The 288,358-nt window shown below is 49.2% G+C and overlaps 1 protein-coding gene across 1 annotated transcript; it reads left to right on the top strand.

Annotated features, from left to right (window-relative positions):
• The first annotated feature begins 97,087 nt into the window (after positions 1-97,087).
• LOC125759620 (fibrinolytic enzyme, isozyme C-like) lies at positions 97,088-230,393 on the top strand. The gene is made up of 2 exons (XM_049418636.1): positions 97,088-97,234; positions 230,091-230,393. Exons 1-2 carry the CDS (start codon positions 97,118-97,120, stop codon positions 230,271-230,273), a joined length of 300 nt encoding a protein of 99 aa, XP_049274593.1. The 5' UTR covers positions 97,088-97,117; the 3' UTR covers positions 230,274-230,393.
• The last annotated feature ends 57,965 nt before the right edge of the window (positions 230,394-288,358 follow it).

Here is a 288,358-nt window from a genome sequence, read left to right on the forward strand (position 1 = left end):
TGAACGTGCCTGTGGAAGTGGATAAGATGGTCCAGTCACTTCCACGTGCGGTGTCGGATGATATGGGCATCTTTGTGAACCTAAAAAAGATGAAGGCGCTAAAGTCAGTCTATGCATCGGGTGTGGTGCGTAAGGCGGAATTGAAGCTGTGGCTCGACTACTTGTGCAGTAGCCCGCTTTACATGCGTTATCACATATCGGTCCCGGAGGGAGCCATTGATCAGTGTCTTAACGATCTGGCCAACGCAGATGAAATGGAGACGGCAGAGGGCCTGGAGGACGACGCCGCAGCGATTGATGATCCAGTGCGCGCAAATCGGCTCCTGACGCTGCGCCAAGAAACAGTCATTTGGGACGACACCGCGTACCTTGACATAAGCCCCGGCGAAAACATCGTCCCGCAAAGCCTTCTCTACGACGAACACGCAGAAGAGCTCTCGTTCCCGCAGATTTACTTCGGGCACCCCCGGCGCATCAGCGCCGACATACACCCAACTGTTTTCGACATGGCGACTAGTGAAATTCGACGCACCGACCGGCGTGGTGTCGTGCCCTCCCACGTTCTGTATATGGCGATGAAAGTCCTTCGGTTCCGCATACGCGCAGGGCTTGCCGTCACTTTCAGAAACTGCCAGGCGACTGGGAATCTCACGAAGAAGCTATTAGAAGACCACAGCTTCGTCGAGGAATGCATCAGCTCAGACTTTGCGTTTCTTAGGGGCATACCAAACTCCGTGTATTACTGGGCGCAGAGGAAGAGAGATGTCTTCGCGAAGATCCGGCAGCTTGGAAAGCCTACACTCTTTATGACCCTCAGTATGTCCGAGCTGCACAATGACCACCTTCTGCAACTCATAGAGAAACTCAAGGAGCCGGTCGAGGAGCGCCGCCGCAAAGTCGAGGACATGCACTCGTTGTACAAGGCTAGCCTTGTCAATAATGACCCAGTAGTTTGCGCCCTCTTCTTCGACAAACTCGTCCGTGTCATCATGATGGTGCTGCAGAACACTAAGATATCCCCCTTCGGCAACCACTACGTTGTGGACTACTTTAAGCGAATAGAATTCCAGCACAGGGGAAGCGTACACGCACACCTTCTCATCTGGCTCAACGAGGCACCTCAGGAGGACTTGAGTGACGATATGCCTTGTTCGGTTGTCTTGGTCAACCGTCTAATGAGCCTGGATACCAGCCGCCTTGAGCGCGAGCGTTGCCAGATACACCAGCATACCTTTACGTGCTACAAGCGCGACAAAACTAGGAAAGTGTGCCGGTTTAACGCTCCCTTCTGGCCAATGAGTGAGACGCGCATTCTCACTCCCACTCTCAAGCACGAAGGAAACACGCTGGAACTCAAGGCCCTGCGCGAAAAGTATAACAACATGCACTGCAAATTGGAAGAAGTGCAGTACGCATCAATTGACGAGTTTTGGCAAAACAATGGCATTGGCAAAACAATGGCATCGCCACAGAAGAAGAATACATCCGGGTGCTCAAGGCAGGCATCACCCGCCCCACAGTCTTTGTCAAGAGAGAGCCCCACCAGCGATTCGTGAATGCCTTTCATCCGTGGATAGCATCTGTCCTAAATTCCAACATGGACCTTCAGCTGATTGTGGATGCCTATTCGTGCGCGGCGTATGTTGTGGACTACGTCAACAAGTCCAACCGCGGATTCTCAAACCTTCACACCGCACTGGCAGACATCGAGAAGCACCACCCAAACCTCGCTCTCGGCAAGCTTGTAGCTGAGCACAGCAAACTTCCTGATGCGTGCTTCGCATATCATTGATTCCCACTGTACGTGGGATCTGCCGACTTTTTTCCCTGTTAAGTCACATTTTAACTAACGAACTGAACATCTGTAAATATTGTTGCTGTTTTGGCTATTTTTTGCTTTTATGTGCTCCACCTGCGTACCATCTTGTGCCAACACATATTTCACGCACATCGAACGTTTGCAGCGACTTCAGAATCAAGCAGTTAGACTAATGACTTTCAGCCCATTTTATTTCTCCTGTAGCTCGTTGTTTCCGAAGTTTAACATATTCCCATTAAGACAATTATTTTGTCATCGAATCTCCATAGTCGCCTTTTTAAGCTCATCACGCATCACATAATTATTGCATGTATTGATCATTGTCACCCAACTAATACCAACATTACCCGGTTTTGAACCCCATGACCACACACTTGTGTGGTCATGCGACGCTATAGCAAGCAGCGCGAACGCGAGATTATCGAGGCCTTTAACATTCACAGCATGATGTTTCTTGTGTTAGCGTACCCTCAATTTCGCTTCATGGCTGTGAAATTAGATATCTGGGTCATAATAGTGTAATAGTAGCGCTAAAGAAGACGAAGACAAGAAAGTGAACACCACAAGTGCTTACTCACAACTGAAAGCTCTATTGCTTGAACAGAAAATATATCTAAACTTGACGCTCGACTAATTCCCGCGCATGCGCATCGTGGGCAAGGCAAAAGGCAAATTCCAGAACAAAAACACACCGCCTTCAACCCTCCACCCCCCAACAGGATACCCCCTTTCCTTGAGTAGCATCACTTCCCTCTCCGATATGGCTAAAGAAGGATGACTAACGCACGTAGATGCCCTCGTGCTAATATGAAAAGCTTCAGCAAGTTCTCGTGTCGTGCGATCGTGGTGTTTAAACAAGATCTCCGTCGCGGGGAATTGCGCTTCGCACCGGCACTCAGCGTAGTGCATGGCCAAGTGCGTTAGGGGTCTCCCCCGCAAGGAAGACTGATCGGCCTGTCTGGCCGACGTAGACACGACCACACGAGAGAGGGATGCAATAGACGACGTTGGCCTCGCACGACACAAACCTAACTTTGTGTCTAAAACGCGTGGTTAATAGAACACTTTGTGGTTAATAGAGCAACCGCGCGTCCCGACGTTGTCAAGCCTGTTGCCGACCTTTGAACATAGTCTGCCTAGCTTGCTACTAGTGTACAGAAGCATTGGAACGTTGTAATGGGTCGTCCTCTTCAGCGCCTTCTAGTGGGTCGCCCTCTTCCCCTCTTCTCGGAGAGCACGCCCCTCGTGCTCTTGCTCGTGAGGGTCTGCGAGTCTGCGCTCTGTCGTTACTGTCGTCGCTGCGCATCGTCGCCGTCGATCCCGCCGTCAATAAACGCCTTTACAAAGTGGTGGAGGTGCTGGGTACCTCCTCCGCCTCAAAAAGGCAGCACTTAAATGCGGCGTCTCCGTTGTTTTCACTGCACCGAGAAAACTTTCTGGGATGTGGCGTATGGTGAATGCTACGGAGGGTGCTCGAGCCTGTGGGAAAAAGCATGTCACGCGGTTCGTGGAATGCTCAGTCGCAGTGGTATATATGATTCCACTGTCGTGCGGAAAGTGCTACATCGGCCAGACGGGCCGTTGTTTAAACGACCGTCTGAGAGAACACCGGGCATCCGTCAGTGCCGTAGCCGCCGCTGGCCATCTTGCTGACCACTGCCGAAGGTGCGAGTGCAAAGCACAGTTTCACTGCGCTCGTGTGCTCAGGCGGTTGCGAGGGCAATCAGACAGAGAGATATACGAGGCCTTCTGCATAAAAAAGCGGGTGATCGGTGTGTAAGCGCACCATCGCTGGCCCTCAGCAACAAGGAGTGCGCATACTTGGACCGTAATCTGCGCATAGAACCGTTAGATTAGTTGTCACACGATTCATCAACTTAGGGCATGTGAAAGGAAAAGAATGTAGTGACGTTTATGGGGGCGTTTTTTTGGTTGTTTTCTTCAGTGTGGCGCAGCCTCCTGCGCAGCTTGTGATTTCTTGTGTCTTGTGGAAGTAAAAGATCAGTTGAAGTTTAGCGCTGCGTCCTGTCTGCTGTCTTTACCTCGTCCTTCGTGTTTTTAGCGCTAGTAGATATGTCCACAGTTAATACGCACCAACTAGCCCAACTCGCTTCTCTAATACTGCTACTTTTCATATTAGCACGAGGGCATCTACGCGCGTTAGCCATATCCTTCTTTAGCCATATCGGAGAAGGAAGTGATGCTACTCAAGGAAATGGGGTAGCCTGTTGGGGGGCGGAGGGTTGAAGGCGGTGTGTTTTTGTTCTGGTTTTCGCTTTTGCCTTGCCCACGATGCGCATGCGCGGGAATTAGTCGAGCGTCAAGTTTAGATATATTTTCTGTACAAGCAATAAAGCTTTCAGTTGTGAGTAAGCGCTTGTGGTGTTCACTTTCTTGTCTTCGTCTTTTTTTTGCGCTACAATTACACCATTATGAATCAGTACCAACTAGCTCGCCTGTCCGTTTTGCTTCAGATATCTGGGGTCCACTGACTTGACAGGTTCTTGATAATGTTTGCAGTTTGGCCTTTATCACATGGCTGTGCACTTTGGCTTATGTTCCGTGTTTCTGCGCAGACACCTGTGTCCTATATATCGCACTTGTTTTTGCAATAAACATTGCTTTTTGGTTCAGCGCCGCGTATGTGTCCTCTTCTTGTCCCGTGTTTAGCGCTGTTTTTATTCTTCGTCTACCATGCAGCACCAACCAGCCCAATCAAGCACATTGTTATTGTTTTAGATGCGAAGCAGCTTTTCCGCTGGGCTTTGTCCATAGATCCATTGGCGACCGTCCGCTTTCTAAAACCCACCATAGCCATCTGTGTCATATTGAGCGCGCGCTCGCGCCACGGAGAAGTCTTCTTCATCTCCTTCTTCGACCGCCTTGATGACGATACGTGCAGAGCACTTTAGGGGCCCGGAATGCCGTATGGTCTCCTAGCTTGGCGTAACGCAGACAAAACCACGTGTGCTGGCACGCGCTGACGCGTTCGGGCCTGTGTAAGGAGCTGGGTATGACGCTGTGGCCTCTCCTTCTTACACTCTTTCAGCAATTATGTGATGGCGTCGGCGAACGAGATTCTGCCGACGCGCGATGAACCAATGCGTTGTATCTTAGTCAGAACGCGCTGGCACGCGCCAGCGCGTTCGGGCCTGTTAAGGGGCTGGGTAAGACGCTGTGGCCTCTCCCACTTACACTCTCTCAGCAATCACGGAACTTAAGTCGACCCATGCGCTGCTTCGCAACCCCACATGGTTCCCATTAGTGGGAGATGGTGAAATATTTTGTAGGCTCGTCCATTCATTATTTCGCACTGTGTCTGAGCAAGAAAAGAATATCTGTATAATACCACATATTACTTCGGCATAAATCGGAACCGGTCACAATGTTTTTGCCCCCTGCTCGGCTTTTCTGCAAAGCTTTTCATACGATATGCGTTTACTGAGAGACTGCGATAGCAGTATGCGACTCCATTTAGGAATATGTTAAACCTTATAACACCACAAGTGAAGAAACCGGTGAGCGTGAAATAAGTACGATCTAATCTACGAATTAACATGGGGTGAAGCTCAGCAAAGCGCAACACCGGCTCATCGGAAGAAAAATAAAAGAGTGAATGATAGCCGACTTGATTGTGTTCCGGCTGCTTAGTCACGCGATGGCTTACCTGCCTGCTGCAGACTGCTGATACGCCTTTCCCGTGTGCCCGTAGCGTTGGTGCCTGATCAAGAACTCTGGCGAAGCGAAGCAGGCCCCACATGTCTCACAGGCCAACACTGAACAGGCGGTGCCCTCGACTTGTTCCCCTGAAATTTAATTGCAATCAAGGCTGCATTGTCGGCGTCGGCCAGTACTAGCAATTCGAACCAGACTTGGCAATGAAGCGCTCAGAACAGGGGTCCGTTGCATAGCGAATAGTGCAGTGGTAGCGCGGATTACGCTCCAGATTAAACATAAAGAACGCAGAGAAGAAGTGCTAGGAAGATAACTTCAGAATGTGCACGCTCATATTTTTATTGTCGCCACAGAGTTTCTTTCCTTTTTGTCGAAAAACACTACACATAATAAAGCACATTAAACAAAAATAGAACCGACTGTCGGAACGCCTGCGTTTGTGCTATTTAGTGACCTTGAATTGTTGTTTCTGGCTTTCCCTTATTATTTATGTATATATTTATGCACCAATACCTTGACTTCACAGCACTTCTCATCTGATCTTTTTGAACACATAAGGTTGCCGTTTCGCCTCTAAAATATAAAATTTTGCAGATCCCACGAATTACGAGAATTGATGTAACGCGAAGCAGTGAACGATTGAGCTGAATGCACCGCATTGTTTGTTTTCAAGGCAAAACGAAGGCATTCATGATACGACCGCACCATGAGCGTGGCACGTAAATCATGCTGTACATGACATGCACGTAGGAAAGAAGTGGAAATTTCAAGGGCTCGTTTTCTTTGTTATACACAATATTAATAAGCACTAACAGACAATAATGCCAAGGAAAGTATAGGGGATGTTCTTAGTAGTAAACGTAATGTAAATGTGAAGAAAGAAAAGTGGACGAAAAGATAACTTTCCGCGGGCAGGGGCCGAACCTGCGACCTTCGAAAAAACACAGCATATCCACGGAGTGAATGATGATGAGTGGGCGAAGCTGCGGAGGTTCATCGGTAAACCGTGAATCTTCCGTGAATTCTGCCCAGTACATCATCACCGACGTGAGATCGGGCGCGTTTATACTAAAGGTTCGATGAGTTATGACGACTTGCAGCTCACTTTAATTTTACATGTACGCTGTGAATTTTCATTGTTTAGAAAACCATTGCTTTAGAAAAATCTGGCGTCTTTCGTTAAGCAGCTGGCGTCTTTTTGTTTTGCTTTAGAAACATCTGGCGTTCTTTCGTTCTGCTTTTACAAAACATCTGGCGTCTTTCGTTGGTTTATTTCATCAATCAACGGTGTTTAGAACAAAATTTTAGGGGCGAAGCTCCTTATAGCGGCACCCGTTCGTCCCTCGTAGCGTAGTATGTAACCAGTCTTACGCTTTGACCTGCAAGGTGGTGCCGGTGGGAGATTTTTCCTGTGCGTTGTTGAACAATAAAAAATTCGCTGCGTTAGCTAAAAGCCGACTTCTTTTGTCTCTCATTCCCATTAGCAGCCATTCTTTACCTCCAAGGTAGTGCCTGGTGAGATTTCTCCTGTGCGTGATTAAACAATAAAAATTTTGTTCAAAACGCCGTTGATTGATGAAATAAACCAACAGAAGACGCCAGATGTTTTGTAAAAGCAAAACGAAAGAACGCCAAATGTTTCTAAAGCAAAACGAAAAGACGCCAGCTGCTTAACGAAAGACGCCAGATGTTTCTAAAGCAAAACGAAAAGACGCCAGCTGCTTAACGAAAGACGCCAGATGTTTTCTAAGCAATGGTTTTCTAAACAACGAAAATTCACAGCGTACATGTAAAATTAAAGTGCGCTGCAAGTCGTCATAACTCATCGAAGCTTTAGTATAAACGCGCCCGATCTCACGTCGGTGATGATGTACTGGGCAGAATTCACGGAAGATTCGCGGTTTACCGATGAACCTCCGCAGCTTCGCCCACTCATCATCATTCACTCCGTGGATATGCTGTGATTTTTTATTGTTTAATCACGCACAGGAGAAATCTCACCAGGCACTACCTTGGACGTAAACAATGGCTGCTAATGGGAATGCGAGACAGAAGAAGTCGGCTTTTAGCTAACACTTACACTTCTACTTCTACTAACGTTTCCTACTGGAACATGCCAATGGCTGCTAATGGGGAATGAGAGACAGAAGAATTCGGCTTTTAGTTAACGCGCACGCTGCGAATTTTTTATTGTTCAACAACGCACAGGAAAAATCTCCCACCGGCACCACCTTGGAGGTCAAAGCGTAAGACTTATTACGGACTACGACTACTACTACTACCTACTATTACGACGACGACGACTACGAGGGACGAACGGGTGCCGCCTTAAGGAGCTTCGCCCCTAAAAAATCACGGCATATCCACGGAGTGAATTATGATGAGTGGGCGAAGCTGCGGAGGTTCATCCGTAAACCGTGAATCTTCCGTGAATTCTGCCCAGTACATCATCACCGACGTGAGATCGGGCGCGTTTATACTAAAGGTTCAATGAGAGTTATGACGACTTGCAGCTCACTTTAATTTTACATGTACGCTGTGAATTTTCATTGTTTAATCACGCACAGGAGAAATCGCACACACACACTACCTTGGAGGTCAAAATCCAGTGCCTATATATACGGAGTGGTCAGTGAACGGTTGTGCAGCGCGAGCGGTCGGTTTTTTCAATCAAGACGCTGCCGCGACGCTGCCTCGCGACGCTGCCTGCGTCGGCGCCGCTGCACCACGAGGCAAGATAGGGGGGGGGGGGGTGACCGCAGGAGGACCATGAGGCGATGCGAAGCCGGAGCACTTGCACGATCGCGTTCCGTTGGCGTTCTTTGGGCATGCTACCGACCTCGCGTCGTGGAACGCGAAGAGGGACGCTACGCGCGTCGTATCTTCCATCTAGCCTGGCCGTTAATTCTCACAGGGCGAGCGGGGAACGCGGTCGACAGGCGGGCGAGAGGTGGGCAGCGTAGGAGAGGAGAGAGAAGGGGAGGGGACGCGCATGCGCTCGAGCTCATCGCGGCGTTGCGCAGGAGAGAATTTCGGCATGTCTAGCCCGCGTTTCAGAGGAAGAGTGGAAAGGGGGAGGGTAGAGGGAAGGTGAGTGGAGAGGGAGAGGGGTAGAGGACATGGGGAATGGTGAGTGGGAGTGGAGAGGGTATGCGCATGCGCAGTAAGGGTGGCCACGCCGCACACCACCACCGCCACCACCGGACAGATACTGCCGTTTACTGCCGGCTGCCGGGAGATACGCCGGACAACGGAGACGTGACAAGGTTAGACTAAGAGGAGCTACGCCCCTAAAATACACCGTCTCCCGCTAAAGGGGACCATGAGGCGATGCGAAGCCGGAGCACTTGCACGATCGCGTTCCGTTGGCGTTCGTTGGGCATGCTACCGACCTCGCGTCGTGGAACGCGAAGAGGGACGCTACGCGCGTCGTATCTTCCATCTAGCCTGGCCGTTAATTCTCACAGGGTGAGCGGGGAACGCGGTCGACAGGCGGGCGAGAGGTGGGCAGCGTAGGAGAGGAGAGAGAAGGGGAGGGGACGCGCATGCGCTCGAGCTCATCGCGGCGTTGCGCAGGAGAGAATTTCGGCATCTCTAGCCCGCGTTTCAGAGGAGGAGTGGAAAGGGGGAGGGGAGAGGGGGAGGAGTGAGGGAAAGTGAAAAGAGGGAAAGTGGAGAGGGAAAGTGGAGAGGGTGAGTGGAGAGGAGGTGTGTGGAAGGTATGCGCATGCGCAGTAAGGGTGGTCACGCCGCACACCACCGTATTGAGCTCGGCCTTAAGATACTTCGCATCTAATAACGCGTCCGATGCTCTACCAACTGAGCTACCGTGTCGGCCATTCCTCCGTCCACATTATGGGGTATCTATGTGCATTTAAACGTGGGAGCGTCAGTCAGCGCCGCCAGTAGCCATGACGGCGAGTGTGGAACACTCTTTTTCTGCCTGTTGGCGTCACGTACAGTACGTGAACTTATTACGAGCTGGCAGCTGACCAATAATCCCTCGCATACTACGTGAAAGCGTCGGGTCTGCCAGAACGAGACCCTTGCTATGAATGAAGAAGCGGAAATTTTAAGGGCTCGTTTTTCTTTGTTATACCCAATATTAATAAGCACTAACAGACAATAATGCCAAGGAAAGTATAGGGGATGTTATTAGTACCAAACGTAATGTAAATGTGAAGAATGTGAAGAAACATAATGTAAATGTGTTATTAGTAGTAAACAAAATGTGAATGTGAAATCCCCCCGTCCACTTTATGGAGTATATATGCGCATTTAAACGTGGGAGCGTTTATATGCAATTGCACGGGGATGGCAGCCGCGGTAGCTCAGTTGGTAGAGCATCGGACGCGTTATTCGAAGGTCGCAGGTTCGGTCCCTGCCCGCGGCAAGTTATCTTTTCGTCCACTTTTCTTTCTAAGCCGAGAGCAAACAGCGCTAAACACGGGACGCAGAAGAAGAACGACAGACACAAGCGCTGAACTAACAACCACTGGTTTATTGCTTGGATATGCAATATATACGGAAGCACTGCGCAGGAAAACAACAAAAACACAGTAACTGCGCAATGCGCAAAGAGGGGTGTGAAGTCATCATATTAGAACCGTCGGCAAAACAGGCTGGTTAAGTTTTGGACAAATAATTAGGTTCACACTTATGCAGATAAATGGAAGGAACGCTGACGCACGCATTTCCGTGTGCATAGATATGGTTCGCTTCACTAATCTCACGTGTTCTTTGTTGATTGTACCCTTCCAAAACGGTGCACCGCTCAAGAATTGGCTGTACCAACCAGCCCAGTTAAACACACTCCTGCACTTTTCTTTCTTCACATTTACATTACGTTTACTACTAAGAACATCCCCTATACTTTCCTTGCCATTATTGTCTGTTAGCGCTTATTAATATTGTGTGTAACAAAGAAAAACGAGCCTTAAAATTTCCACTTCTTTCCTTCATTCATAGCGAGGGTCTCGTTCTGGCAGACTTGATGCTTTCAGGTAGTATACGAGGGATTATTGGTCAGCTGCCAGCTCGTAATAAGTTCACGCACTACGTGACGCCAACTGGCAGGCCACAGGTGATTGATAGTCTACCCAGGAACGGCGACAACATACATTGGTAAGTTAAGTGCGGGAGCGTTAAGAAAAATTGACATCGTGAGCGTTGACCAGAAAAATGCAAATAATAAAAAATAGGATCCAAGCTGGAATCGAACCCAAGCATTCTGCGTGGCAATAAGGTATTCTACGACAGAGCCACGCCAGGTTTTTTTTTATTTATTTATTGCCAGAGCCACGCCAGGTCTATGAGCTGGTTTGGAAAAACAGTCTCTGCAGGCGTAATGTCGGTGCAACGTCAATTGTGGTTGTGGGCCTGGGTATCTAATTTTACAAGAAAGCAATAAAAACAACACATATACTCCTACGATACAGGCATCATATCAGATTAACGTCTGTGATTCTAGTGTTGGCTCCGCTTTTATAGCAGTCTAATAAACACTACATTCGTATTCCTATAATTCAGCAAGCTATATTGAAGCATTTCTCGACCCTGGAGGAATACAATAGCCAAAGTTGCGTATAGTATTGACATAATTGCACCATAAAGTGCGCTTCGTTTCGATAATACAAACGAGGGCTGACGTAACGCCGCACCATAAGTTACCCTTTAAACGGCAGTGTTGTCGACGTGGCTGGTAAGCCCACGATGCGCACACAGCTGCTACACTTACAAAAACACATCGATCCCCCTTGTAACGCTTGGCTCAAAGCCATAAAATACAGCATAGAAGTAGTCTCTCACTGCTTCGCATGAAACCGATTCCCACAACGTGTGGAATCTGCCAAATTTTGTATTGTCTTGTACATTAAATGGCGCTAGGATGTAATAGTAAGAAACCTGCGCATTTCCGAGAGAAACCGACTGTGGTCTCCTCACGCTCGGCCGCGCCTTCCGAATAGGCATCAAAGGCAGTGTCATGGGCGTGGCCCCTCCGCCTTAATCGCTATACCGGTAGTTCGGAAGGATGGTAAAGGGCGCACATAGTACTCATGATATGTCCGTTGATAATATGTCTTTTAGATGCGAAGTATCTTAAGGTCGAGCTCAATCCGGTGGTGGTGGTGGTGGTGGTGTGCGGCGTGACCACCCTCACTGCGCATGCGCATACCCTCTCCACTCCCCCTCACCATTCCCCTTCCCCTCTCCACTCACCCTCTCCCCTTCCCCTCTCCACTTTCCCTCTCCCATCCCCCTTGCCACTCTTCCTCTGAAACGCGGGCTAGACATGCCGAAATTCTCTCCTGCACAACGCCGCGATGAGGTCGAGCGCATGCGCGTCCCCTCCCCTTCTCTCTCCTCTCCTACGCTGCCCCCTCTCACCCGCCTGTCGACCGCGTTCCCCGCTCGCCCTGTGAGAATTAACGGCCTGGCTAGATGGAAGACACGACGCGCGTAGCGTCCCTCTTCGCGTTCCACGACACGAGGTCGGTAGCATGCCCAACGAACGCCAACGGAACGCGATCGTGCAAGTGCTCCGGCTTCGCATCGCCTCATGGTCCACTTTAGCGGGAGATGCTGTAATTTTTACAACGCAGCTTTGTGTGGCTAGGTTCGGGTGGACCAGGTCCACGGACAAACGACGCGTAGAACAAATTCGACGCGGCGCGGTGAAGCCACGTCTCGGAGGCGGCACGACATCCGCGCCACACCATCTCCGAGAGATGGCGTGACAACTCACACACACTTCTACACATTCAGGGGCAAGAGAAATTCAGGGGCAAGAGGTGGGTCCAATTGACGCCACCGGGCTGCCAACGAAGCTAAGCTCAAACGCGTTGCCCGCGAGGATCGTCAGTGGGGATCTTCGATTTTTGGACTTTTTGCAGTTCGCTGGCAGCCAGAGATAGCCAGAGGGTCAGCCAGCTAGTTCCGGTCGGTAGAGGAAACAGCGTCTTGGTCACGTGTGTCGGAAGCCCGAGACAACCCGAAGCTGCCTGAAGATTAGAAAATCGAACGCTGGGACAGCCAGCGTAAACGTAAACAAACGCTACCGCCGTGGCAGCAAACGAAACTTCGCGCCGCGTGCGCGTTGGTTTTTTCTGCATTGCCTGCTTGAAAATATGTGGCTAGGTTTGCTGTAGAGCTGAAGTAATATTCTCGAGCATGCGCATTTGGGATACGATCACGTACGTTCGCAAGATCATGCGCAACTCGCCCCGTCCGCGAACAAAACAGCCAGTTGGCGCACGGCGCCACAAAAGCGATGCAAGGTGAGCTGCCGCGCCGCTCTCGCGGCTGCTTAGTACGTGTCACAGTCGCTGCACAAAACGACGCGAAAATCTCGCAAAAGTGATCGTGTCCCCAAAAGAGCTGGAGGATCTATCGCGTACTACGTCGCACACACGCGTTGACCAGCTTGCGTTTTGTCATAACTTGAGACGTGCGGTGGTATCGGTACCACGAGTGCGCGGTTTATCTGAAATAAACTTCCGTATGATGAGTCTTCGACTCGTTTTGGCAGATGTTGCCTGAGCCTCTTTTCCAGTCCTAAGTGGCACTCCAAAAATCTCATGTAGCTCAGCTTTTATTTGATCTACTAGGTGATAACCGCGTACATACTGCATGGCATTATTACTAAGAGGTGGAAAAAGACAAAGCGGACGATGAATTAAGCAACAAAAGGATGTATGCATTTCTGAATTCATCTCTCTTTTTTCACATCGACGCGTCGTAGCATAACATAATACCATACCTCACATACTGGCCCGTAGATCGAAGTACGCTCGCACGCCGTTCGCAACCAACGAGCTTTTATTCAATCAGTGCATTTTATCAACATCGAAGGACTAGTTGAAATAGTTAAGTTCTGACGGGGGCGTCACGCACGCAAACATACGGCGGAGCGAAATAGCTAGTTCGATCACAATCGTCTCAGTTAAATGCACATAAAGCACACACGACACCACAATCGAATAATACTACGAAAAAATAAACTCGAAAGGGGTCTCCATGCGTGCGTACGAACGTGTACATAACTTTTGGGACATGTGCACGACGCAGTTAGAACGCGACCGTTCGCCGCGTTCTTCCCGGAAGGAAACTTCACGGGACACATAAGAAAAGCAATAAACATTAGCTCCAAATGCTCGCCGCCACTCGTAATCGCGCTATCTCACACGGCGGAATGGCGCCGAGCGTAAGGAGAAGCGAAGGTGTAGTCCGCAAGCGCCCGCATTGCAATTCGTCGAGTCCTCGCAAAGATGGTGGCGAGCGCGTATGGTTTCTTTTCGGCGTCTGCTAGCCCGGAACCTTCCAGAGAGCTTCCACGACTAAATTTTCCTGGAAGCTTCTGGCGACCCTCGGGCTCCCTGCGGGTCGCCAGAACCGTCCAACCCGAGAAAAATGAACGCCAAGTGGAAGTGCGCCGCGGGGTGTCGGAGCAACCCGAGAAAATCGAGCGCGCTCTGGGTGGCTCTGGCAGCCCGCGGGTGGTCAGAAGTGGAAAATCGAAGAGCCCCACTGCTACCACGACTAAATTGTCCTGGAAGCTTCTGGCGACCCGCGGGGATCCCGACGGTCGCCAGAACCGTCCAGCCCGAGAAAAACCAACCTCCTTGAAAAACGAATGCCAACCGGAAGTGTGCCGGGAGGGGGGACAACCCGAGAAAAATGAGCGCGCTCTGGCAGCCCGCTGGTAGCCAGAAGTGGAAAATCGAAGAGTCCAAGTGAAGCCGCAAAGGCCCTCGGCGAGAATGTTACAACCCAGACGAGCGCTTCCCGTGAGCCTCGTCAAAATTTCAACGAGAGATGGTTGGGAATATGTTGGGTACCCGTGCGGCATCTGTGATTTTCTGCGGTTCGCCGGACACGTTTTCATCATCTCCAGAGTGCCTGACCAACTGCAGCGTGGCTGCAAGGGCGACGATGCGGCAGTGTGTGTCATCGGACTGCCCCGAGCTAGTGCTCAAATGTAATGACGTCGAGGAACGGCGTGTCTCGCCACGCCTTCTGTGCATGCGCATACGTCGCTTGTCACACGGCCGTGGCCAGTATGATATCAAATACCAACTGATGATGCTGCTGGAGAAATGGCTATGTGAAGAGAGAAAATAATAAATATAATTAAACAGAACAAACACCTTCGGTGGTCTTCCATCTTCACTAGCGCGAGGGTTCTCTATGCTTTGCTTTGTCGTAAAGATATATATATATATATAGGCACTCCCTCCTATCCATTCTTTGTTGAGACATCGAGAAAGGGCACTTGGAGGCCCATTTTATTCGCACAACTATAAAAAATTCGTTGTACCCGCAGTTAGCCTTGCAGCTAATAAGAATAACGGTCTGAATCTTACCGTGGTAGTCGTCCGTCATAACGGTGCGCTCAGCATTCGAGCTGTTCAGCTGGTTGCCACATTCCTCCTCCGAAAGGTATCGCGGGAACTCCGGCGTGTCTTCTCCGGCAGACATCGTGGTAAGGCGCGACAAAGCAGTTGGTTAGGTTGGATGGACAGCCGAGAGTTCTCTACGTCTTCATCTTCTTGTTCGCGGGCTCTGGAAGTTGGGTGTGAATGCTTGGGGCAACGGTTTTGCAAAACACTGTGACTTTATAGGGAATTTTCACGCACTGACATATATAAGATAGTACAGAATAGAGCGAAGAAATTGCGAAATAAAATGAAAGGATAGCATGAAATATCTTCGATACAATATCCGCGCTAATAATGGAAAGAAAATCATCACTGAAATTAACAGAAGTAACGAAGACGAGACAGAATGGAAAAGGGTCCAGTTAGGATGAGAAGTCTGGGCGGAATGTGGAAATAATTATTGCACTCGTTCTTTTATATTTTTGCTTGTCTTTTGTGTGAAATCATTAGTTATATCTTTAAAACTTTACATAAACAATTCTTGGCCAATCCCCCAGTGGGCGTATGAGCCATGTGTAGAGGCACATCATCATCATCATCATCAGCAGCAGCAGCAGAGCATTTATTTTTATTCTGTCACCCACCTCTGGTCGAAGAGCATGCGCGCCTGGTCCCTCAATAAAGTTTAATTCTCTCTCTCTCTCTGTCACCAATATTCTAATGAGAGAAAAAGATACCTTGTAGCTCCATATCAGAACTTAGGATTAGCAGTAAATGTTGCAGTAATTTTATCATTTGGCGGCACTTCATTGGGTTAACCACAGGGATGTGTGCTCTGCTGTATTTATTACAGAAGTGAAACAAAACGATTACCGTATAAGAATATTTTTATCTGCTCACATTCTGGGATCGAAATCCGTCATTATCTCCGTCAGAAAGCCCAGATGATATTCTGACCGCTCGCTCGTCGTAAAGCATTTCCATTTATTTAATGTTTTATCTTTTATCTAAATATCCAGTTTTCTGTAGCTTCATAGGTATTTACCTTAAACGAAGACACACAAAAAGAAGCACCTACTGCACTGCAAAGAACTTCAATAAAGCTTCTGTTGGGTCTAGTTGGTACATAGCTTTTAAGGTGAAATCTTCCGCGCAAAGTAGGACGGACCACAAAGAATAGATGAGACAAGCCCTGTGCCAATGCTTGTCTCATCTATTTTTTGTGGTCCATTCTGGTTTGCGCAGAAGTTTTCGCCTTAAAGCCGAAACCAGAACCCTGCCGAAAGGTAGTGCCACCGAAGCAGCGAAAGTCTTCGTTGAGAACGTCCTCCTGCGTCACGGCGCTCCAGAAGTCCTCCTCACCTACAGAGGTACGGCTTTTACGGCGATCTTGCAATACAGCCAGACAAGTCACCGATGGACAACGGCCTACCACCCGCCGACGAATGGCCTCGCCGACATGCTGGCAATGTACGTCGACGTCAAACACAAGACATGGGACGCCATACTTCCGTACAAGATTTTCGCTTATAACACAGCAGTGCAAGAAACAACGCACATGACGTCGTTCAAGGTGCTTTGCGGAAGGAGCCCTTCGACGACGCTTGACGACATGCTGCCGACCATCAGTGACGAGGACAGCTTGCACGGTGCGCTCCACCTTCAGCGCCCCGAAGAAGCTCAACAGTTCGACCACCTACGCATCAAGAATCAGTAGACGACAGCTGCCATTACAATATTCGATGACGCTTTGTGGAATACCAGCCCGGCGACCGTGTCTGGGTCTGGACACCGACAAGCCGACGTGAACACAGCGAACAGCTTCTTTGGTGATACTTCGGCCCACACAAGGTGCTTCGACGTCTCGGCGCTCTGGACTGCGAGGTCATCGCTGACGGCATTACGAACTCACGCACGACCTCAAGTCCTTCATGTCGTGCGCCAAAAACCGTTTTATACGCGTTAGTGAACCTGAGGACTCAAGTTCTTGCAGTCTTTATTATTGTTATCTGTTTGTGTGTGCATAGCTCCCTCCTTCCATTTAGGCATCGGTACGATGCTTATTCAGAGGTGGGTATTGTCACGCGAGCTTCTTTTTGTATTTTATGTAACCGCTCCGTCACACGTATAACCACTGCCTTACGCAAACCGCGCCGGAATGAATGGGAACTTTCCAGACTATCTTAGAATCTTCTGATAAGCTTGAACGCGCAAGGGGAGAAATTCGGCCTTGTTGGTAAGACATTGGGAAAAATTTAGCGCAATATGACACAAGGACTAGAAGGGAGGACACAACACGTGTGCTAATTTTCAATAAAATGGTTTATTTCAACCGAAGCACGAATATATACAGTGGTGATGCTCAAACGCTACAGCCATATATCATGCGCAGAGAAGTACTTTTTTGTCATTCGGATTTTAACAGGAGGCGTGCAGAGAAGTGATATTTTTTATCATAACCTTTTATACAAGATATGCGCACCAACCAAAAAACTAATACATGTTCAAAAAATACGATTATTTTTCTGACAGGGACAGGGACGGCGTGCTTACACAATCGCTACCCAACTGTGCGATTTTGGCGGCTTCTACTGTTAGTCTCGTTAGTTCATCACGGTTAGTCAATAACGCCTTGATTTTCTCAAAACCAAGGGCGCACCCACAAGCTCTGCAATGCATCGCGAGCCAGCCATCGTTACCTTTCTTTACAAGGTTGAAGTGCTCCCGTAACCTGTCATTCAGGCAGCACACCATCTGTCCGACGTACTCCTTTCCGCAAGAGAGGGGAATCTGATGCACCACCGCCTCCTTGCGTTCCACGAACTGAGTCTTATGTCTTACCACGCAAGCAGAGACATTTTGCGGTGCTGGACTAATCAGTCTGCAGATAGAATTAAGCTTGCACGGGGCGGAAAAAACTACCTGTACATTAGCACGTGACGCCACCCGTTTTATGTTATGCGAGATTCTGTGCATGTACGGCGCAACAGCTATCTTGTTTCGCGCGGCATCTGCGTTGGAACGAAGACCTCGATTAGCGTGCCGGTATTTCTTAATCAAGGCCTCTGTGACTGACACCTGAACGTGCACGGGGTAGCCAGCTTCCGAGAGGCGGGAGGACTGCTTCCAGAGACTGTCCTTTACACAGTGTTGGCATGACCAGCGCCTCCACTATTTTTCTGTGCCTGGGCGAAGGAGCGGAGCGCATTTTGTGCAATGGGAACCGACGGTCGGCGTTAGTGCGGCTTTTAGCCGACGGGCGCCGCGACCGTAGTAAACCCTCCGTCGCATCGTCGCTCGCGGAAACGAATGCCGTATCTGCATTCGAAGCTGCTATATGGTTCAGTTTCCGGCTGCATTCGCGTTGTTTAAAGTATAATGAAAACTTGTAAACTGGAATCATGAAGCACTTGTCGTTCTGGGCAACGAGCCCATTCCGAAGGCATGTGTCTTTCGTGGCTATTTGGTCGAGACCCTCGCGCGTCGTCTGCTAGCCCGATACCAGAGAGCGCATGCCAGTGATGAGCGGAAAATTGTTTTGTCACCGTTACGTTCGCTTGGCTGAGAGTCGGTTTTTGACTGGCTGAAAGTCGATTTTCGAAAGCAGCATTTGCCAAGAGCTAATACTGAAAGCTTGAGCGCAAAGTCCCCCGATGCGTGCTACAGTCTACCGGTGTAGCACACACTACGTAAGCCTGGATTTCATGCGCTAAATAGCATGAAATGTCACTAGACTGCTTCCAGGGATATACGTGATCGCCCGTTGCCTTCGTAAAGCTTTTGAGAATTACATTTGTTGCCACCGGGAGAAAGCAACAGCTGGCGCCAGAAAAATAGGAACTATACTACGTGATTCGACCATTTCAGAGCTTAAACTAGTTAAATCGTGGTGCTACGAAAAACAAACAAAAACAGCTACATATGCCGCGCGCTTCCTGCAACACTAACCGATGTGTGTGAACAGACGCTGTCGTTCAAGTATAAAGTCGTAGTGCCGACTCTCAACTTGAGCCAATGCGAAAGGCGTGAAAAATGGCGCGGCGGTCTTTGTCAGTTGCTTGAACTCGTCTTTGTATTTGTCGACGGATTGTTGTAGCCTCAGTGTCTGGCATCCCTCAGGTATGTTTCTTTTCTCTTCCATTTGCCCTTTTCGTTAGTGAGCAAAGTATAGAGGCCGAATGGCTGTCGACCTGGACGCTTTTGTCGCATGGGGCAGCCTGCTCAGCCTTCTGCACTTACTTATTGACACTTTACATAATGATTGTCTGTTGTTTCGCCGGTAGCGCATGTGGTGTCCATGGGCTCCGATTCTTCAGCTTCGGGACCTAGTCAGCGCTGCATGCGCATGGCGGCGATCGCGAGGCAGCGTTGCTAGTGGTACTACATGCATTCTTTGACTGTTCGGACGCAACATGGCCACGTTTAGGGATGCTTGCCAAGCTTGGTTCAGTTGATACCTTGGGCTGCAAACGTGAAGAGTAGTCTGCAAAGAGTGACGGTACTGCATCCTTCGTAATTCGCCGCTTCGTATATTCTATGAAATCTACGCGTCGTAAACGACGGCTGCATATTTTAGTGTGGTTTGAAGATGTATTAGGAGACCAATTATCGCGCCTAATTACTGCAAGCCACCTCTACCGAACAACAGCGGCAGCTGCAATTTCATGGAACGGCAGCCGCACAGTGTATTAAGGCGAAAGTCTTAGATGCCTCATCAAACGCGAAAATTGACCGTCGGCGGAGTCAGCGCGAGTGATGGAAAAAATAATTACGTGATGACGTCATCATATGACATCACAGATCATAAAATTTTTTGACATCATCGTGACGTTGTCATATTACATCTTCGTTTGGTAAAACTGGGCCGATCACGGAGGGAGTGCATGCCTCTGCTGATGTGCAGAAAGCTGGCACTGCCTCCGATCCTCGAGGCTGTGACAAAAACACGTTAGGGGCAGAAATATGTTGGAGGGAGGCAGGGAATGTTCAATACATTGACCGGATGAAAAAGGAGAGGGCTTTCGCCTCATAGTCGTCTAAGATGAATGCATAAGGGACTCTGTGAGATTTTTTTCTTTATCAATAAAGGGAAATAAAAAAAAAGACAATCAAGATTTCTTTCAGTTCCATTTGCAAAGTGGAACGCAGCAGTATGACATACTAAGGCACTGGGGCGGTTGCAATAGCCTGAAACAGAAAATAAAACGCGAATACTATCAAACTCGAGTGCAAGTATCGTACAGACTCATACGTACAGCGGGGATAGAAAGACACGCGAACATGCGGCATCTGCATTCTTTGCTGTTTGTCATTTATTTTCAAGTGGATATGGGCACCGTGCATACGTTAGGAGCCGCCCCAGTCGCGCGCTGCTTCCAGCGCCAAAGCGGCCACGCAGCAGATTTGGCGGGGTATGGGAGCAGACGACGCAGGCAGCGACAAGCCACTGCGCCGTGCTTTGGTGCTTCGCTTGAGGCGTCTTCTTTCCCTTTTGCTTGCCAGATCTCGTGTGTCCTCAGGCGAACGCGGCAACATAAAATGCATGAGCTGGGGGAAGACAACAGAGGTGACGAGCTCGTTGATCGAAACTGCGCACGCGTAACGCGGGCCGCCTCGCTCACTAAGCAATCACAGCTTATCATCCTCGGGCTAACGCGGCAGCGAACTCAGCGGCAGCTTGAAACTGGCGATACCAGCAATTGCACTGTTACGGCCGCTGAACAAAAAAAAAACGCTTTCCATTTGTGTGAACCTGTAGCGCTCAGGAAATATCGATGGATTGTATGTTGGGTGCGCCTCTTGGCATTTCCTACAAAGTGCCTGCTGCATATTCTGCTGTACGGCCCAGGCATGTAATTAGACCCATCGTTGCTGTAGTGCTATGTAGCATCCATAAATTCTCACTCGTCAAGAAAAAAAAATACCCCATCTATTCACAAAACTCCCTTTGCAGTCGAAAGAGTGCGATCCACCGTTCACGCCGATTCCGTTCATATTCTCTGAATGGAAACCGGTAAAAACGCGTGCCCGGAGAATTCCTGTAGGTGTTATTGCACCCAACAACGCAACAATTATTCCTGGAGTCCGGCATTCCTACGAATAGAGCAACCGATACAAAACGAACTGCCCGCGAAAATACCTCGCGACGTAACAGCGGGAGCGTGGAGCGAGCAGGGGTGCAAGCGCGAAGCGATGTTTTGTGCTATATAACTCTTATCGTTCACCACCTGCGGCCGACTGACCGCGTTGATAACGCGGACGGACCGTCGCTCTGGTCACTTGCCAAACGCGAAAAGCAAGAAAAATTACACCATTTCCCCCTAAAGGGGACCATGAGGCGATGCGAAGCCGGAGCACTTGCACGATCGCGTTCCGTTGGCGTTCGTCGGGCATGCTACCGACCTCGTGTCGTGGAACGCGAAGAGGAACGCTACGCGCGTCTTGTCTTCCCTCTAGCCTGGCCGTTAATTCTCACAAGGCGAGCGGGGGAACGCGGTCGACAGGCGTGCGAGAGGGGGGCAGCGTGGGAGAGGAGAGAGAGGGGGAGGGCACGCGCATGCGCTGGTGCTCATCGCGGCGTTGCGCAGGAGAAAATTTCGGCATGTCTAGCTATACTCCGCGACAACTTTTCTTGTCACCACTGTGGAAGCTACAGAGCCAAAGTGCCTGCATGCGCGCGCGCCAAGAAATAGTACCTATATTTATTTTCTAATTCGAAAAGTTACCTGGCTCGAATAAATAAAGATTTCTTCATTATAAAAAGAGAACGAGTATTGGAAGCCATTCGTGAAAAAATGTTATTGTAAACTTCAAGTTTGTTTCTATCTTCATTTTTTGGACAGCACCACGTTTTCCTCACGCCTGCACCACATTTTCCTCACGCCCGCTCTCTCAGAGTCTCAGTAAACATGGCGTCCGCGATGCCCCCTGAACCGTTGGCCTGAACCGTGTGCGGCCACCAACTCGCCGTTTCGTTCTCCGAAGAAGCTGTACTCTAAATGTGACAGAAAGTGGCTATCAAACCAGACCACGCAAGTTATCTGCAATGTCATCGCTGGAGTGAGGCGCCGTCAGCGTGACTTGTCTGCAAATGCAGTGTGCCGGACTGTCGCCGAGCTCACCGGAGTGAGTGAGCGAACAGTTAAGCGTTAAGGCCCCACTTGCCTCCCCGAAGCGCAAGAAAGTGAATTTCTCGGGCCAAACTGAGAAGCGCATCACCGGCAAGACGCGGCTGCTGCGCTATTACACGTTTGCGTTGGCAGCATTGCGGCGCAAAGTGCACAGCTACTTTATGCGCAATGAAATACCTACGGCCGAGAAACTACGCTCTGTGAAGGTGTGTGACCAGCGAAGCTTGATAAAATAATCTGCGTCAGTCTCTTTTTAATTAAGCGTGAGCTCTCTTTAAATCTAAACCCAATTCAGCGGTATCATGGCACTTGCATTCCGTATTTATTCGAATACAATGCGAGCTTTTTCTCCAAATTTTTGAACCAAAGTCGCCCGTCGCGTTACAATCGTCATCGCGTTACAATCTAGCAAACGCCGTATTCAGGTTGCGGTGTGCGCTTGGTGGCGTTCATCATATTCCCATGTGTCTTATTTTGTTGTCTTCGGGCCTCACCCGCAAAGACTGTTTGGAATGCTCCGCGCAGACCGCGATGCGATGTTCCAGAAGCGCCACGGTTGTTTTAGATTTTTCTGTTAAAATTGCGCGCGGTACGCGAATAGTCAGAGATTACGTGGCCACCAGCGATAACACTGGAACATTCGATAGAACATGTATAAAAGCCGACACGCTTTCCGACTTGTCAGAATTATTGACGGACGACGCTCTGACTGACTGGTTTCCCGCCCACAAGTTTGGCCAAATAAAGAGTTTCATCTTCGACACACCCACTGCTGCCTTCGTCAGCGTAACAACCCTGTGACAATATACAGTACAGTAGGTAGATACATCTACGCACACTGATGTTCCCATTCTGCATGTAGACGTGGTGCTAAATGCTCTAGCGATGCGAGCAAGCGAAACCGAAACTGGAACTGAAATCGGCTGCAAGATGCCGAACTACTTGCGTAGTAACACAAACGTGCGGATGCCCCGCATCCGTAGCCTTCGCTCCAATGCCAAGATAAGTTGTCGCCGAGTGTAGAGGTGTGCGCCGCCGCGCCGCGCCGCCGCCGCCGCCTGTTTTTGCTCACGCCGCTCGCGCCGCCGCCGAAATACTGAGAGGGATGGCGCCGCCGCCGCCGCCGCGCTATTATTGCGGCGCGCCGCCGTTTGTCTTTTCTTTTAATATGAACGGGGAATGTGGGCATAGAATACAACACATCCCTGAAGGAGCTATTCTCGTTGTATCCATGTAATGGACTGTTCATTTCAGCTACAACAAAATTCGACGACGCAAACAACCGATAAGAAAAGGCGAAAGGAAAGCGATTTGAGCCGCCGTTGATTGGCAGGAGCTCGGCGAGCAGCGCGCCCTCTGTTTCCAATTCTTTTTTTTTTTCATTTTGACGTCACGAAGCTTTCACAACTCCCCGATACAATTGAGAGGAACAGAATGATCGCCAACCTTGCGCTTACACTTTGGAGAAAAAAAAATTAGGAGGGAGTGCGCCTAGCGTGCACAAGCCAACCTTCTTGAAGCGGCTACCTCCTCGGGTTCGTGTCACAATGTCCATCCTGCTCCTGTTTAGTTTCCTTTTTGTGGTGGGCAGATGGGGAAAAAAATGACGAGCACGCGCGCCTAGTGTCCACAAGCCAGCCTCCTACGACGCCGCTCTTCACTCGTGCTCCATGCTCTGGTCACAATTCCCAGCATGCCAGTGAACACTTCTAGTTCACTGTAGCTGGGGAGTTATTCTCGATGTATCCCTCTAGTGGACTGTCCATTTCGGCTGCCACTGATTGACTGGAGTTCGGCGAACAGCGCACCCCCTGTTTCCAGTTCTTCTTTCGTAACGTCATTTTGACGTCACGAAGCTTTCACAGCTCTTGACACAAATGACAGGGACGGAATGGTCCGCCGTGGTGGAGCAGTGGTTATGGTGCTCGGCTGCTGACTCAAAGGTCGCGGGTTCTATTCCGGCCACGGCGGTCGCATTTCGATGCAAGCGAAATGCTAGAGGCCCGGATACTGTGCGATGTCAGTGGACGTTAAGGAACGCCAGATGATCAAAATTTCCGGAGCTCTCCTCTACGGCGTCTCTCATAATTTTGGAACTTAAAACCAGATATTATTATTATTATTATTATTATTATTATTATTATTATTATTATTATTATTATTATTATTATTATTATTATTGAGGGACGTGATACGCTTCAACGCAACGAACGCGCCCTCCAGAGATCCGCTTTTGGGTGCACATCTCGGAGGCCGTGCATATACTCTAATCGCACTAGCCATCGAATTGGATTTAATGCGGCCGCCCGTGTAACGCACCTGTGAAGGTCAGTACGCATTCCGTGCATCGTTCTCAAACATCTGGGACACATTGATACGCAAGTTCAGGCTTCACAAGTTACTGTTTCTGTGCATTTCATCCACTTTCTTCTTACGGTGGGAAGGTGCTGGTGGGTTGGTGCGTCGACGTGGTCAAGAGCGAGGTGACATCACGGCTCAGCGCTTTTTCGAGTAACGGAATGCTCTCTAGCGAAATGGACTGTGGACATCTCCTTTAGATGGACACATCCAGAATAGCTCTCCGGAAGTTGCATCTTTCTCTCCTTCAGAAGTCTCACGAGTATTGCCTGCACCTCAACTCTGCGGCGTCCTCCAGCCTTAAAAGCGACAACGCAACTCGCTGTATAGCATATTCGTGGTGTCTTGGGCCTAGTACATTCTGCGTAAATAAATAAAACGAATAAGTAATATATATGAATGCGTTAGTACGCTTTTTTACTTTCATTTTTACTCGAGTAAATAGATAAATAAGTATAGAAGGAAAGACAATGAAAAACTTAGAATAACAGAGAGCTAGTTGGTAGATATTCATGTTAAAAACACAGGACGTGCAAACATGGGCACAAGAGAGAAGTCAAGAAAGTGAACAGTTATCTCTCACGTAGGCCACCACGCGCACCTGATTGATAGGTATCGCCTCTTCACTGGGAATGCGCAGATAAGTGTTTGTGTCGACCTTCTTTTCAGCAGCTGTTCGATTTTTCGGTAGGTAGCGGCGCTTGTGGTGTCTTGACTACTATCTTGTGTCCGTGTCTGAACCCCCTGTACTTTTAAAGGGCCCCAAAACAAGCTCTGAAAATACAAAATTGAGCGCGTTATTCTTTCTTGGCGTTTCTCGCCTTCTTGGCGCACATCGTGGCGCCACAACAGTGATTCACGTGACATCATTGCGGTACGCACTTTCGATTGTCCAATATACGAGTAATATTAGTTATGAATTGCCTCCCACCCTGCTTTGTCATGGAGTTGCCACCCTTTCTTCGTTGTCTCGAGTGACTATATATCGTTGGCAATTAACTGATTTCGCTCCATTTCGTGCGTGTCCTACTGCGCACGCGGAGATAACAGGTTGTAGCTGACAAGCGCGAAATCCTTATAGGCTCAACGCTTCGTGCTGACATTGTATACAATGTCACACGTGCTGCATATGCGTGCTTCATAAAGCACGCATATACGCGTGCTTCATGAAGAAATATGTGCCGACGACATATCGCCTAAGAAGTGTAGTGAAGGCGAGAACGAAACCAATGAAAAAGGCGACGGATTAGTTTATTCTTCCAACGGACGAACCCTTTACAGCGGAGACGATGCAGCTCTCTAGAAGAAAGGCGAGCCCTCTTATACGGTTTTGTGTATCTTTTTTAATGCGATAACAATTATATGCACATTCTGTACATTTTTTTTCACCATCGCCGTACTGTTCCGTATACGCCTTGTGCACCGCATATAGAGGCGCCACTGATAGCCACCTAGCGGGCGCCGCCGACAGTACGTGCGGGAAGCCGAGCAGACGATAGCGCTTTGCACAGCTTTGCTGTGAGGAGATGAATGAAGTTCGCGGCTGCTATTTCCCCTTCGTGCGGGTGCCAGACAACTAATTCTGCACTGGCAGCTGCAGGAAAGGCGCGGGTCTCTACGAAAGTGGACTTGTGCACGATGTTTGTCACGAACGAGCGCTTAACTAAGCGCACGTCGCCGATTTCGAACGACGGCATGAAAGCCTGGCGCCGACGGTTCGTGCGCGACAGAGCGCGCGCATCGAAAAAACAAGTATAAAAAGGCGCCGGGAGCGCGCCCGCGCGCCTCTTACCCTCTCCGCAGAAGACGCCACCGACACAGCCAACGAACGCGAAAGATCGGGATATTCGAGAAAGCAAAGCCGAGCCAGCGGCGCCGTCTGATTCCGCAGACGAATCGGTGAGAGGATCTCGCCCTTTCCCTAGCTTTCGCTGTGCTACGCACAGACGAATCATACGCACCTTCCCGAACCTAGGCGCGAGCCCATACAGGCAATGCAAGCGCAGCAAGCGCGCGGGGGCAGAGTCACCCCTATCCTTGCTGCCGGCCTGCTGCTCTTCGTACTGATGACCTCTGTGCATCTGCACCTCTAACCTTCTCTCTCCTATCCACTGTCATCCCATCTCCCTTTCCCGCAGGCGCTGCGCCATGTTCCCGACCGGGCTGCAGAAATTAGGCGCCTTTTTCTTCTTCAAACCACTACCACTACCACTAGTGAGGAGTTAGTCGGCGAAGAAGTTATGTCGTTCTAGTGATAGCATCGTTCGCTCGACCGCAGAAGACGTGTTGTTTGATGATCTATAGTCGGGTACAACTTTAGAAAAAAGCGGCATTTGCACCTCAAAGGCGGATGCACATGCGCTTCCACCAATGGGCGCGCGCTCTAGACTGACGTCACGAGCCGGACGGCCGGTGCCTCCGCTCAAGGAGAAGAAGCGGGACTATTTCTTTGCCGCGGAGGCAATCGGCTGCCGCGCTTCGGTCATATGGGCGGGGCCTCTCCTTTTTTCTAAAGTTGTACCCGACTATAGTGCTGTGAGTTAAGTATCAAGAGATGACAGTGACAAGTTTTGAAGAGGGTCGCCGAGAAGACATGTGATGACCGACTGCGGAGGAGAACGAACGTCCGCGTGGAGTGAATCGTCACGCCGGTGAATATCAAAGGTGCGTCGCGCAGACCAGCGTAACAAGATCCAGCTATGATGTGCAGCTCGTGGTGAACATCCGCTTTGTTTTGTTTACAAAGGTGACGTCTCAATCACTTCTTGTTCTTTCTGAAGTCAACCATTGCTGCATTCTGTTTCTGTAAATAATATATAACTTAGCTTGTAATAGCGCGGTACATGTACCGCGCTAGTACAAGCTAAGTTCATGGATGACCAACTCGCCCGAACTACAACACTTCTGAAATATAGAACGTTTGAGCGAAGTGCCCTGCACGGCGGTCGAACCGAACCAACGAACCGAACCAACTTTGGTTGTCTACCAGTGTCAACATGATCGAGTGCATCCAGCGAGCACCGATATGACAGAACGAAAGCATTAGAACAAGAAGGGACGTGTTAACCCGCACAATGACGAAGCGGCTGGTCTTTGCCAACGAACAGCGGCGATCCATTGCTTCCGTCGCTCTTGCTCCGGAGGCCTTGCGGTAAGTGAGTAAAACCGTGTTCCGGGCGCGTTTTTGTAGGTGTTTGAGCACTCCACTCCACAGCAATTGTTATTCTACATCCCTCGAAGTTTCGGCCACCACACATACGACGAACGTTGCTTATTTTACTACGGAAACGTGAACAACGCGGAAACACACGTACAACGACGTAGGAAGCCACGGCGGCCGTCTGCTTGCTTTCCCGAGAGCAATGATTGAGTTCGCCGCCTATGGCGCTTCCGTCGGCGCGCACTAGGCGTATAAAGTCCAAACCGACAACAACGCTGCGCGCATCGTATGTTGTACCAACCCGTGACTAAAAGCTCGCGAGCACTGGCGAGGAACACGGCTCAAGCAGATATCAAACAAGCTGACCTTCTCTCTCGCACGGAGGGCGCATGCAAGAACATCAACCCGCGTGCAAGGCCTGCCATCAATTGTTCTTTAACCAGAAAGGAAACGCCCCGCCCGTCTTTCGCTGGGCGAAGGAGCATGAAAGGACGCCGGGGTAATGGGGGCTGGGAGGGGGGCGCGTGGCACGCGCAGCAACTGTAAACATTGACTGTAAGTGCGCGGTCGCTAAGTCGGCAGACATTATTAAACGGCCCGTATACCCTTCTACGCGCTGTGATTTCATCGCTTCGGGCTGTATCCACTGATACGAGAAGCTGCACGAAAACCACTGCTCTCCCGGGAGCGGTCGTATTCCCATATACCAGCGTTTTGCAGGGTTACGCGAGATCGGACCAAAAAGAGTTAGCTGCTAACCTTATTTCGTATAACATTGCGACATGTTGCTATCGCATTCACTGCTTTGCCCTTTTGGTGAAACAGATGTTTTTCCAAAATTCAAGGGACAAAATTTTCTCCCCACCATCTCTTGAATCTACGCCTCCCTCCACCCCGCGCCACGCCGCCGCCGATCCGACGAACACCGCGCCGTTCACACGCCGCCGCCGGCGATATTGGGACCGGCGCACATGTCTATGTCTAGCCCGCGTTTCAGAGGAAGATGGAAAGGGGGAGGGGAGAGGGAAAGTGGAGAGGGTACGCGCATGCGCAGTAAGGGTGGTCACGCCGCACACCACCACCACCACCACCGGATCGAACTGCGCCATAAGATACTTCGCGTCTAAAAGTATATAGCCATCGAAAAAGGCATAGTTCCTCGATTTCACCCCATTGCGAGCGCGTGAGAGCATCCCGCCAAATCTGCGCTTCTTGCCGCTAGGGACACCTTCGCTCGGGCAGCGGAGTTACGCCTGCACGGAGCCTATTCGCCGCGAGATCGGGCTACAGGTGACAGCACCGTCGCCGCGCTAGTGTGGATGGGCGGTTGTCGGCGCGTATAGAAACGCACACAAGAGCGATTCGTTCTGAGCGATTTGACCCGATTTCTTTCAAAGAAAATGCGTTGACTGCAGCTTTCTGGTAATAGGTGTGCTCTTCATTCCCGAATTAATGCACGAAGCTCGCCGGACGTTACTATTACTTGTAAGAGTAGTGCACTCTGCCAACGAATCGGTTGCACGCCTTCGACAAGAGTCGGCGTTTTCGCAATGGATGACGTTTTCTTGCTCTAGCGCCTGTATCGTCTCTCTTGTTTTCTAGCTCCTGTATCGTCTCTCTTGCCTGTGTCCCTGTGTTTGTTGCGCTATTGCACTATGAATTCGTACTAACTAGCTCGGCTTTCCGTACTACTGTTTTCTTGCTGTTTTATTTGCACGTTTAGCTTGTGTTTCACCTACTATACGCACTGCTGTAGCGCGACTCAATTAATTATTTACTTCTTCTTCACCTGGATACCCCCGAACAAAAAGAAAGCCCGTATTCCTGCACGATGAGTTCAAATAGCACTTTGTGCACTGCGTGCTCAAATATTCATCCGCATTTCTTATTCAGTTCTTCATGAAGTGTAGGACAGTTAATAGGTTTACAGGTTTACTGAGGAAGGCTACGTGGGTGAGAGCACTTTAGCGCTACGGGGACGTTTAACACGCACACGCTTGTTTTTATTCCAGTAACGGTACACAAAGGTAACTGTACAGGAGGGAACTTTCTTCGATTGATTACTTCCACGAGAGTAATGGAACAAAGGCCCGGTTATATTACTGGACAAAAGTACGTTTTTCATGCGAATAATGTCCGCTGCCTTCCTTCAATCTATAACAACGCGACACAAACGCTCAAGATAATGTAAAGAAAGAAAGATGTGGCTTCGCGTGAAATTACTACGACATAAATGTAAAGCACACCGCTGGGATTAATTTTGACCATCAGGGTTCTTTAAAGCGTACCTTAATTAACCCTTTGAGGGTCGAATTTTTTCGCGAAATACAGTCCAAAAATGTGTAATTTTTTATTGCTGAAATAAATTCTTCAGACGATTCTATTTAAGAAAAAAATTGTCTAAATTTTTTTTCGTGACCGTAAAGTGACAAAAAAATCAGTTTTGTTGCTACATACATATGGTTTATTCTTAGTAAAATCAAGCAGAATCCTAAAAAAAAGAAGCTTCACAGTTTTTTATGAATAAAAATTATGCATTGTATTAAACATAGCTCACAAACATACAAAAATAAGCGTACCAGACTACGTTTCCGGTTAAAAACGCTCGTGCTCAAACACTAAAAACTTTTCAGCGTGTGATAGTCTTTGAAGCATGGCTCCCCGCGCACGCGTTTCAGATGTCGCTCCTTGATCGTCATCGGAGTCTGAACTCGTCAAAACTCCTCGTCTGACGAACTGAAATCCAATGAATCAGATTCTGATCGGCAATTGGGGAATAGTCCGCATCGGAAGAATCGCTGCTCGACTCACCGGCAGCAGCGCAACCGACGCGCGCTTCCATAGCGTGAGCGAACTGCGTTAGTGAGCGCACGGAAGAAAACTCTATGGTTCTGCGCCCGTCCGGAAAGCAAAACGAGTGAAAAAGCTACAGCAATACTTCGTCTTATCGCCAACAAGACGTAGTTAGTTTTTCCGAGAACCCAAAACAGGAAACGCAATCACGGCGGCGTCGTTTGTGTAATTTAGCGCCGCGCGGAAACAGATGTAATCGCGCGCCGGGGTGCAATAAATGAGAGAGTAACAAGCGGTCACCCTTTGAGAGATTAGAAACCAAACAGCCATCCGCTCTGCGGGCGCAAGAAGCGAAAACCACCCGAAGGACGAAACCGAAACGAGCCGGACCGCGTGCGCGCGTGCTGATGCGAGACTACAAGCCGCCGCGCCTCTTTGGAAAGAAAACAAAAAAAGACGGAGAGACATTGGCGCATTAAAAAAATTACACGAATTCCCGAAGCGTGGCAGCACATTCCAAGCAAGAGAAAAGGGAGAAGGCGCGCGTTTGAAACCAAACCGCGCCGCGGGCGCTCTCGGTTGCGCAAGCGATAGCCGGCGCGCGGCGCGCCATTTTGCGAAGCATAAAAAAAGCAACAACGGAGAGACATCGGCGCATGAAAAAAATTCCACGTATTCCCGAAGCGTGGCAGCACATGCCAAGCAAGAGAAATCATCGAAAAAGGCGCGCACTTTAAACCAGCTGCACCGCGAACGCGCTCGGATGGGCAAGCGATAGGCGGCGCGCCGTTTTGGGAAGCGAAAAAAAAATACAACGGAGAGACATCGGCGCATGAAAAAAATTCCACATATTCCCGAAGTGTTGAAGCACAGGCCAAACAAGAGAAATGATCGAAAAAGGCGCGCGTTTTAAAAATAAACGCTATGCCGTACATGTACGACGAAAACCCTTTGGTACCAGGAAGCTTCTGCCGTACATGTACGGCGAAAACCCTGAAGGGGTTAAGTACACGGATGTTTTTGTATAAATTTCGCCAGAAGTTAAAATTGCGCAAGGCAACTCAGTTTTGCGATTTCCGGATCATTCCATTTTCTGTTCTTTTGAGGGGACAATTTATGTACCGAAGTGTCAGGCGTGACTTCACAGAAATATTTCTGTGTACTGGGACTAGGACCGTACACAACTAAAGCTCGTCGCGTAACCTATAACGACAGTCCCGAAGTTGCACACCTAGCCACAACGCGCAAGTGCACGAGAGCCTTTTTTTTACCACCGACTTGCTAAAAGGCTATATTCACATGAGATTTAATACTTCTCATCTTTATGGCAACGCCTAGTGCACTTTCTAATGCGCTTGAACCACAGAGCGGCACCTACACTGATATGCCTCTCGTGAACGGAGGGTGCGAAGACCACACACAGCACTCTCGACAAGTGCACTCACTGATATTATTACAGTAGATATATAGCCGATCAAGGCCAAATGCTTCTTTACACCGTGTTAGCCATACGTACCTGCGGTTACAGTTGCACTAACGCAACGGAACAAACCGCCTTTTGAGCACCTGCACGACGTACGCGCACATGCAAACACAACGTGGCTAGCAGACGACGCATGGAGCAATCCACACTAGGCGCGGTTCAGCCAGCAGCCGCCAGGCGGCGACTCCGCTCGATCTCGCGGCCAATAGCCTGGATGATTGATGAAAAGATGACGTCATCCATAACACAATAAAGACCATCTAGTATCTTTTTATTGCCACCACGGTTAGAGCGTGATGAAAACAGCGCGCCGCTATGTTTGCGTTTCTTTCCATCCCCCTGTACCTGTGAAAGCCTGCAAGAAGCACAAATGCAATTAAACTCGGATGCAAACACGAATTCGCGAGCTTCGTGATATGCGCGGCAGTTCAGCGCCAGCTTCCCGTAGTCTTAAAATCCCTCTAGTTTTCAAAAGTAGCGAAAGGTCTTGATCCAGCCGCCGCGCCCTGCGATAGGTCGGTTGGCGACACGTGACCTTTTCGCCTTCGCGCCCCGCCCAAAGGGTCCAGCGGCGGCAGCGCTGTGCCGGCGATAGGTACGGATCACTGTGTTTTCAAGCGTGGAGTGGGCGATTTTAGCACGTAGAGATTACTTCACGCGCCTCTGTCGCACTGTTGTTGCAAACTAGAAGCGTTTATGTACCTGAAGTTGAGTGGACGCAGGAATTCCGCGTTTGAATTTAATGTTTGGAGCGTGACGTGCTAGTATGTCGGGTCTCTACGCCTTCGGTTGCCTCCCCGCGCGGAGGAGAGAAAAAAGCTTTTTTTTTTCGTTCCTCGCGGTGACAAAAATATATGCTGAAGGAAGGACCAACAAAATCAGTCGCAAAAAATTTGTGCCCACAGAAAACACCCAGATATGCGAAGTAAGTGATTTTGTAATGGTTATAACTTCAAGCAGCCTTTCGCCTGGCCGGCGTGCTTTTGTTCGTGCATATGCATGAGCATTATCTCAGCAACGCTATTATTTCTTCGGCATTCTTTACGCCGTAGATTTGTGCGCAGTAGTCAATGGGGACCCTTACAAAATAACTTACAGCCAATCTGCAGGAATTCTACAGACCACGAGTCACCCCTGATTCGGAATGCGGAAAGAAAGGTGAAAGACTTTCTGTCACCTCTTGTCACCTCCCAGTAGGCAGTTGGAACACCCTTTCTGCAGAAACCTCTTAGAGTATAAAGAAAATAAGCTTAGTTAAAAATACGTGTAACCGTGGGAAGACTTCTGAACACTGACAAACACAGTCAAACCAATATTAGCGCGTACTTTGCGCTACGCAATACAAGAGCGCTAGGTGCCCGATGAAGTTTCCGAAAGTACCAGTACGCTGACTACCTGCCTATTTTATTCGAGCTAGAAAACAAGCACTTTTCACTCACCCAAACACCACCTGTTCTTCAAGTTACGCTGAATGTCAAAATATGCAAAGAAAAAAAAATGCCCTGCATGACTGCTCCTGTGGGGAACCCGCTTGGAACCTGCTTCGGAAACGCACGCGTTTTATTTCATATTGAACGTGCTCCGTGCTCGTTAACGTTATTTTCCCTGTAGTTTGATAACTGATGAGTATCCTAAGCCACAAATATTAATAATTTAGCGGTTCAAGCGAGCACCAAGTTCGGTTTCAGGCGCCAGCAATATGCACGGGAGCGAGCGGCGCGTCGTCTGCTATCGCTGCTCCTTGGACCCCTCGAGAGGGCGCGCGTAAGGTCGCTTTATAAATATAGGGACCTTACGTAGTCTTAGAGTCACTGGAAAATTTCAGAGTACCGCAAAGGTAGGCTGCACGCGGGCAACATTGGGCGGCGGCAGCCATTTCCCTTCCGGACCGTCCGGCGCGTTGATAGCGTGTGTTGAGAAGTGACCGATCTTTTCGCCTCGATGCCGTGTTACGCTCGGCGTAACTGCAATATGTGTGTGCGTGTTTCTTCAAAAGGATATCAGAGTGATTTCGACTCCTCGACAGCCATGAATCGAATGCGCGGTAAGCGGTGTAGCTAATGAAACGTGCGGCGAATGTTGCCATGTGCTCGCGAACTCTCTTCGTGGCTTCATCGTTCTGTTTTTGTTTCACGGCCGAGTGTGCTCGCAAGGTCCGGAGCTGTTGACTTAGTTGTATTAGCGTAATGACTGTGCGAGGTGCCATTTACTTCGACACTTGGTGAATGTTGACTGTTTGCGCTAGCTTTGCTTCAGCGCTAGCTTTGCTGCAGGTTCACTTCACAGCGCATTCGAGAACATTATCGAACATCGAGAACATTCAGCATTGCGTCCTTCGACTGATCGCTGACGCATACCTTCCTTGCGCGCCATGCTTGCTGTTCAGCTGGGTGTTATCTGTAATAGGAGTGGTGTGTGTACGTTGAGTGGAAGTTGTGCGTGAAGTATTTGTCTCGGTTCGAAACGCCAGCAGCCGAAAGCACGGGCGAATTGGCGTGCGGCAGGTAAGGTGCATCTTATTTTGCGAATACGTTGTCATTTCCTAACAGATACGCAGAAAATAGGCCATCAAAAATGATTGACGTCACTACTCAGTTGTTTCATTTCCTATTTTTTGTCTCCCTAATATTCCCAACGTTGCAGTGCATTTGCAAATATTTTGCTGCGTTCCGACAAAGTATTTTTTTTTGGCGTTGCCAGCGCGTAAACAGCTGGGATTCGGTTTCTGCACTGCTTTTAATTTCAACTTTTTTTTTTCTTAATGCACTCTTGTTAAAACTTCCTCGGCGCAGTGCTTTATGTTATTTTGATCAGAAATAGCACATCCTGAAAATTTTTAACGCGCATGCTACTGCAACACAGACTCGCATGAAATCGATTCCCTCAATGCGTGGGAGGATAAGCCGATTTGTTTTTTGTTTTTTTGCTGTGACCATTTCTCACCCACTCAACAGTATTTTAAGGGTACGCTCGGCGCAATGCAGCATTAGCAACATTTAAAGAAAATAAAATACGCTTAATAACACTGCCTTATACCATGTTTATCAACAGAGTTCCACGCTTCGGTTTTGCGCAGTGGCAAATGATCATGCGACAATTGCCTTCAATGTATACAGTAAACAGTTATTATTTGAATAAGTCTTCGATTTCGCTCTCGTGCGTGACACGCTTACTACTCGAAATGCATGCACAATCTGTTCAACAGATCGAGATATAAACAGCCGAGCAAATAGCAAGGTATGTAGTATGTAGTTTTCAATATCCCTGAACATAGCGGACCGAAAAGGTGAAGTATCCTGCTGCATGAGAGCTTTTCCAGCAAACTTTGTGTAGTTCTTCGAGGGGGCGAATTCATTCCGCGGCCAACTATGCAGCCACGTACAACGACGCTCTTTGACGTTAATGTTTCCCACACGGAATGCAAAAATATACGAAATTCCCGGAGTAGCTCGCCAGCAACGTTCGGTTACTGGTGAGCTATTCTCTGGGATCTGCATGACGCGTTTAAAAAAGCGACGAAGTACTTCTATGGACCGTGGTACTGCTAAATGTCCGGCCGCGCTCTGCATTCAATGCGCCTGCACCCAAAGCGCTTGGAAGGGATATGGCGGCGAGAGGTCACGTGATGCGAGTAAGCCAATCGCGTCGGCGGCGGCGTGCGGAAAACAGATGCGATACTCTGAAATTTTTCCAGTGACTCTACGTAGTCTGCTTGCACAGTGCCACCACGCGGCAGCGGCGAGCGCGCGCTCGACGGCCCGAGGAGAGCGTTCGCCCAGGCACTGAAAAATAGAGGAGGCGGTGACATGACTTGCTGATAGCGTAGGGATGGTAAAATCGATTACTGATTAATCGATTAATCGATTAAAGGTCATCAGTTAATCGATTAATCGTCATCGATTTCCACCTTTCGATTAATCGAATTAATCGATTAACACTATTCGATCTCTTTCTTGTTTGCGCTTCTTTTCTCTCCCTTCTCTCTCTCTTTGCTTCTATCTATCTATCTATCTATCTATCTCTCTATCTACTCTATCTATCTATCTATCTATCTATCTATCTAGCTATCTATCTATCTATCTATCTATCTATCTCTTTGTGTCTTGCTCTCTATTTTTCTATCTTTTTTATGCATGGTTCTTTCTATATCCTGCTCTCTCTGTCTATTACTTTCTCTGTTTTTCTATGTCTTTCGGTCTTTCTTTCATTTTTCTTTTCTCTCTGTACTCATCCCTCGGCCGACAGAGTATTGCGTCCCACACCGAGCAAATGGCGCACGTGTTCTGGGAGTGAAGCAGCGACGACGGTGAGAGCGCGTCATGATGATGATAGTTTTTCTGGCGCTCTGCATGGACTAACGATCGGCTTAAACAGCTCCGCTGGTAATACTTGTGATTGACGCGTCGCACCTAATCGCAGCTGGGAAAGAGTAAACATACGCTGTACAATATAGTACGCGAACGAATCGCCTTATCGCGCCTTATTTGAAGCCACTTCTCATGAAGCCATTTATCCGCAGAACTACAGTGTCACCCTGAATACTACGACATTGCCCTGCTCAAGCTTGATATCCGGTTGAACTTCACGGACAAAGTGAGACCCATCTGTCTGCCAGAAAAGAACAACCGATTCAGTTCGACACGGGAGTGTTTTGCAACCGGCTGGGGACAAAACAAGGGGTGAGTGTGGCATTTTAACACTTCAAGTATATTTTGTGGAATATTTCACTTGCACAAACAAACTTTAAATTTCATTCTTGGCGTATAGCACGTGCATTGAGCTGGTGGCGCCGCAGTGCAGGAACGAACGAAATCGACTCGCATACTCTTTCCACAGCGGACCCATAAGCGGAGCCGCATCAGGTTGTTAGCGTGTGCTTTGCAATGTCGCGTACGAATCGCTGTGTCGTAAACTGTGCTAATCTCTATACCACTACCCGCCTGGAAGTTTTTCATCTTGGCCATGCTTCAGAGACCAGCGAGAACAGCGTACGCCACGTGAAGGCATGTTTATGAAGTACATATGAAGTACATGCTGCAGCTACTTCGCTATGAATTTACTCTCCACGCACGTTCACTGATATTTTTAGTGCTGAAGGAACCGAGTGGCGGTGGGTAAAGTGACCTCGAGTCTGCAGTCTACATTTCGTTTGCGGAAAGCCATCGCGGATCCAGAAAATCTCCGCCCGCGTCGTCGTTTTCTTCTGTCTGCGTCATTTTAGCGACAAATATGCCTTCAAACGCACTCTAACTAGGCCAAGAACAAGTTTCTCCTCAAGCACATTGCTAGTACAGTTGGCCCTTCTTTTTGTGTTTCTTCTCCAGCTGTTCTACCGAACTACGGCTTGCCCGTAAGTCACATTGTTAGCGCATCCTGCTGGCCTACGTATGTCGCGTTTCGTCTCAAGAAGGAACCGATACCAACAGATGTTTGGTGTTGCTTCGCTGTGCCACTCCTTTTAAGGAGAATTGAAAGCTGGGCAAGTTGGTAACGATTCATAGTTGGTCGAGGTAAACAGCGCAAAAACGAAGACAGAGTAAAGGAGGGACACACACGAGCGCTGACTTTCAACTGAAAACTTTAATGAAGAAACACCAAACATATACATTTTTTTGCGCATGCTCTCACAAGGCAAGGAAAAAAGGAAGAAAACACTTCTGTGTGGCACGAGGCAACTATCTTAGCGGTTACAATAATCTAAAAAAGATATTTCATTTGTCATGGAGGGCAATTGACTGCTGACTGACGCAATTTTGCCCTGCCTTTTGAATTCTGTGGGCCTCGAATATTTCCCTTGTCAGCTGGTCCCGGTGTCAGCTGGTCCCTCGTTCTCGAAAATTCTGGCGTGCACCCGCAGTCCCGGCAGTGTATGGCCAAGTGCGTCACGGGCGTTGTACTTCTGAGGGAATTTGGTGCCCCTCAGTCTCGTATTTACACAACGCCCCGTCTGACCAATATAAACGTTTTCCGCACGCGAAGGTATGTTGTATACAACTCTAATGGCACATGGGACAAAATATTCTTGTGCTTGATGGGGCATGCATTGTTCACCGTTAAAAGTTCACCGTAATTGTTCATTGTTAAAAGCCGTCCGCGTCGTCGTCCTCTTCTGTGTGCGTGCTTCAGCGGCAATTATGGCTTCAAACGCACATCAACTAGGCAAAGAACAAGCTCCCCTCAAGCTCCCTCGTACGCTCCTGTTGTTTTTCCCCCATACCGCAGTTCGTCGAGAGGCGAAGTTCGCAGACTGCGCCGGTCGTAAATGGAAACAGTAAAGAAACCCCGCATGCTTGGCAAAATACATCGAGGACCATGAGAATTCTAGCGTTTGCTCCCCGTGTGCTGCCTTTTCCCCTTAAAATGACACTACAGAAAAAAAAAAGGATTTTTCTCTCGCATTAGGGAATTACTCTTTCACAATACCGAATGACCACGCTTGCCGCGAGAAGAGGGTTAGAGAGAAAACGCGCAAAAACAAAGAGCGGGTTACGACACCTAGATATTCCCGCAGCAATCGCTACGACGTCACAGATCTCGACAGCGTCTACAAGGACCTACGTAATTCCTAATCGACAAAAATTGAGTACATTGTCCTGTGGGGCTCCAGAGACTCAACATACCAAGTTTCAATGAAATACGTTGAGACAATGTCGCCAAAATACAAAAAATTGACTTTGAAATCCATGACGTCATTCGCGAAATTTCGGCGACATTTGTAAATAAACTCCGACCTTGTTTTAGCACGGAAGTGTTTATGCCGGGTCCACCATGTACTTCCGTTACGAATATGACGTTGATAAAATTGACGCCGATGGGTGAGAAAGCAAAAACAAAGAAAAAGCTAAGACGCTTCGAATCGAACCCCTTGCGGCCGCGAAGGTAGGCGCCCGACGATCAAACGACTAAGCTACCTTGGCGGAGCTGGACCCTCTACGATCGCGCCTTATTCTCACACATTCTCTCTCACGGTGCTCTCTGTTGGCGGCACGAAAGAAGGAAAGAATCAGGAGGGGGCTGCCCAGCCGGCGCGCTGGCGGAAAAGTGCCGAGAAATGAGTCATAGCGGCCATTTTCACTGGGACAATGGTGGAGGTTGCTATGGTTACGTGGCGCGCCGTGTTGTGCAGTTTAGCTGGTGTAGCGGCGGCTTGAGCGCTTCCGTAGGTCTCGCACCGCACCGCGGCAGATACCATTCTTGCGCCACGTTGTTCGCTACGCAGTGTTTCAACCGGTGGTAGCAACGTTTACAAAAGCTGTGGTAGCCACGGGGCCTCAACCGTGCCGAATGAGCGCGTATCCACGTACCTTGCAGCGGATACAGCAGATGAAGTACGTATTTGAAGTGCTTAGACAAAATCGGGCTTAGCCACCATGACAGAACGGAGCCACGACGAACGCCTTGCAGGTCAGTGACGGTTGTGCAGTGTTCCTGCTTGCGACAGCGGAATGAAAAATTCGTGCCCCGCAAGACGAAATCTAGGACATCATATATGTAGATTTGTTTCTATACGTTTGCAGTTAAGAACTTACTTGTGCGCATTAAAACGTCTTTTCTGTATGTGCTTGCGATGCTCGCTTCTAGCAGTGTACTGTTGGCATAGAGCAGCCGCGTTCGAGTGTCCATTCGCACACCTGCACCGTGCACAAGGTCACCGGTAGCATAATGCTGACGCGCCGGCGAGCTTTTACGTGGAACACTGGAACGGTGAACGGGCGCCGCGTGAGAGACGGAATGCAACCATAGAAGGCAGCGCACAGCCGACCGTGTTTTCTGTACAGTGCGTGAATAGATGTCGTAAATACATTGACAACACACGCGGTAGTCAGTGCATCTAGTTCGCGGCGTTCTCTCGTGCGTGCCTCCTTGTCGGTGTGCTGTTGCTCGCCACATTTCCCTGGTGCGTGGCCGCCTTGTTAGGTAAAAGCGATTTCTCAAGCCATGACGAAAATACGTGTTTGTGCTCGTAAACTTCCGTTGGTTAGCCATGGGTCTGTATGCCGGAATGTATATTTTTTATTTATTTATTTATTTATTTACAACATACTGCAGGCCCACACGGGCCCAGGCAGGATGGGTATTTTGCAATACAAAACACAGAATTCAAAAAGGCGAAAAATATACATAGTAGGTACAGTCGCGCTCAATATGACTTGCAACACGGGAGCGCGTGACCTCATGAGTTCAAAGATAGCGCATGGCTTCAACTTGTTTTCATTTCAGCAACTAAATGATATTTTCTTATTTGGAATCATCTCCGAGTGCGAAGACAGTGTTTTAGTTATGGAAAAAGTCCAAAACCATGTAGAAAACCCATATGTAGCACTTACAGCTGCCAAAAGACAGCCTTTCAGTGCACCCTCTGTAATGAATATTAATCAATGCAAAGCTTTCTTAGCGAACTTCTGCAACTTTGAGCGTATCTATCTATCAGATCTATCTAGCTATCTATCTATCTATCTATCTATCTATCTATCTATCTATCTATGCTATCTCTCTATCTATCTATCTATCTATCTATCTATCTATCTATCTATCTATCTATCTATCTATCTATCTATCTAGCTAGCTATACTAGCTATCGATCTATCTATCTATCTATCTATCTATCTATCTATCTATCTATCTATCTATCTATCTATCTATCTATCTATCTATCTATCGAGACCGCCTACGACTTTGTGCTCTCCTGGCCGTTTCGTTAATGGGATATATACCGATATTGCCGTGGCATAACATGAGTGTTATGACAAACGTAAATGACAGGTAATAACATGACAATAACGACATTTATGTCATGATCGGCATGATTTACATGCCACGGTCTTTGTGCTCTTGCGGCCATTTCGTTAACTTGATATAACCAAAATTCGAATGGCGTGACAAGAGCATATGACGAAGGTAAGTGACAGGTCCTCATATGCAAATCATGACAACCATGTTATGTACAGCATGCTTTACATGCAAGGTCTCAGGGCACTAGCGACTGTTTAATTAAATGTATATATACCAAAACTGGTATCACAAAAATTGGCGGACCCTTAAGCTTCGCCTTTAAGAGTTGAACGCAATAGCGAAATCCGGCCCCTAGTGCGCACTTCAACCACTAAGTGCATACTTATTAATGTATATTGTTACACACACACGCACACAGACACACAAACGCGCGCCCCCGCGAATGGTACAGGTTTTTGATCTAAAGCAAGAGTCGCATGGCCTCCAAGATACACGCCGCGCGCTCGCCATCTCGGAGGCCATAAAGAGTCTCACAATGCCTCACAGATGGCCGCACATTATCTAGCGTTTGCTGTTTGCTTGTTGATATGTTTTCCGCTAGATGGACATAGTTGTCCATTTTAGAGCTGTTTGAAAGTTCGTGTGTGTTTTTAGCGGCCATGGCTGCACTATCCCGGCCTTTTCGACATAGTTTGATGGCCTCCCAAATGCGCCTACAAATCGCCGAATGGGCATGTTTTCGTTGTGACACCTGTCGAACAAAATGCGTTAAGGAGACTCCTTCCACTACATGGCATTTATGTAGTGTTTTTTCCCAAAGCAGCTGCAGGTAACATCGTGGCTTTGTGGTAGGACACATGCTTGCCACGCGAACGGCCCGGGTTCGATCCTCAATGGGACCGAAATTTTTATTCTTTAGTTTATTTGCTTCTTTCTCGATTTTTCGCTCACGGTCGATTTTTCGCTCACAACCAACGGTGCCGACACCGACGGCGGAATTTCTGCGACACGAGCTCTCTAACGCTATCGCGTTAATAAGGGCTAGTGGAAGCCATGCATGGGCAGTCTTTGAACTCGTGAGGCCACGCGCTCCCGTGTTGGAAGTCATATTGATCGCGACTGTACGCACGTACGTGACGTACGAGCTCTGTCGGTCATCGCTGAGGATTCTTAAGTGCCGTGAGATTGCGCGGATTTTAATCGTACACTATCGCCGCGTCGAGCTCGCATTGTGTCTGATAGCCGGAACAGAGGAAAACAAAGCAGCCGCATAAAATTAAAGCGTTTAAAATAATGGCTGCGGCTTAGCTCGGCTAGGTTCGCTTATGGAAGAGGAAGCTTGTTTACTTGGTTCTTCTTGTTTACCCTAGCCGAAGCACAGTCTGCCAACCGAACTATGGACACACTGCGCTTGCATAGGCGGCTCCAACAGCGCGGCGGCGTTCAGCGCCAACGCGGCGGTTTCCGCGTCCCTGGGGTGATAGCGTTCCCTTCATGACCACACGCGCGGCTGCTTGTGCAGGCATCGTGCCGTCTGCTTGCGTTCCTCTGCAACTGCTGGCTGGTTTTCAGACCACCGGGTTTGGAATAATTTTTCAGGGAAGCAAATATTGATAAAGGCAAGCTTCTGTACGAGGAAGGTCTTGTACAGTCGCGCTCAATATGACTTTCAACACGGGAGCCTGTGGCCTCACGAGTTTAATGACTGCGCACGGCCTCAACTTGCTTCATTTCTGTAATTGATATTATTATAAAGACGTTATTATAAAGAGGCATCGTAGGCGGCAGGGTACGGGATCGAAGAACCAGGGGCATCGAATGAGGGCCGAAGTTGTTGTGAAAGCCCAGCACCTCCACCAAATTATAAAGACGTTTATTAGCGGACACTCGGTGACGATACACGACTGCGACAGTCAAGGCGGGGCCGACTCTGAGCGCGAGGAGCGTGCTGTCCGAGAAGAGCGGAAGAGGACGACCCACTAGTAAGCGCTCGAGAGGGCGACCCATTACAGGCTTCCAACGCTTCGCTACATTATTTTATTATTTGGGAACATCCCCAATGAGAGAACAACGTTTAGTTATAGAAATAAGGGCTGGTAGAAGGAATGAGAAATCTTTAAGTCATGCGGCCACACGCTCCCGTGTTGCAAGTCATATTGAGCGCGACTATACATAGTGGTAAAGTACTTGTCTTTGAGGATGCAAGTGTGGTGACAAGTCGGTGCGTGTCCCATACGCGCATGAACGCTCCGTCGATGACTATGAAGTTGCGAGCAAGTAAGCGTTTTTATCCAATGGTCTCGTTTTATTTCATTCTGTTTTGTTGTTTTGAAGCTTTCTCGAAACAGATGCGTCATTGACGCGACCTGCGACTGCAGAGCAGGCATGCTAGTGGAAGCACGCTGCGGCAGTGGACGCGTGTACCTGCAGACATATAGAAAACTGATTTTAGCACGAAGATTTTGTTATGTAAAGCTAACAAAAATAATAACTAGAATTGAACAATGTCGTCGCGATACCGATTCAGCGTGCAAAAACACATATCGCCATTCGGAGACCATTATCAATGGGTGTATCACAAATAATTCAGGTCTGAAACAATGTTTCATTCCATAGACGCTTCTCCCATTGAAAAAAACGTAACACCCTGCACCGAATAAAATGACAAAAAGTGTTGCCACGGCGAACAAGTTGTATCCACCGTTGGCGTCTCTCCTTCTCCCACGGAGCCTTCGGGAAACGGTAAAGCTTTGTTGCAGGTGAATTGCTACAAGTATTGTGACAGCCCACAACACAACAAACCTTGTTGCTGCGACGCTGAGCCATGGAACAACCGCCAAACAAGAAACGCTTCGCAGAAATGCGGAAGAACACGAAGAAGCTGGTAGAAACGCTTTCACCGGCCGCGACGTGCGAAAGCTGCTATCACCCCAGGGACGCCCGCGCCGCCGCTAGAGGCGTTGCCGTCAGCGCAGAGTTAGATGCGCAGTGTGCCCATATGGCTAATCGAACGTTCCGTACTGCGTGCACAGTTACGGAAGCCGTCGCCGCAGCCGACGCGAGAAACGCCAGGCCCCTAAACCACCAACACCAACGCGCTCCTCTGCTAGCAGGTGCGCACGCTGCTTGCGTAGACAGACAAGCCGGCGATCGCGTTCTGCAGCATATCAGCCGGCGAACGCGAAACTGCAACGCACGAAATGATTTCGCCAGCGGTATCGCGCTGGCCCAGCGTGTTGAATTCCGCTGAGTTGGTTTCGGATCGCCACGGCACGCGCGCCACGCAGCCTGCATGCTTTTCGAGCACGAGAGAGGACATGACTTCCACTGCGCTGTTCGCACGTAAACGAGAGAGGAGGATCTGCCCAGTCAATAAGCCGACTTACGGCTTCACTGAGGATTCACCATGGAGGGAAGAAAAAAATGTTACAATGGCTTAGCTCGGCTATGCCAGGATATACGTAGCGTTAGCAAAGGTTGAGGATCATGATAGATTCTTTTATTAGGCAAAGGGAGGACCGAAGGCCACTGATGAGGAGGTTGGGGTGGGGGAGGGTTGGCAGGCACACACTAAATCACGCGCGCCAAGCCGCTACTAACTCCGATGTGGGCTAATGTGATAGGCTGGTGAGGGTGTTCGAGTATGTCCTTTTGTACTGCTTCCAAATCGGGATTCATAAAAATGGCGCTGTTCCTTCGATGACGACGTAGGGCAGGACAACGTAAAATGAGATGCTCCTTGTTGGCTATGCATGGAGAGTGGCAAAAGGTACATATGCAGGGGGCGTAGGTATCTATGCCCCTCTTCCGGTCAGCAAGAATCTGCCATTGATGAATTAGGTGAGTGGTAGTGGCTGTGTTTGCTAGCACTTTGTGAATAAATATTTCCTGTGATCGGCTCAGGGCAAGGTTCCTAAAGCTCCGAGGAGGGGTGACATCTTTGAGTCTCTCCCGGTTAGTGTACGTGAGGAAGCATCGCAGTCGTGCCATTTCGGAATGAGAGCTCGGTGGCAAATTTGTGTAGGGGTGGCAACCAAGATCGGGAGATCCATGTAGGAGAGGTTGCAGATGATACGGTAGAACTCCAGCATTCGAGGTGGCGAGACTGTGTGCCACCTTGTTACCTCCCCCTTGGATCCCCACGTGACCCGGCGTCCAGGCGACTCTTGTGTCAATGCCATTCTGTTTGTGCAGGAGAATTTTGCGGACGCGTAAAGCTGCAACATCTTCTGTATTGGGATTCTCGATGTCCTTTAGTGCTTCATATGAGTCCGTGTAGATAGTTGATGGCGCTATGTTATCCTGTAGGGCGGTCCAAATGGCCAAAAGTTCTGCTTGTGTAGGCGTCGCGTATTCCATTCTGCATATTTAGCGCTTGGCCTCACCGGTCGAGGGTTTGTACCATGCTAAGGCCAGGCTTTGTCCATCGAGAGCGGCGTCGGTAAATACGGCATTGGTGGTGTGCAGATTGTGTCCCTGAGAAAGCCGCTGCCTCGCCGCAGTGGCTCCGATTGGGAGTGGTGTGGATGTCTTGGAGTGGCACAGGAGAGGAAAGTTAAGGGTGTTTGTTATCTTCACTAGCCATGTCCCGGGGTTCCATACGAACACGTCAGGTGTCCCAAAGCAGGGTGTCTCGCCCCTGTATGGTGAGGTATAAACGGTTGTATAGAGATGTCTGCGCATTTCTGAGAATATCATCAATGGGTGGCATGGGCGTTAGGTTCTACAGTTTTTGTATATTGGTAAACTTAGGGAGGCCCGTGATAGTCCGAAGGATGTGTCGGTGGAGAACATCCAGAGTTTTTTCGGCTTTTTTGACAGCTATATGACGGTGCCTCCGTAAGTGATTTTACCAATAGCGATTGATCTATGGTAGCGCAGGCTGATTGGCGTGCTCCGCCAAATTTATTGCAGATGCGCTTTATTGTATTCAGTAGCTTTGGCCATTGTATTTTGAGCTCGGTGGTCCAAAGATGCCCCGTATTACAGCTGTGGATGGGAATACCGAGAATTTTATAGTGCCCGTGTGTTGCTGTTACGTGATGTGGTCCTAGTGTTAATGTTATTGCCTGCTCTGTTGGAAGAGCACTACGTCTGCCATTGACGCAAAGAAGTTGAGTTTTCTCTGGCGCTAAAGTCAGTCCTATTTTTGGAAGGGTATCTTCGAGTGCCATCAGAGCAGCTTGAAGTTCATTTGTCATATCCTGAATGTTCCCGCCATAGTCCTGTGCTTCGGTCCAAATGGTTATATCATCCGCATATATGGTATAGCGGGCACCAGTGTTCCATTCTAGTTCTTGGGCTACAGTGAGCATGGCAACATTAAAAAGCAGAGGACCCAACATAGAGCCCTGAGTAACGCCTCGGTCAAGATAGTAAGTCGCAGGGGACGTATTACTATTGGCGCGATGTCGTACTGGTCGTGCTTCTAGAAATCTTGCGATCCACTCAAGCGTTCGTTGGCTGGGCTATATTCTTGCTCGATTCGATAGGATGTGGTCCTGTTTGACGTTGTCAAAAGCTTTTCGCATGTCGACTGCTAAAATATAGTCATTGTCAATTTCGATTTAGGACTCTTCGTAGTAACCAGAGGTTGTTGTGCGTTCCCATGTTGGGTCTGAAACCGGCTTGAGACGGGTGCAATCCTGATGCGTGATATTCGATATAGTTGGTTATCCTCGTATGTATCATCCTCTCAATGAGTTTACAGATGGTCGGTGTAAGCGATATGAGACGGAGATTGCTAGAATTGTAGGATCCTTGCCTGGTTTTGGTGTATGATTGATAATAGACAGACGCAAATGTTCTGGGACTACTCCCTGAGACCATTGCTCGTTAATGATTTTTAGGAGGACAGTTTCGGCTTCTCCTGGCAAATTGTGTAGCATTTTCCAAGTGACGCTTTCATGTCCCGGTGCAGAGTCATATCTGCCCTGTTTTACGGCTGCATGAAGCTCCCCCAGCGTGAAAGGAGCGTCCAGGTCTGGGTTTGTGAATTCAATCTTCGGCGTTTCGAGTGGAGAAGGCGCCCTAATGCTGGCATGAGGAAAAAATGTTTTTATGATTTCCTCTTCATGCTCGGCGTTGCCGTGTCGGAGTGCAAGTGTCTCGAGTGGAGAGGGTGCTTTGCTTTATACCAAGCATTTTCGGAAGGATCCCCCGAAGCTGCTTGATGCCTTTTATTTTTCCGAGTCGCTCCCCAGTGGAGACCTATTGTGCTTGACTGAGCTGCTCCCCGTGTTGCCTAATCAGCTTGAATATTTCTCTGATACGACGGAGAGTCTGGTACCATCTGCAGTTGGTCTTGTAATTTTGTGTGAGCTTGTTGGTTCTATTCCATAGAGCAATCATTCGCGAGTCAACGCCTCCATCACCTTCTTCACCAAAAGTTCCTTCAGTGGCAGAGCGAAGGTTGTTACGCAAATGTTGTGCGAATTCTTCGATGGTTTCGAATTTTCCTTCGGTGCCGTCCCGAAAGTGGGACCAGTTGATAGATCGAATACATGCGCGCTGTTTGCGATTTTTCTTACTAATAGTGAAAATAATGGGGTAATGATCGTTGCCCCACGTGGTAGAATGAGTTTCCCAGCGTTTAACTACTTTAGGTGTGGCGATGGTTAAATCCGGAGTGGTATCGGTCTGCTTTGCATGGAGCCCCGCCCTAGTGTTAGCCCCAATTTTGTTGCAAATGTGAATTGGAACTGATTCCAGTTGATCAGCCAGAAGGCGTCCTCTCGAATCGGCAGAGGTTTATCCCCAGATATCACTTTTGGCATTGAAGTCTCCGCCTATTACGGTCTGAGTACTCTTGGCCTCGTGCAGCAGCTGCTGTATCCACACGTATTCGTCCAGTGAAGTGGCGCCGCACCGAGGGCGGTAGTAGACCGAAACGGCCACCAGTGAGTGTGGCCGTTTCGGTCACACTCACTGGTGTTACACAGCCTGTGTTTTAGATGCGAAGTACCTTAAGGTCGAGCTCAATCCGGCGGTGGTGGTGGTGGTGGTGTGCGGCGTGACCACCCTCACTGCGCATGCGCATACCCTCTCCACATACCTCCTCTCCACTTCACCTCACCATTCCCCTTCCCCTCTACCCCTCTCCCCGTCCCCTCTCCACTTACCCTCTCCCTTCCCCTCTCCCCTTTCCCCTCTCCCATTCCCCTCTCCACTTTCCCTCTCCCCTCCCTCTCCTCTCCCCCTTTCCACTCTTCCTCTGAAACGCGGGCTAGATATGCCGAATTATCTCCTGCGCAACGCCGCGATGAGCTCGAGCGCATGCGCGTCCCCTCCCCTACTCTCTCCTCTCCTACGCTGCCCCCCTCTCGCCCGCCTGTCGACCGCGTTCCCCGCTCGCCCTGTGAGAATTAACGGCCAGGCTAGATGGAAGATATGACGCGCGTAGCGTCCCTCTTCGCGTTCCACGACGCGAGCTCGGTAGCATGCTCAACGAACGCCAACGGAACGCGATCGTGCAAGTGCTCCGGCTTCGCATCGCCTCATGGTCCCCTTTAGCGGGAGATGGTGTAATTTTTATCTAATGGTTTTGGCTGCTCTCCTTGGTTCGATTTTGCAGCAGCCTTCTTCTTGGGGAGCGGCGGGCTTGTGGCTCTAAATGCTCTCGTGGGGCAGTTCGGGTCCAATGAAATGTGGCCCGCTGCTTGACAGGCCAGGCAGAACGGTGTCTCCTCACAGTGACTATCCTCCTCCTGTGTGCGGCCGCAGTGACGAAACTTAGAAGACTGTAGGATTGGGCTTGTTGGTACAACATGAAATCAGCGCAGCCGACAGGAGGGGACAGAAGAGAGGACACAGAGCGCTGCCTGTGTAACCGCAGTGGTGGCTACATGGTTGAGCGTCCGCTTCCAATGCGGGAGGTACAGATTTCGATTCCCAGTGCCGACCAGGAACCCACCGGTTTTTCCAAAGGGGTAGAGGAGTACACCTACCTGGCGCTTGGTTGTTAATGGGTACTCATCTCGAAAGGCGGCCCCATAAGGTTCTGCAAAGACCTCTGGGCGCACCTTAACCCACCACAGCCTTGGCGAAATAGCCGAGCATCCGCCGCTGCTGTGGAGGCAGAGAATTGCTGCCGCCGTGTACCTGCCGGTAAAATAGGGACAAGCGCACTTCCGGTCTGGTGCTCGGCATAACGAAGTTCATAGTCGCTTGGGAGGGCACCCACCCTGTGGGAAATTGGCGGCATGGGACCGCTAGACATAAAAATAAGGTCATCCGCTTTTATCTTCAGCGCTTTGTGACCTCTCTTGTGTCCCCTCCTGTCGGCTGCGCTGATTTGCACTCATAATGACCACACACAGCTTGCGATGGGCAAAATCTGGCCATGTAGCCCAGTCCATGACATCGAAGACATGCTAGGGCCACGGCCGGTGCTTATACACTGGGACAACTGCGTAATCCAAGGATAGCCGTCTAGGAGGCCGTGGCCTGTCAAAGGTAATGAGAAGCATCTGTGTCTTGCCCATAAACCAAAATCCTAGAATGTTAGCAGATTCGCAACGAATGTGGTTGGCAATGTAATCCTCAGTGTGCTCCGCTCTTATGTTCACGACACCCTTGCAAGTGACTTCAGAAGGTTGGGTTGCGTCCACTATCTCAACAGGAATCCTGGGCGCTTCAACAACTGATCCCAGTGTCATCGTGAGCTCTCCTTGTGTTAGCAAGTTGTGTAAGTGTTGCTTATCCCAAATGGACAATCTAACTGCATTGGCCTTGACTATATACTTAAACGCAGAATGCTCGGCTGCAACGCTGGTGGGAGCAGTCTGTTCTATTAGGCGAGTAATAGCGGACTTTGGCATCTCCTGTATAGACATTTGGTTAAGCGGCCTGACGAGCACGAAAAAGTGAGGCCTACTCTCCCGCTCCGACCGCAGTTCGCCCTGGAGTCGTCGCGTAGTGTACCTGCGGTAGTGGACGTGTCCCAGTCCGGTGGATCGTTGTCCTCGTGCTCCATGCTGTCCTCGGAACTCGTTGTAGTGAGCTGCATTGGCTTCGAGGACGCTGAACCGGCCGACGCCGCCGCCGCGTCCGCTTCAGGTGCCGCACGCGTTCCCAGTACAGTTGAGCTGGCGTTCCAATGTTCCTTTGCAATTTCATCCGTACCAGAGGCCATGAGTGATGCGGTGGGGAGCTGCAGTTGCTGAAGTAGGCCTAATGTTCAGGAGCGTTCACCGAGTCCATAGTTGCAGCGGGCTTAGCCACGGTCGCAACCGCCGAATCGGCGCGGCCGTACGCGAGCCGAGCCCAAACGTCGTTAGGCCCAACCCATCAACGAGGAGCAAACTTCCTTCGACCAAGAAATTATCCGCTGAATGTCCAAGAAGGCACACAGTCCACTAACTCCGGTGGTGTTCGCAGTCCTGCTCACCGAAATCCGAAGGCATATGGTGAAAAAATCCACTCGAACACTACGCAAAACGCAGAGCCCATGTGAAGCACGTCTGAACATGTTTCACGCTCGGAGCGTCCAGCAAACGTTCAGCTGATTATTCCTAGCTTTTCGTGTCTCCGCAGCACGTTTGGCCTTTTTCTGTGCATTCTTCCTACGCTCAAGCGCTAATTGTCAGGCAACTACTTCGGGATCCGATGAGTTAAGCTTCTCCGCTCTTCTGCGCCGTTGAGCAGCATTTGCGCTCTCGTTCTCCATGGCTATACCACACTGGCAAACGCCAGTCAGAAGCACTATCAAGCGGTTCCAGCGCAGTGTCAGACGGCGACTGGATAGCGAAGGCGAATAGCTGCGCGCGCCGGCGCCGGTGTGTCTGCCACGGCTACGACGTGATTGTTTCTGGAATGCGCAGACCGGCGGCGGCGGAGTGCGCGGGAGGTGCCGGCTCCGGTGGCCAGCTGCGTGACATCACTGATCCTCGCGCATGCGCAGCACGGCTCTTGAGGAGGCGCGGGAAACTGGCTCGGCTAGACCACTGGAGCTAACGCTACAAAAATGCTGCAGTGGCTTAGCTCGGCTATGCCAGGATATACGTATCGTTAGCAAAGGTTCAGCTGATTATTCTTAGCTTTTCGTGTCTCCGCAGCACTTTTAGCCTTCTTCGGTTCATTCTTCCTACGCTCAACCGATAATTGCCAGGCAACTATTTCGGGATCCGATGAGTTAACGGGACACTAAAGGCAAATATTAAGTCGACGTTGATTGTTGAAATAGCGGTCCAGAAACCTCGTAGTGCTACTTTTTTTGTACTAAGGAAGTGCTTATTTTGAAATAAAATCACGTTTTAGTGGTCCGCATCGCGTTAGCGCACTCCATATCACCCGCCTGAAATCAGACTTTCATACGTCACTGCTGCCGTGCCCAATGTTGCCCGCCTTTACTGCGCGGCCGCCGACACTAGTAGCAGCAGAGCGAAAGTAGCGGGACCCACAGCGGCAACAACGGCCATCGAAGCCATCGAAGTTTGCCGCAATCGCCGCAATGGATGTAGACCGAGAACTTGACAACGAGACATTGGCTCGCGACGCTGGGCACCAATTTAGCGACTAAGCCACTTCGAGCGTAAGGGTTCATTCCGCGGCACCCAGTGAAAAGACACATCGGTTTCCTTGCTGCAGCACTGGCGTTGTGCACCATTCGGGCATCCGGCAACATCACATGCGTGCGGCATTTTGTCGAACTTTCTGTCAGAGCGACTTTCACGAGCGTGCAAAACATACGCGGCAGTACGCGACACTGAAACTACCACTGAGACGCGACCGCGTGAGCGAAGCAGGGCGCCGGGCGAAGCACAGTTCGGCGAACAAAGAACTTTTGAACCACGCGCGCCGTTCCCCATGGCAACGCCACAGAGGTTCTTTTTTCCATGAATCAAACGGAAACGAACAAGCAGAATTTTATTACGTCTTTGATGCACGGAAGGTTCTTTTTTTATCCCCGATACTTAAGCGCGCACAGAGAAGGACAAAGGGAGGTGACGACAACACAAGCGCTTTTTTCTTTTTTTTTCCAACTGACATTTATTTACGAAAATGATATGAACTGTTTTTTTCCTGACGTCACAAAATCGTACTGCTGATATTACGTGAACGTGCTGAGAAACTGTGTTTCTTTCTACGACAGGATAATGGACGGTGCGCTTACGCATGACTGACCCGCCTTTGCAATCAAATCCGCCTCTATTATCACCCTCACATCTTGGCTTCTATTTCTAGCTACCACCTTACACATATCATAGATTGGTTTACAAGGCCTACCATTCTTCAACCCACACTCATGACAATGCACCGAAAGGTTGCCATCACGATAGTTCCCCACCTTCCTCTTGTGTTCCATGAGTCTTTGGTTCAGACAGCGACCAGTCTGGCCGATGTAGCTGAAGCCGCATGATAATGGAACCTCGTATACTGCTTCTGATACACACGGTACAGCGCTTGCGTTGTCGTCACCTCCCTTTGTCCTTGTCTGTGCGCGCTTAAGTATCGGGGATGGAAAACTAACTAGCCCAAAAATCAGTGTTCTTTTTTTATTGCTGCTAGTTGATTACTAGTTGAAGAAACGAAAAGCCAGCTTACGGACACGTACTATCGTGAGCAATATGAGCTCGAACGCGCGAGCGCATGGCGAATAGCCTCGAACCCTGCATCATCGGGTGATTCGCAGCGGCCGCTGTCGGAAACAAAGTGGAAAGGGCGCCGTGCTTCCGGCAGCTGTAGACACTCCCGCCTAGATATCGGCAAAACGGCAGCTCATAGCTTGTCAGTGGCCGCTAGTGCTGACATCACTTCACATCAGCGCGCACAGCCACACCCAATGATCCATCAGGCTATGTAGCTGCTGAGATATCGCCTGCGACGTAGCCTGCCGCGATGCGCAGGCCAGGCTTGTATTATATCTAGGCGGTGTTGGCAGAGCATTTGGATGCACCTCTTTCATTTATTTCGTTTTTCGTGCATATTTTGTCTTCTTTTATCATTTCTAGCAGCCAATGACGCGCAATCAGCTACCGTTTCGCAGCAACGCTATCGAAGCGGGAGTGCCGACAGACAGCGGAACAGCGCTCTTCCTTTCCCCTCCCGTTTCGGCAGTGCCATTCACGTATCATACTACCTCGGTTTTGAGGCTATGTGCCACACGCTCGCGTGTTCGAGCTCATATTGCTCACGATAGTACACAAGAGGATATAATAATAATATCTGGGGTTTAACGTCCCAAAACCACGATATGATTATGAGAGACGCCGTAGTGGAGGGCTCCGGAAATTTGGACCACCTGGGGTTCTTTAACGTGCACCTAAATCTAAGTGCACGGGCCTCAAACATTTTCGCCTCCATCGAAAATGCAGCCGCCGCGGCCGGGATTCGATCCCGCGACCTTCGGGTCAGCAGCAGAGCGCCATAACCACTAGACCACCATGGCGGGGCAGTACACAAGAGGAGAAGACGACAGACACTGGCTTGAACAAGCAACAGGTTTAATGAAACCATCACACGGAACGTTCCCAGGAAAGCCAAGCGCGCATGCGTCGTACATAAAACACGTGACTCACAACAAAAGAGATAACAACATCAGTAACCACATTTTTCTAAATAATCAATCTCCTTCTTTGAAAGTGAGAGCGAAGGTACACTAATGCATTTTTTAGCCATGTTTCCAGATTTGATACGTTTCAATCACTTCACGTTCATATTACGTGTTCCCCTTACCAATGATTTGCGTGCCTTTCAGATCAGGAGAACAGCCGCACACCCGGCAATGAGCAGGCATATTTGTTCCTCCTACTGACCTAATAGACGCTTCATGTTCTTTTAAGCGGACATAAATGCATCGTCCCGTTTGTCCAATATACACGCAACCACACGACAATTGTATCAGAGCCATATATACCCTTCGGGAGAGTTTGGCGATTGTTTCATCTCGCCGCTCTCCGAGCTCCGCCCCAGCGCCGCCCTCTTCTCGTGACGTAAACCCGCGCGTATTCATGGCGACTGCTCCTCGCATTCAAGCGTGAATTTGTTGCGTGCGATGGGCTGCTGTTGCGCGGTTGGCTGTTCAAACAGCAGCGCGCAGGGTTTTCGCCTTTTTAGGCTTCCGAAGGAAGAAAACTACGACGCCTTTGGATCAGAAACATCAGACGCAGCAAATGGACCCCGACCGACTGCTCCGTGCTATGCGAGATACGTACTTGAGTATTTAGCTTAAATATTGCTGGTATTATAAACAGCGTACCATTAACACAAACATGTTATTTGTCGTGCAATGGGGCCCTTTCAGGCGCACAAACTTTAAAAATAATTTTGTCACGCTGAAAAAAAGGAGTTTTATGGTTCGCGTTTCGATCGCTTGGGCAGATTGAAATTTTGCAGCGATCACGCTATAAGTGTCAAGCGTGATGTGTTGCGTTTACGTAATTTATCGCGCGTTCTGAGCACGAGCTTGGGATTTTACCGTGATGTACTGAGGGGAAGATTTATTTCGATATCGCAGCAGGGGCGTAGCCAGAAATTTTTTCGGGGGGGGGGGGTTCAACCATACTTTATGTATATTCGTGCGTGTGTTTGTATGTGCGCGTGTATATATACGCAAGCAAAACTGAAAAATGTCGGGGGGGGGTTGAACCGCCCCCCAACCCCACCCCTTGGCTACGCCCCTGTATCGCAGGTTAGTGCCGCCGCGCGTCAGCTGCGGCGGTTACCTGGCATGTGTTGTACGTTATGTGGTCTGCGTTTCTGTGGCTGTCAGCCTATGGTGTCATTTACCGCTTGGTTGCCGCTTGTGTACATGCTACCAATTTCACGTTTAATTCGCGCATGTAAATTAATCTGCGCCTCTGTGCTAAGCGAATGTGCCTTGCGCTTTTTAGTCATGCGCGTATAGTGCACGATGTCTGTGCTCGTGCAGGAAGCTCCTCCACTCTAGCAAGGGACCCTTATGTGCTCGATGAAATTTCGTGATTAGGAAGTATAAAGCGCGAAGAAGTTGAGCAGAAAAATGATTTTGTAAAGTAAACCAACAGGATGTCCGCTATTAGACTAGCCGAACGAGGTATTATTTTCATTTAACACGCGCCTACTGGGGGCCTTGCACCTGCTCTGACGAAAACCTTTGATGCCTCAGCTAACGCGAAAATTGACCGCCGGCGTCCGCGGCGTCGGCGTCCCGCGTCGGCGGCGTCAACACGAGGGATGTCAAAAATCATCACGTAATGACGTGACCATACGTCCAAAGATTGTGACGTCATCATGACGTCGAATAACGTGACTTCACGCTAGAGCACTGCACGGGCCGGATTTTACGGCCCGGGCCCGGCCCGGGCCCGCTTCATGAAGCCCGAGCCCAGCCCGGACCCGTGGTTCCAAGCGCGGGCCCGGCCCGGGCCCGGGCGTACATGACCGAACCGAGCCCGGCCCCGGCCCGTGGTTCCAAGCCCGGGCCCGGCCCGGGCCCGGGCGTACTTGACTATACCCAGCCCGAGCCCGTCGTTCCAAGCCCGGGCCCGGCCTGGGCCCAGGCGTACATTACTAAACTAATCCAGGGCGCGCTTGTTCATGACCAGGCCCGACCCCGGCCCGCTAGAGGATATTAGTTGATGATGATTATTAATGATGCCGTGCGCTTTGTAGCGGGCGATCGGACGGAAAATCCGGTGTGTACAGTCGCCCATTTTTTTAACCTGAACGCGCGAGCATCGACCGCCAAGTTGATAAGCGCCGTACAACGGAGCGCAGTGGCGAAATGAACGAGAATACGCGCTGCGCGCTATGAGCAGTCGCGGGCAAGTGCCGTCGGCTAGGCTTTTCCGCAGACGGTAGCTGTCCAAGACTGCTCATTGCGCGCATGCGCGTATTCTCGTTCATTTCGCCGCTGCACTCCGTTTTACAGCGCTTATCAACTTGGCGGTCGATGCTCGCGCGTTCAGGTTAGAAAAATGGGCGACTGTACATGCATCGAAATGTTGCTTTGCCTGCGGTGGTAGCTCAGCGGTTAATCTGTTTCGCTGTTAAGTCCTAGGACGCGGGTGCGATTCCCGCGGCCACGGCGGCCGCAATTTGATGGGGGCGAAATGCAAGAACACCCGTCTATATACTTATCTTTAGGTGCACGTTAGAGAACTCAAGGTGGTCGAAATTAATCCGGTGCCACTACGGCGTGCCTCGTAATCATATCGTGGTTTTGGCACGTATAATACCAAGGAGTATAAATGAAATATACCGTATGTGTCAACCTAGAATAAATAACCGCAATCTCTATTCCTTCCATGGGAACAACCGTGATCTGGCCCATTGTTAGTGCTGCTAATATATATATATATATATATATATATATATATATATATATATATATATATATATATATATATACACGTGATCTGGCGTGTTTATAAGGAAACCCACCACGATGTATTTGTTACTTTGACAAAGTCTGGTCCAGCAGACGAAACGTTAGTGAAAATATACAGTGCCAATCTATATCTATACTGGTGAAAAAAAAATAGCTCTTCAACTGTTTTTCTATTTTTATTGCTAAGCTTTACTAAGAGCCAGCTCTTTGCACGTGTCATTTCAGCTTGGCACAGTATACCTTAGACCATGCAATGCGTAACGTTCGCATGTGCTCGAAGGCCCGACTTACCGAGTCCGGCCCGGCCCGTAGCCTCAAGCCCGGGCCCGGCCCAGGCCCGCGGCTTCAAGCCCGGGCCCGGCCCGGGCCCGCCCTTTCACGCCCGAGCCCAGCCCGGGACCGCCGAAAAACGCTTCGGACGGCGCGGCCCGCGGGCCGGTCCGGGCCGGGCCCGGGCTTTCGGGCCGGGCCGGGCCCGTGCAGTGCTCTACTTCACGCGATGACGTCAGCACATGACCAGATGTGCTGTAGAAAGATTGCAGTGCCTCCGATCTTGGAGGCAGTCACAAAACTTTCGAGGGGGGGGGGGTCGTGAGGAACAATACGTCAACTGAAAAAAAGGAAGCCGCACCGGGAGCGTGGCGTCTAAATCATGCTCTACATGACATGCGCGTCATGATTGTCGTATTAAATCCTGTTATTTATATTCGTCAGACAGTCACGTCGCGCAATACCAATTTAGGTGTATATCAAGCTAGCGAAACGGCCGCCAGCGCACCATAAGCGTGGCACGTTAGTTATGCTGTACATGACATGCGTGTCATGATTTTCATGTTAACACCTGTTATATATGCTCGTCACAGAGTCACATCACGCAATACCAATTTTGGTGTATATTAATCTGGCGGAACGCCCGCCATCGCACCATGAGCGTGGCACGTAAGTCATGCTGTACATGACACGCGTGTCATGATATCCACATTAACTCCCGCTATTTATGTTCGTCGCACAGTCATGTCACGCACTACCAATTTTGGTGTATAGCAAGCAAGCGAAACGGCCGCCAGCGCTCCATGAGCGTGGCACGTAAGTCATGCTGTACATGACACGCGTGTCATGATTTCCACATTAACTCCCGTTATTCATGTTCGTCACACAGTCATGTCGCGCACTACCAATTTTGGTGTATAGCAAGCTAGCGAAATGGCCGCCAGCGCTCCATGAGCGTGGCACTTAAGTCATGCTGTACATGACACGCGTGTCATGATTTCCACATTAACTCCCGTTATTCATGTTCGTCACACAGTCATGTCGCGCACTACCAATTTTGGTGTATATCAAGCTAGCGAAATGGCCGCCAGCGCACCATGAGCGTGGCACGTAAGTCATGTTATACATGACACGTGGGTCATGATTTTCATATACCTCCCGTTATTTATGTTCGTCACACAGTCATGTCGCGCACTACCAATTTTGGTGTATATCAAGCTAGCCAAACGGCCGCCAGCGCGCCAGCGCGCCATGAGCGTGGCACGTAAGTCATGCTGTACATGACCCGTGTTTCATGATTTTCATATTAACTCCCGTTATTTATGTTCGCCATACACTCTTGTCAAGCCACACCAATTTTGGTATGTATCTACGAAACGGCCGCAAGAGCACCAAGACTGTGGCATGTAAATCATGCTGTACATGACATGCATGTCACGATTTTCATGTTATGACCAATTATTTATGTTTGTCATAGAGTCACGTTATGTCATACCAATTTTGGTATACACCCAATGAACGAAACGGCCAGGAGAGCACAAATTCGTAGGCGGCTAGATATATAGATAGACAGATAGCTACGCTCAAAGTCGCAGAAGTTCGCTAAGAAATGCATCGCACTTAAAAAAACCAAGATAGACGCAAACCCACATGTCTTCATAGCTCGAAAAGTCACCGATGATCACTATACTCCCTCATGCGAATTCTGAGCGCAGCTTTGTGTTGAGGCAACGCGAACTATGTTTGAATTTCTGGCTATCCGCATTGGACGATTCGTTGCATATTGCCACAGAAACTGCCAGTGCTCGAGTGCTACGCGCCACTCTGTGCATTGCAGGCGTCATCGACATCCCCGTCACGACAAGCGAGACAGCAGCAGCGCACCCACCAGCCCTGCATGCGCACGAGCTCCGACCGAAGGGCGAGCACGCATGACGGAGCAAGAAAGCGATGTTAGAAGCCAGTGGCTCGAGATATCGACAGAATCCACGTTCGCTGTCTTTCGTCCTCGTTCGCTCTATCGGTTACGCCGACGACGCCAACGGCGATGCCGAAGAACGCAGGAACAGACACCTAAGAGCTGTGCTCTAAAAGCACAGCGCGTATCGTAGAACGTCGCGTACTCGAATCGGCGTGCACAACTCAGTTTCACGATGGTTTGGACACGTCTAATTCACTCCATATTCTTCATTATGTTCTTGCACAATTTCGCTTTCGCAATTTGTTTAGCAGCGCTAGATTTCACGAATGAACAGCGCGTACATAGCCTCAGCCGTGCGCCCGTCGTGCGGAAAGACTATATATGGCGGACGCCGCCGGAGCGGAGGCGTGGCGGTGACGTGAACAGCGTCATCGCCGCGCCGCGACGTCACTGCCCCGCCCATTCGCCAGACTCTCCCCATCGACGGCTCTGAATTGTATACGCCTTGTGCACCACCTATAGAGGCGCTACTGATAGCCACCTAGCGGGCGCCGCCGACAGTACGTGCGGGAAGCCGAGCAGACGACAGCGCTTTGCACAGCTTTGCTGTGAGGAGATGGATGAAGTTCACGGCTGCTATTTCCCCTTCGTTCGGTTGCCAGACAACTAATTCTGCGCTGGCAGCTACAGGAAAGGCGCGGGTCTCTACGAAAGTGGACTTGTGCACGTTGTTTGTCACAAACGAGCGCCTAACTAAGCGCACGTCGCCGCGGTTTCGAACGACGGCATGAAAGACTGGCGCCGACAGTTCGTGCGCGACAGAGCGCGCGCATCGAAAAAAACAAGTATAAAAAGGCGCCGAAAGCGCGCCCCTTAGCCTCTCCGCAAAGACGCCACGGACACAGCCAACGCACGCGAAAGATCGGGATATTCGAGAAAGCAAAGCAGCGCCAGCGGCGCCGTCTGATTCCGCAGACGAATCGGTGAGAGGATCTAGCCCTTTCCATAGCATTCGCTGTGCTACGCACAGACGAATCATACGCACCTTCCCGAACTCAGACGTGAGCCGATACAGGCAATGCAAGCAATGCAAGTGCGCGGCGACGGGAGAGTCAGTCAGTGAGGAGTAAGTCAGCGAAGAAGTTATGTCGTTCTAGTGATAGCATCGTTCGCTCGACCGCAGAAGACGTGTTGTTTGATGATCTAGTGCTGAGTAAAGTATCAAGAGGTGACGCCGCGGGAGCAGTGACAACTTTTGAAGAGGGTCGCCGAGGAGACATGTGATGACCGACTGCGGAGAAGAATGATGATGAATCAAATTTTATTAGGCCCAACTGTGTTGGTAGTGCACGCAGGCACGAGACGCGGCGGTTCCCTAGTTTCGGGACCCATATGTATCCAGCAGCTCCTGGCCCCTGTCCGTCAGTGCAAGCTGAGTCGGTAGGTCGGGGCTGGATAACAAGGTCTCCCATCCCTCATGGGGTTGGGAATTGTGGGTGTTGGGGGGAAGGGAAGGAGGGGGGTTTTTGAGTTCTGTGCACTCTGTCAAGATGTGCGGCAGGGTGCCATTCTCTCTCTTGCAAAACGGATAGGGCGTATCGTGTTCCGTAGGGTACATGCGGTTCATCAGTACGGGATGTGCAAGCGATCCCGCCTGCGCTCGACGCAGTATCGTCTGTTGTTGCCTGGTCAGTTCGGGGTGCGGTTCTGGGAGTCTGCACCTTTCCTCTCGGTACATCCGGGTAATGTCCCGAAAGCTGGTAACCGGGTGCGATAGCTCTTCCTGCTCATGCTCAGCCGGGAGCGACATTTCTTGGGCATGACTGTCGGCAATGGTGTTGCCTGCTACCTGCGAGTGAGCCGGGACCCACGCGAGCTCTACGGCTCTTCCCGGAGGCTTGCACTTGGATAGAATGGCTCGGGCCACGGATGAGATTACCCCCCTGCGGAAGCTTCCGTAGGCTGTCTTTGAGTCAGTGACCACGGTGTCCACGCTCGGCTGTGCGAGTGCGAGGGCCACGGCCGCTTCCTCGGCAACTGCGGGGTCTGTTGTCCTCAGGGACGCGCTGACGATCAGCATGTCTTTGGTCGTAACTACCACCGCCGCACGGTCACTGTGTTTTCGGAGCGAGGCGTCCGCGTACAGGACCCTGGGGTTCTCTTCCAGCTTCCGGGCCTTGGCTTTGGCCCGTGCGGTGCGCCTCTCACCGTCCTTGCCCGGCGTCCTGTTCCGGGGAAGGGGTTTAGTTTGAATGGTCGGCTTTCAGTCTTCCGGAAGGGCCGCCTTGATGGGTACTGGCTCGATCTGCCATCCTGTCTTGCGTAGGACGGCTCGTCCGTGCTCCGTGTGACTGAGCCGGATTCGCTGATTAGAGAGGTGGGCTTCTATGAGCTGGTCCACCGTGTTGTGGGCGCCCATGTCTAGCAGTCTTTGCGTGTACGAGCATAGGCGTGCGCAGGGCTCCCCATTAGGGGGCCGAAGGTTAGCGCCCCCCACCCTACTAAGTCAATGTGTGGGGCAGATTTTGCGCCCCCCCCCCTCTTATGTGACTAGAAGGGTCAATGTGCAGGGCAGATTTTGCGCCTCCCCTCTTAGGTGATTAGAGGGGGCGGCCGCCCCTCCTGCCCACCTCTGCGCACGCCTATGTGGACGAGTATATTGGCACGCCCAGTGCTTGCTTCGTTGCCTTGCGAAGCATCGTGTTTAGGGTGTCCCTATTCGCCTTCGTCAGCTGGAGATACGGGGCGAAGTAGGTAAGCCGCGACACGACGAACGCGCGTACCAAGCGCATGGCATCGTCCTCTTTCAGGCCTCGGTTTCTTTGATACCCTCCGAATCATACCAAGTATCTGTTCGGTTGTAGCCTTGATCTTTGTGGCGGCGGCTTGTGCCTTCCCGTCGCTCTGAAGCAGTAGACAGATAATCCTAATCTGCTGTGTTGGCTTGATGGCCATTCCGTCGATGGTGATAGTTATGTTAGGCGGCGGCTCCTTCTTGGGTTTTCCCGGTTGGATCATGAGCAGAACGGATTTCTGGGGAGCGCAGCTCAGTCCACACGACTTGGCGTACTCGTGCACGGTCGTCGCTGCCCGCTGCAAGGCTTCCTCCACCCAGGCATCGGACCCGGTTCGGGCCGACCACAACGTGATGTCGTCGGCGTAGAACGCGTGGTCCACGCCTTCGATTTGCTTGAGCAGATCGGGCAGGGGCAGGAGGGCCAGACTGAAGAGCAGGGGTGACAAAACCGATCCCTGAGGGGTGCCCCTATCGCCGAGCTCGACAGGGTCCGACTTCTCCTCACCTATCCTCTTGGTAGCCGTTCGGTTTGACAGAAAGTCGTTTACGTAGCCGAATGTCTTGCGGCCACACCTGGTCTTGTTCAGAATCTGCAATACGCTCGTGTGGGACACATTGTCAAACGCTCCTTTAAGGTCGAGGACGTGTATCCCACGCGGTGCGTGCCTCGTTGCCTTCTTGACGACCAGCTCGTGGAGTTGGATCATCACGATTTGGGTGCTGAGATGTTGCCCGAAGCCGTACATCGTCTCCGGCATCTGATCCGTTTCTTCGAGGTGCTTCTACAGCCGGCGAAGGACCATGCGCTCCATCACCTTCCCGCGCAGGACGTGAGAGAGATTGGCCGCATGTTGTCTATCGTGAGGGCCTTGCCGGGCTTTGGAATGAAGCGGACCTCGGCTTCCTTCTATTGCTTTGGCAACCGCGAGCTCTCCCAGGCTTCGTTGATGTGCTCTAGGAGGCCGCGGGCCGCTGCACCGCTCATGTTACCGAGTAGTTTGTAAGTTACGGCGTCCCTGCCGGGTGCACTTCTCTTGTTGCTTTCGTCTATCGCTGACCACAGTTCCGTCATGGTGAACGGCCGGTCCAGCTCTTCATTGTCGGGTCCTTCGTACCTCTCGGGCACCGGGTATTGGCCTTTCTCTGTCTTCAGGTACTTCGCCTTCAGGTCTTCCAGGAGCCTGCGCCCGTCCTCCTTGTACATGTTCAATACTTTGGTAAGGTTGCGATTGGTCGCAGTTTCGCTACTCAGCGGGTCGATCAGATGCCTCAAGAAGCACCACGTCTTCCGCGCCGAGAGCTTGCCCTGCAGGCCGTCGCAGGTCTTCAGCCAATTTTCCCTGCAGAGCTTGGCCGCGTGCTCGGCGATCTGTTTGTTCAAGAATGCTATGCGCTTGGCCAGCTTTCTGTTGTGTCTCTGACGCTTCCACGGCCGCGTTAACGAGTGCCGGGCCGCCCACATGTTGGTCAGTCTATCATCCACGTACGGTGTCTGCGACGTCGTTGCGATTTCTTGGGTGAATTTTTGGAGAGCCTTATTCTGGTCCCTCGCCCATTCTGTGTAGGTCTGTTTTCTTTCAGCTTGTCCCGATTCTTTCTTGGACGCCTCTTGTTCTTGGGTAAACTTTCTCATCTTGTCCCAATCCGTCATCCGCGCCTTCCCCAGTACAGCCCGATATTGGGAGCCTCGGATCGTGATGCCGATCACGCTGTGGTCAGACCCCAAGTCCACGCCTTTGTTTCTCCAGGTGACGTTTAGTGTGCCCGATGACCACGTCAGGTGTGGCGTAGTGTCCCTCGCGGCACTGTTGCCTCTTCTGGTGGTTACGTCCGGCTCGTTCAGGAGGGCCATCTCGTGATCGTACATTGCTTTGGCGAACGCTTTTCCCCTTTTGGACTGAAACTTATAGCCCCACGTTGTGTGAGGGGCGTTAAAGTCACCGAGGATCAGGAGCGGCCTGCTTCCCGCCAACCATTTCTCCTGGCTCACGATGCGGTCAAATTTGTGCTGCCGTTGTGACGGCCGGCAGTAGACGCTCATTACGAATAGATTGCCCGAGCTGCCAATTTCTCTTGCGTGAATTTCGACCAGCGTGTGCTCGCACCCGCCCTGCGCCGTGACATGCTGAGTAGCCGCCACGTTGTTGCGTACGAGCACCGCCGTTCCGTTCTCCGTGGGGTCAGTGTAAGTGACGTACCCCGGGAGTCTTGGTCTCGCGTTTGTTTCCTGTAGAGCAATTATATCGGGCTTATAAGATGCAAAGTATCTTATGGCGGAGTTCAATCCGGTGGTGGTGGTGGTGTGCGGCGTGACCACCCTTACTGCGCATACCCTCTCCACTTCCCCTCCCCCTCTCCACTTCTAGTCTCACCTTTCTCCCTCTACACATTCCCTCACCCCTCCCCCTCTCCCCTGCCCCTTTCCACTCTTCCTCTGAAACGCGGGCTAGACATGCCGAAATTCTCTCCTGCGCAACGCCGCGATGAACACCAGCGCATGCGCGTCCCCTTCCCCTCTCTCTCCTCTCCTACGCTGCCCCCCTCTCGCACGCCTGCCGACCGCGTTCCCCGCTCGCCCTGTGAGAATTAACGGCCAGGCTAGAGGGAAGACAAGACGCGCGTCGCGTTCCTCTTCGCGTTCCACGACACGAGGTCGGTAGCATGTCCAAAGAACGCCAACGGAACGCGACCGTGCAAGTTCTCCGGCTTCGCATCGCCTCAAGGTCCCCTTTAGCGGGAAATGGTGTAACTTTTTTTCGTGCCCGTCAATGTGTAACAGTAGTTCCGCTTCCTTATTGTGAATGCCGCGGCAGTTCCATTGGTAAATTACGGTGGTGTCCACACTGGTCTTCTTATGTAACAGTATGGAGAGCTGGGCGAGTTTGTTTGAGGACATTCTTGGAAACATTTCAGCGCGCACACAAAAGACGAAAACGAAAGGCGAGAAGACAAACGGGCGCGAGACGAACGGGTTGTTATGCTTCTTACTCGGTTTCTGCATCATCCTTTCTAGACGTCTCAAGTTGACCGCGCCTTTTCGCGATCGCTTCTCTGATTCTTTCGGACCGCTCCTTTTTTTTTCAGGGACGCGAAGCGGTTCCTCACCGACGTTGAGGCTACTTTTGTCGCTAGGTGCTCGTGCTTCAGCGGGAGCGTGTGGAGTTGACTTTCGACAGCTCCGAGGCGGGCATCCATATTGCCTAGCCTTCCTTTAATTTGGGTGATTGCGGCCAGAATGGCCGCCAGCTCCCCTTCTCGCGGGATCTGTGTCGCGGTCGCGGTCTCTGCGGTCGTCGCTCCTCTCCGCTCGCGCGGTTCTCCTCGGCGTCCATCGCCTCTTGATTATTTAATGCCCGTTGCGTGGCCTCAGCCGCTCGCGTCGTACGTCCTAGGCAGCGTCAGGGGGAGTCCCTCCGTGGCACCTCGTTCAAGCCGTCGTTTGCTGCCATGGTGTTGTTTTGGGGTTTTGTATTTGCCGAGTTGCCGTTACTCACTAGCGTTTCGGTCTTGTTCATAAGCGCCCGTATTTGGGCGTTCTCCTCCTTGATCTGAGCGTTGTGGCGCTCAATGATTCTCTTAAGCTCTGTCACTTCGCTAGGGTCCCTTTGCGGATTCGCTTGTGAGTTAAGGGGTAGGGAGGGGGTGAGTGGTGGGGATTCGGTTTCACTGGTTTGAGTGAAGGGAGACCTGTTGGTCCAGCCCACCTTTTTTTCGGCGATCCCTCGGTGCTCGGTTGACTCGTTCCTGGACTTCGAACTGGCCCCGGATCTCGAACTGGCCCGGGACTCCGAGGCGGTCCTATTCGTCGTCTCCCAGCGGCGGTTGCCGTCGCCTTTGCCGCTCCCGAATCGTGGCTTCGATCGGGAGTGGCTCTGGCGGCCGTTTCCGCCGCCACTATTGCTGCTGCGGTCCGGCGTTTGTGACCGGTCCCGTTGTTTGGAGGCGCTACGTCGGGGTCCACCTGCAGGACCTCTACCTTCTCGGTTTCCTCTCTCGGCGTCGTCTTTTTCCTTCGCTGGGTGCCGCTCCCAGCGTCGCCGGCGGACAATGTAAGGTATCTTGAAGCGGGCCTTACAGGCCCTGTCCGCGGTCAGGTGGTTGCCTCCTGTTACGATCGGCCTTGGGATGCGACGTGGCCGGCGCCATGATGGGCGCTGATGTCAGTCACGGTTGTCACTCATAAGGTTTCCCCGTAGGCCAGTGCTTGGAGAGGGGCACGGAGCGCGACATGTTTCGGGAGCTTATGCCCGCGTGGGCAGGCAGGCATGCAGTGCAGCTGCAGACAGGTTCTGACTGGAACAAAAGGGGATGCATCGGACGACTCTTTCTAGCGGGTGCAGTCGGCCTGGGACAGCGTCTACCTCGGGTTTCTCACCAAACCGCTGCATTCCTGCCTTTCGCGAGCGCAGACAAAGGAGTGTGCTGGTTCGGGGAAGACGTCGTCTCCCCTCCTGGAGGTCAATGACACTTCCCGCCCTTCTACCCTTTCGGACTCTCATCCTCGCCTTGTGGTCGTTGAGGCGTGGCGTGTGTATTGTGTCACTCATTGCCTCTTTTCGGGAGGCCGGACACCGGGATGGCGAGTCGCCGGATTGGTGGGAGCTTCGAACACCGGTTTTGAGTGCCTCACGGTTGTCTGACTCCGGCTTTATAAGCCGGAGACTTGATGTAAAAAAGATGGTTAATCCCCCCGTCATAGGAATCGGAATAACACGAAAGTAAAGCGTGCCTTTACAGAAGTAACTGAATGTTTACTGCACATTGACATAAGAGAGTTTTCACAATGTATATTGATGTCTGGCAGTCTGGCAGCTATAGCACCGTTTAACGTGGATGCACTCACTTTGATGATTGCTGGTACATCTCCATCCCGACGACTAAGGTCCATGTTAAGTGATTAAACAAACCCTTGTGGTAGCTGTAGTAGTTAACGGTGAAAGCGTAATCACAGAACGAGGTGTGATTTCCAGAAGAGCGTCGCATAGTGGACGCAAAACTTGGTCGCCATCCGGCGGCATGTTAAAATGTGATTGAACACCACGACCGGACTAGAGGGAAACGCAAAGCGCGTCGCGCCGCCCTGGTAGCCCGGCCGTGATTTTTCTCGGGTGAGCGCGTGAGCGGGGAACGCGATGTTACAGCCAGGTGAGGCAGACCCGCGTGGGAGAGCTATTTTTGGTGTGGATTAGCGTGATGCTATGAGCGACGCCGACGCTTCTACGATGGATGGATGGATGGATGCTATGAGCGTCCCCTTTAAAACGGGGCGGTGACATGTCTGCCACCAGGCTCGAAGAAAAAAAAAAAAAAAAAAAGCTTCCTTGTATCATGTTGGCCTAATACCTTATCTACATTGATTAAATCTATGTTATTATACCAAAAAATATAAATTCACGGTCCATCTCTCTGCCTCTTAAGGCAGAATGACCTTATTTTTCCCCCATTATTTATTTTTGTTCTTTATCTCTACTTTTCTGCCACCAATACTCTAACCGTCTCTTACTTATTTCTATCGCGGACGTGTTCAGCTTTCCATTGTTGTCCCTAAAACCCAAGGCTTCATGTAGACTCGTGCCCACACGTATACCTGGGTGAATATCGCCACATTCAATCAGTACATGTTCCATCGTTTCCTTAGTTCCCCCGCAGCATGTGCATTGTTCTTCTTCGTTACTAAATCTCGCTTTATAACTACGCGTTCTAAGGCAGCCCGACCTTGCTTCAAACAGTAAAGCGCTTCCCCTTGAATTATCATAAAACCTTTCCCTCCTTATTTCGTTTTTTCCTTTTCGGTAGTTACTCAGAGCCGGCTTCTTTTCCATCGCTGTCATCCAATAAGTCCTCTCCGCCTCTCTGACCTTCCGCTTAATGCTCCTTGTTGCCATATCGCCCGCACTGCCAGCCGTATATTTACTGGTGAGCCTCCTAGTTCTTTTTCTCCACTGCGTGTCAACGCTTTTTCTATACAAATACCTGAAAACCTTCTCTGCCCATCTACTCTCCTTCATTTTCCTCAGCCTCTCTTCAAATCTCATTTTGCTCTGCGCTTCCCTCACTTCAAAGCCTGTCCATCCCATATCACCCTTTACCGCCTCATTTGTCGTCTTCCCGTGAGCGCCCAACGCGAGGCGGCCCACCGTCCTTTGATTTACATCCATTCCTGATTGCACCTCTGACTTCATGCACACCACTGAGTTCCCAAATGTAAGCCCCGGAACCATCACACCCTTCCACAGCCCTCGAAGCACCTCGTACCTATTGTATCCCCATAAAGCTCTGTGCTTCATAATTGCAGCATTCCTCTTTCCCTTTGCTACCGATGCTTTCTCTTGTACCTCCATATATCTATCCCCCTCATTTACCCATACTCCGAGGTACTTGTACTCGCTTACCCTCGGTATTTTTTGGCCCTGTATTAATACCGTATGGTCTCCGTGATCATTGAATACCATCAATCCACATTTTGTTGCACTAAATCCTAGTCCTAGAGCCTCACACTCCCTTCCGCATATATCTGCCAGTCGCTGTATATCATCTTGACTGTCCGCAAATAAGACAATATCATCAGCATAAAATAGACCTGGAAGCTTCTGCTCAACCATCGCTCCGACCTGTTTGTGTGACAAATTAAATCCAATGTTGCTACCTTCTAGCGCTTTTTCCATCCTCGCCATGTACAGCATGAATAACAGCGGGGACAAAGGGCATCCCTGTCTCAGCCCCTTCCTAATTTCAACGCTGTCCTTGCTACTTATTCCTTCCCATTCTATACAAACTGTATTTTCTCGGTATATTTCCCTCAAAGCTGTACACAGTCGTCACCTATGCCCACTTCCTTCAATATATCCCACAAAATTTCCTGATTAACGTTGTCATACGCCCCGGTGATATCTAGATAAGCTACGTATAAGGGCCTGTTTTCTATTTTAGATATTTCTATACACTGGGTAAGAACAAACAGATTATCGTCTAACCGCCTGTCGATTCGAAATCCATTCTGAAGTTCTCCCAAAATATCATTTTGTTCTACCCACGCTTCTATTTTTAATTTTACTGCCTGCATCGCCAACCTGTATAGCACCGATGTAATTGTTAGCGGTCTATACGAGCGAATGTTATCCTTTTCTCCCTTGCCTTTATAGATTAAGTTCATTCTAGTTTTTCTCCAACTGTCTGGTATTTCCCTCTCCTGTAAGCACTTTTCTACGGCTTTCAGCAGTGCTTCTTTAGTGTTATGCCCGAGTTCGTTAATGAGGCTGACGGGAACCCCATCTAAGCCCGGAGTAGTGCGCTTAGGAATTTTTCCTTCGGCCTTCTTCCAATTGAAATTCTCTAGTACTACATCTTCGTCGGTTGCACTCCTTTGCGTACTTTTACTCACCGGGGGAATCCCCTGGGGGACCTTTTTAAACGAATCGGCTGTTATCTTTCGGATGTAACCTAGCGCTTCATATCCTTCCAATTTATTTCCTCCTTCATCTACCATATGTTGTTGCATTGTGACAGACTTCCTACCCAGCGCTTTTAGGTGGCTCCAAAATATCCTAGGCGCGGCCTTCTTCTTTTCGCGAATCTCTGTCATCCAGCGTTCACTTTCACCTTTAATTTTTGCCTCGACTAATTTCTGCACAATGGATTTTTGCTCTAAATATATTTCCCATATTTGGTTGACTTCGTCCTGTGGCCGCTTCTCCTTTTTTGCCTGTCTGTGCTCCCGTGATGCCTGACGTCGCATATCGATCGCTTCCCGGATTTCTTTGTTCCACCAACTTTTTGGCTTTTTCTTTCCTTTCCAACAAATAGTTTTCTTCTCTATTTCCATTTCTTTCGTGATTACATGTAGCAGCTCACTATACTTCCAGTCTTTGCCTGGTAGTTCGTCTACTTTTTCCTCGACTCTTGCGGCTATATTTGTTATTTGTTTGTCATTTAGATACGAGCTGCCAAACTTTGATTCTATGTTCTTATTTTCAGTTTTATATCCCATTTGTAATATTATGCGTTTATGATCACTACCCAAGCTGTTAATGCCTTCTTCGTCTATTCTCATCTCTCTAAGTTTGTCATATATTCCTTCTGTCATGAGACAGTAATCAATGCTCGATTGCCTGTTTCTGACTTCCCACGTGATCTGCCCCTCACACTTAGGCCCCACGTTAACTATCTCAAGACTATGTTGCTCGCAGAGATCTAGCAATAACTTGCCATTGGTGTCTGAATATCCGTCAAGGATATTCAGACACCAACGACGCTTGGACTAAGATCGCCACCTCGCGGTGTGTTAAGGAATTGATAAAATTGAAAACGCGCCGAATGGGGCGGACGTGTAACGCGTTGCAGGTGCTAATCGCGGAGGCTACAGTAAGGACGAATTACGTTACTTTACCACTCCCAGAGGGCAACACTACCCCGCCGACCGGGAGAGTGGTAGATATAAAAGGCGCGTTTGTAAAGCCTCTAGAGTCTGTGACCGTGGCGCAGTGGATAGCGTGCCCGGCATCTGTTGTTGCGGACCGAGTGGTCGTGGGTTCGATGCCCATTGACGGGACTTTTTTCTTTGCCATCTGATCGTGTAAATTTTTTCGACGTCATTTCCGTGACGGAAATACGTCACTGAAGTCTTGGTGGACCACGGCATAAGACACTTTCGTGTTAAAAATCTCTCCTCGATCCTCTGGATCTGATGTGAATAAACCTCCGTATTTCTGTACGAGCGTCTCTCCTCTCTGCAAGGGATGGGTCCAGTGACGAGGGCCAGCTACCAAACGTGACCGGCCGGACCCGAGCCACAACACTCCGCACAGGCCACACTTCGGGATGCATCCGTGGTCTTCGGTGGGGTTGGAGATTCCACATCCTCGGCAGAGCTTATTCGAAGGATCCGGGCACTCGTCCATTCTGTGGTCCATTCTTCCGCACGCATAGCATACGTCGATTTCTTTTCTGTGCAACGTACACTCTGTGAGCAGGTTGCCGTATCTCACGTAGTTGGGTACTTTGTGCCCTTCGAAAGCAATGACGACCGATCGGGTCTTACCGATTCGGTTTGCCTGTAGGGCCGTTGGGTTATGCTTGTGCACAACGTTGTCCTGAATCTCTTGAGCCGTATCCTCGAGCGGGATGCCCCTTATGACGCCCTTAACCGTGCCGTGAGGGGCCGCTTCGTAAGTGGCCCCCCACGTGCGCCGTGCCGCGTATATCAATCCTTTCTACGGCAGCGTAGCGGTCGGCGTGCTCTCTTTTGGAGGTGCTCACCACGACGATATTCCGCTGGAGGTTCAGGCACACGACGTCTTCATTTACGTCGTTTGCGGGGATCTGTGCGGCCGCCGCAATTGCACGACTTAGTTCAACGTGGATCACATCGCTCACGTGGAGCCCGCCTCTTGGTCGCAACACGATCTTTATGTCGCCGCGCGGCAAATCTGGCACGCGCGCCCCTTCAGCAATTTGCCTTTGTTTATACGTTTCACCCTTGAGGGACGTGTATCGCGGCCCGTGGCGCCATCGCCGAGGTTGTTGCTCCGGCTGTTGACATCTGCCGTGGCCTCGGTGCCCTCTTGGCTCGTTCGAAGTACGTGGTTTAGGCTTGGCTTGCCTGCGCCTTTGAGCCTGACCATCTCGCCGGCAGTTTTCCAGCCTTGCGATCTTGTGCACTCGTCCGGCTGAATGTCGAAGCCATCCACCTCTACACGCATAGCTGTAGTCATTTTAGGTCAATGCTCGCTGGCGGAGTCACCGAAAGTTCGATTTTCGCTGGTGGCTTCACCGAGGCTCGGGCTAGGCCTACCGCACCCCCGGCCAAAGCCAAAGTCGAGGTTAGGCCCAGCGGCCGGCGCTCCTCGAGGGCACAAAAAAGTCCTCTAACTTCGGGAAAAGTGGTCCCCTACTTCGGCATTTGGGTTCCCGGTGGTCCACACAACTTCATACATCCGCTCGATGCATTTTCATTAAGGTGAGACTCAATCAATCGGCAAAATTAGTGAAAATTAGTGAAAACGTCCGCGTGGAGTGAATCGTCATGCCGGTGAATATGAAAGGCGCGTCGCGCAGACCAGCGTAACAAGACCCAGCTATGAGGTGCAGCTCGTGGTAAACATCCGCTTTGTTTTGTTTACAAAGGTGACGTCTCAATCACTTCTTGTTCTTTCTGAAGTCAACCATTGCTGCATTTATGTTTCTGTAAATAATAAATATAGAACTTCGCTTGTAATAGCGCGGTACATGTACCGCGCTAGTACAAGCTAAGTTCACGGATAACCAACTCGCCCGAACTACAACACTTTTGAAGTATAGAACGTTTGAGCGAAGTGCCCTTGGGGGGCACAGCGGTCGAACGGAACCAACACATGCTCAGGCTGATAACTTTGGTCGTCTACCAGTGTCAACCTGATCTAGTGCATCCAGCGAGCACCGATGTGGCAGAACGAAAGCATTAGAACAAGAAGCGACGTGTTAACTCGCACAATAACGAAGCGGCTCACCTTTGCCAACGAACAGCGGCGATCCGTTGCTTCCGTCGCTCTTACTCAGGTAAGAGCGACGGAAGGTACACTAATGTACCTTCCGTTTTACTCACTTACCGCCTTGCGGTAAGTGAGTAAAACCGTGTTCCGGGCGCGTTTTTGTAGGTGTTTGAGCACTCCACTCCACAACAATTGTTATTCGACATCCCTTGAAGTTTCGGCCACCACACATACGAGGAACGTTGCTTATTTCACTACGGAAACGTGAACAACGTGGAAACACACGTACAACGACGTAGGAAACCAAATGACCGAGTTCGCTGCCTATGGCGTTTCCGCCGGCGCGCACTAGGCGTATACGATAAATACCATTTGCAATGCATGAAGCAAAAGAAGATTTATGACCGGTACAGAGGGCACTCCAGGGTTTCGGCCCATCAATCCTGCCACATAGACTTGATAGCTTACACGGCGCCGAAAACACAACGCGTACACCATGCCGTGTGGCAACCTTTTTCACGTTATGCGAGACCTTATGAATATACGGCATGACTTCTACTCTCTTGCAGTCGTCATGGGCAGCTTTGTTAGCACTGCTAACTCACGCAAATTATTGGAAAGGCACGCAAATCATTGGTAAGGGGAACACGCAATATGAACGTGAAGTGATTGAAGCGTATCAAATCTGGAAACATGGCTAAAAAATGCATTAGTGTACCTTCGCTGTCACTTTCAAAGAAAGAGATTGATTATATAGAAAAATGTGGTTACTGATGTTGCTATCTCTTTTGTTGTGAATCACGTGTTTTATGTACGACGAATGCGCGCTTAGCTTTCCTGGGAACGCTTTGTGTGATGGTTTCATTAAACCTGTTGCTAGTTCCAGCGAGTGTCTGTCGTCTTCTCCTGTTGTGTACGTGTCCGTAAGCTGGTTTTTCGTTTCTTCAAGTATGTACCAACAGGCCCAGCAACAGATTCTCCTTGATTACTAGTGATTTATTGTAGGCAGACTCTCATACGTCATCGGGATCACATCGAAAATGTCCCACTCGTGGCGCTCATGAAGTGATACATTTAGCTTAATTTCTCGGTAAGTAGGGCACTACTGTTGATAATATTGCCGTTTTAGACGTTGCCATACATTGAGCTTTCACTCTGACATAAATTTTTATTTACCTTTAGTGTCTCTTTAAGCTTATCCGCTCTTGTGCGCCGTTGAGCAGCATTTGCGCTCTCCTTCTCCATGGCTATACCACACTGGCAAAGGACAGCCAGAGGCGCTATCAAGCGGCTCCAGCGCAGTGTCAGACGGCGACTGCACCATGGAGGAAGGAAAACTCAGAAGAGACCCTATCGTATCCCAACGCATTGCGGAAAGTCTGGCGGAAATGACGTCAAATTTATGGGGCAAATATAATAATATCTGGGGTTTAACGTCCCAAAACCACGATCTGTTAATAAGAGACGCCGTAGTGGAGGGCTCCGGAAATTTTGACCACCTGGGCTTCTTTAACGTGCACCTAAATCTAACCGGTATGGTGCAAACAAAACAGCAGACGCCCCGCGGCCTGCTCTCCGCAGTAATTCGCTTCTGCTCAGATTTGTAGTCCCGGCGTAAACTTAGCGCGTATTGTGCGGTTCGCACGTAGTAAAATGTTGCAAGCAGACGTTTACCAGGCTGTTCGTGCGTGGCAGGCCCGAGCACTGCGTTCTGAAATTCTTCGTGGAGCGTTTTTGTGCAGCAGTACAGAAAGTACTGGTACATATGCCGTAATCAAAAAATTGGCCGCGTATCTGCGTGCTTCGCTGCAAATGTCGTGTAAAGACGATAGAAGAGGCGCTGTGTGAGATATGGACGCCATCTGGCAATACGTCGGGAAACATGAGTGCTGTGTTGCGTGCTGGTAGTCCCGGCGCAGCAGCAGGCGAAGACCGGCGGTGACCAACGCGACCGGCGGGGACGCCAGCCAGCCCGAAAACGCGGTTTTGCGCGAAGCGCTGAAGCAGAGAAACGTCCGCACTCAACGAGTACTCTCCACACACTCTTTTATTTACACGTCGCCTGGGTAAAACAGGAACGCCAGAGCGGCGCCCACAACCGGCAGCCTGAAGGCCGCCCACAACGCCGCTTTTTCATTTTTTAAATATTTTTTTTCACCTTCTTGGCCTTCTCAAAACTAAAGTTTTTCAACACCAACCCATGGCATTCGTACAGTGCAATACAGAACCGAAACCGAAACACAACAATGAGCTCGTGCGAAGGGCACGGAGGAAGGCAAATTTCAGCGCAGTCGCATTTTCAGCTTTGTTGAAACAGCGCTCACTAGACGGCGACGAAGTAAAAGAAGGCACACGACAGGCAGCGCCTGTCCTGTGCCTTCTTTTACTTCGTCGTCGTCTAGTGAGCGCTGTTTCAACAAAGATGAACGCATACCAACTCGCTCAAGCTTCCATTCTTATGCATTTTCAGCGCAGCTTAAGAAACTAGGGTCCTTAAAATTACGTATGTATGCATTTTCTATTAAAGGAACACGCCACCTAATACTTACCTAGTGATGTTGCACCTCAGATATGCATGATATTTACTTTTTGATCGACAACGTTCACAAGTATGAACAGCCATACCAGTTCAAGACGGCTGGCCCTTGGGCAAGTGGTTCAACTTTGGCCGAGTGGCTGAATCGAGGGACGTGCCGACAAACAGAAAGACAGAAAGACAGACCAAAATTTCTGCGTTTAAGTTCCCCAAGAAAGACTATCGTCTTTAAAACGTTCAGCCCCTCCATGACCGTATGCGAACTCACCTAGCAGTGACTTACGCGTTCTGCTGGGCGTTAGATCTTTCTTTTCCTTTCTCGTAGCCCGATTTCCCGATCTATTGCCCGATTAGTGGTCCTTTGCTCGTTTATGTGGAGTGAGCATAGTAGCTATTCGGCGCAACGCCAACCTAGAAGTTGCTGTAACTACACGTCGAAAAGAGGACACCGCTATATTGTATACGCGACCATGCACGTATAGCTTTTAATTACAGTGCGCACACAGCTGCTAGCACGCTGCGCGCGCACACCGCACAACACATACATCACGTAGTCCGATAACAACAAAAGTTTATTGCTCTTCCGTATGAACGACACAGCTTCTAAAAAACGCGATACGATGCCTTTGGCGCATGTTATGTACGGCGCGTCAGACGCCAAAACCAAAAGTTCACGTGTGTTACGAGTTGAGACAATGAGTAAGAAGGAACAGAGCGCAAATCTGAGAGCTTCGCATGCAAATACCGTGCATTAGTGATCAGCAATGAAGCGAACATATACGTACACATGAAAAGTGACAGCCGGCACTTTCCGCAGTGCATGCGATCTGCACCGGGTATACGCAACAGCTGGACATTGCGTAGCTTTCCTAAGGAACACACAGAAGGAGCAGCACGCGCGAATTAACTGCACCGCTTGCATGGCGCAAAAAAAAACTGGCAAAGGTTCGCGACTCGCTCGACGCGCGCATGCGCTTGCAAACGGCGCGACGGAAATCGCGAAATGTTTAGCTGCTCCTTCGCTAGGAGGCGATGCGGAGGCTTCACGAATGTGACGTCAGGGCCTCTCCTTAGTATTCGGTCCTCAATGGAATGCACAGCGAAGGCGAATAGCTGCGCACGCGCCAGCGCCAGTGCGTCTGCCACGGCTACGACGTCAGTCCTCTGGAATGCGCAGACCGACGGCGACGGAGTGCGCGGGAGGTGCCGGCTCCAGTGCGCCAGGGCCCGTATTCTCAAACGATCGCAAAAGGCGAGAGTATCGCGTTTGGTGACATATAATCTGAGGCGTTCACTAACTGTAGGAACACTTGCCTGTGACGTCATTGTTGCACTGGCCCTTGGCGTTACGAATGTCTCACAACACAGGAGTGAGTGTACCGTACGAGCGCAGAGCGAGCCGAGTGCGGTGTTTTCGAGCGTATGCTGGCTTCTACGCAGTGGCCAGGCTTGGCTGTGGCTACTTGAAGTATAGGACGTGTTGAAAGTGCTTTTAACGGTTTTTGTGCGATTGTTTAATGCACAGTATAATATTTAAAGAATGCAGCTTTGCGTGAAAGGTATTTTTGTTGAGAGTTTAACACGGCGTACTCGGATAGTTCAGTTGTAGTGTGCCGCCGCACCGATATCATCTCAACATCTCAGCATGTTGCCGGCTCGCTATAAGCGACGCGAGCAACGCACTGTTCATGTTCCTGGGACGTTCAAACCACGAACAAACAGGCGCTGGCAAAGAACGAGTACTGATAACACCCCAAGGTGCTCGCTGAAAGCTTCCGCGCAAAATATGCTGTGTATATCCACCGAGGATTGAATACTAGAAGCTACCGCCTACGTCACTGAAATGCTAGTCTTTACCACCAACCGACGGTGATAAGGTGTGTTTGTTTATTCCAGGCATTGCAGGAGCGCCGTAGAGCACCGTCACGTCGACGGAAGTACTAGATGGCGCCCTTACTTTTCGTGTTTTGGTTAATAGTCAATCAGCGTGCACCAAAGGCGATACTTTTGCGATTGTCACCTTTTGAGAATACGGCCCCAGCTGTGTGACATCACTGATCCTCGCGCATGCGCAGCACGGCTCTTGAGGAGGCGCGCGAACCTGGCTCGGCTAGGCCAGTGTAGCTAACTCTACAAAAGTTAAGAGGGAGCGCGCCTAGCTTCCACAAGCCAACCTCCTCTGAAGCCGCCTCCTCGTCGTTGCTCCTTTCTTCGGTGCGTTGCCTGCTGGGAAGTGAGCCTTGTTTGGTTCTCGGTAGGTTCTAGTTGACTCCGGGTTAGAAGCACGTTGACAAGCGTCGGCCGTCTGCCGCGGTGAGCTTGGTGCGTCGAGGTCAATGTGCATTGATTTCGGTCGCTCGTTCCCTAGACGCTGTTTGTCGTACTTATTGATCCTGCCTATTTGAAAGGGTTTTTGTGTCCTCACTTTTGAAAGGGGCATAAAATACTTCACACGCGTGCACGGGATCCCGCGCGTAACGAATAGCTTTTTTCCCTCCCAGTGGTGTCAAACATACTCGTTTCTTTTATGAATGCGCCGAAGAGTTATATTTGCGAGCAATATATATACCTTTTTTAGAAAATTCAGTTACCTGTTCTAGACTAGAAGCCCCCGATTTTGTTTCGTTGCTGATGGGATATTTAGCAGATGTGCGACAGGTAGTGCGTAGGCGCGATCCAATTTCTAAAACACGTGTGACGCTCGTGCACCTCAACACAGCACCTCATGGTATGTGCATTCCGGGGCGCGTTTTGCCTGCTTGATGATTCCAACGAGAACTTTGAGGGTGGTTGTGGCAAATAGAGATGACCAGAGGCGAAAGAGCGTCCAATGCGCCGCGGACGCACGCGCGAAATAATGCAAGCTGCGGGAGCCAGCACGTATAGGGGAATCCAAGCTCAAGTTCATGGCGCGACGGCAGCGCCGCGCTGCGGCTCTGGAGAGAAGCTCTGGCGCAACTGGGTGCAAGCGGAGCCGATTCAGCCTGTTTGTCGGCAGCAGCAACACGTGCGCGCGCGTTTCTCAGTCGGTGCGAGGAACTGGGGCGCCGTGCCGACAGCTTGGCACGCTGAACCGAGAAGCTGTGCGAATCTGCATTTGCAAGTTGGCAGAAGCGACCCCTCGGAAGCGCAAGCGAGGTCCGAAGTATTGCTGTGTCGTGGCCTGCCACAACAGTGCAGACAACACCAAGGCACGCGATTCACGTGTGAAACTCTATCGGTTCTCGGGCATATCGCACGAGAAATAAAGGCGACAAGCGTGGATAGCTGACAGCGCTGTCTCGCCTTTTATTTTGGCTGTCTGAGTTCATGAATTCGACTACATGAATCAGTACATAACTCGGCGCATGCACGCAGCGACTACAGTAATGATTACTCGCTGTCTTCTCGCATTGTGAAAGTCCAGTTACAGTTGTAGCTGAAACAACTTTGTGTTTTGATTCCCCGTTTTCGTGAGACCTACCCGTCGTTGTTGAACGTTCACACTCGCGTGATACCGTACGCGTTGCGCAGTTGGTTGAATTCAATTGAACTCGGCACATTGTCAGAAGTTCGGCGCCTGCAATTCACGCATCGGGAAGGCTGCTTTATCGCGCCGGAATGGACGTCTGTGCATTTTCAGCAAGCTTTGACATCGTTCTGCAGGTTTGCTTTGTTTTGTAGCGTTAGCTATACTGGCCTAGCCGAGCCAGTTTCGCGTGGATCCTCAAGAGCCGTGCTGCGCATGCGCGAGGATCAGTGATGTGATCAGTGACTTGATCACTGAGTGATCAAGTCGCCACTGGTCTGCGGCGAGTCGCCGCAGACCAGTGGCGACTTGCCGCCGCTGGTCTGCGCTTTCCAGAGGATAGCCGTGGTAGACGTATTAGCGCCGGCGCGCGGGCAGCTATTTGCCTTCGCTGTGCATTTGCCGTCTGACGCTGCGCTGGAGCCGCTTGATAGCGCCTCTGACTGGCTTTTGCCAGTGTGTTATAGCCATGGAGAAAGAGAGCGCAAATGCTGCTCAACGGCGCAGAAGAGCGGAGAAGCTTAAGTCATCGGATCCCGAAGTAGTTGCCTGGCAAAATAAATATACATGTGCCACATAATACGTATACCGTGTGTGTGTCATTGGGGTAGTAGTAAGCATGATAATCAAGCTAATCATAGACAATCAGGACAGCTAAGAATAATTAGCTGAACCTTTGCTAGAATTTGACAACCGACGGTTCATACAGCGCCAGGGAATTTGCATAGGGTCATGTGTTGAGCCGGTTTTCTGTAACATTTTTTAGCATCTATTGACAATGCACTAGCACGACTAACTGATGACGGTACAGTCCTACAAATTTTTAGATATGCCGACGATTTTTTGGTGACTCTAAGGAAAGGCATTTCATCCCGATATAAAGACATCGCGATGGACACTTTACAAATGCTTGGACAGCATGGAAAAGGGCTCAAATTCACATACGAGCTTCCTAAAGGGAATAGCCTACAATTCTTGGACTTCTGCGTCAAGTACAATGAACGATGTGTGTGCTGGAGCTATCGACCGAGAGCAAAGAAAGATTTTTTACCGTTTGATTCGGCCCAGTCAAAAACTGTGAAGAGGGCAATCGCGAACCTCTCGCTTGAATCAGCACTAATCAAGTCTTGCCCTCACATGATGCAAGCAAGCTTTAAGGGTGAGGTAGCCAGACTGCGAAAAGCAGGGTTTCCTGACCACGTCTTAACAGGTGTGACAGAGTCACTGTTGCAGAAATTCAAGGGGAGACCAAAGAAGCCGCGGAGACCAGAACGTAGGGACGCCAATCCTGTGGTTATACCCTACATGCATAGGGTCATCCACAATCTAAAAAATTACACCATCTCCCGCTAAAGGGGACCATGAGGCGATGCGGGGCCGGAGAACTTGCACGATCGCCTTCCGTTGGCGTTCGTTGGGCATGCTACCGACCTCGGATCGTTATTAACGTTGTAGACGAAGGTGAAACGGTTAACTGCGAAGCTGCTTCGCGCTGACCAACTTCAGGGTCCGCCGCTCGTTTCAAGCGTTTGCGTTCAGCGTCGCGTGCCCTTCGCTTCGCAGCTTTGTCTTGAGTGGACGTAATTGGGCTGATGCTGACGCGGCGGTCGCGGTCGCGTGCAGCATCGGGAGCAGCCTCTCGTTGTTGACGTTTACACGCGGCTTCCCGTTCTCGAAGGTCGGGTTCCACCGCTCGCTTCGTACGTTTATGTTGAACGTCACGGTTCCGAACCTCAGGTTCTGCTGCTCAACGTTCAAGTTCCAACGCTGCTCTACGTGCTCGAAGCTCAGGATCCGCTGCTCGACGTTGACGCTGCGAATCTGCTTCGCGCTCGAAATTCACGGTCCACCGCTCACTTCAAGCGTTTGCGTTCAGCATCGCGTGCCCTTCGCTTCGCAGCTTTGTCTTGAATGGGCGCAATTGGGCTGATGCTGACGCGTGCTTGCGTCAGCCCACTCACTGACGGGGCTGTTGCTTCCATCACGCTTCATCGGAAGCACCAATGGAGTCAAGCGGAGTCAACCAAAGCAAGCGCTGCACTGAACGCGCACTGCGCTCTAACCGCTTAGAGGAGGAGAGTAGCGCAGAGAATAGCGCACGCGCCGCGAAAGCAAAAGCGAGAACGCAGGAGAAGCGCAAGCAGGTGCTGGTAGAGAAGTGGAGAGAGTAACGCGCAGCTGTCGGAGAGAGGGAAGGAGGAGAGGCGCGCATGCGTAGTGTAAATGCGGACTACCACGGCGTGTGCGGATTACCACACCGCGTTACATACCCCCGAGCAAGAGATGCGTCGCATCTAAAAGGGTTGGCAACAAGTCATCATGATCATAATCATCATCATAAGCCTGTCTACGCCCACTGCAGGCAAAGGCCTCTTCTATGTTCCGCTAATCAACCCGGTGCTGTGCTTTCTGCTGCCACGTTATACCTACAAACTTCTTAATCTCATCTACCCACCTAATTTTCTCTCTCCCCCTCACGCGTTTGCCATCTCTTGGAATCCAGTCAGTTACGCTTAATGATCACCGGTTATCCTGCCGACGTGCCCGGCCCATATCCATTTCTTCTTCTTGATTTCAACTATGATATCCTTAACCCCCGTTTGTTCCCTGACCCACTCTGCTTTCTTCCTGTCTCTTAAGGTTACACCTATCATTTTCTTTTCCATCGCTCGCTGCGTCGTCCTCAATTTAAGTTGAACCCGCTTTGTAAGTCTCCATGTTTCTGCTCCGTAGGTAAGCACCGGTAAGATGCAGCTGTTATATACCTTCCTCAAGGCAACAAGTACGGTGTCCCAATCTTCTTCTCGGCTCCACATAAGCTAGCCAAAATGTGCCCCAAAGTCTGCAGCAGCAACCAGGTGATTCCCGGCTGTGGAATGAAACACGCCAAAGCGTAAGTGCTGTGTGCCACGGGTGTGGTCTACGAGATCCCCCTTTCATGTGGCAAGGTTTACATTGGTCAGACTAAGCGCTGCATCAACCAGCGTGCCAAGGAACATGAACGGTCGCTAGACGATGAGTCAGCGTCGTTCCAGAATCTACCCGCCCACTGCAGCGCTTGCAGAAACTGTGAACCACGGCTTGAGAAAATAAAAATCCTAAGCAGAAGTAAAGATTGATTAGCTCGCGAACTATCAGAGGCGTTTTTCATCACATAGAAAGGCGACATGTACGACAGCACCACATCTACATCATTGCGTGCTAGTGAATTTGAGGTACTAAACAAAAAGTTATAGCGTCCACGAATCCCACCCCATCCACTGTTCCTCATGAATGCGCATGCCTGCCTGGTCTTTTATTGCTATAAAATGCTGTGCGGTTGTTCCAATAAAAACAGCTGGAGTCAGCGCCCGTCTTGGCATGTACCTTAATTTTTTTTATTATTATTTTTTGCTTTTGCACACGGTTTTTACTTGTCTTTCTTGTTCTTGTTTTCTTGGTTGATCTTTTCAAATAAATTTTTCAGTTGCGAGTCAGCGTTCGTCCTGTGTGAATGTTCCTTCTTAGTCTCTGTCTTTTAGCGCTGCATTAAGAATGCATTGGTACCAACTAGCCCAACTTTATATCCCGTTGCCTTTCTTCTTGTCCTCGTCTAATGTAGCACTACAGTTTTTTAAATAAGAATACCCAAGCCCTCTTGGAGATTGCCAGGTACTGTCTCGATGAGGTCGACATGTTTTTTGGTCTCTTCGGTAAATTACAAGAAGACCTTCTTTCCAAGAAGACCACTTTGGGAGGTACAGGCGCGTGGCAGAATTCCATTACAACGCATCTGCTAGGCAGCTGTACGAAAGCGAAAATAAGCTTCTCCTGCAAAGCATGCTACCAGAGTTTGGCACGTCTGCCGTAAACCTCACTGACGACGATCAAAACTGGGAGGAGTTTCGTACAGAGAGCTACCTGCAACGTCGTCATGGCTGTTCGAGCAACATCAAAGCTAAAGGTCGTTTTACTGGTGTTAGCGTATGTGACAGGGTGCACTGTGCATGCGACCCCCAAGAAGTTAAAATGTGACAACTGCAAAGACGCACTAATTTATAATAGGACTAAAAGGTTTCACCCGCACTTACACTGTACAGCCTTGTAAAAACAACAGATAGACGATGTCTTGTTTACCCTGCAGTGTCAGCTGTGAACGCAGTAGCACACAACTATGTTGTTGTGGAAGAACTTGCTACGAAGCCAGAGTATTTAAAGGCCCACGGGCAGCGCCAGATAGTCACGGAGTTCACGGTGGACTTTCTGGCAGATGACGAGTTCACAGACGTTGCTTACGGTGAAAATGGACACAATATTGAACTAGTGCTAAAAGCCGACGCCTCAGTGGCAAGGAATGAGACAAAGAAGGCAAGTCTAGAAAAAGGAAACTTGCCGCTCTTGTCAATAAATGAGTGCACGAGTGTGTGCAATAAAAATGGTTCAAGCACAAAACGAAGTGTGCGTCTATTTGTACTCTGAAGCATCCATTGTTATTTAGTGTAAGAACATTTATCACTAAAACACCAGGCGTGCTAATCTAAAAAAGCGTTTTCACAAGCGATCTCAGCCGAGCCAGGCGTAAGCCCACTGGCGACACGTCACTCGAGGAGCTTTCCGGCCTTGACGAAGTTTCTTTAGGTGGCGTTGGTGTTTCTTGCTTTATTTTGGCGTATTTGCGTTTCACTTACAAAACCTGTTAGCAGCGCTCGGCGCACACCACGCCGCAATGTCCGGGAAGTTTCGCGATTATTTCAGATCATTCTGTCAAGATTACGCCCAGGACGCGAATAGTAAAGTTTATTCGAGAGCTTACGGGAGCATCAGCAATGCCGGTGGAAGCTTCGATGGCTGCGGTATAAAAGGCGACAAGTTCCGCCGATGATGAAGTTACCGACGGCCGACGCTCTTTTCGCCACTATCAGTGACAGCATGAATTGCTTGTACCTTGCCCCTTTCATTTTCCGGCGTCAAACTCACGACCACGTGACAATATTGTTACGTGCACAGGAGATGTTTAAGGGGTATTTAATGAGCACCGAGGCACAAAAGACCGTGGTAATCGCAGGAGCAGCGTCGTCGTCCTCTTCCTCTTCCCCTGCTTCTCTCGTTTCCCCTGGCAGTGACACTTCGTAACATTCTTCCTCTCTCAGACGAAGCCCTCCGGGCGAGTCATTCCTGCTTTCTTTCCGTGGAAGGCTTCAGGCGGGCAACATGCGTCACCTCAGTCTTGCGTGAACAGCGGCCACTTGCAGTAAGACGCGCTATCTCGTAACTGACCTCGCTTAGACGATCGAGAATAACGAACGGGCCGGTGTAGTCTGCGAGAAGTTTTTGGCTGAAGCCGCGTCGGCGTATGGGAGTCCACAGCCAAACACGATCACCGGGAACACAGGTGACATGTCGGTGCTGGTTGTCATAGCGTGTTTTAGAGCAGTCTTGCGCCGCCAATGTACGTAGGCGTGCAAGTCGACGAGCCTCTTCTGCACGACACAATGTCTCGGCGATAGGCAAATCGTCATCGATAACAAAAAGAAAGACAGTGTCCAGCGAATGGCGCGGTGAACGTGCGTACAGGAGGAAGAAAGGGCTATCCGCCTCGTGCGCTGCTGCTTTCAGTGGTACTGGTGGCGCCACCAACGGCGAACGGTGGCGAAAGGTGGGTAAGCGCACCTCATAGAAGCCGTGGGCAAAGCGCCTGTTATCTCCGTTTTTCTATTCATGTTTCATTCTGGTTTGATATTTGTACTGCCGACGCTGCTCCACTAGACAACCATGCCGTCTGTTGCGTCGATTGTTCTATATTATTAAATGCGAAGCATTTCTTAGCGAACCTCTGGCACTTTGAGCGTCTCTATCTACGTATCTATCTATCTATCTATCTAGCCGCCTACGTCTGGGTGCTCTCATGATCGCCTCCTTAACATGGTGTAGCCCAAAATTTGCATGGGAGGGTAAGATGATTTGACGAATATGATTGCCGGGTCATGACATGAATAACGGTAAAATCCTGTCGTGTACGTCGTCAAACCCTTTCCACTAGACACGTGTGGCTCATACCCGTTTACCACGGGCCGCGGTGTACGGGTATGCGCCACAGGTGATTGACAGTTTATATCTACCCAGGAACGGCGAGAATAGACATTGGTAACTTAAATGCTAGAGCATTAAGGAAAACCAACATCGGCAGCGTTGACTCGACGATTGGAAAGAGTGAAAATTAGGATCCCAGCAGGAATCGAACCCAAGCATTCTGCGTGGCAATCAGGTATTCTACCACTGAGCCACGCCAGGTCTATAAACTGGTTTGGAAAAACAGCCTACGCAGGCGTAATATCGGTGCAACGTCAATTGTGGTTGTGGTGCTGGCTAACTAATTTTACCAAAAAGCAATGAACACTACATGATACCCCTACGTTGTGTACTCCTACGATACAGGCGTCATATCAGATTAACGTCTGTAGTTCCAGTGTTGGCTCCGCTTTTATAGCAGTCTAATAAACATTACGTTTGTATTCCTATGATTCAGCAAGCTATATTGAAGCATTGCTCGACCCCGGAGGAATGCATTAACGAAAGTTACATATGATATCCACATCACCGCAGCGTAATGTGCACTTCGTCCACCAGAATGACGCAGTCTCCTCTTCATTTCTTACGAGGCTGGGCGATGGCCTTATGCTGACCGAGGATGATGCCAGATTGATTGACAGCCGCTTTGTAGACTAGGCTACGTAGGCAACATACGCCCAGGTAGTCTACGAATACGACAAACACCATCCACTGATGTTGGTCTACGTAGCACTATCCAGGCCTACCAGCCTCGACGGCCTATACCTCACCAACATAGGCGTGCGCACAGGGGGGGGGGGCGCAAAGTCAGCCCCCCCACATTGAGATAATAGGGAGGGGGGCGCTGCGACACGGAGGGGGGCAATGTCAGCGCCATACAATGACATAATTGGGAGGGGGGGCTGCAACAAACCATCCCCCCCCCCTGAAGGGGAACCTTGCGCACGCCTATGCTCACCAAACGTGAAGGGTGGCTTCAGGTTCCGACATGTCGCTGGCTCTGTCGACAGACGATTTGTCGACGAAATGACCGAGGCATCCACGAATTCCAACAGCTCTACTATACGACATACTTCACTACCCATGGACCCCTTGTCCCCACGATCACGACCGGATCCTATAACAAGTCATCACCAGCTGCTGGTGCTCACTGATCACGGTGATGATTCCCTTGTTCAAGAACTGTCAAGAACTTCTTGCACACATGCACACAGGTTCGTGAAACGTGCGTGCGTTCTCTGTACACATATAAGCACTACATATCAGCTTACCGCTTCCGGTGTTGGCAATACCCACGTTGCCATTGGCAGCGTTACCCAACCGTAAACAACTGGTTATGTAACACATATGCGGCTCATCAACATATAATATGTGTGCTTATAAAATTTATACAAATCTTTATCGTCATTTTGTAACGTGTCGCCCAGTAAAAAAAGTTACGCCACAGTAACCTACCCGCCGCATGCTTCGCATAACATCGACTCCCACGGTACGCGGGATCTGCCGAATTTTTTTGTTTTAAAATGACAGGCCCGTTTTTTTATGCGTGCGCACGATGCCCTGCCTACGTTTCTTACGTGCATGTGTCCAAGTTGTTTGCGTGATCTGTTAACACAGATGAAATAAAAACTGTTGCAGTACAAAGCAGCATTCTTGTTTTATTGAACACCCCAAACAGTACAACAACAATGAATATTACGGCTGTATGCCTGCTTAAGAAACGCACAAAAGACACGCGATTTTATCTTCTCCCAACACTCGTAGCACTCAACTAGGCTAAGAAAACCAAAATCTAACTTGCTGAACGTTTTAACAGCCGTCACACAGCTGCATAATAATGCGTGAAAGTACTTTAGCAAATGACCAACAAACATTCACGCAGCGTTTTTTTTTGTTCACAGACCGTGTTAACATATGAGAAAGTTCTAACTGCATTGCAATCACATATTTCGGAATATCTTATCACTTTCACCATTGAAGCCACAATCCTCTAACACATGCTCTTTAAATTGAGCATGGCATTACTCAGACTTATAGAGGAAATGCGCACGCGTGGCATTACTCAGATTTATATAGGAAATGCGCAGGCGTGCAATGTATCTCGTATGCTAGATTCTCCTTTGGTACGTGCAGCTCAAAATAAAATGCGATTCTAGAAGTAATGTTCGCAGAGTAGCCAGCATATAGCAGGACAACTACTTACAGCTTTACTTACCTTTGCAAAAACGGTATTCCAATTGCAATTCAATATTAACCGACGCAACAACGATAACAACACACTTGCTGCACACAGGCGTACCAGGTTCACGCGCGAGGCCAAGCGCGGTATTTTAAGTGCAGCACAATCGTGCGCGTACAGTACGCTAGAATATTCTGGCACAATGTCGTCAAGCTTGCAGTCACTTCAGCAGTTCCCACGATGTAGCACCAGTTGACGTCCTCGCGTCATCATACTGCTACGACGCCGAGAACTACACACACAGCTGACTTGGAAAAACGCGGTCTTGCAGGAGGCCATCTTGTCCCGCAACCAACGGACAAAAGTACACAACTGACGCGTCTGAAACATTGCCGTTGATGAGATGGCAGCTGAACGAAATCAGGGCTCCGATCGTCCGACGTGTGGCCACCGCCTTAACACAATATTAACGTTGCAACGTTCAAGGAAGACGCGACGAAAGCGACGAGCCTAGCAGGTCTTGTCGGGTGCACTACTGCACAGTGCACAACGCGCGCTCTCACGGCCACCGAAAGAAATAAAAGAAAGTGGAGAGAGGGGCACCTAGGAGCATCGCGTATCGGTGGAAGCAAGAGGAAGTGTTGCGTCGTCGGTGTGGCATATTGTCGAGAGATGGCGCTAGTTTGTTTTTGCGCAACGAAATCGCAAACTTCATTCAAAATGCATGGGATCCTATGGGGGGTTGGCAGAGGGTACAACCGCCTGAGCCGAGCGGTGGCGCCACCATACCGATGCACGAGGCGGATAGCCCGTGGTTTCGTGCTTCGCAGTGTTGAAAGCGTATCTCACGAACGGTAATACTTCATCCCAGTTTTTGTGGTCCGAAGCGACGTACATTGATAACATGTTGATCAATGTTCGGTTTGTGCGCTCGGTGAGGCCATTAGTTTGCGGATGATAAGTTGTTGAGTGACGGATCTTGGAGGCACACAAACGGAGTAATTCTTTCACAACATCGGCAGTAAACTGGCGACCACGGTCACTTATTATCACTCGAGGAGGCCCGTGTCGAAGTATGATGGAGTGGAGTATAAACTCAGAAACCTGGGCTGCCGTGGCGGAGGATAAGGCTGCCGTCTCGCAGTACCGTGTCATGTAGTCAGCACACACTATTATCCTCCTGTTGCCTCTCTAAGAACGTGGGAACGATCCGATCAAGTCTATGCCGACCTTTTCGAACGGAGTGCTGGGTGGATTTACTGGCTGGAGGTAACCGACTGGAGCTGAGGTAGGTCGCTTGTGGCTCTGACATTGTGTACAACTAGCCACATAGGTGTCAACTGTTTTGCGCATTTGAGGCCAGTAGAATCGGTCTTTGGTGCGGCTTAGTGTTCGCGTGGTCCCCAAGTGACCAGACGTCGGGTCATCGTGCGTAATACGCAGAACAGATGTCTGAAGAGACTCGGGAACCACCAGTAGAAAGCGAGCGCCCGTCGTTGATAAGTTCCTCTTGTAAAGAAGACCATCTCGGGTGCAAAATCGGCCTTCGCTTATGGAGCCTTGCGTTGGAGGAAAAATAGCTTTCAAGCTGGGGTCTTTGCGCTGCTCAGCGGCGAAAGTCGAAGCATCGGGAAAGTCAGCTGACAGAGAAGCGATAAGATGGTCAAAGTTGTGGACTTCACAATCTGTCGTCGGTAGTGGCATCCTAGAAAGGCAATCCGCATTAGCGTGTCGACGGCCACTTTTGTACGAAATAGTGAATTCATATTCTTGTAGACGAAGGGCCCGTCGAGCGAGGCGTCCGGATGGGTCGCGATGGTTGACCAGCCAGCATAGAGAATGGTGATCTGTTACGATGGTAAACGGGCGACCGTAAATGTACGAGCACGTAACACGTCACACGTAATGCACCTAACGATATATATATATATATATATATATATATATATATATATATATATATAGTAAGCTCAATATTCCCAGCATTCGTCCTTCACCTTCGTCACCTGTATATAATCATCATCACTGTGAGCGTCTTCCTCTTTCGTAGAATTGGTCAGCCGGCCCTGCTGAATAAGAGGCGTCGAGTCCTCGACATTGCTGCCGTCTTTCAGAGTGGTGGAGGTTGCTTTTGATCCTTAAGTCCTCTACGACGTCGAGTTCCCTGGAGCTTCTTTCGGGTCGCCGTTTGCTCAGCGTACCCGCTGTCATGGCCCAAGACACATTGCCTAGACCATCCGCCAACCCCGTCGAACCACCCTCCCCCGCATGGACCGTCACTGCCCGGCAGCGGGACCCACCCATCTTTTCCGGTCTCCCACGCGACGATGTCGAAGTATGGCTCAAAGAATATGACATGACCAGTGTGTACAACCAATGGGACGCACCTCAAGGACTTCGTCACGTCGTCTTCTATCTGTCCGATGTAGCAAAAACGTGGTTTTTTAACCACGAGGGCAGCTTCGCTGACTGGCCTACCTTCGCTCAACAGATTCGGAGGATTTTCGGGACCCCATACATCCATTCTGAAGTCTCGAAGAGGAAGCTCGACGGCCGCGTACAAGATCCAGGAGAGACGCACACATCGTACATCGAGGACGTCCTTGCCCTTTGCCGTCGCGAGGACTCGGCTATGGCAGAGGCTGATCGGGTTCGACACGTCCTTAAAGGGGTGGTGCCACCAAATTTGTGGCTTGCGCGTTCTTTGCTGTAAGCATTTCCTATAGCTCAAGGGAGCATGATGCACGCACCAAGATTCATGTATTCTCGCAAAATAATTTAATATCGCCTTTTGATCTGGACAACTTTCGGTTTCGGTTTCTGGGCGCCGAGGTTGGGCAGTGACGTAGAAGTGTAGGAGGCGTGGTCACGTGACCACACGAGGCTGTGACGCACTTAGCCAGGAAGCGATCGAAACCCAGCGAGTGATGTAGCAACCGATGCTTTGTCGGTACTATAGTGAACTAGAATATATTCTAGTTCACTGCAGCCGGTACGCACGTTGCGGAAGTGGCGGAGGTCCAAGGTCACTCACGTTACTACAGCAGATTTGGTGTGACGTCACTACAACTTTCGTTGTCCATCCTACAGATCTACGTCAGTGTTGGCGCGCTGGCGATGGGCTTCGATCGGGAGAATGGGCATTTAGGTACACTTTGGAAGTGAATTAAGATATATTCTAAACGTTTGCTGTGTCCGACCCTTCGTGTGGAATGTCCTTGCATACAGAGGAAACCCACAACAGGCTTGTTATAGCCTCGAAATTTGATGGCACCACCCATTTAAAAGGATAGGCCACGTCGCGTTCAACGCTCTGGCCGTCAAAAACCCCAGCACCGTCGAGGATGTCATAACGACTTTCCAACATCTCGATGAACTACAAGCTATCCGATTGCAACCGGACGCCTGTGACATCCGGCCTTCCTCGAATGCGGATTTCCGTACGTTGATTCGCACTCTGATTCGCGAGGAGATTCAAGCGCAAGGACTGTCATGTCCGCCAGCCCCACAGCCTCGCTCTTTGTCTACTGGTTTGCGCGACATCATCAGAGAGGAGCTGTCCTCCTTGGCTTGCGCTCTCACGTCTGACATTCAGACGCCATCACCGCCGCCCCCGACATATGCGCAAATCGCTGCCATGCAACCTTCCTTGGCTCAGAGCGTGCATCCTGTTCCTGCTCAGACCAACTTAGCATCATTTGCGCCACGTCCACCTGTCCCGCCTACTCCTGCCCTCTACGCCCCCTGGCGCTCGTCTCGCCCGATATGTTATTAGTGTGGCATTCGAGGCATATTTCCCGATATTGTCGCAAACGCCAGCAGGACGAACGCCGCGGCTACGACGTATACGAAAGAGATTCGACGTCCCCTCCTAACTAGTACCAGCGCCTTCCTTTCAACACGTTCCTTCTCCCCGTCTTCTCCAGCCAACGCACCTCGAAACTACCGCTCAGGAGGTCACCGGTCCCCGTCCCCTCTGCGACGCTCACCATCAATCTACAACCGGTCGTCTCTATCTCTGAATACCGCTCGGAAAACTAGGTGGTGCAGTTTTTGGAGGGAAAACTGCATCGCTCGGACAAACACCAACTGGGATACCATCCTGCCATTCGTGACCTTTGCGTACAATACCGCTACGCTGCGCACCACAGGCTATTCATCCTTCTTTCTTGTCTATGGCCGTCAACCGACATCTCCCCTCGACGTCTCCTTTTTAGGGGCGAAGCTCCTTAAGGCGGCACCCGTTCGTCCCTCGTAGTCGTAGTCGTAGTCGTAGTAGTCGTAGCGTAACCAGTCTTACGCTTTGACCTCCAAGGTGGTGCCGGTGGGAGATTTTTCCTGTGTGTTGTTGAACAATAAAAAATTCGCAACGTTAGCTAAATGCCGACTTCTTCTGTCTCTCATTCCCATTAGCAGCCATTGTTTACCTCCAAGGTATTGCCTGGTGAGATTTCTCCTGTGCGTGATTAAACAATAAAAATTTTGTTCAAAACGCTGTTGTATGATGAAATAAACCAACGAAAGACGCCAGATGTTTTCTAAAAGCAAAACGAAAGAACGCCAGATGTTTCTAAAGCAAAACGAAAAGACGCCAGCTGCTTAACGAAAGACGCCAGATGTTTTCTAAAGCAATGGTTTTCTAAACAATGAAAATTCACAGCGTACATGTAAAATTAAAGTGAGCTGCAAGTCGTCATAACTCATCGAACCTTTAGTATAAACGCGCCCGATCTCACGTCGGTGAGGATGTACTGGGCAGAATTCACGGAAGATTCACGGTTTACCGATGAACCTCCGCAGCTTCGCCCACTCATCATCATTCACTCCGTGGATATGCTGTGATTTTTTTGATGTCCCCGTGGACTCGTCGGCGTCATCGAGTGCGCACTTAATCTCTCGCCTGGCCAATTGTCGCCACCACGCCCGCCTCAATACCGAGGCAAGTCAACAAGAGCGGAAGACTCGCTACGATGACGCTCACCGCGTCGTTCAGTTCAATCACGGAGATGAAGTACTGTTGTGGACCCCAACGCGAGTTCCTGGCCTACGTGATAAGTTTCAGTCACGTTTTATTGGCCCCTACGCTGTTGTCGAGCAAACTTCTCCCGTGAACTACTGGGTAACTCCCGTTATCATGCCTTCTCGTTGCCGTGGCACGGAGGTTGTTCACGTGTCACGCTTAAAACCATTCCTACGACGTACGGCATCGCCATAAACAGCGGCCTGGTTGGCCGCTTCCGCGCGAGGGAGAAATTAGTGTGAGCACAATATTCACAGCATTCGTCCTTCATCTTCTTCACCTGTATATAATCATCATCACTGTGAGCGTCTTCCTCGTTCGTAGAATTGGTCAGGCGGCCCTGCTGAATAATAGGCGTCGAGTCCTCGACATTGCTGTCGTCTTTCAATATATATATATATATATATATATATATATATATATATATATATATATATATATATAGTAGTGGGAAAAGAATCACGCGAACCCCGATAGAATAAGGAATGAAGAAAGAAACTACGACTTTCGTTGGTTCGGCACTGTATATTGTCACTAACGTTTCGTCTGGTGGACCAGACTTTGTCAAAGACGTCGACAAAGTCTGGTCCACCAGATGAAACGTTAGTGCAACGAAAGTCGTAGTTTCTTTCTTCATTCCTGATATATATATATATATATATATATATATATATATATATATTATATATATATATATATATATATATATATATATACTCCACTCCGCGGACTGGGAGGCAGCGTGATGCCAGTGGGCATGCTCGACGTCTATGTCCGGACGACAGCGGGGACAAAGTTTCTGCCAGCCATTCCTGTCTTCGAGAATCTACCTGCCGACATGATTCTGGGCACAGACTTCCTGCTGTCGGACGACATCCAGATCACCATCGATCGTGGCCATGTAGAGCTCCGGCCTTCGACAACCGAGGCTGCGGCGCCGCCCCTGCCAACGCCGAGAGGTGAGCCGCCGAGTCCGCTTACCTTAAGTTCTATACTGACTCGGCATAACGCAATATTCGCCGACACTACGGCAGATCTCCCGGGTACTAAGATGCTTTTGCATCGAATACCAACGGGGGACCACTCTCCGATATGCGTGCCGTTGAGAAGATACGCTGAGAAGGAGCGCGCCGTTATCGCAGATCAAGTCCGCGAAATGCTCTCCGCAGGCATAATTAGGCCTTCATCAAGTCCGTGGGCAGCACCTGTCGTGCTCGTACGAAAGAAAAACGGGTCCATGCGGTTCTGCGTAGACTACAGGCAGCTCAACAAGTGTACGACGCCCGACTCGTACCCATTGCCTCGCATCGACGACGCCATCGATACAGTTCGCCACTGCAGATTCTTCTCCTCACTCGACTTACGCGCAGGCTACTGGCAGATTAGCGTCGCAGAAGAGGATAAGTGCAAGACCGCCTTTCGCACTCCGTCAGGCCTATATGAATTCAATCGCATGCCGTTTGGGCTCAGAACGGCCCCTAGCACATTTCAGCGCGCGATGAATTCCGTACTAGGCTCACTGAAGAACCGAGCCTGCGTGGTCTATTTAGATGACATCCTCGTCGTCGGCACCACAGAGGATGAACACCTTCGCAATTTAAACGAAGTGCTACACAAGCTCTACGAGGCGGGGTTCCGCTTAAACCGAGAGAAGTGCCAGTTTGGTCTGTTTAAGATAGCGTACCTTGGACATCAGATTTCTCCCGACGGCATACAGCCACTCCCGGAGCGCATCGCAGCAGTGTCGGAATTTCCCACACCAGCCAGCTTGAAGCAAGTGCAGTCGTTTATGGGCATGGCATCTTACCTGCGGAGGTTTATTCCCCACTTCGCTTCGATTGCGGCTCCCCTGAGCGATCTCCTCAAAAAGGACGTCCAGTTTGAATGGGGCGCCGCGCAAGAAACTGCTTTCCGGACGATAAAGCGAAAGCTCACTGCCTCTCCTGTATTGAGTCACTTCAATGATGACTGGGCCACTGAAGTGCACACCGACGCTAGCCAAGTCGGTCTAGGGGCAGTGCTAGTCCAGCGTGATCCAGAAGACGTCGAGCACATCGTCGCTTATGCCAGCCGGAAACTCTCCGAGACCGAGCGCCACTATCACTCCAATGAGCTGGAATGTCTGGCAGTGGTGTGGAGCGTGGACGATAAATTCCGCCATTATCTGTTCGGACGCAGGTTCACCGTGGTAACCGATAATGCCGCGTTGACTTGGATGTTTTCCAAGCAACAGCTCAAGCATAAGTTTGCTCGGTGGATTATCACGCTCCAAGAGTATGACTTTGACGTGCGTCATCGCGCTGGGGTCTTGAACAACATCGCCGATGCCTTGTCACGCAACCCACTCATGCGCATTGAAGGAAGCAAGCAAAATCACATCTATTTTGCCCAAGTAAACGTGCGCAAAACCCAAGAAGAGGACGAGGACTTGGCGCCAATCATTGCATCTGTAACGGGCACGGAAACAAATCCGTTGTTTGCAATACGCAATGATGTACTGTGCCGTCGTCAGTGGCACCACGACCTCTCGGAAGAACGCTACCTCTTGGCTGTTCCGAAATGTCTGCGTACCGAAATACTACGGGCCATTCATGATGATCCCGAAGGAGGGCACATTGGACAACGAGCCACGCTTCGCAAGCTGCAAGAACGCTTCTGGTGGCCGAAAATGCAGAGTAATGTGCGCTCTTACGTAGCCAGTTGCCAAGAGTGTCAACGGTTTAAACGACTGCCGGGGTGTCAGCCTGGACTGTTAACACCAGTGCAGATACCTGATCAGATATTTCATACGGTGGGCATCGATTACATGGGGCCGCTACCCACCACCACTGCTGGAAACCGCTACATCATTGCAGCTGTGGACTATCTGTCCAAATACGTAGAAGTGGCAGCCGTACCATCTCTTGCCTCCGTTCATTTAGTCAATTTCTTGCAGCGCAGATTTGAATGGAGGCATGGCTTGCCAAAAAAACTTATATCTGACCGTGCCACAACATTTCGTAGCCGGGAACTGCGAACGTATCTTTCCAAGGCGGGTGTACAGCACCATTACGCATCAGCGTTCCATCCGCAGACAAACGGCCTTACTGAGCGTACTAATCAAAGTATTCAGGCAAGACTCGCTCCGTACACCAAAGTCGACAGGAAAGGAGAGGCCGATTGGGACGTGCACCTTCGGGCTGCTGGCTATGCAGTTAACACGGCGCTGCAGACGTCTACCGGTGCGACACCGTACGAAATCGTATACGGAAAGCTGCCCCAGCTGAAAGCGGTCCTCAGCCTAGACGCTCCTGTTAGCGTCACGCGCCATGACAGCCGTACAGACGCCTGTCAGAAGATCAGAGCTGCGGCCAGGAAAAGAGCCGCACGAGCACAAGAAAAACAAAAGCGCTATTATGACCGCCGCCGGCGCCCTGCACCGGAATATAAAATTGGAGACGAAGTGTGGGTGCAAAGGGGCGGCAGCTGCCCGGGCAAGAAGTTACTACCGAAGTTCGAGGGGCCCTTCACGATCACCGAACGGTTAGGACAAAATACCTGGCGCGTTACCACCTGAAATCCAAGCTTTGAACTCGATCGGCGGAAAAGGAACAACTTCGCAGTGCATGTGTCACGCTTCAAGAAACGAGTGCGTCCCTTGGACTGAACTGTTGTTTCTTTTTGTTTGCCAGGTCCGCAGCGTGGCCGAGTGTGAAAGGCAAGAACGGCAATGCGGCTCGGCTGCTTGCGCGAGGAGCTGAAAAAGGACCAAGGAAAAGGAGGAGGAAGTGGAGAATATAGAACAGCCGGCCCAGGAACGGGTGCTGTCTCTGTGTCTCGTTCATTACAATATATATATATTATATATATATATATATATATATAATATATATATATAATATATAGATATATATATATATATATATATATATATATATCCGCGACATGTTAACATCGTCAAGATTAAATAATCCCACAATATCTGGTTGTGCAACTTGCAAGAAACCACGCTGCAAAGTGTGTACATATGCAAACTACCCAGGCAGTCGTTAGTATGTCTTCAAACTTCACCCTTAAAGTTCGCGGCTCCTTTCATTGCGGTAGCCCTAACGTTATATACATGCTCGAGTGCGCCGTCTGCCAAAAGCAGTATATTGACCAAACGGAAACGCCGTTCCGAATGCGCTTTAACAACCATAGGTCGCAAACTAATACGCTACCTAACCTGCCTCTTTCAAAACATATTCGCTTACCAGGGCATTCTTTGAAAAAATTAGGGCCACTACACTTGAATCAGGCTTTCATCCTCATCACGAGCGTGAAATCCGCGAGTCTTACCTAATCTCTAAATTCAACACCGTGTCATCAGGTATAAACGAAAGTACAGGCACACTTTCTAGCGGGCCAATAAGCATCATCAGTAGAGACCGGATTTTAGGCAAATCCCTATTTTGTTCCTTGCGTTCCTATCGCGCCACTTTGATATATGAGCATGAATTAGAGGTGAAGAAGGACTTTTATAGTGTTTTGATAGTGCCTATAAATGCCTATTTTTGGCGTTTGTGCCTAAATACTTAAAAATGCCTATAAATGCTTACCATTTCCGAAGAGGGTATCTTTAATTTATTGTTAAATCTGGATGTTAAAAAATCTGTTGGACCAGATGAGATACCGAATGCGTTCCTAGAACGGTACGCAGAGTGGTGTGCAAAATATTTGTGTGTGTTGTATACTAGGTCTCTGAACGAAGGTGTGCTCCCTGAGGACTGGAACGTTGCCCGAATTAAGCCCCTACACAAAGCAGGTGACAAAACTCAAATAAAAAATTATCGACCAGTTTCGTTAACCTCAACAGCTTGTAAAATTCTAGAGCACATAATTTACAAACACATTGTTACATTTCTTGAGGAACACAAAGTAATAACAAGAGCACAGCATGGGTTTCGACGTGGATATTCAACCACTACACAGCTGGTTGAAACCATCCACGATTTTTCTACCGCACTAAATGAAGGTGAACAGCTAGATGCCATTTTTATGGACTTTCAAAAGGCTTTTGATAAAGTTTCGCATACAAAATTACTTCATAAATTGCAATATATCTTGAAAAATTCGAAACTGATAGCATGGATACGAGCGTACCTTCAAAACAGACAACACTTTGTTTCACTTATTGACAGCTGCTCTAGCAAACTTCCTGTAGATTCCGGCGTACCTCAGCGCTCGGTCCTCCGGCCTCTTTTATTTCTTTGATATATAAATGATATAATCAATGGTCTTTCTGTTAATGTAAAGCTTTATGCTGATGATTGTGTGTTATACACGAAAGTATCATCTGCTGGGGATCAGATAAGGCTCAATAATCAATTTCACAAGGTCGTTTCTTGGTGCCAGGAATGGCAAATGGCAATTAATTACAACAAAACAGTTTATATGAAAATCACACTAAAGAAAAATCCTTTATGTTATCAGTACGGCACAAATAGCGTCAAGCTAACAGAAGTTGCAGAATACAGATACCTTGGATTATGGATAACTAATGATCTCAACTGGAACAAACACGTTGACATAACTACAGGTAACTGTCTACGTAAACTCTTTTTTCGAAAACGATCCTTAAAGTATTCTACCCCGTCAGTACGCATGCTAGCGTATAAAACACTCATTTGTCCAATGTTGGAATATGCTGTGATAATATGGGATCCATTCACTAAACGGAACGTTAATCAACTAGAAAAAGTGCAAAAGAAAGGCTTACGTTTTATTTACAACTCCTACGGTAGAACATCGGTATCTGAGCTATTGATAAAAAGTGGCCTCTAATCCGTTGTGGACAGAAACCGCCTTTGCTGACTTAAGTTTTTCTTTCAATTAATAAATGGCCATTTAAATGTTGACACTACACGCATCCTTCAGTACTCTTCCGGTTACGCCACTCGCAAGCGACACAGTAAAATAACCCCTTTAACTTCACGGATTAACTGCTACAAGTATTCATTCTTCCCTAGAACTATTAATGACTGGAATAGCCTTGCAAATGATGTCGTTTTACATAACACACTGTCATTGTTTGAAAACAGCCTCACCTAAGCCGTCACTAGTTATTGTATTGTATTATTTGCTTTTTTAGAATTATTGTGTTAGTCTGTAACATGTATTATGCTTATTACGTTACTATGTATTATGTTACTCTGTATTGTGTTACTCTACGACTTTACTGAAATAAGCGTTTTTGAACCTTAGCCCTGTATATTCACATCGTACTTAGTTATTGTACGTTGATTGTTCCTTTGAATGTATGTACATATTTTCGAACATTTTCCCACCCTCGAAACGTCGAAACGTCGACAAATAAACAGTTTTTTAGAGGCGTATACCTTTTTCCTATATATATATATATATATATATATATATATATATATATATATATATATATATATATATATATATATATATATATATATATATATCGTGTGTGTGTTTTATCTAATGGCGAATTTTCAACCTCATTATACCGCAGGTAGCGGTAGCTTCGCAAAGCTCAAGCAAGCCCAGATGAGTGAGTTGCCCATCGACGAGTGCCGGAAGAAAGGTGGTTTCGTCTTCAGCAACATTGACGAACACTACGCCTTCTGTGCCGGTGACCCTCTAGGACAGTACGGTGTTTGCCACGTGAGTTGACTGCACAATTCTGGATACGCTTCACAGCTAGTACAGTTTCGCTTCACACAGCACAGTATCGGCTTCATTCTGCGCCACCGGAATATGGTTAAAGGCACGGAGAAAGAAGTATTTGAGGAGGAGAAATTGCTCGGCCGCCGCAGCGCGCGAGGGCGGCGCAGTTGCGTCACGGAGAAAATGCGGTTTTTGTCGCAGCACGACAGATGACGCTTCCGGCGTGTTGCAAATAAAGCCCATGAAACTGCGTAACTTAGCGACACTCCCCTCCTCCGCTCTCGTTCCTCCTCGGTCTTCTCTCCTTCGCACTCTCTTGTCGAACGTGGCGCCACCCACCTTACTCCTGCGTGGCAGACGCGTTTTCGCGGAGATAGAGCTTGATTGCCAGGCAGAGCGCTGTTGAAATTTGCACCAGCCGTCTAGCTCTTATTATGCTTTTGTTTTAATTAATTTTTGTTTAGGAGATGTTCGCACTTTTATATAGCACCGGCTACTGTTTTTCGCAAAGGGAATTCGGCAAAATCACAGCAATGAAAAAAAAATGCATAAAAAGCAGCAAAGGAGAGTTCGTGTATCTTCTTCTAGAGCACAAAATTTCTCTCCGGTGGCTTATGCACATTTATTAACTGCACCTTTTGCTGTTTGATAACTTATTCTCAAGTTATCTAAACGAGCGTAACGGTGGCCTATGACAGCTCTGTGTAGTGCTGCATAGGGTATACAATATGTGCAGAAAGCATGTGCTTGCCTTTCATTAGTAAATTTAGTAGCTTTTTTTTCATTGGTAAGGTAGTTTTCCCATTGGTAAATTTCAACTCACGAGCCCGCGAAGTCACCGCACGCGCAAGATCAACTAGTCCTGTATCAGGCGCTTAGGAAAACTCACGTGGTCCCTTCTGCATTCGCCTAAGACGACTCGAAGGCGAAAGCCGTCTTCTTGTTCCCCGCACCCCTTCGAAACCTTTCTGCACCTCACCTGGTTTTGCATTGCCTCCGCGATCGGCCCAACGATCACGGAGGCAATGCAAAGCGACGATGTCATCTGATGTCATCGTGTGACGTCATGTTATGTGACGCCTTGATGACGTCATAGTGGCGTCGCCATGACGTCACCAGTTCTGGCGATCTGTGACGTCATGATGACGTCATTTGGCGACGTCTTCGTGGGATGATGTTGTGGATCACTCGTGTTGACGCCGCCGATGCGGGACGCCGACGTCGCTGGTGGTCAGTTTTAGCGCTCGACGAGGCAGCTAAAGCTTTCGCAATAATATTGCGCCAGAAGGAGCACATCAATAATCGTTGATATATTTGGACGGCGTTGGTTGCTTCGTCAGGTGATTAAACGCACAAACCGTGGTGGGAATCGTTGCGCTTTGAATCGGACGAACACAGGAAGGAAAGGACAGAGTAAACGCATAGAGCGCATACTATCAACTGGCTTTATTCATTTGTTCGCTGCATATATATTGCTACGGTATGAGCCTCGTCAGGGTATGAGCCACGAGGGAAGAAGAAGAAGAGGTTCAGCTGGTTCTACCTATTGACGCCATCACTACCTATCATTGCCTGACTTCATCTGTAAATAAACACAGTTAACCTCAATCGAACCGTAACAGTTTTGTGGTGGAGGTGCTGGGTAGTGATTGCGCTGCGGCCTCGGTGGTGCGCAAGAACCGTAGTTGTGCTCCTCGACGCCCGCTGCAGCAATGGAAACATGATGTTGAGCGGGAACCGACATAGGTGCAGCTTCACAAGGCGTCGCGCGAGCGTGTCGACTAAGTTCTTCACGTACGATATCGCGTATTGTAGACGCAAGAACAAAGGGTGCGTAGTCGTCAACACTCGCTACTGTGATCACATTCGGTAGTCGGCCAAATTTCGGAGCAATACGCCGCATTTTCAGTGTCTCAAATGCACGACAGTGCCGTATGACGTCGGCTACTGTTGCAATGCTGTCTTTGCCGATGAGGAATTGATAAACGTCCTCTGCGATTCCTTTTAACAGGTGGCCGACTGTGTCCTCTTCAGACATGCAAGGTTTGATGGTCTTGCACACCTTCAATATTGCTTCAATGTACATCGTGCATGTTTCGCCTGGTACCTGGGCTCTTTGTAGCAGCGTTTGTTGGGCTTGCTTCCTCTTTGCCACGGAGTCCCCAAAGCACTCTTTTACTTCCGACACGAAGCGATCCCACGTCGTGAGGATGTCCTCATGGTTCTCATACCATGTTAGTGCCGCGTCGGTCAAGAAAAACACCGTCAGCTGAGTTGCCGCGTCCCAACGGTAGTAATTGCTCACCCGTTTGTAGTGTGTGAGCCACTCGTCCACATCCTCGCCAGATTTGACTCCGAAGGTACGAGGCTCTATCAGATGCTGACGCTGCCAAGGGCCAGCTGCGACCGAAGCAGGTAGCAAAGGTGCTGTTGGAACTGGTTCTCTGGCTGCAGCTGCGTAGTTCCGGGTTCCGTCTTCACCGCGAGACATGTCGACCTCCAGTGGTAACGCGGCAGTCCAGCAATGCGGCGGCTTCGGCGTAGATCAGGCGGTTGCTGAACCGTGTTGCTTGATTCGATACCCAGCACCTCCACCACAAAACTGTTACGGTTCGATTGAGGTTAACTGTGTTTATTTACAGATGAAGTCACGCAATGATTGGTTGGTTGGTTGGTCCTCAGTTACTTGGCGCAACCCACCACGGGGGATCGGCCATGAAACAGGTGGTACCTTATTTTAGAAAATAAATTGTTTTACAATACGAATATGTTTAGGAATGAATGGTTTAAAAAATTAGATTCACTGGTACAATCCAGATGTTAAAAAAAAGAACACATTTGAATAGGTTGAAACAGTGAAATGGTGCATAAATTACTTAACATTCTATTCTTTTTGTTTCCCGTAAAAACTCGCACACGGCTGCGCAAACGTTCCTGTGGCTAAAGCCGATTTCAGTTGCACCAAAGGAAAGAATCACCGGAAGGGATAAATTTAAACCCATCCTTCGGAGAGGTTGATCTAGCAATCGTTTTCTTTGATTTGTGAACAATCTGCATGTTAAAAAGAAATGATGCAGAGATTCACTCTCGTTGCAGTGGAGGCATAAGGGTGACTGTGCCAGACCCGACCTGTGTAGGTAGAAGTTCAGTGGGGGAACGCGGCATCTTATCCTGGTAATTGATACTTCTTCCTTTCTAGTGCAGCACCAACGATTTTTCCATGGATACTTAAGGTGTGGAAACTCAGATGTTGCCAAGCCGATTTGGCAAAGGTATCCGACGTTGCAAACTTTTCAAACCGTGCTGCTGACAGGAACGCCACCGTCGGCAATATAGAGATTATGGGACCATTATGAGATGCCACCGCAAGTGCATCTGCATAATGATAGGTGGTGATGGCGTCCATAGGTAGAACCAGCTGAACCTCTTCTTCTTCTTCCCTCGTGGCTCATACCCTGACCCTGCTCATACCGTAGCAATATGCACTTTTTTTCACCCGTCCAAAATAAATCGAAAGAAGGGGAAGAAACGAGGAGGAAACACATGACAAGGATACCTCACATAAAGAAAAGCTGCGCAGAAAATTGCTTTCTGCGCTATACAGAGCAACAGTAGTGTCATTCCCGCAGTTGTCACCCAATTCCTCAATATAAAAGGCTTCTAACAGCTCACGACCTACCCTCTCCTTGCTCCTTCCTAGAATTTTTACCTTTTTGAAGACCGGCTGACACCCCATGCATGAGCTGCAATGAGCGGGCAAGTTCGCTCCTTCTCGTAATCGACGCAGCATGCTCCCCAACGCCTTTATTCATGCCGCGCCCTGTTTGGCCCACGTACGAACGTCCGCACGTGAAAGGCCATACAGCAATTCAAACGGAGAGAACCCAGTGATACGTTGTGGAAGTTCCCGGTATGCGAACAAAAGTGGTGCGAGATAGCGGTCCCAGCTGTTCGGACGCTCTTGGCACATGCGCCCTATCATGCGCTTCAGCGTGCCGGTAAAACGTTCAACTAGACCGTTAGCCATCGGATCATACGGCGTGGTAGGCAGTTGTTTCACAGACAACAGACGTGTAAACTCCTTCATAACTACCGACATGAACGATGTGCCGCAATCACTAATGATCTCTCTTGGAATGCCGACGCGGGTGAACATTTCCAGAAGGCCCTCTGCGACTTGTCTTGATTCAATTGATGGTAGCGCAACGGCATCTGGGTATCGCGTCGCAAAGTCTACCATGGTCAGTATATACCGGTTGCGGTTATCAGAGGTTGGCGACAATGGTCCAACTATATCAATACCAACTCTGGAGAATGGCGTGTCGATGGTGCCCAAGGGAGCGCGTCCCACAAGGTGACGAGGCACTGTGCGTTGACATACGTCACATGACTTCACAAACCGTTTCGTATCAGATTGGACGCCCGGCCAGCAGAAGTCCGCAGTAACTCTGCTTACTGTTCTTGTGATGCCCTGATGGCCGGCTAGAATGCCTTCATGCGCTAACTTTAGGACAGTTTCCCTTAGTTGACGAGGCACCACTAGTTGCTCCAATTCCTTTCCACAAGGCAACTTGTGTTTGTGGAAGAGAATTCCGTCACGTAGGAAGAACACGGTTTCCCGGTCGTTCAATACAATCCTTTTACCGATTGCCTCGAAACAGGCTCGTAGTGTTTCATCATCTGCCTGATATTGCTGTAGTATTTCGCTTTGTACACGCAAAGACGGCAGAGACATCACGGGTAAGGGCGTGTCTTTCCCCACTTTCGTTCGGCCTGCTCCTACAACAGCTGTTTTTTCTGGTTCGGGACCACCAATCAATTCATCCTCCTGGGCCATGTTCTCAGATTCCCCGACCACTGTATTCTCCTAGGAGGCAGCAACGTCACCGGATTCCATCACTGGCTTCTCCTTGTCGCAGTCGATGGTTGGTTTCTTCCCGGTCTTTTACGAGTATCAGAGTCAAGTGGGATTGCATCTGGCAATACCGCGCCCTTAATGTTCCCTAGAATCACATCGTACAGTGGGTCCACCATGCACTTCACGAGCACTTCACCCACAAAAAATGGACTGCGCAAAAATACCTTGGCTTCTGGAAGGTACCTCACCGTACGATCAAGTAAATACACTGGACTCGATGTTCCAGTAAATTTCTCTTTCGGTACTAAGGCCTGTCGCACGACAACGGTGTTGCAGCCGGTGTCCCGGAGCACGTCAACTTGTCTCTTTTCCGGGAACCCCTTCATGACAGGCACGTTCACAACGTTGCCGGGCGTAACAGGCCGGCTAGATGTCGCAGTGACGATGGGTATCGTCTCGCCGTCTTGCAGCGTCACGTATCCATTCTTGCGCTGCTGAGAAGTCGAGTTCTTTTCTTCCTCCGACAGGACACACGACGCCTGGTTTTTATGAAATTGACGGTTACAGTTTTCGCTGCTGTGGCCACTTCTATAGCATTTACCGCATCGGCCCGGTGTATTTCCTTTGGTACGAGACGAGCAGTCAGCTGCGCGATGCCCCGTCTTGTCGCATAAGAAGCAACGATTCGCGGGTTTCACTGTCCTCCTCGCTGCCTCCGACTTCTTTGCAAGCTCAGATGGCCCATTCTCTTTCTGAGTGTGTTCTTTATTCAAGTTCGAGATCGCCTGTGCTTCCATAAAGCTGTCAGCGGTCTCACACATTAAGAAAAAATTACACCATTTCCCGCTAAAGGGGACCATGAGGCGATGCGAAGCCGGAGCACTTGCACGATGGCGTTCCGTTGGCGTTCTTTGGGCATGCTACCGACCTCGCGTCGTGGAACGCGAAGAGGAACGCTACGCGCGCCTTGTCTTCCCTTAGCCTGGCTGTTAATTCTTACAGGGCGAGCGGGGAACGCAGTCGGCAGGCGTGCGAGAGGGGGGCAGTGTAGGAGAGGAGAGAGAGGGGGAGGGGACGCGCATGTGCTGGTGCTCATCGCGGCGTTGCGCAGGAGTGAATTTCGGCATGTCTAGCCCGCGTTTCAGAGGAAGAGTGGAAAGAGGGAGAGGAGAGGGGAAGTCGAGAGGGGGAAAGGGGAGAGGGGAAGTGGACAGGGGATGTAGAGAGGGTGAGGGGAGAGGGGGAGTGGAGAGGGTATGCGCATGCGCAGTAAGGGCGGTCACGCCGCACACCACCACCACCACCGGATTGAACTCCGCCATAAGATACTTCGTATCTAAAATTCTGAGAGCCGGAGAACAGCCTTTGATGAACTGTTCGCATATCATACCTCAAGCCAGAGTAACTTTTTTCTGTCGTGCTTATTTCCATCCAATGGTCAAAATATCCCGAGAGTCTTGCAGCGTACTGCAGGCCGGACTCATTATCTGCGGGTTTCGCTTTGCGGAATTTCTCCCGATAGCCTTCTGCAGTGTACCGGAACCGCTGCAGTAGCGCCACTCTTAACTGGTCACAATGTAACGCAGCTGTCGGAAACCACCGGCCTATCACAGTCAGAGCCTCTCCAGTCATACATAAACTCAATGCCAAAGCCCATTTCTCACGGGGCCACCCTTGACACGTCGCGTCCCGCTCAAGCCTCTGTAGGTAGGCGTCGAGATCGTCCCGCGTTTTGTTAAAGGGCGGTATCAATTTATGAGGGCTATATACTTCCGGTGCACGTGTAGTGCTCAAGGTGACGCTCGAGGTAGCCCCCCTTGGTTCATTAGCTTCAGTAGACTCTCTCCCCATGCAGTCCTGAAGTCGCAGCTTCAGCTCCAATATCTGCAGTTCTTGTTGTTGCAGTAGGCGTTGCCGCTCAGCGCTTTCTTTAGCTTTCTCTCGTTCACGTGCGCGTTCATCGCGAGCTAGTGCGCATTCTTTGTCCACCCATTCTCTAAGCCCATCCTTCTCAAGTCCTAGTTCCCGGCCAAGTGCGAAAAATCATTCCCTGTCCATGGCTCAGCCCCGCATCTGAGTAATGGCTGGGATATTAATGTGCCATCCTGGCAGGCTCGCCAAATGTGGTGGTTCTTGGCCCTCAGATGCAGGGAAACCAAGGCACGAACAAGAAACACATTTATCGACTTGACACACACATAATTACACACGCTTTGTCTGACTGAACAATACAAATATCCCTTAAGTCCGAAATCTTAGAGTTCTTTAACCCACACGCGAGAGAATCGGCGCGTCCTGAGACGTATAGGCCCGTCGAGCGTCACTCACACTACCGCAGTCAGGCAGCGACGATGCCAGCACGAAGCGGACAGGTGCGTGATGCGAAGGTGCACGAGCAGACGACGACCTGCTCGTCACGGAACGCACAGGCCCACGCTGACGATGGCCAACTCGGACGTGGCACCACGGCCACGATCTCGGCTCCGGAAAAGGGTCGGATGGACGTGGCACCGAGGCCACGATCTCGGCTCAGGAACGGGTCAGCTCGGGTTGCGCCGGAACCGCTTGGACGTGGCACCGAGGCCACGATCTCGGCTCCGGAACGGGGTCAGCTCGGGTGGTGCCGCCACCGCCTGGACGTGGCACCAAGGCCACGATCTCGGCTCCTGGCACGCACGCTCGTTCACCACAGGAACAGCTGCTAGGCCCGGCTCGTAACGCTTGCTCGTTCCCGGGACACACCAAGCTCGTTCCGACTGGTCTGGTCGCACCAGCTCGGTCCCTTTTGTCTCTCGGCCGAACGACCGGCGCTCTGGCTGCCTGGCCGCGTTCTTCCAGCCCGGCGACGTTCTGCAGCTCTCGAGCTTCGCGAGCGTCTCGCTCGCGCACACCGTCGTCGTCGTCGTCTCTGGTTCGGCGTACTCTCTTGTGGGTTATAGTCTCTTACCACACTTAGTCTCTTACTACAGTACCATATAATAGCGATGAATGTTGATCGCGATCAAGAAATTCGATCGGGATTGACTCTGATCGCGATAAAAATTGCCCGTGTGACGCCAGTACAAGATGTATTCTATTTTCTTATGGGTGAACAAGCGTGACTAAGACGAGCAATATCGTCCGCGGCCTGCTACATAGTGGGTCACTTTCGCTATCATGATGTTATTGCTTTTGTGTTGCGCAGTACTTGTTTTTACTTTTCTTTATTGCGCCGGATAGCATTTGTGTCATTATCTTTTGTGTGTGAATCCACCTCCCCCCCCCCTTCCCTCGAAAAAAAAACTCAATTGGAATTCAGTGCCAGTAAGGGTCATTCGTTAGCTTTTTTCCACCATTCACGTTAAGCGGATCCTAACAATCACGACAAGCGCGATCGAGAAGCTGTATCATCGCACGTAATTGCTTGCAGCGGAAGGCAGATTCTGTAGTTGTGCATTTCGGACTGAATAACAGTTGCCACCATGCGAACTGATGGAGTCTCAGCACAATATTCAGCATATTGAGAACCACATTTTTATGCAACGCAAATAGCGAAGAAAAACATGGTTGCTCCCGCCGTCATAGGAATCGGAATAACACGAAAGTAAGGCGTGCCCTTACAGAAGTAACTGAATGTTTACTGTACATTGATATAGGAGAGTTTTCACAATGTATATTGATGTCTGGCAGCTATGGCACCGTTTAACGTGTATGCACCCACTTTGATGATTGGGCACATCTCCACCCCGGCGACTAACGTCCATGTTAAATGATTAAACAAACCCTTGTGGTAGCTGTAGTAGTTAACGGTGAAAGCGCAATCAGGAAACGAGGTGCGATAGCCAGAACAGCGTCGCATATTGGACGCAGAACTTGGTCGTCATCCCGCGGCATGTTAATATGTGATTGAACACCACGGCCGGACTAGAGGGAAACGCAAAGCGTGTCGTGCCGCCCCGGTAGCCCGGCCGCGATTTTTCTCGGGGCGGGCCCGTAAGCGGGGAACGCGGTGTAACAGCCACGTGAGGCAGGCGCGCGTCGCAGAGCTATTTTTGGTTTGGGTTAGCGGGATGCTATGAGCAAGGCCGACGATTTTACGACGCTTTGACTAAGGTCGCCACCTCGCGGTGTGTTAAGGCATTGAGAAAATTGAACTTCTATTGAAAACGCGCCGAATGGGACGGATGTGTAACGCGCTGAAGGTGCTAATCGCGGAGGCCACAGTAGTGACGAATTACTTTACCGCTCCCAGAGGGCTCTACCACCCCGCCGACCAGAATAGTGGTAGATGTAAAAGGCGCGTTTGTAAAACCTCTAGAGTCTGTGACCGTGGCGCAGTGGATAGCGTGCCCGGCATCTGTTGTTGCGGACCCAGCGGTCGTGGGTTCGATGCCCTTTGATGGAACGTTTCTTCTTTGCCACCTGATCGTGCCAATTTTTTCGACGTCATTTCCGTGACGGAAATACGTCGCTGAAGTCTTGGTGGACTCCGGCATAAAACACTTTCGTGTTAAGAAAAGAATGTTCATGGGCAGCCGGAAGAATATTTATAATGCAACATTTGGCAATGCTTTGACACGAGCAATAAGAAAGGCGCCTTACCTCGCAAAGAACACTGTTCTTTGTCGAAACAAAGTTCTTTCGGTCGATGTTGTGCAGCCACTGATTCTTGCACACGCTATCAGGCTTACCTTGCGGTATCATAAAAAGTGGATAACCATTTGTATGGTAGACGACGAATAGAAACAGCGCTAGACACGGGACGAGAAGAGGACACATACACGGCGCTGAACTAACAACCAATGTTTATTGCAAAAACGAGTGCAATATATAGGACACAGGTGTATAGCAAGCATCGCGAACGCGAGATCTGCGAAGCCTTTCACATTCAACAGCATGATGTTTCTTGTGTTAGCGTACCCTCAATTTCGCTTCATGGCTGTGAAATTAGATATCTGAGGTCCACTGATTTGACAGGCTCTTGATAATGTTTGCAGTTTGGCCTTATCACATGGATGTGCACTTTGGTGTATGTTCCGTGTTTCTGCGCAGACACCTGTGTCCTATATATTGCACTCGTTTTTGCAATAAACATTGGTTGTTAGTTCAGCGCCGTGTATGTGTCCTCTTCTCGTCCCGTGTCTAGCGCTGTTTCTATTCGTCGTCTACCATGCAGAACCAACCAGCCCAATCAAGCACCTTGGTAAAGTTTATTTCTAGTTCATCGGGCTCTTCCCTGTGCTTTCCTGACTTCCTACAGTCATCCGTTTTTTTGTGTCAGCCTGATCGCCACGGCGTTTTGTAGGGCGAGACTGTTCACGTTTTCTCTGAAGAATGCCTACTTGCCTCCTGAAGTTCTACGCCTCTTTGGAGGGCTTGCTCCGTCCGCAGGACATGCGAACAGGCTCTGCCGTATCCTTCGCTCCGAAGCTTGGCGACAAGTCCGCTTCTACACGGAATGCCTTCACGTCGCACACATGGGGCAGGCGCCAAGAGGATCTGGTGAGAAGCTTTTTCTTCAGGATCTTCGCTTAGCCCATCAATCAACTGAGTTCTTATGGCGCCAGATGCTACCTTGGCTGCCGAATAAGGGACGCCAACGACCCCCACAGGGACAGGAGGTCGTCATCCTTGGAAACGTCGCTGTTCCTGCCGGGGTGAAAAAGGTGTTGCAAAATGGACCAAAATTCTGCGAGCATCCAAACCTAGACAAGGTTGAGATGCTTGGCCTCGTGAGAGGCACCGTCGGCCGACCAAAAGATGACGAAGTTGGTCTACTTGTCCAGGAGGGTGTCCAGTGCCTTCCGCAAGACATTAAGACGGCTAGACAAAGGTCAAATGCCATCGTCGCCGGCCTTCGAAGAGCTGACGTCAAGCTTCTCCAATCTGACAAGGAAGGAGGGTTCGTGCTGATGCCGAAGCAAGTCTACGACAGCAAGGCTGAGGAAGCCATTCGAAAGAACTTCATGGAGCTCCCTGCCGTCAAAGGAGCAAGAGTGAGGACGCAAGCGGTCAAATTGTGCGACGAAATGGGACTAACTGCCTTGGCAAAGTCTGTGAAAACGGCGAAGGGCCTGAGCCTTTCTGTCTTCTTTTCAGTGAAGACACACAGGGAAGGTAATCCCTTCAGAGCCATTGTCTCCGAGCGCGGTACATGGCAGCGCCCCGTTGCATCCTATCTTCAGAGGTCTCTGGCAGTCCTACCCATCGATGACCCTTGTCGAATCAAGAGCCCTGTCATCGTGAGCGATTACCTCCGGACTGAGTGCCCAAAACGAGTAAGCGCCTTCTCTGTTGATGTCAAGGACTTATTTTATTCCTTGCCTCATGACCTCGTGTGCGAGGAAGTTAGCCAGTGCATTGAACGTTATGGGTGCACAAAATTTCAGAATGCGTGTGGAATTCATGTTGACAGGTTTTTGGAACTACTGCAATTTTACCTACAATCGACCTTTGTACTTCACAAGGACTCCTTTTACACTCAGCGTGAAGGAGTGTGCATCGGCTCATGCTTAGCTCCGGTGCTTAGCGACCTTTTACTCGCACGTTATGACAGAAGTCTCATGGCTAAGCTTCTCCAGACAAGCACTGTTAAGGTGTTCCGCTATGTAGACGACTTTTTAGTTGTTTACCAACTTGATGAAACTAACCCTCGACGAACCACTGGTGATATTTTTGACGTATTTCGGCGTGAAATGGAGCGACTAGAATTAACTTCTGAGTGTACGTCTGACGACAGGCTACGATTCCTGGATCTTGAAATGCATTTTTTGTCTGACCATGTCTGTTGGCGGTACGAGCCACGGTCAAAGAAAAGCCTTCTTCCTTTCACGTCCGCGCATTCCAAATTGGTCAAGCGAAGCATCGCTCATTCCTGCCTAAAGGCAGCCTTAACTCGCTCTTGTCACCACCAGGTCGACAGCAGTTTTACGCACCAAGTGCACCGTCTTCAACAAGCAGGCTTCCCTCTGCCCATGTTAACCTCCATCGCCGAGACTCTCCTTAAGTCGCTAAGAGTGCCCAATAACAGACAAAGCCATAGCCAACGTATCACGCCTCACTCTAGCACGGCGGTTATTCCCTACGTACATGAGGTTTCGCACAGGCTAAAGAAAGTGGCAGGCAAAATTGGTGTAAGAGTTGTTTTCTGCGCACGCGGCAAGCTGGCTGGGCTGTGCCGCAGGGTTAACAGTGATGGACCTAAGAAACAAGCATGCACTAAGAAACACGCTACGCGCTATGTGGAATGTGTTTCAGCTGTTGTCTATAAAATACCATTCACTTGTGGGCGCTGTTACATCGGCCAAACAGGCCGATGCGTAAATGATCGGCTGAGGGAGCACTCTTATGCTCTGAAAGGCTCTGTTCCTAGCCACCTGGCTGACCACTGTAAAGATTGTGGTTGTCGGCCGATTCTCGATAAGTGTGTGGTCATGGGGCACTATAGCAAGCAGCGCGAACGCGAGATCTGCGAAGCCTTTCACATTCAACAGCATGATGTTTCTTTTGTTAGCGTACCCTCAATTTCGCTTCATGGCTGTGAAATTAGATATCTGAGGTCCACTGATTTGACAGGCTCTTGATAATGTTTGCAGTTTGGCCTTATCACATGGATGTGCACTTTGGTGTATGTTCCGTGTTTCTGCGCAGACACCTGTGTCCTATATATTGCACTCGTTTTTGCAATAAACATTGGTTCTTAGTTCAGCGCCGTGTATGTGTCCCCTTCTCGTCCCGTGTCTAGCGCTGTTTCTATTCGTCGTCTACCATGCAGAACCAACCAGCCCAATCAAGCACATTGTTAAACCATTTGTATGCTGGTTCTTGCAGTTATAGGCGCAACAGCACGGCATGGCGCGAGCACACAGCGCAAAAAAAAAAAAGAAAAGTCTTGGTGGACTCCGGCATAAAACACTTTCGTGTTAAGAAAAGAATGTTCCATGGGCAGCCGGAAGAATATTTATAATGCAGCATTTGGCAATGCTTTGACACGAGCAATAAGAAAGGCGCCTTACCTCGCAAAGAACACTGTTCTTTGTCGAAACAAAGTTCTTTCGGTCGATGTTGTGCAGCCACTGATTCTTGCACACGCTATCAGGCTTACCTTGCGGTATCATAAAAAGTGGATAACCATTTGTATGCTGGTTCTTGCAGTTATAGGCGCAACAGCACGGCATGGCGCGAGCACACAGCGCAAAAAAAAAAAAGAAAAGTCTTGGTGGACTCCGGCATAAAACACTTTCGTGTTAAGAAAAGAATGTTCCATGGGCAGCCGGAAGAATATTTATAATGCAGCATTTGGCAATGCTTTGACACGAGCAATAAGAAAGGCGCCTTACCTCGCAAAGAACACTGTTCTTTGTCGAAACAAAGTTCTTTCGGTCGATGTTGTGCAGCCACTGATTCTTGCACACGCTATCAGGCTTACCTTGCGGTATCATAAAAAGTGGATAACCATTTGTATGCTGGTTCTTGCAGTTATAGGCGCAACAGCACGGCATGGCGCGAGCACACAGCGCAAAAAAAAAAAAGAAAAGTCTTGGTGGACTCCGGCATAAAACACTTTCGTGTTAAGAAAAGAATGTTCCATGGGCAGCCGGAAGAATATTTATAATGCAGCATTTGGCAATGCTTTGACACGAGCAATAAGAAAGGCGCCTTACCTCGCAAAGAACACTGTTCTTTGTCGAAACAAAGTTCTTTCGGTCGATGTTGTGCAGCCACTGATTCTTGCACACGCTATCAGGCTTACCTTGCGGTATCATAAAAAGTGGATAACCATTTGTATGCTGGTTCTTGCAGTTATAGGCGCAACAGCACGGCATGGCGCGAGCACACAGCGCAAAAAAAAAAAGAAAAGTCTTGGTGGACTCCGGCATAAAACACTTTCGTGTTAAGAAAAGAATGTTCCATGGGCAGCCGGAAGAATATTTATAATGCAGCATTTGGCAATGCTTTGACACGAGCAATAAGAAAGGCGCCTTACCTCGCAAAGAACACTGTTCTTTGTCGAAACAAAGTTCTTTCGGTCGATGTTGTGCAGCCACTGATTCTTGCACACGCTATCAGGCTTACCTTGCGGTATCATAAAAAGTGGATAACCATTTGTATGCTGGTTCTTGCAGTTATAGGCGCAACAGCACGGCATGGCGCGAGCACACAGCGCAAAAAAAAAAAAAAAAACGAAGCGCGCGCAACGTCCGTTACGCGATGCCCCGGCGCAAAATGGCGCGAGCGAAAAAGACAAATGCTAGCAAAACGCAAGATCCACGCATCTCTAAGGGCAACCGCGAAGGAGACCAATCGTGGCGCAGAAAATGCGGCGGAGAACGGGAGGACGCGAAAGGGGCGAGGAGGGAGAGAGGAGGACGCGCGCGCGGTGGCGAGTACAATGAGTAGCGGTACTTCCCATAGATCAAGGGGCTTTAGTGCCCGATTCCGTGACTTTATTAGGACGCCCGAGCAAGCGCAGTGTCGCCTCTTCAAGAATTTTTGCTATTCTTGGTCAAAGGAGATCAACGATACCACAATCGCAGTTTGGGTTGTGCGACCTCAGGCCACATGCCAGCCATCCCAAACGGAAGCGTGGTACGAACTTCCTGGCGCAGAAATTGCAACAAGGGACTGAGATACACAACATACACCGGCGCTACTTCCTGCTAGTGTTGAATGCCGGATGCTTCGAATATATGCAGTAAAAAGAAGGAACGGAAAGAGCCTGGTAATTACTTGATCACTTCACTACGTGTGGTCGCGGCGAAGAAATGTAGTGATTGGGCGACAGTATGCCGAGCAAGGAAGTTGCAAGGCGATGATCAGTGCCACTTGTCGCATAAACCATTAAATAACGCAAGAAACCGCCGTGTTCCTGCGGGAACATTTCCAGGGAAAACAACCCACTACCGCCCCTGGCGCCGGCGTGCAGACTCACGAAAATAAAACTGGGGCCGTTAATCATTTGTATCCCAGCGTACAAATATGTGGGCAAAACATACCAGAGAAGTGAGATCACGCTCATGGGGGTAGGCAGGGTTCCCCGTTAAAGGGGGGAGGGGGGGAGGGCGAAGGTTTATCGCAGCGCCCCCTCCTCCCTAATAAGTCAATGAATGGGGCAGATTTCGCGCCCCTTCTTAGGTGGCTAGGAGGGCTGCCCCCCCCCCCCCCGTGTGCACGCCTATGATCACGCTAACCAATACACTGCATTAAAAAAATTGATTTGCAAGTTGGCAATACTTCAGCATGTCATTAAAACATTTATATGTGTCAACTTCTGTGAACAAACAGTCCACGTTTGTGGACGCCAGGCATTCCGCGTTCGTGATAGAACGCCGCATGACAGTAGGACCCGCTTCCTTGCCGCGCTGCTCTGCACAAAATATTATCTGTAATATAGCTAAATATGCCTTTTAGAAGTTATGTTTGCATTTCATTTGCTTTGTTCGGAACGTGGGTTAAGTGATGAAAACATACATGCCATAATTTTTTAGCTGACTAGCGGAAGCGAATGTTCTGGTTTGGAGAGCAGAGTCATAAACTAGCAAAGGCCTCTTGAACAATGCTACTGCTGATGATGAAAGCATTCAGTTATATCGTAACCATGAACGCATTGGTAATGATGATCAACGACGATAAAGATGATGACGAACGCATTGAAATAGAGCTGTGGGCAAGCGAATGGTCTTCGAATGGTGGTAATGATGGTGATGATGAAAGCGTTGAACGTAAGCCTCAACGCGTTGTTGATGGCAATAATTAACGATGATGATGAAAGTGTGGAATCAGAGGCTTTAGCAAGCGGTCAAGTTAATGTTTATGATAATGAAGAAGAAGATGATGATATTAATGAAGAACGCGTTTAACTGATAATGAAGACGCTCCTTATGGTAAGTAGTGATGGTCATAATGATTAACGCGTTCAAACAAAGCCATCGGCAAGCAAATTTCCCATGTACGATGAAGAGGGATTATAGACCTAGTGTAACTGTTGTGCCCAGTGTCCACATATGAAGAAAACACTTGTTTTATTCCATAACTATAGCTAAATTTTCCAAGTTTTCGGTTTATTCTTACTTTCGTATGCAATGTTATTGCATATACGGAAAAAATGTTTATTTTCCCAACTGGATTTCCTGTGGGATACAAAGGACTAATAGGGCGTCTAGAAGTTTTAAGGCGATTGCGTTACAACACACGCCCGAAAAAAAAAAAAAAAAAAAAAAACGTCTGTGTCACAATAGAAAAAAGGTCACTGCATATTTTACTCGTTTATTTTTAAAAGATTCATTCAATCGGGTTTAGTGTCATGATAGCTTCCTTAATTCGTGTGATGAAGTGGTGTTACAGAACAGAGGATCACAGTGGCACAGTTTACAGTGATTTTGTCAAGAGTGAATATTTATCGCTGCCTAGGCAATGTAGATGCTCTTTTAGGTGGGCGCTGAAGCGAGGGCACTCACAGAGAAGATCATCGATTGTCTCCTTGCAGCTACACTTATCACACTTTCAAAAGTATAAGATAGACTTGACAATTGCCTATCGTCTGAGAAAAAGGTCTTAGGACACTGTCCGAGACCGTCCTTGGGACAGAAGGCTTTGAGAGCGTTGTTGCGTTTCTTGCGGGCAACTAGTCTGAGAGAAAGACTTTAAGCAGTGTCGTTTATCGTATTATTGATTTTTTATTTTTTTTTTCGTAACATCTCTTTTCTGTAATCTTTTATTCCTTATACCCGTCTCCCCAGCACAGGGTAGCCAGCCTGTCTGAAAACTATCTAACCTTCCTGTCATTCCGTTTTCTGTTCCTCTTCCTCTCCTTTTAGATTGGTGTTATTACAAATTATAATCACTAGATTGTGATATGTATATTTTGAATAGTAAACTGTCACGGTGACTGTGTCCTGTGACATTGCTGTTTTAAAGCGCAGCTCTTAGAGCTGTGTTCCTGCGTTGAGCGGCGTCGCCGTTGTCGGCATAACCGATAGACCGAACGAGCATGAAAGAGAGCGAAAGAGAGACTGCGCCATGTAGTTTTCCACCATGAGAGCCAGCGAAACGCTGTGTGAGCGACTGCACTGCCTCGTGCCTGCTCACGCTTCAGTGACAGCGCAAAGCCTGCCGCTCGCGCACGGGCACGAGAAGGCGGGTTTACCTACGAGGCTTTGTGTGTGGAGCGCTCTAGCGGACTGTTAAGGGTCCTTTACAGTCCGGCGCAGCGTTCGCGTCAGCCAGCGGCGGGGGAAGTTGGGAACGCCAGGCTTACGACGTTAGGTTGGCGCGAAAACTGAGCATTTTATACTCCCGCATGCGCCGCGTCGCTTTGACGCATGCGCACATAGGTCGGCAAACTCACTCACGAGTCCACTCACTCAGAATCACTCGGGCTCAGATCTGACCATGAGTTGGAGTCTAAGTGAGTCCGAGTGAGTAATCCTCTGGTGAGTTTGAGTGCCAGTGAGTCCTGCAGAAGACAATTTTAGTCAGTCTGAGTCCGAGTGAGTCCAGTTGAGGAAAATATTAGTGAGTCTGAGTCCAAGGGAGCCCTAAGCGCACATGGTATTTCTTGAGTGATCCGAGTGAGCTCCACGTTTTGTTGCCGACTTTTGGTCCTATCTACTCATCTTCAGCATTACTGTCAGCCTTATGTTGGCTTACGTTTAAGTCTATTCGCACATATCAGCACGCCAGCATTCATGGGCAACCTCAATATTTATTGACCAGAGGCGTGAGTTAGGGGAAGCGGTGCTATGACCTCCTCCCGTAAACTCTATCATGGAAGTTCTTCAAAAAAATATCTCGTGCGAGTAGCGTATTACATAAAAATGTCCTTACTGGAGTGATATAGGATAATGATGATATATGGTGCTAACATGTGTTTGAAGGTACAAGAACAAAAGGCGTATCGTAGACCACTGATTATGTGAGATATTGGCGTTAAAGAGGATTGACACCAGGATTGAAAAAGCTAATTTTACGCCAACGAACTCACGAGTTGACTTCTAGGACTCACTCAGGCTCACTCAGACACAGTTGAAGGCGTGAGTCTGAGTCTGAGTGAGTCCGGCTGAGTAATATGTTGGCGAGATTGAGCCTAAGTGAGTCCGGCTGAGAAAAGCTTACTGAGTCGGAGTCCGAGTGAGTCCGGTTAAGGAAAAGTTTCGTGAGCCTGAGTCCGAGTGAGCCCTCACAGCAAAATATAATTTTGAGTTAGTCTGAGTGTACTCCAATTTTTTTGCCTACCTATACATGCGCATGTGCTCAACCTATAGGAAAATCAAAACACTGCAGCTGCGCTCAGAATTCGCATTAGGTAGTATCGTCATCGTCAGTGAATTTTTGTGTGTGATGCGTTCCACATAAAAAAGGCGCAGATAGATGTATCCGTAAACCTCCAAATTACTCAGCGACAAAGAATTATGGTTCTTGAATTCTGCACCAGGTTTTTATTTGTCTGTTCTGTTTTTCAGTGATCTCTCTTTATTAACGCGATAGCGTTAACCCTTTGAGGGTCGAATTTTTTGTCGAAATTCAGTCCAAAATTGTGTAATTTTTTATTGCTGAAATAAATTCTTCACACGATTCTATTTAAGAAAAAAATTGTCTAAACTTTTTTTCGTGACCGTAAAGTGACAACAAAATCATTTTTGTTGTTACATACACATGGTTTATTAGCAGTAAAATCAAGCAAAATCCTGAAAAAAAATGTTTAACAGTATTTTATAAATAAAAATTAGGCATTGTAATAAACATAGCTCACAAACATACAAAAATAAGCGCACCAGAGTACTTTTCCGGTTAAAAACGTTCGTGCTCTAACACTAAAAGCTTTTCAGCGTGTGATAGTTATTGAAGCATGGCTCGCGGCGCACGCTTTTCAGATGTCGCTCCGTGATCGTCACGGGAGTCTAAACTAGTAAAAAAATCTTCGTCTGACGAACTGAAATCCAATAATCAGATTCTGATTCAGCACTTGGGGAATAGTCCGCATTGGAAGAATCGCTGCTCGACTCACCGGCAGCAGAGCAACCGGCGCGCGCGCTTCCATAGCGTAAGCGAACTGCGTCAGTGAGCGCACGGAAGAAAACTCTATGGTTGTGCGGCCGTCCGGAAAGCAAAACGAGTGAAAAATCTACAGTAATCCTTCGCCTTATCGCCAACAAGACGTAGTTAGTTTTTTCGAGACCCCAAAACAGGAGACGCAATCACGGTGGTGTCGTTTGTGTAATTTAGCGCCGCACGGAAACAGATGTAATCGCGCCCCGGGGTGCAATAAACGAGAGAGTAACAAGCGGTCACCCTTTGAGAGATTAGAAACCAAACAGAAGAAACGCAAGAAGCGAAAACCACCCGAAGGACGAAATCGAAACCAGCCGCACCGCGTGCGCGCGTTCCGATGCGCAACTGAACGCAGCTGCGGCGCTTTGGAAAGCAAAGAAAAAAAGAAAGACGGAGAGACATCGGCGCATCATGGCCTCCGAGATTAGCCGGCGGCGCGCCGTTGCTACGGCCGTCCCATTCGGCGCGTTGCCCAGCGGAGAAGCGTAATTTTGTCGCCTCCTGAAGGCGCCGCGAGATGGCGATGTTTCCCCAAGGCTCGTGCGGCGCTCGTTTGGCTCGTCTGCTTGGCACAGCGTGCGATTTCAGTCACAACATCAACCGTGTTGGCACGTAGCACGCCGTAAACGTGCATCTACGCCGTGCTGCAGCTACAAAGAAGTTCAGGTACGTTATTAAAAATTACTCCTTGCTTTTGCATGCAACTTTAGTGGCCGTTTAAAAGCCGATTTGGGCAACAGAGGCTGCTACCGCGGAAAAGTTCATCTAGGTTGAATGCAAGCTTGCCGAACGGCGTGTTCCAAGTTGTCGCGAAATATGACAACACGTAGGTATGCATTTTAGATGCGAAGCATCTTATAGCTGAGTTCAATCCGGTGGTGGTGGTGGTGGTGCTGGTGGTGTGCGGCGTGACCACCCTCACTGCGCATGCGCATACTCTCTCCACACGCCTCCTCTCCACTCACCATCTCCCCTTTCCCTCTCTACTCACCCTTTCCCCTTTCCTCTACCCTCCCTCCCTCCCCTACCCTTCTCCATTTCCCCTCTCCCCTTCCCCTCTCCACCCTTCCTCTGAAACGCGGGCTAGACATGCCGAAATTCTCTCCTGCACAACGCCGCGATGAGCGCCAGCGCATGCGCGTCCCCTCCCCCTCTCTCTCCTCTCTTACGCTGCGCCCTCTCGCACGCCTGTCGACCGCGTTCCCCGCTCGCCCTGTGAGAATTAACGGCCAGGCTAGAGGGAAGACAAGACGCGCGTAGCGTTCCCCTTCGCGTTCCACGACGCGAGGTCGGTAGCATGCCCAACGAACGCCAACTGAACGCGATCGTGCAAGTGCTCCGGCTTCTCATCGCCTCATCGTCCCCTTTAGATGGAAATGGTGTAATTTTTAAAATCATTTCCTCGAACTACGAAAGTACTGTGGCAGCTACATTACAGCATAACTCTCTTTTGCTCAAACACCATAAGTGCTAGTATGCTACCGCGCTAGAAGACATAGTTTGTCTCTCGCACTTCAAGCGAAATTCTTACGGCGGAGATGTTATAGTATATAGCTTAACACCCAAAATTTGAACATTTTGAGGGACTGCAGGTAATTTGCTATATGCTCAAAAAATGTGTGTACATGCTGTCTCATGTCCCTCACTCACCGGTCGCCTCACAGTACAACACGCGAGGCGACCGATCACCGCTCGTGTCTATTTCATGTGTGTGTTTTTTGCTACAAACCGTCCCCGAGAGAAAATTACCAGCGCGTAGCAAAACGTAACGAATGGCATCAGCGAACGGTCTTGTGGCGATGTGCCTCTCCCCGCAGTCCTAAGTATGCGTCAGAATTGAAGAGGCAATAGTACCAGTAAGCGGCATTTTTCCTTTAGTCGGCGCATATGTGGGTTGCAGTTTTCTATTACGCGTCGCACAGAGGCTGCGATTGCCGAGCTTTCGCCCTCCGCACGTGCCTGCGTCGGGGCATGGCCTCGGCGCACCGCCGGCTAATCTCGGAGGCCATGGTTGGGGGAAGCGGGCCATGGGGAGCGCGCGCCGCCGTGCGGCGGCGGGAGTCGTTAACCCGCTTTCTCCGATTACGCGTTCTGCGTGCGAATGGAACGGCCGTAGCAACGGCGCGCCGCCGGCTAATCTCGGAGGCCATGGGCGCATTAAAAAAATTCCACGTATTCCCGAAACGTGGCAGCACATTCCAAGCAAGTGAAATGATCGAAGAAGGCGCGCGTTTGAAACCAACCACTCCGCGGGCGCGCTCGGTTGCGCAAGCGATAGCCGGCGCGCCGTTTTGCGAACGGAGACATATCGGCGCATGAAAAAAATTCCACGTATTCCCGAAGCGTGGCAGCACATGCAAAGCAAGAGAAATGATCGAAAACGGCGCGCACTTTAAACCAGCTGCACCGCGAACGCGCTCGGATGGGCAAGCGATAGCCGGCGCGCCGTTTTGGGAAGCAAAATAAAAATACAACGCAGAGACATTGGCGCATGAAAAAAATTCAACGTATTCCCGAAGTGTGGAAGCACAGGCCAAGCGAGAGAATTGATCGAAAAAGGCGCGCGTTTTAAAAATAAACGCTATGCCGTACATGTACGACGAAAGCCCTTTGGTACCTGGAAGCTTCTGCCGTACATGTACGGCGAAAACCCTCAAGGGGTTAAACAGCTCGTATCGCAGAAATTCCGCCGTCGCCGTCGGTGTCGGCCCCGTTGGTTGTGAGCGAATAATCATCTTGTCCGTGACCGAAAAATAGAAAAAGGTGCAAATAAATAAATAATAAAAACGTTTGGTCCGAGTGAGAATCGAACCCAGGCCGTCTGCGTGGCAAGCAGGTGTTCTACCACACAGCCACGCCCTGCTTTTTTTTATTGCGATAGCAATTATATGGACAGTCTCGGCTGGAAAGTGTCCGTCCCCGTCGCCGTCATTTATCTTATATGTATAAGTATGTATATAGACAGAAAGGCCACAAATTGAAGAAATTCTTTCCGACTCGCGGAATCGAACGGGCGACCTCTCGCTTTGCAGCCCGCCGCGTTAGACGTTAGGCCACGACAGCACCGTCTCTCAGCCTGCTAACGGCGAGCTATTTATATACACCATGTAATTCAGCATGCTTTCTTAGTGGCCACATAGATGGCGCGACGTGCGCGCATGTTGCGCGCTTTAAAGATCGTCGCCCCGACCATGCGAACGCCGTTGCTGTTCGCTCTACAGGGCGTCGTCGCTTTCGTGCGCTTATCTCAAGGAAAGAAGGGGCGGCCGGTGGAGTGCTTCGCTTCGCTCGCTGCAGCGGCCGCGTTTGCGAAAGGAGCGCGCTGTTCAACAGAAATAAGTAACCACTGTGACAATTAGTTCGCGCTCGTCTTCTGTGTACCTGTTCGTTTGTTTCGTGCATCCTGCTTTATGCTTGAGCAGTGCGCTTCAAGTGTCGAGCTGTGACGCATTAGTTCGCGCTCGTCCTGTGTGCGTTCTTTTTGTGCGTCCTTTGGGCTCGAGCGATGTGCTGGCAATTTCGAGCTGCTTTCCGTTCTTCGCGTTACATTACAATTTATTGCTATCGCAATCATTGCTTCGCTGTTGCGGCGAAACTGTGACTTTTTTTTTATTGTCAGCGAAGCTCTGCCTGGAGCTGCACTGAAAGCAACTTTCATGCTTCCCAAAAATACGCGTCCTGTTTACAGGTCTCACAGTACGAGATGTAATATCGCAGTAATATTGCGTGGTACAGGCGTACATTGCCATCGGGCGTCACACCATATCAATATCATAACGACTTGGTGGTTTAAAGACAGCCACCCATTACAAAAGGCACACACATTACTGCGCGTATTCCCTTGAGACGACGTAGTGGGTGCATCGCAACTTCGAAAAAGTTTCTCGCGCATAATTGCTCCTGGTTTAAAGCATGCTACCGATTACATAAGGCACACACCTTATTGCTCGCATTCTGTTAAACACTCCTAGTGTTCCAAGTGCGCACTAGGGGCAAGATATCGCTATCGCGTTCAACTCTTAAAGGCGAAGCTTAAGCGTCCCCAAATTTTTTTCTTACGGCAGTGTTTTATGCCGGGGTTCACCAAGACTTCACTGACGCACTTTCGTCACGGATATCACATTGATAAAATGAAGACTAATGGATGTCAAGGCTAGAATAAAAAGTTTCATTGACGCGAACCACGTGGGAATCGAACCCACGACCTCTCGGTCCACGACGATATCCGCCGGATGGTCTATCAATGCGATAGCGTTAAAGAGCTCGTTTCGCAGAAATTCCGGTGTCGGTGGCGGCGCCTTTGATTTTGAGCCAAAAAGCAGCTTTGTCCGTCAGCGAAAACTCGAGGTAGATGCAAATAAAGATATGAGCCGGAGGGCGTCCGCAGATTGGCTCTCCTTGCGGCACTGTTTAGGTCTCCACCGAGAAGCGAAGTGAGACTAGCGATTGGGAAGGCGATACAAACCATCTCTTGAAGGTGTTGCGATGGTACGCCGCGGTTTTCTCGCCGTCTCCGAGAAATGGCGTGACCACGCCGCGCGGATGTTCGCTTACAAACACGCAGTGGTTGCATCGCTAGTTACCCATAACGAAGGGCACACACATTTGCGCTCGCACGCCCTCACACACACAGAGAGGGTTCATCGATACTTCGAAAAAAGACATGACTCATACCTCTGTCATAGGAATCGGTATAACACAAAAGTGAAACGTGTCTTCAAACACGTAGTTGAGCGTTTGTTGTGCATTGTTTTGGCGCAAGGGGGATCGAACGAGTGAATGCGATAGCAACAAAGTGTAATGTCACGCGAAGAACGGCAAGTAGCTCGAAACTCGCAGCGTGCTGCTCGAGCCGAAACGACACACGGAAAGAACATACACAGGATGAGCGCGAACTAAGAACTGTGACAGCTCGACAGCTAAAGCGCGCTGCTCAAACACAAAGGAGGACGCATGAAACGAACCCGCAGGGAGAACGCACAGTATACACAGGATGAGCCCGAACTGACGTCACAGTTGTAGCTTATTTGTGTGTGAGCAGCGCGCTCTTTTCGCAAAAGCGGCCGCTGCAGTGAGCGAAGTGACCTTCGTGCTCTCTGTAACTTTAACGCAATATAGCGGTGAGAGCACAAAACATACAAACCACCCCTACTCAGAGATAAGCGCACGCGCACGAGCGACCACGCCCTGTGGAGGCGCGCACGCATCACAACGCGCGAAACGACGGCCTTTTAAAGGACCCCTGACACCGAATTTGGAAACTCGAGATGCTTGCGTTGTTTGATAGTCCTGCATGCGGGGGCACTTCTGAGCGATTATGAGTGACGAGCGTTGCCTTTAAGATATTTTAATTTGGTTTTAAAGTAAGCCTGAGTGCTCATCTGAATTTTGAACTCCTATCAACATAACCACTAGTATGACGTAGACGTAGGCCCCTTGTGACGTTGCAGAGGTAAAGCAAGTGTTGTCGACGTCACAGACAGAAATATGCGCGGTGCATGCACTGTGGTATATTGCGAAGCATGTTTGCTTTCCCACCTTCTCCTTCTTCGGTACGTGTCGGCAGGCAGCGTGAGCTCTCCGTGTGTGTGTTCTCCAACTGGCAGTTCAACAAGCGCGTGGCTGACGTCACCCAATACTGAGCGCATGTCATCACGCGTGCCCCGAGGCGCGACCGCCGCGGTGCGGCGCTAGTTTCTTATCCTCTTTCGGCGCGCGTTTTGAACCTACACTAAAATGACCACAATTAACGCTGCTAGGATTATTTAGACATCACGTTGGAGGATTTACGGTGTCATTCCGTGATTACAAGACATAGACCTACTTATTACAACATAAATGTCCCAAACAAGAAATCGGCTGTCAGGGGCCCTTTAAGCGAGCGCTTCGAGCCCTTCGCGCCATCTTGCTAGTGATAACGAACACACGCTGAAGTGCCACCGATCTCTGGGTACCGCCAAAGGTAAATGGTGTATATAAATAGCTCGCCGTTAGTATGCTGAGCAAAGTGTCGTCTGTGACCGAGTCGTTTCGCGCCATTCGCTGCGGAGCGAGGAGTCGTAGGTCCGACTCCCGACGACGGAACTTTTTCTTTGCCATCTGTTTGTATATTTTACAACGCCATATCCGTGACGGAAATACGTCAGTGGAGCCGTGTTGGAACCCGGCATAGAACACTTTCGTGATAAAAGATTTCACGCACGTAGACGTTCCCTCACGCCACAGGGCTGCTGACATGCTTGTGATGGATTCTATGCATTCGCAATGACTTTGACTGCAGTGACTGGAAGTGTCAGCGCAATGTGTGTGCGTGTGTGCAGTGACTGAACTCAACGAGTACGAACACTGAGAGAATAGAGGCGCAGGGCACTATCTGTAGCTTGTCCCAACAGGGCACCAGCGCACAATACTCGCTCGTACTTTGGACACAGAACAGTGTTGTCATAAAAGTGCTCTTGAAGTGGGGGGACACCATTACCTTTAATATAGGTATGTCGTGTGTGTGTGGGGGGGGGGGGCGCCTGCGTGCGTGCCTGCGTACCTGCGTGCATGCGGATATCTCTGCCGCGTTCAACTCTTCAAGGCGAAGGGTCCACCACTTTTTCCTGCGCCACCGACGCCCATGAAGGAGGTTCAACAAACACGCCTTATATCTCTTACACATTCTCTTTTGCACGGTGCTCTTGGTGGGAGGGTCGGTAGCACCGTCTTGGAACGCCGAGGTAAAGTACTGCGTATGACACTAATGAGCGCCGATAGGCAGCCATTCGGTCCCAGGGAGCACGCCGGCATTGGAGCGGTCTCAACTCAAGGTTTGCAAACGTTGGGAGAAATATTGGTCCTGCGTTGGCTATTAGGGGTTTGCTACACCTAAATGTGCACTGGTACAATATTGCAAGCCAATGATGGCCCAATGTTTCCAAGATGGCTCTAGCCAATATTGTCCGTCCAACATATCGCTAATAATGGCAAGGATGGCTGTGGCCAACATTGTCAGTCGTACGTATCGCCAATATTGTAAAAATATTGGCAGCTCCTGATCGTAAAATATCAGCGCAAAAGACGACGGACGAACACACAGACAAACGAGTCTCCGTGTGTTCGTCCGTCGTCTTTTGCGCTGTTATTTTTCGATCATGAGCAACCAACTAGCCCGATTTACCGCCATTGTGAAGTGGCAGCTTCAATATTTTTGCCAGCCTTTATCGTTGGCTGCACCATCATTCTTTCTTTTCCAGCGTTTAACGCTGGTTCTTGCCAGCCTTTTTGTTTGCTAAGGCAATGTCTTTACGATATTTTCCACTGAATTTGTAGTTTAACATGGGGTGGATTTTTGTGCACGCAAATAAATGCATGTTGCCCACGCTTTCCCTTTCAGGCAAACAGCAGGGATTATCAGCGTAGAAAAGCTGAGAGTTCACACAAGTTTATTCTGCATGTATACATATGGCAAAGATAGTACAAGTTTTGAAAAAAATTTCGCACTTCGCGCTCTGTTGTGCTGACCGCTTGCTGGCAGATAACAGCTGCACAGAACCTACACTACTTACCTTGAATAACGCTCTTATATTAGAAATCGCGGAAACGGGACCACTCATAAACACACACAGCCTCCCTGTTAGCGCTTATATGAGTTGTCAGTTCACCGAAGGTTCAAAAGGTAGTGAATGAAAAGCGAAGCGTGATACAAAATTAAATAAATGAACATGTACACGTAAACAGGCAATCGATACAGCTGAAATCCATAACCACCTTGAACTACCAGAAAGTTCATCGCATATTTATTAATTATAAGGTGACTGCGGCAAGAGCTTGCAAGACTGCGACAAGTTCACAACTAATAAAAATTTGTGTGTTACAAATCCATGTGAAAGCTTCTGTTGACAGCGCGGTCTAAATGAGCACTTGACGCCGTGAAACAAGGCGCTCTTCTCGAAGGCACTGGCTTTGAAAAAACAGCACAAGTGGCAGTTTCTGTCACAGCACAAGTGGCAGCAACTGCCGAATCAAGGCCAGGAAAGCTGAGAAAACCAGGGTGTACCGCATAGCCGAGGAATCTGACTTAACGGTCATTAACTAATTCGCTTTCAACTTGTGCCTGCCTTAATCCCATCCTTCCATCATGGCTTCATAATACAGGACAAGCGAGCCAAACGACTTTTTTCAGAATAGTAATCGCTCTCCTATCCATTTCAACGCGCGAAGCCTCCGTAAACAATACGATGACTTTCATAACCTGCTTTATACCCTATCTTTTACTTTTTCAATCACATCTGTCTCAGAAACCTGGCTTAGCGATGCTGATAAGAGCTTATACTGTTTCCCTTCATACAAATCTGAATATGCCCACCGCCAGTCAAGTAATCATGGGGGAGCTGTTATCTACATCTTGTCTGGTATCCCGTATAAACGTCGACACGACCTCACTCACGCTAAATATTCAGAACTGTGAATCAGTTTGGTTGGAATTCGATCATAACTTTCTGAACATAGATAACAGAAATTTCATTTTTGGTTGTGTTTACCGGTCACCTTCTCCTCTGGATCTGATTGTTGTGTTTCCTTCGAAAAAATGATGACAAAGTTATCTACAGAAAATAAAAATGTTATATTTATGGGTTGTTATAATCCTGTGCTCACAGTTTTGGTTACGATTGCCTTATTAACATCCCTACTCGTTTTGTATCCGGTGGTTCCAGCACTCTGATCGATCATGTATTGTCGAACCTTTTTTGTCCACCTGATGTAGGAGTACTTGAAACAGACATTACCGACCACTTTCCCGTCTTTCTGCGCACTACATCTGCCCGCTATTCATATTCCAACACCAAACTCGTGTTTGATAAAAAAAAACATTCTTAGAAACCGTTTCCAATACTGACTCGTCTTCCGCTATTGATACTAATGATCCGCAGGCAGCTTATTCGCGATTTCTAACAAAAACTGTCCTCACATTATCACTCCTGCTCCCAGGGGCGCAAATGCAAAAAGAAAGTGACCTCTCCTGAAAACTCTTGGGTCACTGATAATTTTCTTAAAGCGATGCGTACACGCGAAAACCTTTAATAAAAACCAAAAAGACAGCCATTCAATATAAACCTACGTGCGCGGTATAACAAATTTTCCAACTCACTTTCTGCTCGACTTAAAGAAGGTAAAACCAAGTGTTACGAGGAGAAGATACTTAACTGTGGCCCTGATATAAATAAAAAATGGGAGATAGTGAATTCATTTTTGAATAGGAAACAAGAAGCCGATACTATATCAGAAATATCCCACGATGGTAATACTTATCTTACACCACTTACAATTGCAGATGCCTTTGGCGATTTTTTCTTTCCTGATATTAATCCGCATGCACAGCAAAACTTATACGCCCCAAAACGCCTTCCACAATCATTCTATATGTTTCCAACTACTCCGGATGAGGTGGCATCAGTAATTGACAATTTAAAAATAACCAGCGCTGGGCTGGATAACATTGATCCTGGCCATGTTAAATTAATTTGTAAACCAGTATCATTTGTTTTGTGTCACATTATCAACCTCACGTTTAAAAAAGGAATCTTCCCTCTTGAACTCAAACGTGGTAGAATAACTCCAGTTTTTAGGATAGGAGATCGCTCATTAGTATCAAATTATAGACCGATCTGTGTTTTACCGTTTTTCAGCAAGATCTATGAAAAAAAATTGAAAAGCGATTGATAAAATATTTAAACAAATTTATTATACTTTCACCAGACCAATTTGGATTTAGATCTTGTTACTCTACTGACCTAGCACTTATATCTCTTACTGACCAACTAAGAAAATCCATTGATGACGGTAAATTGGCAGGTTCCATATTCGTGGAATTTTCCCGGGCATTCGACACCATTCACTCTAAAAAAAGATCGAGTAAAAAGGGCGTCTTTTTGTCCCACAACAATAATCGTCATCTGGCTTGCTTGCGTTTCCTTTCTTGAAAACTCGGCGCTGGCCACTTTCCTACCAAGAATGCTATGTCACGCTGATAGCGCGCATGTCGTTCGTGACCAGAAAGCGCCGGGCGCACGGCGATAGTGCAAGGAAAGGAAGGCAAAATAAATGACGATTATTGTTGTGGGACAAAAAGACGCCCTTTTTACTCGATATTTTCTTAGAGTGTTGACCATCACATTCTTAATAGTAAACTAGACTCAATTGGTATAACTGGTCCTCCTCTACTACTACTACGCGACTACTTACGTGACAGGTATCAGGTTGTTGGTGTATGTAATGCTTATTCTAAACCTAAAATGACTAATTTAGGTGTACCACAGGGGTCAAATCTGGGCCCTTTACTATTTTTACTGTATATGTAACTACTGTAAACTCAATATCTTGTGTTTTCATCACAAAATAAATCACCAGAGTGCATTCCGCCCATTTTCATTGATAACCACTCATTATCAGCTAGTGAAGAATGCGTATACCTAGGCGTAAATATCGACCGTAACTTGAAATTTTAAAACCATGTAACACATTAAAAAAAAAGTTATCACATGGAATACGTATCCTCATCAGGGCACGTTCATTTTTTCCCGACCGGTACTACTCTCACTTTATTTCGCGTTTGTACACTCCCACATTAATTACTCCATAACCTCCTGGGGTAACACCTACACTACTCACCTAATACCGCTACAAATCATTCAGAACCGGGCAATTAGATTAATCGCGCCTAGTCCACCCACATACAATGCTAAACAGTTATTTCAAGAAAATAACATTCTCGATGTTGCCGCCCTTATAAACTACAATCTCGCCACATTTCTTTTCAAACTAATTAATGAAGAATTTCATTGTGATTAATTCCTTGATAATCTTTACTTAATACTAACCCAACCCGTTTCGCGCAGCATAACAACTTCATTTTGCCCAAAGTGCGACCTAATTATGGCAAACAAACAGTTCACTTTGCAGTCATATCATTGTGGAATACGTTACCATTTCTAATAAAAATCCAAAAAACCCACAAATTTCGCCATGAATTGAAAAAGTTCTTCTTTTGTGGCATTCATTCTTTTGTATAACTGGTTTTTCGACTTGTCATTCTCTCTTCAAACTGTTGTTTTATATTTTCTCTTTTTATTTTATTTGCACCTATAGTTTATATTACCGATGACACATAGTTGATGATAACATCGTCTTTTCGTTGTATCTATATCTCATTATTATTGAATTTTGTAATCTTACTATTTTTGTTACTGTCGTTGCTAATCAAATATTTATGTTAATATCGCATAGGAGGTCCAAATTCAGTTTACACTACGTGACCTCCTTCTGTATATCCTTATCTTGTGCATTGTGTTACGAATGAATAAAATTTGATTTGATTGATTGATTGATTGATTGATTGATTGATTGATTGATTGATTGATCATTTCTTTGCGCGAAACGAGCGGCGAAGGGCAAATGAAAAACGGGCGTTTAGCTGGAGCACGACAACGCGAGAAAAGAACAAAAGAACACACGCAAATGCTGACAACATCGCTAGGGGCGAGGGCTTTACTAACCTACTTAGATGCGCACAACAAAGCTCACCACATGGGTATTCACAAACCAACAATTCTAAAGAAAATACGCGGTAATGCAGACATGAATAAACACAGCACATATTTCACGTGCGAAAAACACAGATAGTAAGGTGCGACGAAGGAAAGAAACGACTTACTGAACGCGATATGAAGACAACAATCCGGCGAAAAGTTTGCGAGTTGTCAGAACATATCGGCGCTCATCTGCGGATCGCACTTCAAAAGTCAAAACAAGCAGGTCCGATGAAGAATAGGACAGCGTTTAGCACACTGAGCTAGCGCCAAACACATTACAGAGGCTACAAGAACGCGCCTTTTATCTTTCACACTTTCCTCTCGCAGTGCTCTTATATTGATGGATGGATGCTATGAACTTCCCCTTTATAACGGGGCGGTGACATCTGTGCCACCAGGCTCGAAAAAAAGAAATCCCCACCGTAGCTTGCTCGGAGATAATCAGGTAAACCGTGAATGCTCCGTACAATTCCTCTACTTTCATATATAGACGTGACACGTTGTTATAGTATATAGCGATTGTGGGAAGTTTGTTGTTGAACCACAAGCGGTCGCAGACTTTGCAGCTGTGGCCGAACGTGTTGTCGAGGAAATCGTGCCTGAAGAGCACGTCTGCGCCACCAACTTCAGGTAACGACCGCTTTAGGCGCTTGGCCCCTGCTTCCCGCGCCCTAACCTCTTCGAGGTTCTCCTGAGGCCGCTTCTGCGCGCTTCGGCTTCGCAGGCTCGTAGCTCGGGGTCCGCACGACGCTGACGTCTCTCTTCGGCATCGCGAGCTCTCACCGCAGGGTATTGGCGGCGAGCCGGCCTGCTGTTGCCTTGCGAGCCCTCCGCTCCGCCACGTTGTCTTCTTCGTTCATGTTATTAGTATTGAAGCGCACCGACTGACGACTGTCGAAAGAGAGAGGATGGATGGATGGATGGATGCTATGAGCGTCCCCTTTAAAACGGGGCGGTGACATGTCTGCCACCAAGCTCGAAAAAAAAAAAAAACTTCCTTGTTTCATGTTGGCCTAATACCTTATCTACATTGATTAAATCTATGTTATTACACCAAAAAAATATATATTCACGGTCCATCTCTCTGCCGCTTAAGGCAGAATGACCTTATTTTTCCCCCATTATTTATTTTTGTTCTTTATCTCTACTTTTCTGCCACCAATACTCTAACCGTCTCTTACTTATTTCTATCGCGGACGTGTGCAGATTTCCATTGTTGTCCCTAAAACCCAAGGCTTCATGTAGACTCGTGCCCACACGTATACCTGGGTGAATATCGCCACATTCAATCAGTACATGTTCCATCGTTTCCTTAGTTCCCCCGCAGCATGTACATTGTTCTTCTTCGTTACTGAATCTCGCTTTATAACTACGCGTTCTAAGGCAGCCCGACCTTGCTTCAAACAGTAAAGCGCTTCCCCTTGAATTATCATAAAACCTTTCCCTCCTTATTTCGTTTTTTCCCTTTCGGTAGTTACTCAGAGCCGGCTTCTTTTCCATCGCTGCCATCCAATAAGTCCTCTCCGCCTCTCTGACCTTCCGCTTAATGCTCCTTGTTGCCATATCGCCCGCACTGCTAGCCGTATATTTACTGGTGAGCCTCCTAGTTCTTTTTCTCCACTGCGTGTCAACGCTTTTTCTATACAAATACCTGAAAACCTTCTCTGCCCATCTACTGTTCTTCATTTTCCTCAGCCTCTCTTCGAATCTCATTTTGCTCTGAGCTTCCCTCACTTCAAAGCCTGTCCATCCCATATCACCCTTTACAGCCTCATTTGTCGTCTTCCCGTGAGCGCCCATCGCGAGGCGGCCCACCGTCCTTTGATTTACATCCATTCCTGATTGTACCTCTGTCTTCATGCACACCACTGAGTTCCCAAATGTAAGCCCCGGGACCATCACACCCTTCCACAGCCCTCGAAGCACCTCGTACCTATTGTATCCCCATAAAGCTCTGTGCTTCATAATTGCAGCATTCCTCTTTCCCTTTGCTACCGATGCTTTCTCTTGTACCTCCATATATCTATCCCCCTCATTTACCCATACTCCGAGGTACTTGTACTCGCTTACCCTCGGTATTTTTTGGCCCTGTATAAAGACCGCATGGTCCTCGTGATCATTGAATACCATCAATCCACATTTTGTTGCACTAAATCCTAGTCCTAGAGCCTCACATTCCCTTCCGCATATATCTGCCAGTCGCTGTATATCATCTTGACTGTCCGCAAATAAGACAGTATCATCAGCATAAAATAGACCTGGAAGCTTCTGCTCAACCATCGTGCCGACCTGCTTGTGTGACAAATTAAATCCAATGTTGCTACCTTCTAGCGCTTTTTCCACCCTCACCATGTACAGCATGAATAACAGCGGGGACAAAGGACATCCCTGTCTCAGCCCCTTGCTAATTTCAACGCTGTCCTTGCTACTTATTCCTTCCCATTCTATACAAACAGTATTTTCTCGGTATATTTCCCTCAAACGCTGTATACAGTCGTCACCTATGCCCACTTCTTTCAGTATATCCCACAAAATTTCCTGATTAACGTTGTCATACGCCCCGGTAATATCTAGATAAGCTACGTATAAGGGCCTGTTTTCTATTTTCGATATTTCTATACACTGGGTAAGAACAAACAGATTATCGTCTAACCGCCTGTCAATTCGAAATCCATTCTGAAGTTCTCCCAAATATCATTTTGTTCTACCCACGCTTCTATTTTTAATTTTACAGCCTACATCGCCAACCTGTATAGCACCGATGTAATGGTTAGCGGTCTATACGAGCGAATGTTATCCTTTTCTCCCTTGCCTTTATAGATTAAGTTCATTCTACTTTTTCGCCAGCTGTCTTGTATTTCCCTCTCCTGTAAGCACTTTTCTACGGCTTTCAGCAGTGCTTCTTTAGTTTTATGTCCGAGTTCGTTAATGAGGCTGACGGGAACCCCATCTAAGCCCGAAGTAGTGCGCTTAGGAATTTTTCCTTCGGCCTTCTTCGAATTGAAATTCTCTAGTACTGCATCTTCGTCGGTTGCACTCCTTTGCGTACTTTTACTCACTGGGGGAATCCCCTGGGCGACCTTTTTAAACGAATCAGCTGTTATCTTTCGGATGTAACCTAGCGCTTCATACCCTTCCAATTGATTTCCTCCTTCATCTACCATATGTTGTTGCATTGTGACAGACTTCCTACCCAGTGCTTTTAGGTGGCTCCAAAATATTCTAGGCGCGGCCTTCTTCTTTTCGCGAATCTCTGTCATCCAGCGTTCACTTTCACCTTTAATTTTTGCCTCGACTAATTTCTGCACAATGGATTTTTGCTCTAAATATATTTCCCATATTTGGTTGACTTCGTCCTGTGGCCGCTTCTCTTTTTTTGCTTTTCTGTTCTCCCGTGATGCCTCACGTCGCTTCTCGATCGCCTCCCGGATTTCTTTGTTCCACCAACATTTTGGCTTTCTCTTTCCTTTCCAACAAATAGTTTTCTTCTCTTTTTCCATTTCTTTCGTCATTACATGTAGCAGCTCACTATACTTCCAGTCTTTGCCTGGTAGTTCGTCTACTTTTTCCTCGACTCTTGCGGCTATATTTGTTATTTGTTTGTCATTTAGATACAAGCTGCCAAACTTTGATTCTATGTTCTTATTTTCAGTTTTATATCCCATTTGTAATATTATGCGTTTATGATCACTACCCAAGCTGTTAATGCCTTCCTCGTCTATTCTCATCTCTCTAAGTTTGTCATATATTCCTTCTGTCATGAGACAATAATCAATGCTCGATTGCCGGTTTCCGACTTCCCACGTGATCTGCCCCTCACACTTAGGCCCCACGTTAACTATCTCAAGACTACGTTGCTCGCAGAGATCTAGCAATAACTTGCCATTGGTGTCTGAATATCCGTCAAGGTCATGAATGTGAGCGTTCATGTCCCCTAGAAGGATTATTTCGGCATCATGACCAAATTCTTTAATATCGGTGCTTATGCATTCACTTTCTCCAGATTCTTTTCTCTGCAGTTATTCCCCGTCCACAAGTAAGCTACACCTAGCAACGTTTTCTTTCCACCTACTGTGCCCGAAACCCACATGTGCTCTGAACACGTTTGTTTCACTCTATTCAATTTTGTTCTGCTATGAATTAGCATTCCAACACCCCCACCTCTCCTTTCTGAGGTGATCCTGTTACATCCTTCCCAAATATAATTGTCAATATGTGGTGGCTCTTCCAAGTCTCTAAGGTGTGTTTCTGTAACCGCATAAACACCTATCTGTTCCTTGCTTAACTGCTCCTCAATCTCTAACCATTTTGCCTTTTTTCTGCCACCCTGCATGTTTATGTAAATAATTGCAACACGCGCCTTCTCCCTTCTTTTACTTTTTCTCTGGTTTTTCGCTATACTGCCTGTCAAAGAGTCCCCCTGGTTGTTTTCCTCATTACAAGCTACCGTGGGCACCGAAGGGCCCGCGTGCCCCCCAAAAAAGCTACTGCGCGTCCTGCCAGTCGCCAGCCCACCTCATGACCAAGCCTCTTATCGAAGTGAATTCTGTCTCTTTGAAAACCGCCCACCTGTGCACCTCCCTATTTATATCCACTACCTCGAAGCCCTTCTCTCGACTAATTCGTCATATCTCTTTGTTTGCGTCGACAACCGCTCTTTGCAAGTTGATATTTCTCACTGGTACTTCCGGTATTGTGCATACCACTATCTGCACCTGAGAGGATATGGCGCGCATGTCCTCGACCCCTTTCGCCAATGTGGTCGCTAGTTCAGCTGATTCTTCATTCAAGACGTCGTTTAGACCTCCCGCGATTATCACGAGGTTACGTCCATTAGCCTTAGTTGCGAGTTTTGCGCTAGCTTGTCTCATCACTGATCCCAGCCTATGTCCCGGAACTTCCCTATTAAAACTCGTTTGTCGCCTCTCACCCTTTCCTTGACTGCTTCTTCGCATCTAACTAAATTCGAGTCCCCGGCGATTATCACGTGCTCCGACTCTTCTGCTGGACCGTGCCGCACCTGGCCACTGCCTCGGTTACTAGCGCGTGCCACTACTGCTTTGTCCCCTCCTCTTCCCAAAACTACTTCGCGGAAGCTGGGTCCTGTGACCCTTGCACCTGTCTTTTCCAAACCTGTTGCCCCCTTCGCGTCTACCACTGTGGGGGTCGATGCCCCGCTGTTCCCGCTGTCGCTTGCTTCCTTGTTCATCATGACTACCTTTGCTAACCCCTCCTCGGCTGACTTAAGCCTTTCCCTCATAACCATCGTTTTTTCCCGCTCTGTCGCCAACGCATTCTCCAGCTCGGCGATTCTTACCATGAGCTCATTCTGGGAAGCCATCATTATTTCCATTTTCGCCTCTAACTCGCATTGCTTACACTTGGCGTCAGCTCCCTCTGTCTTCTCATCCGTACAAACCTCTATTTTCCATCCCATTCCGCACCCTGAACACTTTACGGTCTTTTTGACCATGGCTAGATCGTTCACACGGCGGATTAGATACACTTAAAGTCAAATTGTATCACAAAACTCCGCAAGTATGCTATACTTCAAAGCACATGTGTGCCTTTCAGCCACGTGGTGAACGAACAAAAAAAAAAAAGACCCAGGCGACTGTCACACAGGAAACAGTACAAAATTGTAAGCCCTATTATGCTTCAAAGCTTCAATCTAGTGGCTTATGCACTCATATAACTAAAAAACAAGCTCGAATCATGCAAAAAAAATAAACTTATCTGACGCTGTCATTCCGGAGCCCCCGAAAAACACGTCCGTCCTCTAGCAGAACCCTCACAGAGGAAGCGCGCAGTTGTCGCCCTCTAGCGGTCTCCTATCAAACTAGAGCACGCGCCGGAGAAAGCGAGCGCCGCATGCTACAGTTGGCTATGCTATATGTGGTTTTGCCTGCGTTAATATTGTTACAAGAAAACGTATATTTGAGCGTTTCTATCTACGTATCTATCTATCTATCTATCTAGCCGCCTACGTCTCGGTACTCTCATGATCGCCTCCTTAACTTGGTGTAGACCAAAATTTGCATGGAAGGGTAAGAGGATTTGACGAATACGATTGCCGGGTCATGCCATGAATAACGTTAAAATCCTGTCGCGTACGTCGTCAAACCCTTTCCACTAGACACGTGTGGCACATACCCGTTTACCACGGGCCGCGGTGTACGGGTATGCGCCGCAGGTGATTGAAAGTTTACATCTACCCAGGAACAGAGAGAACAGACATTGGTAACTTAAATGCTAGAGCGTTAAGGAAAACCAACATTGGCAGCGTTGACTCAACGAACGGAAAAAATGAAAATTAAGATCCCAGCAGGAATCGAACCCAAGCATTCTGCGTGGCAATCAGATATTCTACCACTGAGCCACGCCAGGTCTATGAACTGCTTTGGAAAAACAGCCTACGCAGGCGTAATATCGGTGCAACGTCAATTGCGGTGGTGGTGCTGGCTATCTAATTCTACAAGAAAGCAATAAACACTACATGATACTCCTAGGATGTGTACTCCTACGATACAGGCGTCATATCAGATTAACGTCTGTAGTTCCAATGTTAGCTGCGCTTTTATAGCAGTCTAATAAACATTACGTTTGTATTTCTATGATTCAGCAAGCTATATTGAAGCATTGCTCGACGCCGGAGAATACATTAACGAAAGTAACATATCATATCCACATCTTCGCACCGTAAAGTGCACTTCGTCAACCAGAACGACGCAGTGTCCTCTTCATTTCTTACGAGGCTGGGCGATGGCCTCATGCTGAGCGAGGATGATGCCAGATTGATTGACAGCCGCTTTGTAGACTAGGCTACGTAGGCCACATACGCCAAGGTAGTCTACGAATACGACAAACACCATCCACTGTTGGTCTACGTAGCACTATCCAGGCCTACCAGCCTCGACAGCCAATACCTCACCAACGCGAAGGGTGGCTTCAGGTTCCGACATTTCCCCGGCTCTGTCGACAGAAAATTTGTCGACGAAATGACCAAGGCATCCACAAATTCCAACAGCTCTACTATACCGCATACTTAACTACACATGGACCCCTCGTCACCACGATGACGACCGAATCCTATAACAAGTCAAGACCAGCTGCTGGTGCTCACTGATCACGGTGATGATGCCCTTGTTCAAGAACGGCCAATAACTTCTTGCACACATGCACACGGGTTCGTGAAACGTGCGTGCGTTCTCGGGACACGCTTAAGCACTACATATCAGCTTACCGCTTCTGGCGTTGGTAATACCCACGTTGCCATTGGCTGCGTTACCCAACCGTAAACAACTGGTTATATAACACATGTGCGGCTCTTCAACATATATATGTGTGCGTATAAAATTTGTAGAAATCTTTAGCGTCAATTTGTAACGTGTCGCTAAGTAAAAAAGTTACGCCACAGTCACCTACCCGCCGCGTGCTTCGCATAACGTCGACTCCCACGGTACGTGGGATCTGCCGAATTTTAGATGCGAAGTATCTTAAGGTCGAGCTCAATCCGGCGGTGGTGGTGGTGGTGGTGTGCGGCGTGACCACCCTTACTGCGCATGCGCATACCCTCTCCACATACTTCCTCTCCACTCACCCTCTCCCCTTCCCCTCTCCACTTTCCCTCTTCACTTTCCCTCTCCACATTCCCTCTCCACTTTCACTCTCCCCTCCCCCTCTCCCATACCCCTCTCCCCTCCCCATTTCCACTCTTCCTCTGAAACGCGGGCTAGACATGCCGAAATTCTCTCCTGCGCTACGCCGCGATGAGCTCGAGCGCATGCGCGTCCCCTCCCCTTCTCTCTCTCCTACGCTGCCCCCCTCTCGCCCGCCTGTCGACCGCGTTCCCCGCTCGCCCTGTGAGAATTAACGGCCAGGCTAGATGAAAGATACGACGCGCGTAGTGTCCCTCTTCGCGTTCCACGACGCGAGGTCGGTAGCATGCCCAACGAACGCCAACGGAACGCGATCGTGCAAGTGCTCCGGCTTCGCATCGCCTCATGGTCCCTTTTAGCGGGAGATGGTGTAATTTTTTTATGATACATGGTGTTTTACCGAAAATAAATAAAGAAAATAGGCGCTTTTCTCAAATAGTCGAGGCTTTTAGCAAGTGCCCCCCCCCCCCTCCCCGAAAAAAATTCCTGGCTACGGGCCTGGTCCGAGGAGGTCGAGCACGACGCGATAGAATGGTTCGGCGGGGGTGTCAATAGGCTGAAGGTGGCCGGCTGGAAGCATTGTTGGTCGTTTTCGACGTTGACAGAGGTCGCAGCTGCTGACGTACTTTTGCACGGAGCGATAGAGGCCTGGCGAAAAGAAATGGCGCCGGACGTGATCGTAAGTGCGTGTGACTCCAAGGTGACCGGCGGTAGGTTCATCGTGGAGCTGGCGGAGAACATCTGCCCGCAGATGTTCTCTCTTTCTTGCGGCCTGCTGGCGACCAAATGGCCTGCTGAAGAACTCGATCAGCTTCGACTTGCAGGTGTCCCAGCTGGTTAATTCCGACTCGTGCGTCTCGTACCAAACGAGTGCGGTCTCCCTGAGGTAGAAGATCACGTTGGCGAGCATCAACGTGGAGTCCCACCTATAATACTCGCTGACGCGCTCGTACAATGCGACCCAATCCTCCACATTCACCTTGTCTTTGTCAGTGCCCGAAAAGGTTCCTGGGTCTCGAGGAGGCAGGAGAACCACATGGGGCTGCTGCTGCTGCTGCGCTGGCGATCCTCGGTCAGTCATTGCAGGAAGAGGGAGGCGACGACCGCTCCGAAGTTCCGTGTTGGTTTTCCGAGAGGAAACGCAGGCAGGCAGGCGTACCCTGCGTATATTTACAGATATATACAAGCAGAAATAGTGGCTAAGACAATGGCGGACCGGAGCGTGTTTGTTTGTTTGTTTGTAGCCTACCAATTTTGGCACATACCCACTCTGGGGGATTGGCCAAGAAAAATTGTTGTAGCCTATGGATAATTACAGTAATTTTTACCTCCATAGTCCTTAAGTAGAAAAAAAAACGCGAAGATAAAGAGCAATCAAATTACAAAAGGTATTATAGCCTATGGAGGATAATTGCATTAATTAGAAAAAAACGAAATAAGTGCTGTTATAATAACGGAAGTTTGAAATTTTGAGCCGACCAGACAGCTTTTACCTGACCCGACCAAATTTGACTCTATGACTTACTTTTAATCACATTTTATAATTATGTCGCGAGTATTTTTCCAGTATTTCTTAAAGCAGACCCTACGTTGGAATACGTTTAGTTCCTAGAATGAAATTACACAAAGCATCAAAAATTTCTCTATGACAATGTCCCAAAACAGAGGCACCGAAATTTAGAACATTTTCTGCAGTTAAACTTAAACCAATCGTCGAAAATGGAATAACCAGAAGTCTTTTCCTAATTATTGAATAGCTGCGGCATGATATAAAATAATGTTCAATAGATTCTGTTTCTTCGCAAAATGAGCAAAGGGGTGATATCGCCAGGCCAGCTCTGTGTAAATATAAGTTTAATGGGGGGACACGGCATCGAAATTTGGAATGAATAACTTCAAACTTTCTAGATTGACTCTACTTAGGTTTCTATGGAAATTTAAGGTTTTGATATTCTGTCCATTTATTTATAGTTTCCATCATATCTGTACACATTGCTAATTTTCTATATCTGATCGCTGCTATGTATTCTACTTCTGGGAGTATCGAAATTAATGGTCCATCAAGGGAAGCCCGGGCTAAAGAATCGGCCAATTCATTTAATTGTATCCCGCAGTACCCTGGTACCCACAATAATTTCCTCTTCAGCACTTCGTCGTTGTCTTGTCCCTCTTCCAGAGTGGTTCCCACTACTACCTTGTGCCACTGACCCACTGCTACCTTGTGACAATATCATCATCAAGGCGCTCGTAGAACAACAGGAAGAAGACTTCTCTTTCGAGCGAGCGTGCGCCGAGATGGTTATACTTTACCTGTGTTACGCCAAGCCAGCGGGAGCAATGAGAATAGCGGCTACGGCGACGGACAGGTTTAATTTCGTCAACGCTTTACCACACCGTGAGGTGGCAGCTTTAGCCCAAACCTCGCTCATAGCATCCATCCATATCGAAAAATACCTCTCCGACAATTGCGTAGGTGTCGCACCGCGTTCCCCGCTCGCCCTGTGAGAAGTAGCGGCCAGGCTAGAGGGAAGACACAACGCGCGTAGCGTTTCCCTTCGAATTTCACGACGCTTTGAAGGAGTGCATATCGAGTATCAGTGTTTATTATGTGCTTATTGATGCCATCTTAGCGCGGGATTCACCATATGCGGTGTCAACGTATATGTTAAGAACTTCAGCTGCCGCAACGGTTAAATCATGATATCATCATGGGCATTAGTCGTCGGTACGGAGATGTGCCACTAGGCGTCAACGTGGGTGAGATGCGTCCACATCAGGCGGTGCTATATCTGCCAAAGAACAATAGACATTGTACAAGCTCTCATATACCAATGCACTATAAACAATAAACTACTTCTGTGACGACACGTTTCACCCTCGTGTTGTATACAGATTCCTATGACGGAGACATCAGCCGTAATTTTTCCCGATGACTCCCGACTGAATACTGAGGGGCGCGCGCCCGCCGATGCCGGGAGCCCGAACGAGGCAAAGTAACCGCCACTGACTGACAAAGGATACCCGCCGGCCAGAAGGGGCCGAAACGAGAACGCATCTTCCGAGTTGCCGTCGTCTCCCACCATCTCCCTCACCCCCCCCTCTCTCGTTTTCAAAGGCATTGAAAGCACGGAGCCACGTTTGAACCATCGTGGGCGGAGCAGCCGTCAAGTGACAAGTGTTTCATGACCAGCCAGCACCGTGCTATCCCACTGCCCGGAGGAGAGGACGTAAAATTCCTGAGCAAAACATGGTAAAGGAGCACTGATTTTTGGGCTAGTTGGTTTTCCATCACCGATACTTAAGCGCGCACAGAGAAGGACAAAGGGATGTGACGACAACACAAGCGCTTACTTCCAACTGACATTTATTTACGAAAATGCATAAAATGAACTCTTTTTTTTCATGACGTCACAAAATCGTACTGCTGATATTACGTGAACGTGCTGAGAAACTGTGTTTCTTTCGACGACAGGATAATGGACGGTGCGCTTACGCATGACTGACCCGCCTTTGCAATCAAATCCGCCTCTATTATCACCCTCACATCTTGGCGTCTATTTCTAGCTACCACCCTACACATATCATACGTTGGTTTACAAGGCATACCATTCTTCAACCCACACTCATGACAATGCACCGAAAGATTGCCATCACGATAGTTCCCCACCTTCCTCTTGTGTTCCATGAGTCTTTGGTTCAGACGCCTACCAGTCTGGCCGATGTAGCTGAAGCCGCATGATAATGGCACCTCGTACACTACTTCTGATACACACGGTACAAATGGGTCCCGATGCTTGATATCGCATGACTCTTTCTTTTAGATGCGAAGTATCTTAAGGCGGAGCTCAATCCGGTGGTGGTGGTGGTGGTGGTGGTGTGCGGCGTGACCACCCTTACTGCGCATGCGCATACCCTCTCCACACACCTCCTCTCCACTCACCCTCTCCTTCCCCTCTCCCCTTCCCCTCTGCACTTTCCCTCTCCCCTTCCACTTTCCCTCTCCAATTTCCCTCTCCCCCCCCTCTCCCCTCACTCCTCTCTCCACTGTCCCTCTCCCCTCCCCCTCTCCACTTTCCCTCTCCCCTTCCTCTCTCCACTTTCCCTCTCCCCCTCTTCCATGCTCCTCTCCCCTCCTCCTTTCCACTCCTCCACTGAAACGCGGGCTATACATGCCGAAATTCTCTCCTGCGCAACGCCGCGATGAGCTCGAGCGCATGCGCGTCCCCTCCCCTTCTCCCTCCTCTCCTACGCTGCCCCCCTCTCGCCCGCCTGTCGAACGCGTTCCCCGCTCGCCCTGTGAGAATTAACGGCCGGGCTAGATGGAAGATACGACGCGCGTAGCGTCCCTCTTCGCGTTCCACGACGCGAGGTCGGTAGCATGCCCAACGAACGCCAACGAAACGCGATCGTGCAAGTGCTCCGGCTTCGCATCGCCTCATGGTCCCCTTTAGCGGGAGATGGTGTAATTTTTTCTTAAATGGGTTCGTCATTTGGCAAAGCCGTTGTAGCTTCTCCGGAGCAGATAGCACCACTCTGATTCTGTTCCGGTTGCCAATCTTCTTTAGGCGGTGAGATGTGTTATGCATGTAAGGAATGACAACGGTACGAATTCTATTTCCTTCTTGAGACAGATTTCCGTTTCCTGATTGTTTCTTCAGCTTGCCCTCAGCTACTGATACAAGAACGGCGTCTGGGTATCCCGCTGACCTCAGTCGTTCAACCTGGTTTTCGAAACTGGTTGCCAGAGAATGAACACATGATTTCTTTAGGGCGCTGTCTAAGCATTGTCCAGCTATTGCTCTTTTAACAAGTTTCGAATGGGACGAATGATACGGTAACAGTGGTTTACATGCGCGTGGATGATATTCCCAGCACACGTGTTTCTCAGTGAGCATAAGTTTCAAATCTAGAAACTGTATAACACCACCTTCTGGAACTTCATGCGTCAATTTCAAAGGACTACAACATTCACTAAAAATACTGAGAAGCCGGTTAACAGTGTCGGGAAAAACCTGACCACACTCTTCCATTAAAATAAAAAAATCATCCACGTATCGGAACACGTTTACATGCTTAAAAACTTTAAGGCGCTGAACAATCAGTCTGTCACAATGGGCTAAAAACACGTCACTGAGCACTGGAGCGATGCACGAGCCAATATCAGCAGTACGATTTTGTGACGTCATGAAAAAAAGAGTTCATTTTATGCATTTTCGTAAATAAACGTCAGTTTGAAGTAAGCGCTCGTGTTATCGTCACCTCCCTTTGTCCTTGTCTGTGCGCGCTTAAGTATCGGTGATGCAAAACATGGTGTCGCGCTGCTCCTCGGGCCTCCCGATCACCGAGAACATTTATTCAAAGTGAACACGTCTGCTTGAGTGAAGCGTTGAGAGTGCGAACATAACTCATCGCTCATTTGAAGATTCCGCGGGTGATACCGCAGTCTTGGACAGCACGTCGCTGTAGCGCGCACACAAAGAAGTTACAATCCTGTAATCCAACCATTCGTGTAGCAAACACAAAAATACGTGGTGTGGTCGAACTCACATGAAATGGTTTGATTGTTCGCCGCTAATGAAGCCGTCAGAATAATTTCGGTGCGCGCGTACGAAAGCCGCACCAGAGCAGAGACCCATTGCGAAGCAGACTTGAATTCTATTCTACTCCATTAACTCATCAACGCTATATACAGCTTCAATCAATGTAAAGGCATTCTTTTCTGTTTTTATACAGTTGCGATGTATACGCTGGCTGTATCACACAATTAACGTTAACTTTTAACAAACACTGCAAAGTGAGATATTGTTTTATGTTTCCTTTCACTTAGATGTATTTCCAGCAGCGCGCAAAACTCAGTTGAGAACTTGGTACTTATTTTACATTGCTGAGCATCTGTGAAACAAATTTTTGTCCAACTGTTTAGCATATATTGTGTGCAACACTAAATGCCAACTTAAATATCAAGACACTGCGTGCGCCATTGTTCCCCTTCTTATAGAATGAAATTTCCAGTTTTGTTTGTTGACTGACAACGATGGAGTGTTTTTGCCATGTTTATACAGTAAAAGCTCGTTAATTCCACACTCATTATTTCGGAAAATTGAATAATGAAGACGTGTTCTCTGGTGCCCGCGCAGTAGGCATATGCGCCACGTATCATCATCAAGGCGGTCGAAGAACAAGAGGAAGAAGTCTTCTCCTTGTCGCGAGTTCGAGCCAGTAGGTGCAGTAGGCGCGTGCGCTGTGGAGCGCAGACGCCACCGCCGGACACAGCCCTAAGCAAAAAATCACAGCATATCCACGGAGTGAATGATGATGAGTGGGCGAAGCTGCGGAGGTTCATCGGTAAACCGTGAATCTTCCGTGAATTCTGCCCAGTACATCATCACCGACGTGAGATCGGGCGCGTTTATACTAAAGGTTCGATGAGTTATGACGACTTGCAGCTCACTTTAATTTTACATGTGCGCTGTTAATTTTCATTGTTTAGAAAACCATTGCTTTAGAAAACATCTGGCGTCTTTCGTTAAGCAGCTGGCGTCTTTTCGTTTTGCTTTAGAAACATCTGGCGTTCTTTCGTTTTGCTTTTAGAAAACATCTGGCGTCTTTCGTTGGTTTATTTCATCAATCAACGGCGTTTTGAACAAAATTTTTATTGTTTAATCACGCATAGGAGAAATCTCACCAGGCACTACCTTGGAGGTAAACAATGGCTGCTAATGGGAATAAGAGACAGAAGAAGTCGGCTTTTAGCTAACACTTACACTTCTACTTCTACTAATGTTTCCTACAGAAACATGCCAATGGCTGCTAATATGGAATGAGAGACAGAAGAATTCGGGTTTTATTTAACGCGCACGCAGCGAATTTTTTATTGTTCAACAACGCACAGGAAAAATCTCCCACCGGCACCACCTTGGAGGTCAAGATCTGGTACTAGCGTTACGACTGGTTACGCACTACTACGACTACGAGGGACGAACGGGTGCCGCCTTAAGGAGCTTCGACCCTACAAATTACACAATCTCCCGCTAAAGGGGACCATGAGGCGATGCGAAGCCGGAGCACTTGCACGATCGCGTTCTGTTGGCGTTTGTTGGGTATGCTACCGACCTCGCGTCGTGGAACGCGAAGAGAAACACTACGCGCGTCGTGCCTTCCCTCTAGCCTGGCCGTTAATACTCACAGGGCGAGCGGGGAACGCGGTCGACAGGCGCGCGAGAGGAGGGCAGCGTAGGAGAGGAGAGAGAAGGGGCGGGGACGCGCATGCGCTGGCGCTCATCGCGGCATTGCGCAGAAGAGAATTTCGGCATACCGAGCCCGCATTTCAGAGGAGTCAACCGAGGCAAGCGCTGGCCAAAGCGCGCAGCGCTCTACCCGCTTTATATTCACACTTGAAGGAGAGGAGACTAGAGGAGGAGACTAGCGCATGCGCCGCGAGAGCAGAGGCGAGAACGCAGGAGAAGCGCAAGCAGGTGCTGGGAGAGAAGTGGAGAGGGTAACGCGCAGCTGTTGGAGAGAGGGACGGAGGAGAGTTGCGCATGCGTAGTGTGAGTGCGGACGCCCATGGCGGCGCCGCGGGACGTACCCCCGAGCAAGAGATACTTCGCATCTAGAAGCTGCTTCGCATCTAATATTGGGCCAATGTGCTGTGCTGCCTGAGGTGACGACGCCGTCAGGGCGCCTCGCTACCAGGGAAGGAATGCCGGCCGCGCTACCATCGAGGAGGCGTCCTAGACGCAGTTACGTGCTTTGCCTTTCGCGTCGCGTTAGCGTGTGATGATGACTCATGTCAGAGTAGTGCAGCTTCCACATGATTGAACCGCGTTTCTCCGCCGTCTACTGCTTCGAGTGTGATAGGACCGATCAATAAAAAAATTAAGGCAGCTTGGCACTAGTGGTGCCGAGCCTGATGAATGTGCGGAGCTGGGCAGCCTTCTTTTGTTTCTCTTTATTAAATGCGAATCATGTCTTAGCGAAGCTCTGGCACTTTGAGCATTTCTATCTACGTATCTATCTATCTGTCTAGCCGCCTACATCTGAGTGCTCTCATGATCGCCTCCTTAACTTGGCGTAGACCACAACTGGCATGGAAGGGAAAGAGGATTTGAGGAATTTGATTGTCGGGTCATGACATGAATTTTGTCAGTGCACTTAGTTGGGCCAGTTGGTTCTGCATGTCGATTAAGTGGATGCGCTTGAAAGACGAGGACGAAGAAGAGACGTGTGCGCACTGTGTGTCCCGTCTCTTCTTCGTCCTCGTCTTTCAAGCGCATCCACTTCATCGATATGACATGAATAACGTGAAAATCCTGTCGCGTACGTCGTCAAACCCTTTCCTCTAGACATGTGTGGCACATACCCGTTTACCACGGGCCGCAGTGTGCGGGTATGCGCCACAGGTCATTCACAGATTATATCTACCAGGAACGGCGAGAACAGACATTGGTAACTTAAATGCGAGAGCGTTAAGAAAAACCGACATCGGCAGCGTTGACCCGACGAATGGAAAGAATGAAAATTAGTATCCCAGCAGGAATCGAGCTCAAGGAGTCTGCGTGGCAATCAGGTATTCTACCACAGAGCCACGCCAGGTCTATGAACCGGTTTGGAAGCAAACAGCCTACGCAGTCGTAATATCGGTGCAACGTCAATTGGGGTTGTGGTACTGGTTATCTAATTTTGCAAGAAAGCAATAAACACTAGATGATACTCCTACGATGTGTACTCCTACGATACAGGCGTCATATCAGATTAACGTCTGTGGTTCCAGTATTGGCTCTGCTTTTACAGCAGCCTAATAAACATTACATTTGTAATCCTGTGATTCAGCAAGCTATATTGAAGCATTGCTCGATCCCGGAGGAATACATCAAGGAAAGTTACGTATGATGTTCACACCATCGCACCGTAAAGTGTACTTAGTCTGCCAGAACGACGCAGTGTCATCTTCATTTCTTACGAGGCTGTGCGATGGCCTCATGCTGACCGAGGACGATGCCAGATTGACTGACAGCCGCTTGGTAGACTAGGCTACGTAGGCCACATACGCCCAGATAGTCTACGAATACGAGAAGCGCCGTCTACTGATGTTGGTCTACGTAGCACTATCCAGGCCTCTCATATTTCACTAGACATGGGCCCCTCGTCACCGCAATCACGACCAGATCCAATAAGAAGTCATGAAGAGATGCTGGAGCTCACTGACCACGGTGATGACCTTGTTCAAGAGCTGTCAAGAATCTCTTTCACACATGCACACGGGTTCGTGAAATGTGCGTGTGTTCTCCATGATAAAGGACATGTATAAGCACTAAATATCAGCTTACCGCTTTTGGTGTTCGTAATACCCACGTTGCCGTTGACAGCGTTACCTACCTGTAGACAACTGGTGATATAAAACATACGCGGCTATGCGGCTCTTTATATGTGTGTGCGTATAAAATGTATACAAATCTTTAGCGTCATTTTGTGACGTCTATCTATCTTCTAGCCGCCTACGACTTTGTGCTCTCCTGGCCGTTTCGTTAATCGGATGTATGCCAAAATTGGTGTGTCATAACATGACCTTATTACGAACATAAATGGCAGGTCATATCATGAAAATCATGACACGCATGTCATGAACAGCATTATTTACATTCCACGGCCTTTGGGCTCCCTGGCCGTTCCGTTAATCGGATGTATACCAAAATTGGTGTGTCATAAGATGGCCTTACCACGAACATAAGTGACAGGTCATATCATGAAAATCATGACACGGATGTCATGAACAGCATGATTTACTTTCCACGGCCTTTGGGCTCTTGCGGCCGTTCCGTTAATTTCATATATTCCAAAATTGATACGGCGTGACAAGAGTTCATGACGAACATAATGACTGGTCCTAACATGCAAATCATGACGCGCATGTCATGTGCTGCATGATTCACATGACATGGTCTCGGGGTCCTCGCGGCCGTTTAAATGAAGGGATACATACGAAAACTGGTATGACGACACATTTCTGTATGACGAACATAACTGGCGCGTGGTAACATGAAAATCATGATATGCATGTCGTGTATGACATGATTTACATGCCACGCTCATGGCGCACTCGCGGCCGCTTCGCTAGATTGATATACACCAAAATTGGTATTGTGCGATATGACTTTATGAAGAACATGAATAACAGGTGGTAGCATGAAAATCATGACATCCATGACATGTATGTCATGATTTACATGCCACGCTCGTTGGTCATTCGCGTCCGTTTCGCTTGCGTGATATACACCAAAATTGGTGTTACGCGACACGACTGTATGACGAATGTGAGACGTGGTAAGATTAAAATCATGACATACAAGTCATTACGACCTGATTTACATGCCACGCTCATGATGCGCTAGCGGCCGTTTCACTAGATTGATATACACCAAAATTGGTATTGCGCGATGTGACTGTATGAAGAAAATGAATAACAGTTGGTAAGATGAAAACCATGACATGCATGTCATGTATGTCATGATTTAATTGCCACGCTCATGATGCATTCGCGGCCGCTTCGCTAGCTTGATGTAACCAAAATTGGTATTGCGCGAAGCGACTGTACAACGACGTAAATGAGACGTGGTAACATGAAAATCATGACATGCATGACATGCACGACATGATTTACATGTCATGCTCATGAGGCACTCGTGCCGTTTCGCTTGCTTGACATACACCAAAGTTGGTATTGCGCGACGCGACTGCATGACGAACGTAAATGAGAGGTGGTAACATGGAAATCATGACGTGTAGGTTATGTATGTCATGCTTTACATGCCGCGCTCATGGGGCATTCCCGGCCGTTTCGCTATCTTGGTATTGGCCTGGTGTGCGACCGATGGCGGCGCTGCGAACGGCGCCTGTATGACGTCAGAGCGGGGATTCGCGCGCTTTCGTCTGCTACGTAGGCCCAGCGCGATGTTGAAACCACCGTTGTGGTAAATCTCAACAAAAAAGCTGTTCAATGGTTATCTTGCGTATGGTGGCTACTGACGATGTTCGAACAACCGTGGGTCTGCTTTTAACGTTTATTTAGAACCGCAGCTCTTTGTTTCTTAGAAATGCGGCAGCGTGTCTCCGCGGCGAGTGCTGCGCAATGGTGAAGTACTGCTCTGTGCCTCAGTGTACATCGTCCGCTCGTGAAAAAAGCTTTCACAACTATCCTAAGAACCCGAAGCTTAAGAAGTGGATAGTCAAGCTGAGAATGGGAAAGCGCCCTACGCCTTCATCGACCGTGGGCAGCAAGCACTTCGCGGACAGTGACTTCTGCTACCTAAAGCCACTTTACTGCCCACTGTACGCGTCACTCTTAGGTAAGCTTGTGACCGTGTTTAGGCGCATCGCCAATACTTAAGCCGTTTATTGCACGCAGGCTGTAAGCATAGGTGACTTACACCAGGTGCGGTGCCGTCCCACAACCTGCCGCGAAGGCCCCTAGAGAAGGAGCCGACGACGCGGCCTCCGAATCGCCTGGCAGGAAAGCGCGCCTCGTGAGCTCAGCTGAGCGGCGCAGGATATCTGAGACTACGGCTGCATTTGGATGGTGTGCATACGTATTTTACTTATGAAGGCAAGCGCGCGCCTAGCGGACTGCTGATCGTAAATTCATAAGCGAAACCTGTCGCCGCTGTTTAGTGCACATTCTCTAAAAGTTTTCATCTGAGGCAGTACAGACACTTTTTTAAAAGCGGAGCTCTTTAAGCTTTTCGTTAGGCTGCGTGGCGTGAAACTCGACCCAGCTTGCCTTTGCCACGTTAATCTCTATGGCTCTGTGCGCGGTATAATCAGCGATTAACTATTTGTTATATTCTAATACCCATTCGACGGCCCTGTGAGGTGTTAATATGAACTACAACGTAATATCATTCTCACTGAACCAACATTACGGGACAAACTGCGATCATGGGCATCGTCAGGGGGGTGTGCAACAAGGCGGCACTTGCGCACTTGTTTGCAGGACGACAGCTGCGACGGTGATGCGATCTCCGTTGACGGCCTCTACCGCGCATTCAACAACGTCGCCTGCGTCGTACACCGCCTCGCCCTCGATGAGGCACCACGACCTTTCACAAGCTTTATCTACATACTTGTAGATGCTGGAGAACGGCACGCTTACTGAAATATCGAAGAAACACCCAAACTAATTAGTATCGTACGGCGGAAACAAGATAACGAGTGAGAACACTCACACATAGTTTCACTTTCTTACCAGCAATGCGGTCGGTGGCATCGACGCACTCGTCGGCTATCCGGGTGATTTCTTGGCCTTGTCGATTGGGCCGCAACTAAAACACGTTCAAGATTACGCTCGAAAACATTCGTTGCAGGCGTTAGTTGACCGTCGCGAGGCTGTTCGTTCGACAAAGTTCCCGCCTGAAGCAGACGATCTGCATACAGTAGCAGCGGCGGCTGCAGCGCGGTTGAGACGGAGTCCCCGCTCTTACGTCACACGCGAGAGGGCGCCACTCCAAGATCTCGAGGCCAATACACCAAAATTGGTATTGCGCGACGCGACTGCATGACGAACGTAAATGAGAGGTGGTGACATGGAAATCATGACATGCAGGTTATGTATGTCATGATTTACATGCCGCGCTCATGGTGCATTCCCGGCCGTTTCGCTATCTTGGTATACACCAAAATTGGTATTGCGCGACGCTACTGCATGACGAACGTAAATGAGAGGTGGTAACATGGAAATCATGACATGCAGGTTATGTATGTCATGATTTACATGCCGCGCTCATGGTGCATTCCCGGCCGTTTCGCTAGATTGATATGCACCAAAATTGGTATTGCGCGATGTGACTGTATGAAGAACTTGAATAGCAGGGGGTAACATGAAAACTATGACATACATGCCATGTATGTCATGAGGTACATGCCACGCTCATGCTGCATTCGCGGCCGTTTCGATAGCTTGATATACACCAAAACTGGTATTGCGCGATGTGACTCCATGATGAACATTAGTGAGAGGTGGTAACATGAAAAACCATAATATGCATGTCATGTATGGCATGATTTACATGCTCTACTCATGGTGCACTCGCGGCCATTTCGCTCCTTTGATATACACCAAAATTGGTATTGCGCGATGTGACTGTATGACGAACATAAATGAGAGGTTTTAACATGCGAATCATGTTATGCTTGTCATGTACGGTATGATTTACATGCCACTGTCATGGTGCGCTTCCGGCCGTTTTGTTAACGTGATATGTATACCAAAATTGGTATGGCATGACACATGTGCGTGATGAACATAAGCGACAGGTCATGCATTTATATACCAGAATATGCGTTTCATTGGCATGGTATGCACTAGTTTGTGCATGCATGCGTGCATGGCAAACATGCGATATATGGTGGACTAGATGCCATGGCATGAATGATTTCATTTGGCCCAAAGACAAACAAGGCGATGTATGCAGCTCTTTGCTGGCTGCTTCGCATTACATCGATTCCCACAATGCGTGGGATCTGCCCAATTTTTTTCTCTCTGTTCTGACTCTGTTTATTTCTCTTTCTGTCTTTTTCTATGTATGTATTTCTTCCTTTTTTGCTCTTTCTACCTTTCTTTCTCTTTCTGTCGATCTGCCTCTTCCTCTTTCTGTCTTTCTTCCGCTTTCTGTTTTTCTTGCCTTACATTCTCTCTCTTTGTCTATTTTTTTTCTCTCTCTCTCTCGATCTTTCTTTCTATGCTATGCATTACCCTCTCCCCTCTTTTCCATCCTCCCCGAGTTCACTTCCATTTAACTATACTATACTAGTCTATGCTATGCTCTACTAACGTGCCTGCATAGCCGAGTGGTTACTTCGCTCGCTTCGGAGGTGAGAACGCGGGTTGAATCCCTCTCACCAAGAATTTTTTCGCCAAGCATTTCTTTCTTTCTTTCTTTCTTTCTTTCTTTCTTTCTTTCTTTCTTTCTTTCTTTCTTTCTTTCTTTCTTTCTTTCTTTCTTTCTTTCTTTTTTTGTTTGTTTGTTTCTTTCTTTCTTTTTCTGTGCTCGTTCTCTCGACCATCAGAATTGTTAAAATCCCACGCCGGACAAATCAGCGCCCATGATCTGGGAGCGATCATATGGTTCCCATAAATGCTTGTTCGCCTGGATCGCCGAGAGGTTAAGACGCTCGCCTTTGGATCGAGGGTACGCAGGTTCGAATCCCGCCTCGTCAAGGATTTCTCCCTTTTCTTTCTTTCTAACTCTTTCTTTCTCTTTTTCGTTCTCTCTATATATCTCTCTCTCTGTACTCGTTCTTTCGCCCATCAAGGTTCTTGCATACAACGCCGGGATAAATTGGCGCACTGTTCTGGGAGCGAAGCAGAAGATCAAGAGGACGAAGACAGCGCATGCCGGTTTATGATGATGATGATGTCTGTTCGCGACTAGCGGTGCTTCCCTTGGTTTAAAGGAGCAGTGAGACAAAATTTCAAGCCGAAGATTTGGCCTTCACTCGATGGATTGATATTGCCACGTGCGTTGCTTATTATCACTTTCGTTGTATTCTGTTTTCGCCCACAAAGACGGCCAGCAACGCTCAGCGCAAACCGCGCCTCATTGTTCGAGAAGCTTCGCGATTATTGTAGCTCGGTTTGTTAGGATTGCGCGCAGGCCGCGAACGACCTAGATTGTTCCAGAGCTTGCGCGACCACCAGTGATAAGACTGGTAACGGTAACGTCAACGATCTCAGTGTTGTCATTGAGGTGCCGACTAGAGTTAATGCATATGCTAAAGGAGTCATATAATGATATACAGTAACTCTAGTGCAGACTGGCGGCGACGCCTGGCAGCGGCTTCATTTCGATTGTCTGGGTTGGTTGTCTCAAGTCCTGCGTCTGCGCCGCGCCGCTTCGAATGACTTGTCGTGTGCTTGTCAGCGTGTGATAATTGGGAGCGACGATTTCAACTACATTACGTGCCAGCATGTCGTGAAACGGTTGTGCGCGACTTACACCAGTGGCGTTTCAAGTAGCGCAAGAAGGAATGTCTGTCATGGACAGCTCTAAAGGTCGTTTATAAAAGCTTCCAGGTAGAAATGCGCATACAATGTGTGTCTCTCCACGCGTCTCCGCGATGCATTCAACTTTGGGCTGAAGGCCCAACCACTGGCACGCGTACGCACGCGTATGCACGCGCCTACGCGTCAAATGCGCCTCTCAGCGTCTGCGGCGGAGGGGTGTACGCGTCGATACGCCTCGAGGTGCGAGGAGACAAGCGAAGTCTGAAATTTTCGCCTACGTCACCACGCGTACGGCGGCGCCAACCAATCGGAGGCGGCGATACCTCTGGCCGCTATGCCTAATGGCCGTCGCTTCAAAGGCACCACCGAGTGCTAGGCAAGCAAGGGAAACTACGGTGACTTCGGTCGCAAACGTTGCTGAGTGACAGTGGCGTAGCCAGGGGGGGCACACCGGGCACGTGCCCCTCCCCCCCCCCCCCCCGACAATATTTTCCCATGGGGTAAAGAGCACAAAATGACACTCGACCCAACTTATCTGCCCAGACCCAATGTCGCATCAAGGAGGTGCCCCCCCCCCCCCCCCCCCGAAAAACATTTCTGCCTACGCCACTGCTGAGTGACCGCGTCGTCATCCAGTACGAAAACGACACAGCGAACGACCGCGAGTACTACGTGGTTTCGTGCCGAGTTCGAGCGACGCCGACAAATCCAGCGAATGCCTGCCGGCTGCCCTTGCGCCGGTTTTACGTGCGATCGTCGGCCGCGTGAAAACATCGTACCAACTACTGCAGCATGTTGCTGCTCCTCTGTGTTTACCTGTGCTAGGAACTAGTGTAAACATGCTTCGGAGGTTTGAATTCTTGAGCGTGAGCCCTCGCCTATCGCGAAGGCAATTCAGAACGGTCTTGAGTGCGATTGTCGACCGAGTGAAAACATCGTACCGACTACTGCAGCATGTCGCTCCTCCTGTGTTTTGATCTGTGTGTATCTGTGCTCGCAACGGGTGTAAACATGCTTCGGAGCTCTGAAGTCTTGAGCGTGAGCCCTCGCCTACCGCGAAGTGAATTCAGAGTGGTGTCGTCTGCATTCAGCATAGGCCTCTACCGTCGAATTCGTGTGAACCAGGTCATGTGAGCAACCTTGTAGAAGGAAATTGACGGTAGTTGATTCCGTCGCAACGTAGACACTATAAATGACGCCCGAGACATGGCGTGGCGCTTACGCAGGAGTTTTTATGCGCAGTGTGTTCGTTTTCGACATCGACATTTCCCGAGACATGGCGTGGCGCTTACGCAGGAGTTTTTATGCGCAGTGTGTTCGTTTTCGACATCGACATTTGCCTCATCATTGCCGAAAGCAAACCTCGCACTTGCCAACACATTTCGGTGATGTGACAACGTACATGAGTGGATTTGTGGATTTTAGGACGCTTACACATTGGCTGACTTCTGTGCAAATCGTTTGCGTGTGTTGCCAAGCTAAAAACAAACGTGCACTCGTTGGTAGCAGTGTGGCGTGATTTCGTGCCGGGTACCAGCGACGCCGACACATTCTGCTGTCAGCGGTCTCATTTACATTCATGTATACGATAGAAGCTCGAACGTGCGCGAGTGTGGGGATCGAAAAAGAAAGTTTCATGATTAAGTGCTGCTTCTGTTTCCTGCTATTTCACTTCTTGACTCTTGGTCTGCTTCTATGCCGTGCAACTACACATTAGCACATGCCTAGTTGCACATACCTTGTTTCGCAGGTTGTCTATTCTGGCTCGCACATTCTCCATAGTCTATTCTGATACTCATAGAAGGGAGGATGCGAACAGTGGCGCTTCTCCATCATTTTACAGTTTACTTAAATATAACACATGTTTTGTTTACAGCTGGACAGCTAATTAGCTAAAAAGCTTGGAAAGGACAAGCGCCTCCATTGAATTATGAGGTGTACAGTGACACAATAGTAAGAAGAGAAGAGCATGTCACCACATGTATGTACAGGAGGAATGAAAGTGCAATATTACTGTACTGCACTTTGTTTAGAAAGAATTCAAGCGCTGCCTCATCTGTAACCGCAGACACTTGTGAGACCATTCTAAACTGTGCACATATTTATCTCTTCTTCTAGACTGATTTCAGCTGAAATAATTATTTGATGGTTTCAAACGCCAAATCCTTGTACGCATTTGCAAGAACTATTTCATTTCTGTTCCGTTTTTTGTATATGCACCAACTTAGACAATGCATGCACTGAAGCATAATTGAAATATCAAGACATTCAGTTTAGCTATGTTAGACAACTTGCCAAATACCCCTATGCAGTGCTCCGGTGCAATTCTATGACCCATATGTGTCGCATCATGAAGTTTCAAGCACGGTCTATTACGTTAGAGGGTATTGTGACTGCTGAAGACGACGTGCGAAAGCCTACACAGTGCGTGGTTCCGATCTTATGACCACTATCTCTCGCATCATTAAGTGTCCGGTGTGGTTTGTAGCATTGGAGGATATTTAGACTTCCAAGAATGAGCGAAAGCCTTCTACACAGTGCTCAGCTGCAATCTTATGACCAATATTTGTCGCGTCATGAAGTATCAGGTGTGGTTTGCTGCGTTAGAGGATATTCAGACTACAGCCAACCTGCCAAAGCCATCTACACAGTGCTCGATTGCAATCTTATGACCGATATCTGTCGCATGATGAAGTATCAGGTGCGGTTTGTTGCATAAAAGGATATTTCGACTACAGACAATGTGCGAAAGCCTTCTATATACAGTACTCAGTTTAAATCTTGTGACCAATATCTGTCACGTTATTATGTTTCAGGTGTGGCTTATTACTCCAATAAATGCTGTAAAATATGAAGTGTAAACATGTGCTGGATGGACCAACATATTCATGATTGTTTTAATGAATTTGGTAGTATAGGTATAGGAACCTGGTGATTTATAAACCTTGAAGCTACTTCATTATTTTTGTTTATTAGAGCCTTTAGAAAGTTGTTATCACTGTTAAAGCTTTTGGAACAAGACAGGCCCTATGATATCTTCACCAAAAGCACTGCTCGCAAATTCTTTTTCTGAGCCATTCCTAGCAAGAACTGTGCAATTTACAGACACCATCGTACCACTCATTTTATTTCAGAGAAAAGAAATCTCGTGCACACTCCCACTACATGAACCAAATGCTTTATAATATAATATAGGTCGATCATTCCTTGTTTTATAAACCTGAATGTCTTTCTTAAAACATCACGCTGTTCAAGAAAACAATAAGGAGGTGTCTGAGTATGTTTCGCGCTCTGCCTAGAAGTGTATAAGGCGTGAGAATACGCTGTTTGATTATTAACTCGATGCGTATTTTGTGGTGAACAGTGCTCATTCAATTATCAGAAAACAAGAAAGTCGAGCCCTATTTGCAGTGCTACAGTTTCCTGCATTTTGTTGCTAGTGGGGACATAAATAAATGGCAGTTTCCAGTAATGCTTGTTTCTTGTTTCCATGTTATTGAAAAAAAATGAGTTAGTATGTATGCTTGCTCTAAGAATCGAACTTCTCAATGTTGGCCCATGTAATAAACTGTAACGCATATTAGGTAGCTCGAATATTAGTCATGGTGACACCCGTGGTACGCGGGAAAGCCGTCTTTTTGTTAATGCAAAAAGTATTAGTTGCTATGCGACGAATTTTTAGGGTACTTCATTTGGACTGCAGCAAACGCTTATTTTCTTATTTTTTCGAAACTAAAGTACGCGCCAAGATACAACGTCAAGCACACCGAAGGGGCCGGCGACGCCGCTGCTGTCTGCTTCTCTTTAGCAGCAACAGGAGCAGAACCATTTTCATGGACAGGATGATTATATTCCATTTGGGCACCAATAGCAAGGCCGTAAACAGGCGTCAACAAGGCGATCGCACAAGTGCTGGAGATCTCGCAAACGTCGTTGGCAGTGTCCCTATGCAAAGACGCGACTTTCGTTCACGGGAGCAGCGCACGCGCCGATGTTGATTACTTGTGCATACCGCGGTTGTTACTTTGGTCACTTCGATGTCAATTACTTTGTAAATAGTCAAAACAGTGGCGGTAAAGCACAATCAATATTTTAACGCGCTCTTTATATCTTTGAAAACGTACCAACTTGCTTTGATTGACAACATGTCGTTCTGTGCTGTACTTGGAGTTTTAAACCAAAAGATCAAGCAACACTGTGCCTTAGCCAAAAATGAGCGTCGACGCGTACACTGGTTGCGCGCCCTTTTCCTCCACCGGCGGGACACGACGCTTTTGACACGTAGGCGTGCGCGCACGCGTGCCAGTGGTTGGCACTTTACACACCTAGAGACAGCTGTTCTTCGGAGTGACATGGGCGAGACGCGCCAGAACGGCTGAGGACGAGACGCACAGACCGTTGACGTGTGTGTGTGTGTGTGTGTGTGTGTGTGTGTGTGTGTGTGTGTGTGTGTGTGTGTGTGTGTGTGTGTGTGTGTGTGTGTGTGTGTGTGTGTGTGTGTGCGTGTGCGAGCGCGCGCGCGCGCGCGCGTGAGAGGGAGGGCAGACGGTGAAAGAAGACGAGTCCAGCGTAAAGGAACAATCGGTAAACGAGAATGGAGTTCTGGGAAATGCGGAGGTATTTCACCTTTAATAAATCGTTGAATAAATCGTTCGTTGTTCTTCGTTATCGCACTACTTATTTTAACGCTATAGCGTTAAAGAGCTCGTGTTTGTGGACAGGATGGGAGCGCCTGTCCTGTCCAAAACGTTTCTACCTGTTCTGCGTACTTGCCAGCCGGCATGGCCCATGCGTTTGTCTCCAGGTGCCTCCTCGTCCATTCTCGGACCGACGTCGAATTCAGAATCGCTTGTATGCACAGGACCGAAGCGAAAATGATTCGCGACGTCGCGAATCGCAGCGGTTCCCAATGCTTCAGTGTTTTCTTCATCACTTAATTGTAGACGCTGATGAAGCCGGCGATGACGATGGTGGTGACGAAGACATGACTACACGTGCGTGCCTAGCAGAGAAATGTCAGCCAAAACTCGTGTCACCGTTTTGTGTGTTCACGTGATCAGGTGGGGCCCTTTCGGACGCGAATGCTGGAGGTGACCGCGCGGCTGCGCTGCCAGCGCTACGAATTCGTGGGCTTGGCACCCCTTTTAAATGCGAAGAATTTCTTAGCGAACTTCTGCGACTTTGAGGGTATCTATCTATATAGCCGCCTAGGACTTTGTGCTCTCCTGGTCGCTTGGTTAATCGAATGTACACCAAAATTCGTATGGCGTAACATGATTGTATGACGAACATAAATGACAAGTCATAACATGAAAATCATGACACGCATGTCATGTACAGCATGATTTAGATGCCACGCTCATGGTGCGCTGGTGCCCGTTTCGCTAGCTTGATATACACCAAAATTGGTATATTGCGACGTGACTGTGTGACTAGCATAAATGACACGAGTTAACATGAAAATTATGACACGCATGTCATGTACAGCATGACTTACGTGCCACGCTCACGGTGCGCTGGCGGCCGTTTCGCTAGCTTGATCTACCCCGAAATTGGTATTGCTTGACGTGACTGTGTGACGAACATAAATAACACGAGTTAACATGAAATCATGACACGCATGTCATTTACAGCATGACTTACGTGCCACGCTCATGGTGCACTGGTGACCGTTTCGCTAGCTTTATACACACCAAAATCCTTATCTTGCGACGTGACTGTGTAACGAACACTAATAACACGACTTAACATGAAAATCATGACACGCATGTCATGTACAGCATGACTTGCGTGCCACGCTCATGGTGCACTGGTGGCCGTTTCGCTAGCTTTATATACACAAAAAATTGGAATCTTGCGACGTGACTGTGTAACGAACATAAATAACACGAGTTAACATGAAAATCATGACACGCATGTCATGTACAACATGACTTACGTGCCACGCTCATGGGGCGCTGGCGGCCGTTTCGCTAGCTTGATATACACCAAAATTGGTATCTTGCGACGCGACTGTGTGACGAACAAAAACAACACGAGTTAACATGAGAATCAGGACACGCATGTCATGTACAGCATGACTTACGTACCACGCTCATGCTGCGCTGGCGGCCGTTTCGCTAGCTTGATCTACCCCGAAATTGGTATTGCGTGAGTGACTGTGTGACGAACATAAATAACACGAGTTAACATGAAAATCATGACACGCATGTCATGTACAGCATGACTTACGTGCCACGCTCATGCTGCGCTGGCGGCCGTTTCGCTAGCTTGATATACACCAAGATTGATGTCTTCCGACGTGACTGTGTGACGAATATAAATAACATGAGTTAACATGAAAATCATGACACGCATGTCATGTACAGCATGACTTATGTGCCACGCTCATGGTGCGTTGGCGGCCGTTTCGCTAGCTTGATCTACCCCGGAATTGGTATTGCGCGACGTGACTGTGTGACGAACATAAAAACACGAGTTAACATGAAAATCATGACACGCATGTCATGTACAGCATGACTTACGTGCCAAGCTCATGCTGCGCTGGCGGCCGTTTCGCTAGCTTGATATACACCAAGATTGGTGTCTTGCGACGTGACTGTGTAACGAACATAAATAACACGAGTTAACATGAAAATCATGACAGGCATGTCATGTACAGCATGACTTACGTGCCACGCTCATAGGGCGCTGGCGGCCGTTTCGCTAGCTTGATCTACCCCGGAATTGGTATTGCGCGACGTGACTGTGTGACGAACATAAACAACACGAGTTAACATGAAAATCATGACACGCATGTCATGTACAGCATGACTTATGTGCCACGCTCATGGTGCGTTGGCGGCCGTTTCGCTAGCTTGATCTACCCCGAAATTGGTATTGCGTGAGTGACTGTGACGAACATAAATAACACGAGTTAACATGAAAATCATGACACGCATGTCATGTACAGCATGACTTACGTGCCACGCTCATGCTGCGCTGGCGGCCGTTTCGCTAGCTTGATATACACCAAGATTGGTGTCTTGCGACGTGTCTGTGTAACGAACATAAATAACACGAGTTAACATGAAAATCATGACAGGCATGTCATGTACAGCATGACTTACGTGCCACGCTCATAGGGCGCTGGCGGCCGTTTCGCTAGCTTGATCTACCCCGGAATTGGTATTGCGCGACGTGACTGTGTGACGAACATAAAAACACGAGTTAACATGAAAATCATGACACGCATGTCATGTACAGCATGACTTACGTGCCAAGCTCATGGGGCGCTGGCGGCCGTTTCGCTAGCTTGATCTATCCCGAAATTGGTATTGTGCGACGTGACTGTGTGAGGAACATAAGAACACGAGTTAACATGAAAATCATGACACGCATGTCATGTACAGCATGACTTACGTGCCACGCTCATGGTGCGCTGGTGGCTGTTTCGCTAGCTTGATATGAACCAAAATTAGTATCTTGTGACGTGACTGTGTGACGAACATAAATAACACGAGTTAACATGAAAATCATGACACGAATGTCATGTACAGCATGACTTGCGTGCCACGCTCATGGGGCGCTGGCGGCCGTTTCGCTAGCTTGATATACACCAAAATTGGTATCGCGACGTGACTGTGTGACGAACATAAATAACACGAGTTAACATGAGAATCAGGACACGCATGTCATGTACAGCATGACTTACGTACCACGCTCATGGTGCGCTGGCGGCCGTTTCGCTCGCTTGATCTACCCCGAAGTTGGTATTGCGTGACGTTACTGTGTGACGAACATAAATAATAGAAGTAAACATGAAAACCATGACACACATTTTCCTTAGTGACATACAAGACGATGTATGCAGCTCTTTGCTGGCTGCTTCGCATTACATCGATTCCCACAATGCGTGGGATCTGCAGGCATTTTTAAACCCCGCTCGATACTTGTCCTACTAATCAATATTACAGATATTTATTAGTACAAATGTTCATTGTGTGCTTCTTGTTGCCATCTTTGCACGGGATTCACCATATGCTGCGTCCATGTGTATGTTAACAACTTCAGCCACCACAAGAATTAAATTATGATCGTGGACGTGAGCCGTCGGGGTGCAGATGTGCCACTAGGTGGCAAAAAGGGTGCATCCACGTCAAACGGTGCTTTAGCCAGGGCAAAGTCTCTTCATCGGATCGGGGGCCCGCATAGGACGGCGGCGCACACACACACACACACACACACACACACACACACACACACACACACACACACACACACACACACACATATATATATATATATATATATATATATATATATATATATATATATATATATATATATATATATATATATATATATATATATATAGTTAAAAAAATCGAGCACGTAGGAAAAATTCTTCAGTAAAAGACTCAAACGGCCGTTCAGTTTAGTCCTTTACTGAACAATTTTTCCTACGTGCTTGATTTATTTTGAACTTTGACTTCCGGGTCCTTTGTTAGCACTTCATTGTTTTCATATATACATATATATATATATATATATACATATATATATATATATATATATATATATATATATATATATATATATATATAATATATACATATATATCTATATTTATATATATATATAGTCGAGAAAGGAAGACAAAACGTACGAAACAAGCTTTACTAACGTTTCGGCAGGAGGGCCTGCCTTCGTCAGAGTGAATGGTTAGAGATGCCACGCAGGGCATATATACAAGGCGCTTGCGTCCATATCGCAAGACTAAGTGATTTTCACTTTTTTGGACAGGCGATATTACAAATCAAGATATACGTGGTTATACACAATGCACGTGGCAATGTACAATAATAGTATGGCACATCTTAGATAGATAGAAACTTGTGTGCATTGAACAAAGTATACAAAAGAGCAAAACAAAACTGCAAACTGCGCACAAACCAAAAGAGAACCACGAAATTCGTACAGTAGTTTATATGGACATAAAGGCAGCAGGATAATCTCGGTCAAACAGGGATGAAAATAATACAAATAAATAAATTAGATACAAGAAGCGCGCAAAGCATGTACGTTCAAAATAATGAGTGACACAGGCCGCAGGCGTTGCGTACGCGATGATAGCCAAATAGTGAACCGCGCGCAAGCAACATACGTTGTCATAAAATAGTGATTAACAAGGCAAAATGCAAGCAAGTGCACCCGAGCTCTCGTTTATTCCGCCAGACAAAGTTTTGAATTTATGAATTAGGAATAATTCTCTAACCTCGCGTTCATGATGTGATTTAAAACCTGATTCAAGTATTGTGGCTCTGATATTACTAAAGGAATGGCCTGCGTCAGTGACATGCCTCGAAACTGGTAAGTGAGGAAGGGCATGCACATGAGCTTTATGATTGTTAAAACGGTACCTAAAGGCTGTTTCAGTTTGACCTATATACTGTATATGACAGATGGAGCATTCAAGCAAATAAACCACATTCGCTGAGTCACAATTGAAATCACCCCTGATTTTCAACTTGAAGTTAGTCGCTGTGCTGGTTGCCAGGGTAGCCGTTGTCATGTGAGCGCACACTTTGCAACGGGGCTTTTTACAAGGATGGCAACCAACCATGTGGGTGTTGTCATTGCCTTTGGTTTTAGAGGAAGTTAACAAATCGCGCAAATTTTTGCCTCGTCTGTAGACAACACGGGGTGGTTCTGGAAAGTCTCTTGTAAGACGTTCGCTCTGCATAAGCATGTTGTGGTGTTTTCGAAGAATAACTGCGACATTAGGGGCCGATGCACTATGGGTTAACACCAAGTTAATCTGTGAACGAGTCTTAGCATTTTCCTTCGTTCTGCTGAGTGCTGTTCGGTCTAATGCGTCGGCGCGCTTTACTGCGTCATCGATTAACTTCGGCGGATATTTCTGTTGAAGAAGTGCAGTGCGTAATCGGTTACAATTAGCATCAAAGTCAGACTGTTCTGAGCATATTCGCTTAAAGCGTAAGGCCTGGCTATAAGGTATGCTCGATTTGCAATGTCTTTTGTGGCTGCTTTCAAAATGTAAGTACCTGTGTCTGTCGGGGGGTTTGCGGTACAGTTTGTGGTTAATTTCGTACTATTGAGACATACTGTCACGTCGAGAAAGTTAATAGTGATTGGTGAATATGTGTGCGAAAACGATATGGAGGGGTGAACATTGTTAAAGTCCGAAATGAAAGACAAAAGTTCCGCCTCTCCATGTGACCAAATTATGAATATGTCGTCAATGAATCTCTTATAGTAAAAAGGCTTCAACGAGCGACCCGACAAGAAATTATTCTCAAGGATTCCCATGAAGATATTCGCATAATTTGACCCTTTTTTTTGTACCCATTGACGTACCGCTTACCTGAACGTAATGCACTTCGTTAAATTCAAAGTTGTTGTACCGTAGTATCATTTCCAGCAGGATAGCTATAGTGGAGCTATCAATAGAATTATCAAGAGCGGAGTGATCATAAGCCTCAACCACGGCCCTTATACCGTCCAAGTGAGGTATGTTTGTGTAAAGAGATGCAACATCGAGAGTGACAAGGAGAGAGTTGTTGGGTACAGTAAGGTTGTTAATATCTGACAGGAAGTGGTCAGTATCACGTAAAAATGATGGAAACGTGGGTGGTATCCGGCTGATCAGGCCATCTACGTAACGTGATAGGTTTTCTGTTACTGTACCTATGCCGGAAACAATTGGGCGACCAGGGTTATTAAATGCGAAGCATTTCTTAGCGAACCTCAGCCACTTTGGCCGTTTCTATCTAGGTATCTATCTATCTATCTATCTATCTATCTATCTAGCCGCCTACGTCTGGGCGCTCTCCTGGTCGTCTCCATAACTTCTAATATACCAAAATCGGCATAGCAGGGGATCAGTGTATGACGAACACGATTCACTGGTCATGACGTGAATAACGCAAAATACCTGTCGCGCACGTCATGAAACCCTTTCTCTCAGTCACGTGTGGCACATACCCGTAAACCAGAGTTAATGTTATGCGGGTATGTGCCAAAGATGATACAGAGTCTCAACCAACACGGTAACCACGAACACACACATTTACACGCAAGAAAAGTGATAATAATAATAATTATTGCGGTTTTATGTCCGAAAACCACAATATGATATGAGAGACGCCGTAGCGAAGGGCTCCGGAAATTTTGACCATCGGGTATTCTTTAACGTCTACCGAGATAGCACAGTACACGGACATCTATCATTTTTCCTCCATCGAAATGCGACCGCTGCGGCCGGGATCGAACCCGCGACTTTCGGGTCAGCAGCCGAGCACCTTAGCCGCTACACCACCGCAGCGGGCGCAAGGAAACTGAGAAACTGAAGACAAAACACCCCTAGAAGACGCTCAACTACCGTCCATTCGTCCACGTGATCCGCAACGGGGACCACGTGGATTACGCAAAAACTGGCATGGATGCTTCCTACAATAAATCTGCTGAGAGCACCAGGCACTCCTTATTACCGGTGACTTGAACATTGATTTATCAAGACCCAACAACGCTTGGTTAATATACTGCGTGAAAGACGGATTAGCTGTGGAGGGGGCATCAAAAGACCTCGTTGCCACGTCCACGAGAGGAGGCGTCATACATGATTTCTTCGTAAGAGGCATGCATGATTTCCACCAGCTGCACTATACCTCGCACTTCACTGCACTTAGACCCCTCGTAGCCGCGATCACGAACGGATCCGATTAACAAGTCCGGTCCAGCTGCTGGTGCTCCCTGATCAGGGTGATGATGACCTTGTTCAAGAACTGTCAAGAACCCCTTCTACATATGCACATGGATTCGTGAAACGTGCGTGCGTTCTCCGTCATAACGGACAAGTATAACAACTGTAACTGTGACTAACGTTCGTGCAGTGTGCCTGTACGTGCCACTTGGCTGTTTATCTATCTAGTGAAACTTTCTTGAATGAAGCTTAGTTGCCAATAACGCCTGTCCTGTGCATCTGTGTTCCTTCTTTGTCCTGTTCGTATTCGCGCTATCCAGTATTGAATAATATATGCACTACATATCAGCTTACCGCGTCTAGTGTTGGTAACACCCATGTTGATGTTACCATCGTTACGCAACTATAAACAACTGGTTATATAATAGATATGCGACTCTTCAACGTATGAGCGTGCGTATACCAATTCCATATTTCTCTAGCGCCATTCCGTAACGTTTCGTTAAATGTGAAAAATTACGCCACAGTCAGCATAACGGTCATGCTTCGCATAACATCGATTCCCACGGTACGTGGGATCTGCCAAATTTTTTTGTTTATGAATCTTTGGCAACAAGTAGAATCTACCTGCGACCGGATTTAGAGGGATCAAAGAAACTGCCCTTTCATTTAATTTTTTATCCTTTATCAGTGCCCTTATTGTGCTATCTAGCATTGCTTTATAATCTTCAGTCGGATCGGCATCGAGCCGTTTGTAAAACGACCTATCATCCAGTTGGCGTCTAGCTTCAGCGATATATTTATTGATGTCCATAACCGCAATGGCACCACCCTTGTCAGCAGGTTTGATTGTGATATCAGTGCGCCCACTTAGATTCGCTATAGCTTGCAGTTCTAGGTTCGATAAGTTTCCTTTGAAAGAACGTCGTTCGTTATAAGCCTGAATAATATCTCGCGTCACCGCTTTAATAAACATGTCAAGATGTTTGTCCCGTTGTGGCGCAGGTGTCCAGCGTTTAGCCGAAGGCAAAGCTGTTGGATCGTCGGCCGGAGCCGGCTGATTGAAGAAGTATTCGTGCAGCCTCATATTTCGTGCGAAGTTATCTAAATCTTTGTACAACTGAAATTCATTGTAATTACCGCTTGCAGGACAAAAGCTTAGGCCACGGGATAAAAGGCTTAGTTCTTCTTTAGATAAAGTAGCGCTTGAAATATTAATAATATTATCGGCTACAGGTGCACGTATTGTTTCCTGGACCGAAGATAGAGGCGTTGAGCTTTGAAGTGTTACGCCGTCTCTGAGCAGCTTTTTACATTTACGTGAGTTAAGTTCGTCGCGTTTCCTTTGCTCATATGCACTTAGGGACAAAGATTCTTCAGGAGAAAGGACAAACTGATCGAGCAGTTGACGTTCCCTGTTCATTAAGGATTTCAGTGAAGACCGATAGTGGTTTAATACGATGCGTACTAGCTCAAGTGAGGCGTTCCTTAGCGTCTCAAGCCACTTCTTCGCGTTGCCCTTAGACAACTGAGATGTTGCCGGCTGCAGACAGAGACTTAAACCCCTAGGCGGAATGGACACCGCTAAATATGCTTCTAGAGTGGACACATGTAGCTCATAACGTACACGTTTCTCGACAGACTTCCTAATTATTTGAAACTCCTTAGAACAATTAGAATTCACATTATTCGACAACCAGCGCTGTAGTCAATTATTCGGTTTCTTTTTTAAAATATCTGAGTATTTGTTTCGAAGTGGGTACCTGGAGCCAGTAGGGGGAATGGCCGTCTTTGCTGGGCCTTGGGGAGTAGAGCCGGTAGAGTTCCTTGGCGCAGTAGTCTTCCGAGAAGCGGAAGTGTGGTCTTCCTTGTTGCGGGACGCGTAAGGACGACCCGATGCTCGCTGGTTGACAGAAGCCTGGAGGTCAATCGTCGACCGCCTTGCATCATGTGGCGCCTTGTGAGTGTTGACGGTCTTTGACGTGGTCTGGTGGCTGATTTGCGAAGTATGCCCTCGAACGCACTTGGGTGAACATACAGAGTCGCCCCAACTTGTTGATGTTGCTTCACTTGGGGAGTCGAAGCAGAGCTGCCTGATGTGACTTGCCATCAGCGCGACACCTTCAAAGCTCACGTGCAGTCCATCCGCTGCCAGTACTCGCCCAGGTGGCAGCCATTCGAACATGTGGTCCAAAGAAGACACATGACTGGAGCGTTCGCAGAAGCTTCGCAATAGGCTTGTGGGATGCGGAGTCGGTGAAGGACGGATCCCAACATAAAACAAAACGATGTTTATTAACGTAATAGCAGCAGCAGGGCAAGCATGCCGATGCTGCGCTTCGGAAGGTTAGAGAAACAAAACATGAAACCAAGCTTGGTAGCTTGGGTTATATAGCCAGCGGTGGTGACGTAAGCCTCCGACGGAACTGCGTGGCGCTGTCTTTTATCGGAAGCGTGTTGCAGCAGGTAGCTGTGTCACGCCGGGCTAATCAATGACGAGACGGAGGCTGCGTAAGTCTGTGCGCAGTGGTCGCCACATCACCCCCCCGCGGAGTGCAGAGCCCTGAGGGTCTGTAGAAACCTGGGAGGCGTACCAGACGTCCAGAGCGTGTCGTGAAAGGAGCGGGCTGCGACGTCGGTGGCTGTGGACGGACGCCAGTTGAAAGAGTGGCGCTGCCAGGTTCGTTCGCCGCGATGTACGCGGGCTTGAGTCGGTCCTGTCCTGGTCGGTAACACGGAGTAGCGAACGGGTGCTCCATCTTTTCCTGGGGGTCGGGGCTGAGAGTGGCGTAGAGGACGGGTGTAGAAACCTAGTGGCTTTTGCGAGCTGTTCCGCTGACGGGCGGCGCTGCGGAGAGACGCTTCAGGAGGGCCGAGTGGATCCGCGAAAGAGAGGTCGCACCGGGCGCGCTCGTCGACGAAGGCGGGACCGTCGTGGCCACCAGTACCGGGGAAGGTGCCGGCGCAGTCATGGATGACAGGGTGCTGCCGTGAGGGTGCAGTACGACGCTGCCATCGTGCGCCAGCAAAGCCTGTATGCGCTGCTGGGGAGTCACTGCCGGAGTCTGCGGAACCTTGCTCACCACGATCTGCACGCTCTCTGTGACTGGTGCGGGCGCGACGGGCACAGAGGACACCATACTGCCGCCCGTCGAGATGAGGAGCGCCGACAGGGTGCCATGATGGTGGTGGTCCGTCCCCGCCACATGTGTAGCCGGTTGTTATCGGCTGGGGAACAGTTCCGACTGGCCATGGTGCGGGTTCGCCTGCTGCCGCGGGTGCCGCCGGCTCGTCTGCCGTCGCGGGCGGTGCCGGGGGCTCGTCTGCCGTCGCGGGCGGTGCCGGGGGCTCGTCTGCCGTCGCGGGCGGTGCCGGGGGCTCGTCTGCCGTCGCGGGCGGTGCCGGGGGCTCGTCTGCCGTCGCGGGCGGTGCCGGGGGCTCGTCTGCCGAAGCGGGTGCCGAGGGCACGGCTGCTGCTGCGAGTGCGGGCACGGCTGCTGCGGCGGGTGCGGGCACGGCTGCTGCGGCGGGTGCGGGCACGGCTGCTGCGGCGGGTGCGGGCACGGCTGTTGCGGCGGGTGCGGGCACGGTTGCTGCGGCGGGTGCGGGCACGGTTGCTGCGGCGGGTGCGGGCACGGCTGCTGCGGCGGGTGCGGACACGGCTGCTGCGGCGGGTGCGGGCACGGCTGCTGCGGCGGGTGCGGGCACGGTTGCTGCGGCGGGTGCGGGCACGGTTGCTGCGGCGAGTGCGGGCACGGCTGCTGCGGCGGGTGCGGGCACGGCTGCTGCGGCGGGTGCGATGCCGTAAAACTCGAGCACGGCGTCCCGCAGATCATCGTACGGGCGAGGGCGCCACGCGAAGTAGGTGAGGCTGCGTTTGAGGTCACGCGGAAGGTGGTACTCTAGTACCTCAAACATGAATGCTTGCAGCCAGATGCCGTTAAACTCCAACGCCGCCGCGAACTCCTCAAACCAGGACTCGAGGTTGTATGTCCGGAACGGTGGCAGAGGCAGGTCGAACTGTGGCTGCCAGGCTTCAGCAGGCTGGAACATGGCTGCGGAGCTCGGTGGTAGCGGTGCAGCGCCGGTTGCGTATTCGAAGGTCCGGGTCACCAGATGTTGGATGCGGAGTCGGTGAAGGACGGATCCCAACATAAAACAAAACGATGTTTATTAACGTAATAGCAGCAGCAGGGCAAGCATGCCGATGCTGCGCTTCGGAAGGTTAGAGAAACAAAACATGAAACCAAGCTTGGTAGCTTGGGTTATATAGCCAGCGGTGGTGACGTAAGCCTCCGACGGAACTGCGTGGCGCTGTCTTTTATCGGAAGCGTGTTGCAGCAGGTAGCTGTGTCACGCCGGGCTAATCAATGACGAGACGGAGGCTGCGTAAGTCTGTGCGCAGTGGTCGCCACAGGCTGTTGAAGTGGCTTGCCTCACGGTTGAAACGATGAACGAATGCTTTGTTATTGTTTCTCCGACGGCGATTCGTGGTCCGTGGTAAGACAAACGTGGCGTACACGTGGCTTATTTCCGGTCCCTCTTCATGAATTAGGTCTAGAAGGCTGCGGTACCAACGAAAGGTTTCTAGACCACTCCTCCTTGTCAAGTCGTTGCTCCCGACGTGAAGAACCAGAGTTCTTGTCGATGAGGGAACTAAGTCGAGCAGTGATGCAACATCACTGATACATGCGCCCGACTGTGTTACGAACGCCGGTGTTCCTTGTAGCAGCGGGTCGAAGTACTGAAACAGGTACTTCGTCTGTGAATCACCCAACACTGCGGTAGATATTTGTTATGCAGGTTTAGTGTCGTCAGGTTGTTTTAACTGAGGCAAGGCCTCTGACCGGAAATGGAAGGAGCCATTTTCGTACTCACACAAAAAATAACTTTATAGCACACAAAGGAAAGAAGAGAAAAAGGAAAAAAAAAACACACAACAGCACCAAATAGAGTAAAGCTATGCCTAAACTAACATCATGGTGTCCAGGGCTATGAAATGTATCTAAGTTTCAGGGGACGTTCGAGAGAAACAAGTCACCGGTTTTGAGTCGCTGGTGATGGCTCGGGCGGCGGAGTCGTCGCTGATACGTTGACGGCGACGGCGCTCGTGGAGCGGACGATGGGTTGAGTCGGCGCAGAGGTTACCGGAGGGAGCGGCCTTGGCAAAGCGGCTGGCCACCTTCCTGCCCACGCACCTAGCGTGGAACCTGGCGGCAGGCACCCGGGCTCGTCCCGTGGCTGGCAACTGGCAGTAGGAGTCCTCTAAGCAGCCGGGACAGTGATTTCTGCACTCAACGGAGGCTCAGCTGCCCGGATCCGCTGCTCGGACGATGGGAGCGACCAATTTCCAGAATTGCCCGTCTCCGAGGACGTCTGGAGGCAGACGCTATCGGGCCCTTTGTGCTCGAGTCCGAAACCCGACGGCACAGACCCTGACACCAGCGTCTCGTCCGAGCTGTCCGAGTCAGACTGGCTGCCTTCCATCTCCTCCTCTTCCTCTTCTCACCTGTCCGCCGTGCCATCTTCCTATTGGCGGCGGCTACACGTGCCATGCCCCGCCGACGTTTTCCTCTTTGACGTGTCGCACGTGTCCGTTGCGCGGTGCTTCTGTAGCATCACCCACCGCGTTTGGAACCCTTGCGACACCACAACACAGCACCGAGTACACCGCACCGTCGTACTGGTCTTACACTCACTCATCACAATATTGCAACCTTTGGATATCTCCAGATGGTACGTTTCGACGTTGTCTGCCGGATTTCCATAGCAGGGAAATATGCGAGGATGAAGTTCAATGGATCCGGTGGGAAATGCAGTCGAGAAAGGAAGACAAAACGTACGAAACAAGCTTTACTAACGTTTCGGCAGGAGGGCCTGCCTTCGTCAGAGTGAATGGTTAGAGATGCCACGCAGGGCATATTACAAGGCGCTTGCGTCCATATCGCAAGACTAAGTGATTTTCACTTTTTTGGACAGGCGATATTACAAATCAAGATATATACGTGGTTATACACAATGCACGTGGCAATGTACAATAATAGTATGGCACATCTTAGATAGATAGAAACTTGTGTGCATTGAACAAAGTATACAAAACAGCAAAACAAAACTGCAAACTGCGCACAAACCAAAAGAGAACCGCGAAATTCGTACAGTAGTTTATATGGACATAAAGGCAGCAGGATAATCTCGGTCAAACAGGGATGAAAATAATACAAATAAATAAATTAGATACAAGAAGCGCGCAAAGCATGTACGTTCAAAATAATGAGTGACACAGGCCGCAGGCGTTGCGTACGCGATGATAGCCAAATAGTGAACCGCGCGCAAGCAACATACGTTGTCATAAAATAGTGATTAACAAGGCAAAATGCAAGCAAGTGCACCCGAGCTCTCGTTTATTCCGCCAGACAAAGTTTTGAATTTATGAATTAGGAATGATTCTCTAACCTCGCGTTCATGATGTGATTTAAAACCTGATTCAAGTATTGTGGCTCTGATATTACTAAAGGAATGGCCTGCGTCGGTGACATGCCTCGAAACTGGTAAGTGAGGAAGGGCATGCACATGAGCTTTATGATTGTTAAAACGGTACCTAAAGGCTGTTTGCTCCATCTCCATGCTCCATCTGTCATATACAGTATATAGGTCAAACTGAAACAGCCTTTAGGTACCGTTTTAACAATCATAAAGCTCATGTGCATGCCCTTCCTCACTTACCAGTTTCGAGGCATGTCACCGACGCAGGCCATTCCTTTAGTAATATCAGAGCCACAATACTTGAATCAGGTTTTAAATCACATCATGAACGCGAGGTTAGAGAATCATTCCTAATTCATAAATTCAAAACTTTGTCTGGCGGAATAAACGAGAGCTCGGGTGCACTTGCTTGCATTTTGCCTTGTTAATCACTATTTTATGACAACGTATGTTGCTTGCGCGCGGTTCACTATTTGGCTATCATCGCGTACGCAACGCCTGCGGCCTGTGTCACTCATTATTTAGAACGTACATGCTTTGCGCGCTTCTTGTATCTAATTTATTTATTTGTATTATTTTCATCCCTGTTTGACCGAGATTATCCTGCTGCCTTTATGTCCATATAAACTACTGTACGAATTTCGCGGTTCTCTTTTGGTTTGTGCGCAGTTTGCAGTTTTGTTTTGCTGTTTTGTATACTTTGTTCAATGCACACAAGTTTCTATCTATCTAAGATGTGCCATACTATTATTGTACATTGCCACGTGCATTGTGTATAACCACGTATATATCTTGATTTGTAATATCGCCTGTCCAAAAAAGTGAAAACCACTTAGTCTTGCGATATGGACGCAAGCGCCTTGTATATATGCCCTGCGTGGCATCTCTAACCATTCACTCTGACGAAGGCAGGCCCTCCTGCCGAAACGTTAGTAAAGCTTGTTTCGTAAGTTTTGTCTTCCTTTCTCGACTGCATTTCCCACCGGATCCATTGAACTTCATCCTCGCATATATATATACATATATAGTCACCGGTGAAGCATTCCATCACTCACCACATTGTGACCGCTGGACCTCCCGTTTTTACACGACCCCGTCGACTATCTGGAGAACGCCTCGCCATCGCCGGCCGTGAGTTTGAGCACATGCTTGAACTCGGCATTGTGCGGCCTTCCTCAAGCAACTGGGCGTCGCCACTCCACATGGTACCGAAGAAAGATTCTGGCGACTGGAGACCATGTGGGGATTACCGCGCTCTCAATGCCCACACCTTACCAGACCGCTATCCACTTCCTCACATACAGGATTTCACATCAAATTTGGCTGGGTGCACAACCTTCTCTAAGATTGACTTAGTGAAGGCTTACCATCAGATTCCTGTAGAACCCGCCGACATTCCGAAGACGGCCATCACCACCCCATTCGGTCTGTTTGAATATGTGAGGATGCCTTTTGGATTGCGCAACTCTGCACAGACCTTTCAGCGCACTATCAACGAGGTCACGCGAGGTCTCGATTTTGTATTTGCCTACCTTGATGACCTCCTTGTAGCAAGCTCATCCGGCCCTGAGCATGAAGCCCACCTGCGCACCCTGTTCCACTGCCTGGATGATTACGGCCTCGTAATTAATCCCAATAAGTGCCTCTTCGGCGTCGCTACAATAGAGTTCCTAGGACACCTTGTCACTCCACAGGGTATCCAACCACTCACCAACAAAGTGAAGGCTATTCAAGACTTTCCACCCCCGGCTTCACTGAAGAGACTCCCAAAATTTCTGGGCCTACTAAACTTCCATCGCCGCTTTCTTCCAAAGTGTGCCACATTCCTAAAGCCCTTGACCGACCTATTGGCTAGAAAGAAAGACCCGGCTGCGCCACTCGAGTGGACCGAAGACGCTGCGTCTGCCTTCGGCACTGCCAAGAAGGCTCTGGCAGACGCCACCATGCTCATACATCCCGTCCCTGATGCTCCAATTCGTCTCATCACCGATGCATCAAGCGTGGCAGTTGGCGCCGTTCTCGAGCAGCACGTATTCGGCTGGCAGCCCCTTGCTTTTTTCTCGCAAAAACTGAAGCCACCGGAAGCAAAATACAGTACATTTGCCCGAGAACTCCTCGCGGTATACCTCGCCATCAAACATGTTCACCATTTATTGGAGGGCCGGGACTTTTACGTCGTTACAGACCACAAGCCCCTGACGTTTGCCTTCCATCGCAATCACAGCAATTACACTACGCGGGAGATCTGTCAACTATGCTTTATTTCCGAGTTCACTGTGGATCTCAGACACGTCCATGGGCCGGAAAATGCTGCTGCTAATGCACTATCCCGTATCGACGCCTTGTCGACCCAGCCACCACTAGACATGGAAGAGCTAGCAGCTGCCCAAAGCAACGATCCTGAGCTGCATCGTCTTCGTTCTTCATCCACGTCATTATCGTTCACGGAGAGCCCGCTTCCATTTTCTACCTCATTAATAACGTGCGAAACGTCTACGGGTGTCCCTCGGCCCTTCGTGCCTTCAGCTTTTCGTCGTGCAATTTTTGATCAATTGCACAACATGAGCCATCCTGGTATTCGTGCGACCCAGGAGCTAGTCACATCTCGTTTCCTTTGGACAAGCATCAATGCTGATATTCGATGCTGGGCGCGAACCTGCCTTGAGTGCCAGCGGGTTAAAGTTCACCGTCACACTGTCACGGCAACATCCCCCTTTCGGCCTCCAGACGCAAGGTTTTCTCACGTCCATCTCGACATCGTCGGCCCTCTTCCGTCATCGCAAGGACCCTGTTACCTGCTGACATGTGTGGATCACTTCACCAGATGGCCGGAAGCATTTCCCATTTCCGACATTACAGCACCAACAGTTGCTAACGCTTTCACAAACGGCTGGGTGTCGTGCTTTGGATGCCCTTCTGTCGTCACCACTGATCACGGTCGTCAATTTCAATCGGCCCTTTTCACCCCACTTGCCAATATCCTCGGCATTCGACGCATCCACACAACTGCCTACCATCCTTCCGCCAATGGCATGGTCGAACGGCTTCACCGACAACTGAAAGCTGCCCTCACTGCTCACCAGCCAAGGGAACGTTGGCTCGACCACCTCCCCTTCGTACTTCTGGGCATCCGATCAGCATTGAAAGCGGATCTCGGCTGCTCATCAGCCGAACTAGTCAATGGCGTTTCCCTGCGTCTTCCAGGAGAATTCTTCGAGCCATCATCGCCACCTTCCACTCACTATGCCTCCACGTACATTCGAGAGCTGCGCACCACGTTTCGGGACCTTGCTCACGTGATTCCTGCCGACCGACACCCCCAGTCTGTTTTCGTCAGCCAGGAGCTGCCTGACTGCAGTCACGTCTTCGTTTGGCGTGACCAAATACGGCCACCACTCACACCAGCCTATGACGGCCCATTCCGCGTACTCCATCGTACACCTAAGACGTTCACGCTGGACATCAATGGCCGTGAAGACGTCGTGGCTGCCGATCGACTGAAACCTGCGTATATCGCCGCTCTCGCGTCCGCGGGGCTTCAATCTTCAGTCTGGATGCCGACATCCAAGCATGTTCACTGGGCGACTTCTATGGCTCTAGTTCTACGGGGGCGAGCCCTGTAGCGCCTCAGAATGCGGCGCTCGTCAAGGAAGAAGTTGGCATTCGGCCGTGCGGCGGGTGCAGCGCGATAGTAAAAAAAAATCAGTTCGAAAACTGAACGCTGTCAGGGCTGGATCTTTATCGTGTTAGCTCCGACAGATGTATTGAGCTTTACATGTTGAACACTCGAGAAGATAGACGACGTTGGTACTGTCACATGTGTAGTCACCATCTATTTTTAATAAAAATCTGGATGAGCTGCTTGAAACCGTTTTAGATGAAGTCATATGCGCGCACACTTTGCGACGTGCTTTGTTGTAGGGATGACAGCATTCATGACGTAAACACGTGGTTTTAGATGAGGTTAGTAAATCACGAAGGTTCCGCGATCGTCGGTAAACCACGCGTGGTTGTTCCGTAAAGATTCCTTTGAGCCGCTCGCTCTGTATTAAAATGGTGAAATGTTTCTTTAAAATATGGTTGACATTTGGAGCTGAGGCCGCATGTGTTAATATTACCTTAGTCCGCTATCTATCTTTGGATCTTTTGTTAGTACTCAGCAGATCTGAACGATCGAGCTCTTCTGCGCGTTTGATGGCGTGTGTGATTATGCTGGACGGATAGCTCTGTTTTTCGAGCGCGCTCCGAAGTTCGCAGTTGCGGGAAAATTCGCTGCTATCAGAGCATATTCCTTTATATCGGACTGCTTGGCTGTAGGGAATACTAGTTTTATTGTGCTTCACGTGACTACTACTAAAGTGAAGATATTGCTGCCTATCCGTGGGTTTCCTGCAAAGATTAGTTATCAGCTTGACTGACCCAAGAAGGCTGACCCATCGCATGACAGTCAAGTTAACACAATTTTTTTGACAGATTACCAGTTGTTTATTATTCATACTTTTTTCGATTGTCCTTGATGCTGTACCGATAGTTCAACACGTGAGCCCATAAAAGCGGCTGCATTGCAACAGACCTACTTACTCTGACGAAGGCCGTGCCACGGCCGAAACGTCTATATATATATATATATATATATATATATATATATATATATATATATATATATATATATTATATATATATATATGTATATATATATATACAAAAACAGCAAACAGACGCGCGTGCGAAGCAATTTTTTATTTACGTTTCGCTCGGCGTCCGAGCTTCATCAGAATGTGTAGTCACCATCTGATGAAGCTCGTACCCCGAGCGAAACGTAAATAAAAAATTGCTTCGCACGCGCGTCTGTTTGCTGTTTCTGTGAATATTTCACCGGACCTAGAAACCCTTTGTTGTTTTGATATATATATATATATATATATATATATATATATATATATATATATATATATATATATATATATATATATATATATGAGAACTAACAGACAATAATGCCAAGGAAAGTATAGGGGATGTTTTTAGTCGTAAATGTAAAAAGAAATGTGGACGAAAAAATAGCTTGCCGCGGGCAGGGACCGAACCTGCGACCTTCGAATAACGCGTCCGATGCTCTACCAACTGAGTTGGTATTATTGTCTGTCAGTTCTCATTAATATTGTGTATGACAAAGAAAAGGAGCCCTTGAAATTAACACTTCTTTATATAAATATATATATATATATATATATATATATATATATATATATATATATATATATATATATATATATATATATATATTGTGATGACGAAGATTGGCCCCAAACCCAACCACCACCGCCTGCTGGTCCGACATTACTGGTTCCGCACGCGAACCATCAGAGAGCGCCGCGCACCTGCTGCGTACCATTGCGCGACTTCGCGTCACGACCGACGCCTTGACAGCGTCGAGCTCTGCGCTGCTTCCTCCCATCATTCCGGCATTGACAACCATCGACGCCATGTTGGATGTAGCCACCTCGCTAGACCTCGAGGCCGCTCGCCTGAGCAACGTAGATAGCTCTGGTCTACCCTCAGCCAGCTCTGTCCAACTTGGTGAATTCGCACACACACTCTACCGTTTCGCGCCTGCCGTATCACCATCCCAGGCTACCTTCGTACTACCCGAGTTCCGCGGCTTCCAGGATGACGCCGAAAAATGGGTGGCGACCATCAACGCCCTAGGAGCTTGCGAAGCCTGGACGGAAGCGCAGAAATGGTTCATGGCGGTAGACCGCCTTCGGAAAGGTGCCGCGGCGTGGCACAGGTACGAAGGCGTGGAGCAGCAGTCCTGGGCAGCATGGAGTGCAGCCTTGATTGCCGCTTTCACCCTGATGCCCGGTACCTTCGGTGCGTCGAAGACCTCCACCGAGGACAGAGTACCGGCGGAGGGCCACAAACCTTGAGGCTGCAATGGTGCCTTGCAGTCCATCGACGGTGTACGTCGTAGATTTTGGCGCTTACCGGAGTAGCCCTGCTCCTCCTCTGCAGGTCAAGGACACTGCGTCGGTAATGGACATGAGCATATTGCCGCCAGACCTTCCGCAAACGGAGAAACTGCCCTCGCGCTCATCGTTGTCTGAGCACAAACAGGTGCTCCCCCTGTCGTGCCAGATGAACGACACGCCCGTGAACCCTACCAGACCACGATCGCCACTAACGCGACCTACGCCATACTACTTCACAAGGTAGGCCATCCCGATGTCGCAAACGAGATGCCTGACCAGCCAGAGGTCATTCATCAGAGACTTGGCACCGCAAACCAACTGCCCTGCTGACGGCACTGCTCGCTCCAGGGACACATCTTGTTCACGTGACCCTTCATCAGAAAGCGCCAGCTCGACCCAGCGTGACAACTGCGCCAGACCTCACGTACTCCGACACGCGACAGTTACTCATGCTGTAGTATCTTCAGAGCTGCGGCAGGACCAACTTCAGAGTTTCGGGATAAGCCTGCCACCATGCCGAAACAGTAATTGCCACCCACCCAAGCAACCACCGATATTTCGCGAGAAGTCTGTTGGCCGGAAACTTCGAGTAGTTCGACACTGCCGATTCCGTGTAGGACATGCCAATGGGAGAGGTTTCCCTACAAAGTCGCAGCGTGGCCGAGGTCATCGTCCACCGCGACACAGCCAGTGTCGCCCGCCAGAGAAACTTCTAGCAGACCACCAAACCATGCTGAAGCGGTGTCGGGGCCGAGCTATCTCCTGGTCGAGTTGCCGCGTGGTCGGGTCCCACCAGCGCGATTCAGCCAGCACCGTCCACCTGAAATATTGTCGACGTCTCCGCGAGCTTTGCAGTCATGGACGAGTGTGATGACGAAGATCGACAGCGGGGCTCTGGCGCGCGGGGACAGCTAGCGGGTAGAGGTAGAGGAAGAAGAAGCAAAATATAGAACAGCTGGCCCAGGAACGGGTGTTCTGTCTCGTTCATTGCAATATTGTAACGTATTGCAAGAGGGGTCACACAAATACTGGTTTTATTATGGGCGAACTTGTGCCCAGAAAAGTAGGTGAAATAAATGAAAGAGTCCGCTAAAGCGTTCCACACAAGTGTCTCTTCCCGAACACACTTCTTCGTCGCCTCGCAGGTCAGCCGCACTGTCTCGAGCCCGTGCACGAGGAGCGCCGCGGTGCCACAAGAAGCGCGCGCAGGCGCGAGACATTGTAGACGCTTACATAGCGGCTCGCTGACCCTCTTGTTGAAAAGCAGTCTTTGCGGCATTAGTCCCCCTCCAAAATACGCATCGTCCCGATGCGCGATTGGGGGTGGTAACCAAAGGGGGGGTGCTATGTTTCATTCTCTCTCGTAATAGGGCTTCATGCGGACAACGTGTACGACTTCTGCATGGTTTTGCCGTCTTGAGCGCCCTTGTCCTTCGGGGATTACTTGATAAGTTAAGTCACTTAGTCGGCGGAGAACCTTATATGGACCAAAGTAGCGTCGAAGGAGTTTTTCTGACAGCCCGCGGCGTCGTATTGGTGTCCATACCCATACTTCCCTTACAAAAATATGTTTAGATAGTCCATATAAAGTTTGTAGACAACTGTCTATAAAATCAATTGACGTTCTATAGCTGAATTCTTTAGACTGGTCTATAGACAGTCTATGGAATAGTGGCCGCACTCGTTTTTATAGACCAGTCTACAAGAAAGTCTAAGTCTATAGATTGGCTATAGAAGGTCTGTAGATTGATAAAAATTCATGCGTTTAAACCGATGTCTGCAGAATGTCTATAAACAAAAGTCTATAGGCTCATATAAATCTACTTTGGTTTACTTTTGTCTATAAAATATCCACAGACAAATGTCTGTAGATTATCCATAGGCTGTTCCTATGACCCAGTATATAGAGTGTCTACGGACTTATTACCTCACAAATATACAGTGGTCTACAGATTGCCTAGAGGCAGTTCCTGTAGATTAGTGATGTATAAATTTATCCCAGTAAATTCTGGAAAAGAAAACGAGGCAAAGCACACAGAAAAGAATGACAAGCACAAGCGCTGACTTACAACAGAGCTTTAATCAGAAAAAGATACAAAAATATAAAAACTTACGACAAAGCATGCGCGAAAAACAAATGCAGACCCATTTTTGCATACAATGTAACGAAGCTACTTCTCCGTTAATAGAACTTTTACTAGACAGACAATTTATAGTTCATCAAACAAAGAAAATAGGGTGTGGCAGGACCAATATTTGCCCCAATTTTTCTCACACAGATACAGCAACAAGGAGAGCATGCACTCGCTTAACAAGTTTAATTGAACTGAAGCTCACATCCACCAACGATAATTTACATATACGTGGTGTGCTACTTCGAATGAATTAAGTTTGCAGTTGTATGTGTGTACTTACTGTTACTACCAGTTCAAAACGTGTTTCAGACAAATGAATTGCCTTACAGTGAGCCTCGTGTGCAAACCTAATGAACGATCGAATGGGAATTTTTTCGAAGGCCTCGTTTCTTTGTTAGACACAACCAAATTAATCGAACAGACAATTAAGCCAGGGAAAGCATAGCGGACATTAATTGTCGTCTTTAAAGGGGCACTAAAGAGCAAAACGATTTTTCTCATATTAGTAAATTATTCTTTCACGATACCAAAACCACCACGCTTGCTGCGAGAAAATGCTGAGTAAGCTCGAAAATACGCAAAAGCAAAATGTGGGTGGCGACGCCACCTTGAAGTTTCCACACCATTCGCCGTGACGTTACATGTTTTGACGGCGCCTACTAGGGACTACGTAGTTCCTAATCGGTAAAAATGAAGTACATTGTCCTCTGAGGGGGCCAGAGACTTGACACACCAAGTTTGGGGTAATTTTATTGAGCAAATGGCGCCAAAATAAGATAAATACACTTTGAAATCAGTGACGTCACGCGGGAAGATTTCGGTGCGAAATTTAAAAATGAAACTTTGACGTTGGTTTTCTCCTCTATTAATAAACCCACGGTGGCGAAATTAACGACATTAGAGTTCTCAGAGCCCAATTTATCGATCTAAACCGATTCATTGTTTCTCTTTAGTGTCCCTTTAATTGTAGTGTAGTAATAATGCCGTACGTTGAAATTGATTACAGTGGACGAAAACTCACCCTTTCCGTCAGTGGGATCTGAATCCACAACCTTCTAGTTACACGTCTGGCGCTTTCCCGTTTACTTCGTTGGGTACTTATGTATTTGTTATCCCTAGGAGTCTCAGTCAGCACCGCACGTAGCCCAGGTGACGAGTTTGGAACATTCATTTTAGGGGCGAAGCTCCTTATAGCGGCACCCGTTCGTCCCTCGTAGCGTAGTATGTAACCAGTCTTACGCTTTGACCTGCAAGGTGGTGCCGGTGGGAGATTTTTCCTGTGCGTTGTTGAACAATAAAAAATTCGCAGCGTTAGCTAAAAGCCGACTTCTTCTGTCTCTCATTCCCATTAGCAGCCATTCTTTACCTCCAAGGTAGTGCCTGGTGAGATTTCCCCTGTGCGTGATTAAACAATAAAAATTTTGTTCAAAACGTCGTTGATTGATGAAATAAACCAACAAAAGACGCCAGATGTTTTGTAAAAGCAAAACGAAAGAACGCCAGATGTTTCTAAAGCAAAACGAAAAGACGCCAGCTGCTTAACGAAAGACGCCAGATGTTTTCTAAGCAATGGTTTCCTAAACAATGAAAATTCACAGCGTACATGTAAAATTAAAGTGCGCTGCAAGTCGTCATAACTCATCGAACCTTTAGTATAAACGCGCCCGATCTCACGTCGGTGATGATGTACTGGGCAGAATTCACGGAAGATTCACGGTTTACCGATGAACCTCCGCAGCTTCGCCCACTCATCATCATTCACTCCGTGGATATGCTGTGATTTTTTTGACAGAGGGCATCACGTGGCACTTGATTTTAGCACCACGTAATAATAATAACATCTGGGGTTTAACGTCCCAAAACCACGATATGATTATGAGAGACGCCGTACTGGAGGGCTCCGGAAATTTGGACCACCTGGGATTCTTTAACGTGCACCTAAATCTAAGTACACGGGCCTCAAACATTTTCGCCTCCATCGAAAATGCAGCCGCCGCGGCCGAGATTCGATCCCGCGACCTTCGGATCAGCAGTCGAGCGCCATAACCACTAGACCACCGCGGCGGAGTCTTAGCACCACATACAGCTGACCAATAAACCCTCGCATGCTAACTTGATGCTTTAAGTCTACCGGGGCGACGCCCTCGTTGAATCTACGAAAGAAGAGGATCTTTTCGATCGTTTTGCTTGTGTATAAAAAGGAAACGAGGCCCTCCAAAAATCCCCTTTTTTTCTTTCATTCACCGCGAAGTCCTTGCCCCGGCTGACTTATGCCTCAAGTTCGCATGCGACGTTTTATCGGTCAGCTGCCGCCTCATGGAAAGATCGCGTGCCACGTGACAAACTCTGGCAAAGAAGAGTGTTCCACACTCACCGCCTTGAGTACGAGTGGCACTGGCTAACACTCCAAGGGACTACACATACATAAATGCCTAGCAACGCGTACGGCGAAGCGCTTTCCGTCGTAGCTCAATCGGCTGGGCATCGGGCGTTTAGATACCATTAACGCAAAGGGCGATTTTCCGTTCACTTTATTCCATTTCAATTTAGGCCATTATTACTACACTACAGTTAAAGCCAACAAATAAAGTCCGCTATGCTTTCCCTTGGCTAATCGATTGATTTGGTTGTGTCTGTACACAGCCAAGAGCTACGATCCGCGACAGACAGACTAAAATCTTTAACATAGAACAACTACGTCCATTCTTTGCAAAAACGAGCGCGGCACCGTAGGCGGCGACGCAGCTACAAACACATAGCCTCTGAGCAGCATGGCGTATGCATGACCGCGCCGTGTGTGTACATGTGTCTCTCTATCTGCACACCCGTCTACTTTTATAAAGTTGATTTGCACGTTATTTAACTATAACCATGCTTGTAACAATTGATGGGGTTTAACAACCAAAAACCACGATTATGAGCGACGCCGTAGTGGAGGGCTCCAGAAATTTTGACCACGCGGGGTTCTTTATACGTGCACCTAAATCTAGAGAACACGGGCCTCAAGCACTTCGCGAGCCCTCAAGCAAAGCGACCGCCGCGGCCGGGATTCGATCTCCGCGACCTGTGGGTCAGCAGTCGAGCACCTTAACAACTATATATTTAGACCACCGTGGCGGGGCTTAATGAACGATAACGTCTGTTGCATTTCCACCAAAGAAAGGGTACGGGGCGACCAGTAATGTTTAAAAGCAGACTCAATTTTATAGTGACAAGGCATGTGCACGTCATTTCATGCAAGGATGCCGCATTGCATACAGTCAAGGAAGAAGGGCGAAACAACACAGGGCCTGCATAACACAAGCATAGCATCGCGCAATGCAACGCGTATTCTTCAGGCTGTTTTTAGCTCTAATCGACGCACACGGCAACGGCTTCGCGGAAGCGTATAACGAACACCACAGAAGGCAGAGACACTAGTACAAGGCATACTTTCGTATCAAACACTTCCTCTTGCACACCATCTCTATTATGGCAGCTCGCCGCTCGGGCAATCTTACCTACACAAAGTCATCATGCACAGTCACGCGATTTGGCAGCGTTCTTGAACTCACCGAAGAGCGATATTCGCTGTGGCGACAGTCTCGTCAAAAGGCGCGCGCTTGTGATCTTGTTCAAAGCTTCGCGCTCGTTGGGGCTACGACAACACATGGCCGTCAACGATTCCATGTCAAACAACGATGCGTCCGTCCCGACCCGCGGTGTAAGTACGTGTCCACTCCACGACTTCCAGCGACGATACCGGCACGTAATATTAATCGACGTGGTAAAAATACATGCGCGCAACAAACTTATTTCGGCACTACACACTGCGATGCAAGAACTTTTACAACGACCTTCAATTGCGTCAACTGCCTGAACGGCTTAAACGCAGTTAAACGTCAGTGCGCCTGCGCGCCCCCTGGTTTGAACTGATTGGCTCTCGTTCAGCGAGCGATTTGAAACTGAGTTGCAGCTGCGCGCCCTCTTCCGTTCGTTTGCCGCACCGGTTCTCGCTTTTCTCCCCTTCCTTATCGTGTTCCCTCGCGCGCCTTCACGATTCAATGGCGAAACGCCATATGCGCAAAAATTCACGCGACAGCGACGAGCGATGCTATGAGCGACGAAACGAGCCGTTCGCGCAACCTGTTGCGTGGTCGATTTCGCGCGATCGCTTGGTTTTTCAGATTTGGAATCCGTCGCATGTCCGTCGCTCGTCGCCCGGAAGTGCTGTGCTCAAGCAGCCAATAGCAAAACACCGGAGTAAGATGCATCAGTGACGTATTGCTGATTGCCGCCACTTTCTTTTATCGACGCACATCAACAACAACGTTCATCAACATGACCAACGGCGACGAGCGCAATGTTGACGTTGTTGAACGCGAACGCTGGGACCGGCGTCGTCTGTGACGCGGCTTGGCAGCACGTAGCAGCAGTGATGGGATCGAAAAAAAAAGCTGCAAGACAATGATAAACATTTTATGTACCATTATGCAACAAAACATCGTATTTGACATTGCATACCGCTGAGAACGGGCCACTTTTGGTACGAGTGAACGCCCTCATGCCAGCAACAGTGGAGATCGCTCGCCGAGGGCGTCGCGTGAATGGGGTTTGCCCATCCAAGCAACCGCTTGCGCGAAGACGATCTACGTCGCGTCGCTCGTCGCTGTCGCGTGCATTTTCGCGTATATGGGGTTTGGCCTTCACGGCAGTGCCTGAACGAAAAAGCAACTTCTAAGTGGGGAGGCCGCTTCTGAGCGATTCTTCAATTGTATTTCCAGTGCTTGCTGTTTAAACATACCGTTCGTGGACCATTCGTGTACAGGATATGTAACGAACGGTCCGTTTTTACTACTACCTGTAACAGCTGTTGCCCTCACGGCCGTGTCTGTGTGTATGATCACAAGCATGTGGAAAACTTGAGCCTTCGACAGCAAGTGTCCGCAGTGCCGAGTGATATCTCTTTGAAATTTGCACCGAGCCAGTGTCACCATCGATGCCTCGCCCTTAGGGCGATTCAGTTGCAAATTCTTTCTTATTGATGTTCCCTGTTAATTTAAATTAATATATTCTAAGCGGGAGATGTAAGCAAGTGCATACACACATTATCAATTTGAAATCGCTTACTGAAACACGATTTAATATTACATTGCACGTCGTCGTAATGAAAACAGAAAAATGCATATTTGTTGAAGAACATCTTAATTAACATATTACCTTCTGAAAATGTCGTGAAAATGAACAAATATAATGAGCTAGCGAAAGGGCCACAGCTAATTCGCAAAATATTTTTAACAAAATTGGTTTCTGGGCACAGTGCTTCGTATATGAAAAGAATGGCGAAATACTGTATATTGAATAGTAACAAAAATGAAAGCACTGCAGTGGGCCCTGCTATTTGTGTCTTGAAAAAGAGCTGTTGTACTCTGTTCACTGTTTGCTGCGATTTCCAGTGTTCCACGAAATACATTTCCCTTTGCATTGTACCAACGAAGGCGGAAAGAACCACACAGTCCTTGCAGTACATACAGTCGGTGAGCCATAGAGTGCGACATACTTACTGGAAACATCTTTAGTTCTAATGTGAGCATGCGAGTTACGAGGGGAAATATATATGTGCCATGTGCGCCAGAATGTGTTAATGAGATATACAAAAACGCATTCCTGCTCAATTTCACATTGTGGTTCAATTAATTAATGAGCCCCCTTAGTTCTTTTTTAACATACCTTACAGCTAGGGCCCAATGGGGTAATAAGGAGTGCATGCTTAGATGTTATATAAACAAAAAGGTAACAAAATTGCATAAAGTACACACGTCTGATAAAATTTCAATGAAAAACCTTATTTTCAGCAAAAAGTTAAATAACTCCACTTTAGCTTGTGTCTTTAGACAGTCTATAGACTGGGATTTGACAATAGGAAATAACGCCAATTTATCAACCTTTGTATATAGACAATCTATACACTGGGATTAGACAAAACACAAACTTTATCAACTTAACTTTTGTCTATAGATTGTATATAGACTAACAATAGAAAAAAAAGAACCATACGCTTTTTAAAACTTTTGTTTATAGACAATCTATAGAGCGAAATTAGACAAAAGACGACACGCATTTATAAACTTTTGTCTATAGATTGTCAAAAGATTTTCTTTAGGCAAAATACTAAATCGACATAAAGGCGAACTTGACTACAAGAAGTCTACAGACACTCTATAGACTGTCTAAATCCATTTTTGTAAGGGTTGATCGCCTGGCTGGTACTTCACTTCTCTGCGGCGCAGGTTGTAGTAGCTCGCGTCCTTGGATTGTTGTTGACGTATTCGGTGACGCGCCAACTGGCGTGCTTCTTCAGCTCTTTGTAGGAAGTCGTCAATGTCGGATGGCTCATAATTGTCGTTGTCGACTGGTAGCATGGCGTCGAGTGTTGTAGTGACCGTACGGCCATAGACCAGCTGAAATGGTTTGACGCGAGTGGTCTCCTGTAGAGCCGTATTGTAGGCGAAAGTTGCGTAAGGCAGGATTTCGTCCCACGTCTTATGCTCCATGTCCACGTACATCGACAACATGTCAGCAATGGTGCGGTTTAGACGTTCCGTCAACCCGTTCGTTTGGGGGTGGTATGCAGTGCTTTTTCTATGACTGGTGTTAGTCATCATCATCAAGCACTGCATCAACTCAGATGTGAAGGCTGCTCCTCGATCGGTAATGACTACCGTTGGGGCGCCATGTCGGAGAACTATGTTGTGAACGAACTTGGCAACTTCTGCTGCCGTTCCTCTCTCAAGGCAACCAGTTTCAGCATACCGTGTTAAATAGTCGGTCGCGACGACAATCCACCTCTTCCCTGAGGATGTCATTGGAAACGGCCCAAGAAGACCCATTCCAATTTGCCGGAATGGAGCCTCAGGTGGGTCTATGGGCTGGAGAAGGCCGGCCGTCTTTAGAGGTGGCGTTTTGCGCCTTTGACATTCGCGACATGTCTTCACATAATGCTGCACCGATGCTAACAGCTTGGGCCAGTAATATTTCAGGCGAATTCTGACGAATGTCCGGCTGACGCCCAAGTGGCGCGACGACGGTTCATCATGGCAGGCTTCTAATATTTCATGCCTCATGGCTAACGGCACAACGAGTAAGAACTTTTCCTTTTTGCGTCCGAAGTTCCTCTTGTAGAGTACATTATCACGCAGACAGAATGAGGATAATGCCCTCTTAAATACACTTGGAACTTGGGAGTCATGCCCTTCGAGGTACTTCATCAATGGGAGCAGTTCTGTGTCAGCTCGTTGATGCTCGGCGATATCCGAAGCTTCCACCAGACAAAGGAATGGGAAATCGTCCTCTTCTGAAGGAGTAGAGTCCAGTCGCGAGCGCGATAAGCAGTCAGCATCGTTCTGCTTCCTTCCAGACCTGTATACAACGGTAATGTCGTACTCTTGGAGTCTGAGGCTCCATCTCGCAAGTCGTCCCGACGGGTCTTTTAAGCTTGCCAGCCAGCAAAGTGAGTGGTGGTCGCTGACGGCGCGGAACGGCCTTCCGTAGAGGTATGGCCTGAACTTGCTGATGGCCCATATTACTGCCAAGCACTCCTTTTCTGTCGCGGAGTAGTTTTTTTCAGCTTTTGAGAGGGTGCGGCTGGCATAAGCTATTACTTTCTCTTCTCCATTTTGCCATTGAACCAACACCGCGCCGAGACCAAGATTGCTTGCATCTGTATGGACTTCGGTATCCGCGGTCTCGTCGAAGTGAGCGAGGATCGGCGGGGCTTGTAAACGTTTCTTTAATTCATTGAAAGCTGCTTCTTGTTCCGTATGCCAAATGAATGGTTGCTCCTCTTTTGTGAGTCTGGTTAGAGGTTCGGCAATTTTCGAAAAATTTTCCACAAATCGCCTGTAGTAAGCGCATAGGCCCAGAAATCGACGCACCTCTTTCTTGTCTCTCGGCTTGGGGAATTGTGCGACGGCCGCAGTCTTGTCGGGGTCCGGACCGACACCTTCAGCACTGATTACATGACCCAGGAAAAGCAGCTTTTCAAATACAAACTGGCACTTTTCCGGCTTAATAGTCAGGCCGGCCGATTGGATAGCCTGAAGCACTAAACGTAGTCTCTCTACGTGCTGGTCAAACGTTGCAGAAAATACTACAACATCGTATAAGTAGACTAAGCATGACTGCCATTTGAGGCCCGAGAGGACACTGTCCATCATGCGCTGGAATGTCGCCGGCGCACAACAGAGGCCGAATGGGAGTGCTTGAAATTCATACAGGCCGTCCGGGGTTACGAAAGCAGTCTTTTCGCGGTCTCTTTCATCCACCTTAATTTGCCAATACCCGCTTTTTAAATCCAATGACGAGAAATATCTCGCGTGCCGTAGCCGATCTAATGTGTCATCAATACGCGGCAAGGGGTATACATCCCGCTTGGTCACGCTGTTAAGTTTCCGGTAATCAACACAGAATCTCAACGTGTTGTCACTTTTCCTGACAAGAACTACTGGTGATGCCCACGGACTGTTGGACGGCTGTATGACATCGTCCTCCAGCATCTCTTGCACTTGACCCTTTATGACCTCTCGTTCTTTTGGTGAAACTCTGTACGGGTGTTGATATACTGGCCTTGTTGCGTCGTCCGTTATTATTCGGTGCTTAACGATCTGCGTGCGACGTACTTTTGACGAGGTGGAAAAACACTGTGAGAAATTTCTTACAAGGTCTTCTATGACTTTCCTTTCGGCTGGCGATAGATTTCGGCTGATCGAAACTGCTGCTCCCACATCATGCGTAGTTTCCGAAGCATGTGGCGCTGACACCAGGCTACATAAATCTGTGGCTGCAGTAAAACTGTGTAGAAAGGCGATGGCAGTGCCCTTTGCAACATGCTGAATTTCATTTCCGAAATTTGTGAGCAAAACATTGGCACACCCACCACGTAAGTGAATAATGCCCCGAGCTATGCAAATGCCTTTCTTTAGCAGTAGTTCGACGTTGCCATCCGCTATACCTTCGGAATCGACGAATGTTTCATTTCTTACGCCAACCAGCACACTGCATCGTGGTGGCACGGTTACGTCCCTATCGATAACCCGCAATGCAGTGCTCTCTACTTCCTTCTTGTCTATCACCAGTTTCGTCGAGAAAGAAACGCTAGAATTCTGAAGGTTGATTATGGCACCGTTCGCTAGCAGGAAATCCATCCCGAGTATTACGTCTCTCGAGCATTCTGGAAGCACGATGAAATCAGCGACGTAAGGAGCACCCTGAATTTCGATTCTCGCAGTGCATCTTCCCAGAGGTGTTATAAGGTGGCCCCCAGCTGTACGTATTTGTGGTCCACTCCATGGCGTCAAAACTTTCTTTAGATCCCTTGCGGACGCATAGCTTATGACTGAATAATCGGCACCAGTATCTACCAAAACGCTCAATTCACGCCCGTCCACCGTAACGCGCAAGTCTGAAGAAATTTTTTCTTTACTTATCGTGGGCGTCGTTTTCTGCTCATCGCTGCTGCGTTGGGGCCTTGACGGAGGATCTTCGCTTTGTCGAACATCAGCGGCCTTGCCTCCCCAGGTCGCTGGCTTTAGTTTTCCTGCCGCGGACTCATCGAACGACGCCTTGGTGAACTTGAAGATGGGGAACTTGAACGCCGGGGGCTTGGCGATCGATAACGAGTAGGTGCTGGTGACCTTGGCTGGTGCTGAAAACTAGCCGTTGGGAATTGATGCCTCGACAGGTAATCTTGTATTTCAATGGGTCTTTCACCATTACGCGGGCATGGCGCATTTACAGAAAACCCACGCAGACCGACTCTTCGATATGGGCACATTCGCTAAAGATGTCCAGCTTCTCCGCAATGAAAACAGAGCGGCGTCCTGTCAGGTGTGCGCCACACGTCGCTTTTTCGTGGCCTCAGTTCTCCTTGAAAGGACGAGTCGTGCGAAGCCGATGGGTGGCCACTGGGGGCTGCGAACGAAGCATTGTGCACGGCGGGTTGGCGTAGAGCGTCCGCGTACGTTGGTACACGACGTTCCTGCAGCGGTTGTTCGAGCCGGATAGGTTGCGCTTCAGGTTCCGGTTGAAGAAGTGCGTGCCGAACTTCATCACGAATGATGGTGGCGAGGGTAGAAACTGTGAGCGTGACTTGTGGTTGCAGAAGCTTCTGAAGCTCTTCCTTTACAATGGATCGCACCAGTTCCCGCAGCGCTTCACTGTTGCTGCCTTGGCTGACCGAAAGGACGTCCACTGGTGCATTACTGGCATCACGGTTGTAGTGACGGGCACGCTGCTGTAGCGCCCTCTATATGGTCGTGGCTTCAGCACGGAACTCGGCAACGGTGCGTGGGGGGTTGCGAACCAACCCTGCAAACAAGTCCTGCTTGACTCCACGCATCAGGTGGCGCAATTTCTTCTCTTCCGTCATGTTCGCATCGGCGCGTTTGAAGAGCCGGGACATGTCTTCGATATACATGCTGACGCTCTCGTTAGTGCGCTGGTTCCTGGATTGGAGAGCGGTTTCTGCCTTCTCTCGGCGATCGGTGCTGGCATACGCAGCGAGCAAGTGTTGTCGAAAATCTTCCCATGTTGCTATCACTGCTTCGTGATTCTCAAACCATACCCTCGCTGCATCTTCCAACGCGAAGTACACGCGGCCCAGTTTCCTTGCCTCGTCCCAGCCGTTGATCTTTGCGACCCGCTCGAAATGCTCCAACCAGTCTTCTACATCTTCGAACGCATCGCCGTGGAAGGGTTCAGGCATGCACGGTGGGGACACGATGAGTTCCGATGATGCCGCCGGGCTGGCCATCGCTCTGGAGTTGACGGCGAACGCTGCCTGTGTTGCCGGAGCAGTGGGGAGCGGTCCGAATTCAGGCGGGTCTCCTCGGAGGCGGCGGCTTGAACGCTGGTGTACTGGAGTCAGTTCGCCAGGTTCCAATCGTTGAGGATCAGGGCTCCGTTCTCTTGCGCCAAGGGGACTTCCAATCATACCCCGCACCTCCACCAGAATGTAACGTATTGCAAGAGGGGTCACACAAATACTGGTTTTATTATGGGCGAACTTGTGCCCAGAAAAGTAGGTGAAATAAATGAAAGAGTCCGCTAAAGCGTTCCACACAAGTGTCTCTTCCCGAACACACTTCTTCGTCGCCTCGCAGGTCAGCCGCACTGTCTCGAGCCCGTGCACGAGGAGCGCCGCGGTGCCACAAGAAGCGCGCGCAGGCGCGAGACATTGTAGACGCTTACATAGCGGCTCGCTGATCCTCTTGTTGAAAAGCAGTCTTTGCGGCAATATATATATATATATATATATATATATATATATATATATATATATATATATATATATATATATATATATATATATATATATATATATATATATATATATATATTGTAATGAGGTTTATTGGACAAGCCTCAGAACCAGGCGGTAGAACACAAGGCGAAGAAGATGGTGGTGTTCGAACGCAGATCTCGTGGTGCCTCCGCTCGTTATGATGATCGTTGAGCTCCCTCTCATTCTGTTCGTTCCTTCATATAATTGCCCCCGTCGCGAAGGATGAAGCCATCCTGGCGATCTAACAGGTGGAAACAAGCGGGTCGAAGTACGGTTTCAAGCGATCTACGTGAACAATATCATGTCCACGCCGACGACGGTCGCCGAGCTGCGTAAGCGGTTCAATGGCGTAATTGACAGGTGATGTGCGCTCGACTACGCGGTAGGGGACATGGTAATTTGAAAGTAGTTTGGTAGACAAACCAGGTGCGAAGGATGGTACATGCAGCCATACAAGTAAGGGTTCCAGGTGCGAACGTTTCGGCAGGAGGGTGGTCGTCATCGCGGGCCTCTTTTTGGCGTTGTTGGTTTGTTGTAGTAAGATGTTTGGCTAGGTGGCGGCATTCTTCAGCGTGACGGGCGGCTTCTGACACGGTCGTGCACTCGGATGTATCTGATGCGTATGGCAGCAAAGTGTCGATAGTGTGCGTCGGCTGGCGACCGTACAGAAGGAAGAATGCGGAAAATCCGGTTGTGACTTGCGTAGCGGTGTTATAGGCGTAGGGCACAAATGGAAGAAGCAGGTCCCAGTTTGTTTGGTGAGGTGCAACATGCTTCGCGAGCATGTCGCCCAGGGTCCGATTGAACCGCTCAGCAGGACCGTTCGTCTGAGGGTGATAGGCAGTACTTCTCCGGTGTACAATATGGCACTGGTGGAGAAGTGCTTGAATTACATCGGAGAGAAATACACGGCCACGGCCACTGAGGAGTTCGCGAGGAGGCCCATGACCGAGCACAAACCGATTGAGGATGAAAGATGCGACGTCCTGAGCGGTGGCCGTAGAAAGAGCAGCGGTTTCGGGGTACCGTGTAAGGTGGTCCACAGCAACGATATCCCATCGGTTACCTGCCGTGGTCAATGGCAATGGTCCGTAAAGGTCAATTCCGACGCGGTCGAATGGGCGGTCTGGGCACGGAAGCGGCTGTAGTGAACCTGCTGCGGGATGCAGTGGTCGTTTCCGTCGCTGACACTCGTGGCAGCCACGAATAAAGTGACGAACGTAGGTAAACATTCCGCGCCAGTAATACCGTTTCCGTAAGCGCTCATAAGTCTTGAAGACACCGCCGTGAGCACATTGCGGGTCGGAGTGAAAGGACGCGCAGATTGTTGAGCGCAGCGTACGGGGAATAACGAGCAGCCACTTCCTGCCATCTGGGGAATAGCTGCGCCGGTACAAGAGGCCGTCTCGAATGCTGAAGTGTGAAGCCTGGCGTCGCAGTGCTCGAGTGGTTGGAAGTGTGGGTGCCTCAGATAACGCGTCAAGAAGCGAAGCTGTCCATGAGTCGTTACGCTGTGTAGAGGAGACGGTGTCGACGTCAGGATCTGACGCCGTGTGGTCTATAGAGGATATGGATGCAGTCTGAGTGGATAGGGGTGACCGCGAGAGCGCATCAGCATCGGCGTACTTGCAGCCGGAACGGTATACGGCGCGGATGTCATACTCTTGAAGTCCGAGAGCCCAACGAGCAAGGCGACCTGACGGATCCTTCAGCGAAGACGACCAGAATAATGCATGGTGGTCCGTAACCACATCAAACGTGCGGCCATATAGCTCAGTAGAACTTTTTGTTGGGCTAGTTGGTAATTCGACATAGTGTAGGATGATCAGCGCAACCTTGACTTCCGCAAACACTCAGGCAGAGGCGGAACTTGACAAGTGCCCACATTATGGCCAAGCATTCTTTTTCAGTGATGCTGTACTTTGACTCAGCCTTGGTGAGCGTTCTGCTGGCTTATACGACGACATACTCAGGGAACCCAGGCTTTCGTTGCGCGAGAACCGCACCGAGGCGGACACCACTGGCGTCTGTGTGCACCTCAGTTGCAGCCGTAGGATCGTAGTGGCGCAATATAGGTGGTGATGTCAGGAGACGGTGAAGAGTAGAGAACGCCTTATCACACTAGGAGGACCAAGACGAGACATCGGTGGCGCTGCTTAAAAGTTGTGTCACAGGCGCATTTATAGAGGCGAAGTTGTGCACACACCGGCGAAAGTAGGAGCATAATCCTGGTCTTTTGTTCCCGCAAATATCGGGGGGTCTCGCTGGTAAACTGGCCCGGGGCAGACAGCGGCTGCGAGAGGTGGCGTCTGTTGGGCAGCGTGAGCTTGCATGGTCGACGGCAATGTGCGGGATCGGAGTTCCAGGGCGTAGGCGATGGGGTTACCTGGCACGATCTACCAAATGTAATGAGGTTTATTGGACAAGCCTCAGAACCAGGCGGTAGAACACATGGCGAAGAAGATGGTGGTGTTCGAACGCAGATCTCGTGGTGCCTCAGCTCGTGATGATGACCGTTGAGCTCCCTGTCATTGTGTTCGCTCCTTCATTATAATATCTATATATATATATATATATATATATGACACATGAAGCCATAACAGGAGAAGCCGACGAAGAAGAGGTGGCGCGTGAGGGGAATAAAAGTAAAAGTATGGCGTATGAGCCACTGCGCGTCTATCGTTCATAGTGTCACACAAATCGACAGGATGAAGACCTGGCAGCCACTTCATCAGCCGCACATCATCGACGAGCAGTAACAAGACGCCCTGACCACACATGGACTGGCGAAGCAGGTCCTAGCTGCACCCAGCGACCACCATCATGACAGCATCATTGACAGACCTTGCCATCCCACAGTACGCCGGATCAGCGGACGATGGAGCCGTAGATGACTGGTTCAACCTCTTCGAACGCCACGCTATCGCTTCATAATGGACGGAACGGGACATGGTCGCCCAGTTCAACAACTACGTCTCCGGTGAGGCTTTCAAATTTTACCTCACACACATCTTTCAAAACGACGAATCTTGGAAAAAAAATCAAGGAAGAAGTGATCATTCGATTTAAAGAGTACGATGAAGACTTGTCCATAACCCACCAGCTGGAGGCTTTTCATCACAGTAACGAAAACTCTTCACCCAGCAAGCACATTTGCCAAACAAGACCTCATGTGAGAAAATTGGCGACGATTGTACCATCTTATGAATCTTCCGAATATCCCTCACACATTCGAACACCGACTAGGAATTTACACTTCCAAGCGGACAAGGTAAAGCATCTGCTGACCGAAACGCGTCCAGACCCTTTTCCCAAAAGACCGAACCTACCGCCAGGTTTCCCATGGGCAAAGAAATCGGCATTTTCTACCTGTTCACTGCACCATAGTACTCCAGGCGTTATTGAACCACCCAACGTAGCTGATTCGTCGCATCGCATACGTGCCGCACCACCTGGTTTTGCATCAAGTGGCGCTTCAGTTGCTCATAACGCTCATGGCACGCTTTCGTACCTACATTCGCAATCGAAACCTGGTGATGTCATGGCTGCTGCTGTAGCATCTAGTGATCACTCACCTGAGAGCCAAAGCAATACAGATGTTTCGAATTCACTAAACCCTGCGCGCTTCCAACTGATTGAAACATCCACAATGAACGGCATCCCAGAACACCCTGGGAAGGTTGCTGATGATTCTGGCACACTACTTTCATCGCCAGACAAGCCTTCCAGTAGACCACCGAGTACCGACTGTTTGCTGATCACATCAACTTGCAAAGAAAACCAGACTCATCTTACTCCAAGAAGCAACAACAGCAATGCCAAAAGAAGAAGCTCGAAGAACCCCAGAGCCTACAACGGGTACTCGAACAAGGACAACGACGAACTGAAACTACATCTAAAGAACACTTGCGGCGTAAAGAAGTTCGCCAGAAGAGACACCAACGAAACCGACAATTTCAACATCTGAGACACCACCGCATTAAGGAGCGTCATCAAGGATGCTTTCCGCGCCACAGATCAAGACGACGCCGACGCAGGCAGCGTCGCGGCAGCGTCTTGATTGAAAAAGCCGACTGCTCGCGCTGCACAACCGTTCACTGACCACCCCGTATATATAGGCACTGGATTTTGACCTCCAAGGTAGTGCGTGCGTGCGATTTCTCCTGTGCGTGATTAAACAATGAAAAGTCACAGCGTACATGTAAAATAAAGTGAGCTGCAAGTCTTCATAACTCTCATCGAACCTTTAGTATAAAAGCGCCCGATCTCACGTCGGTGATGATGTAGTGGGTAGAATTCACGGAAGATTCACGGTTTACCGATGAACCTCCGCAGCTTCGCCCACTCATCATAATTCACTCCGTGGATATGCTGTGATTTTTTTATTTCACGGGAGCTCAAGCCGTGTTTTCCTCAGCATGCAGGCGCCGGGGAAGCCCATGTCATGTGCTGTGGAACAGTCAGCCACGCCCACCAGAGCTGTGCTGGACATCACCGGACTGCTGAACCGTGTTATAAAGTACTGGCGAGGTCATTGAACTCATGAGGGACATGGAACTAGTGGCCTGATTTTTAGATGCGAAGCATCTTATGGCGGAGTTCAATCCGGTGGTGGTGGTGGTGTGCGGCGTGACCACCCTTACTGCGCATGCGCTAACCCGCTCCACAGCCCCTCTCCCCTTCTCCCTCCCACTTCCCTCTCCGCTCCCCTCTCCACATCTACTCTCCCCTTCCCTTTCCCTTTCCCCTCCCCCTCTCCTGATATATATCAGAAGCATTAGAACGCTGTAATGGGCCGTCCTCTTGAGCGCCTTCTAGTGGGTCGCCGTCTTCACCTCTTCTCGGAGAGCACGCCCCTCGTGCTCTTGCTCGTGAGAGTCTGCGAGTCTGCGCTCTGTCGTTACTGTCGTCGCTGCGCATCGTCGCCGTCGATCCCGTCGTCAATAAACGCCTTTACAAAGTGGTGGAGAGTGCTGTACCGTCCCCACAACTTCGGTCTCCATCTGATGCCCCTGGAGCTTCGATCCCGTACCGTGCCATCTACCATGCCGCAAGACGCCGCTCAGCAAACGCCGCCTGCTGCCCCGACCGCTTGTCCCGGTGTCCCCCGTATCCGCGACCCTCCTGTCTTCGCCGGCGCGGATGGCACCGACGTGGAGGACTGGCTCACGATTTACGAACGGGTGAGTGTCCCCAATAAATGGGACGAAGCAGGCAAGCTAAGCAACTTGGTTTTCTACCTCGCGGGTGTGGCCGGCATGTGGTACAACAACCACGCATCCGATTTCCCGACGTGGTCCGCTTTCAAGACCGCCATCATCAACGTGTTTGGCCGCCCTGCCGTTCGTAAGCTGCAGGCCGAGCAGCGTTCGCGAGAACGAGCTCAGCAGGCCGGCGAAACCTTTACCAGCTACATTGAAGACGTCCTCGATTTGTGTAAGAAAGCCGACGCCACCAAGTCGGAATCTGACAAGATGAGGCACATTATGAAAGGCATCGACGACGATGCCTTCACGATGCTGCTCGCCAAAAACCCCAGCACAGTGGCCGAGGTCATCACGCTCTGCCAGAGCTACGAGGAGCTGCGCCGGCAGCGGTCGATGACCCGTCGCCCTCCATCCCGCGACGCCGAGCTCGCTGGCTTGTCGACCATATCCGACCACTCCGCCTTGCTCGCAGAGGTGAAGTCATTCGTGCGCGAGGAAATCGCGCGCCAGTTCTCTCTGCTGGACTTTGCTCAACCTCAGTACGTTCACCAGCCGTCAACCACTCTTCTCCCTCCCCTCCGTCGAGCGATTGAGCAGGAAATCGCGGAGGTCATGCCTGAGTACCACCAGCACCATCCCGCTCCTGCACCACTGAGTTACGCCCAAGTTGTCGCAAGGACGTCCCCAGTAATACCTACGGCAGCCCCACATAGTTACGCCGAAGCCGCCGCTAGACATCAGTCCTTCGAAGCGGCTGTGCCGGCTACCTACGCCGACGGAATGCAGAGGCCACGACCGCAGCCCACGATGCAGTCATATCAGTCGCTACCCCGTCAATCACGTCCTGCGCCATGGGCAGGCCCTGCTCCAGCAAACCGATGGCGCACACCTGACAACCGCCCCATATGCTTCGCATGCGGTTACGCCGGCCACGTGGCGCGGTATTGCAATCGCGTCCAGCCGCCTCAAGTCGTGTCGCCCGCCACCAGCCAGACGACCCGCACATTTTACGCCCCACCTACGCCTCTGTCGCCGACGTCACGCCAAGCTCCATCTACTCGGCGCTCTCCGTCTCCCCGACGTCCCTCACTGTCGCCGATGCGCCCGCGTCCGGTCGCACGCGACCAGGAAAACTAGTCGTCGCAGTCCACGAGGCAAGGGCTGCGACGCTATCGAACTGCGAAAGCCCTCAGCGAAGCCCATCGAACGTAATAGACGTTTTTGTGGACGGTGTTCGCGCATCTGCCCTTATCGACACTGGAGCCGCCGTATCCGTTATGGACGCTAAACTAAGCCACCTGCTACGAAAAGTCACGACGCCACTTTCCGGTCTTTCCCTCCGTACAGCCAGCGCCCAATGTATTCACCCGACGGCGGTATGCACAGCCCGTGTCATCATTCAGGACGCTCTGTACGCCGTCGAATTCATCATAATTTCCTCATGCTCTCACGACGTCATCCTGGGATGGGATTTTCTCTCGCGCCACGACGCCGTCATTCATTGCGCGCCAGCCGAAATAGAGCTTTCACCATTCTCAGATTTGACGCCGGCAGACAGTTCATCGGCTGCGACAATGGTATTAGTCAAAGACGACATCACACTTCCTGCAAATTCGTCAACGGCTGTGTCAGTCTATTGCACCGGTTTCTGCGACGCCGTTGCACTCCTTTCTCCATGTGACCGCGTTTTCACTAGGAAAGGCTTGCTGGTGCCATTTGCGACCGTGGAAACCACTCAGGGCGACACGGACATTTTTGTGACCAACCCATCCCCGTTCATTGTTACGTTGGTGCGAGGGGAATGTCTCGGCAGAGCGGAACCCCTCGAAGACGCCCAAGTTATAGACGCACCGGGTGACACGCACTGCGCCAGCTCCCGTACGCTCAGTGCTGTTTCCACGTCCGATTCGTTACCTGCTGATGTGTTTAGGTCCTCCATTCCTGACAACCTCACATCGGTCCAGCGTTCCCAACTTCTGTGCCTGCTGGAAGAATTTCGTTCTTCTTTCGATGTCGGGCAAACTTCTCTCGGCCGCACTTCCGCTGTTACCCATCGCATCGACACTGGCGCCCAACCACCACTGCGGCAACGTCCATATCGCGTGTCTCCAGCATAACGCCGGCTCATTAATGAACAAGTCGACGATATGCTTCAACGCGACGTTATTCGGCCCTCGGACAGCCCATGGGCGTCTCCCGTTGTTCTCGTTGCGAAGAAAGACGGTTCCGTGCGGTTCTGTGTGGACTACCGACGGCTCAACAAGATCACTCGCAAGGATGTTTACCCGCTGCCGCGAATCGATGACGCGATTGACAGTCTGCAAGGAGCCGAATTCTTTTCATCTCTTGATTTGCGCTCGGGGTACTGGCAAGTACCCATGGCGGATGACGCTCGACCGAAGACAGCCTTTGTCACGCCCGACGGCTTGTACGAGTTTAACGTCATGCCGTTTGGTCTGTGTAATGCGCCCGCGACCTTCGAGCGCATTATGGACACCGTTCTGCGCAACTTGAAATGGCACACGTGCTTGTGTTACCTGGACGACGTCGTCGTTTTCGCTCCGGACTTCTCCACGCATCTCCAACGTCTGCGGCATGTTTTGACGCGTTTGCGCAACGCAGGCCTCCAACTGAATCTGAAGAAGTGCCGATTTGCAGCGCGGCAGCTGACAATCCTCGGCTACGTCGTGTCCAAGGACGGAATCCTTCCCGATCCGGCCAAGCTTCGGGCCGTGGCCGAATTTCCCAAACCTACGTCCGTCAAAGAACTGCGCAGTTTCGTAGGACTGTGTTCGTACTTTCGACGCTTCATACGAAACTTCGCCACCATCATATCGCCGCTGACGAAGCTCCTTGGAAGTAACGGACCCCTAAATTCATGGTCGTCCGAGTGTGACGACGCGTTCGCAAAGCTCCGTTGTTTGTTGACGTCTCCTCCCATACTACGCCACTACGATCCTACGGCCCCAACGGAGGTACACACGGACGCCAGCGGTGTAGGCCTCGGCGCTGTTCTTGCGCAGCGCAAACCAGGGTTCCCCGAATATGTCGTGGCATACGCAAGCCGTACGCTTACCAGAGCCGAGACCAATTACACAGTCACGGAAAAAGAGTGCCTGGCGATCATCTGGGCCCTTACAAAGTTTCGACCTTATTTGTATGGTCGCCCATTTGATGTCGTCACCGACCATCATGCACTATGCTGGCTGTCGTCATTGAAGGATCCCTCAGGCCGTCTCGCCCGCTGGGCACTTCGACTGCAAGACTACGACATCCGCGTGCTGTACCGCAACGGACGCCAGCATGCTGACGCCGACGCCCTCTCGCGCTCTCCCTTGCCTGACGACAATGCCCCCTGCTCAGTATCTCACATAGCTGTTGCTTCAATCGACGTTCACACCATTGCTACCGAACAGCGCAAGGATAAATGGATCACCTCGCTGATCGACTTGCTGACGGATCCGTCGGCAACACCATCCACTCGCGCGTTGCGTCGTCAAGCCCACCATTTCGCCATTCGTGACGACCTACTGCACCGACGCAATTATAACGCCGACGGCCGCCAGTGGCTACTAGTGATACCCCGCAGTCTGCGTTCTGAAATATGCGAGGCCTTCCACTCTGACCCGCAATGCGCGCACTCTGGGGTATCCAAAACTTACCACCGCATTCGACAACGATACTTCTGGCGAGGGATGTACCGCTACGTGCAGAAGTTCGTTCGCTCCTGCCTCGATTGCAAACGCCGAAAACCTGCAACGCACGTGTCGCCAGCAGGTCTACAGCCATTACCTTGCCCTAACCGTCCGTTTGGGCGCGTGGGCATCGATTTGTATGGACCACTTCCTCTGACTTCGGCTGGAAACCGCTGGGCCATCGTCGCTGTTGACCATCTAACGCGATACGCTGAAACCGCCGCCCTCCCAGCGGCTACAGCGCGCGATGTGGCTTCCTTCCTGCTCCACCGATTCATGCTGCGTCACGGTCCGCCCCAGGAGCTGCTCAGTGATCGAGGCCGTGTCTTCTTGTCGGAAGTCGTCGAAGCCATTCTCAAAGAGTGCGACGTCGTTCACTACAAAACTACTGCTTACCACCCGCAGACGAATGTCCTCACCGAACGCTTTAACCGCACGCTCGGCGACATGCTCTCAATGTACGTCGCAGCCGACCACACAAATTGGGATGCCATTCTGCCCTTCGTCACGTACGCCTACAATACCGCCTCTCAGAGCACTACTGGTTTTCTCGCCATTTTAGGGGCGAAGCTCCTTAAAGGGGTGGTGCCACTAAATTTGCGGCTTGCGCGTTCATTGCTGTAAGCGTTTCCTATAGCTCCAGGAAGCAGGATGCACGCACCAAGATTCATGTACTCTAGCTAAATAATTTAATATCGCCTTTTGATGTTGACAACTTTCGGTTTCGGTTTCTGGGCGCCGAGGTTGGGCAGTGACGTAGAAGTGTAGGAGGCGTGGTCACGTGACCACACAAGGCTGTGACGCACTAGCCAAGAAGCGATCGAAACTCGGCGAGTGATGTAGCAACCGATGCTTTGCCGCTACTATAGTGAACTAGAATATAATCTAGTTCACTACAGCCGGTACGTACGTTGCGGAAGTGGAGGAGGTCCGGAGGTCACTCACATTACTACACTAGATTTGGTGTGACGTCACTACAACTTTGGTTGCCCATCCTACAGATCTACGTCAGTGTTGGCGCGCTAGCGATGGGTTTCGCTCGGGAGAATGGGCATTTAGGTACATTTTGGAAGTGAATTAAAATATATTCTAAACGTTTGCTGTGTCCGACACTTCGTGTGGAGTGTCCTTGCATACAGAGGAAACCCACAACAGGCTTGTTATAGCCTCGAAATTTGGTGGCACCACCCCTTTAAGGCGGCACCCGTTCGTCCCTCGTAGTCGTAGTAGTCCGTAACAAGTCTTACGCTTTGACCTCCAAGGTGGTGCCGGTGGGAGATTTCTCCTGTGCGTTGTTGAACAATAAAAAATTCGCAGCGTGCGCGTTAACTAAAAGCCGAATTCTTCTGTCTCTCATTCCCCATTAGCAGCCATTGGCATGTTCCAGTAGGAAACGTTAGTAGAAGTAGAAGTGTAAGTGTTAGCTAAAAGCCGACTTCTTCTGTCTCATTCCCATTAGCAGCCATTGTTTACCTCCAAGGTAGTGCCTGGTGAGATTTCTCCTGTGCGTGATTAAACAATAAAAATTTTGTTCAAAACGCCGTTGATTGATGAAATAAACCAACGAAAGACGCCAGATGTTTTGTAAAAGCAGAACGAAAGAACGCCAGATGTTTTTCTTAAAGTGTAGTAGTAGTAGTTGTATGTAGCCACCTCGCCCGATCGTCAACGGGCGAGGTGGACCGGCAACGGCGCGAGGACCCTGCCGTACGAGAGTTAAATCACACTAAAAGACATACTTTGCGGGCGATACACTCTAGTGAGCTTTCAACTTTTCTTCTTAATGTACATAATAAAGAAATTATTTCTACGAAAAACGCAAGGCACACCTTGAGCAATATATTTGGTTTTGGGACGCTAAATGGAACCATGAGGCGATGCGAAGCCGGAGCACTTGCACGATCGCGTTCCGTTGGCTTTCGTTGGGCATGCTACCGACCTCGCGTCGTGGAACGCGCGTCCTGTCTTCCCTCTAGCCTTGCCTTTAATTCGCACAGGGCGAGCGGGGAATGCGGTCGCTCTTGGCGCTCTTTCGCTCGGGAGCGGACTTCTTCCTTGCATTTCACCGATCACAAGTGATAATGAAGGGACCACGTAAACCAACACTACAATAAAAGTTTGATGTTTAATATATACACGATGTTTCACACTCTTTATATTATGTACTGGGCGCATTTCACGGAAGAGTTTCACGGTTTACAGATGATTCCCTCCGTAGCTTCGCCCCACTCATCATTCACCCCGTGGATATGCTGTGATTTTTTTTTCTTATTGTACGGCAGGCACCCGTCGCACACAATCGACACCATCCTTCCCTACAGACCGGATCGATCTGAATGTGCGCCTATTTCGGACACAGCCAGGCTTGCGGAAGAGTGTCGCGAGCTTGCCAAGACTTTTACAACGCAGGAACAAGAGCGTCAGAAGAGCATTCGCGGTGGCACCACCACTTCTGAGTCCACGTTCCTTCCTGGAGCGCTCGTGTGGCTCTCGGTCCCGACCGCTGCAACTGGCCTCTCTTCCAAACTGCTTCCCAAATACGAAGGCCCCTACCGTGTCGTCGAACGCACGTCCCCGGTCAACTACCTGATTGAACCCATTGAGCCATCTTCGGACATGCGCCGTCGAGGGCGCGACATTGTGAACGTGGAGCGCCTCAAGCCCTACCATGACCCGCTCATAGTGACCAGCTGTTAGGTCGCCGGGCGGCTCCCTTTGCGTACCTGGGGTAATTGTACAGAAGCATTAGAACGCTGTAATGGACCGTCCTCTTGAGCGCCTTCTAGTGGGTCGCCGTCTTCACCTCTTCTCGGAGAGCACGCCCCTCGTGCTCTTGCTCGTGAGAGTCTGCGAGTCTGCGCTCTGTCGTTACTGTCGTCGCTGCGCATCGGCGCCGTCGATCCCGCCGTCAATAAACGCCTTTATATATATATATATATATATATATATATATATATATATATATATATATATATAGAAACATCAAACAGACGCGCGTGCGAAGCAACTTTATTAACGTTTCGCTCGGGGTCCGAGCTTCATCAGAAAGAAATGTGTAGCGACAGTGCTGCTAATATACATGCCCATATCAAGCGGAGTGAAGATATGTTAACATATCTTCACTCCGCTTGATATGGGCATGTATATTAGCATATTAACGTATATTAACATATATTAGCAGCACTGTCGCTACACATTTCATTCTGATGAAGCTCGGACCCCGAGCGAAACGTTAATAAAGTTGCTTCGCACGCGCGTCTGTTTGATGTTTCTGTGAATATTTCATCGGACCTAGAAACCCTTTGTGTTTTGATATATATATATATATATATATATATATATATATATATATATATATATATATATATATATATATATATATATATATATATATATGGTTCGATGGGTTCGATCACGTAGTTGACCGGGGATGTGCGCTCGACGACCCGGTAGGGGCCTTCGTATTTCGGCAGTAGTTTTGTAGAGAGGCCAGTTGCAGTGGTAGGGACCGAAAAGCCATACGAGCGCTCCAGGGAGGAACGTGGACTCAGAAGTGGTGGTTCCACCGCGAATGCTCTTCTGCCGCTCTTGTTCCTGCGTTGTAAACGTCTTGGCAAGCTCGCGACACTCTTCCGCAAGCCTGGCTGTGTCAGATATCGGCGCACACTCAGTTGATTCCGGCTTGTATGGGAGTATCGTGTCGATGGTGTGCGACGGGTGCCTTCCGTACAATAGGAAGAAGGGTGAAAAACCAGTTGTGCTTTGAGGGGCGGTATTATAGGCGTAGGTGACGAAGGGCAGAATGGCATCCCAATTTGTGTGATCGGCAGCGACGTACATTGAGAGCATGTCGCCAAGCGTGCGGTTAAAGCGTTCAGTGAGCCCATTCGTCTGCGGGTGGTAAGCAGTAGTTTTGCGGTGAACAGCATGGCACTCTTTGAGAATGGCTTCGACGATTTCCGGCAAGAAGACACGGCCTCGATCGCTGAGAAGCTCCTGGGGTGGACCGTGACGCAGTATGAATCGGTGTAGCAGGAAGGAGGCAACATCGCGCGCTGTAGCCGCTGGGAGAGCGGCGGTTTCGGCGTATCGCGTAAGGTGGTCAACAGCGACGATGGCCCAGCGGTTACCAGCCGATGTCAGAGGAAGTGGTCCGTACAAGTCGATGCCCACGTGCCCGAACGGACGGTTCGGGCAAGGTAATGGTTGTAGACCGGCGGGTGACACGTGCGTTGAAGGTTTTCGGCGTTGGCAATCGAGGAAGGAGCGAACGAACTTCTGCACGTAGCGGTACATCCCTCACCAGAAGTATCGTTGTCGAATGCGGTGGTAAGTTTTGGATACCCCAGAGTGCGCGCATTGTGGATCAGAGTGGAAAGACTCGCATATTTCAGAACGAAGACTGCGGGGTATCACAAGTAGCCACTGGCGGCCGTCGCCGTTGTAATTGCGTCGATGCAGTAGGTCGTCACGAATGGTGAAATGGTGGGCTTGACGACGCAACGCGGGAGTGGTTGGTGTTGCCGACGGATCAGTGAGCAAGTCTATCAGCGAGGCGATCCATTTATCCTTGCGTTGTTCGGTAGCGATGGTGTGAACGTCGATGGAAGAAACAACATTGTTAGGTACCGAGCAGGGGGCATCGTCGTCAGGCAAGGGGGAGCGCGAGAGGGCGTCGGCGTCAGCATGCTGGCGTCCGTTGCGGTATAGCACGCGAATATCGTAGTCCTGTAGGCGAAGTGCCCAGCGGGCGAGGCGGCCTGAGGGATCCTTCAATGACGACAACCAGCATAGTGCATGATGGTCGGTGATGACATCAAATGGGCGGCCATATAAATAGGGTCGGAACTTTGTAAGGGCCCATATGATCGCCAGGCATTCCTTTTCGGTGACGGTGTAATTGGTCTCGGCTTTAGTAAGCATACGACTTGCATATGCCACGACATATTCAGGGAATCCTGGTTTGCGCTGCGCAAGGACAGCGCCAAGGCCAACACCGCTGGCGTCTGTGTGTACCTCTGTAGGGGCCGTAGGGTCGTAGTGGCGTAGTATGGGAGGCGACGTCAACAAACGACGGAGCTTTGCGAAAGCGTCGTCGCACTCCGACGACCACGAATGGAGGGGCCCGTTACTTCCGAGGAGCTTCGTCAGCGGTAGCTTCGTCAGCGGTAGCTGACGAAGCTCCTCGCACCAACGTAGCACTGTACGGAGATGGGTTGATAACAAAAATTGACGTGCTGCCCTGAGTGACTTGCACGGTCGCGAAGGGCACCAGCAAGCCTTTCCTCGTGCAAACACGGTCGGATGGCGAGAGGAGGGCGATGGTGTCGGAGAGACTGGCGCAGTAGACGGACACGGCCGTTGACGAGTATGCAGGCAGTTTGGTGTCGTCTTTGACGTGTACCTTGCTCACAGACGATGGACTGTCAGCCGGCGTCAGGTCAGAGAATGGTGAGAGCTCTATTTCGGCGGGTGCGCAATGAATCACGGCGTCGTGGTGGGAGAGAAAATCCCATCCTAGGATGACGTCGTGAGAGCATGCTGGAATTATTATCAATTCGACGGCGTACAGAGCATCCTTAATCATGACGCGGGCTGTGCACACCGCTGTAGGGTGAATACTTTGGGAGCTTGCTGTACGGAGGGAGAGCCCGGGAAGTGGCGTCGTCACTTTTCGCAGTAGTCGGCTAAGTTTGGCGTCAATAACGGATACGGCGGCTCCAGTGTCAATAAGGGCAGATGCGCGCACACCGTCCACAAACACGTCTAACACGTTTGATGGGCTTCGCTGAGGGCTTTCGCAGTTCGATAGCATCGCAGCCCTTGCCTCGTGGACTGCGACGACTAGTTTTCCTGGTCATGTGTGACCGGCCGTGGCCGCATCGGTGACAGTGATCGGCGTCGTGGTGACGGCGAACGGTGGGTAGATGGAGCTGGGCGAGACGACGGTGACATAGGCGGCGGTGAATCGTAATACGGGCGGCTTGACTGGCTGGGGATGGCAGAGGCTACACGAGGCGACTGCACGCGATTGCAATAGCGGACGACATGACCGGCGCAACCACACGCGAAGCAGATCGGGCGGTTGTCAGAAGTGCGCCATCGGTTCGCCGGGGTAGGTCCCATCCATGGAGCAGGACGCGGTGGACGAGGCGTCTGCTGATACGACTGCATGATGGGCTGCATCGGTGGCCTAGGTATGGCGTCGGCAAACGCAGCCGGCCCACTCGCTTCGAAGGCTTGAGGTCTGGCGACGGCTTCGGCGTAAGTAAGTGGGGCAGCCACAGGAATCGCTTGGGGTGACCTGGCTACAACCTGCGCGTAACTGAGCGGCGCAGGTGCCGGAGGGGGCTGGTGGTATTCCGGCATGACCTCCGCGATTTCCTGCTGAATAGCGCGGCGTAAGGGAGCCAGCAGCGTGGTCGACGGCTGTTCAACATGCTGCGGGTGAGGGAAGGCCAGTAGGGAGAACTGGCGGGCAATTTCCTCGCGCACGAATGACTTGATCTCGGCGAGCAAGGCGGACTGATCAGAAATGGCCGACAAGCCTGCGAGATCGGCGTCGCGTGATGGAGGTCGACGGGTCAGCAGTCGCTGCCGGCGCAGCTCCTCGTAGCTTTGGCAGAGCGTGATCACCTCGGCCACAGTACGAGGGTTCTTGGCGAGCAGCATAGTGAAGGCATCGTCGTCGATGCCTTTCAGAACGTGGCGGATCTTGTCAGACTCAGGCATGGCCGCGTCAGCCTTCTTGCACAAGTCCAGGACGTCTTCTATGTAGCTCGTAAAGGACTCACCGGTCTGCTGAGCTCGTTCACGTAAACGTTGTTCGGCTTGCAGTTTACGAACGGCAGGGCGGCCAAACACATCGATGACGGCGGTCTTGAAAGCAGACCACGTGGGGAACTCGGTGGTGTGGTTGTTGTACCACAGGCCCGCCACACCCGCGAGGTAGAAAACCAGGTTGCTGAGTTTGCCTGCCTCGTCCCATTTGTTTGGTACGCTCACACGCTCGTACATCGCGAGCCAGTCCACAACATCGGTCCCATCCGCGCCGGTGAAGATAGGAGGGTCGCGGATGCGGGGGACACCGGGGCATGCGGTCGTTGTGGAAGGAGACGTTTGCTGAGCAGCGTCTTGAGGCATGGTAGTTGGTAGGGTACGGGATCTCAGCTCCAGGGGCATCGAATAAGAGCAAAGCACTCTCCACCAATTTGTTGAGGCGTTTATTGGACGGTAGTCGGCGACGACCCGCTAGATGGCTATAGAGAGCGCAACGCATTACTCATTAAAGGCTTCGCTACAATATATATATATATATATATACATATATATATGTATATATATAATGCCACAAGCTGTTAAAGATCTTCCGAAGAGGCACGCCGCTTCCTGCGTTTGTAAATGCCACCAAACAAATGGCAAGCAGAGCGCCCAGTGCAACGGCGGACTGCGCGTGTCAACGCACCACGTGGGAAAAAGAAGAAGACTGGCGGCTCATGGTATGAGCGGCTCGCGACTAGAGGCGAAAAGAAGAGGTCGACGAAGTCAGGCTAGCGAGCGTGGAACATTTTGGCTTAAGAGTGTTGTCCTTAAGTTCACGGCACAAGTTCGCCTTGAATAAATAGGTCTTTTTACTAACAGGCAATGTATTTGTTGGTAACAATATATGTTGTTCTGGGTGAAAGTCAAATTCCTCACAACGCTCGCAGGCCACAGAATCAAGTTGTTTGGTACGATCACATTGGAGTGAACCCAACTGTCTATAGAATTGAACAAATGCTTGAATATGTTACACAAATAAGTATACCATTCAGAATGTGCTTCGGGTAATTGCTCAATGTGCCAATCCAATCAAGCACTAAAAAATGGTCATTTTGAAAATAATTTTTCAAAAATATCTTGAGATGAAAAGAGATAAAACATGCGAACTCAAAGAAAATAAGTCTAGCTAAACTCTCAATGCAGTGAGTGAACATTAGTTCACTCACTGCATTGAGTTCACTCACTGCATTAGTTCACTCACTGCATTCACTCACTGCATTAGTCGCTTCCTTGTTCGGCTGTGCTAGCCTCAGTGTTAACGCGTTTGCAAGAAAGGAACACTACGACTTGGCATGTTCCCTGCATCAGTGAACAAACCGGGCGGTCCGTGACACGAGAAATCTGATTCGTTCTTGCGAGACGCGAAGTTTTCGTGAAAATACGTGGCAACTCGCGCTTTCAATGCTAGACCACAGCGTACACGTACTATCAACTTCGCGAGGCTTTCTGTAGCCACGTAGGTTAATTAAATGTTATCGTCCGACATATTCAGTTGAAGCTCACCCTGTTTTACTTGCATATAGCATTGGTCAGTGTTTCTTGTAGTGCATGAATCCCATAACACAGTACGCGGTAGGTCGCGCTGGCTCGCGATGTGCTCTTCTTAGTCTTCTATAACTGAGCAATCCCAAGTTGGCGATATATTAAAATAGGACCTCTATCCTTTGTCAGCAAAGCGCTCTTATGAATCGTGCGAGCGACGTTTCAATCATTCGAGGACGCATCTGCTCCACGCCTTTCGTGGAGCGAACGCTTTCCACGCCGTCCTTCGCCAGTGTGTTGGTTTCATAGCCAGCGCTGCGCCGCTTGTTTTTGTACGTTTGTTGATAGGTGGCAGCACACTGCAAGCGATTTGCTTGTTGACAGGTCTGAGAGCGAAATGTTCTCCGCGCCCAGTCGTTTTATGGCGATAGCAATTATATGGACAGTCTCGGCTGGAAAATGTCTGTCTCCGTCGCCGTCATTCACCGTATATGCATAAGTATCTATAGATATAGAAAAGCCACAAAGAAAAATAATTCAGAAATTCTTTCCGACGCGCGGAATCGAATGGGCGACCTCTCGCTTTGCAGCCCGCCGCGTTAGACGTTAGGCCACGACAACACCATCTTTCAGCCTGCTAACGGCGAGCTATTTATATACACCATGTAATTCAGCATGCCTTCTTAGTGGCCACATAGATGGCGCGACATGCGCGCGTGTGGCGCGCTTTAAAGATCGTCGCCCCGCTCCTGCGAACGCCGTTGCTCTTCGCTCTACAGGGCGTGGTCGCCTTCGTGCGCTTATCTCGAGGAAAGAAGGGGCGGCCGGTGGGGTGCTTCGCTTCGCTCGCTGCAGCGGCCGCGTTTGCGAAAGGAGCGCGCTGTTCAAACAGAAATAAGTAACAACTGTGACAATTAGTTCGCGCTCGTCTTGTGTGTACCTGTTCGTTCGTTTCGTGCGTCCTGCTTTATGTTTGAGCAGTGCGCTTCAAGTGTCGAGCTGTGACGCATTAGTTCGCGCTCGTCCTGTGTGCGTTCTTTTCGTGCGTCCTTTGGGCTCGAGCGACGCGCTGGCAATTTTGAGCTGCTTCCCGTTCTTCGCGTTACATTACAATTTATTGCTATCGCATGCATTGCTTCGCCGTTGCGGCGAAACTGGGACTTTTTTCTAATTGTAAACATGGTGACGCCTAGTGGTTGAAGTCGATCGGTGGACAAAATTCTTCAGATTGCTTTCAACAGTGATGTTGAAAGAAACCATCTCGACGACAAGCATTTTTCACTGGACGTAGAAGACTGTGAAAGCACCGAGAGTGACAGCGACGATGAACGATCAGCTGCTAACTCACGAGGAGCGAGTTGCACGTCACGTCCCCTCGTGCGTTAATGTTCTTTCACGCTCGTAAATCACTTTGATTGTATTTAATGTACAATATCCTTGACCGAGATCAAAATAAAAGCATAGTTCTTCTCGTGCATTGCATGTAGCGCAATTATTGTAGATATTATGGAGCGCCGCATGCCGCCAACACGCTCGAGCTCGACCAGCGAAGCGAAATGGTTAGAGCGATGGAACGTGCAGTCGTTGTTGTTATTTTCCTCCGAGCATGGCTCATACCCAATGTTACGACCACAATCCACGCCTCTCGGCTAACTTATTCGACGTTGCGAAAAGCATACGTGTGCATTCTTTTCGATATTCATGTTTCGATCGCGCTTATCGAAACTGCAATATCCGAGCGAAGTGAATTGCACACGATTAGTCTGAGCGTGGCTGTGACACAAGCGCTACTGAATGGGATGTTAAATGCTTGCGTTCCGTTGAAGTGACTCCGCGTTCCTGATTGCGCAAGTGATGACGACGCCGTAATATGTTTGCAAACCATCACCACGTTAAACATGCGGTCCCGTGCAGCAGCGATAGCGCTACTCGCTGGCGGCCTACTACTGCGGCAAATCCGTCAGGCAGGCTCGTTACGTACTACCTCGGAGTGCCGTTCAGCTCATACGTCAATTCTAGTCCACGCAGTTTCATGGAGCACGCACAGGATATCGCAAAGCATCGTTATGCACGGTAATGGAGCTGAAATATAACCTTTCACACCGCAGCAAATAATTAGGTGGCAAGTACTTAGGACTTTACATGGTTTGGGAAAGTATTTTAGTCTCATATCCATTTAGCGCAGCTCATGACATCGTCATGACCGGCATGACGATTCACTCCACGCGGACGTTCGTTCTCCTCCGCAGTCGGTCATCACATGTCTTCTCGGCGACCCTCTTCAAAACTAGTCACTGCTCCGGCGGCGTCATCTCTTCATACTTTACTCACAGCACTAGATCATCAAACAGCACGTCTTCTGCGGTCGAGCGAACGATGCTATAACTAGAACGAAATAACTGCCTCGCTGACTGGCTCCTCAATGACAGACTCTCCGTCGTCGTGCGCTTGCATTGCCTCTGTTGGCTCGCGCCTTGGTTCGGGAAGGTGTGTATGATTCTTTTTTTCAAAAGTTATTTAGAGCGCAACCACACGACACATTCACACACCCACACACCCACAACCCAGACATCAACCACGCACAGCGCTCACTTCCAACTGATTTATTGATCGCACGGGCTTGAATATATACATGTGGCACATGCGCGCATTAACATCAGATAAGGCCAGCACACACACAATCAAGACATACATTTCCTTCCTGCTCCTTCCATCTTATAGTCTAGAACTGATGAAGTGAAATTCACTGGGAAACAGAGATAGCGACGGGTGCTTACACAGCGGTCCTTGTCTTTTTCTATGTAAAATGCCTCTAACACTTCACGTGCAGTTTTTCTTGTGCTTCTGCCCAGAATCTTTGTCTCAGAGAATCCTGCGTCACAGCCACACATTATAGCATGCGCAACCAGGTGCGCATACTTGTCATCTCGTTTTATTAATTTTTGGGCGTGTTCCCTTAACCGGTCATTAACACATCTTTCGGTTTGACCGATGTACACCTTGCCGCAGGATAGGGGTATCGAGTACACGACCCCCGTGGAACATTTTACAAAAGGTCTCTCATGTTTCTTCTCGCAGCCGCGCTTTTTGCTATCGCAAATACGTTGGCACAACTTCCCGATTTTCTCGGGCGCCGAAAAGACCATCGGTACACCGTGCCTACCCGCGACTTTCTTGAGATTGTGCGAGAGCTTATGGATGTATGGCTGTGATGGGAGAATTGCGTGAATATTGTAAGTGCGCGAATATTGTGTGTGGTGTGACGGAGCCGACATGGACAGAGCGACACGGGAAGAAGCGCAGCGGCAAGACTTGCGCGAAGACGAAGATGACGATGGGTTGTGCCACGAGGCCACGAGTGGAAAAGAATTGGCGGGCCGAATGACGTAGCTGAAGGTGGGCGCGAGAAGCGTGCGCGTGGTGTGCAAGGCAGCTGCAAGGGCAGTGTTCGATCGGGCGGAAGGAACGTGGAGGCTGGTCGTCAGCGTCACGGTCGGGTGTAGTCCCGAGTGCCTGGCAGAGCTCAAGGGTCGGAGTGGCCTGCTTCACTTGGCCTCAACTTCGACGGCGAGTCCATGGAGCCAGCCGGGAGCTACCGCAGCCACCAGTAACACCGTCGGGTGTAGGCCCGAGTGTTTGGTTGCGGTCCCTTATCCACACGTTCGTGTAGAAGACTGCGTGACTTGGGCGTCCACGGTCTTCGTTCCACGCCATCTCCGTCTAGGCATCCACGTGAGCGGTGCCCTGCTCTTCACCGAACTCCGACGACAACGGCAGTCCCGCGCTGGCATATCTTCCACGTCGACGAGTCCCGCGTCGGCGCATAGAACTCACCGGTGAGACTGTTTCGATCACGCAAGGACTAAACTTGTTCATATGTCTTCTTTGGTTGCATAGGTTGTAAAGTGTCGTCTTACTATTAGTGTTCGATGTTGTGTGTGTTATGTTCGTGAGTTTCTCCATAAAGCGAAAAAAAAAAAACGGAAAACAGCCTCGCCTTTTTCCGGAGAACGTTACTGTCTTCGACGCAACGTACTCTGGTCTCTTGTTCATTCACGAGAATCCCATCACAATGGCGCCCAACGTGGGGCGAGGCTGATTTTTGTTTTTTTTTTCCAAGAGTAACGAGTGACATAACGACCGCGACATGGATTTGAAAGAACAGGTTAGTCTCGGTGAGAAACTTGGTTTGTCGGGAGACGCGCTGCGATCGTGGATAGAAGAGCAAAATGCACGCGAACGGAATATCCGCGCTGAGGAACGCGATGCCCGGCGTGAGCAGGCCGAGCGCGAGGAACGTGCCCGTGAGGCAGAGTTGACGTTAGTGCGGGAAAAAGCAGCTTTCGAGGAAAAAAAAGCAGCTCTCGAGGAAAAAAACTTGCAGCTTCGCATACGTCTGTTAGAGGCCCAGAATGCTGCCGATGCTCGCGCACCCGTGGAAGTTGAAAGTATCGGTGTCATGGACCGAGTGACCCAGCAGCCAATATGTCCCCGTAGCTTTCTACCGCTCTTCGACGAGAAGAGAGACGATTTAGATGCGTATTTTCGTCGATTTGAGGTGATCGCAAGAGGACAAGACTGGCCCAAGGACAAGTGGGCCACTGCTCTCAGCATGCTGTTGCTGGGTGAAGCGTTGAAAGTATTTGGTCGACTGTCCCCGGAAGACTCCTTAGATTATGAGAAGGCAAAGGCGGCTCTATTGCAGAGATTTCGATTTACTGCCGATGGATACCGGGAGAAATTCCGCTCCAGCAAGCCGGAGGACCTCGAAACTGGCCAACAATTTGCCGTTCGTCTGCAAGGTTATTTTGACCGGTGGGTCGAAATGTCAGAGACGCCAAAAACCTACGAGGGCATGCGAGACCTCTTAGTCTCAGAGCAGTTTCTGAAAAACTGTCACTTCAAGCTAGCAGTATTTCTAAAGGAGAGAAACTGCAAAACCCTGAAAGAGATGTCCGAGTCATGTGACCACTTCATGGAGGCGCAACAACAGCGTAATCTTGGACAGTTTCGAGAAGTGTTTGGAATCTCGTCTACAGCAGGGGAGAGTAGGCAGGGAAAGGAATCGTCCAAATCTTCCCAGATATGCTTCCTGTGTGACCGCGCCGGACATGACGCTTCTTCGTGCCGAGCGAGAACCAAGCAGCCCTTTTGTCACGTTTGTCAGAAAGTCGGCCATCAAGTGAACAGTGACTGTAAGAAGAAGAGCGGGAAAGGCCAAGTTACGTGCGCATTGGTTCCAGTCAAACGGGAACAAACGCAAGAAAGGGAAGAGCTTAAGACTGACCCGGTGGAGGAGTTCCTCGGCGTTTTTAAGGGCGACGAGCAAGAGAAGGAAATCTGCACAGCGAAGAAGAGGTCTATGCCAATATCCGCTGGGTGGGTTTTCGGAAAGAAGGTAACAGTACTACGTGACACAGGTAGCAATACTGCGATAGTGCAGCGGAACTTGGTTCCTGACGGAGCTTTGACAGGAAGATGCGGAACCATCATCCTTGCGGACGGAACGTCCTACGAGCTTCCAGAAGCGTGGATACACCTGTCTTCCCCGTATTTTACAGGGCGTCTACTTGTCAAATGCATGGCACGTCCCCTGTATGAAGTGATAATAGGAAATATACCAGGGGCACGAGCACCTTATGATCCTGACCCGGAATGGACCTATAGGGAGGATCAGGAAGGTAACGCTCAGAAAGGACCCGAAGACTGCGGGGTACTGAGTCCCGTGAGTGTGGCAACAGCGAAAGGCGGAAAATCGAATTGCCAGTATAGGGAAGGAACAAGGTACTCTGCCATCACAAAAGAAGATCTTCGTGCTGCCCAAAGGGACGATCCATCGCTAAAGTCGTGTTTTGAACGAATCGACGTGGTTCGCCTTAATAAATGGGGCACTCGAGCAATGTTCTTTATGAAAGATGGATTACTTTATAGAGAGTGCTATCTTCGCAACGGGAAGAAGATCAAGCAAGTTGTCTTACCAGTGTGTTTGCGTGCGTATGTCCTGAAGGTAGCCCATGACAGTCCTCTGGCCGGACATCAAGGAATAAAACGCACAAGCGACCACTTGCAGGAGGCGTTTTATTGGCCCGGAATGCAGGCAGAAACAAAGCGGTTTGTTCTGTCATGCGACGTCTGCCAAAGAACGGTGCCGAAAGGACGACTGGCTAAGGCTTCGCTAGGCCAGATGCCTATTATCGATACGCCTTTTGAGAGGGTGGGGGTAGACATAGTAGGACCAATGCAACCATCTTCGTTGAAAGGCAACCGATACATCTTGGTGCTAATAGATTTTTCGACGAGATATCCCGACGCTGTCGCGATACCATCCATTGATGCACCTACTGTTGCAAATGGACTTCTTGAGATGTTTTCAAGGATTGGAATTCCCAAAGAAATACTTGCAGACAGAGGCTCCTGCTTCACGTCTAGTTTAATGCAGGAAGCCATGAAGGTTTTGTCTGCCAAGATGATGACCACAACACCCTATCACCCCATGTGCAATGGTCTAGTGGAGCGCTTCAACGGAAGCCTGAAACAAATGCTCCGAAAGTTGTGTCATGAGAAACCTAGATCATGGGATCGGTATCTAGCACCCCTGCTTTTTGCATACCGGGAGGTTCCCCAAGCAAGTATGGGCTTCTCACCGTTCGAGCTTATCTATGGCCGATACGTACGCGGACCAATGTCAATAATGAAAGAGCTGTGGACGCAAGACGAAGTGAACCCGGAATTAAGGACAGCTTATCAGTACGTTCTGGATCTACGCGAACGTATTGAAGACACCCTGCACCTGGCCCATAAAAATTTGTTAACATCAAGGGAGTACCAGCGTCGCTGCTACAACAAGAAAACAAAGAAGCGTGATCTAAAGGTTGGGGATCAGGCTCTTCTTCTTTTACCGACTACTCAAAACAAGCTGCTGCTCGAATGGAGAGGACCGTTTCCCGTTGTCGGCAAGAAAAACGACGTAGACTTCTTGCTTGACCTGGGGAACAAAGTCAAACTCTTTCACATTAACATGCTAAAAAAATACTATGAACGTACTACGGTGTCGAAGGACATGAACTGTGCTTTTATCGCCATTGAAGACGAAGCTTGTGATGTACAAATACCATGCTTCAGTAACAAGCAAAATGATAGTTTGGCAGAAGTCAAACTCGCTGAGACGCTCTCCCCAGTCCAACGACGAGAAATCAGGAACCTCCTGGAGACGTTCAAGGATGTTTTTTCTGATGTGCCTGGACGGACGCATCTTGTCGAGTGTACACTGAATTTAACATCCTCGGTACCCATCCAAGTTCCACAGTATCCTCTGCCTTTTGCGCTGAAGGACACCATAGAAAAAGAAATAGAAGAAATGTTACGCCTCGGAGTCATCGAGAGGTCAACATCACCGTACAGTTCTCCACTGGTGGTAGTGAGGAAGCCAGACAACACATACAGGCTGTGCATCGATTTTCGCAAAATAAACGATGTACTCGAAGCCGACGCAGAGCCGATTCCCCGAACCGACGTATTGTTCGCGGAAGTAGGGGGAAAAAGTACTTCTCGAAGTTTGATTTATCCAAAGGATACTGGCAAGTTCCCATGGCGGCTGAATCTAAACCGAAAACAGCATTCGCCACGGAATCCGGGTTGTATCAGTTCACGTGTATGCCGTTTGGCATAAAAACAGCGTCAGCCGTATTCACACGCCTCATGAGAATATTACTGAGAGACATGAAGGGAGTCCAGCACTATATAGATGATGTTATCGTCGCTACCGATTCCTGGGAAGAACATGTGTCGACATTGCGCAAGCTATTCGAAAGGATCAGGGAGGCCGGCCTTACCATCAAGGCACGGAAGTGCGAGATTGGACTCCACAGCGTGGTATTTCTAGGCCACGAAATTGGTGGTGGCAATGTACAACCATTGGAGACCACAGTAGACAAGCTCCTCGCTGCAAAGCGCCCTGAGACAAAGAAACAGGTTCGATCCTTCCTGGGGCTTGCAGGATACTACAGAAACTTCATACCGATGTATGCAAAGCTAGCTCAGCCACTAGTGCAATCTACCAAAAAAACAAGAAAAGAATAAAGTTGAATGGACCCATGAAAGGGACCTGGCTTTCAAAAAATTGCGTACTGCGCTCGCCAGTCGTCCCATTTTGAAAACTCCCGATTTTGATAAAGAGTTTGTGCTGCGAACAGACGCTTCAGAGATTAACGTTGGTGCTGTGTTAATGCAAGAGCATGACGAGATCCTACATCCTGTAGCGTATGCTAGCAAACAGCTTCTACCTCGCGAGACTCGTTATTCAACCATTGAGAGAGAATGCTTAGCGCTGGTATGGGCGATACAAAGGTTTCACGTTTATCTTTATGGCAGACACTTCACTGTACAAACTGACCATCAGCCGTTAGAGTATCTACAGAAAGCGAGGTATTTGAACAGCAGAGTACTCCGTTGGAGCCTGTTGTTGCAGGAGTACACGTTCACTGTTAACTACATCAAAGGAACAGAGAACGTTGGAGCAGACTACATGAGTCGCATTTAAATGTGAGCGCTAGTTTCGTTTTGTTGCACATCATGAAGTGGCACTTCAAGACTGCAAAGAAAAAGGAAAAATACTGATATATGATGTAATTCTAGGTTGTGTTGTCACCTTGAACTGTACATTGGACGGTGAGACTTATCGTGCACTTAGCTGAAGTTTTGTTATAGGGCACAAAACTTTTAAAAGGGGGACTTGTGTGATGGGAGAATTGCGTGAATATTGTAAGTGCGCGAATATTGTGTGTGGTGTGACGGAGCCGACATGGACAGAGCGACACGGGAAGAAGCGCAGCGGCAAGACTTGCGCGAAGACGAAGATGACGATGGGTTGTGCCACGAGGCCACGAGTGGAAAAGAATTGGCGGGCCGAATGACGTAGCTGAAGGTGGGCGCGAGAAGCGTGCGCGTGGTGTGCAAGGCAGCTGCAAGGGCAGTGTTCGATCGGGCGGAAGGAACGTGGAGGCTGGTCGTCAGCGTCACGGTCGGGTGTAGTCCTGAGTGCCTGGCAGAGCTCAAGGGTCGGAGTGGCCTGCTTCACTTGATCTCAACTTCGACGGCGAGTCCATGGAGCCAGCCGGGAGCTACCGCAGCCACCAGTAACACCGTCGGGTGTAGGCCCGAGTGTTTGGTTGCGGTCCCTTATCCACACGTTCGTGTAGAAGACTGCGTGACTTGGGCGTCCACGGTCTTCGTTCCACGCCATCTCCGTCTAGGCATCCACGTGAGCGGTGCCCTGCTCTTCACCGAACTCCGACGACAACGGCAGTCCCGCGCTGGCATATCTTCCACGTCGACGAGTCCCGCGTCGGCGCATAGAACTCACCGGTGAGACTGTTTCGATCACGCTAGGACTAAACTTGTTCATATGTCTTCTTTGGTTGCATAGGTTGTAAAGTGTCGTCTTACTATTAGTGTTCGATGTTGTGTGTGTTATGTTCGTGAGTTTCTCCATAAAGCGAAAAAAAAAACGGAAAACAGCCTCGCCTTTTTCCGGAGAACGTTACTGTCTTCGACGCAACGTACTCTGGTCTCTTGTTCATTCAAGAGAATCCCATCACAATGGCACAACTTGTGGCCTAATCCTTGAGGGCTGGGTAGCAGTCGTCGCTTCCCTTGTTCCACGTTTAAACTTCTGCAGCAGAGACTCAGCAACGGCCGTGATGACCGATCGAGGGAAGCCAGCAGCCTCTAATCGGCTCACCTGATTATGAAAACTACGTTGCATGCTGTGTGGACAGGACTTCCTCAGCGCCGATTCCAAGCAGAGAGAGGCTACGCCCCTCTTGACAATCTTTGAGTGGGCAGAGTCGTACGGCAACAGCTCCTTCTTAACACGGGGATGAAAAAACCAGCAAAAGTGCTCATCGTTCCACGTGAGGCTCAAATCTAAAAATTGCAGACAAGCTTCTTGCGGTAATTCGGCCGTGAAAGATAGGCCTCGTCCTAGTCTTTTAAAGACGTTTAAAATAACTTCAGGGGATGTAAGGTCTCCCTGTAAAAGAATTAAAAAATCATCTACGTATCTAAAAACCTTTAAAACCTCCCCCCCCCCCTTTAAAAGCATTATCCAAGTCCCCATCTACTTCAGCCAAAAAGATATCGCAGAGAACCGGCGCGACACACGAACCAATGCAGATTCCCTGCCGCTGAAGGTAGGGCTTTTCGTCAAACATTATAAAGGTAACATTGAGGTAAAATTCTAAAAGCGATAAGAAATTGTCAACAGTAACGCCTGCGTCATTGATAAAAGGAACATCGCCGTTCTTTTCGATGCAGGATTTTACTGATGCCAGAAGCTTGTCATGCGGTACAGAATAATATAGATCTACCACATCCACCAAGAAAGCGTTGCAAGTACCATTACGAGACCGCAAAAAATTGCACACATCACTAGATCCCTTAGTTCGGAAAGGATCATTCACCGCAAGCTTCTTAAGCTTGCTCTGAAGAAATCTACTAACATTAATTTGCCAGGATCCCCCTTCACTAACAATAGTACGAAAGGGTATATCAGGTTTGTGTGTCTTAGCCGAGAAAAAAACGTTAAGGTTGCTCCCTCTGCTATTTTCTATTTCCCTGGCTAGCACCGTAAGACCCGCATTCTTGCAGAAAGCAACAAACTTCGACTTAACGCGTGTCTCACCCTTCTTAACCGAACGGAAGTTCTTCTTGATAGCATCTAGAGCTTTTTCGTTAAACGCTCCCTCAGGTATGACCACAAAGCAACCTTCTTTGTCTGCTAGCATTAATTTTAATTTGTTGTCTTTGAAATACGACACAACGTTATTTAATCCTTTATCTTTAGGTCGACCTAGAGCCTGCGGTGCACATTTTGAAAAACAGTCCATACCATCTTGTAGGCATCTGTCACGATCTTGACTGGCCTTCGCAGACACGTCCCTGTTCAATCCCACAAGTTCATGGGCAGACAGGCTAGGCGGCACGGCAAACTTGGGTCCCTTCTGGAGCCATCTCTCAACATCTGCCGGAATGCATGCGTCCTCGAGTACAACGATGCGCCTCCACTCTTCTCTCTTTTGCTTTTCACACACCTTGAGCAGTGGTGTCAGGACCTGTTTCCACCTTGCTTCCGTGAGTTCGCCCACATGCTGCCTCAGCCTTCGAAGATATTGAGCAGCCAGCCATTGTGGATACAGATTGTAATGGACCACGCGAAGCCAGTCGTGGAACAAACGCACCTGGCGCCACAGTTCTGCCTTGAGAATCTTGCACACTCTTTTGACGTGTCTCCAGGAGGGTTGAACAATTCCGAATAAGGCACACACTTCTTCAGTGGTAATGCCCTTGCGAATGCAGAAGGCGCACTTTCTTGCTTGGCAGGTGGCCTCGATGATGTTGCGCACAAGTCCATCAGTTAACGACACAAAATTGAACGGGTAACAAGACAGGCCCACTGTACTAGAAATGTACTCTAAAAGAACTGGTTGTTGGGCTAGTTGGTAGATCATTTTCAAAAGTTAATTAGAGCGCAACCACACGACACCTTCAGCGGCAGGGAATCTGCATTGGTTCGTGTGTCGCGCCGGTTCTCTGCGATATCTTTTTGGCTGAAGTAGATGGGGACTTGGATAATGCTTTTAAAGGGGGGGGGGGGGAGGTTTTAAAGGTTTTTAGATACGTAGATGATTTTTTAATTCTTTTACAGGGAGACCTTACATCCCCTGAAGTTATTTTAAACGTCTTTAAAAGACTAGGACGAGGCCTATCTTTCACGGCCGAATTACCGCAAGAAGCTTGTCTGCAATTTTTAGATTTGAGCCTCACGTGGAACGATGAGCACTTTTGCTGGTTTTTTCATCCCCGTGTTAAGAAGGAGCTGTTGCCGTACGACTCTGCCCACTCAAAGATTGTCAAGAGGGGCGTAGCCTCTCTCTGCTTGGAATCGGCGCTGAGGAAGTCCTGTCCACACAGCATGCAACGTAGTTTTCATAATCAGGTGAGCCGATTAGAGGCTGCTGGCTTCCCTCGATCGGTCATCACGGCCGTTGCTGAGTCTCTGGTGCAGAAGTTTAAACGTGGAACAAGGGAAGCGACGACTGCTACCCAGCCCTCAAGGATTAGGCCACAAGTTGTGCCATACATCCATAAGCTCTCGCACAATCTCAAGAAAGTCGCGGGTAGGCACGGTGTACCGATGGTCTTTTCGGCGCCCGAGAAAATCGGGAAGTTGTGCCAACGTATTTGCGATAGCAAAAAGTGCGGCTGCGAGAAGAAACATGAGAGGCCTTTTGTAAAATGTTCCACGGGGGTCGTGTACTCGATACCCCTATCCTGCGGCAAGGTGTACATCGGTCAAACCGAAAGATGTGTTAATGACCGGTTAAGGGAACACGCCCAAAAATTATTAAAACGAGATGACAAGTATGCGCACCTGGTTGCGCATGCTATAATGTGTGGCTGTGACGCAGGGTTCTCTGAGACAAAGATTCTGGGCAGAAGCACAAGAAAAACTGCACGTGAAGTGTTAGAGGCATTTTACATAGAAAAAGCCAAGGACCGCTGTGTAAGCACCCCGTCGCTATCTCTGTTTCCCAGTGAATTTCACTTTATCAGTTCTAGACTATAAGATGGAAGGAGCACGAAGGAAATGTATGTCTTGATTGTGTGTGTGCTGGCCTTATCTGATGTTAATGCGCGCATGTGCCACATGTATATATTCAAGCCCGTGCGATCAATAAATCAGTTGGAAGTGAGCGCTGTGCGTGGTTGATGTCTGGGTTGTGGGTGTGTGGGTGTGTGAATGTGTCGTGTGGTTGCGCTCTAATTAACTTTTGAAAATGATCTACCAACTAGCCCAACAACAAGCTCTTTTAGAGTACATTTTTTTTTTGTGTATGACTCGTCTGTGCGTAGCACAGCGAAAGCTAGGGAAAGGGCTAGATCCTCTCGCCGATTCGTCTGCGGAATGAGACGGCGCCGCTGGTGCTGCTTTGCTTTCTCGAATATCCCAATGTTTCGCGTGCGTTCGCTGTGTCGGTGGCGTCTTCTGCGGAGAGCGCTTTCGGCGCCTTCTTTTACTTGTTTTTCGATGCGCACGCTCTGTCGCGTGCGAACCGTCGGCGCCAGCCTTTCATGCCGTCGTTCGAAAGCGGCGACGTTTAAGCGCGCGTTTGTGACAAACATCGTGCACAAGTCCAATTTCGTAGAGGCCCGAGCCTTTCCTGCAGCTGCCAGCGCAGAATTAGTTGTCTGGCACCCGCAGCAAGGGGAAATAGCAGCCGCGAACTTCATCCATCTCCTCACAGCAAAGCTGTGCAAAGCGCTGTCGTATGCTCGGCTTCCCGCACGTACTGTCGGCGGCGCCCGCTAGGTGGCTATCAGTGGCGCCTCTATAGGCGGTTCACAAGGCGTATATATCTTATACCGCGGCCTGGCTGTAACACCGCGTTCCGCGCTTACGCTCGCCCCGAGAAAAATTGCGGCCGGGCTAGAGGGCAGACACGAGGCGCGTTGCGTTTCCCTTTAGTCCCGCCGTGGTGTTCAATAACTCTTTAACATGCGGCGGGATGGCGACCTTAACCCAAGTTCCACGTCTAATCAGCGACGCTCTTCCGGCTGTCACACCGCCTTCTCTGATTACCCTTTCACCGTTAACTACTATAGCTACAACAAAGATTTGTTTATTCATTGATCATGGTCGTTATTCTCCGGGATAGAGATGTTCTACCAAGCGTCAACATGGGTGCATCTACGTTAGACGGTGCTTTAGCTGCCAAACACCAATAGACATTGTGCAAGCTATCTTATATTGTCACGTGGTCGTGACGTCGACGAAGACCACAGGCAAGCTGTCCAAGATGAAACTCTGTATTTGGCCGAACTTGTGGCTGACAAAGGGAAAGTTAATTTACAGCAATACACGAGGTATGCACTGATAGCGGCGAACAGAGCGTCGACCGTCGATCAACTGACAAGCCGTCAAGCGCGTCGGCTTTTATACAGGCGCTATCGAACTTTCCAGCGATATCGCGGGTGGCGGCGTTATCTCTCGACAAAGCAGGAACATTCGCGTGCGGCGCGCAATCTTAACAAAGCGATCTACTACAATCGCGAAGCTTCTCGAACACTGCTTTGCGGACAGCGTCGAGCGTTGATAACCGTCCTCGCTGGTCAAACTTGAATACATCAAAATAAAACAAGAAGTGGCCATGGCATTGCCCCCCTCTGAAAAAGCATCGGGACGATGCTTGTGAAAGAACAAAGAGAAAAAGAACAAGTGCATGCATAAATAAATTACAATAACAACGGAAAAAGTAGAGTCCCCAGGTTTGCTAACGCGCAAAATACGGCTTAAGGCGCACGACATGGACGACGTCAGGTCGTGCGCGCCGTCGCTGGGAGTTCGTAATGCCGTCCGGGATGACATCGTAGTGAAGAGCGCCGAGACGTCGAAGAACCTTGTACGGCCTGAAGTATCGCCGAAGAAGCTTCTCACTAAGTCCCCGTCGGCGTATTGGCGTCCATACCCATACACGGTCACCGGGTTGGTGTTCCATGTGGCGTCGTCGAAGGTTGTAGCGGCGGCTGTCATTCGACTGCTGGTTCTTGATCCGTAGGCGGGCGAGCTGTCGTGCTTCTTCGGCGCGCTGTAGGTAGGTGGTCATGTCGATGTTTTCCTCGTCGGTCACGTTTGGTAACATGGCGTCGAGCGTCGTTGCCGGGCTCCGTCCGTAGAACAACATGTATGGCGTCATCTGCGTCGTTTCCTGTAGGGCCGTGTTGTACGCGAAGGTCACGTACGGAAGGATGGCGTCCCACGTCTTGTGTTCGACGTCGACGTACATGGCCAGCAAGTCAGCGATGGTCTTATTTAGACGCTCGGAGATGCCGTTGGTCTGTGGGTGGTACGCGGTAGTCCGGCTGTGGCTTGTGTGGCTGTATGCCAAGATCGCCTGAGTTAGGTCAGCCGTAAACGCCGTACCTCTCTCGGTCATGAGAACCTCTGGGGCGCCGTGTCGAAGGACGATGCTGTCAAGGAAGAACTTGGCTACCTCAGCGGCACTGCCTTTGGGCAGGGCTTTTGTTTCTGCGTAGCGTGTGAGGTAGTCAGTAGCCACGACGATCCATTTATTTCCCCAAGTCGACGTTGGGAACGGCCCCAGGAGGTCCATACCGATCTGCTGGAAGGGACGCCGAGGAGGCTCGATGGGTTGAAGGAAGCCTGCTGGTCTTGTGGGCGGTGTCTTCCGTCGCTGGCAGTATCGGCACGTCCTTACGTAGCGAGTGACGTCGGCGGCAAGGCGCGGCCAGAAGTACTTTTCCTGTACTCGTGCGAGCGTGCGGGAAAGCCCGAGGTGTCCAGCCGTCGGGTCGTCGTGCGGGGCATGCAGAATTTCTGGTCGCAGTCCCGAAGGTACAACAATAAGGTAGCTGGCTCGTGTCGGAGAGAAGTTCGTAATCCTCGCCTGAATACTTTTGAGACAACGATGGTCCTGCCCTCCAGGTATTCCACTAGACCCCTAAGTTCCGGGTCGGCTCGCTGTCGTTCGGCGAAGTCGTCGGCTGTTATGGCTCGCAAGAAGCTGCCATCATCCTGGTCGTCAGGCGGTGGTTTGTCGACGGGGGCACGAGACAAGCAGTCGGCGTCGGAGTGTTTTTTGCTGGACTTGTACATGACGCTAATGTCGAATTCTTGAAGTCTTAGGCTCCACCGTGCGAGGCGACCTGCAGGGTTCTTCAAGTTAGCTAGCCAACGCAAGGCGTGATGGTCGCTCACAATTTTGAAGGGCCTGCCGTAGAGGTAGGGGCAAAACTTTTACGTAGCCCATATAATGGCGAGCCACTCCTTTTCTGTTGTGGAATAGTTGGCCTCTGCCTTAGACAGCGACCGGCTAGCATAACTGATAACCCTTTCCTGTCCGTCCGTCCGCTGCACAAGGACGGCGCCGAGCCCTACGCCGCCTGCATCGGTGTGAATCTCCGTATCGGCGTATTCGTCGAAATGCGCAAGTATCGGAGACGTCTGAAGGCGTCGTTTCAGTTCATGAAATGCTTCGACTTGCGCTCTTTGCCACCTGAATTCGACGTCGGTCTTCGTGAGCTGCGCTAGGGGCTCGGCGATCCGTGAAAGGTCTTTGACAAAGCGTCTGTAATAAGCGCACAAGCCGAGAAATCGGCGCACGGCCTTCAGTCGGTGGGTGTCGGGAAAGCGGCGATGGCAGCTGTTTTCTGCGGGTCTGAGCGCACTCCAGTCTTGCTGATCACGTGACCCAAAACAAGAGCTCCTCGTACGCGAAGCGACACTTTTCTGGCTTAAGAGTGAGCCCAGAGTTCTTGATTGCTTGAAGTACGGATTCAAGGCGCTGAAGGTGTTCGTTGAAGTTCGAGGAAAACACAACGACGTCGTCCAAGTAAACAAGGCAAGTTTGCCACTTCAAGCTAGCTAATATTGTATCCATGACTCGTTGGAAAGTCGCAGGTGCCGAGCAAAGACCGAAGGGCATGACTTTGAACTCGGACAGGCCGTCCAGTGTTATGAAGGCAGTCTTTTCTCAGTCTTTCTCGTCGACTTCGATTTGCCAGTAGCCTTGAGGTTGCCAGTCTTGAGGTTAATCGAAGAAAAGTACTTCGCGTTGTGTAGTCGATCTAGGGCGTCGTCTATACGTGGGAGAGGGTACACATCCTTTTTCGTGATTTTGTTCAGGCGACGATAATCGACGCAGGAACGTAGGGTCGCAACCTTCTTCCTCACTGACACCACAGGTGACGCCCACGGACTCTTGGACGGCTGGATGATGTCGTCATGTAGCATTTTGTCGACCTGTTTCTTGTCGGCCTCGCGTTTTCGCGTCCAAACTCGGTACGGGCTGTGACGGATTGGTCGGGCACTTTCCTCTGTTATGATGCGATGTTTCGCGACTGGGGTCTGTCGAATTCTTGACGACGACGAGAAGCAGTCCTTGTATTGCAGGAGCAGCGTTTTGAGCTGGTCTTGCTTCACCTTCGGAAGGCTCGGGTTGACGTTGAAATATGGTTCGGCACTTCGATTCGTCGAAGCAGGTTCGGCAGCATCGGAGAGGGCGAAAGCATTGCTGAGGGCCACACATTCGTCGATTTAGGCGATCGTCGTAACAATGTTGAGGTGCTTATATTCGTGGCTGAAGTTTGTCAGCACTACCTTTGCTTTAACGTGACGCAGCTCGGCTATACCTCTTGCGACGCAAATTTGACGGCTCAGGAGTAGGTGCTGATCGCCCTCGATGACGCCTTCAGGGTTCGCAGGTTTTTCGGTGACGACGGAAATAATGACGCTGGAGCGCGGCGGAACGGTCACCTGCTCTTCTATCACATTCAATGCATGGTTCCCTGGCGTCGCGTGGGGTGGGAGCGCTTTTTCTGAGGTTAGTGTTATCGACTCAGACCTCAGGTCGAACCACCTGCATCCATCCATTCAAAGCGTCGTGAAACGCGAAGAGGAACGCTACGCGCACGGTGTCTTCCCTCTAGCCTGGCCGTTAATTCTCACAGGGCGAGTGGGGAATGCGGTCGACAGCCGGGCGAGTGTCGGACAGCTATATTTAAGGCCACTGCGTCGTGCGCGTCTCGAGGACAGCTTTCAAATTGAAAGAACATTAGAAGCGTTGCGTCTGCAAGGGTCGACAATGGAGAATCAGACGCTGTTAGATATTTCTTGTATATATACTTCATCAATGTGTATATAGTTGTCAATTGTGTATATAGTTAATTAAAATTGTAAATCAATAAAACATTGCGTATATATGTATATATAACAACGTGTGTCACGTCTGCATATGATGGTAGAGGACTTGTACGGAAGATTCACGGGTTTTCCCGATCATCTTTGCGCCAGCTCCTCAATCATCGTGCACTTCGTGCATATGGCGTGATCTTTTAACACGAAAGTGTTTTATGCCGGGGTCCACCAAGTACATCCGTCACGGATATGACGTTGATAAAATGGACGCCAACGGGTGAGAAAGAAAAAAACCAAGAAAAAGATACCCCGCTGGGAATCGAACCCACGACGTTGCGGCCGCGACGGTATGCGCCCGACGCTCTACCGACTAAGCCAACTCGGGAGATGCTAGGAACGGCGCGAACGCGCCTTATATCTTTCACAGATTCTCTTTCGCGGCGGGCGGAGCGGGGCGGTGCCGCCGTCTGTGAGAGGTGGAAAGAAGTAATGCTTCACGATCGACACTTCCTAGCGCTTACTCCGAGATTGCACGTGATATCGGAGGTCGTGGTTAAAGCGTCTCGATACCAGAGAGGTAGACTGGCCGCGCTGGAGTCGCCGAGGCACCCTTGACGCAGTTACGTTCTTCGCCTTTGGATTCGTGTTAGCATGCGTCGGCTCATCGAAGTGGTGCAGCTTCCACGTGCACGAACGGGATTTCTCTGCCGCCGACTGCTTCAATTGCGAGAGCACCGACTAACAAAACTGCTGCAATATGCGTTGCAGAAAGGACGCGATTTCGACGGACGAATGTCGTGCCTTGGTGGAGCGAGAGCAGCGCCTGCGAGACAGAGGCCAGCGGGACGCACGCGTTTGCGGCTCAGGCTACGAATCTCTACGTACCTCCCGCGTTGCTGAAGTGCAGTGTGTGTTATGTATGCATGAGCACAGGCGTCGGCTACCCATTACTAGAAAGCGCACACCGTGCCGTTTCTCTCCTTAATTGACGACGCTTTGAAGAAGTGCATACCGGGTACCAGCGTTGTTTATGAGCTTGTTGATATCATCCTTACGCGCGATTCACGATTGGCTGTGTCCAAATATATGTTCACACCGTCAGCTACCACAACGGTTTAATCATGATCATGGGCGTTAGTCGTCGCGATAGAGACATGCTGTCAACATGGGTGCATCCACGTCAAACGGTGCTATAGCTGCCAAACACGAATAGACATTGTACAAGCTCTCATATATCATAAGCACTACTTCTGTGAAGACACGTTTCACTTTCGTGTTATACCGATTCCTATGACGGAGGGATCAGCCATGTTTTTTATACAATTCATGACTCATTTTGCGCATGCTCGGTGAAGACCGCCGGTGCTTATATGTTCTGTAATATCCAAAAATAAAGAGTTGAGGGTTAACCTCTCTTTTTCCCCCCTACACAGTGTCCTTGTCTTTTGTGCGTGCTGAAATTTGGCGAATAATAAACCGCCTCACACAATATCAGTTTTACTGCAATATTGCGTAATTACGAAATTCGACGGAAGTCTCCGGGGCAACAGAAACCGAAACCGGTGTAAGCCAGATTGCATCTAATCTGGCTTCCAGTGATCTTGTCACATTAAACATTCGATCGCTTTCCAAAATACAGCGGTTTATAGATCCACCGCTTTGCAGTTAATATTCTTGTGCAATGAAAGTAGTTAGGGGGAAAACGGCAAGCGGTTATCTTGCGCTTCCTTCCGCGAGTCTTCGTGGGACTTTCGTGAGACACGTCCAAAGACCCAGGTCATCATGACGTCGTATGCCCCTAAAATTTCTGACGTTTTCTGGCGTCACCTTCACTGAAACTTGCGACGTCATCACATCACATGATGACGTCGCAAGTCATCATGACGACATTATGTAATGACGTAATCACATCATGCGATTACGTCATTACATGAAATCATCACTTCGTCATAGGTGGTCAGATCCAGAAGGAAGTCCAAGTCCACGTTTTGCAAAGAAAGCTTCGGGAGAGCGGGGGAAGAGGAACAATCAATACTTCTTCCCCCGCTCCTAAATTTTGGGCCTAAGTTTTGCGTAGCCCCTAAACTGGATAGAACCGAGACCTTAGCCTTTGTCAGAACGGCCGCCAGTAAAGCCTCACCTCCCGAAAGCGACCGGATTATATTAGAATGTGTCGACGCACTGCCATCAACTTCCACAGGTGTTCATCAAGTCAAGCTATGAAGCGTGGTCCGGCACCTACGCGACAATGATCTAAAGCTCCTGCTGACAGATAAAGAAGGTGGTTTCGCCGTCGCTCATTCTAGGCTGTATGAGCAATTGGCACGAAAGGCCTTTTTCAACAACTTCAAAATGTATGATGGTTTTCGTCCCGCAAAAGCCAAGAAGCTCGCAATTGAAAGGTGCGAAAAAGCAGGCCTTTCAAAATTGGCACCGTCGATAAAGCGCTCAAAAGAACTCTGCTTGTCTGCCTTTTGCACGGCAAAGACCCACAAAGAAGGCACCCCTTTCAGGGTTATTGTCTCTGAAGCAGGAACTTGGCAGCGCTGTCTCGGGTCCTTTCTGCAAATGTGTCTTTCCTCTTTAGAAGTGAAAGACCCGTTCATGGTCCGCAATTTGGCTGCGGTGTTCCAGTACTTGGCGGAACATTGTGCCCTGGGAATGTACGCATTCTCAGTGGACATACAGGATCTATATTATTCCCTACTTCAGGAAAATTTGGCCACCGTGGTACAAGACGGCATAGAGGAGCTAGGAATCGTCCGCTTTCAGAACGCTATTGGGACCAGTGCCTCCAATTTCATGAACCTGCTGTGCCTCTACCTCAGTTCCACGGTTGTCAAGCACAATGAGCAATTGTTTGTGCAAAAAAACGGGGTGTGTATAGGTTCCCGTATTGCCCCTATTTTAGGTGATTTGCTACTGGCACACTACGATAGACAGCTCTCGGACCACCTCGTATCAGTTGGCTCAACCAAAGTGTTTCGATACGTGGACGATTTTTTGGTTCTGTTCAGCGCTAATTCGGAGGACACCCTTGCACATGTGCATCTGATTTTCAGTGCCTTCCAGTCTATCTTCCGAGGTCTCTCCTTCACGAAAGAGACCCCAGTCGACGGCTGTATCCGTTTTCTCGACCTTGAGCTCCGCTTCAGCCAAAACCACACCTGCTGGGTGTACGCACCGCGCTCAAAAAAGCAGCTTTTGTCATTTTCCTGGGAGCACTCAAGAATCGTCAAACGAGCCATTGCACTTGGAGCCCTGAAGAGTTCTCTCACCGCTCCTGCCACCACGAAGTCAACCGCAGCTTTTGAAAGCAAATGGAGCGCCTCAAAATAAGTGATTTTCCGGAGCCTCTTCTCTCGTCGTTAGTAGAAGTTCTACTTCAGGAGCTCAAGTCGCCCAAGGTAAAGGCTCGGCCCGAACTCGACAAGTCGAAGTTAGCGGTCATCCCGTATGTACACGCGGTTTCCCATCGAATCAAAAAGGCGGCAGGACGTGCAGGTGTGCAGGTCGTGTTTTCGGCCCCGCGTAAACTGGGGTCTTTGTGCAAACGTGTGAACGGAACCCACTGTGACCACGATCCCTGCAGGAAGAACCACGTGTCGCCTCTAGTGGAATGTCAAAGTGGTGTAGTGTATGAAATTCCCACCTCTTGCGGCGGGACGTACGTCGGCCAGACCGCACGATGCCTAAACGACCATCTGCGGGAACATGCGAACAACGTGAGGAATAAGCAGGGCAGTAATCTTGCGATCCACTGTGCCAAATGCGGATGCGCACCTCTGCTTCAAGACACCAAGGTACTACGCAAGTACAATGACAATCGCGCTTGAGAAATTTTCGAGACTTTCACGATGATGCGCAAAGGCTCAGTGTGTGTTAGCGCCCCTTCACTCACCCTGTCTGACAATTAATACAGTTTCCTACAGCAATGTTAACTATCTACACGCCTGTTTTTAGTACCTCGTGCATCAGCATCCATCTCCCTCCCTATTTCCCCCCCTCCCCTTCCTTTCTGTCATAAGCTATACGCCTAGTGCGCGCCGACGGAAGCGCCATAGGCGGCGAACTCAATCATTGCTCTCGGGAAAGCAAGCACACGGCCGCCGTGGTTTCCTACGTCGTTGTACGTATGTTTCCGCGTTGTTCACGTTTCCGTAGTGAAATAAGCAACGTTCGTTGTATGTGTGGTGGCCGAAACTTCAAGGGATGTCGAATAACAACTGCTGTGGAGTGCAGTGCTCAAACACCTACAAAAACGCGCCCGGAACACGGTTTTACTCACCTACCGCAAGGCCTCCTGAGCAAGAGCGACGGAAGCAATGGATCGCCGCTGTTCGTTGGCAAAGACGAGCCGCTTCGTCATTGTGCGGGTTAACACGTCGCTTCTTGTTCTAATGCTTTCTTTCTGTCGTATCGGTGCTCGCTGGATGCACTCGATCATGCTGACACTGGTAGACGACCAAAGTTATCAGCCTGAGCATGCGTTGGTTCGGTTCGACCGCCGTGCAGGGCCCTTCGCTCAAACGTTCTATATTTCAGAAGTGTTGTAGTTCGGGCGAGTTGGTCATCCACGAACTTAGCTTGTACTAGCGCGGTACATGTACCGCGCTATTACAAGCTAAGCTCTATATTTATTATTTACAGAAACAGAAATGCAGCAATGGTTGACTTCAGAAAGAACAAGAAGTAATTGAGACGTCACCTTTGTAAACAAAACAAAGCGGATGTTCAGCACGAGCTGCACCTCATAGCTGGATCTTGTTACGCTGGTCGGCGCGACGCACCTTTGATATTCACCGGCATGACGATTCACTCCACGCGGACGTTCGTTCTCCTCCGCAGTCGGTCATCACATGTCTTCTCGGCGACCCTCTTCAAAACTTGTCACTGTCATCTCTTGATACTTAACTCACAGCACTAGATCATCAAACAACACGTCTTCTGCGGTCGAGCGAACGATGCCATCACTAGAACGACATAACTTCATCGCCGACTAACTCCTCACTGACTGACTGACTGACCCCGCGCGCTTGCTGCGCTTGCATCTTGCATTGCCTGTATCGGCTCGCGCCTGGGTTCGGGAAGGTGCGTATGATTAGTCTGTGCGTAGCACAGCGAAAGCTAGGGAAAGGGCGAGATCCTCTCACCGATTCGTCTGCTGAATAAGACGGCGCCGCTGGCTCGGCTTTGCTTTCTCGAATATCCCGATCTTTCGCGTTCGTTGGCTGTGTCGGTGGCGTCTTTTGCGGAGAGGGTAAGAGGCGCGCGGGCGCGCTCCCGGCGCCTTTTTATACTTGTTTTTTCGATGCGCGCGCTCTGTCGCGAACCGTCGGCGCCAGGCTTTCGTGCCGTCGTTCGAAATCGGCGACGTGCGCTTGGTGAAGCGCTCGTTCGTGGCAAACATCGTGCACAAGTCCACTTTCGTAGAGGTCCGCGCCTTTCCTGCAGCTGCCAATGAAGAATTAGTTGTCTGGCACCCGCACGAAGGGGAAATAGCAGCCGCGAACTTCATTCATCTCCTCACAGCAAGGCTGTGCAAAGCGCTGTCATCTGCTCGGCTTCCCGCACGTATTGTCGGCGGCGCCCGCTAGGTGGCTTTCAGTGGCGCCTCTAAAGGCGGTGCACAAGGCGTATATATTTGTGCACGCACAATAAAAGCTTTGTTGGCAGTCAGCGCCCGTCCTCGTTTGATGTTTCTTCTGTCCGTGTTTAAATAAGCGCTGTGTTTTTAAGATAAATCCGTACGAACGAGCTCGCATCCAAACTCTTCTAAATCAATACTGTCACGTGGTCGTGACGGTCAAAAAACGGCAGGCGTGCAATTGAACACGAAACTCTTCATTGGGCAAGCGAACTAGTGCTCAGGAAATGAAAAGTTCAACCACAAGCAATACACGGTGTGCACCGACAGCGGCTGTCCCAATCGTCGGCCGTCGGTGAACTGCTCGTCTATGAAATGCATCGGCTTTTGTGTATCTCGTATCAAACCTTCCAAGGTTATCGCTGGTGCTCGCGTTAGCTCTATAATAAACATGGTAACTCGCGTGCTCCACGCATCCGCAAGAAAACAGTTCAAAACAATAGCGAAGCTTCTATGAACATGGCAGCGCGGCTCGCGATGAGCGGTTGTGACAAATCGTGTGGAGGAAACCCGGTCACATCAGAAAATGAAGGAATAAACGGTCGTGGCAATCAATTGACTAAGAAGACAGAGATGGTGGTCGCCTTCGAGTCGCCTCAAGTGAAAACATAAGGGACCCCGTGATTTGTTGGCAACGGTATAAAAAATGTCATTTCCTTCAAGAGAGCTTGATGAAGTCCTGTAAATTTAGGAACACAAATTTAGTAGCCACAGGCGCACGTACCGATCATCAAATACTATATACCCATGCTAGCTGAACATCACAGCGCCAGCGTACACTGCAGTAATTATAGGCAACTCCATGCCATGCTTGGCTCAGCCAGCAAACTCTTGCAGATGAGACATCGAGGACGTAGACATCATTGACAGTAAAAGCGCGAGTTCTTGCACCCTTCATAAGTACTAAGGATGTCTGTATACAGTGACTATTCTTGGTGACAGAACGGAGGCTGCGTTGCAATGACACTCGACTACTCCGTCAAATTTCAATGCTCAGCGCTCTCTGTGCGTCGCCTTTCTTGTCCTCGTCTTCTCTTGCGCTGTATCCCCTCCGATGTCTAACCAACACGCCCAAGCTTCGATACTCAGGCCGTGTTCTTCTGATCTTTTACTTCGCGTTGTACTTTTTGACACAAATGACAATAAATTGAAATGGGGCGTGCGCATATGTCCTGTCCGATTTCACTTTGTCATCCTTTGTGCAAAAACTACCGCGCAGAAATACTGAACAACGAAGCATACAAATTAGCCAGAATTGTAGGATCGTTGAGGGGCCGAGATGGCGTATGAAGTGGGGCACGAGAAATAAAAGAATAAATTACTGGTTACAGAGAAATCGGCGTTCTATTCCAATGAGGTATTCACATGGTAACCTCTCTTTCATCATCTATAGTTGCATTGTGAAGCGAGAATTCCGGAGTCTGGCTCTGCAATCAGACATTTGCCGAAAATAAGTATGAGTGGCTTAATGGCTTCCATCTACAAAGACCAGTACATCGTTTCAATTGAAAGTATAATATGCGATCTTACACGTTAATGTATGTATGTTCGCTCGCAGGGCGACAGCGGCGGTCCGTTGTTCTGTTCCAAGGATGGCACCAGTTGGACGGTCCAAGGTGTCGCCAACACCATCTTGAAATCCACCGACTCGGGGACGCTGTGTGGAGTCGGCAGCGATTCATTCTGGAGCAGAGTCAGCACCCACCTGCCTTGGATCCGGCATACCATTCGCGTCATGTAGCGCCTCTGTATCCTTCGTCAGGCTCGTCCAGTATCTCAAGGCTCCACATCGAGATTCGCACAAAAGGGCAATGAACGTTTCCTTTAGCAGGATGAGATGACGAATAAAGTGCTGCGGAGACCCTGTATTGCGAACACTGTCGTACCTTATTGTATCGCCATATTCATTTTTCATGCTACCACCAAATGTTCATGAAAAGAAAGAAGTTCAGGAGAAGATGGAGATGTGAAGTAATGATGAATTGCCGAACAAGTATAGTCGTTGTAGCCAACGTTTTGACAAGTGGACTTTTGTTCAGGGCAGCAACCGCCTTTCTCGGCAGCAGGTTGACCGATGTGTGTATTCTAAGGGCGGCTAACTGAAACAACGTTCAAAAGCACAATCAGGCTTGTTGGTGAATGTACATCGTGGAATAACTTACAGCGCAAGACAGAAGAAAAACCGACAGTAGAAGAGGACGCAAGCGCGTACCAGCGCTTGTGTCCTTCTCTTCTACTGTCCGTTTTCTATGTTGCACTGTAAGTTAATCTACGACGAACGTTCAAAAGCTCTAAAAGCGGCTAACTAAAACGAACTTGCCCCTGTTTGCAAATCTTTCGGGTCTCCTGGGGCTCGAAATTTCTCTACGTTTCCCGAAATCAAATCATATCTTCGCCTGTCAATGCACAGGGCTGTAATCGTCCAGTAGCAAGGTGTCGGAACATCAATTTGTCTCCGCGAAGCATCCTATCCGAGCCATCGACCATGCAAAACAAACTAGTTTTGTCTGTGAGCTCACTTTTGCGGACCAAGTCTACTCGCACAATAACTGGGCGGCTGTCAATGTCTCTCATTTAAAATAGTACTAGGTTTTTCTCCCATTTCTGTGGTGAAAACAGTCTTTAACCAGGCATCTGGGATTTTGAATTTAAAACCGATACTAGGTAAAAAACGGGAATGGAGGGTAAAAAGCAGCGCCTGAGTTGGCGGGTGGGATAATTGGGAAATGAACCAATGCACATCTGTTTTGGCCGAACGGGTCGCCTGCAGAAACCCTTGTATGTTTGTTGCCATAGGTAATCTGTGGGGGCAAGTGATTTTGAGAAAGAAATGTAGACGAAATTTAAATGTGTGATGGGCTATGTCCTGTCTTGCGTTTACTGAAAAATCGATAGGGTAATTAGGAAAAATATGTGAATGCAAAAGTCAGTTTCGCCTCAAGGACGAAGCAATGAACGCGATAGTAATTGGAATGTCATAGGAAGAACGGCAAGCAGCTAGAAACTTGCTGCCTGCTGCTCAAGCACAAAGGACGCAGGAAAAGAAAACAAACAAGGCGAGTGCGAACTAACAACTGACACAACTCGACACTTGCAGCGCGCTGCTCAAACACAAAGGACGCACGAAAAGAACGCCCAGGTACACATAGGACGAGCGCGAACTCTCACAGTTGTTATTTTAACTGACTCCTACTTTGGCTCTTCTAGTAGCAAATCACTCCTTTCGCAAACGCGGCCGTTGCAGCGAGCAAATTGACCTTCGTGTGGTATATCGCTTCCACGCAAACTCTGCGGTGAATGCGCAAGACGTACAGAACTCCCTTCAAGAGATAATCGCGCGAGCACAATCGACCATGCCCTGTATGTCAAAGTACAAGTCGAAGGCGCACATCCCAACTCCGGCGAAACATTAGACAATTTTAGAAGTGAGGACGCAAGAAATTTGCGAGCCGCCCAGGACGCATGCGCAGAACGCAAGCCACTCTCGGGCTCTTGCGCTCACGTTGTCCCAAGACCCTGCAGCGCCTTCCTTTGGGCGGCAAACAAAACCGCAGCGCACGCGACTTCAAGAGAAGAAAATAAAGACAGCGCTTGGCAGTGGTACGCCAAGCCACGGCTCGTGTTCCCAGCGGGCCTCGATTCTGGTTACTAAGATAAAACTTCATTCGGCTCTAGTTGGTACATATGTAGATGTAGATGTAGATCCTGTACTGCTGGCTCACACCCACTCAGGGGGATTGGCCAAGAATCGGGTAGCTTAGAAAAAATTATTTAAAAACTAGTAATGAGAATAATTTCCTATTTTGTATAACAAAAGATTTTTTACAAGTTAATTTTGTGAGAATAATAATTTAAAATATTCCTGAGGCGAAAATTGCTGCGCAAACACTTCTTTGCCCTTCTTACTTCTTCTTTACTTCTTTGTCCCTGCGCCCATCTGAATATGATGTCATGCCTTCGCGTATCTAATGCACTATCATCCTTGTTACACATTTTGGTTTAGAGCTATTGTTGTGAGCGCATGTGCGGTAACTTAGACTTGGGCTTATGTATGCATTGGCGTATGAAAGAATAAAGCAGTTGTTAGTTGGCGCTTATGTCGTACGTTTCCTTTGTTCGTGGGTGTCGTGTGCGTTTTCGCTGTTATATTAGCCTCAGGATTCTGGTCGCGGTGTAACATATATATTGTGATTCTGGTTCAGCCATCTCGTTTCTTCCCTCCTGTGGCATAGCCTACAAGAGCCAAAGCGTTCCCACTAGCTCGCGCCACCACGAGCTACCGGACGGTCTTCTTTTTTCCTGGCCAACTGGCCACGAGTTGCGTGGCGCTACAACACCAAAATGCAAAACTAGCGTGGGTCGCCAGCGATACGACGCAAACGCAGCGTGGGCAACGATGCAGCATAGCCTGCGTCTCGCGTAATTTTAATTTTGCCACGTGTGGCGTCCCATGCGCTTGTATTCTGCCGTTAGTATCCTGGAAAACAAAAACCGCCGAAAAACGTTATCTTTATGATTCTCCATGTTTTTGAAAGTCAAGAGCCGCGATTGTACGTTGATGAGATATATTCGGTTCGAGCACAGATACAAAAACATGATAGAGAAGTCTATAGAGGGGCAATGATTCGTTCACGTGTTACTCGTTTCACTGATGAAGAACCCACAAAAAGAGCTTTTGGGGATGAAAAGCGATATGCACTTTCTAAACAAATATTGCAATTTGAATCTCGTTGTTCTATTTGCACAGAGACATGTCAAATAAGAGCCGCATTCGAAGAATATTATAAAAATCTATTTACCGCGGCTGAACTTCAGGATGATTATGAAGAAAAAGCTGATCGCTTTATTGCCCTTGTACCACCCTTACAAGAGGATGACAGACTCAGTGTTGATGAGCCCATCACTAGGGAAGAAATAAGGTTTGCAATAAGCAGGTTGCAGAAAAGCAAAACTCCTGACCCAGATGGCCTTAGCGGTCAATTTTTGCATAAATTTTCAAGAACTTCTTATTCCTTTTCTTGAGCAACATTATAAAGAGGCTTATGAACGTGGTGAGCTTCCTCCTTCTTTCTATCAGGGCCATACAACATTAATCCCGAAAAGTACTGACACTGAAGCTTTGAAGAAAGTTAACGGATATAGACCTATATCATTATGTAACGTTGATTTAAAAATATTTGCGTAATTGCTCACAATATTGGCTGCATACAGTGATCACTAGATGTGTAGGTGACCACCAAACATGTGGAATTCGAGGCCGCTCTATACAAACAAATATCCATATAGCGCGGTCAGTCCTTGAGTGTATCGACGGTAGTATGGACCAAGTAGCCCTTCTCCAAATAGACCTCGCTAAAGCATTTGATAAGGTACAGCATGCTTTCCTGTTCCGGCTCCTCAGACATCTGCAGTTGGGTGACGTACTGTGCAATGGCATTTCACTCTGTTATAAAAAGTGCACTGTAAACCCCATTGTAAACCGCACAATTTCGGATATAATAGTCAAATTCATCCGTACATCAGGGGTGTCCGCTCTTTACTATATACCTGGAACCACTATGCTTAAAGGGGTCATGAACCACTCCTCGCGCTTGGCGTGAAAAACAGCCTGGCGTGATTCGGACCCTTCCCAGGAATATATAGCCGAAAGGATTTTTCGAAAAGCTAATAAAGGACCGGAGATATAGCGATCGCAATATTTACCGTCTCAACTCCCTCTCAACTCGCTTCATTCCGGAGGAGAGAGGGAGCGCCGTTCGAGGAGCCCCGCCCAGTGCCTTACGTCACCTCGCATCAATGTTGTGTGGTTTCCTTTCCGCGTAACTTGGCGGTGTTGACGGCTGCTGGATACTAATAGTTCCGGTCGGCTGCTTCTGGCGGCGCGGTGCGGTCTATCTCGTCTCGGTTATAAGCGCTGACGCGATCTATTTGCATTGATACTGTCGTTACTTCGCTTCGTGACTTCGCTTATGTCGTTTTTCCATAATCAAAATTAAACTGAAAGGGAAAGACGGCAAGCCCTCGATGCAGCCGATTGGCACGGCATGTACTACATACACTCAGTATACGCTTTTAGATAACGAACTGGCCAAGGCTGCCTGCCTCAACGCACGGAATAAAAAATCACAGCATATCCACGGAGTGAATGATGATTAGTGGGCGAAGCTGCGGAGGTTCATCGGTAAACCGTGAATCTTCCGTGAATTCTGCCCAGTACATCATCACCGACGTGAGATCGGGCGCGTTTATACTAAAGGTTCGATGAGTTATGACGACTTGCAGCTCACTTTAATTTTACATGTACGCTGTAAATTTTCATTGTTTAGAAAACCATTGCTTTAGAAAACATCTGGCGTCTTTCGTTAAGCAGCTTGCGTCTTTTCGTTTTGCTTTAGAAACATCTGGCGTTCTTTCGTTTTGCTTTTACAAAACATCTGGCGTCTTTCGTTGGTTTATTTCATCAATCAAGGGCGTTTTGAACAAAATTTTTATTGTTTAATCACGCACAGGAGAAATCTCACCAGGCACTACCTTGGAGGTAAAGAATGGCTGCTAATGGGAATGAGAAACAGAAGAGGTCGGCTTTTAGCTAACGCTGCGAATTTCTTATTGTTCAACAGCGCACAGGAAAAATCTCCCACCGGCACCACCTTGGAGGTCAAAGCGTAAGACTGGTTACGCACTACGACTACGACTACCACTACGAGGGACGAACGGGTGCCGCCTTAAGGAGCTTCGCCCCTAAAATCCCGTGCGGAGAAAACGCGACGCAAAAGCCAAAAAAAAAACGCGATTCTTGTTAAGCGGCCGCTGTGAACGGGAGCAAACGAGATAAAATGCCCTTCGACCTTCGGACGGAAATCAGACAATCAGACGCGTCGGAATACAAGCGAGGTTTGAAAAAGCGTCGCGACGTATGCGCCCGCGAAGGGGAAAAAAGCAAAAAACACGGTTGATCCCTCCGTCATAGGAATCGGAATAACACGAAAGCAAAGCGTGCCCTTACAGAAGTAACTGAATACTTACTGTACATCGATAGAAGAGAGTTTGCAAAATGTATATTGATGTCTGGCAGCTAATGGCGCCGTCTAACGTGTATGCACCCACTTTGATGATTGGTGGTACATCTCCATCCCGACGACTATCGTCCATGTTAAATGATTAAACAAAGCCTTGTGGTAGCTGTAGTAGTTAACAGTGAAAGCGTAATCAGAGAACGAGGTGTGATAGCCAGAAGAGCGTCGCATATTGGACGCGAAACTTGGTCGCCATCCGGCGGCATGTTAAAATGTGATTGAACACCACGGCCGAACTAGAGGGAAACGCAAAGCGCGTCGTGCCGCCCCGGTGGTCCGGCCGCGATTTTAAAGACGATAGTCTTTCTTGGGGAACTTAAATGCAGAAATTTTGGTCTGTCTTTCTGTCTGTCTGTCTTTCTGTTTGTCGGCACGTCCCTCGATTCAGCCACTCGGCCAAAGTTGAACCACTTGCCCAAGGGCCAGCCGTCTTGAACTGGTACGGCTGTTCATACTTGTGAACGTTGTCGATCAAAAAGTAAATATCATGCATATCTGAGGTGCAACATCACTAGGTAAGTATTAGGTGGCGTGTTCCTTTAATAGAAAATTCATACATACGTAATTTTAAGGACCCTAGTTTCTTAAGCTGCGCTGAAAATGCATAAGAATGGAAGCTTGAGCGAGTTGGTATGCGTTCATCTTTGTTGAAACAGCGCTCACTAGACGACGACGAAGTAAAAGAAGGCACAGGACAGGCGCTGCCTGTCGTGCGCCTTCTTTTACTTCGTCGTCGTCTAGTGAGCGCTGTTTCAACAAAGCTGAAAATGCGACTGCGCTGAAATTTGCCTTCCTCCGTGCCCTTCGCACGAGCTCATTGTTGTGTTTCGGTTTCGGTTCTGTATTGCACTGTACGAATGCCATGGGTTGGTGTTGAAAAACTTTAGTTTTGAGAAGGCCAAGAAGGTGAAAAAAAATATTTAAAAAATGAAAAAGCAGCGTTGTGGGCGGCCTTCAGGCTGCCGGTTGTGGGCGCCGCTCTGGCGTTCCTGTTTTACCCAGGCGATGTGTAAATAAAAGAGTGTGTGGAGAGTACTCGTTGAGTGCGGACGTTTCTCTGCTTCAGCGCTTCGCGCCAAACCGCGTTTTCGGGCTGGCTGGCGTCCCCGCCGGTCGTGTTGGTCACCGCCGGTCTTCGCCTGCTGCTGCGCCGGGACTACCAGCACGCAACACAGCACTCATGTTTCCCGACGTATTGCCAGATGGCGTCCATATCTCACAGAGCGCCTCTTCTATCGTCTTTACACGACATTTGCAGCGAAGCACGCAGATACGCGGCCAATTTTTTCTCGGGGCGAGCGCGTGTGCATGGAACGCCGTGTTACAGCCAAGTGAGGCAGGCGCGCGTCGCAGAGCTATTAGGGGCGAAGCTTCTTAAGGCGGCACCCGTTCGTCCCTCGTCGTAGTCGTAGTAGTCGTAGTGCGTAACCAGTCTTACGCTTTGACCTCCAAGGTGGTGCCGGTGGGAGATTTTTCCTGTGCGTTGTTGAACAATAAAAATTCGCAGCGTGCGCGTTAACTAAAAGCCGAATTCTTCTGTCTCTCATTCCCCATTAGCAGCCATTGGCATGTTCCAGTAGGAAACGTTAGTAGAAGTAGATGTGTAAGTGTTAGCTAAAAGCCGACTTCTGTCTCTCATTCCCATTAGCAGCCATTGTTTACCTCCAAGGTAGTGCCTGGTGAGATTTCTCCTGTGCGTGATTAAACAATAAAAATTTTGTTCAAAACGCCGTTGATTGATGAAATAAACCAACGAAAGACGCCAGATGTTTTGTAAAAGCAATACGAAAGAACGCCAGATGTTTCTAAAGCAAAACGAAAAGACGCCAGCTGCTTAATGAAAGACGCCAGATGTTTTCTAAAGCAATGGTTTTCTAAACAATGAAAATTCACAGCGTACATGCAAAATTAAAGTGAGCTGCAAGTCGTCATAACTCATCGAACCTTTAGTATAAACGCGCCCGATCTCACGTCGGTGATGATGTACTGGGCAGAATTCACGGAAGATTCACGGTTTACCGATGAACCTCCGCAGCTTCGCCCACTCATCATCATTCACTCCGTGGATATGCTGTGATTTTTTTTGTTTGTATTAGCGTGATGCTGAGGGAGGCCGACGCTTTTACGACGCTTTAGGGTGCCTTGATGCGCGTTTTGTTGCACGACGCTTGGGCAAAGGTCGCCACCTCGCGGTGTGTTAAGGCACCGATAAAATTCAACTTCTATTGAAAACGCGCCGAATAGGACGGACGCGTAACGCGTTGTAGGTGCTAGTCGCGGAGGCCTCGGCAATGACGAATTACTTTACCTTACCACTCCCAGAGGTCAACACCCCCCAGCCGACCGGGACAGCGCCTCCTCTATTTTTCTGTGCCTGGGCGAAGGAGCGGAACGCAATGGGAACCGACCGTCGGCGTTAGTGCGGCTTTTAGACGCCGGGCGCCGCCACCGTAGTAGACTAGCCGTCGCGTCGTCGCTCGCTGAAATGAATGCCGTGGCCGCATTCGAAGCAGCTGTATGGTTCAGTTTTCGGCTGTATTCGCGTTGTTTAAAGTATAATGAAAACTTGTAAACTGAAATCATGAAGCACTTGTTCTGGGCAACCAGCCCATTTCGAAGGCATGTGTCTTCCGCGGCTATTTGATCGAGACGCTCGCGCGTCGTCTGCTAGCCCGATTCCAGAGAGTGCATGCCAGTGATGCGCGGAAAATTGTTTTGTCACCGTTACGTTCGCTTGACTGAGAGTTGGTTATTGACTGTCTGAAAGTCGATTTTCGAAAGCAGCATTTGCCGAGAGCTGATACTGAAAGCTTGGCGCTTAAAGTTCCCCGATGCGTGCTACCGTCTACTGGTGTAGCACACTATACGCAAGCCATGAGTTCATGCTCTAAATAGCATGAAATGTCACTAAGCTGCTTCTAGTGACAATGTACATACTGATTGTCGGTTGTTTCGCCGGTAGCGCATGTATTGTCCATGGGCTCCGATTCTTCAGCTTCGGGACCTAATGTCAGCGCTGCATGCACATGGCGGCGATCGCGAGTCAGCGTTGCTACTGGTACTACATGCATTCGTTGACTGTTCGGACGCAACACGGTCACGTTTAGGGATACTTGCCATGCTTGGTTCAGTTGTTACCTTGGGCTGCAAACGTGAAGGGTAGTCTGTAATGAGTGACGCTACTGCATCCTTCCTAAGCCGCCGCTTCTTATATTCTATGAAATCTTCGCGTCGTAAACGACGGCTGCATACTCTAGTGTAGACTGAAGATGTATTAGGAGACCAATTATCCCGCCTAATTACTGCAAGCCACCTCTACCGAACACCAGCGGCAGCTGGAATTTCATAGAACGACAGCCGAACAGTGTATTAAGGCGAAAGCCTTAGATGCCTCATCAAACGCGAAAATTGACCGTCGGCGGCGTCAGCACGAGTGATGCAAAAAATAATTACGCGATGACGTCATCATATGACGTCACAGATAATAAAATTTTGCGACATCGTCGTGACGTCACATAACGTGACGTCGTCATATTACATCTTCGCTTTGTCAAAATGGGCCGATCACGGAGGCAGTGCATGCCTCCGCTGATGTGCAGAAAGCTTGCACTGCCTCCGATCCTTGAGGCTGTACGAAAACCACGTTAGGCGCAGAAATATCTCGGAGGGAGGCAGGGAATATTCAATACATTGACTAGAAGAAAAAGAAGATGGCTTTCGCCTTTCAGTCGTCTTATATGAGTGCATAAGGAGACCTGTGAGATTTTTTTTCTTTATCAATAAAGGGAAATAAAAAAAAAATCACAGCATATCCACGGAGTGAATGATGATGAGTGGGCGAAGCTGCGGAGGTTCATCGGTAAACCGTGAATCTTCCGTGAATTCTGCCCAGTATATCATCACCGACGTGAGATCGGGCGCGTTTATACTAAAGGTTCGATGAGTTATGACGACTTGCAGCTCACTTTAATTTTACATGTACGCTGTGAATTTTCATTGTTTAGAAAACCATTGCTTTAGAAAACACCTTGCGTCTTTCGTTAAGCAGCTGGCGTCTTTTTCGTTTTGCTTTAGAAACATCTGGCGTTCTTTCGTTTTGTTTTTACAAAACATCTGGCGTCTTTCGTTGGTTTATTTCATCAATCAACGGCGTTTTGAACAAAATTTTTATTGTTTAATCACGCACAGGAGAAATCTCACCAGGCACTACCTTGGAGGTAAACAATGGCTGCTAATGGGAATGAGAGACAGAAGAATTCGGCTTTTAGTTAACGCGCACGCTGCGAATTTTTTATTGTTCAACAACGCACAGGAGAAATCTCCCACCGGCACCACCTTGGAGGTCAAAGGGTAAGACTTGTTACTCACTACTACGAGCACGACGAGGGACGAACGGGTGCCGCCTTAAGGAGCTTCGCCCCTAAAACAATCGTGATTTCTTTCGGTTCCATTTGCAGAGTGAAACACAACAGTATGACATACTACGGCATTGGTGCGGTTCAGGCGACGCAGTGAATGCGATAAGTACACGCCGTAATATTACATGAACGAGGGCTAGCAGCCAACTCGTTTCGCTCCCATCTCACTTGACTCTACAAAACGCTGGAGTATATGGCAATACGGCAGCTCCCGAGAGAGAAGCGGTTTTCGGTCAGTTTGTCGTAGCAGTGGTCCGAGCGCGAAGCAGTGAGATCACAGCGCTCACAGCGCGTAGAAAGTATACGAGCCGTTCGCTGGGCGATGTCTGCCGAAATAGCGCGCGTGACAGCGCTCTCAACGGCGCCCTTATAGTCAAAGTTGACAGATGCTGCTCGAGTTACGCAGTCCCTCTCCCCAGACATCCCTTCCTGTTCCTTCGCCCAGCAAATAACTGGTGGGGCGTTTCCTTCTGCTTAATGAGCAATTGACGGCAGGCCTCGCACGCGGGTTGATGTTATTCCGTGTGAAGGAGATGGCCAGCTTGCTTCATTTCTGCTTTAACCATGTACAATGCGCGGAGCAATGTTATCGATTTACAGTTTATACGGAACATGACGGCGACGGTGAAAACCTGTCCTGAGTGTCCATACAATTCCTAACGCAATAAAAAATGTACAAAGAACCGTCGAAGCGGGCTCGCCTTTTTCCTGGAAAGCTGCATTGTCTCCGCTGTAAAGAGTGCGTCCGTTGGAAGAATCATATAATCCGGCGCCTTTTCCATTGGTTTCGTTCTCGCCTTCAATACCCTTCTTAATGGGGACATCTCCTCGCCACTTATTTCTTCATAAAGCACGCGTACAATGTCAATACTAAGTGTTGAACCTATCATGATTTCGCGCTTGTCGGCTGCAGTCTGTTATATCTCTGCCTGCGCCGTCGCAAACACACAAAATGGAGCGAAATCATTTAATCGCGCACGATAGTCGTGCGAGAGAAGCAAGAGCGGGTGGGCGGCTACATAGCAAAGCAGTATGGGAGACAATTCACAACTGTTATTTCTCGTATATGGACCTGTCGAGAGTATGTACCCTGATGATGTCACGTGAATCACTGTTCTGGCATCACGAAGTACACCAAAAGACAAGCAATGCCAAGAGAGAATAACGCGCTTGTTTTTTTTGTCGTATTTTCAGAGGCTGTTAGGGGCCCTTTATAAAAACAGGGTGTGCAAACACGGACACAGAATAGTCAAGACACCAGAAACGCCGCTAACAACTGAAAAATCACACAGCGGCGGAAGCGACGGTAGACACAAATATTTATCTGCGAATTCCCACGTAAGAGGCCATACCTATCAATCAAGTGCGAGTAGTGGTCTACGTGGGAGATAGCCGTTCACTCTCTCGACCTTTCTCTTATGTCCGTGTTTCCACGTCATGTCTTGTTAACATGAATAACTACCAACTAGCTCAGTTATACTCTGAGTTTGCCATTCTCTTTACTTCTGTATTTATTTATCAATTTACTCGAGTAAGAATGAAAGGAAAAAGTGTACTAACGCACCGAGATACATATATTACTTATCTAATTTATTTATTTATGAACAGTGTACTAGGCCCAAGACTCCAAGAATATGCTATCCAGCGAGTTGGGTCGTCGCCCTTTAAGACTGGAGGACGCGGCAGCGTTAAGGTCAGGCAATACTCGTGATATTCCTGGCGAAGAAAAAGATCCTACAACATCTGGGGAGCTATTCTCTATGCGTTCATCCAAAGTAGATGTCCACAGTCCATTTCGGCACAGTGCATTCAGTGATTCGATAAAGCGGTGAGCCGTGATGTCCCCTCTCTCTTGACCACGTCGCCGCACCAAACCCGCCAGCACATTCCTAGCGTAAGAAGAGAGTGGACGAAAGGCACAGAAACAGGAACTTTTGCATATGAATGTGTCCCAGATGTTTGAGAACGGTACAGGGAATGCATACCGACCTTACAGCTGCGTTAGACGAGCGGCCGCATTAAACCTAAATCGATGGCTAACACGATCAAAAGACATGTGCACCGAAAATCGAATCTTTGAGGGCTGCGTTCGTTGCCTTGAAGCGCATTCCGTCCCTATCATTTGTGTCGAGAGTGTTTGAAAGCTTTATGATGCCATGATGGGCCTGCACAACAAGAACCGGAAACAGGGGGCGAGCTTCTCGCCGAGCTCCCAGCATTCAGCGGCCGCTGAAATGGACAGTTCTTTACATGGACGCATCGAGAAGAGCTCCTCCGGCGAAGTTCTGTATTTATTTCCAGATTGTACATTCGGATTAAAAAAAAGACTAACGGCGGCGCGCCGCAGTTATTGCGCGGCGGCGGCGGGGGCTTGATCTCTCTTGGGTCTTCGGCGGCGGCGCGAGCGGCGTGACCAAAAACAGGCGGCGGCGGCGGCGCACACCTCTACTCCAGAGTCTGTGACCGTGGCGCAGTGGATAGCGTGCCCGGCATCTGTTGATGCGGACCGAGCGGTCGTGGGTTCGATGCCCGTTGACGGTACCTTTTTTTAAATACGATAGTCTTTCTTGGGATACTTAAACGGAGAAATTTTGGTCTGTCTTTCTGTCTGTCTTTCAGTTTGTCGGCACGTCCCTCGATTCAGCCACTCGGCCAATGTTGAACCACTTGCCCAAGGGCCAGCCATCTTTAACGGCTTACTAGGTTCATACTTGTGTACATTGTAGATCAAAAAGCAAACATTACGCATATCTGAGGCACAACATCACTAGGTAAGTATTAGATGGTGTGTTCCTTTAATAGAAAATGCATACATACGTAATTCTAAAGACCCTAGTTTCTTAAGCTGCGCTGAAAATGCGGCTGCGCGTTAAACTTGACTTCCTCCGTGCCATCTGCACGAGCTCATTGTTGTGTTTCGGTTTCGGTTCTTTATTGCACTGTACGAATGCCATGGGGTGCCGCTCTGGCATTCCTGTTTTAGCCAGGCGACGTGTAAATAAAAGAGTGTGTGGAGAGTACTCGTTGAGTGCAGACGTTTCTTCTGCTTGAGCGCTTCGCGTCAAACCGCGTGTTCGGGCTGGCTGGCGTCCCCGCTGGTCATGTTGGTCGCTGCCGGTCTTCGCCTGCTGCTGCGCCGGTACTACCAGTCCGCAACACAGCACTCATGTTCCCGACGTATTGCCAGATGGCGTCCATATCTCACGCAGCGCCTCTTCTATCGTCTTTAGGCGACATTTGCAGCGAAGCACGCAGATACGCGGCCAATTTTTTCTTTGCCTTCTGATTGTGTATATTTTTTCGACGTTATTTCCGTGACGGAAATACATCACGGAAGTCTTGGTGGACCCCGGCATAAAACACTTTCGTGTTAAAAAGAAAGAAACGCGAGAAGAGAGTCGTTTTAAGCTGGCCCCAGCAGCGTGCGAGATGCCCAAGCAAAGCCGTCATGGGATTACCTTAGCCTTGTGAACGTCGCTTCTGAACTGCTCAGCTGTGTCGGCCGTGTGTGCGCGTTTTGTGCCTGCTCTTTGCCGCTGGACGTGAAATGCATGGTTTGATGACAGTGCAATATGCCTTACTGCGGGTCTTACTGCGGGTGGGATATGGTGTGACACTGTCCCGGCGACTCCAGCGAGCCTGCCGCTTTGTATATTACCAAGCAGATGATGGGCACGCTGCATTCGCGGTACCATAGGGAACACAATGGTGTGATGAGTGAAGTGCGCGTTTTCAAAAAAGTGCGCGAGAGTGACCAAAGGCGCCGGCGCAAGAAAAGAAAAGACGACGGCTGAATGTGCGTACGCAAGTTCTCGGGGCGGCAAATGAAAGAAGAAGATGTGCGAACAGGGCGCGTGAAGTTACGCAAGACGAATTAGTCCAATGAGGATCTTCCACGCGAGTCAGAAGAAGAGAGCCACGGGTGCAAACAGAAGAGCGAGGAGACGGGGCTGAGACGTGGCCAGGAGAAGAACGTGACCAGGGCGCGGGAGTGGCGGCCAGCAGGTTCCTGCGTCGAGGCCGCTGCGGGCTCCCACCTGGACACAAACCCAAGGTTCCATCGTCTGGCGTTGGCCAGGCCTCTTCTCAACGTCTGGCGTTGGCCAGGCACGCCTACATCTCCTGCTCCCTCTCCAAGCGTCGGTGGACGAACGCTGAAAGGTCGCTGACCGCGACTCGCCCGACGCCACTGTCCCTCCGAGCGACGCCTTCATCCAAGCCGAGCCTGCGTCCCGCATCTTCCAGCATCGCCGCCTGCACTACTGCGTCTCTTCTGTGGGACTACGTGTACGGAACGGTGAACGGTATTTTCATTCTGAACTTACATCTATGCATTGTTACTGTTTATTAAGCGGCCCATAGTCCTGTTCACCTTCTCTATCTCTTTCATGTTTTGTTCCATTTTCTATCAATTTCTATCTTTTTCAGTTTGTTTAAATATACTGAGTGTTGTTCTTTTCTTTGGGCGCAAATGGTCTCGTTTCTCCTTCCCTCGATGACGGTTGTGTCATCCAGGTTTGCTTATACGAACCTACGCGAGAGCTAGTTAATTTAACAGCCTCGTGACAAATTGGCGTCCGCTGCGACAGGACGAGACCGTTTGTGCAATTTAGTGTTTTGCACAAGGAAGGAAAATGACCATGTCAGATACAACGGCGTTAGCGATACGCATGGGGCTAGAGGGCGATGAGTTGAAGGCATGGCTTGATGAGCGTGAGGCACGAGCTCGCGAAGATAGGGCAGATTTAGAAGAATTGGCAAGGCGCATGGGGCTAGAAGGTGAGGGGCTCATTGCATGGTGCGAGGAACGCGAGAGGCGAATCTGTGAAGAGAAAGCTGAAGAAATAGAAGCGCGGAAAGAGCAGTTGGAGTTTGAAAGAGAATTGAGGAGAAAGCAGATGGAACTTCAAGAGATGAAACAGAGAACGCTTCAGTTAAGGATTCAGCTTGCGGAGATAGAAATGAAGCGGCAAGGCGGTAACAGAGAGTTAGAGAGTAGGGGTGAGCCCAGCGAAGGTCTCAGGTCAGAGCCAAGTATGGGTTGGCATACCTTAGCAAGAAATGAAGACTCAAGTTCCTTTGAAAGTGATGTCGCTATCCAGAAAGGTGCAACAGATTGCACACTTAGTGGAGCGCATACAGAAAGAGGGATCCCTAGTGTAAGGGTAATAGATGTTCCCACGGAGGCTGTTTTCGAAGTCTGTGGGGCGACATTTAGTGAAGACGCAGAGTCTTCAGTTATACCGACTGCAACAGAAACATGCAACATAGCTCTGCGCGAAAGCAGTGCAGGAAGCAAGTCGGTCGCCGCAGAGTCCTGTGTAGCACAGGCTGCGGTAGCGGATGGGATGGATATAGTCGAGAACCCTACAAGTAATCCTCCCAAAAAGAGAGCGAGAGTAACGTCTCGAGTAAATGCACAACCGATTTGTGTGGGAGAATTGAAGCAGAGTGTAGAAGCAATGGTCGAAAAACGGAGAAGAGAGTCGAAAGCTCAGTCGGCACAATGTGACTACGAGGGCCGGCAAGATGACGCAGATGGAGGAGTCATTGGTGTTGGAGAACAAGACGCTGCACTGGTACAAAGTGATCCCCAAGAGAGTAATATTTCACCAGTTGTTTGCTATCGGAGCAGTAAGATAGCCGTCTTGTGCTCTATGGCGTCTTGGGATGCACAAGTCACTTCTTTTAAGGTTTCTGAACCATTAGAAGGTAACGGGCCGAAGCAAGGCATTATCGTGAAGGAAGCCGTCATTCAGACGCGCCTGCGCTCGTGCGCCTGGAGACAGCGCTTCCGACTGGAATGCAGACATTCCTGTGTTGACGCTAGCAATTGGGTGCTTGAGAATCCGATGCTTCACAGGTTTAGGTACAGACAAGCCTACGGTGGAAAATTAATCCAAAGGCGTCAGTTTCTTTTCTCTAGCCAGGTGATCAGGACTGTTCGGCTTGTTTGGGACGCTATAACTTGAGCGTCGAGTTCAAATAACCGGTTGCTCCTTTCGGATTTTGATTTCGGACCATGGAGGTGTACTTCTTGTAAATATTTTACAGTATGAACTAGCATGCCATGCGAAGTGTGACGTGATGTATAGTTTTTCGCATGACTGTGTAATGGTGTAAGAAACGTCTGGTAACTTTCAAGATCCATAAGGTGTGTTACGTTAAGACAGTGCAGTAGACTGCGTTGCATATGGGTAGTGTGTGGCCAAACGCGCACTCATCGACAGTTTTTTTTTTTTAGAAAAAAAAAAAGCTTTTCGAAAGGGGGACTTATTGTGATGAGTGAAGTGCGCGTTTTCAAAAAGTGCGCGAGAGTGACCAAAGGCGCCGGCGCAAGAAAAGAAAAGACGACGGCTGAATGTGCGTACGCAAGTTCTCGGGGCGGCAAATGAAAGAAGAAGATGTGCGAACAGGGCGCGTGAAGTTACGCAAGACGAATTAGTCCAATGAGGATCTTCCACGCGAGTCAGAAGAAGAGAGCCACGGGTGCAAACAGAAGAGCGAGGAGACGGGGCTGAGACGTGGCCAGGAGAAGAACGTGACCAGGGCGCGGGAGTGGCGGCCAGCAGGTTCCTGCGTCGAGGCCGCTGCGGGCTCCCACCTGGACACAAACCCAAGGTTCCATCGTCTGGCGTTGGCCAGGCCTCTTCTCAACGTCTGGCGTTGGCCAGGCACGCCTACATCTCCTGCTCCCTCTCCAAGCGTCGGTGGACGAACGCTGAAAGGTCGCTGACCGCGACTCGCCCGACGCCACTGTCCCTCCGAGCGACGCCTTCATCCAAGCCGAGCCTGCGTCCCGCATCTTCCAGCATCGCCGCCTGCACTACTGCGTCTCTTCTGTGGGACTACGTGTACGGAACGGTGAACGGTATTTTCATTCTGAACTTACATCTATGCATTGTTACTGTTTATTAAGCGGCCCATAGTCCTGTTCACCTTCTCTATCTCTTTCATGTTTTGTTCCATTTTCTATCAATTTCTATCTTTTTCAGTTTGTTTAAATATACTGAGTGTTGTTCTTTTCTTTGGGCGCAAATGGTCTCGTTTCTCCTTCCCTCGATGACGGTTGTGTCATCCAGGTTTGCTTATACGAACCTACGCGAGAGCTAGTTAATTTAACAGCCTCGTGACAAATGGTAAGTAATACTAATGTTTCCTCTGTTCGCACGTCCTTATCGTCGCTCGGGCAGCTGAAGTATCCTCCTGTACATTGCGTTGAGTGAAAAAAGCAATGAAAAATCGAAAAAGAATGAAAGAACAGTCATTAAGCTCACATAGCGACGATGTGTAATGCGTCTTCAGAAACTCCTGTGAATATAGCACATGCTTCGATGCGCGAGTGCGCCTAGAAAAAAGATGGTGCAGAATAAGTTCCTTCCTTGCGATAAAGCATAAATGAAGCAGAGTGCTTTCAAGGAGTATACACGAAATAAAAAAAGAAAGCCGCTATTATCACGCTGTCATGTAATGAAATGTGCATTGAGGCCGAATTTGTTTTCTGTTTATGTCGTTTTTATGCTTGATTTGCTTGTCTTGATCCTCCGTCTGGATATCAATTTGTGCGCGTTGACATGTGGCATAATAGTCACATAATTATGACCATATGATGAAACATTATTATGGACATATGATGTGACAGACATCCGCTAAGTGACAGTGTGTGTTGTGAAGAACATGCATTTTATGGTAGTGTCACTTCATTGGTCACATATCAGCACTGGAACTTAATTGCTAAGGGGACATATGCATATTTATAGCCTTTAGGAGATGTATCAGTTATGAACCACCTTGTTGAATCACCTTCTTTCTTCCCTCTCGTTATTTTGTTTTGAATTATGTTGCCATAGTGTTTATTATATGTACACAGTATTTTCATTGTTGGCGTAACTTCTGACAAGGTGAAAACGCTGGCATTGTGTCCAGGTCTTCTTTTGTCCTCACAACAAGTATGCTATTAATTTTTGCTATGAATCAATATCAAAGTTGCCCAATATTCAGTCCTCAAGACTCTAGTGTCCAGAATCAAGGATCAAGAATCTAGTGTCCAACGTGCTTAAATACGAAGTGAACCTCACTAACATTGACACCCCTTCACACTATAATGCTAACTTGACTGACATCGAAATCTAACCGAAGGGTGGTACATAGGACAAGAGTAACACTTCTGGTGTTGTTTCGCATTTCTTTAGCTTCATGTATTTTTCGCCCTGTGTACTTGAAAAGATGACAAGGAACTACTTAGCAGCCTCAGAATTTTGCATTTGTTTCACGTTTTGTTAAAAGGTCTGCAATAAGTATAGTGAAGTGTGAGTCCTTGGCGAGAAATTCATTTTTATAGACACAGAAAGCTTAATGAACTTCTTTTTTGTATCATTTTCAGGAAGACATTTCTGGTAAAGCAGCAAGACTTGCTCGCTCACTGCTGGTGTACGAGACAGTATATTGTGAGAACACTCCACTGTGCCTCACTGTACACTGTCTCGAATATTTCTTACAACTTACAGCACTTGGGCAAATACTGGGATTGATGCAGAGTGTTATGCATGATACTGCGTGCAACCTTTCCAGTAGTCCTTTGTAGTACTTGCGCGAGAACAAACGGGGACGAAGAAAGGAGACACACGGACAAGCGCAATCTAACAACTGATTTATTTTTGAAAAAAGCGTTTGCTTAAAAGCCCAACGTGATCTGCGCGCTTCCGCCAGAGAGCACACACCATCCGCGCATACAACAATCAATGGACCACAATTCCCGAGATCATCGCCTCCACACACACACACACACGAAGCACCTACATCGACAAAATGAAAAGGGAACGTCATTAAAGATACGCGGACAGCAGCGAAATCTCCTTATCTAATAAAGCAACAGACGGATGGCTGATGCACTTGTCTTCTAGTCTATTGATCCAAATCGCCTCAACTATTTCCCTCGCAGTCTTGTTCCGGTGTTTGAACAGGATGCCAGTGCCTCCAGGCTGAGGTATGCAGCCACATTCTTTACAGTGCATGGCCATATGCGTACTAGGGCGACCTTTTAGGCTGGACAAATGCTCCCTTATTCTAGTGTTGCAGCAACGTCCAGTCTGCCCCTCGTACGCATTACCACACGTCAAAGGAATGTTATACACTGCATTAGTCGCGCATTCCACAAACTGGTTCTTGCTCGGATGTTTGATATTGCATTCTTTTTTTGTTCGTTCCTTGCATTCGAACATCTTTTTCACCTTGGCACACACCTTTCCTATTTTGTTATGGGCTGAAAACACCACTTTCACTCCGTAGTTTTCGGCTACCTTTTTAAGTCGGTGTGACAGGCCGTGTACATACGGAATAACTGAAACCTTAGAAAATGGTTCATTTTTTCTGGGGTTAGCACCGCTTAAGTCATCTTCCTGTTTTAATTTCTTCATTAGCCTAGTGCATGAAGCCTGCAGAATGGTGTTTGGATACCCGGCTTCCCGCAAGCGAGCAACTTGCTGTAAAAACACGGTGTTCACAGTATGAAAACATGACTTTCTTAACGCTGATATGAAACAAGACATTACAATACCATTCTTAACAATTCTGGAATGATTAGATGCATAATTCAAAAGCGGCTTCCCCGCTCTAGGCGAGAACTGCCAGCACACATGCCCTGGTTGAAATTCTAACTTGATGTCAAGAAACTGCAATTTGCTGCCTACAGGTACTTCAGACGTAAATGTCAAGCCTTTTCCCCGAGAACTGAAGGCATCAACCACCCTATTCTTAAACCCTTCCTTGTCCTCTTGTCTGCCCAATATCAAATAGTCGTCAACATACCTGTATATCTTGTATGTTATACCTTCTAAATCATTTTTGAGATCTCTGTCAATACTTCCCAGAAAAATGCTGCTGAGGATAGGAGCCACCTTAGAACCAATGCACACCCCCTTGGCCTGTATGTAAGTTCCATCACAGAATCCTACGTGGGTGTTCTGTAAATAAAAAAAGCAAAAGTTCTAGGAAGGATTCAACCGTCATCCCACACGTGTTGCGGAAAGCAACTTCATCGTTGTCCTTTGTGATGCAGTCTTTAACTGAGCTCATGAGGGGTCCTTGCGGTAAAGAATAGAAGAGGTCCTGCACGTCTATGCTAAACCCCCAGTTGCAACCGCTTATACTGTCTGATGTCAAAAACTTAACAAGCCCGTCAGAGTTGTCCAACAAGAACGGGTCTTGTACTACCAAGGAATCCAGCTTTTTCTGCAGGAATCCCGCGACAAGTACCTGCCAAGACCCTCTCTCCGACACAATTGGCCTGAACGGAATTCCTTCCTTGTGTGTTTTAGCGGATAAAAATATGTCCAATTTCATTCCTTTCGAGTTCTTTACTTCTAGCGCGAGCTTTTCTTGGTTGCATCCTTTTAGTAGCTCAACCGCCTTCTTTTTCGCATCTTCTACCTTTACGTCACTTATCTTGAAGCACTTGTGAACTGCTTGGACAGCTTTATCTAAATAACACTCATTTGGTAAAACCACAAAAAAACCTTCTTTGTCCGCCTGCACAGCACGTAGTCTTTCATCAACCAAATACTTAGCAGTCCTCTCAACATCCGCCGTAGATCTACTGCTCACCTCAACCTTGGCAACCACGTCCACACATTCCACCACGCACCGTTCCTTTTCTTCCTCCGGGACACTCCTGGCAATGTCTCTTGTGAGCGCCAACTTGTTAGAATTTCAACCAGGGCATGTGTGCTGGCAGTTCTCGCCTAGAGCGGGGAAGCCGCTTTTGAATTATGCATCTAATCATTCCAGAATTGTTAAGAATGGTATTGTAATGTCTTGTTTCATATCAGCGTTAAGAAAGTCATGTTTTCATACTGTGAACACCGTGTTTTTACAGCAAGTTGCTCGCTTGCGGGAAGCCGGGTATCCAAACACCATTCTGCAGGCTTCATGCACTAGGCTAATGAAGAAATTAAAACAGGAAGATGACTTAAGCGGTGCTAACCCCAGAAAAAATGAACCATTTTCTAAGGTTTCAGTTATTCCGTATGTACACGGCCTGTCACACCGACTTAAAAAGGTAGCCGAAAACTACGGAGTGAAAGTGGTGTTTTCAGCCCATAAAAAAATGGGAAAGGTGTGTGCCAAGGTGAAAAAGATGTTCGAATGCAAGGAACGAACAAAAAAAGAATGCAATATCAAACATCCGAGCAAGAACCAGTTTGTGGAATGCGCGACTAATGCAGTGTATAACATTCCTTTGACGTGTGGTAATGCGTACGTGGGGCAGACTGGACGTTGCTGCAACACTAGAATAAGGGAGCATTTGTCCAGCCTAAAAGGTCGCCCTAGTACGCATATGGCCATGCACTGTAAAGAATGTGGCTGCATACCTCAGCCTGGAGGCACAGGCATCCTGTTCAAACACCGGAACAAGACTGCGAGGGAAATAGTTGAGGCGATTTGGATCAATAGACTAGAAGACAAGTGCATCAGCCATCCGTCTGTTGCTTTATTAGATAAGGAGATTTCGCTGCTGTGCGCGTATCTTTAATGACGTTCCCTTTTCATTTTGTCGATGTAGGTGCTTCGTGTGTGTGTGTGTGTGTGGACGCGATGATCTCGGGAAGTGTGGTCCATTGATTGTTGTATGCGCGGATGGTGTGTGCTCTCTGGCGGAAGCGCGCAGATCACGTTGGGCTTTTAAGCAAACGCTTTTTTCAAAAATAAATCAGTTGTTAGATTGCGCTTGTCCGTGTGTCTCCTTTCTTCGTCCCCGTTTGTTCTCGCGCAAGTACTACAATGAATTCGTTCCAACTAGGCCGGCTAGCAGTTTTGCTTCTTTCCAGTAGCATGTGCATTTGAAAATTTCGCATTGTTCAAAACGACACTTAGTGGAACAGGCTTTATTCAGCTAACTTTATCCTAAAATGGACAGCTGGGCGAGTTTATGTGTATTCATAGTTAAAGAAAGTGCGGAAAAAACCCCCACAGTACAGAGAAATGAGAATGAAAGGCACAGGATGATGCGCTACTAGCAACCGAAATTTAATGCAAACCGCAGAAATATATACATACACAGTATAAGTACAGAGAAATGAGAATGAAAGGCACAGGATGATGCGCTACTAGCAACTGAAATTTATTGCAAACCGCAGAAAGATATACATACACAGTATGAAAAACTACAAAATCAAAGAATCACGCGGTCGCAGGAAGAGTAAAAACATGCCTAAAAAAGCCAAGCACGTGTTAAACTTCAGTTGCTAGTACTGCGTCATCCGGTCCCCTTCATCTCTACGTCTGTTGTGGTTTTGTTTTCCCGCTTTCTTTTACTTTGAACTTATGTCCTGACTGCTTTACAGTCTCTATAAGTGTGTGGTCAAATTTTATTCAACCTCATGGCATATCAAGTAAGAGGATCCAATGTGCCAAGCCATCAGCTGCTATATATAAGAAATTTTTAATTTTGGGCACATTATTGCCTAATTCCAAGTTCATCTTGAAGCCAAAATGCTGGGCTTAATTTTCAATGTGGTAATTATGCATAAGCCATGAAGTGAGGAAATAAATATGAAGAACTCTAAGTTGGACAAGGAACTAGCTGGCATGGATATATTGTAAACATAGATATACTAATTATGCATAATAGAAGTATTGGTACATTGTAGTCATGTGATAACGCCGACAAGTTCCCAAGCATAATTCCTTGAAAGTTACGTTAGTTTTCAGATATCTGTGAGCAAATATGTGCACCAATATATGAAGGCCGCGTTGTCATTTTGTGGGCATTGCTGAATGCTTTTATAAATTGAGGTAAGTGGATCTAGAATCAATTTTAGACTTTTCTGCAGGAAACTCAACTGTATGATCATGTGCGACATGTTTTGATGCCATAGTGCAAAACTAATGCAATAAAAATACTAGAACCTCCCTGTCTGCATGGTTGCATATTTCTCAAAAGTAAAGCTAGCCTTATTGTACTAATTTAGTTGCCTTCATATGTAGGCTGACGCCAAGTTCCTTGTGCATCCCATTTCTTTGGATTGTGCTTAGATACTGGAACTGTGAAGTGCACATATCAATATGCATTATGATAAGGTTTTACAAACTACTTTCATGTTGCTTTGCTGCTGTGAAATATATAAAGTGCTTGGGCTATACTGTATATATTGTTCCATGTGTTCAGTATTGGGTGCAGGTTCTGTGCACAAAAATGGAAATATACATATGCTTACACTGACATGAGGACTGCTTCTGTATTGATTCCAATAAAATAGTGCAAACACTGTTTCTTGTATCAGTAGAGGTATGACTATTTGTCGTGCATGCAAATAGAAGCAATGAACTTCTGCATTCAATACAAATTGGTGAAACACTGCTCGCTCAATGTAACGGCCTGTGTTTTATTACCAAACAAGTAAAACAGATGGTTTACACATTAGAACGCATTGCGGAAGAGAAATAGGTGACAGGCAGTTAGGCAAGAAGTCATCACTGTGTTCTAACGTAGGTTGGGTGATATTTCATTAATCGTAGCATAATTGAAGGTGCCTGTTGTATAAGTGAATTTCAACATAATATGCAGGTGGACGAGGGAGTGCACATATAACAGAGTTTTTCCAGCTTTGTACCTATTTGCTATAGTCCTCGTGTTTCTGTGTTATGTATGTAACATTCTGAACTGTGAACAAGTCGACCTGTCTACCGCTGTGAATATAGTATACTAGCAATCCAAGCGAACCATTATTTCCTGGAGAACAGCTGTTTCATCGAGGAGGACTGTAATACATATTTTTTTTAATTCGTTCTGCGTCATCTGTGCACGGGGAATGCCAAGTACACATGGGCGTTCACAAGGGTGAAGTGCAAGTGCATTAACTTTTTTATTTGGCGGGAGACATGTTTTAACAAGGTGTGGGTTCGAGCTAGTTGGTACTCCATGATCACTACTTCTTGCGCAAAATTTTTCTAAGACGACGGACGAAACAGACGAAAAAGTCCGTGTCTGTTTCGTCCGTCGTCTTAGAAAAATTTTGCGCAACAAGTAGTGATCAGGGAGACATGTCACTGGTAAATTTGTGGATGTTGTGCTTGACCAACGTTACTAGATTAGCTTGACATCGGGGCATGCTTTTGGCATTCGCTTTAACGCGGTGGTGTGATGCTTAACAATAACGGTTAATTAGTAAGATAGTAGGTAGTCTACGAGTATGAAAGCAACTAAATACAAAATATCAGTTATAGAGAACCAATGTGTGCCACGCTGAAGCGCGAATTGCAAGTAAGTGTTCATTGCGGAAATAGATTATAGTTCACCTGCTCAGAAGGCGCTGTTGCCCTTGCGTGCAGCTCGCGACAGTAGGCGCGCTTTAAATGCACCTAATGTAGGCTCGTTACAATGTCCTTGTAACTGTGGCGTCTGCGTGTGTAACTTTTATATGCTATGGGAGCGGCAGCCGCGAGCGCGCCGACGGTAGTAGAGAACGATGGACACGGACACACTCGCGGCTCACGCTCAGTGGCCGTTGACAGTGAGTCGCGGCCGAGCCTTGAAATGATAAAGACGTGTTGCTCAGTGCACGGGGAGATCCAGCGGCCGTGTTCACCTTCTCGTCTTCGTCTCTGAGGGGTTATGCGCGGCGGCTGGCCCAGACCCCTACAATGCAAACACAGGCGGTCTTAGAACAGCTGAAAACGCGCTGCTGCCACTGGACGCGTGCAGCTCGCGGCAGAAATGACTAAAATTGCCCCACAGAATACGCCCATGAAATGCAGATACGTTCGGCCAACTGAAGATACCTTTGTCACGCTGGTATCCACGAATTTCGGGCGAGCGAAGCATTGTCGATATATATGGAGAAGCACTCAAGAGGGCACACGTTTATCATTTTTATAACGGCACGACACGACGAACCGAGGAATTGGGAGGCGAAGGTGTTCACTTCGGCCTGCATGACGCCCCACAAATTATGTACCTTAAATATAGGCCAATGGTTGTTCTTTGAAGACGACTGGAAGCAAAAGTGCTCACAGTGAGTTGACAGTGGAATTCAGATTGTATTATATTTCGACCTTACCGCTGAATCCATCTTCGGGATATCTTCGACGTGAAGTGTATTATCCAAAGCTCAAAGGATCGCGTGCATTCTCTGTCAACAAAATAATAGTATTAAAACCCTCAGCTATAATCCAACGCTCATAGTTCACGAGGTGCCGCTCTGCCGTCTGTTAATTAAGAACCTGCTTGCAACTCGATTTGTGCACGCACTGATCAAGTCAGCACAAGATCCGTGTCGTTAGAACTCAACGCCACACACAAGTTTTGTAAGGTTTGAGGCCAGTTACGACGTACAAGACTAATCGAAACAAGCGAGGCACAAGAAACTGCGATACCGAAAAGGTCCTGCGGCCAAATTTAAGTTACGCTCGAACGTGCGCGGGCGCACCGAGTTTAGCAGACGACAGTTGGCTTCTACCGGAAGTGAGTCATCTTTTCGAAAACTTACAACGAAGTTTTTCCATATTTCAGCCTGTCTATTTAACTACAACAACTATTATACACAGTGTCAACGAGAACAAGCGCATCTAATCCAAACACCGCTCTGGATTCATGTCGGCCATTCGCCAATTAAGCATAGGCAGCGTCTCCTGCGCAGCGCGGTGCACGAGACGATCCCACACAGAGCTGTCTCCTGCACCGCACGGAAGTGACGTCACCTCATTGAAATAAGGTTAAAACAACTCAAATGAACCGATTATTACGTTATAATGGGTTAAACCTAAAAAATATTAAACAAAAAGCGTTTGACGAGTTAGCTAATGTACATTTGTTAATTAATGACATATCGCAACCACCTTAAATGCAGGGGGCGCTGCGAAATGTAACAGTGGCAAACACGGCAGCCGCGAGAAAATCGATGTGCGGAAGAGTTTCTCACTATCATGTGGGGATTGTTGCATTGCTGTTGGAAGTGCTGCATTTTATAGTTTGCGATGTCAAAACGTGGTGTCCTCGAAGATGAGAGTGTCCTTGCAGCCGAGTACCTCATTTTGCTTGTCGCGAAGGGCAAGGTCGACGATGGCATAAATGTTGCAGAGTTCGTGTGAACATCCGGACCCACAAGAAATCCCAGTGCGGCTGCGAATGTTTTAAAGACGATAGTCTTTCTTGGGATACTTAAACGGAGAAATTTTTGTCTGTCTTTCTGTCTGTCTGTCTGTCTTTCTGTTTGTCGGCACGTCACTCGATTCAGCCACTCGGCCAAAGTTGAACCACTTGCCCAAGGGCCAGGCATCTTGAACGGCTCACTAGGTTCATACTTGTGCACATTGTCGATCAAAAAGCAAACATTACGCATATCTGAGGCACAACATCACTAGGTAAGTATTAGGTGGTGTGTTCCTTTAATAGAAAATGCATACATACGTAACTCTAAAGACCCTAGTTTCTTAAGCTGCGCTGAAAATGCGGCTGCGCGTTAAACTTGACTTCCTCCGTGCCATCTGCACGAGCTCATTGTTGTGTTTCGGTTTCGGTTCTGTATTGCACTGTACGAATGCCATGGGGTGCCGCTCTGGCATTCCTGTTTTAGCCAGGCGACGTGTAAATAAAAGAGTGTGTGGAGAGCACTCGTTGAGTGCAGACGTTTCTTCTGCTTCAGCGCTTCGCGTCAAACCGCGTGTTCGGGCTGGCTGGCGTCCCCGCCGGTCGTGTTGGTCACCGCCGGTCTTCGCCTGCTGCTGCACCGGGACTACCACTCCGCAACACAGCACTCATGTTCCCGACGTATTGCCAGATGGCATCCATAGCTCACGCAGCACCTCTTCTATCGTCTTTAGGCGACATTTGCAGCGAAGCACGCAGATACGCGGCCAATTTTTTACTAAGCTTGTGATCGGCGATGGCCAATGCTCCTGCACTACAGGCTTTTCGCAAAGTGCGAACACGTATCGGCCGTTATCATCCGTTGCTAGATAAATCATGCTGTGCTGTCACCCGCCGTGTTATTCAGCAAGGCAGACAAGCTGTTCGGCACTGTTTTGTAGGTAGATGGGCTAACGCAGTCGGCTGTCGCCTAGAGTGCAGTGAAGCCTAGAGCATCACGGCGACACGTCAGTATTTTGAACCGACTTAGTCTGCCGATTACTTCGTGAGGCAATGACGGTACACTGAGCGCCATAACAAGGTTTCGTGTTGCATATTCGGCGTGGCTACAAGAGGCGAAGAGAAACAGTGACTGCTAGCTGCTAAAAAAATGATGGCGGGAAACGTGTCCATCATTATTTGTTATCGTTATCATCTGCCAATCATGCCTTGCACTCGGAACACACGCAATGCGATAGTGCCAGCCGTAGCAACAGTCTAGCGCTACGGTGACGCCGGCCGAAAGCACAGATTCGCCCAGCGATAGTGAAATGTTGAAGTTCGACTGTACCGAAAGCCACGGTTTACTCTGTTCGCGTTTTCGTGCCTTCTTTCTTTTCAGCCGTTGTGCGTCTCTTCAGTTGTTAGTCGGCGTTTGTGGTGTCCTGACTTCTTTCTTGAGTCCGTGTTTGCACGCCCTGTCTTTTTAGAACGACTCTGTTCGCGTTTCTTTTCATCGCGATAGTACATCACCACGAGCGGTTCGCGAAATATAGGCGCCGAGTGACTCACTGCTGAGACCACGTCTGTGGCAGTGCGTCTTCCTGTCATAACAGCCTTGATAAACCGTGCAAATCAACATTTTGGACGCGGGTGCCGGAGGAACCGATGCAGCCATCTGCATCTGAATTTTGCGTGTCCTGATGAGTTCGCCGAGATAGTGCATTGATTCCTAAAACAGCGTATCATAGTAAATAGAGCCAATTCTGCGACGGTCATCAAACATCGAATATCAAAGGGCCTGTATACAGAACCACCAGCAGCGCAGTAGCAGCAAGTCCGGCTGATGGGAGGCCGATGGGGACGCACTCAACGCACTCACTTGCCGACTCGGCGAATTCATGACATATTCAAACTGCGCGCCTAATCGGAAAACGCATGACGTCACTTCCGTGCGGTGCAGGAGTCGTTTCTGTGTGGGAGCGGCTCGTGCACCGCGCGGCGCAGCAGTCTCTGCCATAAGCATACTATGTCTCTTGCGACGTAAACAGGCAGATCCGCGACGTCAACGTGCAGACGCCCCGCCCACCGACGAGAGTGAGAACCGGCCTCTGTTTGAAAAGAGGGCGCCTGAGAAAACGGCAACTTCGCGCTCCGCTTGTGGCCTTTACGCGGCGCGCACGACTGTAATATTTGGCAGAGCAGTTCATAGCCGTGTCGGGTTTCCGCAGGATGTGTTTTTTCAACAAGACCAAGATGTGCTTCATGACCCCTTTAAGTGTGCTTCTAAATTCTAGCAATAGAGGATACCAATATGAGGTTGAGGAAATGAAAGTTCTAGCTTATACCGACGACATTGCCTTTTTTGCATCTGTAAACCCAGTGTTCAAGAAGCAGTAAACACTGCTTTACGCTTTTGAGAAATCGCTGGAGCCAGCAGAAATTTTGCTAAAAGCCGAGGATTCTGGCTGGGCATGTGGGCTCAAACTTCCCAGTGTTCTCAAATATCCATTGGAATGCGACTGCTATGCGGTATCTTGGTGTGCCTCTCGATAACCATCGTAACAGCGGCCCACATTGGACGTACGCGATAACTAATATCCGTCGAAAAGTGTCAACATGGCGCGGACGAGACCCTTCCATTTTTGCGAGAGCTAGAGCCTGCAATATATTTCTTGCATCAAACCTTGTCTAAGTTCTACAAGTATTGCACTGCTCTCGAGTTCACATTCAAGCATTTCACAGGATATTCACTTGTTTTATTTGGTGCTCTTCATGGGAACCCACGAGAAGAGATAACCTTTTTCTTCCACTTAAAGGGACACTAAAGAGCAACACGAAGTCGATACGGGACGAAAGATGGGCATTCGAGAATGCGTGCACGTTTTTGTTAGGTGCAGAGAGAAGACTTATTAGTGGCGAAATTCGTAATCAAAGACCCAATGTCTCTTCCTCAATTTCTCTCGCCTCAAATCTGGCGCTGGAGCTCTGTCGTCACTAATATTGTTACAAGCCGTGACAAACCAGCAGGAATGCTCCATCGAGTCGATGAAGACGACGATCGCAATAGCGCTCGCGTTGTTGTTGTTGGTGTTCCGCCATCTTGGCTGAAGGATTCCCGGTGTATATGTTGTAAATACATTTCATTCTTTCTTCCTTAATTGCGGGTATTCTCACTCCCGTGACATTTTGCTGGTGGTGCGGGGTATCAACACGGTATACCAGAGCTCCGAAGCGGCCGACACTTGGTTGAACCCATGATGGCAGGAGAGGGTTCGGCCCCTGCAGCGGCAACCGCCACGACGACAGTTGTCCTTCCACAGCTGAAAGACCCAGGCACGTTTTGCGAGAGTGGCAACGTAGACATCAAAGAATAGTTGCCGATGTACGAACGCACCAGCAAGAATTATCGCTGGGACGACACTCTTATGTTGGCGAACATCCTATTCTACCTGAAAGGGACAGCCAAAGTGTGGTTCGAGAACCACGAAACCACGAAGCAGAAATCGGCAGCTGGGATGCGTGCAAAGAAAAGATGCGTGCCCTGTTTGGCAAATCGACTGGCAGAAAGATAGCGGCGAAAAAGGAGCTGGCGTCTCGTGCTCAGACATCGAATGAATACTACCTGTCTTATATACAAGACGTGCTCGCCCTTTGCCGCAAAGCGGACGACAGCATGGAGGAGTCTGAAAAAGTGGTTCATATCTTGAAAGATATAGCAGATGACGCATTTAACCTCCTGATCTGCAAGGACTGTGACACAGTAGATGCCATCATTCGTGATTGCCAGCGTTTCGAGACCGCCAATAGCCGACGTATTGCCCATCAATTCACTCGATTTCCTAATACAGCAGCAACATTTTCGTGCGAAGACGCCCCCCTACCACAGGCACTACTGACTGCGGAGCACGTGACGAAGATAGTCCGACGTGAACTCGAAGCTATCTCTCCTGCCTCCACGTGCTCTCGTTCCTGTGATTCCGGCTAGCAAATGGTACCACTAGTGCATGCCATCGTTCGTCAAGAGCTTTCGAATGTTGGCCTGGACTCCGTGTGCACGGCCACTCCCTCCCGATCGAATGACCGTCGTCCGGTACTTTCGTACGCCCAAGGCCAGAGGTCGGTGCTTCCTCGCAATCCCGCCGAGTGGAGGACTGCTGACGACCGGCCCATTTGCTTCAACTGCCGTCGTATTGGCCACGTGGCCCGCTATTGCAACAGCCGGTGGTATTGGCGTCAGGCGTCCTATAGGTCCAACCGTCGCCCAGAGACAAATAATGGTCAATTCCAACCCCACCGTGAGTCACCTCAGTCCACCAGTGATGATGTTTCTTCCATGCCGTATCGTTGGTCACCATCACCGTATGGTCACCAGTCCCGCTCGCCGCAACCTCGTCGCCCGTCGTCTCGCTTACCCCAATTCCGCCGTCCTGCATCGCCGACTTCCCACCTGTCTCGGGAAAACTAGACGATGCAGCTCCCGGAGGTGACGCTGCATCGACGATTCGCCCGCTAAATCCTCTGACCACACTGCAGACTCGACGCAACCTTATTGACGTTAAAGTGGACGACGAACATGTTGCTCTTGTGGACGCAGGCGCCCACATATCAGTGATGAATTGCTTCGTCGCCACCTAAAGAAGGTTTTAACGCCGCCCACGGTGCCGCTCATCCAGGTCGCCGACGGTGGAACATTTCCCGTGCTTGGGATGTGCTCTGCACGTATTATTGTTGCTGACCGCTCCACAGTTGTACTATTTGCCGTGCTCGAAAAGTGCTGCCATGACCTCATCCTCGGCATGGACTTTCTGTCCGCCCACTCTGCCCTTATTGACTATGGAACCGGCTTACTTCAGCTCGACCTGCCATGTTACTACGACGCTCCAGCAACACCTCAACCACGTTTGTGTTCTATCGAGTACGTCCGCCTAGCGCCTCAAGCCATTACGTATGTGACCCTGGGCTCTTGTCCTCCTATTCCCGGCGGCGATTATGTGTTAACTCCGACCATTGACGTTTGGCTGGCCAGAAATATTGCCGTTCCTGACATGGTTTTCACGGTCACGAATAATCGAGCATCTCTACCGATACTGAACTTCGGCTGCTGTGCGCAAGTTATCCCAGATGGCATGACTCTAGCCAACGTCTCTTCTCTTGCTGACTGTTCTGTTTCTGCATTCATTGCAGACGCTTCTTTTCCCCCCCGCTTCATTCTGTTCCTCACTGAGCCCAGCTGATGACGACATTGACAAGATGATCGCGCCTGACCTTGTTCCAGCTTAGAGAGCCGATATCCGGCGTATCTTGGAATCCTTCCGAGACAGCTTCGACTTTGACGACCGCCCTTTAGGTGAGACGTCGGTCGTCACTCACAAATTCAATACGGGGGACGCCAGCCCAATCCGACGACGTCCTTATCGCGTGTCCCATGCTGAGCGACAGGTAATACAGCGTGAGGTTGATAAAATGGTCACGAAAGACGTCATTGAACCATCCTGTAGTCCATGGGCATCACCAGTCGTGCTCGTAAAAAAGAAGGACGGCAGCTGGCGCTTCTGCGTAGACTACCGTCACTTAAACAAGGTCACGCGCAAGGACGTCTACCCGTTGCCAAGAATTGACGATGCTCTCGACTGCCTACATAGGTCTGCCTACTTCTCCTCTATCGACCTGAGGTCGGGCTACTGGCAGATTTCTGTCGATGACCAAGACCGTGAAAAAACAGTATTTGTTACACCGGACCGACTTTTCCAGTTTAAAGTAATGCCCTTTGGTTTATGCAATGCCCCGGCTACGTTTGAAAGGATGATGGACTCCCTGCTACGTGGGTACAAAAGGTCCGCGTGCCTTTGTTACCTTGATGATGTCATCGTATTCTCACCGACGTTCGAAAGCCACCTTAGCCGCCTGTCGGCAGTTCTTGAAGTTTTCAGGAGCGCAGTTCTCCAGCTGAACTCTTGCAAATGCCGTTTTGGCCGCCGAGAAATCACTGTGCTCGGCCACCTCGTCAGTGCTCAAGGCGTCCAACCTGATCCTGACAAAATTCGGGCCGTCAAAGACTTCCCCATATTACGTTCCACGAAAGATGTACGCAGCATTGTCGGCCTATGTTCTTATTTTCGACGTTTTGTCAACTTCGCCTACATTGGTCGGCCTTTGACACAACTCCTGAGGAAGGATATGCCGTTTCCTTGGGGTCCCCAACAAGCTGATGCGTTTCGCAAACTTACTGCGTTGCTTACCTCCCCGCCCATCCTAGCCAATTTGACCCGTCAGCACCCACTGAAGTTCGCACCGTCGCCAGCGGACATGGCATGGGCGCAGTTCTCGCTCAGTGGCAGCAATAAAAAAAAATCACAGCATATCCACGGGGTGAATGATGATGAGTGGGGCGAAGCTACGGAGGGAATCATCTGTAAACCGTGAAACTCTTCCGTGAAATGCGCCCAGTACATAATATAAAGAGTGTGAAACATCGTGTATATATTAAACATCAAACTTTTATTGTACTGTTGGTTTACGTGGTCCCTTCATTATCACTTGTGATCGGTGAAATGCAAGGAAGAAGTCCGCTCCCGAGCGAAAGAGCGCCAAGAGCGACCGCATTCCCCGCTCGCCCTGTGCGAATTAAAGGCAAGGCTAGAGGGAAGACAGGACGCGCGTTCCACGACGCGAGGTCGGTAGCATGCCCAACGAAAGCCAACGGAACGCGATCGTGCAAGTGCTCCGGCTTCGCATCGCCTCATGGTTCCATTTAGCGTCCCAAAACCAAACATATTGCTCAAGGTGTGCCTTGCGTTTTTCGTAGAAATAATTTCTTTATCATGTACATTAAGACGAAAAGTTGAAAGCTCACTAGAGTGTATCGCCCGCAAAGTATGTCTTTTAGTGTGATTTAACTCTCGTACGGCAGGGTCCTCGCGCCGTTGCCGGTCCACCTCGCCCGTTGACGATCGGGCGAGGTGGCTACATGCAACTACTACTACTACACTTTAAGAAAAACATCTGGCGTTCTTTCGTTCTGCTTTTACAAAACATCTGGCGTCTTTCGTTGGTTTATTTCATCAATCAACGGCGTTTTGAACAAAATTTTTATTGTTTAATCACGCACAGGAGAAATCTCACCAGGCACTACCTTGGAGGTAAACAATGGCTGCTAATGGCAATGAGAGACAGAAGAAGTCGGCTTTTAGCTAACACTTACACTTCTACTTCTACTAACGTTTCCTACTGGAACATGCCAATGGCTGCTAATGGGGAATGAGAGACAGAAGAATTCGGCTTTTAGTTAACGCGCACGCTGCGAATTTTTTATTGTTCAACAACGCACAGGAGAAATATCCCACCGGCACCACCTTGGAGGTCAAAGCGTAAGACTTGTTACTCACTACTACGACCACGACGACTACGAGGGACGAACGGGTGCCGCCTTAAGGAGCTTCGCCCCTAAAATCCCGTCATCGCCTTCGCCAGTCGCCTCCTTTCCTCATCCGAGTGCAAGTTTTCGATCACTAAGCGGGAGTGCCTCACACTTGTTTGGGCGATCGGCAAATTCCGACCATACTTGTTTGGCCGCCCCTTTTCCGTGATCACAGATCATCACGCTTTTTGTGCTGGTTGTCGTCCCTCAAAGATCCTACTGGACGATTTGGGCGTTGGGGTTTGAAGCTTCAAGAATATAGCTTTGACGTAACCTACAAGTCTGGCCGACTGCACCAGAATGCTGACTGTCTATCTCGTAATCCTGTAGATACCCCTGACCTGTCGGCGCATGATTCAGACGCCTGCGTTTTCGCCATCTCTGACCTCACCGACATACGCAGTGAACAGCTCAGTGATGCCAATCTGCGGTCTATCATCCAAGGTCTACGTTTTCACGCCTCCGACCCGTCCCTCGACTTGTTTGTGCTCCGTGATGGCATTCTCTACTGGCGTAACATGAGCTCCGAAGGCCCAGAGCTTCTGCTAGTTGTTCCCGCAACGCTCCGCTCTACTGTTCTTGAACAGCTTCACGATGTCCCAACCGCCGGAAACCTCGAAACAGCCCGCTAGTATGATCGCGTCGGCGTCGATTCTTCTGGCAAGGCCTTTACCGTTCTGTGCGCCGATACGTTGCATCTTGCGAGTCCTGCCAACGCCATAAGCGTCCCTCGCTGTCGCCGCCCGGCCCACTTCAACCTATAGACATTCCAGCCGACCCGTCTTCCGCGTCGGCCTCGATCTCGTCGGACCCTTTCCAACGTCGCTGAGTGGGAATAAGTGAATTGCCGTCGCTACTGACTATGCTACACGATATTCTATCACGCGAGCACTACCGACAAGCTGTGCAACTGATGTCGCGGACTTTCTGCTTCACGACGTCATTCTCCACCATGGAGCTCCACATCACTGCTGACCGACCGTGGTCGCTCATTTCTCTCAAAGGACGTCGACGACATTTGTCGGACGGAGTGATGCGGCGCCTGCGACTCGTATAAACAAAACCGAGCTGCGGGCGAATGCCGGGGGTCGGCACGTATATCAGCTGGCTTCGGCGGCATTTTTCTGGAAGCGCGCCTTCGGAAACGCGTGGTGGTGTTGGCCGGAACATCTCCGTCAGCGCCTCGTACGACCGTGCGGTGGGCGCAAACCATTGCGGGGGACTCGGACAGCGCGGCAGCGAGCGTCTGCTCAACGAGCTCGGAGCTCAGATTTACGACTTCAAGTGCTCACCACGGACTGCGGCTCTGCCGAGCTAAATGACCCGACGACTGCGGTGTTGTGCTCGCCGTGCTCGAACCGTGGGAACGTGACCTCCGCTCGAGAGTGCCGTGCCTGAACTTGTGAAGACCCCGTGCAGCAGTGTTTTAAGAGACCTGAAGGGAGGGTCCGGGGAGAGACGGATTTCGGAACGCGCTGAGTGCGCATCGGAATAAACGAACTGCATTTTGCCCGGTCTAAGTCTCCTCTCATCAGCGACATAAGAGAGCCGGCTTTCTCGGTTCACACCGGAGAAAGGGGCAACACGAACTTCACTACATTCTCCGCTCGTGTTCTACGCGTCATAAGCTCACCACTGTATACCACCCGCAAACTAATGGACTCACTGAGCGCCTCACTCGCACGCTGACCACAATGCTATCTATCTATGGTTCTGCGGACCACCGCGATTGGGGTAACACTCTGCCTTACGTGACGTTCGCCTACAACTCGTCACGCCACGATACTGCTGGCGTTTCCCCCTTCTATCTCTTGTATGGCCGCCATCCCACTTTACCGTTTGAAACTCTTCTACCATCAAATACCTACACTCTGACAGAGTATGCCCGCGATGCAACTATTCGAGCTCAAACAGCTCGCCAGATCGCACGCGATCGTCTTTTTGCCTCGCAGCTGTCTCAAAGTCTCGCTACGACAGCCATCACCGGGCCGTCTCCTACTCCCCAGGATCGTTGATCCTGCTCTGGACACCTTGTCGCCATGTTGGTCTGTCATCGAAGCTCCTCTCCCGCTATTCCGGGCCGTATAAGGTCTTGCGCCAGCTTACTGACGTCAGGTATGAGATCGGCCCATTGGACAGTACATCGTCATCGTCTGTCCCCTCTACTGACATTGTGCACGTATCCCGTCTGAAGCCGTACTTCTCCGCCCACGATCGTACTCTTCCCTAAGCGCCGAGACGGCGCTCCCAGCGGCGGGGGCTATATGCTACAAGCCGTGACAAACAAGCAGGCATGCTCCATCAAGTCGATGAAGACGACGATCGCAATAGCGCTCGCGTTGTTGTTGGTGGTGTTCCGCCATCTTGGCTGAAGGACTTCCGGTGTATATCTTGTAAATACATTTCATTCTTTCTTTCTCAATTCCGGGTATTCTCACTCCTGTGACAATATCATTGCTCTCAGAGAATCAGAGGGCGCCATGATGCGACACCGCATGCGTAAGCGGCCGCTGCCGCTGGTTCCACTAACGTGATTCCACTAACCATCAAGCTAACATGGCTGGGATTTTGGACGCGCTTTTGGATTTCGGGTTTCCCTGTCGGTGATCCATGCCGTATTAATTGTCTAACTGTAGCTGGCGATCCACTCGTGCGCGTCGCCGTCCGTGCACAGGTGGACGCGGAGGCATTTCACGTTGACCGTCAGAACCACATTGCTCATCGAAATTATCACCCTATCGAAACCCACTCGCACGCGCTCTCGGCGCGCGGATCTCCGGCGTGGCGGGGGGCGAGCGTGCGTTCGAAAACACGCGCGCGCGTGCCCAGTCACGTGACCTTAAAAGAACAACAAATAGCGCGCAAGCACTCCCGTGGGCGCCGCTGGCTGCCTCCTCGCTCTCTCTTTTTTCCCTCTCGTGTGCGCTGTGGCGCCAGCAATTCATCATACGCGCACCGGAGCGCATGCGCATAGCCAAAGTTGAGTTCGAGGCCATGCTCCGCGAAGGTATCGCCCGCCGCCCTGACTGTCCATGAGCCTCGCCACTTCACTTGTTCCGAAGAAGACCGAAGGCTGGCGGCCCTGTGGGGACTACCGTGCCCTCAACGCGCGCACCATCCCGGACAGGTTCCCCGTGCACCACATGCAGGACTTCGCCCATCGCATTCATGGCTACCACGTGTTCTCCGTGCTAGACTTGGTGAAGGCCTACACACAGATACCCGTCAATCCGGATGACGTCCCGAAAACAGCAATCATCACTCTATTTGGCTTGTTCGAGTTTCCCTTCATGAGCTTCGGCTAAGGAACGCTGGACAAACCTTTCAGCTTTCATCGACGAAGTCGTACGCGGCCCACACTTCTGCCTCGTTTACTTTGACGACATACTAGTATTTTCCCGCGACGCCGAAGAGAACCACAGGCACCTTCTTCTGCTGTTGCAACGCCTTGATGATCACGGTCTACTCGTCAATACCCCAAAAAGTACGCTAGGCGCTTCAGTCGTCCGCTTCCTCGGCCATGAAGTTTCAACTGAGGGAATGCGGCCCTTGCCCCATTGCATCTCGGACCTGCAATATTATCCTCAACCAACCACCGCTAAAGACCTTCGCCGTCTCCTCGGCATGCTAAACTTTAACAGGCATTTCTTGCCACACGCATCCGACTATCAGGCCCTTTCCATGACGCTTTCACTGGGCTACGAGGAAACCAACCCGTCACATGGACATCGACGTTAGTCAAAACTTTCGAAGAATGCAAAGCCGACCTCTGTACCACCAGGCTCCTCACCCATCCCATGCCAGACGCTCCCTTGGGACTCCTCACGGACGCATCTAGCTTCGCCATCGGCGCCGCCCTCATGCAACGCGTGGACAACACCTAGCATCCCTTGGCGTTATCTTAGTTAGCTCGAAAAACGACCCCTTCAACCGCCAGTTCCACCGACAAAACCACGACCACCACCCCGACAATTTTGCCAGCCTTCTACAGAGAACTTCTGGTGATATACGAAGCAGTGCAACACATTCGCCATATTCTCGAAGCAGACTACTGCATCATCTATACCGACCACAAGCCTCTTACCTATGCCTTCTCTCAACGTCGCGACAAACTCCTGTCTGTACAGCAGAACCATCGTTCATTGCACAGTTCGCCACCAACATCCAGCATGTCAGCGGGAAAGACAACGTGGTCGCCGAAGCGCTTTCACGTGTAGCAGCCATCAGCTCGGCGCAGATAACAGCGGACGTTCTCGCCGAGACTCAGACTACGGACGTCGAACTGCAAGAACTTCTCAAGGGTAGGTCCTCATTACAGCTGCAACAAGTCCCCATGCCAGGGTCGACAACAACAATCTGTTGCGACATGTCGACAGGACGAAGCAGGCGCTATATGCCCCTGTCCAATCGCCGTAGTCTTTTCAACCAGATCCACAACTTCAGCCATCCCGGCATACGCCCCTCGACACACCTTGTGGCTGACCGCTATGTCTAGCCCTCCATGCAGTGGGATTGTCGCACCTTGTCGCGCTCCTGCATTCATTGCCAACGCGCTAAAGTCACCAGGCACGTCACGTCACCACTCGGAACATTCCCTCAGCCCTCTGGTCGATTTCAGCACGTCCACCTCGACATCATAGGACCCTTTTCCCCGGCTGGACCTATCGCTACTGCCTCACCGCCATCGACCGGTACACTCGATGGCCCGAGGCATGGCCCCCGGAGGCAATCACCGCGGACGACGTCGTCTCGGCCTTCACCGGCTGGATTGCTCGTTTCGGCGCCCCCCGCCGCGTAACCACCGACCAAGGACGACAGTTCGAGTCGCACCTGTTCAGGCTCCTCAGGCTGACCGTCGGTTTTGAACGCTTGAGGACCACCAGTTACCACCCCTGCGCCATCGGAATGATCGAGCACTTCGACCGACATTTCAAATCAGCCATTATGTGCCACCCGGACTCCACCTGGCTCGAGGCCATCCCGCCGTCATTCTCGCTCTTCGCGCCACCTTCAAGTCGGACATCCATGCTACTCCAGCAGAGCTCGTCTACGGGGAACCACTCCGTCTCCCAGGTGAATTTCTCGCTGCACTGCCATCCAGCACTACGACGTCAGTTCCCACCGATTTCGTCGCCCGGCTCCGACGCACCATCGCGGCCTTACGCCCGCCACCTGCAGCCCACCACTGCAAGCCTACACCTTTCGTGTTCAAGGAGCTAGCATCGTGCACGCACGCTGTCCTTCGCGACGACACCGTCCGCAGGCGTTTCCAGCCACCCTACAGCGGACTCTATCTGGTCGTCCATCGTATAGGGGTTACTTTGTAACAAACAGATCCGCGCGTGCGAACTATCCCGTCTCTGGTTCACACCGCGCACTAGAGGAGTGCAGTTACTCGCTACTAGCGCTACGCAGCAGCCCTAACAGTCAGACCCCTAACCCGCGGTTCGCGTTGAGTCGCGACTACGGCGGGTTTCAGGCCAGTGGTAACAGAGACGAGGTCTTTGCCTGACACAGTTTATTGTGCCAAAAGCGCCACCAACGGAACAAAAATACAGATAACAACGAAGCGGCAGAGAAGTTCCGCACGACGACGTTAAAAGAACAACAAAATGGGAAGCACACGAGATTGAGAGCGATAAGGCTCGCACTCACGTCTCGTGGCTTCGCAGTCCGGCCCTGAGGCAGTAAGTCACCTCACAATAGATCGGGCGTTGCGCAGGGGGTGATGGCGTCTGGGTGGCTTGCAACTCGATCGAGCTGTCGTCGTCACCGCTGCTCGAGTCGAAAGACGAGGCAGTCCCCAAGAAAGCCGCGCGCGTTCCTTGGGGTCTGGAGAGGAGTCTCTCCAGAAAAGGGCAAGGAGGGAAAACCGGGCATCTCGACTTCGGCCAGGAAGCAGGACGCGAAGGCTGCGGGAGCGGCACAGTGCCTTCTCCCACGCAACCCCCCTTGCCACTGGGCGTACAAACGTAGCGCGAAGCCGAGGTGCCGCCGCGTTGAGGACAATGGGTTGCGTGTGCAACCCCACAATCGCGACAACAAAAAACGCCAGGCCTGCTCCGAAAGCGCAGCACAGTCACAGCGAAAGCTGGAAGAGCGGCAATTCTAGAGCCCGTTGTAAACTCTCTTGGGGCTACTCATACAAGTACGCTAGCAAGGTATCCACTACGCTACAAATCACAATATTTGTGAAGTTGGGAAGCACCTACAACGCCATTATTGATCATTGTGCGCAGAAGCGAAGTTCCAGCTACACATATGTAAGGCATTGTGCACTTTGTTTACGTGACGATTGATGAAAATGAAGAATTGTGGCTCAGCCCTTGTAATGGGTTGGAAGCTTTAAACGGCTCGCCAGTTACGTAATTCGCATTTTGTGACGCCCGCTCGCTATTTCACTCTCCCACCATGCAATGTAATATACGTTGACGTGAGAAAGAGAGACAGAGAGAGGAGGGAAGAACTTTATCGAGACCCTGAGGAAGGAAGGAAGGAGAAGGAGAGAAAGGAAAGGCAGGGATGTTAACCAGTCTAGAAGGACCGGTATGCTACCCTACACTGGGGGAAGGGATGGGGGAGATATAAAGATAGAGAGAGAGAGAGAAGGAGAGCACGCACGCACAAAAAGTCACACACATTTCACGGTCATCATAACGACGTTAGTCTATAAGCGACGGTGCAGGTCTGATGCCTTCAAGAAGTTTAGCACTGCCTTCGTCGCCTTCACCCGCGATGACCTATCAGGACGACATTCCAGAATGGTTCCTGCCGTCATCGGTCTGGGATCTATGCGAGCAAGAGCGACGGCGAGGGATTTCCTCTGCGCATTGTAGCGCGGACAGAGACCCTGAGAAAATAGATGATGGGCTTATGGGCTTCCTTGGCAACCAATGCAAGTGCACTTGCGAGGAACCCACTACGCTATACCTCATCATAATTTGTGTGTCATAGGGAAACAGCCACTATACCCTTTTTCGTTATTCAAAGGAGAGCCGTGGTACCCGCTAAAAACATGTAAGGCATTATGCGCACTTTGTTGGTGTTGTGCCTGATGACGATGAAGAATTATTCCAGAGCTTCGTGTAATGGGTTGCAAGCATCCAACAGCCCACTCGTTGCTCAATTCGCATTGTGTGACGCCTGGTTACAGAATTCGCGTTGTGTGGGGCGTGGTTGTTATTTCACTCTTCTACCACACTAAATTACATATGTTAATATGGTTCCTTCTGGACATGAAGCCTCTATAGCGTCTTTTTGCAAGGCAGGTCCAAGCACCGGCATGGCTCTGAGGTACAACACTGGTTTCCCACGCAGAGGGCCCAGGTTCGAACCCCGTTCCATCCTGGAAATTTTTTCTTATTTCGTTTTTTTTCTTATTTCGAGCGATAGTGGTTACGGACACCGGCGGTGGCGGCGGCGGCGGCGGACAACTACGGCGCCAAAAACGGCCGGTGAAATGATGTCATAAAAGCTTTCGCTGTAAAACTTCACTCTGCGCCTGAACGGAAGCGACGTGCGCGTGTCGATTGACCGGCTCAAGCCCGCATACATCACTTCGAACGATCCGGGCAGCGCCACTCCGCCTACAGGCTATCCACAGCCACCGACGTCGCATCCCGCTCCGGTCACGATACGCTCTGGACGTCTGGTATGCCTCCCAGATTTCTACAGACCCTGATGGCTCTGCACACCGCGGGGGGGGGGTGATGTGGCGACACACTGCGCACAAACCGGCGCAGCCTCCACCTCGTCACTAGCTAGCCCGGCGTGACACGGCTGCATGCTACACCACAGCCGGGACGAGTTTTGTCGTCGGTTACGCGATACCTTCGGCAACACAGACCGACGTGAAAACGCACAACGCCTTCTTGAGTCACACGTCCAACAGCTACATGAAGGCGTCGCCATGTTTGCCGAGGATATGGTGCGTTTGTTCCACCGCGCGGACTCCAACATTTCCGAGGCTAAGAAGCTAAGCCATCTCATGAGGGGCGTCAGAGAACAGCTGTTTGTTGGTGTTGTGCGCAATCCGCCGACAACAGTCGACGAGTTTATCAGGGAGGCCACCGCAATAGAGCGGGCGCTGCAGCAACGGTACCATCAATGCGATCGCCGAGCCACCGGCGCACCTGCTGGTGCCGCAGCACTCACAGCGACCGATGAATGTTCTCTACGCTTACTCATTCGACAGATCATGCGCGAGGAGATTGCGAAGGAGAACGCAAGGTGCACATCGCCGTCGCAAGCACCGCCGCAGCAGGAGATCACGGTTGCCTCCGTCGCTGAAGTCGTCCGCCAGGAACTTCGGCAAGCGTTTGCTTCTCCCGAGCAATACTCTGACGCGTCGTACCAGCTCAACGCATATACCTACGGCGACGCTGTACGTCGTCTATTGGCTCCAGAACTATTGTACCAGCCGGTACGCATACAGCTATGCAGACGCAGTTCGTCGACCGTTGCCCATGCCGGCGCCGCAGTACCGCCAACCGCCAACCGCCACCTGTCGCAGCCTAGGCCCAGCAGGATACCGTAAGGCGACCTCAACTGCGTAAGACCGATATATGGCGCACTGCGGATCGTCGGCCACTGTGCTACAATTGTGGAGAGCCAGGGCACATTTACTGTTTTTGCCCTCATCGTCCAGCTGGATACCGCGGAAGTGCACCTGCCGCTACGCGCCGACAGTTTGGTGAAAGCCGCGCCCCCATTGACGACGACCTGGCTGGCCGGCAGGAGAGCTCAGCTACCTTCCGGACGCGCTCACCATCTCCGGCTCGTTTTGCTTCACCGAGCCGCTGTAGTTTTGCTGACGCCGTCAGACGTCGGTGTCCCAGCCCACCGCGGGGAAACTGGAAGGTTGCAGGTCCTCGAATTGCCGAAAATTTCCCATTGTTGCCGAAACATGAGAACGACGAACAAGAAGATTGCGCCGAGAAAACTGTGACTGCCGACCTCACCATGACGATCGATGGGCTTGAAGTGACGGCCTTAGTCGATACTGGCGCACACTTTTCTATTATGAGTGAGCGACTGGCAGGCGAACTCAAGAAAGTCAGAACGGAATGGACGGGCCCTTATATTCGAAATGCTGGAGGCCAGGTAATGACGCCTTCAGGCAAATGTACAGCAAGACTCACTATCGGGAATAGAGCTTTTGTAGCCTCATTCATGATCCTACCGGAGTGCTGCAAACCTCTGATACTAGGAATGGACTTCTTAAGGGAGTACGGCGCCGTTGTCAACATGCGTGAAGGCGTGATAACATTTGCCTCTGAGAATCCCGTGACCTCTGACGCAGACCAACACCCCAGGGTGTTACGTGTGGTCGACGAAGACGTCTGCGTGCCACTGCTGTCATGTAGTCTTGTTTCCGTCCGTTGCGGCGTGCAGTGCAATGAAGACGCCTTAGCCGAACGTGTAACTGCCCTTATTTTCCGTCAAGGCGTTGCATCGCTCGTGGCATCGTCAGCTTAGTTGATGGCCGTACGGAGGTGCTACTTACCAAGTTACGAACTAGCGCCGGCACATCGGTAAAGGAACTGCTGTGGCATACCTCGAGGGACTCGACTACTCTTACGACTGCCTTGCTATGCAAGGGAAAGCAACGGCTCGTACATAACCCCATGTATCATCTGTCGACATCGGCCCAAGTTTGACGCCCACTGAAAAATGTCGTCTTAAAGAACTTCTTGGCCGGTTCAAGGACTGCTTTTCCTCGACGTCACGAGTGGGTCAAACGCCGCTGACTAAACACCGTATCATCACGGAAGAGACAGCAAGACCCATCCGACAGAACCCATATCGCGTCGCTCAGAAAGAACGTGAGGTCATACAGCAGCAGGTCAAGAAGATGCTAGATGATGATGTAATCCAACCATCAAACAGCCCTTGGGCATCACCGGTGGTACTCTTGAAAAAGAAAGATGGCAGCTTGCGTTCCTGCATTGATTATCGTAAGCTCAACAACATTACGAAGAAAGAGGTTTATCCGTTGCCACGGATCGACGACTCTTTGGAAAGGCTACGGCATGCGCGCTACTTCTCGTCAATGGACCTGAAAAGTGGATACTGGCAAATAGAAGTAGATGAGCGTGACCGAGAAAAGACCGCATTCGTGACGCCTGACGGGCTTTATGAATTCAAAGTCCTCCCTTTCGGTTTATGCTCGGCCCCAGCCACGTTTAAAAGGCTCATGGATAACGTTCTGTCCGGTCTAAAATGAAAAACGTGTCTTGTGTACCTTGAGGATGTGAGTGTTTTTCTGGCCACGTTTTAAGAACACCTAAAACGGGTGCTGTCTGTCCTTCAAGCCATACGGTCCGCGGGACTCACATTGAAACCAAAAAAATGCCACTTCGGCTTCGAAGAACTTCAACTCCTGGGGCATGTGGTCAGTCAGGAAGGTGTTAAGCCTGACCCAGATAAACCTGCAGCCGTCGCAAAGTTCGCAAGGCCTGTAGATAAGAAGGCGGTCCGACGTTTCCTGGGTCTTTGTGCCTATTACCGGTGATTTCTAGCGGACTTTGCGCACATCGCATCTCCACTCACTGGCCTCACGAGGGAAGATGTTGTGTTTGTATGGGGCGAAGAGCAAGAAGCGTAAGAATGGCAGACTGGGCTTATTGGTTTAACATATTTGAAGTTTAAGGGGCGAATAAGACACGGACGGCGCGCATGGTGTATATGTTCTGTTCTCTTTCGAAATAAATCTTTGTTGAAAGTGGCGCTCCGGGTGTGTGTTCTTTATCTTCGTCCGCGTCTTATTCGCGCCTTAAACTTTAAATAAGCAAGAAGCGTCGTTCAACGAGTTGCGGCAGCGTCTACAAACTCCACCCGTACTCGCTCACTTTGATGAGGATGGACCAACAGCCATACACACAGACGCCAGCAATGTGGGCCTAGGTGCAGTTCTTGTTCAGCGCCAAGATGGTGCGGAGAAAGTAGTTGCCTACGCTAGCAGAACCTTGTCCCGTGCTGAGTCCAACTACTCAACAACTGAGAAGGAGTGTCTGGCTGTCGTTTGGGCAGTTGCAAAGTTTTGCCCGCATTTATATGGCCGCGCTTTTCAAATGGTAAGCGACCACCACTTCCTGTGTTGGTTGACCAAAATGAAAGACCCGTCTGGACGTTTGGCGCGCTGGAGCTTACGGCTTCAAGAGTACGCATGACCGTAGTCTACAAGTCCGGAAGGCAGCACTTAGATGCCGACTGCCTGTCCAGATCACCGATTAAATCATCGAGCCCAGAGGATGACGAATACGCAGGCTTTTTAGGAGTTGTCGATGCGGCTGTCATCTCCCGGCAACATCAAGACGATCCGGAGCTCAACTCACTAATCGAATTCTTGAACGGACGAGCCACGAATGCGCGGACAGTGTTTTCGAAAAACTTATCAGCATTCTGTTTGTGTAACGGAATTCTCTATAAGAAGAATTTCTCATCAACAGGCAAAAGCTATCTGCTGGTAGTTCCGGAAACTCTCCGCAAAGATATTTTGCAAGCATGTCATGACGAAGCCACGTCGGGCCACCTCGGTTTCACAAGAACATTGACACGTATCAAAGAAAAATATCACTGACCAAGAATAGCAGTGGAGGAGAAACATTACGTGCGAACATGCATTCACTGTCAGCGGCGCAAGATACCACCGCTCAAACCCGCTGGGCTATTACATCCCGTTCCAGTACCGGAAACTCCGTTCACTCAAATTGGCATGAACCTTTGGGGCCCATTTCCAACATCGGACAGCGGCAACAAATGGGTATTAGTGGCGACAGACTACCTCACCTCATAATTCGGATGCTAATTTATATGGTTTTTATAAATACCAAGCTGAATACTGTCACCGTATTTCAGATCGTCATGGTGGTTCTGCTATATTTATTTCACCAGTAATTTCTTATAAACGTAGGACGGATCTTGCCCTACATGTAGATCACTGTGAAGCGGTATGAATTGAAAGTGATATACAGAAGAAATCTCAGAATAGTACTATCATCCTCGGTTGCATCTACCGTTCCCCATCTTCATCTGTTCCTGATTTCCTGAGTGGGCTATCTAAGCTTCTTCATAGCATATCTCTCGAGCATAAGCAAGTTTTAATTCTTGGTGATATTAATATCAATTTACTGGACATCGATAATGGCACTACAACTGCCTATACTGACTGTTTATCTGGTTTCCGATTTGAATCATTAATTACTTCTCCCACTAGATATTCTACGCATGGAAGCTGTACGCTTCTTGATCATGCTCTAACATCGCACCTTCTCCACTCGCGGGTGTCATAGATACGCATATCACAGACCATTTACCTGTACTCGTCGCAGTTCAGGCTGAGATTCCTCAGTCCAACTCAACCTACTTTTCCTCAAAGTTAGACCGTGAGGGCTTTGTTAGTACCACATCAGGTATCAATTGGTCATCTACTAAATCTATGGAGGACCCAGAACTAGCTCTTGAAACTTTTTGCTCCATCTTTTTAGAAGCTGTCCGCACTAACACAACTACCTTCAAATGCAGAAAACATTTCAAGTTTACCAGTAATTCATGGGTAACGAGAGGTCTGCTAACCAATATGAGAAAAAAAAATAAAACTTATACAGAAAGACTAAAAAAAAACCTTTCAATGTGCGTTTGGCTGCTCGATATAAATCATATTGTAATGTGTTGAACAATTTGCTAAAGAAATCAAAACAACTATATTATGAAAATGAATTTGCAAAGCATAAGGGAAACCCTAAAAAGCAGTGGGAACTTCTTAAAAATTTTATGAATTCCCCAAAGAACGATGTTACCTGTAATAGTGTATATTACAAGGGCAAATCTATAAGTGATGCTTCTACCATAGAAAACTCTTTCAGTGATTATTTCTATGACATACAACAGCCGTCAAACAGCTTCTGCTTATCCGATGACACGATGTAATCGCTGTTTCTTCCTATTTCCTGTAACTGCCGATGAAGTTTGCTCTATTGTATTAGCTCTGAAAAACACCAGTGCTGGCTTAGAAACATTTCTGTTTTCCATCTGAAAATCGTTGCACCTTTCGTTTCCGAGATACTCAGCATTATAATTAATCGTATTTTCAAAAGCGGCGTTTTTCCTAGTACACTAAAAAAGGCCAAATTATTCCAGTATTTAAGAAAGGTGATAAATCTGAAGTGTCTAATTATCGTCCGATTTCTATTCTATCCTCAATTAGCAAAATTGTCGAAAAATTATTTTGTAAACGGTTAAATGCTTATATAAAAATTCAATTTGTTAAATCCCTGTCAATTTGGTTTTCGTACGGGCAGTTCTACTAACTTAGCTTTATTATCCCTAACAGACTACGTTCGTCACTCACTTGACAATGGAAATTTCGTTGCATCAGTTTTTTTGGACTTTACTAAAGCTTTTGATACAATTAATCATAACATCCTTTTTGTAAAGTTGGAGTCACTTGGCATTACTGGTCCCCTATTAAACCTTATAAAATGTTACTTGCTTAACAGAGCAAACAGTATTTACTGGTGGTGTTTATTCTAATAACAAAATCATTAATCAAGGTGTATCGCAGGGATCTATACTGGGTCCCTTACTTTTTCCCATTTATATTAACGATCTACCCTCGCGTCTTAACTCTGCACAGTGTGTGCTGTATGCGGATGACACTACCATCTCACTGTATAATAAATCTCTACCCACCTTAGTTTCTAAACTAAACAGTGAACTTGAACGAATTGTTGAATGGTGTGTTTCAAACCAATTAATCATCAATCCTAACAAAACTACGTTTATGATCTTCAGAAATGCGCACAAAATACTACCAAACAGACCTGATTTAGTTTTAGATGGTCATGTCATCCCGGACTCCAACTGTGTGTCTTTCTTGGGCATTAAACTAGATTGTAACCTTAAGTTTTCTGATCACATTGCTTTCATTAAACATAAATGTACATTCGGTATAAGAGCACTAATTAGGTCAAAACCATATTTCTCTAAAGGTGCGTTATTATCATTATATTTTGCCTTCATTCACAGTCACATCACCTACGGCATTGTCTCCTGAGGCAATACGTATCACTGCCATTTATCGTCTATTCAGCACTTACAAAACCAAGCCATTCGCATCATCACTAACAGCAACTTCTTCAGCAATGCGTCTCCATTACTTCGTGACCACAACATATTACATATAACAGGCTTGTTTAGGTATCATCTCACTATTATGTTTCATAAACTACTTAATAAACAGCTTTCATACGATTTTATTGATTCCAGACATCTTACTAATACAAATATTACCAGGTTTGCGCATAGCTCAAATTTTCTTTTGCCTATTGTACATACTAACTACGGCAAAATGACCTCGACATTCACCGCCATAAAATTGTGGAACTACCATAGACTGTCAAAACTTCATCTGTTCATGAATTCAAATATGCCATTAAACTTTTTTACTTGCAAATGTAAATTTAACCAATTCAGCATATCGCTACTTGTATAGGTTCTTCTTTTTGATCACAATGGTTCATTTGTATTGTAATTACTTTTGTTAGTTTTTTTTTCAGTTATTTTACTTTGCCACTGTGTTTCAATATATGTACTTTATTGGATATTATTTGTGTTTATTGCATTTCCTTTTTTGTTGCTGGTGTTCACCTGTTCACTGTTTTTACTTCTTGTTAACTATTATTAACCGAGGGTCCCGCTGCAGTCTTCGACTATGGGACCCTCGTCTGTATATTTTTTGTATCCCCATTTTTGTGTATAATAGAATAATAAATGACTTTGACTTCGATACGCCGAGACCAAGACGATTCCTAGCGGCACTGCAGCTGAAGCGGCCCGGTTCTTTATTGAGAACATCGTGCTGAGACATGGTGCTCCCGTGGACGTGATAACAGACAAAGGTACCGCGTTTACAGCCGAGCTTTTGCGCATTGTGCCTACGCGCAGTGGTACAGCGCATAGAAAGGCGACCGCTTATCACCCACAAAAAAATGGACTTACGAATGACTCAACAAGACAATCGCCGACATGCTTTGCATGTTCGTCGACGTGGAACACAAGAATTGGGACAGGATTTTGCCGTACGTCACATTCGCGTATAATACGGCACGCCAAGAAACAACGAAAATGACACCGTTTGCACTAATTCATGGTAGAGAAGTAACTACGATGCTTGATGCTATGCTGCCTCATGACTGTGATGATTCAGAGACGGACGCCGCAGATTTCACTGAGCGCGCCGAGGAAGCAAGACAGCTTGCCTGCGTCAGAATAACTAGCCAGAAAGAACTTGACGCCCAACGGTACAAGTCTCCGCCATTGATTCGTCACCTTTAAACCTGGGGAAAGAGTGTGGGTTTGGTTCCCTGTACGGCGACGAGGCCTCTCGGAGAAACTTCTGCGCCGATACTTCGGACCCTACAAGGTTCTCTGCCGCCTTAGCGACGTGACGTACGAAGTCGTCGCTGACTGCTCTTCTTGTTCAAGGCGCCGTCAGCATCTGCCTGAGACAGTGCACGTGGTACGCATGAAGCCGTACTTTTCTGAGTGATGTGACCGCCCACTCGCTAACAACGCATCGACTGCTATTTCGTGAGCATCGAGACGATGCTCGCTCTGAAGGGAGCGTAATGCCACGTCCATATTTGTATCTTACTATACGCTGGCGACGACAAGGAAGACAAACGATAGGCTCGAGAGGCGCAGCGTAAAAGAGTGAGAAAGAAGACGTTCTTGGCGGCTCCATGCCTTCAACGCTATCTTCGAGTACGACACGCCGTACGCCTTTCTGAATAAAGCCCCTGTGATTTATAACCCGCCACAATATCTTCTGCAATGGACTACAAACCAGCCCAAACCTTCACGTTAATAAGCATCTAAAACCATAAGTTCTTACTTTGTTGAAAAGAAAGCTTGCTGTTGACAAGTGAACAACAATAATAATAATAATAAGAAGAATAATAATAATATTAATAATAATAATAATAATAATAATAATAATAATAATAATAATAATAATAATAAGAATAATATAAAGGCGCTTATTGACGGCCCTGAGTGACGATGCGCTACGGCGACAGTCAAGACGGAGCGCAAACTCACAGCACGAGGTGCGTGCTCTAGGAGAAGAGCCGAAGAGGACGACCCACTAGAAGGTGCTTGAGAGGACGACCCATTGCAGGGTTCCAACGCTTTGCTACAATTACCCGGGGTACGGAAAGGGAGCCGCCTGACGACCTTACAGCTTGTCACTATGAGCGGGTCGTGGTAAGGCTTGAGGCGCTCCACGTTCACAATGTCGCGCCCTCGACGGCGCATGTCGGAAGACGGTTCAATCGGTTCGATCAGGCAGTTGACCGGGATTGTCTGTTCAACGACACGATAGGGGCCTTCGTATTCAGGCAGTAGCTTGGAGGAGAGCCCAGTTGCAGTGGTAGAAACCGAGAGCCATACGAGCGCTCCAGGGAAGAACGTGGGCGCCGAAGTGGTGGTGTCACCGCGAATGCTCTTCTGCCGCTCTTGGTCATGCGTAGTAAAGGTCGTCGCAAGCTCGCGACACTCCTCAGCAAGTCTGGCTGTGGCAGAAATAGGTGCACATTCAGATCGATCCGGCTTGTAGGGAAGGATTGTGTCGATTGTGTGAGACGTGTGCCTGCCGTACAATAAGAAAAAGGGTGAGAAACCAGTGGTGCTCTGAGGGGCGGTATTGTAGGTGTAGGTGACGAACGCAGAATGGCATCCCAATTTGTGTGATCGGTGGGGACGTACATCGAGAGCATGTCGCCGAGCGTGCGGTTAGAGCGTTCGGTGAGGCCATTTGTCTGCGGGTGGAGAGCAGTAGTTTTGCGGTGAAAAACATCGCACTCTTTGAGAATGGCTTCGACGACTTCCGACAGGAAGACACGGCCTCGATCGCTGAGCAGCTGGTCATGCGTAGTAAAGGTCTTCGCAAGCTCGCGACATTCCTCAGCAAGTCTGGCTGTGGCAGAAATAGGCGCACATTCAGATCGATCCGGCTTGTAGGGAAGGATTGTGTCGATTGTGTGAGACGTGTGCCTGCCGTACAATAAGAAAAAGGGTGAGAAACCAGTGGTGCTCTGAGGGGCGGTATTGTAGGCGTAGGTGAAGAACGCAGAATGGCATCCCAATTTGTGTGATCGGTGGGGACGTACATCGAGAGCATGTCGCCGAGTGTGCAGTTAGAGCGTTCGGTGAGGCCATTTGTCTGCGGGTGGAGAGCAGTAGTTTTGCGGTGAAAAACATCGCACTCTTTGAGAATGGCTTCGACGACTTCCGACAGGAAGACACGGCCTCGATCGCTGAGCAGCTTGTCATGCGTAGTAAAGGTCTTCGCAAGCTCGCGACATTCCTAAGCAAGTCTGGCTGTGGCAGAAATAGGCGCACATTCAGATCGATCCGGCTTGTAGGGAAGGATTGTGTCGATTATGTGCGAAATTTGTTGGGTTTAGCACCCGGTCAGAAGAGACGCTTCTTAACTTTAATTGAGGGCACTCTGAAGTCACAAAGAACGGCATCGCCTTCTCGTGTGTACGTTCTGCGCTCTTTAAGTCCTGCTCTGATCAAATGGTGAGGACAAGACATGCCTGCTTTCTGGATGAAGTCATGCGACAAACGGTTCAGAAGTCGATTAAGCAGGTGAAATTGGGCACATACATTCTGCCGCCTCATCAAGAACAGGAAGAGTCTGTTAGTATCGCTTCCTTAAGTGCGCAGAGTTCCATGGTTGATTTATTTGTTTATTTATTAAAACATACTCTAGCCCCACAGGGCTATCGCAGAAGTGGGCAAATACAATACATAAAAGAGCATAACACAGAGCGCTGAACATCAATGATTAGTAATATAAAATAAGTCGTCGAGAGATAAAGATCAAACACAAACCAGGCAGAGCATTCGACAATTCTATAGCGTGAACAAAAGACTATATTTAAACGCCACCGTACGATGGATAAAAGTAGGCATGCGCAACTCATGGTAATTTCGGGTGGTTGTGGTCTAGCGGTTGCGATGTATTTGCTGAGTAGGGCGAATCGTGGAGAGTTATTTAAGGTATAAAGAAACTTCAAACATTTGAGAAGAGCTTTATTGGCGGTGTGTTCCTGTGGTGACGCTCTGGAGGAACACACGAGTCGGGGCAGAGCACCGTCCAGAAAGATACCAGTGACCAGCAGCGCGAGGTGAGCGTTGGCGATACTGCTCACCGACGACGCGTCTTCTTCACAATTCCCCCCGCCGAAAAAGAGCCATCCTGGCGACCTAGGAGTCTGGAGGCAGAGGGCTGTGGTATGGCTTGAGACGGGCCACGTGGACGAGGTCACGTCCACGCCGGCGCATGTCGTCACATGAGGAAACTGGCTCAATGATAAATTCACCGAGTTTTGAGAAAAGCCCAGGAGTTTGGTAGGGAACAGCCAGCCATACAAGAGATCCAGGGGAATAGCTGGGACTTCGAAGTGAGTCGGCGTTGTTTTCCTTCTGGCGCTGTTGTTCTTTGGATGTAAAGGTGCGCCCGAGTTGGCGGCACTCTTACGCTTGTCGGGCAACTTCGGACACAGGTGGGCATTCGGTAGCGTCCGGGCGATACGGTAGGAGAATGTCGATGGTGTGCGAAGGTTCGCGTCCATACAGGAGGAAGAAAAGTGAGAATCCCATGGTAGCCTGTGTCGCGGTGTTGTATGCGAACGTTATGAATGGAAGAACGCGGTCCCAGTTACCATGATCAGATGTCACATACATCGGGAGCATGTCACTGAGGGTGCGGTTGAATCGTTCGGTGAGCCCGTTAGTCTGCGGGTGGTATGCCGTGGTCCGTCGATGTACAACGTGGCATTCGGAAAGCAGAGCTTCGACGACTTCTGAGAGGAAGGCTCGACCTCTGTCACTAAGGAGTTCCCGAGGTGCGCCATGTCGAAGGATGAATCGGCGTAGGACGATAGACGCTACGTCCCGCGCTGTGGCACTTGTCAGAGCAGCAGTTTCGGCGTAGCGTGTCAAATGGTCCACAGCGACTATGATCCACCGATTGCCATCCGGTGTCATCGGAAGTGGGCCGTAGAAATCTATGCCGACGCGGTCGAAGGGTTTGGCAAGGCACGGAAGTGGCTGCAAGGCTCCAGATGCGCGTGAAGGCGGTGATTTGCGACGCTGACTATCAGTGTAGCACTGAACAACTTTTCGTACAAAGTTGTACATTCCGAGCCAGTAGTAGCGATGGCGAATACGTTCATAGGTTTTGAAAACTCCGGCATGGCCACATTGTGGATCGTCGGGGAAGGCAGCACATATTTGTGATCTTAAGCTGCGGGGAATGACCAAGAGCCATTTATGGCCAACGGGAGCGTAGTTTCGTCGGTGTAGCAGCCGATCAGAAATGGTGAAATGGGCAGCTTGGCGTCGGAGAGATCAGGATACAGGAGTGGTCGATGCTCCAGAAAGATAGCCGAAAAGAGAAGCGATCCACGGGTCACGGCGTTGTTACGTAACAATAGAGTCAATGTCAAGAGATGTGACTGAGTGTGTGCTGTTCGTTGCGCAGGCCGAGTCTGGAGGTAGGGGTGAACGGGACAAGGCGTCCGAGTCAGAGTGCTTGCGTCCGCTGCGATAGATGGCGCGAAGATCTTACTCCTGAATTCGGAGTGCCCAACGGGCTAGTCGGTTAGACGGATTTTTGAACGTGGCGAGCCAACAAAGGGCATGGTGATCCGTTACCTGGTCGAACTGGCGACCGTAAAAATACGGGTGGAACTTGGTAAGCCCCATACTAGAGCTAAGCACTCCTTTTCAGTGACGCTGTAATTGGTCTCTGCTTTTGTCAGCGTACGACTCGCATAGGCGACGACGTATTCGGAGTAGCCGGGCTTGCGTTAAGCGTGGACAGCGCCAAGACCGACCCCACTAGCGTCTGTATGCACTTCAGTTGCAGCTGTTGGGTCGAAATGGCGAAGAATGGGAGGAGAGGTGAGCAGACGACGGAGCGTAGCAAACGTGACGTCGCACTCAGGAGACCAGGAGGAGACGTCTGTGTCACCGCGTAGGAGCTGGGTCAACGGCGACATGATGGACGCGAAATTTCGGATGAAGCGCCGGAAGTAGGAGCATATTCCGACAAAACTTCGAAGCTCTTTGATGGTAACAGGTTTCGCGAACTCGGCGACGGCATGAAGTTTCGCAGGGTCGGGTAGAACACCGTGCTTGGACACTATGTCCAAGGTAATGCTGTTGAATACTGCTGACCGGCAACGCGTCTTCTTCTTCACACATTCAACGTCACGACGCGAAGACAGACTGGTAAGCTGTAGGATAGGAAGATGGAAACTAGGTGAAAAATACCTTCAAAGTGACCTTAAATGTAGCGTTCAGTTTTCTTCTGAACAGATTCTATTTTGCTGGTATCAGAAAATTTGTGTGGGTTCCACACAACAGACCCATATTGCAATATTGAACGAACCCAAGTTTCATAAGTAAGGAGTCGTATGCTGAGAGGTGCTGAACGTAATGTGCGTTGCAGGTAGCCTAGCTTTCCAAGCGCACGGTTGCACGTGAGTTCGATGTGATGAGACCAAGATAAATCCTGAGTGAGAAGGAGACCTAGATATCTGCATTGTGAAACATTTCCGAGAGGACAACCACTAAACGAATAGGTAAACGGAGAGGGGGAAGAACGCTTGGTAAATGACATGGATACTGTTTTCCGGAAGTTGATTTGCATTTGCCAAGTCTCACACCATGATTGAAATGATGCAAATGAATCGTTAAGGATGATCTGATCATGAGAAGTTTTAATCCTATCATACAAAAGACAATCATCAGCATACTTGCGGATTTGAACAGGAATATTACTTGGCAGATCATTAATGAAAATCAGAAAGAGAAGTGGGCCTAATATTGAACCTTGAGGGACACCAGACGTTACAGCGCAAATGGAGGAATGAGAAGACCTGAAGAGTACGTACTGAGACTTATTGTATAGAAAAGAAGAAATCCAGTTTAATAATGATTTGTTTTTAAGAATAACGGTTCAAGGTCATACCCTTCGGTCTTTGCTCGGCACCTGCGACTTTCCAACGAGTCATGGATACAGTATTAGCTGGCTTGAAGTGGCAAACTTCCCTTGTTTACTTGGACGACGTCGTTGTGTTTTCCTCGAACTTCGACGAACACCTCCAGCGCCTTAAGGCTGTACTTCAAGCAAAGAAGGACTCCAGACTCACCCTGAAGCCAGGAAAGTGCCGCTTCACGCACGAGGAGCTCTTATTGTGTCAAGTGATCAGCAAAACTGGAGTGCGCCCAGACCGACAGAAAAATTGGGGGCCCTTAAGCTTCGCCTTTAAGAGTTGAACGCAATAGCGAAATCCGGCCCCTAGTGCGCACTTCAACCACTAAGTGCATACTTATTAATCTGTATTGTTACACACACACGCGCGCGCGCGAATGGTACAGGTTTTTGATTTAAAGCAAGAGTCGCATGGCCTCCAAGATACACGCCGCGCGCTCGCCATCTCGGAGGCTATGAAGAGTATCACAATGCCTCACAGATGGCAGCACATTATCTAGCGTTTGTTGTTTGCTTGTTGATGTTTTCCGCTAGATGGACATAGTTGTCCATTTTTGGAGCTGTCTGAAAGTTCGTGTGTGTTTTTAGCGGCGATGGCTGCACTATCCCGGCCTTTTTCGACATAGCTTGATGGCCTCCCAAATGCGCCTACAAATCGCCGAATGGGCTCGTTTTCGTCGTGATACCTGTCGAACAAAATGCGTTAAGGAGACTCCTTCCACTACATGGCATTTATGTAGTGTTTTTTTCCGGAGCAGCTGCAAGTGATATCGTGGCTTTGTGGTTGGACACCTGCTTGCCACGCGAACGGCCTGGGTTCGATCCTCAATGGGACCGATATCTTTATTGTTTATTTCATTTGCTTCTTTCTCGATTTTTCGCTCACGGTCGATTTTTCGCTCACAACCAACGGTGCCGACACCGACGGCGGAATTTCTGCGACACGAGCTCTCTAACGCTATTGCGTTAAAACAGCTGTCATCGCCGCTTCCTCGCCACCCACCGACAAGAAGGCCGTGCGCCGATTTCTCGGCTTGTGCGCCTATTACAGACGCTTTGTCAGAGCCTTTTCACGGATCGCCGAGCCACTAACGCAGCTCACTAAGACCGACGTCGAATTCAGGTGGCAAACAGCGCAAGTCGAAACATTTCATGAACTGAAACGACGCCTGCAGACGCCTCCGATACTTGCGCATTTCGACGAATACGCCGGTACGGAGATTCACACCGACGCAAGCAGCGTAGGACTCGGCGCTGTCCTTGTGCAGCGGAAGGACGGGCTGAAAAGGGTTATCAGTTGTGCTAGCCGGTCTCCGTCTTAGGCAGAGGCCAACTATTCCACAACAGAAAAGGAGTGCCTCGCCATCATCTGGTCTACATCAAAGTTTAGCCCCTACCTCTACGGCAGGCCCTTCAAGGTTGTGTTGGCTAGCTAACTTGAAGGACCCTTCAGGTCACCTCGCACGGTGGAGCCTAGGACTTCAAGAACTCGACGTTACCGTCATGTACAAGTCCAGCAAAAAAAATATCACAGCATATCCACGGAGTGAATGATGATGAGTGGGCGAAGCTGCGGAGGTTCATTGGTAAACCGTGAATCTTCCGTGAATTCTGCCCAGTACATCATCACCGACGTGAGATCGGGCGCGTTTATACTAAAGGTTCGATGAGAGTTATGACGACTTGCAGCTCACTTTAATTTTACATGTACGCTGTGAATTTTCATTGTTTAGAAAACCATTGCTTTAGAAAACATCTGGCGTCTTTCGTTAAGCAGCTGGTGTCTTTTCGTTTTGCTTTTAGAAAACATCTGGCGTCTTTCGTTGGTTTATTTCATCAATCAACGGCGTTTTGAACAAAATTTTTATTGTTTAATCACGCACAGGAGAAATCGCACCAGGCACTACCTTGGAGGTAAACAATGGCTGCTAATGGGAATGAGAGACAGAAGAAGTCGGCTTTTAGATAACACTTACACTTCTACTTCTACTAACGTTTCCTACTGGAACATGCCAATGGCTGCTAATGGGGAATGAGAGACAGAAGAATTCGGCTTTTAGCTAACGCGCACGCTGCGAATTTTTTATTGTTCAACAACGCACAGGAGAAATCTCCCACCGGCACCACCTTGGAGGTCAAGATCTGGTACTAGCGTTACGACTGGTTACGCACTACGAGGGACGAACGGGTGCCGCTTTAAGGAGCTTCGCCCCTAAAACACTCCGACGCCGACTGCTTGTCTCGTGCCCCCGTCGACAAACCACCGCTCGACGACCTGGATCATGACAGCTTCTTGGGAGACATAAGTGCCGACGACTTCGCCGAACGGCAGCAAGTCGGCCCGGACCAGAAGGGTCTAGTGGAATACTTGGAGGGCACGACCATCGTTGTCCTAAAAGTATTCAGGCGAGGATTGGCATCATTTTCCTTGAAAAACAGCGTCCTCGTAAAGGAGAACTTCTTTCCGGCCCGAGCCAGCTACCTTACTGTTGTACCTTCGGGAGTGCTACCAGGAATTCTGCATGCCCTGCACGACGACCCCACGGCTGGACACCTCGGACTTTCCCGCACGCTCGCACGAGTACAGGAAAAGTACTACTGGCCGCGCCTTGCCGCCGGCGTCACTCGCTACGTGAGGACGTGCCGAGACTGTCAGCGACGGAAGACACCGCCCACAAGACCAGGAGGCTTCCTTCAGCCGATTAAGCCTCCTCGGCGACCACTCCAGCGGATTGGGATGGACCTCCTGGGGCCGTTCCCAACGTCTGTCGACTTGCGAACCACATTCGAGAGGTCTTATTGGACACGGGGACAACGTCTGCATGGAGTGCACTCAAAGTACTGGGCGCTTTGAGCCCAGTGATTGAATCTCTTGATTGAAACGTCAAGAACAAGCACGGTAGCAATTTAGCAATCCATTTCGCAGACTGTAGATGCACTCCGCTCCTGAAAAAAGCCAAAGTGTTGCGCCGATACAAGGACAATCTGGCGCGTGAAAATTTTGAAACGTATACCATGATGTGCAAAGGCGCGTTGTGTCAGTGCCCCTTCGCTCACGCTTACAGACAAGGAAGTCAGATATCTCAGCCAGTAATCAGAAGCAGCTTGGTATAAAGTCATAGTCACACCCATGCGCATAACTCCTCTTCCTTCCATGTTCCCCCTCCATTCTTTTTCTCGCCCTCTTTATATATGTGAACGCACAATAAAGCAACTGTTGGCAGTAACAGCGCCCGTCCTCGTTTTCGTTCTAAGTGTTTGTGTTCTTTAAGCGCTGCATTCTAATGAATCTCTTGAGTAGAGTCATGGCTACCAACCACCCTTCTTTTCGATCGGAAGTCAAGACAGCGTCCGTCATCCAGCGGAATGCGAGAGTGCTCAAATCACGCCTTTCTGATTTTCGTGAATTTTTGAACACTAACGGTTTCCCCATCATGTTCATTTGCGAGCCCAACATATCGAAGCCCGTCAGATTATCGGGGTACGAAGCTGTCATGTCCTCGTCAAATGGGGCATGCAGCAAAATTATCGTTTATGTTCGGCGTGAACTCACTTATTTGCTACAGCCAACTGCGCCTGATGACGACAATCAGTATATGTGTTTGACTGTTAAAAAGAACAAACTCACGCCTACTTTAATAGGCGTTTATATATCGCCTTGGAGTACTTTTAATTCACGAAGATAAGAACATATATTGACTCTATGTCCTGCTCCATGGGTCATTATAGGAGATTTTAATGCGCATCATCTGGCGTGGGGAAGCACAAGGACAAAC

The sequence above is a fragment of the Rhipicephalus sanguineus genome, chromosome 8, assembly GCF_013339695.2.
Source record: "Rhipicephalus sanguineus isolate Rsan-2018 chromosome 8, BIME_Rsan_1.4, whole genome shotgun sequence".
NCBI classification, from domain to species: domain Eukaryota; kingdom Metazoa; phylum Arthropoda; class Arachnida; order Ixodida; family Ixodidae; genus Rhipicephalus; species Rhipicephalus sanguineus.

Excerpts from the sequence above, each read along its gene's own strand:
- LOC125759620 (XM_049418636.1), top strand. The coding sequence starts at position 97,118 with ATGAGTGAGTTGCCCATCGACGAGTGCCGGAAGAAAGGTGGTTTCGTC. Across the intron at positions 97,235-230,090 it reads GACAGTACGGTGTTTGCCAC|GGCGACAGCGGCGGTCCGTT; the intron begins GTGAGTTGACTG and ends GTTCGCTCGCAG.